The sequence below is a fragment of the Stegostoma tigrinum genome, chromosome 36 (assembly GCF_030684315.1).
Source record: "Stegostoma tigrinum isolate sSteTig4 chromosome 36, sSteTig4.hap1, whole genome shotgun sequence".
Classification (NCBI taxonomy): domain Eukaryota; kingdom Metazoa; phylum Chordata; class Chondrichthyes; order Orectolobiformes; family Stegostomatidae; genus Stegostoma; species Stegostoma tigrinum.
Window position 1 is genome coordinate 6,655,533 of NC_081389.1, and position 288,358 is coordinate 6,943,890.

The 288,358-nt window shown below is 44.3% G+C and overlaps 4 protein-coding genes across 4 annotated transcripts; 3 read left to right on the forward strand and 1 right to left on the reverse strand.

Moving 5' to 3' along the window:
- The first annotated feature begins 48,126 nt into the window (after positions 1-48,126).
- Positions 48,127-87,703, forward strand: LOC125446746 (semaphorin-7A). The gene is made up of 14 exons (XM_059640167.1): positions 48,127-48,364; positions 49,719-49,858; positions 59,631-59,684; positions 61,126-61,224; positions 62,404-62,506; positions 62,593-62,703; positions 72,765-72,886; positions 74,368-74,534; positions 75,573-75,681; positions 77,639-77,834; positions 82,408-82,523; positions 82,640-82,800; positions 84,294-84,349; positions 86,197-87,703. The coding sequence occupies exons 1-14, from the start codon at positions 48,280-48,282 to the stop codon at positions 86,553-86,555; spliced, it is 1,878 nt and encodes a 625-aa protein (XP_059496150.1). The 5' UTR covers positions 48,127-48,279; the 3' UTR covers positions 86,556-87,703.
- A 15,998-nt stretch (positions 87,704-103,701) lies between these two features.
- Positions 103,702-124,085, reverse strand: LOC125446897 (uncharacterized). Its single transcript, XM_059640096.1, has 9 exons — positions 124,045-124,085; positions 123,718-123,784; positions 121,083-121,365; positions 120,863-120,986; positions 120,097-120,169; positions 112,210-112,313; positions 111,058-111,332; positions 110,419-110,458; positions 103,702-104,695 (listed from the first exon to the last, which is right to left on the reverse strand). The coding sequence occupies exons 1-9, from the start codon at positions 124,083-124,085 to the stop codon at positions 104,143-104,145; spliced, it is 1,560 nt and encodes a 519-aa protein (XP_059496079.1). The 3' UTR covers positions 103,702-104,142.
- A 4,999-nt stretch (positions 124,086-129,084) lies between these two features.
- On the forward strand, positions 129,085-174,870 carry LOC125446748 (semaphorin-7A-like). The gene is made up of 14 exons (XM_059640195.1): positions 129,085-129,337; positions 137,297-137,436; positions 148,891-148,944; positions 150,477-150,575; positions 151,755-151,857; positions 151,944-152,054; positions 156,779-156,900; positions 161,353-161,519; positions 162,592-162,700; positions 164,315-164,510; positions 165,566-165,681; positions 165,805-165,965; positions 167,093-167,148; positions 169,180-174,870. Exons 1-14 carry the CDS (start codon positions 129,253-129,255, stop codon positions 169,536-169,538), a joined length of 1,878 nt encoding a protein of 625 aa, XP_059496178.1. The 5' UTR covers positions 129,085-129,252; the 3' UTR covers positions 169,539-174,870.
- A 98,474-nt stretch (positions 174,871-273,344) lies between these two features.
- Positions 273,345-285,319, forward strand: gtf2a2 (general transcription factor IIA, 2). The gene is made up of 4 exons (XM_059640185.1): positions 273,345-273,463; positions 275,242-275,346; positions 281,366-281,492; positions 285,058-285,319. Exons 1-4 carry the CDS (start codon positions 273,392-273,394, stop codon positions 285,081-285,083), a joined length of 330 nt encoding a protein of 109 aa, XP_059496168.1. The 5' UTR covers positions 273,345-273,391; the 3' UTR covers positions 285,084-285,319.
- The last annotated feature ends 3,039 nt before the right edge of the window (positions 285,320-288,358 follow it).

Here is a 288,358-nt window from a genome sequence, read left to right on the forward strand (position 1 = left end):
AACCAGCCCAGTTCGTCCCCTCCCCCCACTGCACCACACAACCAGCCCAGCTCTTCCCCTCCACCCACTGCATCCCAAAACCAGTCCAACCTGTCTCTGCCTCCCTAACCTGTTCTTCCTCTCACCCATCCCTTCCTCCCACCCCAAGCCACACCTCTATCTCCTACCTACTAACCTCATCCCACCTCCTTGACCTGTTCGTCTTCCCTGGACTGACCTATCCCCTCCCTACCTCTCCACTTGTCTTCTTTTCTCTCCATCTTCGGTCCGCCTCCCCCCCTATTTATTCCAGAACCCCCACCCCATCCCCCTCTCTGATGAAGGGTCTAGGCCTGAAACGTCAGCTTTTGTGCTCCTGAGATGCTGCTTGGCCTGCTGTGTTCGTCCATCCTCTCATTTCATTATCTTGGATTCTCCAGCATCTGCAGTTCCCATTATCACATTGTCTCCCTGTTCCTGAATTATAGCATCCGTGGTACTATTGGTTTTTAACATTATCTCCCAGCTGTCTGATCCAGCTCCAGCATTTACATGCTGCTCCCAGCAGAGGGCACAACCGCACCATTGTGGATGTGTATTTACATAATATCTTTCGCTACTTGCTCCTGCGGCATGCCCTAAAGCACCGAATAGCCCATAAAGTTCTTCTTTTAAGTGTTGTCACTATTGCATTTTGTGACACATGACAGCCTAGTGGTATATTGCTGAACAGTTAATCCAGAGACCCAGGTACAATTCTGGGGAGAGAAAGTAGGAACTGCCGATGCTGGAGAATCTCAGATATCGCAGTGTGAAGATGGATGAACGCAGCAGGCCAAGCAGCATCAGAGGAGCAGGAAAGAAGACGGGTCTCAACCCAAAACATCAAACTTTCCTGCTCCTCTGATGCCGCTTGGCCTGCCGTGTTCATCCAGCTTCACACTGTGTTATCTACAGTTCTGGGGACCTGGGTTTGAATCACCCCATGGTAAATGGTGATTTTGAATTGAATAAAAATTTGGAATTAAGAGTCTAATGACTGTGAGACTATTGTTGATTGTTAGAAAGAAACCATCTGATTTACTACTGCCCTTTAGGGAAGGAAGCTGCTGGTCTGGTCTATCTACCTGCTGCAATGTTGTTGCCCAGAGGGTATTCAGAGCCAACCAGGAATGGGCAATAAATGCTAGCTCTCCAGCAATAACATCATCCCATGATAGAAATTTTTAAAAGCCAAAATTGTGCACAGCAAGCTCCAACACCAATATGCTAATGACCAAGTAGTCTATCTTTTATATTGGGTCAGGGATAAATATTAGCCCTTGTCTTACTCTGCCTTTGCACTGTTATTATCCCAGTATTTATGAGGATACTTAAAGCCCCTGGCTGGCACTAAGTTATTCTTCCCTGCAGTTTTCCTGAAAATTTGCTTCTGTCCATCTTGTCAGGGTGTAGAGTGCACATAGTCATACCTTAGATATTTCTTAATATTAACCAAGTAGATTCTGTTCTAGTTCTCTGAGATATTTTTCTTCATCCAATTAATGTTCTCCTTAATGAGGGCAATGATGGAATTGGAGAAGTGTTGCTCTGCAGAAGGTGGCCATTCTGCTCATCATGACCTGTACTAACTGTCTGGGCATTATAATTATTCTTCTGCCCTTTCCCCGTTACCCTGAATATTACTTTTATGGAAATCATCATTTTAATTTCTTCAGTGTCTCAATTCACCACACTTCCAGGGAGGCATTTCATCACCAAAACACATCTGCCATTTGGGAAACTAGCCACTGACGCCCACTAAGAGAGAGAGGGGGGAATTAAGATGGGGGCAAATGTATGTTTGGGAACCTCTTTTTGACCAATTCATTACCGACCTTCATTACTGGTGAGACGAACAATTCTCTGGACCCTCTCATGACGTCTCATTGCTGAGCTGACAAGAAATTGGCAGCAACTATTTCTCCAGGACCAACTTAACCAATTATCTTCCAATTAATAGCCATAGAACCATAGAGTCATACAGCATGGAAATACACCCTTCAGTCCAACTTGCCTGCAATGACCAGACATCCCAATCTGACGTAGTCCCATTTGCCAGCATTTGATCCATATCCCTTTCATCCATTCTATTCATGTACTCATCTGTATGCCTCTTTAACTATTTTACCCGCCTCCATCATTTCCTCTGACAACGCTTTCCATACATGCCCCACCCTCTGTGTGAAAATGTTCCGCGAAGGTCCTTTTTTAAAATCTTTCCTCTCTCACCTTAAACCTATGCCCTCTAGTTTTTGACTCCCGTACCTTGGGGGAAAGACCTTGATTATTCACCCTATCCTGCCCCTCATGATTTTATAAACCTCTTTAAAGTCACCCCTCGGCTTCTGACACTCCAGAAAAAGTAGTCCCAGCCTATTCAATCTCTCCCTATAGCTCAAACCCTCCAGTTCTGTTGCTTCAACACACCTTTGTGCTGCCTGGCCAACATCTCTCTCTTTGGAAAAACTGAAAGAACTGCAGATGCTGTAAATCAGAAACAAAAACAAGTGTTGGGAAAGCTCAGCAGGCCTGGCAGCACCTGCAAAGAGAAATCAGATTTAACATTTGGGTCTAGTGACCCTTCCTCAGAATAGAGTTCTGGTCTTTGTGTCTGGATGGATTTGCTCAGTGACTTCCTGTTCTAAAATAACAACCACATTTGTACAACACCTTCCTCAACTGGGTTCTGAGAAAGAATCACCGTACCCGAAAGGTTAACTCTGATGCCTCTTCACAGATGCTGCCAGACCTGCTGAGCTTTCCCAGCAACTTCTGTTTTTAATCTCTCTCATCGGCATGCTGCTGTGCTCCTGTGAACTGGAAGAACAGCAGTTCATTTTCTGCTTTGGTCCCTGCAGCTTCAGGTTTTAATATTAAGTTCAATAATTTTGGGGCCTGAAAATCACCACCTATGTCTTTTACCCATCCCCACACCCCGGACTCTGTCATCACATGGGCTGCTTTCAGCACAGCCAATCCATTCTAACCTACATTTGGTCTCCATTATCAGTTTTTCTCCTTCCCTGTCTTACTATCAACCATCCCTTTGTCTGCTGCATTGTCTTTCTCTTTCTGTTTGTACGCTGTCTCCAATTATCCACACACTCCTTTCCTTCCCCATTCTTCCTGTCGTCAGCATAATTGCAACCTTTTCTGAGCTACAGTCAGTTCTGAAGAAAATTCACTAGACCCAAAACATTGATCTGCTTTATCTCTTCACAGAAGCTGCCAGACTTGCTGACACTCTCAACACTTTACTGAAGGGGTGCTGCACTGTCAGAGGTACCATATTTCAGAGGAGTCAAGGAACAGAGGAGTTCTCCCTAGTATTGTGGCCAATATATATCCCTTAACCAACATCACTAAAGCATATGATCTGGTCGTTTGTCTCATTTGGCTGTTTGAGGGAGCTTGATATGCATAAATTGATAGCCATACTTTATATATTAGAATGGTCAGGGTGAAAAAAGGGATGCTCAAATGCAGGTTCTTATTTAAGGACAGGAAACCACTGAACAAACTCATCCAGACACAAAGACCAATGCAACAAGCCTCTTTATACTAGTCCAGAGGCCTAGGAATTCAAATCCTACCTGTGTAGATGGTGTTATTTAAATTGAATGAATAAATCTGGAATGTAAAACTAGTGATGGTGACCATGACAACTGTCATAGAATCATAGAATCCCTACAATGTGGAAGCAGGCCATTCGGCTTGTCAAGTCCACAGCAACCCTCCAAAGAACACTTCAGCCAGACCCATCCCATATTTTATCTCTGTAACTACATTCTCCATGGTGTCAGAAGGTGGCTTTGAACTATAATTCCAGACTTTTGACCCTGTGAAAATTAAGGAACAGTGATATATTTCCAAATCAGCATGGTGTATGTGTCAGAAGGCAACATGCAGTGATGGTGTTCCCATGTGCTCAATGCATTTGTTTTTTTAGGTGGTAGAGATAATAGGTGTGGAATCCATGAGAAACTTTTACCCTCGATTTTGCTTCCATTGATTTTTACAAATTACGCAGTTGTTTCTTAAACAAAGCATATTGCTGGAGAAACTCAGCAGATGTGACAGCATCTGTAGAGGGAAAGCAAAGTCAACATTTCAGGACCAGTAAACTTTCTTCAGAAGTGATGGTACCTTGGAAAAGGTGGTATTTATGCTGAAACCCGGGGTGGTGGAGGGGGACATGAAAGAGTAAGTGATAAGCGGAGACAGAGCCCTTAAAGAGATAATGACAATTAGGCAGTCAACAGAATGAATAATGGTAAGCCAGGGAGAAAGAAGAGCAGCTAATGGGGACCATAAGTAGGTAAGAATGGGTTGACTATGCTGAAAACAGTCCACATGATGACATGCCCTGAGGAGTGCGGGTGGGTAAAGGACATTGAAAAAGGTGTTCAGTCCCTTAAATTATTGAATCCTAATATTGAATCCTGAAAGCTACAGGTAGAAAATGAAATGGTGTTCCCTGATGCAGTGCAGACATATGAGACAGGGATCATGATGGTATTGTTATAGCCTAGACCAAACTCTGTCAATACATCAAGAAGTTAGCTTTACTTTTTCTTATTTTATACATAAGCATAATGTGTTGTGTTCTAGATACAGTTCAACCTGTGGCTCACCTGCTGCCTGCTCTCAATACCAAGTGTACTAGGACGAAGTCCCATTGTTAGTTCGTCGCAGTGTCACATTTTCCCCCAGACAAGGAAAGGATTAGACCAATTAGACCTATTGTTGAATAAAGGATTTTACTTTTTCCTTTTTGCCTTGCACCTATCAGGACAAATGCGAGAATGCCAAAGTTTAAACAATTGCAGCAGAATATACTGCAGGAGAAAAAGGTGCTGATTGATTGGCAAGTTGACTGTGACTAGCCAAGGCATTACCATTGAGAAAGCTGTAGATTCCTCAAGCTCTGGCAACACATTTCTCTTTTAGGAACAGTCAAGTTCTGCACCACCGAGCATAACTTTCTTGTCAGTATTTTGTAAACCATGAAATTACGAGAACAGGGTAAGTAGCATGGGACAAAGCAAAAAATGGATGAGGTTCTGGAAGGAACAAAAGCTGAAATTACTACAGGTCTGGCAGCATCTGTTTCCACAGTTTCTTCCTGCTGAATTTCTTCAGTGATTTCCATCTTTGTTCATTTCAGATCTCCATCATCCAGAATTCTTTGATTTATTTAAGGAATGAGGCTAATTTGGACAATAAAGTCCAGCAAAGATCTAGTTAGCCAAATGGTTAATGGTTTCTGTGCAATACATACTCAATAATGGGTAACAGTGAATAGCTTGCAAAAACATGTATTTGAACTTATGTGACATAATTTTTTGTTTGTTATAGCAGTTTTTGATGCAAATATCATGCCCTGAGCTGTTTTATGTGGATTCAATAAATTGTAAAACCCAAAAGTCACCTGCCAATAACTGAAGCTAGTGTTAATATACCACAACAGCCTCACTTTTTGTAGCTTTCAGCGGATGAAATGTAATATCACAGCATTTAAACATTTGCAGGGTTAGCATCATTTGGTTTCCTTCAAGACTTTCAGCCAATTGCTTAAGAAACTAAGAGAAGATTTGACTGAGTCCCATGCAGTACGTCAAGAATCCTTTGCCCTTTTTACAGTCTCACCGAATGAACATAAGTATATCGTAAGAATTCCAATGTATTTCTATTTTTTGTGGGTGTTTGAGACGTTAATTGTGAGTCGACAACCTTTACAATAATGAATTACGTTATAAGGATAGTTGCCAGAATACAATAATTAAAATAATTACTTAATCTATGTCTGTAGGTGTAAGAGTAAATTAAGTGACACACACACCTTGCTTCTAACCTTCATCTTAATCTGTTTCATCTAGTGACTGTATTGGTTCTCTTAAGTGGGAAAACAAAATTTGAGGGGTATGCTTATTTCAATTTTTTTGCACATAAAACTTCAAGAATTACTGAAGTGGCATCATTGGAGATTTACAAGTGTTGAAATGCATTCTGACTTTTGAGATTGCAAGCCTGTGCCTTTGATAACTCAGCTGGTAGATCAGTGGGCTGTAGTAGACTAGTTACTAGACATCTTTAGGTCGCTGGTTTGATTCCAGCTTGAAGGATATTTCTTTCTTTTCTTCTGTGAACTTGTGGCATATCATGAGTGTGTATCACTCTAGAGCAGAAGGTTGTGTGTCAAATTACGCCAGGCTCGTGGTGTTTAGCACTGACTGGATTTGTATCAGGGCGGAGGTTGTCTGGAGGTCCTACTTGGTCATGACTTTCCTTTCCAGCAGTTTTTGATTCCATGCACTATTTGGGTGGCATGATGACTCAATGGTCAGCACTCATTATAATCAGTACAGAATTATACTGTATACTATCAGTATACCCAGAAAAGAAGGAGAAAGGGTGTCTAATTAATATTTTGTCCAATGACTGCACCACCAACAGTGAAGCAGCGGGAATGCCAGTCCGGATTTCTGTCCTCTAAGTTCTGAAAATTAGTTTAGCTGAAAGTTAATTTATTCTCAAACAGAACAATAGATTTTGACTTCAGTAGCAGAGTGTATGTAAGTGGGCAGATGGTCAGTGGTGTATAAAGAGAGGGGCTGTTTATTTTGTTATTAACTGTTCTATTACTTTATACACCCTCTGGTGAGACCACACCTGGAGTGTTGTGTCCAGTTTTGATTGTCTTATCTAAGGAAGGATGTACCTGCCATAGAGGAGTGTTGTGTCCAGTTTTGATTGTCTTATCTAAGGAAGGATGTACCTGCCATAGAGGAGTGTTGTGTCCAGTTTTGATTGTCTTATCTAAGGAAGGATGTACTTGCCATAGAGGAGTGCAGTGGAAGTTCACCAGGTTGATGCTGCAGTCCAGGTTTGCTTTGTCAGGTGTGACCGAGGCAGCTGGCTCTGTACTTTCTGGAAGACTGAAAAGTGATCTCATTGGAACAGGTCAACTTAAAGGACGTGACCAGGTGGATGCAAATAGGGTTTTCCCTCTTGCTGGGATAGGGCTTACAATACCAACGTATTTAATCTCCTGATAAGGGCCAGCCATTTTTGACTGAGAGGCAGAAGAATTTCTTCGCTCAAAGGGAGGTGAATCTTTGCAATTCTGTACCCCAGAGGGCTGTCGAAGTTCAGTCATTGGGGATCTAAGGGATTTGGAGATAGTGCAGGAAAGTGGTGTTGAGGAGACAGTCAGATATGACTGACTTGAATGATAAAAGTAGATTTGAAAGGCTGAAGGGCCTATTCCAGTTTCCATGTTACTGCTGTATTGCAAAGACGAATAAATGGAGCAGTCATTTTTATCGAGCTTAACAGGGTTTCTCTCTGAGTCTTCTCACCACATCTTCCCAAACTCATCTCAATAACTATCTACCCTACCCCATTGGCACTTCTCTTATCCAATGCTAGCTAAATTCTTGCTGTACATGGAATTTCCCGGCATAGACCAATATCCCTTGCACCCGTACCATCTTCAAAAGCCAGTTGTGTAGCCAGACAAGCACTATCAGTCTGGAGCTGCCCTGCACAGTTCCTGACAGTTGCACTGGCAAAGAAGGGGTAAATGGTGGCCCACTTTGAGACAGGGACCTGGAGATCGTGTTGGATAGGATGGTGTAGACATAGGACTCCTTGTTCACCCAGGACCAGCAGAGGAAGCCAGACCGTGCCCAGAGATAATGGCAACTGCAGATGCTTGAGAATCCAAGATAACAAAGTGTGGAGCTGGATGAACACAGCAGGCCAAGCAGCATCTTAGGAGCACAAAAGCTGACATTTTGGTCCTAGACTCTTCATCAGAAACGGGGGATAGGGAGAGGGTTCTGAAATAAATAGGAAGAGAGAGGGAGGGGGACCGAAGATGGATAGAGGAGAAGATAGGTGGAGAGGTGAGAATAGGTGGGGAGGTGGGGAGGGGATAGATCAGTCCGGGGAAGACGAACAGGTCAAGGGCATGGGATGAGGTTAGTAGGTGGGAAATGGAGGTGTGGCTTGAGGTGGGAGGAGGGACTAGGTGAGAAGAAAGAACAGGTTAGGGAGGCGGGCACGTGGTCTGGTTTTGGGATGCGGTGGGGGGACGGGAGATTTTGAAGCTGGTGAAGTCCACATTGATACCATTGGGCTGCAGAGTTCCCAAGCGGAATATGAGTTGCTGTTCAATCGCCTCAACTCTCCACCCCTCTCACCCACTCCAACCTCTCCCCTGCAGAACGTGCAGCCCTCCATTCCCTCCACTCCAATCCCAACCTCATCGTCAAGCCAGCAGACAAGGGAGGCGCAGTTGTATTAAAGCGCACTGACCTCTACATTGCTGAGGCCAGACGCCAACTCTCCGACACCACCTCCTACCGGCCCCAGATCATGACCCCACCCCCAAGCACCAACCATCATCTCCAACACCGTCCACAACCTCATCACCACAGGGGACCTCCCACCCACAGCCTCCAACCTCACTGTTCCCCAACCCCGACCATCTGCTTCTGTCTCCTTCCCAAAATTCACAAACCTGCCTGCCCTGATCGACCCATTGTCTCTGCCTGCTCTTGCCCCACCAAACTCATCTCCACCTATCTGGACTCCATTTTCTCCCCCTTGGTCCAGGAACTCCCCACCTATGTCCATGACACCACCCACAACCTCCACCTCCTCTAGGACTTCCAATTCCCCGGTCCCCAACACCTCATTTTCACCATGGACGCCCGGCCCCTATACACCTGCATTCCCCATGCAGATGGCCTCAAGGCCCTCTGCTTCTTCCTGTCCTGCAGCCCCGACCTGTCCCCCTCTACTGACAACCTCATCTGCCGAACCGAACATGTCCACACCCACAACAACTTCTCTTTCGATTCTTCCCACTTCCTACAGACAAAGGGGGTGGCCATGGTCACCTGCATGGGCCCAAGCTATGCCTGCCTCTTTGCAGGTTACATGGAACAGTCCCTCTTCCGCATCTACACTGGCCCCAAACCCCACCTCTTCCTCTGTTACATTGATGACTGTATCGGCACCGCCTCGTGCTCCCCAGAGGAGCTTGAACAGTTCATCCACTTCACCAACACCTTCCACCCCAACCTCAAGTTCACCTGGACCATCTCCAACACATCCCTCACCTTCCTGGACCTCTGTCTCCAGCTCAGGCAACCGCCTAGAAACCGAGGTCCATTTCAAGCCCACTGACTCCCACAGCTACCTAGAATGCACCTCCTCCCACCCACCTTGCTGCAAAAAAATTCGATCCCCTATTCCCAGTTCCGTCACCTCCGCTGCATCTGCTCCCAGGATGAGGCATTCCACTCCTGAACATCCCAGATGTCCTCGTTATTCAAGGACCGCAACTTTCCCCCCGCAGTGGTCAAGAATGCCTTCGACCGTGTCTCCCGCATTTCCTGCAACACATCCCTCACACCCTGCCCCCACAACAACCGCCAAAAGAGAATCCCCCTCGTCCTCCCACACCACCCAACCAACCTCCGGAAACAACACATCATCCTCTGACACTTCCGCCGTCTACAATCCAACCCCATCACCAAAGACATTTTTTCATCCCCACCCTTGTCTGCCTTCCAGAGAGACCACTCCCTCTGGGACTCCCTTGTCCGCTCCACACTCCCCTCCAACCCAACCACACCCGGCACCTTCCCCTGCAACCGCAGGAAGTGCTACACTTGCCCCCACGCCACCTCCCTCACCCCTATCCCAGGCCCCAAGATGACTTTCCACATAAAGCAGATGTTCACCTGCACATTTGCCAATGTGGTATACTGTATCCGCTGCACCCGGTGTGGCATCCTCCACATTGGGGAAACCAAGCGGAGGCTTGGGGACTGCTTTGCAGAACACCTCCGCTCGGTACGCAATAAACAACTGCACCTCCCAGTCACGAACCGTTTCAACTCCCTCCCATTCCTTAGACGACATGGCAATCCTGGGCCTCCTGCAGTGCCATAATGATGCCACCCGATGGTTGCAGGACCAGCAACTCATATTCCACTTGGGAACCCTGCAGCCCAATTGTCTCAAAGTGGATTTCACAAGCTTCAAAATCTCCCCTCCCCCCACTGCATCCCAAAACCAGCCCAGCTCGTACCCTCCCCCCACTGCATCCCAAAACCAACCCAGCTCGTCCCCTCCCCCCACTGCATCCCAAAACCAACCCAGTTTGTCCCCACCTCCCTAACCTGTCCTTCCTCTCACCTATCCCCTCCTTCCAACTCAAGCTGCACCTCCACCTACTAACTTACCTACCTACTAACCTCATCCCGCCCCCTTGACCTGTCCTCCCTGGACTGACCTATCCCCTCCCTACCTCCCCACCCATACTCTCCTCCCCACCTATCTTCTCCTCTATCCATCTTGGGTCCACCTCCCTCTCTGTCCCTATTTATTTCAGAACCCTCTCTGTCTTCTGATGAAGCGTCTAGGCCCGAAACATCAGCTTTTGTGCTCCTGAGATGCTGCTTGGCCTGCTGTGTTCATCCAGCTCCACACTTTGTTGTCTGGATTCTCCAGCATCTGCAGCTCCCATTATCTCAGCTGGAAAGCCATCGCTTCAGGGAGTTTTATTAATTTTGAAGGACTGATGAGCTTGGTCAGTTCATCCAGAGATAAATCCAGCTTCCCCTTCCCCTTAGCTGCTGCTGCAATCTCTGTGGTGGGAATGTCTGCACAGTGTAGGTGGGGAATCGCCTCCAGGAAGGCAAGCCACAGTTCAGTGAGCCACTATAGTGATGTAAAGATCAGATTATAGTGTTATAGTCACAGTCACTGGTTAAATATCTAACACCATCAAGCAGAAAGCCCCAATCAGTCTAACAAAGTGTAGAGCTGGATGAACACAGCATGCCAAGCAGTATCATACGATCAGGAAGGCTGATATTTTGGGCGAAGGGCCTAGGCCTGAAACGTCAGCCTTCCTGATCGTATGACGTTGCCTGGCATCCAGCTCCTCACCTTGTTATCTCAGATTCTCCAGCATCTGCAGTTCCTATTGTCTCTGACCCAATCAGTGTTATTTTTCAGATATCATTGTGTAAAATAATGAATATTTTAAAAATTCATTCATGAGACATGGGTGAAGCTGACTGAGCCCGTATTTGTCACGCTTCCCCATTTACCCTGGAAAAGGTGGTGGTGAGCTGCCTTCTGGCACCATTACAGTACACTTACTGTAATGCTGTTAGAGTGGGAATTCTAGAATTTAGGTACAGAAGGAATAGTGATATATTTTCAAGTTACGATGGTGAGTGATTGAAGGGGATCTTGCAGCTGATGGTGTACCCAAGTATCTGTTGCCCTTGTCCTTGTACTGGATTGTCCTCTGTGTACGTTTTATGTACTCCTTCAAAACAAAATCAATATTGTTCACTTAACCATAGAGAGCGACTATGGAGATAGTTCAGGAGGTCTTTCGGAGCAGCGTGTATTTCCTTCCTCTGAGCCAGGAGATCCAGATTCAGATGCCAACCCAAACATTCAATGGCCAAGGAAGGTGTGTTTAGAATAGCACCAAACTCCTTCCAAACATGCTAGTGGTAGTCACTAAGAGACAGAGAAATTCTTAATTGGTCATGAAATAGAAGGTATTTTCAGCTGATGGCTAATAAACATCTTTCTGTGAGGATCTGGTGATTATGTGAGGCTCTGCTGTTGCTTTCATTGTGTGAATGGGTCTGGGGTGTTGGCAGTGAAAGTTCACTTTCAACTTACTCATTGTTGCCTGATCGATTATGCCACTTTCACTAGCTTTAGATACAATGCAACAATGTTTATTTCCCTTTTGAAATATATGTGAAATTCTGAAGGAAATACCTTTGATTTGGTTTGATTTATTGTGACGTGTAACGTGTTGTACAGAGTGGCCGCTCTCTGGCACCATCTTAAAACGGAAAAATAAACCAATATTAGAATATAAAGACAAAAAAATAAAGAAGTGCCCAACTTTACAGTCCTTCCTGTTAAGTGTTGGGTCCTTCCTGGGCCTGGTGATCAGGCACAAATCCTTGTCACAGTGCATAACTGGAATGAAAGTCAACATGATTTGGTGCCATCTCACCTCCACCAACATCCTCAGCACTATGGGTCCTCAATGGACTTCGCCAATGCAGACATCACTGCCAGGTACCACGCCAGCCCAAACTCCACTCCATTGCTGCCACGAGTCTGCTTTGGACCAACCTCTCCTATGCAGCTGCAGCTGATGCAACCGGGTCTCACTGGGCGCAAACTCACCTTCGCCTTCTTGAATCCACACAGGACGCAGAAACCTCCAGGAACCAAAACTTGCCTCTGCCGCAGCAGCCATGAATCGGCGCTGGGATCACTGTGAAGGCAAACTTGTCTCTGATGTTGCTACCTCTGATGCCATCGCTGAGCTGAGGACTTTTCACACCTCCAGACATCAGGGTCAGGAGTGCACTGTGAGAGTGTGGTGAAGCTTCAGTCATTCAAGGCTTTCAACAGGGAATTAGTTTTAGCCAAATACAAACAACGCACGGAGTTCCAGTTAGAAGGCAACTTGCTGAATTTTTTCCAAAAGTCAATGGAAACCTTGGTCATTCTTTCCTCTGGAACCAGTAAAACCCACCTTGTGTTGTCTTAGAAATAGCAAACTGCAAGTACCAGTTCTTTGGAAACTGTTTTTAAAAAGCTCAAGACAGGAGTTTATGACACTTACTGTGGCTGTTGCTTTAAAATATTTCTGCTGTTGCAACACAAAAGGCGCAAAACTGCGATTCGGGACCTTCCATATAAACATAAACACACACACGCACACTCTGTCTCTCACATTACTCTCAGGAGCCTCCAGTTTGAGTCAGTGTAAGGTGCTGGATAAAGTGTTACTGAGGAGGAGTGAGAGGAAGAGGCCAAGCAGGGACATGGCTGGCTCCTGTGCAAGTCCTTTACAGGCCATCTAGCCTCCCAATTTCTTTAACTTACAAAAATATACTTTATTCTTAAAAAAATCTCTTCTTTTTATGTATATTGACAGAAAAGCAGTTTGGTTCGCACAGTTGCATACCAGGCAAATAAACAAAATGTTGAAATTTTATTCTCCCTGTCTAACACAATATTAAAATTTACATACACTTGAGGCACTTAGGAGGGTCTGATAACTGAATGGACCCTCACTTTCCTCCAGTAGAAAGACCTCAGACGGTGGACTGTCCTCACTGCTCCTTGGCAGCAGCTGCCCCAGTGTGTACTTCAGCATGTACACCTGGACCTTGGAATGTGCCAGTCTGCAACACACACTCAGGGTCAACTCCTTGTTCTGGAAGACCAGCAAGTTTCAGTCATACCAAAGACCATCTTTCATGGAGTTAATGGTCCTCCAAGTGAAGCTGATGTTTGTCTCTGTGTGTCTCAGGGAACAGACCATAGAACCAGAGACCCACTTCACGGAGCTGCTTGGGACGAACTTCGACATTACCTGCTGCATCTTCCTCCAGACATCATTTGCAAAGGCCCATTCCAGGAGAAGATGGATGGTAGTCTCACGCCCCCACAGTCACTCAGAGAGAAGCATGTGGTGGTGCAGGCTGATCGGGCATGCATTAGGAATCTCACAGTAGTGCCATTTTCATGTCCAGCTGAGCGATGTCTTGATACTTTTTGGGAAGTTCTGATGATGAAACATTCTGCCAAATGATTTTGACAGTCAGCTTAGGGAACCACTCAACAGGATCCACTCTCTCCTTTTTCCTCAGGGTCTCGATGACGCTATGTGCTGACCACTTCCTGATGGACTTGTGGTCTCTTCGCAAATTTCAAGACAAAGGACAGGTGATACAGAACTGTCCAACTAATTGGAGCATTCTGCAGCAGCAGACCCAGCCCTGTCCTTCACAACGCCAGGGACAGGTAGAACCTCAGTATGTAGTGACAGTCGCTGTTTGTGTATGCTTGATGCATCAAGTTGAGGACAACACTGGAAACGTTCTTTTCCCCCTTATCCAAAATTTTATACATGGAATCCTGCGGACATGGTCTATCTTAGGCTTCCAGATGAAATAGAAGATCGCTAGGGTGATAGAAACAGCGCAGTTTTGGGGGATGGATCATACTTGTGCTATATATGACAACTGAGAAAGTGCCTCACCCGATGACCAGGAATTTTCCCGCAATGGAGAGAGAGCAGTGCTCCCAAAGGACCAGTTTCTGCTTCACTTTGGCACTGTTCTTCACTTAAGATTTTGTACATGCCCCAGTCCCTCCAAGCCATATTCCCAGCACCTTGAGGTATTCTGTCCTGGTGATGAAGGGAAAGAAGGGTTGGTTGACCCAGTTCCCAAAGAAATTGCATTGCTGTTGCCTTGATTTACCTTGGCTACTGATGCAAGTTTAAACTGGTCACATATGTCCACGAGTCTGCACACTGACAGCAGACCTGAACAGAAAATGGTGACATCATTCATGCACAGAGAGGCTTTGAGCCGGTGGCCTTCACTGTCTGGAATAGTCCCCCCTGTCAGGCTCACATTCTTCCTGATGGACTCAGCAAAGGGCACACAACACACAGCTTCCTGATTCCCACCCGGCGCTAATGATGTTCGTGTATAGTAGTTGGATTCAATTGCAGATTCCTTCCCCAAAGGCCTTTTTGGAGAGCACGTCCCATATATATGTGTACGATATCCTGTCAACGCCTTATCCTGGTCCAGGCTGATAAGGAAGGCATCCACTCCCTACCCTGTACCTAGATAATTGTATCCCTAAGGAGTGCAAGGCTCTCAGAACGTCCTGTCTGGTACAGCACAGATTTGGTCAGGGTGAATCGCCAGTCCCAGACCAGACCTGATCCGGATGGCAAGACCTTAGACAAGGTATTGTAGACTGCATTCAGCAATGATATTGGCCGTCAATTTCTAACTGGCTCCCTCTCCCCTTTACGCTTATAGATGAGGGTGACGCTACCTTTCCTTATGGTTCCACTTGTTGTACCTGCCAGAAGCATACTGTTGCACACATCCAGCATATCTTGGCCAATCAAGTCCCACAGAGCCAAATACAACTCGGTGGGGAGTTTCCAAGATAATAAAATGTGAGGCTGGATGAACACAGCAGGCCAAGCAGCATCTCAGGAGCACAAAAGCTGACGTTTCGGGCCTAGACCCTTCATCAGAGAGGGGGATGGGGGGAGGGAACTGGAATAAATAGGGAGAGAGGGGGAGGCGGACCGAAGATGGAGAGTAAAGAAGATAGGTGGAGAGGGTGTAGGTGGGGAGATAGGGAGGGGATAGGTCAGTCCAGGGAAGACGGACAGGTCAAGGAGGTGGGATGAGGTTAGTAGGTAGCTGGGGGTGCGGCTTGGGGTGGGAGGAAGGGATGGGTGAGAGGAAGAACCGGTTAGGGAGGCAGAGACAGGTTGGACTGGTTTTGGGATGCAGTGGGTGGGGGGGAAGGGCTGGGCTGGTTGTGTGGTGCAGTGGGGGGAGGGGATGCACTGGGCTGGTTTAGGGATGCAGTAGGGGAAGGGGAGATTTTGAAACTGGTGAAGTCCACATTGATACCATATGGCTGCAGGGTTCCCAGGCGGAATATGAGTTGCTGTTCCTGCAACCTTCGGGTGGCATCATTGTGGCAGTGCAGGAGGCCCATGATGGACATGTCATCAAGAGAATGGGAGGGGGAGTGGAAATGGTTTGCGACTGGGAGGTGCAGTTGTTTGTTGCGAACTGAGCGGAGGTGTTCTGCAAAGCGGTCCCCAAGCCTCCGCTTGGTTTCCCCAATGTAGAGGAAGCCGCACCGGGTACAGTGGATGCAGTATACCACATTGGCAGATGTGCAGGTGAATCTCTGCTTAATGTGGAATGTCATCTTGGGGCCTGGGATGGGGGTGAGGGAGGAGGTGTGGGGACAAGTGTAGCATTTCCTGCGGTTGCAGGGGAAGGTGCCGGGTGTGGTGGGGTTGGAGGGCAGTGTGGAAAGAACAAGGGAGTCACGGAGAGAGTGGTCTCTCCGGAAAGCAGACAGGGGAGGGGATGGAAAAATGTCTTGGGTGGTGGGGTCGGATTGTAAATGGCGGAAGTGTCGGAGGATAATGCGTTGTATCCGGAGGTTGGTAGGGTGGTGTGTGAGAACGAGGGGGATCCTCTTGGGGCGGTTGTGGCGGGGGCGGGGTGTGAGGGATGTGTCGCGGGAAATGCGGGAGACGCGGTCAAGGGCGTTCTCAATCACCGTGGGGGGAAAGTTGCGGTCCTTAAAGAACTTGGACATCTGGGATGTGCGGGAGTGGAATGTCTTATCGTGGGAGCAGATGCGGCGGAGGCGGAGGAATTGGGAATAGGGGATGGAATTTTTGCAGGAGGGTGGGTGGGAGGAGGTGTATAATTCCATCCCCTATTCCCAATTCCTCCGCCTCCGCCGCATCTGCTCCCACGATAAGACATTCCACTCCCGTACATCCCAGATGTCCAAGTTCTTTAAGGACCGCAACTTTCCCCCCACGGTGATTGAGAACGCCCTTGACCGCGTCTCCCGCATTTCCCGCGACACATCCCTCACACCCCGCCCCCGCCACAACCGCCCCAAGAGGATCCCCCTCGTTCTCACACACCACCCTACCAACCTCCGGATACAACGCATTATCCTCCGACACTTCCGCCATTTACAATCCGACCCCACCAGCCAAGACATTTTTCCATCCCCTCCCCTGTCTGCTTTCCGGAGAGACCACTCTCTCCGTGACTCCCTTGTTCTTTCCACACTGCCCTCCAACCCCACCACACCCGGCACCTTCCCCTGCAACCGCAGGAAATGCTACACTTGTCCCCACACCTCCTCCCTCACCCCCATCCCAGGCCCCAAGATGACATTCCACATTAAGCAGAGATTCACCTGCACATCTGCCAATGTGGTATACTGCATCCACTGTACCCGGTGCGGCTTCCTCTACATTGGGGAAACCAAGCGGAGGCTTGGGGACCGCTTTGCAGAACACCTCCGCTCAGTTCGCAACAAACAACTGCACCTCCCAGTCGCAAACCATTTCCACTCCCCCTCCCATTCTCTTGATGACATGTCCATCATGGGCCTCCTGCACTGCCACAATGATGCCACCCGAAGGTTGCAGGAACAGCAACTCATATTCCGCCTGGGAACCCTGCAGCCATATGGTATCAATGTGGACTTCACCAGTTTCAAAATCTCCCCTTCCCCTACTGCATCCCTAAACCAGCCCAGTGCATCCCCTCCCCCCACTGCACCACACAACCAGCCCAGCTCTTCCCCCCCACCCACTGCATCCCAAAACCAGTCCAACCTGTCTCTGCCTCCCTAACCGGTTCTTCCTCTCACCCATCCCTTCCTCCCACCCCAAGCCGCACCCCCAGCTACCTACTAACCTCATCCCACCTCCTTGACCTGTCCGACTTCCCTGGACTGACCTATCCCCTCCCTACCTCCCCACCTACACCCTCTCCACCTATCTTCTTTACTCTCCATCTTCGGTCCGCCTCCCCCTCTCTCCCTATTTATTCCAGTTCCCTCCCCCCATCCCCCTCTCTGATGAAGGGTCTAGGCCCGAAACGTCAGCTTTTGTGCTTTGAGATGCTGCTTGGCCTGCTGTGTTCATCCAGCCTCACATTTTATTATCTTGGAATCTCCAGCATCTGCAGTTCCCATTATCTCGGTGGGGAGTTTTATTCTTTTGTAAGGACTCACAGACCTGGGTCAGTCCATCCAGAGATAACGACTAGCCCAGACTCTTTTGTGTGTTGTCATGTAACACCTCTGTGATAGAGGACAGGAATGACTAGGAGGTGTGCTGTCTCTTGGCTTCATGTCAAACAATCTGGTGTAAAAGGATTTGCTGATCCTGAGGATGTCAGACTGTCACCAGGTCATCATCTTCCTTCACGCTGCCGAGCACAGAGATCTCTTTAGTGGAAGAAGAAATGTGTCTCATCTTGCCCCAAGGTACAGACCCTGGACCATAGGATTACCTCAGAGGCTTCTGAGGCAAAGACCAAGACTTGCTGACTCTCCACCTGCTGGAGATCTTCCGTGACATTGACCCCATCGTCTGCACCAGGAGTAGGTTCTGCACATTTTTCTGCAGTTTGTACTGCTACTTCTATCTCTCAGTATGTCTCTCTCTCGCTCTCTCTCTCTCTCTCTCTACCCCTCTCTCCCTCCGCCCCCTCCCCCCATGTCTTCTGAACACCTTTTGAAGATAAGGAACCTCTTGATGTTCCCCTTGACTTTCTCACCAGCCTGCTGGAGACTTGTACAGGGCCTTCACAGCTCTTCAACTTGTGTAATCGCTTTTGAACTCCTCAATGTTTTCTGGGGTCAACAGTTTCACAATTAGCTTCCACATTCCCTTGCCAGCCCACTGGTCATCCTGTAGGTGACAGTCAGCTAGGAGGAGGCAGTGGTTAAAGAAGAGCTTTTTCCTGATGTCCGTGGATATGACTAAGAACGTGTGGGCGCAAACAGAAAATCTACTCTTCAGCAGATCCGTCTGTCTGGCCATGACCAGGCCTATCTCCTGGCTGCAGCAGCGCTGAAGACATCATGCAGTTTGGTGACTATAACTGTTTCAATGAGGAATCTGGATGTTGAGTCCAGTTTTCTGTCAGCCCCTCCAGATCATCCATCCGCATCAATGATGCATTTGAAGTCTGTGGCCTGGATGTCACCAGCAGCAGTAGGAGCTGCTGCAGGATGGCAACCCTCCCACTCTTTGCCACCATGGTGTATACATTAATTAGTCTATTACAGTTAGACTACTACAAGAGGCGTCTGCCCGCCACCTTAACATGAGGGATGGTGAAGTTGCCTCCTCACAGCAGAATACCAAGGCTGGAGATTTGGCAGTCATTCCCTACCGCCACCCCTGGGCCAAATAAAGGCCTTTGGGCCCACAAGCTCGACCATTTCCTGTACCTGCCGAGCAGCAGTACTCAACAATCCCGCAGAAACGGGAGGTCTTCTTTGAAATTGTCCAGGTAAGCCAATGAGGAAACACATTATATAGCAGATTTAATGTTGTGTGAGTTAATACTGGCTATTTTAAAACACATTTTGAGAATTTTTGGAATTACCCGTCGACCCAGAATCACCCATAGTCTTGTCACTGGGGGAGCTCCTTGCATCCCCTGTGGTGTAGGTGAACAGCTGGACACTCTCAACACTGAGCTGTCCTGTCCCTTCCGGGAGAGGTTGTTCTGATCTCGTGACGTCAGGGTGAGAATGAAGTTAGGATTTCTGAGTCTGACAGGGGGACTGTCATGCTCTGCCCCTGATTTGGAGCATTGCTAGGAGCTGCGTGCAGTGCCCGATGGTTCCCGATGCCTGGAGGTTGCATTTCACCAAGCACCCTCACCATGTCTGGTGTTTTCAGGTTGGGGGGTGCTGCTCTTCCCCTTCTCCATCGTGGTACTGTGCCTCTGTTTTTGTTGGTGGCCGTCTGTCCACATGTTTTTGACGTCAGAGCAGCTGCTGGTATGTCCATCTTGCCGCTGCCTCTCTCCATTTTGCTGTGGGCCTATGGGGTTCCTGATGTGTTTTCCTTTTGTGGTTGTTTCTCACCAGTACTCCCTTTCACACCTCCTTTATTTCCTCTTTCTCCACTGACTCTATCTGATCAGATGGAGATTGGGTCCGTAGTTGTGTCTCCATGCTCGCTACCTTTCTCCTCTCAAGCCTGTCCCCCATCTTGGATGATCCACGTTTCAGTTTTTTGTTGGAGGGTGACACCTTACTGTCTTTTGGGGGTCCATAGCTCGTGTTGCCACTTCCGGCCATTGTAAGTGTGTGACCGGGGATCCTTCTTCCACATTCTTCACAGTCAACCTGGCTGTATTGTGGACTGCCTGGTTTGGGGCGTGGGCACTATTTGAGGCCCTGATTTTAATTGGCTGGTCACTGATTTGGTGTTAGGCCAAAGCAAAAATAAAAGCCATCAGTTTTAACTCAGCCAAACTGACAATCCTTCAAGCTTTGCGCACAATCGCAATCCAGCAATGATCTCACGATCTTCTGATCTTGAAGGTTCTCAGCTCAAACAGTGGAACAAGGTATCTGCCCTGGGTATTCTCCGACACTTCCACCATCTACAATCCGACCCCACCACCCAAGACATTTTTCCATCCCCACCCCTGTCTGCTTTCCGGAGAGACCACTCTCTCCGTGACTCCCTTGTTCGCTCCACACTGCCCTCCAACCCCACCACACCCGGCACCTTCCCCTGCAACCGCAGGAAATGCTACACTTGCCCCCACACCTCCTCCCTCACCCCTATCCCAGGCCCCAAGATGACATTCCACATTAAGCAGAGGTTCACCTGCGCATCTGCCAATGTGGTATACTGCATCCACTGTACCCGGTGCGGCTTCCTCTACATTGGGGAAACCAAGCGGAGGCTTGGGGACCGCTTTGCAGAACACCTCCGCTCGGTTCGCAACAAACAACTGCACCTCCCAGTCGCAAACCATTTCCACTCCCCCTCCCATTCCCTAGATGACATGTCCATCATGGGTCTCCTGCAGTGCCACAATGATGCCACCCAAAGGTTGCAGGAACAGCAACTCATATTCCACCTGGGAACCCCGCAGCCTAATGGTATCAATGTGGACTTCACCAGTTTCAAAATCTCCCCTTCCCCCACTGCATCCCTAAACCAGCCCAGTTCGTCCCCTCCCCCCACTGCACCACACAACCAGCCCAGCTCTTCCTCTCCACCCACTGCATCCCAAAACCTGTCTCTGCCTCCCTAACCTGTTCTTCCTCTCACCCACCCCTTGCTCCCACCCCAAGCCGCACCGCCATCTACCTACTAACTTCATCCCACCTCCTTGACCTGTCCGTCTTCCCTGGACTGACCTATCCCCTCCCTACCTCCCCACCTATACACTCTCCAACTAGCTTCTTTTCTCTCCATCTTCGGTCCACCTCCCCCTCTCTCCCTATTTATTCCAGAACCCTCACCCCATCCCCCTCTCTGATGAAGGGTCTAGGCCCGAAACATAGAACATAGAACATAGAACATAGAACAGTACAGCACAGAACAGGCCCTTCAGCCCACAATGTTGTGCCAACCATTGATCCTCATGGATGCACCCTCAAATTTCTGTGACCATATGCATGTCCAGCAGTCTCTTAAATGACCCCAATGACCTTGCTGACCAAAGAAACGTCAGCTTTTGTGCTCCTGAGATGCTGCTTGGCCTGCTGTGTTCATCCAGCCTCACATTTTATTATCTTATGCCCTGCCTTGTGGATGGGGAAAAGCCTCTTTGAAGGCAAGGCGAATTTCAGTGAAATACTATAATCGTGCAGAGATCAGAATGGAATATTATAGACACATGTTTACCATTAGATGGTGAAAATTAAATCCATGACAGGGGATAAAAAAATTCATTTCATGCCGACCATGAAACCACTGTTGATTGTCATAAAGGAAAACCACATTAATGTCTGCTAGGAAAGGAAATCTGTCATCTTCTCTTCTGCTGACCTATATGTGGCTCCAAAATTCTCAGCAATGTAATTGACACTTAACTGCTCTCTGAAATGGCTGAGCAAGGTACTCTTTACATGGATAATTAATACTGACCTAGAGAACAATGCCCACATCCCAGAAGCAGACAAAATGAAAACCCTTGAACACAATTACTCAGTTTGATTCTGAAGGTATTATTGCTGATTATGTTGATGGCACAAAGATCAGCGGGCAAGTAAGTTCTAGAGAGGGAAAAAGGAAACTGAAAAGGGATATAATTAGGTTAAGTGGGCACACTCTTTGTCAAATGGAGTACAAAACAAACTCCTCTACCTTGGCATGAAGCATGATAAAAACAGCATAGGTTCTGAGTGAGGAGATGTTGCAGGACTCTGAGGCGTGGGGTATCTGGGTATCCTGGTATCTGAATCACAAGACATTAGTATTTAAGTACAGCAGTTAGTTAGGAAGTATTACAGAGGTGCTTTGTATTTAGTATTTCGTGCAGCACTTATTTATAAAACAGATTAATTTCTATTTTTCCGGAACTACCTAGAGTTAGCATCTACAGCACATAAGAGGCTTTTTTAAAAAGAGTTTTTCATCACAAATAACTGTAAACCTCCTGCTCCTTACCTAACCCAACACTCAACCCACTCCCCAGCTATTCCCTGTAGTATCTTCTACATATTGGCTCAAACAGCTCTCCTGGGTGCATTTTAAGAATTCCATTTTACTTTAAACCTACCACACTCTGATTACCCTGTTAACGTTGGGCAAGTTGAAATCCCCCATTATCACTACCAGTCACTTTTACACTTCTCTGAAATTTGCCTGTATATCTGCTCTTATGTTCCTCTCAAACTGTTTAGGGGCACTGTAGCATACTCCCAGCAATATGATTGCCCCTTTTTGGTTTTTAAGTTCTATCCATATGGCTTCATTTGAGGAGCTGCCTAAGATGCCATCCCTCCTTACTGCTGTAACCGATTCGCTGATTAAAATTGTGATGTTTTTCCTCTTTTATCTCCTTCCTTGTCTTGAACCATGCACCTTGTACAGGTCCCATCACTCCCAAAAAACAGTCCAAATGTCCCAGAAACCCAAGTCCCTCCCTCCTACACCACATCTACAGAGAGTTGTGAACACAGCTCTGTATGCCATGCAAGCCAACTTTCTGTCCATTGACTGCCTGTACTCCTCGATGCCTTGGAAAGGCAGCCAACGTAATCAAAGACCCCTCCCACTCCAGTTATATAATCTGTTCCAATCTCTTCTATCGGGCAGAAGATACAGAGGTTTAAACACACCTATGAACAGATTCTAGAATAACTTCTTCCCTGCTGTTATTATACTTCTGAATGGACCTCTCAAGTTTTAAATTTAGAGTTGATCTCTCTCTTTGTGCACCTTCTCTGTAGCCATAACATTGCATTCTTCACTTTGTTCTATTACCCTAATGCACTTTGCATAGTATGATCTGCCGGTACTGCACGCAAAAGAAAACTTTTCACTACTTATGTACACATGATGATAATAAATCAAATTAGACATCTCCAGCCACATTCATCTGGACTAACCTACTTCTATGGTCACTAATGCATCACGTTGGGGTAATCCAGAGATTACCTTAGGCGCCCTGTTCTTTAGTCTTCTTCCTAACCCTTAACATTCTTCTTACAATATCTCATCCCTTTTTCCACTTATGTCATTGGTACCAATGTGTACCATGATCTCTCTTAGTTGTTGCTCCCCCTTCATGATGCCCTGCTGCAGTCTCCCTTTCTTTGACAATTTTAAGCTGAAATATTGGGCCCTGGACCCTAGGCCTTAATTTATCCTGTACTGACTTCCTTGTCTCTGCTTATTTGAAGTTCATGTGCTGGACACCTTATCTTGAAACAGTTTATTTAAAAGAAACAATTGCAAACTCTCTTTGGACATTGAAATTTCTTTAATAAGCCTTCTCAAAATCATGTGATGGTCATCACTGCTTGCCCTGATGTAGAGTCCTTTTGGGGCTGTTTAACCAGTAACTACGTTAGATAATGCTTTGTAATGTTGGGCAATAAGTTGCCTACCTGAAGGGGATGCACACCTGATCTCCCCCATTGCGAAAAGAAAACTCTTTTGCTGAGTTTAGGTTGAAACCCTTTTCTCATCTGTGAGAATAATTGAAGGAACTTCTCAGCACCGTATTTCCTGAACAAACTGTCACTGCAAAGACTCCAGAGAAAACAGTTCATGATTATTGACTTGAGCACATGTGCCAGAACATCAGCACAGCAGACTGTGTAATGTTCTACACCTTTTTTTCTTATCTTACCTAATATTTATTTTGAAAGTGAACCTGTTCAGAAAGAAATCTGCTTCTTTCTTGTTTTTCTGTTGCGTGTTTCTTTGTTTTGAGATAGTTAGAGGGATAAACATTTCTATTCTAATATTACTGACTTTGTATGTTAACCAGGTACTGCATCTCCATTGAATATTTTATGAACTGATAATAAATCACTAATTGCATTTATGGAAAAAATGTGCTTGGTAGATCATTGTAAAACCTGACGTGGATAAAGTATTGGCCAGTTTGGGAAAAGTATTTCTCAAGGCTCAATCATAACTGAAGGCAACTGAAATGATGTCCTTTATTGCAAAGAGAATGCAACATCAAAGTAGGGATGTTTTGTTACAGGTGTAAAGAGTGTTTGTAAGACACCATCAAGAGTGTTACATATTGATTTACTCTCCTTATGTAAGAAAGGGCATGATTGCCTTTGAAACAATTCAAAGAAAGGTTCAGTTGATAGTTCCTTCTTCCCAGGAATCAATCATATGGAAATAGACTAGGCTGTGTACCCTTCGGTGATTAGAAAAATGAGAATAGATTATTTTGAAATATCTCATGAAGGGGAGTTGATGGAGTGCATGCTGTTCAGAAATAAATGGCCTTCTACTTAAGACAGGATAAGGAGAGGTGGATTGGCACAGTGGATCGGTGCTTAGCACTGGTGCCTTTCAGTGCCAGGGATCTGTGTTTGATTCCAGCCTTGGGTGTCCGTTTGTGTGGAGTTTGCAAGTTTTCTTTGTCTACCTGGGTATCCTCTGGGTACTTCATTTTGCTTCAGCAGACCAAATGTATGCAGGTTAGGTGGATTGCATGTGCTAAAGTATCCTGTCGTGTCCAGGGATATTCAGGCTAGGTGCGTTAGCCATGGGAAATGCAGGGATAGGGTGAGGGGAGTTGTGCTTTTTGAAGGATTGGTGCAAACTTGATGAGCCAGATGGCCTCTTTCTGCACTCTAGAAGTCCTGTCAGATTTCTCTATCCCTCTCAAGGGATCATGAAATCTGTGGAATTTCTTCATTCTCAGAGAGTGATGGAGGCAGGGTCATTTAATATTTTTTAAGGCAGCAGTAGATAGACTCTTGACTAACCAGGGTGTCATAGGGTAGTAGTGTGGGACAAGATAGGAAAGTGGAGTTAAGGCCACAATCACAATCTATTTTAGCAAATATTGGAGAGGCCTGAAGGGGCCGAATGGCCTACTACTTCTAATACATATGTTCATTACGTAAAGTAGTGATTAATTCCACTGGGAACAGCGAGTTACAGAGTTGACACTTAGCAGTCTGAGTCCAAGATGTAAAGGGTTTATTTATTTGCATGTGGCAAGCAGCTCAAAGTTACCTCTGTCAAGTTACAAATATTTGTGACTTCTATTCATAAAATACGGTTACGTGCTGTTTCTAAGGAGGCACTTGGCCTATACTTAACTTTGGTATATGTCACGTGTTCTAATTGCTAACCTACTAGTTAAACCTAAATAAAAACCAGAAGAAATGCAGATGCTGTTAATTGAGAAGGGTCACTGGACCCAAAATGTTAACTCTGATTTTTTTCTTCACAGAAGCTGCCCTTCCTGCTGAGCTTTTCCAGCAACTTTGTTTTTGTCACTAGTTAAACCTGACTGTTTGGATAGCTTTGAACAGAACACAGCCTTACAGTTGAATGGGATAAACTTACTTGAGGCTAACTTTATGCTGTCAAGACAATAAAAGGTTAGCAGCTTTTCCTAACAGTATTACATTATAGTCTAAATGCCTAACTTTCCAATTTGCTCATACTTAATGGCACGTAATGTCAATAGTTATCCTTCAGTCACCATCAAAGGTAAACATTATGTGGTCAGTATCACGTTGCTGCTTGTGGGAGCTTGCTGTGTGAAAATTGGCTTCTGCATTACAACAGTAATCACATTTCAAAAGTACTTCATTGCATAGAAACATAGAAAACAGGAGCAGGAGTAGGCCACTTGGCAATTTGAGCCTGCTCCACCATTCACTGCCCTTTTCGGTCTGGCCTTGTTGCCATGGACTGCTCCAAGTAGTTGGACCATTATGTATCACCTGACCTTCGTGGAGAAATTAGTAAATTAGTAAGACCCTGCAGGAAAAAGAGAGAATGGATCCTGTCCAGTTATTCCTTGAGCATACTCTCAAAGTCATTTGGCAGAATGCCATCACCAGAACTTTCCAAAAAGTTCCAAAACATTGTTTGGCTGGTGGTGAGAAGGGCATTGCTCATCAAATCCTTTCTGCATGCCCAGTCTCTATGTGTCACCGCATGCTGCCCTTGAAGCAGCTGCCAGGGGAATAGAGATTGCCACAAATCTCTTATAGAATGTGCCTTTGCAAAGGAAGTCTGGAGGGAGATGCAGTGGTTTTTGTTGAAGTTCGTCCCGAGCAGCTCCATGATGGAGGACTCTGTGCTGCGTTGTCTGTTCCCTGGATGTACACTGAGACAAACATCAACTATGCCTGGAGGGCTTTCAACTCATTGGAAGACACTCTTTGGTCTGCCCAAAGCTTGTTGGCCTTCAAGAGCAAGGAGTTGTCCTCAACTGAGTGTTGCAGACTGGCACATTCCAAGGTCCAGGTTTAAGTGCTGAGGGCTGCAGTAATGCTTGGGGCGGCTGTTGCCAAGGTGCAGTTAGAAAAGACCGCTGTCTAAGGTTTTTCTGTCTAAGTTAAATGGGGACCCATTCTGTTATTGGCTACCTGAGCATGCGGGGCGGCCTAAAGTGGGCAATCAGTCCACCTATACAAAGCCTGCCCAAGACAGGCTTGGGATGGCTCATACAGTCAGATGGCTAGAAGTGGCAACACGAGCTGTGGACCACCAAGGGTCAATAAGGTGTCACCCTCCAACAAGAAAACTGAAATGCAGGGCACTCAGAAGGAGGGACAGGATGGAGAAGAGGAAAAGGCAGTCAGCATGGAGGCACACTACTGACCCAAACTCTGCCTGAACAAACAGAGTCAATGGAGGAGGAAACGAAGGAGGTGGGGGAGTGGATATCATTGAGAAGCAACCGGAAAACGAAAACATGTCAGGCCCTTGTAGGCCTGCAGCAAAATAGAAAGAGGTAGCCACATGGTAAACACAGGAGCTCCAGAAGAGAGCTGTGACCATGCTGATAAGTGGTCGGAGTGCAGATTTGCATTGGTGCAGTCACCACTATCAGAAGGAAGACCTTAGCAGGACACCCTCCTACTTCAAGTGAAGACAAGTGTTTTACAGACAGCTGTGTACACCTTCATTGGGGTGAAGATTTTCATTGGTGCAGTAACAACTACGAAACAGTGGTTTGTGGAGGAAGTGTTGCGAAGGAACAGTTAAATGTTATTACTGGTACTGTGTTTTTCTCCCTTTTCTTCCAAAGCAAAATGTAATCTCTTTGATTCTTACTTGCTGAGGTTTGGCTTCAGTGACAGTGATGTGTGGGATTGTTTTTAACGGTCTCAGTATGGAGGCAACACCATAGGAAAAAAAATAAAATGTAATCACTTTGAGGATCAGAGGTAAGGGAAGTAGAGTGGTCTTGTCCTATTGCAGGTGCCTACAAGGGTGGATTGTTGAATAGTCTGTAAGCTATTATCATGTACAGTAGCAGGCCAGGCAGTATCAAAGGAGCAGGAGAGTTGATGCTTTGTGGTTGGACACTTTTTCAGAAATGAGGGAGGGTGAGGAAGAAGAAGAGGGGTCCTGACCTGGAACGTCAACTCTCCTGCAGTTCTGATGCCGCCTAGCCTCCTCTGCTCCTCCAGGACCATACTGTGATAGCTCTGATGCCAGCATCGGCAGTTCTTACCATTACTGATAGTAGTTTCCTTGGCTTCTAATCTGTAAGAGTAGTACACCGACCAGGAAAGAAGGGCCGCCGATAACTGAATTTTCTTTAATCCAATATAAAGTACTCTCCAAGGATTAATTTGAAGAGGTAAACCATGGCAGCAGAGCTCAAAGTCTTGGTTTGCTCCTCTTGTTCCCTGTTGCGGACCAGGGACATTTCCATTCCCCAGGAATGGCCTCGAAAAAATGGATGTTGGCAAGATGTTTCCATTGGTTGGGCAATCTAGAACCCGAGGGCAGATCTTTAGAGTAAAGGGAAGATCTTTTAGAAAGGAGGTAAGGAGAAACTTCTTCAGCCAGAGAATGGGGAATCTATGGAATTTACTGCCACAGAATATTGTGGAGGCCAGGTCATTGAGTAATTTAAGACTGAGATAGATAGGTTCTTGATTATCAAGGGGTTCAAGGGTTACGGCGAGAATGCAGGAGAATGGGGTTGAGGAACTTATCAGCCATGATTGAATGGCAAAGCAGACGTGATGAATCAAATGGCCTAATTGTGGCTCCTATGTAGGGTCTTAGGTCTTATGGCACCGCGAGGCAGAGAGTATCATGGATAGCATGTACAGAGAGGTGATCACTCCGCAGGCTCAGACTCTGCAAACAGAGCAAGAGAGATAGGCAGGTAATACAGGAATCTCCTGTGGCCATTCCCCTGCAAAACAGATATACCATTTTGGATACTGTTGAGGGTAATGACCTCTCAGGAGAAAACAGCAGCTGCCAAACTCATTGAACCATGGTTGGTTCTGCTGCAGACGGGAGAGATAAAAAGAGGGGACTCAACTGTATGGGGAATAGACGTTTTTTTCTGTGGCCGCAGGCGAGACTCCAGGATGGTATATTGCGTACCTGGTGCTAGGGCCAAGGATGTCTTGGGGTAGGTATGGGACATTCTAGAGGAGGAGGGTAAACAGCCAGTGGTTATGGTACACAAGGGCACTACAAATGACATTGGTTTAAAAAAAAAGGATGAGGTGCTAAAGGCAGAATACAGGGAGCTAAGAAGAAAGTTAAGGACCTCTAAGGTGGTGATCTGAGGATTACTACCAGTGCCACATGCTTGTCAGAGTAGAAATGACAGGATGAATCAGGTGAATATGTGGCTGAAACGTTGGTGTCAGAGGGAGAGTTTCAGATTGCTGGGACATTGGGACAGGTTCTAGGGGAGGTGGGACCTGTATAAAATGGACAGGTTACACCTGGATAGGACTAGGACAGATGTCCTAGGCAGAGTGTTTGCTAGAGCAGTTGGGGAGGGTTTAAACTAACATGCCAGGAGGATGGGAACCTATGTAAGGAGCCAGAGAAGGAGGGAGCAGGGATAAAAACAAAAGGTAGAAAAGGGAATAAGAAAAGTGATAGGAATAGAAAACAAGGACAAAATTCAAACATGGCTGTTGAGAAAAATAAGACCTAGACAACAATGTTAAAAAGACAAAGTTAAAGGCTTTGTGCCTGAAGGCGTGGAGCATTTGCAATAAAGTGGATGAACTAATCACACGTGAGCGGGTCCGATATAATTGGGATTTTGGAGGCATGGCTGCAAGGTGACCAGGGATAGGAACTGAATGCCTAGGACTATTCAGTATTTAGGAAAGACAGGAACAAGGAAAAGACAATATGGAGTCTGTTTAGGTAGAGTTCAGAAATACTAAGGGGCAAAAAACATCAGTGAGTATCATTATAGACCCCCAAACTACAGTAGTGATGTTGGGAATGGCATTAAACAGGAACTTAGAGATGTATGTGTCTAAAGAACATTGGTGACCATGGATGATTTTAATCTGCACGTATATTGGGCAAGTCAAATTAGCCACAATATCTTTGAGGAAGAATTCCTGGAGTGTATTTGGAATGGTTTTCTTGACCAGTATGTGGAGGAACCAACTAGAGAGCGCAGGCCATCTTAGACTGGGTACTGTGTAATGAGAACGGAATCATTGGCAATCCAATTGTGCAAGACCCCTTGGGGATGAGTGACCATGATGGTATTTTTTTATCCAGATAGAGAGTGAGGTAGTTGATTTGGAGACTAGGATGCTGAATCTTAGTAAATGAAACTATGAATGTATGAGGCGTGAGTTGGCCTTGATAGATTGGGGAAGAGTCACTTGAAGGGATGACAGTGGATAGGCAATTGCAAACACTCAAGGAACACGTGGGGGAACAACAACAACAGGTTATTCCAGTGTGCCACAAAAGCAAAGTGGGTGAGAGGGCCAATCCATGCCTTACAAAGGAGATTAGAGATAGCATCTGATCCAAGGAAGAAACATACAGATTGGCCAAGAAAAATAACATGTCTGAGGATTGGGAGCAGTTTAGAATTCAGCAAAGAAGAACCAAGGGATTGATTATAAAGGGGAAAATACAGCGAGAAAGTAAGCTTGCAAGGAACATAAGGACTGACACTAAGAGTTTCTGTAGGTACGTGAAGAGAAAGAGATTGGTGAAGACAAGTGTAAATCCCGTATACTCAGAAACGGGGGAATGTATAATAGGGGACAAAAGAAATAGCTGAGCAACTGAATACATACTTTGGTTCTGTCTTCAAAGAAGAGGACACAACTCAGACAGTAGAAATGTTGAAGAATGCAAGATTTAGCAAGTGAGATGAATTGAGGGAGATCAATATTAATAAAGAAATGGTGCTGGGAAAATTGATGGGATTGAAGGAGGATAAATCCCAAGGGCCTGATAATCCACATCCCAGAGTACCTAAGAAAGTGACTGTAGAAATAATGGCTGCATTGGTGATCATCTTCTAGGATTCTATAGACTCTGGAACAGTCCCTGCAGATTGGAGAGTAGCTAATGTCACTCCAATATTCAAAAAGGGAAGTAGAGAGAAAACATTATAGACCAGTCAGCGTAGCATCGATAGTGAGGAAAATTCTCGATATCCATTATTAAGGACTTTATAGCGGAGCATTTAGAAAGCAGTGGTAGTATCAGACAGAGTAAGATGCTGCTTGGCCTGCTGTGTTCATCCAGCTCCACACTTTGTTATCTCTGAGAGTAAGCATGGATTTACGAAGGGGAAATCATGCTTCATAAGTTTGTTGGATTTATATGAGGATGTAACTGGTAGTGTTGATAAGGGGGAGCTCGTGATATGGTGAATTTGGACTTTCAGAAAACACATGACAAAGTCCCAAATAAGAGATTATTGTGCAAGATTAAAGCACATGGACTTGGCCAAATGTGTTGAGATGATAGGAAACTGGTTGGCAGAGAGGAAAGAAATTGGCAGTCAGCAACTAGAGGGATGCCACACAGATCAGTGCTGAGACCCCAGCTGTTCACAATATATATTAATGATTTTGATGAGGAAGCAATATGTTACATGGCAAAGTTTGCAGATAATACTAAGTTGGGTGGGAGGGTGACAAGGATGCAGAGATCATCAGCATTATTTGGACAGATTAGTTGAGTAGGCAAATCAATGGCAGATGTAGCATAACATCGATAAATGTGAGGTTATTCACTTTGGTAGCGTAAACAAGAAGGCAGAGGGGAGTCTACAATGGGACCTGGGTATCAGTGTCGCTGAAGGTAAGCATGTAGGCGCAGCAGGTGGTAAAGACGGCACATGTCATTGTGAGAGGTTTTGAGTACAGGAGCAGGGGTGTGTTGTTGCAGTTATACAGGGCATTGATGAGACCACACCTCATATTGTGTGCAATTTTGGTCTCCTTTTCTGAGGAAGGATGCTCTTGTTCTCGAGGGAGTGCAGTGAAGATTTACCAGGCTGATTCCAGGGATGGTGGGAATTGACGTATGAGGTGAGATTTGTGTAGTTTGGGATTGTTTTCATTGGAGCTGAGATGAATGAGTGGGGATCTCATAGAGACTTACAAAATACTAACAGGACTAGGCAGGGTAGATGCAAGGAGGATGTTCCCGATGGTGGGTGTGTCCAGAACCACGGGTCACAGTTTGGAGTTTTGGGGTAGACCATTTCCGATGGAGATTAGGAGATATTTGTTCACCCAAAGAGTGGTGATCCTATGGAATTGATTCCCACAGGAAATAGTTAATGCCACAGCATTGAATGTGTTCAAGAGGTGACTGAATATAGCTCTGGGGCAAATGGGATCAAAAATTATGGGGAGAAAGCATGATTTGGCTATTGAGTTGGATATTCAACCATGATCTTGATGAATGATTGAGCAGACTTGAAGGGCCGAATGGCCTGCTCCTGCTCCTATCTTCTATGTTTCTACGTTCTTTGGTTTTTGGAGCACAGTCATGGAGGGAGACATGGTGGCAGCTAGGGGTCTTTGATGAGATAATGGGAACTGCAGATGCTGGAGATTCCAAGATAATAAAATGTGGGGCTGGATGAACACAGCAGGCCAAGCAGCATCTCAGGAGCACAAAAGCTGACGTTTCGGGCCTAGACCCTTCATCAGAGAGGGGGATGGGGGGAGGGAACTGGAATAAATAGGGAGAGAGGGGGAGGCGGACCGAAGATGGAGAGTAAAGAAGATAGGTGGAGAGGGTGTAGGTGGGGAGGTAGGGAGGGGATAGGTCAGTCCAGGGAAGACGGACAGGTCAAGGAGGTGGGATGAGGTTAGTAGGTAGCTGGGGGTGCGGCTTGGGGTGGGAGGAAGGGATGGGTGAGAGGAAGAACCGGTTAGGGAGGCAGAGACAGGTTGGACTGGTTTTGGGATGCAGTGGGTGGGGGGGGGAAGAGCTGGGCTGGTTGTGTGGTGCAGTGGGGGGAGGGGATGAACTGGGCTGGTTTAGGGATGCAGTGGGGGAAGGGGAGATTTTGAAACTGGTGAAGTCCACATTGATACCATATGGCTGCAGGGTTCCCAGGCGGAATATGACTGTATCGGCGTCGCCTCTTGCTCCCCAGAGGAGCTCGAACAGTTCATCCACTTCACCAACACCTTCCACCCCAACCTTCAGTTCACCTGGGCCATCTCCAGCACATCCCTCACCTTCCTGGACCTCTCAGTCTCCATCTCAGGCAACCAGCTTGTAACTGATGTCCATTTCAAGCCCACCGACTCTCACAGCTACCTAGAATACACCTCCTCCCACCCACCCTCCTGCAAAAATTCCATCCCCTATTCCCAATTCCTCCGCCTCCGCCGCATCTGCTCCCACGATAAGACATTCCACTCCCGCACATCCCAGATGTCCAAGTTCTTTAAGGACCGCAACTTTCCCCCCACGGTGATTGAGAACGCCCTTGACCGCGTCTCCCGCATCTCCCGCGACACATCCCTCACACCCCGCCCCCGCCACAACCGCCCCAAGAGGATCCCCCTCGTTCTCACACACCACCCTACCAACCTCCGGATACAACGCATTATCCTCCGACACTTCCGCCATTTACAATCCGACCCCACCACCCAAGACATTTTTCCATCCCCTCCCCTGTCTGCTTTCCGGAGAGACCACTCTCTCCGTGACTCCCTTGTTCGCTCCACACTGCCCTCCAACCCCACCATACCCGGCACCTTCCCCTGCAACCGCAGGAAATGCTACACTTGTCCCCACACCTCCTCCCTCACCCCCATCCCAGGCCCCAAGATGACATTCCACATTAAGCAGAGGTTCACCTGCGCATCTGCCAATGTGGTATACTGCATCCACTGTACCCGGTGCGGCTTCCTCTACATTGGGGAAACCAAGCGGAGGCTTGGGGACCGCTTTGCAGAACACCTCCGCTCAGTTCGTAACAAACAACTGCACCTCCCAGTCGCAAACCATTTCCACTCCCCCCCCCATTCTCTTGATGACATGTCCATCATGGGCCTCCTGCACTGCCACAATGATGCCACCCGAAGGTTGCAGGAACAGCAACTTATATTCCGCCTGGGAACCCTGCAGCCATATGGTATCAATGTGGACTTCACCAGTTTCAAAATCTCCCCTTCCCCCACTGCATCCCTAAACCAGCCCAGTTCATCCCCTCCCCCCACTGCACCACACAACCAGCCCAGCTCTTCCCCCCCACCCACTGCATCCCAAAACCAGTCCAACCTGTCTCTGCCTCCCTAACCGGTTCTTCCTCTCACCCATCCCTTCCTCCCACCCCAAGCCGCACCCCCAGCTACCTACTAACCTCATCCCACCTCCTTGACCTGTCCGTCTTCCCTGGACTGACCTATCCCCTCCCTACCTCCCCACCTACACCCTCTCCACCTATCTTCTTTACTCTCCATCTTCGGTCCGCCTCCCCCTCTCTCCCTATTTATTCCAGTTCCCTCCCCCCATCCCCCTCTCTGATGAAGGGTCTAGGCCCGAAACGTCAGCTTTTGTGCTCCTGAGATGCTGCTTGGCCTGCTGTGTTCATCCAGCCCCACATTTTATTATCTAGGGGTCTTTGATGGTTGGCCATGAGCTGGCTGGATGTGGTCGATGGCATTGCAGCTTCATTGATGTCCGGAGCAGAGTCAGAGTGGGAGTCTGCAGCAAGGTGGTTAATGTGGCAACTGAACATGGCAGAGGCTGTTTCTATGTTTCTATGCCCTGTTGAGGTATATACCCTGCCCAGCACAAACGAACACGTCTACGACGGGTGCGCTCATTACCAAACTAAAGTTTATGATGAATACAATTCCCTCAGAATGATCATTACCATCATCTTCAGCTTGCAAATTCTCCGTGCCATCCATCAGGGTAAAAACTCTGCTTTTCCACTTTCTGCATATAATCACACAAGCATATAACTGAAATAACTCGGCATATGCTTTTTTTATTCATTCATGGGACGTGGGCATGGTGAACTTAGCCAACGTTTATTGCCCATCCCAAGATGCCTTTGAAAAGGTGATTGTGAGCTGCATCTTGAACCACTTTAGGTGGACTCGCAATGCCCTTAGGGAGGGTATTCCAGGATTCTAACCCAGCAATACTGAAGGAACAGTGCTATATTTCCAAGTCAGGATGGTGAGTTGCCTGGAGGGGAGCATGAAGGGGTGGGATTCCAATATATTTGCTGCACTTGCGCTTCTAGATGGAAGTAGTCTTGGGTTTGGAAGGTGCTGTCTAAGGATCTTGGGTAACTTTCTGCAGTGCATCTTGTAGATAGTGCACATTGCTGCTACTGAGCGTCAGTGGTGGAGGGAGTGAGAGCTTGTGGATGTAGTGCCAATGAAGTGAGCTGCTTTGTGCTAGATGGTGTTGAGCTTCTTGAGTGTTGTTGGAGCAGCACCCATCCAGGCAAGTGGGGAGTATTCCATCACACTCCTGACTTGTGTTATGAAGATGGTGGGCAGGCTTTGAGAATCAGGAGGTGAATCATTCACTGCAGTATTCCTAACCTCTGACTTGCTCTTGAAGCCACTGTGTTTATGTGGTTTATCCAGTTCAGTTTCTGGTGAATGGTAATCTCCAGGATGTTGACAGTAGAGGACTCAGTGGCAATGTAACACCATTGAACGTCAAAGAGCGGTTGTTAGATTGTCTCCTATTGGAGATGAACATTGCTTGCAATTGTGTGATGCAAATGTTACTTGCCACTTCTCAGTTCAGTTTATTATGGCACTGCAACTCCAATCATGTTGTCTGGCATTATTCTCAATCCTTTTGGCAGTAAGTCCTCAATTGTACTGCGACTTCTCCCCATCACAATCTAAATCTTATGGTGTCTGGTAAATTAATGCATCTCTTGAGTATTGTGGCTTTAATTTTCACAAATTGCTGAGGATATTGGTGAAACCTTCTGATTTCTGCTTCAGTGTAAGTCAAAATCCTCCATAATACAATGCAAAGACAGATGGTTATTGTTACACATGTCAGCATCACCTCATAAAGGAGTTACTGAGACTGAAAATTAGACTCCATAAAATGAACAGTATCACTCGAGTCATTTCAAGAGGAGCCCTTACAAAAATGTTTTGACTCTGAGTGCTGTATCCAGTTTGTGTCTCTTTAATTATGGAAGATGCAAATGCAATTCAATCCATAAAGTTGAGATATTGCACTTGGGCAGGACAAAAAGGCAAGGGAATACATGGGATTCCTGGGAAGCACCAGGGATCGTAAGGGCCTTCGAGTGCATGTCCACAGGTGCTTTCAGGCAGTGGGACAGGTCACTGTTATGGTTAAGAATGTACATGGGATACTTGTCTTTATTAGCTGAGGCATCAATATTAAGAGCAGAAAGGTAATCCTTTAACTGTATAAAACAGAGTTTAGGTCACAGCTACAGTATTGTGTGCAGTTCCAGAAGCCACAAAATATAGGAGGGATTTGAAAGCGCTGGAGAGGATACAGAGGAAATTTACCAGAATGTTACCTGAGTTGTAGAGTTTCAGTTATGAAGAGAGGTTGGGCAGGCTGGGGTTGTGTTCTTTAGAGCAGGGGAGACTGAGTGGAGATATGATTGAGAGGTAGAAAATCATGAGGGGCATAGATAGGGTAGGCAGGAAGAAACTTTTTCCCTTGATGGAGTAATCAATGACCAGAAAACGCAGATTTAAGGAAAAGGGAAGGCAGTTCAGAGAAACGGTGAGGAAACACCTTTTCACGCAAAGGAAATCTGGAACTCACTGCCGGTAAGCTGGAAACCTCATAACGTTGAATAAGTATTTAGATGTGCACTTGCAAAGCCGAGGCATACAAGGCTATGCGCCAAATGCTGGAAAATAGGATTAGAATAATCAGGTGGTTGTTTTTGACCAGTATAGATGTAATAGGCCAAATGGCTTATTCTCTGCTACAGACCTCTGTGACTCTAACAGTAAACTTGCATCAGAAGCAGTCCACGGAAGGTTCACTTGGCTGATTCCTGGGATGAAAGAGTTGTTTTGCGGGGAGGGTGAGCAGGTTGGTCCTATACTCATGACAGTTTATAAAAGCGAGGGATAATCTTATTACATCCTGTAAGATTGTGAGGCGCCTAGACAGGGTAGTCGCTGAGAGGCTGTTTCCCCTCATGGGACATTGTAGAGCATGGGGCACAATTTAAAAATGAATGGTCTCTCACTTATGACTGAGGTCTGTCAATAATTCTTTCACGTCTTTCAAATTCTCTTTCCCAGAGAGTACAAGAGGTTCAGCTAGTGGATATTTTTAAAGCAGAAGTAGATAGATTCTTGATTAATAAGGGACTTCGAATGTACCAGGGGAAGGTGGGAAACCACAGTTAAAGCCCAATCAGATCAGTTGTAATTGTACAGAAAGGTAAAGCTAGCTCAAGGGACGGAATGGTCTACTCCTGCTTCTAGTTTCCAGACGTAAGAAGTACTTTATTGGCTGTTAAGTGATTTGGGAGGATACTATGTAAATACAATTGGAATGAAAGTGATGGAAGGTGTCAGTAACAGTGCTATCAAGCAGCATCTGCTCAGCAGTAACCTGCTCAGTGACGCCCACTTTGGGTTCCACCAGGGCCACTCAGCTCCTGACCACATTACAAACACGGGCAGAAGAGATCACACAAATGCCAGGCAATAACCATCACTGATAGCTGGTTTTCCCCTCTGGGTATTTAATTTCCCACTATCAAAATCCTGGGAGTTACTGTTAACCAGAATTTCAACTGGACTCACCCAATAAACACAAGTGACTTGGAAGAACAGGTCTGAGGCTAGTAAAACTGCAGTGAGTAACCTACCTGTCTACAAAAACTCTCCAAAGCCTGTCTACAAGGCACAAGTTAGGAGTCTGATGGAATTTTACCAAAGTTGCTGGAAAAGCCCAGCAGGTCTGGCAGCATCTGTGAAGGGGAAAAAAACCTGTTTCAGGTCTGGTGACCCTTGGAACTAATGGTGGCTGGGAAAATGTCAGTTTATTTGCATAAAATAGGGAAGTGAGTGGGGTAGAGAGTAAACAATAGGATAGAGCCCATAGAGAGAGAAAGACAGTTGGACAGATAAAGGAATTGCTAACGATCAGGCTGGGAGGGTGAATAGTTGTTGATGGGGACTGTTAGTGACTAACAACAGGGGGTGTGTAATGGCAGGCTATGTGGTAACAAGGCCTGGTATGTGGGGTGGGGGCTGGGAAATGGGCGAGTTTAGGCCCTAAAATTATTGAACTCAATATTGAGTCCGGAGGGCTGCAGGGTCCGCAAGCGGAAAATGTGGTGTTGTTCCTCCAGATTGCTTTGAGCTTCACTGGAACACTGCAGCAAACCAGAGACAGAGATGTTGCCCAGGGAGCAGGGTAGTGCATTGAAGTGGCAGGCAGCAGGTGATTCAAGGTCGTTTTTGCGAGCAGAGCATACATGTTCAGCAAAGCGGTTGCCAAGTCTATGCTTCGTTTCCCCAATGTAGAGACCACATTGTGAGCAGCGAATGCAGTAGGCCAGATTCTGGGAAGTGTAAGTGAAGTGTTGCTTCACCTGTTTGGATCTTTGGCTACTGGGGAGGGAGGAGGTAAATGGGCAGGTGTTGCTGGTTATGGAAGAACGTGCCGTAGGGCTGTGGGGAGGTGTTGGGGGTGAAGGAAGTGAATGGGAATAAATGTGATGGAATATTCCCCACTTGGCTGAATAAGTGCAGCTCCAACAACTCAAGAAGCTTGACACCATCCAGGACAACGCAACCTTGTAGATTGGCAACATCCATTCCCTCCATTGACGATCTGGAGCAGCAGGGTATACTAACAGCAAGATACAATGCAGAAATTCACCGTTGTAGGCTGCAATACTTCATGAAGGCAGCTCACCACCACCCTCTGAAGGGCAGTTAGAGACAAGCAATGATAGGCCTGGACGTTAAATGCCTTCAAGGCAGAGATCGATAAATTCTTGATCTCTCAAGGAATCAAGGGTTACGGGGAGAGTGCAGGGAAGTGGAGTTGAAATGCCCATCAGCCATGATTTAAATGGTGGAGTGGACTTGATGGGCGGAATGGCCTTACTTCCACCCCTATGTCTTATGGTCTTATGATTACTGGCCCAGCTGGTGACAGCCACATCTCATGAGTGAATATAAAAAATTAATTGCTCAATGATGCAACAATGCCCCCTGCTGGTAAAAAAAAAGGTAATGATGGATAATAAAATGTGAGGCTGGATGAACACAGCAGGCCAAGCAGCATCTCAGGACCACAAAAGCTTTTGTGCTCCTGAGATGCTGCTTGGCCTGCTGTGTTCATCCAGCCTCACATTTTATTATCTTGGATTCTCCAGCATCTGCAGTTCCCATTATCTCAGGTAAATGATGGAGTTGGATCAGACAGTGATGGGAGACATTGCTGCCCTCTGCTGGTTATAATCAGTAGCACGAGCATCACAAACAAACTTCACAGATAACAAGATAATAAAGTGTGAAGCTAGATGAACGTAGCAGGCCAAGCAGCATTATAGGAGGCAGGAAGGCTGACGTTTCGGGCCTAGACCTTCTACAAACCCTTTATTCTAAAGAAGGGTCTAGGCCCGAAACGTCAGCTCTCCTACTGCTATGATGCTGCTTGGCCTGCTGTGTTCATTCACCTCTACACCTTGCTATCTCGGATTCTCCAGCATCTGCAGTTCCTACTATCTCAGTGTCAAACTTCAATTATCCCAGATGTTACTCGACTTTGGTTTTGACCTAAGTCAAGTGACTTGCCCGAGATCACAGTTATTCTCTCTCCACAGCAGGACCACCTCATCTTATTGAGAGATAATGGGAACTGCAGATGCTGGAGATTCCAAGATAATAAAATGTGAGGCTGGATGAACACAGCAGGCCAAGCAGCATCTCAGGAGCACAAAAGCTGACGTTTCGGGCCTAGACCCTTCATCAGAGAGCTCTCTGATGAAGGGTCTAGGCCCGAAACGTCAGCTTTTGTGCTCCTGAGATGCTGCTTGGCCTGCTGTGTTCATCCAGCCTCACATTTTATCATCTTATTGATACTGGTTGCAAAATGTGACATTTAAATGAACTGTGTACTGTCCTGTGATTTATATTTATACTACAGGTTTGCAAGATTTTTAAATCAACCTGTTTAGAAATGTTATGATACACCTCTGGAGCAGAGGTGACTTGAATCTTAGCCTCCACATCCATACACTGCCACGGTGCCACAATAATGCATAGCTTTTTAGATTCTAAAACCATGTTAAACCATTTCTGTGCAGTTTTGACAATTTAAACACAATAGGCAGATTAGTGAGTAAATTGATCAATGTCCTTCATCTTCTCAAATAAGATGTCATTGCCAGTCCTTATTGATCGTAACATGACAGAATCATTTGAGGCCAAGACAGCGGTCCTACATGGATGTATCACTGACCCCAGCTTTTTCTCAATCTTCAGTGCCACCATTCTTCATCTTGTCAGAATATGCTTTGCAGTGGTGCAGACATTTTCTACAATATGGACAGAAATCTTTTCAATCTCAACTAGCTAAAACCCAAGATGGAAGACCAACAAGTTTCAGGCCGACCAAGCAACATCCTTCACCGAGTTGATGGTCCTCCACGCCCAGTCAATGTTTGTCTCAGTGTGCGTTCCAGGAAACAGCCCGTAGAGCAGAGTCCTGTGTCATGAAGATGCTCAGGATGAACCTTGACAAAAAAAAACACTGCATCTCTCTCCAGACTCCCTTTGCAAAGGCACATTCCAGCAGGAGATGTGTGACAGTTTGTAACCACCACCCTCACTCTGTAGCCACTTTGTGGGCAGTGTGTGGTAGTGCAGAGAGTCTGGGTGTACATGAAGGATCTCACAGGTAGTGCCCTTCTTGCCACCAGCCAAGCAATGTCTTGGTGCCTGTTGGAAAGTTCTGGCAATGAGGCATTCTGCCAGATGAGTTTGTGTCTTGGATCACAGACTGTGTCCAAGCAGGTCATTTTGGATTTGGTTAAACATATTAAGAGAAGGCACCTCATCAGCAGTTTTTTAAAAATTATTCATTTGTGGGATGTGGGCATCACTGGCTGGCCAGCATTTCTTGCTCATCCCTAGTTGCCCTTGAGAAGTTGGGGGTAAGCTGCCTTTTTGAACCACTGCTGTCCTCCTGCTGTGGGTTGACTCACAATGCTATTAGGGAGGGAATTCCAGGATTTTCCCCCAGTGAAGGAATGGTGAAATATTTCCAAGTAAGGATGGTGAGTGACTTGGAGGGGAACTTGGAGGTGGTGGTGTTCCATATATCTATTGCCCTTGTCCTTCTAGATGGACATGCTCACGGGTTTGGAAGATGCTGTCTGAGAATCTTTGGTGAATTTCTGCAGTGCATCTTGTAGATAGTACACATTGCTGCTACTGAGCACTGGTGGTGGACGGAGTGATTGCTTGTAGGTGTAGTGCCAGTCAAGTGGGCTGCTTTATCCTGTATGGTGTCAAGCTTCTTGAGTATTTTTGAAGCTGAACTCATCCAGGCAAGTGGGGAGTATTCCATCACACTCCTGACTTGTGCCTCGTAGATGGTGGACAGGCTTAGTAGATTAAGGAGGTGAGTAACTTAGTTTCTAGCGTGCTCTTGTAGCCACTCTGTTAATGTGGTGAGTCCAGTTGAGTTTCTGGTCAATGGTAACCTCCAGGATGTTGATAGTGGGGGATTCAGTGATGGTAACACCATTGAATGTCGAGATAGTCTCTTATTGGTGATGGTCATAGCCTGGCATTTGTGTGGCGTGAATGTCACTTGACACTTGTCAGCCCAGGCCTGGATATTGTCCAGATCTTGTTGCATGTCAACATGGATTGCTTCAGTGTCTGAGGAGTCACAGAGCGTGGTGAACATTGTGCAATCAAGATAAGCATTTATTGAGCAATAATAAATGTCAAAAAAGGAACATTTACTAAATAAATAAAAAGAATGAAAAAAAGAGGAAGAAACAAATAAGCCTCATGCCCTTCTGCCTGTCAGGGACCCCTTGATTGATGGCTGGTCTGGAGGCTGATCTTGTTCCTGGCACCATTTGTGATCCCAGTCAGAGGTGAAATCTAGCACCTTGGAATGAAACTGTCTCTCTTAAGCAGTGTAACAAAAAGCACGGCACAGAAAAAACAACTGTAGAGAAACATGTTGATTGTGCCATGTTCGGCACGTGCAGGAATGTTCACAGGACTCATTCAAGGTCATGCAGCTGTTGAATATCATCAACAAGTGTAGCCCTTCAGCCCATCCTATATATTCCACCCAGATGATTTTGACAGTGCATGTTACAATTGCAGATTCAGATGCAAATCAATGACAGAACATATGCTAAGAGTATGTAACCGACACTAGAAGATTAAAGCTACAGTGAAATCAATACAAACAATTCAACAATAGGGTGTATCATCAAACTGCAATGGCCTTTGGGAACCGACCCCTGAAATACATATCCCACCCCCGCTGTACGGTCAAAGCTATGATGGAACCAGCAAGTCTGTCAACTGATTGAGGTGATGAGGATATTGTCTACATTGTTTTTCAGTTGAAACTGAAAAATACAGTATATTCCAGATTCAGGTTCCTTAATTTGTGTTTTCTTAATTCTCTAGATGTCTATCCACAGATCACCTCACCCAATAGCAGTAAAATGACATCATATTTGGACTCAAAATTTCTCCAGCTCTCTTCATTTGTATCCATCTCGGGGATACTTTGATATGTTTCTCTCCTTGCCGATTTTATGAGTGATTGTATCATTGAATTGTAACTACTTCCAAACACAAGTATCCTCTTTCAGCTACAATATATGGAAGAGGGAGGCTTATGTGACGATGAGACGAGATGGCTCAGATGAGGCGATGGAGAATTACAGATTAGCTAGGAAGGATTTAAAGATAGAGTTAAGAAGAGCAAGGAGGGGACATGAGCAGACATTAGCAGGTAGAATAAAGGAGAACGCTAAAGCTTTCTATAGGCATGTGAGGAATAAGAGGATGACGAGGGTAGGAATAGGGCCAGTCAAAGACAGAAGTGGGAAGTTGTGTGTGGACCCTGTGGAGATCGGAGAGGTGCTAAACGAATATTTCTCATCGGTTTTCACTCAGGAAAAGGAGAATATTGTAGAGGAGAAGACTGAGTTATGGGCTACTAGAAATGAAAGGATTGAGATTAGCAAGGAGGAAGTGTTACCAATTCTAGAAGGTGTGAAGGTAGATAAATCCCCTGGGCCGGTTGGGATTTTTCCGAGGATTCTCTGGGAAGCTAGGGAGGAGATGGCGGAGCCTTTGGCCTTGATCTATGAGCCCTCATTGTCTACAGGTTTAGTACCAGAGGACTGGAGGATTGCAAATGTTGTGCCCTTGTTCAAGAAGGGCAGTAGAGATGACCCAGGTAATTATAGACCTGTAAGCCTTATGTCTGTTGTAGGAAAAGTTTTGGAATGGATTATAAGAGATAGGATTTATAATCATCTAGCAAGCAACAATTTGATTGGAGATAGTCAAAATGGATTCGTCAAGGGCAGGTTGTGTCTCACAAACCTCATTGAGTTTTTTGAGAAGGTGACCAAGCATGTGGATGAAGGTAGGGCAGTTGACGTGGTGTACATGGACTTCAGTAAAGCTGTTGATAAAGTTCCACATGGTAGGCTATTGGAGAAAATACAGAGGCACGGGATTGAGGGAGATTTAGCAGTTTGGATGAGAAACTGGCTTTCTGTAAGAAGGCAACGAGTGGTGGTTGATGGAAAATATTCAGCCTGGAGTCTGGTTACTAGTGGTGTGCCTCAAGGATCTGTTTTGGGACCACTGCTGTTTGTTATTTTTATAAATGACTTGGACGCAGGCATAGGTGGATGGGTTAGTAAGTTTGCAGATGACACTAAAATTGGTGGAGTGGTGGACAGTGTGGAAGAATGTTGCAGGTTGCAGGGAGACTTGGATGAACTGCAGAATTGGGCTGAAAGGTGGCAAATGGAGTTCAATGCGGATAAATGTGAGGTGATTCACTTTGGGAAGAATAATGCAGAATACTGGGTCATTGGAAAGATTCTTGGTTGTGTGGGTGTGCAGAGGGATCTTGGTGTCCACATACATAGATCCCTGAAAGTTGCCACCCAGGTTGATAATGCTGTTAAGAAGGCTTACGGTGTGTTAGGTTTTATTGGTAGAGGGATTGAGTTTCGGAGCCGTGCTGTCATGCTGCAACTGTACAAAATGCTAGTGCAGCCTCACTTGGAATATTGCGTGCAGTTCTGGTCGCTCCATTACAGGAAGGATGTGGAAGCATTGGAAATGGTGCAGAGGAGATTTACCAGGATGTTGCCTGGTCTGGAGCAAAGGCCTTATGAAGAAAGGCTGAGGGACTTGGGTCTGTTCTTATTGGAGAGAAGAAGGCTAAGAGGGGATTTAATAGAGACATTCAAGATGATCAGAGGATTAGATAGAGTGGACAGTGAGGGTCTTTTTCCGAGGATGATGACGTCAGCTTGTATGAGGGGGCATAGCTACAAATTGAGGGGTGATAGATTTAAGACAGATGTCAGAGGCAGGTTCTTTACTCAGAGAGTGGTAAGGGCGTGGAATGCCCTGCCTGCCAATGTAGTTAACTCAGCCACATTAGGGGCATTTAAACAGTCCTTAGATAAGCATATGGATGATGATGGGATAGTGTAGGGGGAGGGGCTTAGATTAGTTCACAGGTCGGCACAACATCGAGGGTCGAAGAGCCTGTTCTGTGCTGTATGGTTCTATGTTCTATACGTGGGATCCGTATTGAGTGCTTGTCTTTTACCGTCTCACGTTTGTTACCTCTGAGGTAACGTTCACTTTTGCACACTTACATAAGTATCCCAAGACCACATTCTTGACTCTCACATGATCTTATCAACTGATCTACGAGGTTTTACTTATCAATCCACATATGGTCACTGGCTTTTGTGTGGCATGAATGTCACTTGACACTTGTAAGCCCAAGCCTGGATATTGTCCAGATCTTGTTGCATGTCAGCATGGACTGCTTCAGTGTCTGAGGAGTCATGAATGGTGCTGGACACTGTGCAATCAAGATGAACATTTATTGAGCAATAATAAATGACAAAAAAGGAACATTTACTAAATAAATAAAAAGAATGAAAAAGAGTAGTGGCTTGAACACCAATTCAAGGACATAAACATCACCAAGGGAAAGCTATCAGTTTCGAGCTCTCATCCATTCCTCCTTTTCACTACTGCAACATTTTAACGTGAAATGCCCATTATTCTTAACATTTTGTCTTCTGCCACCAGCCTCGATCTTTAATTGCTTTGTCTCCTATAATTTTGCAACTGAACTATTGCCACCATATCTAATTCCAGACATCTGTACAGAGTTGTAGTCCATGGAACATAATCTTATAATATTTTAAAACAGAAGTCAAACATTTCTGTTTGATTCAGGCACACATACTTTGTTTGTTCTTTCTCTGAGGCGACCCACTTACTTTTAAAGTTACTCCTTCTAGAAATTTGATTTATCTTTAAGTAAATTTGTCCAAAGTCAATATTCTCTTTGCTCCCTTATAGTTACTAACCATTTTTGTATCCATTGGAACCACTGAGACTGTGTGCATGCACTTTATCATTTCCCAGAATCCCTTTAAATTTCCAGATGTATATAAAGATTTTTATATGAATAAAGCATATTTTTGAAACAAAACAGTGGATATTTTCTATCTGGAGGATTTTCCTAATTGTAGGAGGTATTCTAATGTGACCTTCCAGAGTGTGAAGCAGTGTCAGCACAATCTGAAAGTATTTGAGGAGAAAGTAGGTCAGGGTCCAGTCTCTGCCCTAAGTTTGAGAGGGGTGACTGTTCCATGTAGCGGAGGTCTGGAGGTCAAAACTTTCCTATTCATAGATGATGTTGCTGTTTGCTGCTCAGATACACTGTCAGCGTGAAGACTGATAAGCATCTGAGACCAATTTGAATTGACCTTGGGAACCTAGATTAATCAAGACAAAAGAGAGGTCATTTTCTTGGGGAACTAGACTGACCGATCTTTTATCTCCTTCACTGTCAGGACAGATTACCTGAGCTGCTGGGAATATAGTATGGAGGGACCAGGGCATGTGCAAAAACTCGGAGGAGTGCATCACCAAGCTGCGGCAGAAACGTTGTAGATGGGAGTACACCTCCCTCTCCATTGTGGGTACAAACCTGGTTATCAGGTGTGGGGGCCCCTCGGTATTATTGTATGTGGCATAGGTCTGGCCTATTCACTTGTGCCTTTGCAGTCACCTGATCATCTTCATGTAGAGATCAATGATGGCCTGCCCCTCCTGGAAAAACTTGTAAAGGAAAACACCTTTGACCATAAGTCCATCAAGAAGTAGTCAGCACATCGTGTCCTCGAGACCCTGTAGGTTAAGGAGAGGGTGGATCCTGTCTGATGGTTGCCTGAGCAAAGTCATTTGGCAGAATGCCTCATAACCAGAATATTCCAACAAACACCAAGATATTGTTCGGCTGATGGTGAGAAGGGCACTGCCTGTGTGCCACTGGATGCTGCTCTTGAAACAGCTGCAGGGGTGTAGAGACTGTCACACATCTCCTGCTAGAATGTGAATGTGCAAAAGAATGTCTGGAGAGAGATGCAGTGGTTTTTGTTGCAGTTGGTCCCAAGCAGCTTTGTGACGCAGGACTCTGGGCTCCACGTCTGTTCCTGGGACGTACACTGAGACAAACATCGACTGTGCCTGGAGGACCATCAACCAGTGAAAGACACACTTTGGTCTGCCTGAAATTTCTTACTTTTCCAGTGCAAAGACTTGACCTGAAGTGATGCAGACAGACACATTCCAAGGTCCAGGACTTTGCCCTAAGGGATGCAGCTACCATCAAGGCATAGTGGGGAACGACCACTGTCTGAGGTCTTTCTGCCAAAGTGTCGGTCTAGTTATCGGACTCAGCCATTGCCTCAATATATGTAAATCTTGTCCTGCATAAGTAAGTGATAGTAAGAACTGCCAATGCTGGAGTCAGAGATAATACCTTGTGGAGCTGAAGGAGCACAGCAGGCCACAGAGGATCAGGAAAGTTGATGTTTTGGATCGGGACCCTTTCTGAATTTCTGAAGAAGGTTCCTGACCCAAAATGTCAACTTTCCTGCTCCTGTGATGCTGCCTGGCCTGCTGTGCTCCTGCATGAGTAAGAAATGTCTTTGGATTTTACAACTTCAGGCTTTGCCAAATTTCAATGTCTGTTTTTCTTGATATGCAAAGACAATACAAAGCTACCTTTAGTACCTGAATGTGGATAAAGAACTTTTATGAATAAAGTATATTTTCACTAAATAAAAGCAGTGGCATGTACCAACTACAAGATGTTTACTTTGAGGTGTTTTATTTGTGGGCAATTTGGGGATTTTCCTGGAGGAATCAGAACACCGCCCCAGTTTAGTTTGTGCATTGGTCTATACCATCTTGTGAGGAGCACTGGAAAAACTCATTTGCAACATCAACCAAACCCACAACATCCACCATCTGGAAGGACGAGGGCAGCAGTTACATGGGAACACCACTAGCTGCAAGTTCTCCTCCAAGCCACTCACTATCATAAGTTGGAAATGTATCCCTGCTCCTTTTCCTGGAATTAAATCCGAACTCCTTCCCTACGGAAGATGGCAGTGGAGTAGGTTCATCCACTCCATCTGCTTTCTTCGTTGTTTATTTTTCCCTATTCCTTTGTTATTGTCTTTTTCCTCACTAACACATTCCGGAAAGAGGCAGAAACGGAAGGGTAGGGTAGCAGTATCGGGCTTGCTGAAGAATTTTGGGGTCAGTTAGAGGTGTGAGGCAGGGCTGGGATCTGGGATCAAGGCTGGGACTCTCACTGGCAGTTGGGCAGAGGTGTGGGTTTCCAGTGCCTGGTTCGCGGTCTGAAGGGGAGATCGAGGGCCAGTACATCGACTGAAGGCAAGGTCCTTCATGGGCCAAAGTTGAAGCCCAGCACTGGTGGTGTCTGGAACGGGGTTTTGGCGGTCTGAGATCCCACGAGTGATCCCTACACAGGGATGAAGGCTCCCCAACATCTGCAGCTGAGTAGACAGCAGACAGCCTGAGGCATCAAGAGCAGAGGAGATTGAAGTGCTGTCTCAGCATGCCTAAGCGCTTAAGAAAGACTAACTTTTGAGCTTTTAGGTTTATTTCTTTATTTTTCTACTTAATTCCAGGTATAACTGTGATGTGTAACTTCTTTTATGCTGTATGAAGAAACAATTATAATGTTTAACTTTTAATTTTCTAGATTTCTTTCTATTCTAAGATTTTGCACCTCGTACCTAAAATGGTGCTGAGTGTGTTTTTCACTAGTACTCCTGTACTTGAGTACACGTGACAGTAAAGTCTAAATCTAACAGCATTGTGTGTGTATCTCTGTAGGACATAAACTTGCAGCGATTCTAGAAAGCAACTGGTACAGAAGCAACTCACCAAACGCTTTGTCAAGGGTAACATGGGGAGGGGAAATAAGTACTGGCCCAGCCAACCCCTCGCATTGTTATAATTTGCACTGTATAGCATTTAAATGATCACAGCCATACTGATTGGGTCTTCCTACATGATGTTGTTTAAAATTTAACCAGTGACTGTGTGTGTAAAACCACAATCTGATCTCCATACGATTACAGTTTCTCACTGATCTGCAGCTGGAAGCAGTCCCCACATACACTTCTTGACACTCTCACTGCAGACACCGCAGCTCCTTCTGAAGGGGAAGGGGGTGGGGAAGCTGGACGGTGCTCAGTCTGTCAGGGACTGATACAGAATCCGGAGCTAGCCATGTCTCTGCTTGGCATTTTCCTCTCCCTCTTCCTCAGCACCGCCTCTTCCAGGACTTTACCCCGACTCAAATTGGATCTGAGCAGTAAGTGGAGGCTCCCGAATCCCTCTGTATGGGGTTTGTGTGTGTGTGTGTGTATGTGCCCTGACTCCCACTTAAGCACCGTACTGTGTTGCACCAACAGAAACATTTTGTAAGCTTCTGTCGTGAACTTTCTAAAACCATTGCAGAGAACTGGGTTATTGGCATTTGGAACGAATAATTTAGTGAGTGTCTTTTATCTGGAAGTCTGCACATTGTTTGCTTTTAGTTAAAACCAATTCACTGTTGAAAGCCTTTGCTAACTGAAGCTCTACTACACTCTCACACTGCCTCGCTTACCCTTAATCTTGAGAGAAGTTTAGTTTCACTGCTAAAGGATGGCACGGTAGCTCAGTGGTAAGCACTGCTGCCTCACAGTTCCAGGGACTCAGATTCAATTCTACCCTCAGACGACTGTCTGTGTGGAGGTGCATGTTTTACCCATATCTGCATGGGTTTCCTCCTACAATCAAAGATATGCCGGTTAGGTGGATTGGCCATGCTGGAATTGTCTGTAGTGCTCAGGGATGAGTAGGTTACCTGGATTAGCCATGGTAGGTGTGGGGTTAGGGGATATGTTGGGGGTCTAGGTAGGAAGTTCTTCAGAGGGTCGGTGCAGATTTGACAGGCAGAATGGCCTCATTCCACAATGTAGTGATTCTATGAAGACCCCAGACACAATAACAGACTGACAGCAGAACTTCACAGAATGATGTTTGAGAGCCATCAGCCCTTAGCAACTGCCAGTAGCATGTTTGGAAGGAGTTTGGCCCTATTCCAGACACACCTTAGTTGGTGATGGAATGTTTGGGTTGCTGTTTGATGGATTTCCTTGCTCAGGGGCACCAAGAGATCCCCAATTCACTGAATTGTAAGACTGCCCGAGCCACCTCCATGGTTGAATGAACATGAGTATTGATCTCTTTGTTTTGAAGGACAGCATAAAACTCACACTGAGGGCTGTTCAATAACTGAAGTAACTGTGTGCAATTCTCCCAACGAACTGATGCTGCTTATCCCCTTGCCTTTGGGAAGTGCCACAAACAGGGCTTTTTGTGGGATACTGAGCTGGTTTGCATTTGGGAGCTGGCCCTGGGTCGAGATAATTGCTCACCTGTCACTCATTGTCCTAGTGGAGAAATTGTAATGTCACATTTAGACAGAGAAGACTTGTGTTTTTCTGGGTTTACATGTGTTTACACAGCATCATCCTCATTGTGGCACACTGGGCTGTTTCAGTTGCTTCTCGAGATCCCATCACCATAGTTATTGTTTCATTCCAATGACAATTTGTCCTTTTCCCTTTCTTTGTGTCAATCAGTAATCGGTAAATCCTTACTCTTTTCTATCTTTACAGCGGAAATTCAAGATCGGTTCCAGTTTCCCTCGACTGAGGAATATACAACCACGCTCCGAGAGGGAAACACTGTTTATGTTGGTGGGAAAGAAACTCTTTACCAGATAAAGTTTGAAGAAGCTCCCAGATTGATACAAAAGGTACAGTGGGATCAGCCCGAACCTGAGATACTAATATCTTAACCAGCTCACATTGTTGGCAAGATGGCAAACTATAGATACACCACGGAGCTCTGTGCATCTTGCAGCCCTGTATTGTCAAGTCAAGTTTGATTGGTGTGTGGGTCACTAGATTTGAAATATATTTCTCTGTCCACAGATGATGCCAGCCCTGCTGATTTTCTCCAGGAATTTCTGTTTTTATTTCAAATCTTCAGCAACTGCAGTTCTTTGCTTTAACTACCTAAGGCCATTGCCTGCTAGTCCATTGTGTGCAGAATTAATCATGTCTGCCATTACACTGTGTTCCAAAGGAGCTCAGGTAACACTGCAGGGAGGGAGTTCAAAAGATGATTATTAACTTGACCAGATTCATTTTTGAAATCAATAAATAAAACTGAATTCCTACAATGTGGAATCAGACCATTTGGCCCATAACACATTGACCCTCCAAAGAGCATCCCACCCCATCCCTGGATTTCCCATGGTGAAAGCATGTAGCTTACACATTGTTGGACAGTATAGCAATGTTAGCATGGCCAATCAACCTAAACTGCACATCTTTGGACTCTGGGAGGAAACCAGAGCACCCAGAGGAAAGCCAGACACAGGGAGAATGAGCAAAGTCCACACAGACAGTCACTTGAGCGGGGGGAATCAAACACAGGACCTTGGCACTGTGAGGCAGCAGTGCTAACCCCTGAGCCACCATGCCATCCTAGAAAGAGAACTTGCATGGGCATGATGGGCTGAATGTTATCCTTCTATGGAATCAAAAGTGGTTGTTTCCCAGTGACACAGTGGGAAGTTTCAGGCTAAGCGCTGTGCTGAACCCTGTCAGTCAGTTTTTAATATCACTCAACAGCCACACCATTTTAGGAGGAGCCTGAACCAATGGCAGAAGTTTAAACAAATCAGTCAGGAAACAGAAACTGAGAAACAATAGTTGGAGGCAAATGGAATGAATAGTTTTGAGAAGATACTACTGAGAGGGAACACCCTAAAAACATGGAGCAAGGATCATTCCAAGTAAAGAAACATGTCCCTAAAGCAATAAAAATAGAATGAATGAAGTGAAATATAATTCATAAAACAACTTTACAAGAGTGTTGGAGATAGGTGAGAGAAGAATACAGGATCTACAAGGTACATGATACATAGAGAAAAGCCAGGAGGCTGATTCCTAATGTGAAAGAACTGAGTTCATAAACCTGGACTCTCAAGAAAGTGGCAGAAAGGAACACGACAGGTTCAAGTGCAGCAGAGAAGGTTCATCCTGTGCATGATTTCAAGTGAAGACGTGACTGAATGTGTGCGGCAACAAATGGTTCAAAGTGAACTTTTGGAAAGCACAAAAAAGTAATTGAGAGCCTGCATAAAGTTTTGAAATAAGTTTCAAGAATCCAGAAGCACAGTCGCTGTTTCTAAATAAGGGATTTCTCTTTTAAGATGTAGATGAGGAGGAATATCTTCTCTCAGAGGTTTGTTAGACTTTGTATTTCTCTTCTCCAGAAAGCTGTACAGGAGGGGCTGGTTGAATATATTCAGGGCTGAGTTAGGTAGGTTTGTGATTGACAAAGGAGTTGAGGATTATGGGGACATGCAGGAGAATGAAGTTCAGGCTGCAATCAGATCAACCATGATGTTACAAATGGCAGAGAATTCCAGAGGGGCTGAACGGCCTCCTCTTGTGCCTAATGCCTTTGTTGTTGTACACCATCCGTGTGATTTGTTTTGAGTTCTCAATGTTTCTATTATTAGGAGGTGGGATTTCAGAATCAGTGATTCCTGCTGGGATTGGTGAAAGTCAGTCAGGTAACATCCTTTAGCCCAACTCGTCCATATCAACCAGGTTTATAAACTGTAATAGCCTTGTTTTCCTGCACTAGACCCATATTCCTCTAAACCTTACTTATCCATGTACCTGCCCAAACGTCTTTCAAGTGTTATAATTATATTCGCTTCCACCAATTCCTTTGGCAATTCATTCCATATACATGCTACCTTCTGTGTGAAAAGATTGTCCCTCAATCCTCTTTTAAATCTTGCCCCTCTCATCTTAAACCTACGCCTGTAGTTTTGGACTTCCCTACGTTGGGAAGATACCTTGGCTATTCACATTATCTACGTCTCTCATGATTTTATAAACCTCTATAAAGTCGCCCCTCAGCATTCTACACTCCAGGAAAGAACTCGCAGTCTATTCAGCCTTTCCTTATAACCCAAAACCCTTCAGTTCCAGCAACACCCTTGCAAATCTTTTCTGTATGTTTTTCAGTTTAATAACATCTTTCTTATAGCAGGGAGATCAGAATAGTACATAATACTCCAAAAAGTGACCTCAGCAATGTGTTGTATAGCTACAACATAACATCCCAAATCCTATCTCAGTGTACTAACCGATGAAGGCAAATGTGCCTAATGTCTTCTTCACCACCCTGTCTACCTGTGATGCACTTCCAATAAAGTATGTACCCGCACCCCTAAGTTTCTGTGTTCAACAACACTGTCCAGGACTCTACAATTAATTGGGTAAGGCCTGCCCTGGTTTATCTTACCAGACTGCAATACCTTGTATTTAACTAAATTATACTCCATCTGCCATTCCTAGGCTCACTGGCCCAGTTGATCAAGATCCCATGGTACTTTTAGATAATCTTCTACCCTGTCCACATACGACCAACTTGGGTGTCATCCACAAACTTACTAACCATGGCTCCTACTTTCTCATCCAAATCATTTACATGAATGACAAACAACAATGGACACAGCACTGAGATAACCCTTGGGTCTAGGCCCGTAACATCAGCTTTCCTGCACCTATGATACTGCTTGGCCTGCTGTGTTTAATCAGCTCAACACTTGTTATCTCAGATTCTGCAGCATTTGCAGTTCCTACTAGCTCATGGACACAGCACTGATCTTTGGCACACCCATTGATCACATGCCACCAGTCTGAACAATAAACCTCTACCACCACCTTCTGTCTCCTACCATCAAGCCAATTTTGTATTCAGTTGGCTAGCTCTCCCTGGATTCCGTGTGATCTAACTTTACTAACCAGTCTACCATGCAGAATGTTGAAGGCCCTGCACTTAAATCACTCAGCTAGTGGCGAAATTGATCACTAAGTTATGTTTAAAAATTACTGCAAAAATTCAGGCAGAAACCTTTGGAAATGGTTCAATGTTAACGTTTGAAACTGACATTGCCTTAAATTTCAGAACCCAGCCTTTTTTTATTTCCAATTTCTCGTTGCCTGCAATGCTTCGTGTGTCAGGAAATGGTTTCACTTGTGAAATGCAGTGTCAGAAATATTATCGAAGATTGCACTTAACCCAATGATGTGACTTTCAGGGAACCCATGTACATTTTTCATTTCATTTTCGTTATGTCCCAGAAAGAAACAACATCTCCAATATTGGGAAGTTAGATAAAAAAAGAGGAAAAGTTCACAATGGGAATGGGAAGCGAAAGTATTGTAAGATTAAGCTGGAGGTTTGACAGATGCGTCAGACACAGCAATCACATGAGAGCTTCTTAAGGAAGTATTGGAACCTCTCTATCTCTGTCTGGTAGACCATTCCCCAAAGTCAGCATCCATAAAGATTCAAAACAGTTTGAATAATTGAATTTACTGAATGTAATAGCAGACTTTAAAAAATCCCCTGAAATTTAATGCTTGATTAAATCTAGGTTGAAAACACTTTCTAATGCAGTCATATAGCAGTTGAGTGCCATTGCATTACCCAGCAGCAAGTATAGGGTAACCAACCCTTCCAAGTGATTTTGTTCTCTAGTGCATTATTGCATAGGGAAACACGCAAATTTGAACTGGGCTTCAGTGGGGAGGATGAGTGAGGAAGAAAAGGGATTGTAAGAAATGGGGAAAGTTGGAGTGGAGACCGTGAATGGATGTGGAGTGAGAAGAGGGGTGAAGCAGAAGAAAGTTGAAGGGGAAAAAAGCAGGTTGTGGGTGCAGAAGAAGGAAGTGAGGGAGTGGAGGAGGAGTGGGGGGTAGGAAAGAGAGGAAAGAAGAGGGGGAGGAAGGAGGTGATGGGGAGAGGGGAGAGGTTTTGGGAAGTTAGGGAGAGAGAAGGGATAGGGGTAACGGAGGGGGCAGGGGTAAAACAAGATGTTTGCCCAAATGATACAATTCCAGTGTATTCTAGATAACGGATGATACCTCATAATTTAGGTTTGAGGAGAGATTTTACAAATTAGGTCTACTTTCTATAGAATTTAGAAGGTTAAGGGGCAATCTGGTCAAAGTCGTCAAGATATTAACAGGAAAAGACAAGGTAGATCAAGATAAATTATTTGGACTGGTTGGAGATTCTAGAGCTCGGGGGCATAGCCTGAGAATTAGGACCACAGCTTTCAGGAGAGATGTTAGGAAGCACAAGGGTGGTGGATGTTTGGAACTCTCTTCCGCAAATGGCAGCTCGTGGCTAGATCAATTGTTAATTTTAAATATGAGTAGGTAATTTTTGTAAACAAAGGTATTGAGGAAAATGGATCAAGATAGTTATAAGGACTTAAGCATCAGGCCAACCATTAACTCATTGAATGGTGAACAGGTTTGAGGGGCTGAATGGCCTACTCCTGTTTCTTTGTTCCTATTAAGATCAATTTGGGTTTATCTTACCAGATAGTAGTTCCTAATAGCGTTCAAGCAGGAGACCAAACAAAAGTAAAAAAATTACAGGCTATGATCAAATATTAAAATACTGAGTCTTAGCATTATCTCGAAACTGTGAAGAGAATGTTTGACCTTCAAAGGAAAAAATAGTCTTTATAAAGCAAGGATCCTGTAAGTAGTTTTATTTGTCAGTTGTCCAAGCCACCCACCATCCTGATTTAGGAATATATCGTCCTTCCTTCATTGTTGCTGGGTCAAAATCCCGAAGGGCATTGTGAGTCAACCTACAGCACACGGACTGCAGCAGTTCAAGAAAGCAGCTCACCATTACCTTCTCAAGGGGCAACTAGGAATGGCCATTAAATGCTTGACCAGCCAGCCACACACACGTACCAAGACTGAATAAAAAAGCATACTGATAAGCAGCAATGTAACGAATTTTAAAACATTGCTCAATCAGGGGAAATTGCACACCACTGCATGTGCCAATCCCATGTTTACTATTTGAAGACAGAACAAATGACACACAATGTTTCCATTTCCTTTTTCAGCCAGTTGATAAGAACACATACATCACTGAGATTGAGAACGTAGAACAGTACAGCACAATTCAGGCCCTTCAGCCCACAATGTTGTGCCGAACTATTATCCTACTCTACGATCAAACTACCTGGCATACCCTACATTTTAACATCATCCATGTGCCTTTCCAACAGTTGCCTAAATATGCCTTATGTATATGACTTCACTACCACCGCTGGTAGCACATTTTACGCACCCAGCACTCTCTGTGTAAAGAACCGACCTCTGACATCTCCGTTATACCTTTCTCCAATCACCTTAAATTTATGCCCCCTCGGAAGAATCATTTCCACCCTGGGAAAAAAAGTCTCTGGCAATCTGCTCCATCTATGCCGCTCATCATCTTGCATACCTCTATCAAATTACCTGACATCCTTCTTCACTCCAATGAGAAAAGCCCTAGTTCCTCAACCTTTCCTCATAAGACTTGCCCTCCAGTCCGGAAGCAACCTGGTAAATCTCCTCTGCACCTCTCCAAAACTTCCACATTCTTCCTATAATTAGGTGACCATAACTGAACACAATATTCCGAGTCTGATCTAACCAGGGTTTTATAGAGCTGCAGCATAACCTGACAACTCTTGAACTCAATTCTCCTGCCAATGAAAGCCAACATACCATACACCTTCTTAACAACCCTATCAACTTGGGTGACAACTTTGAGGGATCTATGGACGCGGACTCCAAGATCCCTTTATTCCTCCACTACTGCCGAGAATCCTGCCATTAACACTGTATTCTGCATTAAAATTCAATCTTCCAAAATGAATCACTTCACACTTGTCTGGATTGAATTCCATCTGCCACTTCTTTGCCCACCTCTGCATCCTGTCAATGTCCTGGTGCAACCTGCAACAGTCCTTCACACTGTACACAACTCCACCAACCTTCGTGTCATTGGCAAACTTACTAATTCACCCTTTCACTTTCTCATCCAAGTCATTTATAAAGATCAGAAACATCAGAGATCCCAGATCAGATCCCAAAAGAACACCACTGGTCACCAAGCTCCAGCCTCAATACTTTCCATCTACAGCATCCCTCTGTCTTCTATTGGACAGCAAATTCTGTATTCAGTGAGCCAAATTTCCCTGGATCTCAAGCCTCCTTATCAAATGTCTTGCTAAATTCATATACACTGCATTCTCTGCTCGACCTTCATCAATGCGTTTTATCATATCCTCAAAGAATTCAATCAGGCTCGTGAGACTTGACCTGCCCCTCACAAAGCACTGTCTTCTGTTGCTTCCCGTAGAAACCTTGGGTATATCCCATCTGGCCCAAGGGACTTATGTATCCTCATGTTTTTCAAAATTTCAAGCACATCCTCCCTCCTAACATCTAAACACCAAAACTTCCAACGGCCATTCCAGCCCCTGTGTTATCCAAGTCTCTTTAATGGCGACAACATCATAGTTCCAAGTACTGATCCATGCTGTAAGTTGGCCAACCTTATTCCTGACACTTCTTGTGTTAAAATAGACACACTTAAACCCATCGCACTGACTACAACTTTGTCCTATCAACTGTCTATCCTTCCTCACAGACTCTCTGCGTACTGTTTCTGCCTGTACACCATAGCTCCAGTTCCCATCCCCCTGCCAAACTATTTAACCCCCCACGAACAGCTCTAGCAAACCTCCCGCCCAGGGTGTTCGTGCCCTTCCAATTCAGATGCAACCCGTCCCTCTTGTACAGGTCCCACCTTCCCCAGAAGGTATTCCTGTGAACCACATATCTGAAGCTCTCCCTCCTACACCAGCTCTGTAAACACATGTTCAGCCTCTCTCGCTGTCTATTGCTAGCCTCATTAGCCCGTGGCACCGTTAGTAAACCTGAGACTACGACTCTGCTCATCCTTCCTTTTAACTTCCAGCCTAACTCTTACATTCACTTTTCAGGTCCTCATCCCTTTTCCTAGTTATGTCATTGGTACTGATGTGTACCATGTCTTCTGGCTGCTCATCTTCCCCCTCAAGAATCCTGTAGACTCGATCAGAGACATCCCTGTTCCCAGCAATGAGGCAAAAACCATCTGTGACCACAGAATCTCTTGTCTGTTCCCCTAACCAGTGAATCTCCTATCATTATCCTCTCCTATTCTTCCTCATTCCCTTATGAGCCAGCCTAAATGCCACAGGCCTGGCCGCTGTAGCTTTCCCTTGGTAAATTGTCCCTTCCCCTCAACAATATCCAAGACGGTATACTTATTATTGGAGGGTAACAGCCACAGGGGATCCCTGCATTATCTGCCTATTCCCCTTTCCTCTCCTGACAGTCACCCAGTTCCTTTATCCAGTAACTTGGGTGTGACAACTGCCCTGTAGCTCCTCTCACCCTCTCAGCCTCCTGAATGATCCAGAGTTCATCCAGCTCCAATTCCCTCATGTGGTTTGTGAGGAGCTGGAGTTGGGTCCACTTCTCACAGATGAAGTCAGAAGGGACAGTAGTTGGTGACCGTTAACTCCCACATCCTACAAGAGGACCATACAATCAACTTAGCTTCCATCCTCTCTACTCTAGATTGCCAAAAGTGATAAAGAGAAAGAAAAAAAAGCGTACCGACCGTCCACACAATCTTTTATTTTGGTTAGAGAAGGAAGATGGGTGAGAGACACTAAAGGTGTAGTGTTTCGGGTTTAGCCACTGCTTGAATATATTAGTTCACTTAGTCTCCTTGTCCGCATTTGCTCCTGCACAGCCTTCACTCCGCCTATTCATGAGGCAAGTTTTTTTATTTGGAAACCTTACCTTCCCGGCTGCCCCCGGCTCACATTCTCACCTCTCCTGCCATTGAAAATGAGCCTACCACAAGAAGCCTTTCACTCTTGGCATCCACCCTCACTCTGACCTTTATGGGACTGTGCAGTTGGGTAAAACCTGGGATAGGATATATTGGGGAGGTGGAGTTCTTCAGGGCTCAGTGTCACTGTCGTGTCCTGGTGCCCCATCTGACCCCTCAGGTGAACATGAAAAATGGTATGTCATAATTTAATGCACTGGTTAATAGTTATCCCTTAACCAATAAAACAGGAAACACAATGTGGAGCTGGGGGGATCACCTGCCCCTACACCTCCATTCAAGGCACTAAACAACCTTCTACATTAGACATAGGTTCACCTGAACATCCGTCAATGTGGTAAGTTGCATCCACTGCTCCCGATGTGGCCTCCTCTACATCGGTGAGACCAAGTGGAGGCTCGGCAAATGCTTTGTAGAGCACCTGCACTCTGTTTTCAACAAATGACAATGCTTTCCGGTTGCAAACCATTTCAACTCCCCCTTCCAGGGTGACACGTCCATCTTGGGTGTCCTTCAGTGTCACCATGATGCCAATTTGAAACTGGAGGAGCAGCACTTCATATTCCACCTGGGGAACCTACAGCCCAATGTGGATTTTACCAGTTTTGAAATCTCCCCACCCCACCCCACGCTCTCTCCTCCCCGCGCCCCCCCCACCCCACCGGCCTCATCCCAGGACCAATCATTTCTCATATCCCACCTCCTTGACCTGACACAACCTGTCCATCTTCTCTTCCACCTGTCTGCTACTCCCACCTCACTGTCCAATCCCTATCACTGCCTACCAGAACTCACCTATCACCATCCCACATACCTTTCCCAAGCCCATCCCTCCTTTCTTTCTTGCTCAGCTCTCGACCGCGCCCCCACGATCACCCCAATTTCTAAAGAAGGGTCCCAATCGAAATGTCAACTTTCCTGCTCTTCTGATGCTGCCTGGCCTGCTGTGTTCCTCCAGCTCCACACTGTGTTATCTCTGACTCCAACACCTGTGGTTCTCACAATCTCTCAATTAAACAGGCAATCTGCTCATGGAAGCTTGCTGTGTGTAAATTAGCTGTGTGTTCCTGAAATTAACTCAGTAACATTTCATGAGTACTTATTAGACCTATAGGGGGAATTGTAAACCACACCATTTCTCAGGGAGCTTTCTGAACTAGGAATCACAGGTCCTTCCACTAATTACTTGAATTTACAAGCCATGAGCCAATCTTATGTTTATTATTTGAAAACATAACAAATGATGTAATGTTTCCATTTTCTTTATGCCCTTGGCATCCAACCTTGCTCTAACCTTATGGGGCGGTGCTGTTGGATATAGCCAGTGATGTGGCATTTTATGGTGAGGGCAGGGAGTTGCATGGTGGAGTTCAGCAGGGCTCAGTGTCAGTGTCATGTCCTGGTGCCCAATCCGACCCCTCAGGTGAATGTAAAAAATGGCATGACATCATTTAATGTGCTGGTTAATATTCATCCCTTAACCAAAGAAACAGGCAGCATGGTGAATTTAGAATAGCTTGAGTGGTACTACATAAATGCACTACAATAAACCCATCACTACAACTCACCAGAAGGTGTTACTCTCTTGTTAGAATGTTGAAATGATGATACTTGTTGGGACTGGACTGTCAATAGTGAAACAATGGAATTCAGTCAGCTCTGTTACTTTTCATTATGAAAGAATGCACAACATGAATCCCTGATAAACTTATCTCTTCACCTCCCAGATTCCAGTGCCTGTGGATGACAAATCCATGTCAGAATGCAAAAAGAAGAATTTGGTGAGTTCTTCTCTGATAAACTTTCAAATCTGTTTCACTTTGCTGAAACTCAATAGTTAAACGATACCTCTTGGAAGTCTCTGTACCAGTTTTATAATGAACTTTTTATACAACTTGGTCTGTCTTTTTCCCTTCATGTTTGATTGTTTCTGTTTTGTAATAACAATCTCCTGTGGGATTGATAAACCCATTTCCCAATCGGAGCTGCTCTTGCTGCACCATTCCTGAAATTTCACTCAGTTCCTGGTGATTTTGTCTCCTTAGTGATCTACCATAGCCAGTGATGACTTGGAGCAGTCAGTGAGGGGGCGGTTTTCCTGTGAATTGTGAATAGGAGATTGAATGGCTATAAAGGACAGCATTGCATGGACAGCCAAATTACATGAGCTGTGAACCTGGCACTTACAACAGTCCCTTATCTCCCAGAGACCACTGCAGTTTCTCTCGCAGTGGAGGGCACCTCATTGGGAAGGAGCGAGTTACTTATTCTGCCAAGTCCCTGCGACCAGATGGTAGCCTCCTCATTTGCTGAGTTTACAGTCCAACCCTGGAATGTGGAGAGGAGGCAATGGACCAGCATGTACCCTTCCCAGCTCCACCACCACCCCCCCTCCCCCCAGCACCCACAGGCTTCCAAGAGAATGATCCAACCAGCAGACTCAACTCCAGGAGAAATTCAAAAGGATTCCAAAAGATTGCCCTCCTCCACCGTGATCCTGGTACCCTGCCCCAACACCCCACCCCCACCTCCATCCTCTTTTCCTCCCCCTCTCCTCCAGCCTCCAGCATCACCAGTCTCCAGTCACTTGGCACCATTCACCTGCACCCGTGTACTTGTGGGATCCCAGCCTCCCCCGGAATTGTCAATGTCAACATTGTACAGCGCTGTGGCAATAGGCCAGCCCTCCATATCTTACTTGTTGATGGCCAATCAACTTGCAAGTGAATCCTCGTTGGATGCCCAGAAAGCCAATGGAGCTTGTGTTAATGAGAAGTTGTGTTGCTGGGGATTCATCTTGGGAATTGGTTCTGCAAGGGCTCGACACAGTGGTGCTGTGACCTCCACCCTTTTCCAAGTAAAGACAGACTATTTCTCAGACACTGTCTGTCAACCCATTTTTAAAAATGTTTGTTTCAACCCTACATGCCTGGAGCCCTGCCCCTTTCTCCCCAACACATCAGTTTGGAGGCTTTTCTAGGTGTTGCTCAGTGAGTCAGTCATTCTCCATGTTTGGCATGTGGCCCTGCTCCCACCCTAAATGAAAGATCCTTCTTCGGCTACAGCCTCATTTGAAGTGTGCAGTGAGTTTGGGCATGTTGTGGTGAGTTAGCATTGAGACTTTTCATATCAATGTATAGAAGCCTCTTGGAACACATTCCAAATGGGTTTCTTCAGTTTGCCATTTCCTTTACAATATTCACGGTCTTCATTTAACCTCAGGCATACTGTGAGAATGTTATCATGGTCCTACAAAGATTCAACAGAACTCATCTTCTTTTGTGTGGAACCAATGCCCGGAATCCACGATGCTGGTCACTTGTAAGTATGTTTTGGATAAAATTAGCTGTCTATTCCTTCAAACTCAGCCTTGCACCTTAATGTTTTGGTGATGGAGGGAGCTGGAACATACGGGACTGAGTGATGTATCTGGGTGATAGTGTATACAGGTGAGATTAGATCGCCTGCCTGTTATACAGCTGTCCTATTGGCCAGGCAAACTATTGAATGGCTACTCTGAAATTCCCCCCAAATCAAAGCTAACCTGCATTCCACAACCTACCCCCCCCCCCCCCACCACCCCCCGCAGCCTCCCCCCACCTCCTTCAAGTCATTGATGGGGGAATGGTCTTCTTCATTTTCTGAGCCAGTGACTGTCCGCTTTACCTTTTCCCTGTCTATGGGATCATTGTTGCCAGTTGCCAAGTGGCTCTGAATCAGTCAGAGCTGGGAAATGACTTCAGTCCCGTCTTCTTTTGGTGTATCTCCCAGTATCAAGGTCAAGGGCAGTGGGGACAGAGAACCGGAAGAGGGCAGGTTCTGTGGGATTCATTTTCATCCGTGGGATTGGGCATCGAAGGCTAAACCAGCATTTATTTCTCCATCCCTAAATTTCCCTGGAGAAGCTGGTGTTGAACTGCCTTCTTGAACTGCTACAGTGGTGTAGGGACACCCCCTGTGCTGCTAAGGAGGGATTTCCAGGATTTTGGATTTGTGCACTTTCCGGGAAATCCAGCAACTGATAATGAAGAAAATATTCTGAATAAAGTCCTTGCCACCATCTTATTCATTTGCAAACCTGCACTTTGATAGCATTAGCTCCATTGAAATATGTCACTGGGCTGTGACATCAGTTTAAGGAAAATTATGCCCTTAAAGAAAGCTAATTTCCCATACTCCCTTTAATATGGCTGTGCATCTAAAACATTAGCTCAAAGGCAAAATCTAGTATGATAAACCTATCGCTGAAATACTTTAGCAAGTGCTGTGGCTCTGAGCACACATTTTGAGGGAAGAAACCAGATATTGGGGAACCTTGGAACAACAGCAAGGAAATTGCTAGTGGGAACAAGACGAAGATTTATCACTTTTTACGATCCTATCAACTGTTTCCGATTATGTAAAATTCCTTCCTGTATGATTATTTGCCATGAAGTGATGTATGATCAACTTGTTAACTTTAGAAAATAAAAATGCTGATGAACTGCAGTGATTTTACAGATTAACAATAATTTGAATCAAATCATCAATGGAGGAGGACGCCCCGTAGGACGAGGGGTATGTCCTTTCACTCCAAAACACGGCTTCACCTCATTGGTTGAAGGTGAGTCTCCTAGCAATTGATGCTCATATTCGTTCGTTGATCAGGGACCCACTTACTAAGTGTGTGTGCTTGACTTCCAATGACAGGAGAAAAATTCTACTCAGCTGCCCCTGTATTTGAGAATGGAAATGTAAATCTTCGAAGGTATATGGAACAGAGTCCATCATGGTTACTTTCTGTTGATGAGTGGCTGAATGGTAAGCATAAACACAATTGCCTTTCATCAATCTTTTTGATGTCTTGACCCACATACATCATTCCCACGATCACTGCTATAAAGTTGTGTCCGTTAACCCATCTTCTGACTGGGTCCCTCTTGGAAACAGTGAAATTAGTTTCAGCAACACCGCCAATGTGAGGAGCATTTGTAATAAGGTGGAAGAATTGACTGCGTAGACAGTTGTTACTGAATGTGATGTAATTGGGATTACATCTGGAGCCCTGGCTCCACGGTAACAAAGGATGGAAATTCAATGTCCAGGGTTATTCAATATTCAGGAAACATAGATGGAGGTGGGGTAGCATTGCCAGTTAAGGAGAAGATTAATACAATAGTAATGGAAGACATTAGCCTGGATGATGTGAAGTCTGTATGGGTGGAGCTGCAGAACACCAAAAAGTAAAAACGTTAGTGGGAGTTTTGTACAGACCACCAAACTGAGTTCTGAGGTTGGGGATTGCATCACACAGGAAATTAGACATGTGTGCAGTAAGGGTACAGCAGTTATTATGGGTGACTTCAATCTGCGTATTGATTAGACTAACCAAACTGATAGTTGTGAGAAGGAGGAGGATTTCCTGAAATGTATGAGGCTTGGTTTCCTTGACCATATGTCAAAGAACCAACTCGTGAACAAGGCCATTCTAGACTGGAGATTATGTAATGAGAGAGGATTAATTCGCAAACGTGTGGTGAGAGATCCTTTGGGGGAAGACTGACCATAATATGGTAGAATTCTTCATTAAGATTGAGAATGATACAGTTAAATCTGAAACTAGGGTTGCGAACTGAAAGAAGGCTAATTTTGATGGTATGAGGCATGCATTGGCTAAGATAAGGATACTTAAGGGATTGATGGTAGATAGACAATGGCAGACACTTAAAGAACACATAGATGAATGTCAACAGTTATATATCCCTGTCTGGCACATGAGTAAAACGGGGAAGGCGGCTCATCCATGGCTAACAAAAGAAATCACGAACAGCGTTCAAGCCAAAGAGGAGATACATAAATTGGTCAGAAAAAGCAGCAAGCCTGAGAAGGGGTGGGATTTAAAATTCAGCAGAGGAGGACAAAGGGTTTAATTTGGAAAGAGTAAATAGAATAGAAGCTTAAGCTTGTGGAAAACATAAAAACTGACTGCAAAAGTCTCCATAGATATGTGAAAAGAAAAATGACTGGTGTGACAAATGTAGGACCCTTACAGCTAGAATCATAATAGACAAGAAAGAGATGGCAGACAAGTTGACCAAATAGTTTGGACTTGTCTTCACAAAAGGAGGACACAAATAGCCTTCTAGAAATGCTATGGTACAGAGGGTCAAGCATGAGGAGGAACTGTAGAAAACCCTTATTAGTCGGAAACTCTTGAAGAGAGTTCCAATGAACTTGACTGTAACCACAGGAATGACAATTTTTTAAAAAGGAGGGAGAGAAAATAGGGAATTGTAGGTCAATTGGACTGACATCATTGGTGGGGAAAATGCTGGAGTGAATTATTAAGGAAGTAATAACTGACCAGTTTCAGCCCAGATCAGCATGGATTCACTGAAGGGAAATCATGCTTGACAAATCTTCTTGAATTTTTTGAGCATGTGACCAATAGAGTGGACAAGAGTGAATCAGTAGATGTTGTGTATCTAGACTTCCAAAAGGCTTTTGACAAGGTTCCATACAAGAGATTAGTAAGGAAGACTAAAGCTCATAGTATCAGAGTTAATGCATTGAGGTTTACAGAGAACTGGTTGGCAGACTGGAAGCAGAGAAGGGGGATGTCGATGAGGAAGGAAGACACGAATGAAGTACAAGAGACCCCAGGGGAAGTACCGATCGTAAACAGGTTGACTCTCTTGGAAACTGTCGAGACAGATGACACTGCCAGTCTAAGAGGTGGACCGATCTGCGAGTCAAAAGTTGGCGTAGAGGCAGAGCCGAGGAGTCAGAGATCACGCAGAGCTGTGGTAAAAAGGGACTCCATAGTGAGAGGGACTGAAAGGGGTTTCTCCAGCAACAGGCGGGATTTGAGGATGGTGTGTTGCCTTCCTGGTGCCAGGATCCAGGACGTCACTGATAGAGTGCAGAGAATCCTCGAGGGGAAAGGTGAAGAGCCAGAGGTGGTGGTGCATGTCGGCACTAATGACATCGGGAAGAAAAGGAGGAGCATTCTACAGCGGGACTCCAGAGAAATCGGAAGGCGGCTGAAAAGCAGGACTTCCAGGGTGGGTATCTCTGGTTTGCCTCCAGTTCCTCGGGCTGGAGAGGGCAGGAACAGGGAGATAATGGACTTGAACATGCGGCTGAGGAACTGGTGCCGGAAGCAAGGATTTAAATTCTTGGATCACTGGGGTATGTTTTGGGGTAAGAATAAATTGTACAAGAGGGATGGGTTGCATCTTAACTGGTGGGGGACCAGCTTTCTGACAGGCAGGTTTGCCATTTGTAACACAGGTGTGTTTAAACTAAGTAGTGGGGGGGAGGGGCCAAACTGGAAATTTAAGAATGAAGTTAAAGGGAAAGTGAGAATAAGAGAAGGTAAGAACAGAATCAACAGAGCAGAAAACTCAAGAAGGGATCGTACAGTATGGCCAAGTGAAATAGGAATTGATAGGAAGGGTGAGGGGAGTAACAAATTAAAAATATTATATATGAATGCACGAAGCATAAGAAATAAGGTGGATGAGCTTGCAGCTTAGTTGGAAATTGGCAAGTATGATGTTGTGGGGATAACTGACACATGGCTTCAAGTGGACAGGGCTTGGGAAATGAATATTCTAGGCTATACGTGCTATCGGAAGGACAGACTGATGGGCAGAGGGGGTGGGGTGGCCCTGTTGGTGAGGAATGATATTCAGCCCCTTGCGAGGGGGGACATAGAATCAGGAGATGTAGTGTCAGAATGGATACAGCTGAGAAGTTCTAAGGGTAGAAAGACCCTAATGGGAGTTATCTACAGGCCCCCAAACAATAGTCAGGATGTAGGGTGCAAGTTGAATCAAGAGTTGAAATTGGCCTGTCACAAAGGTATCACTACAGTTGTTATGGGAGATTTCAACATGCGGGTAGACTGGGAGAATCAGGATGGCACTGGACCCCAAGGAAGGGAGTTTGTGGAGTGCCTCTGAGATGGATTCTTAGAACAGCTTGTACTGGAGCCTACCAGGGAGGAGGCAATTCTGGATCTGGTGTTGTGCAAGAACCGGATTTGTTCAGGGACCTCAAAGTAGAGAAGCCATTAGGAGGTTTTGACCATAATATGATAAGTTTTAATCTGCAGTTTGAGAGGGAGAAGGGAGAATCGGATGTGTCAGTATTGCAGTTGAATAAAGGGAACTATGGAGCTATGAGGGAGGAGCTGGCCAAAGTTCAATGGTTCAATACCCGAGCAGGGATGGCAGTGGAACAACAATGGCAGGTATTTCTGGATATAATGCAGAAGGTGCAGGATCAGTTCATACCAAAGAGGAAGAAAGATCCTAAGGGGAGGCAGGGGCGGCTTTGGCTGACGAGGGAAGTTAAGGACTGTATAAAGATAAAAGAGAAGAAGTATAACATAGTAAAGATGAGTGGGAAGCCGGAGGACTCGGAAGCTTTTAAAGAGCAACAGCGGATAACTAAAAAGGCAATACACAGAGAAAAAATGAGCTATGAAGGAAAACTGGCCAAAAATATAAAGGAGGATAGTAAAAGCTTTTTTAGGTATGTGAAAAGAAAAAAAATGGTTAAGACTAAAATTGGGCCCTTGAAGTCAGAAACGGGTGAATTTATTATGGGGAACAAGGAAATGGCAGAAGAGTTGAATAGGTACTTTGGATCTGTCTTCATTAGGGAAGACACAAGCAATCTCCCAGATGTAATAGTGGCTGAAGGACCTAGGGTAATGGACGAACTGAAGGGAATTTATATTAGGCAGGAAATGGTGTTGGATAGACTGTTAGGTCTGAAGGCAGATAAGTCCCTGAGACCTGATGATTTGCATCCCAGGATACTTAAGGAGGTGGCTCTAGAAATCGTGGACGCATTGGTAATCATTTTCCAATATTCTATAGATTTAGGATCAGCTCCTGTGTATTGACGAGTGGCTAATGTTGTCCACTTTTCAAGAAAGGAGGGAGAGAGAAAACAGGAAATTATGGACCGGTTAGCCTGGCGTCAGTGGTGGGAAAGATGCTGGAGTCAATTATAAAAGATGAAATTACGACTCATTTGGATAGCAGTAACAGGATAGGTCAGAGTCAGCATGGATTTACAAAGGGGAAATCGTGTTTGACTAATCTTCTGGAATTTTTTGAGGATCGAACATAGAACATAGAACAACACAGTGCAGAACAGGCCCTTTGGCCCTCGATGTTGCGCTGACCTTTGAACTAAGCTAAGCCCCTTCCCCTACACTATCCCAGATGTATCTATGAAGAAGGACAAGGGAGAACCAGTGGATGTAGTGTACCTGGACTTTCAGAAATCCTTTGATAAAGCCCCACGTAGGAGATTGGTGAGCAAAATTTGGGCACATGGTATTGGGGGCAAAATACTGACTTGGATTGAAAATTGGCTGGCTGACAGGAAGCAAAGAGTAGTGATAAACGGGTCCATTTCAGAATGGCAGGCAGTGACCCGTGCGGTACCACAAGGTTCGGTGCTGGGACCGCAGCTGTTTACAATATACATTAATGATATAGAGGAAGGCATTAAAAGTAATATTAGCAAATTTGCTGATGACACAAAGCTGGGTGGCAGTGTGAAATGTGAGGAGGATGTTATGAGAATACAGGATGACTTGGACAGGCTAGGTGAGTGGAAGGACGCATGGCAGATGCAGTTTAATGTGGATAAATGTGTGGTTATCCACTTTGGTGGCAAGAACAGGAAGGCAAATTACTGTCTAAATGGAGTCAAGTTAGGTAAAGGGGAAGTACAACGAGATCTAGGTGTTCTTGTACATCAGTCAATGAACGCAAGCATGCAGGTACCGCAGGCAGTGAAGAAAGGTAATGGCATCCTGGCCTTTATAACAAAAGGAATTGAGTATAGGAGCAAAGAGGTCCTTCTGCAGCTGTACAGGGCCCTGGTGAAACCGCACCTGGAGTATTGTGTGCAGTTTTGGTCTCCAAATTTGAGAAAGGACATTCTTGCTATTGAGGGAGTGCAGTGGAGGTTCACAAGGTCAATTCCCAGAATGGCGGGACTATCACATGTTGAAAGATTGGAGCGACTGGGCTAGTATACACTTGAGTTTAGAAGGATGAGAAGGGATCTGATTGAGACGTATAAGATTATTAAGGGATTGGACACTGTGGAGGCAGGAAGCATGTTTCCGCTGATGGGTGAGTCCAGAACCAGAGGACACAGTTTAAAAATAAGGGGTAGGCCATTTAGAACAGAGTTGAGGAAAAACTTCTTCACCCAGAGAGTGGTGGATATATGGAATGCTCTGCCCTAGAAAGCAGTGGACGCCAACTCTCTGGATACTTTCAAGAAAGAGATGGATAGAGCTCTTAAAGGTGGTGGAATCAAGGGTTATGAGGATAAGGCAGGAACAGGATACTGATTGTGGATGATCAGCCATGAATGGTGGTGCTGGCTCGAGGGGCCGAATGGCCTACTCCAGCACCTATTGTCTGTTGTCTATTGGAATAAATGTGCCCTTTTAAGAGTAACGGACAGTGTCTAGTGGGGTACCACAGGATTCAATGCTGGGATCCCAGCTGTTCACAATGTACATTAACAATTTGGATGAAGGAAGTGAATGCAATATCCTCAAAAGTGCAGACAACACTAAACTAGCTGGCAGTGTATGCTGTGAGGTGGATGGAAAGAGGCTGCAGAGTGACTTGGACAGGCTGGTTGAGTGGGCACATACTTGGCAAATGCAATACAATATGGATAAATATGAGGAGATCCACTTTAGTGGCAAACATAGGCATGTAGATTATTATCTGAATGAAAGGAAAAGGTGAGATTTGACAAAAACTCTGTGTTATTGCGAAACAGTTGCTGAAGGTTGGCGTGCAGTGAGGAAAGCTAATGCCATCTGGCCTTCATAGAGGATAGGAGTAGGGATGTCTTGGTGCAGTTATACAGGGCCTTGGTGAGGCCGCACCTTGGGTATTGTATGCAGTTTTGGTCTGCTGGTCTGAGGAAGAACATGCTTGCTATTGAGTGTGGGGGAGGCGATGGCCTCGTGGTATTATTGTTAATCCAGAGACCCAGATAACGTTCTGGGGACCCAGGTTTGAATCCCGCCATGGCTGTTGGTGGAATTTGAATTCAAAAAATATCTGGGATAAAGAATCTAATGATGACCAATTCATTGTCAATTGTCGGAAAAACCCATCTGGTTCACTAATACCCTTTAGGGATGGAAACTGCTATCCTTACCTGGCCTGGCCTACGTGTGACTCCAGACCTGCGGCAATGTGGTTGACTCTTAACGGCTCTCTGGGCAATAAATGCTGGCCTAGCCAGTGACGGTCTCATCCTATGAATGAATACAAAAAGAAGAGTGAATCCAGCGAACGTTCACTGGACTGTTTCCTGGGGTGGCAGGACTGGTATACAAAGAGATACTGGATTGACTTGGCTAATATTCACTACAATTTAGAAGAATGATAGGGGACCTCATAGAAACATATAAAATCCTGATGGGACTGAAACAGGCTAGATGCCAGGTGACCTCATTATTCCGCTTTGACAGCATAAACTTAGACTTGATGAGGCCCAGTTTGAGGCTCCAATGTCCTGACCAATGTCCAAACGGAAAGGAGGTGAGACCATTTTTGTGCCATCCCTGATGCATGTCTAAAGCAGGCAGCACGCTCATAACACATGGAGGGAAGGGTCTTAAGGTTAATTTCTTATCCTTGCATAGGATTGGACCAGGCACTGTCAGACTTCTTTGGGCGATCTGGGAAGGCCAAGAGTGACAGGTGGGCGTCCCTGATTTGCATGCCGCATGATGACACCCTCCTTCTCTGGTTACAGACCCCTCTACAATGGTGAACCTTTACCAGGGCACTGACCAGAGCAACCAAGCAGACACTTTCCCATTCTACTTATGACTGATTTATTGGCCACAATAACAACAGGAAGTGTTGGTAAAACTCAACAGGTTTTGCAGCATCTGCAGTGAGAAAAACAGACTTAACATTTTGAGTGTGGTATGATTTCTCTTCGGAATTGAAAGGGCCTGGAAAAGTGATGGGGGTTTTATGCTGTAGAAAAAGTAAAGGGGGAGGAAAAAGTGGAATGGATGGGAAAGTGTCCAGAGCAGAGGGGAATTTGAATTCTAATGCTAGTAGAGGAGTGAAGCAGATAAGAATCAATGTTAGATAACAAGGTATAGAGCTGGATGAACACAGCAGGCCACGCAGCATCAGAAGAGCAGGAAAGCTGACGTTTCAGACTTAGGCCCTTCTTCAGAAGCTAAATTTGCACAGTTATTCTAGAGGCTCCACAGTGATTGTTCAGCTTGTGATACTAAGGGAATCCTGAGAATATGTTTTACATTTTGGAACCGGAAGGCTAAGAATCAATGCTGTCTTGTTGACCAATTATTAATAACCAATGTTGGCATTTTTGTGGATAAACATTGAGCCACAATTATGTGTGTCAGCTTTATGTGCTATACAGTGATTGACGCAACATCATATTTTTTTGAGGAACCCAACAAAATAACAAATAAAGACATCAATCTGCAATGAGGGACAACAACTGAACCTCGCTCGTATGTAAAATGAGGAAGCAGTGAGTCACTTGTACTGAGAAGTACATTTTTGGCTTTCCTGTGTTGCAAACTGTGAACTAATTCAATCGCAAAAAGACCCATAGTCAAAAACCTCAAGTAATGTGATGCTGATACCAGTGTCTTAGCAATGTGGGCCGGAGGGATAGACACAAGACAGTTTCCCACAGGAAATCTTGTGCAATGATTTTCATTTTGGATGTGACAGAAAGTCACAGTGAACACTTAGTAATTGCACCAATTTGGCCAGGGTGGATTAGCACAGACTCATCAGGGAAAAAGTGTTAAACGTCATCACAAGAATATGGGAAGTGTTAAATAATGCAGATATAAAGGGGGAGTTTGAAACATTTAAATTGTATGGAATGTAAACAGGACTCCCTGCTTTTCACTATACAAGTCACTGCAACACCCCCACCCTCACTCCTCAGATTTGAGCATACAGTCTAGGCTGGCACTATAGTGCATTACTGAGAGCACTGTACTGTCAAAAGTGCCAACTTTTGGCTGACGTCTTCAACTTGTTTGTATCCGTTTGTACTTTGTGAGATTGCTACATTTCACCACAAGATGTTTCAGTGCATGAAACATTTATTTGTGCCTCGTGTGATGAAACCCCTTTCCCAAACGCCTGATCGTTACTTCTCTGTGAAGTGTAATATCCGGAACACACCAGTTCCAGAATAGGTGGACGGCACCATTATATTCTTCCATATGATAGAGACAGGGCGAACTCATCATTCAGAAGAGTTCAGGAGTCACTGAAAAGCAGTTCCAGCATCAGACTAAATTGGAGACAGAGACAGGGGCAGACTACACATTAGGAATGTTAGATGCTAAGAATGTTACGAGTCTATGTAAAGAATGATGATTTTCTCTGGTCACTAAATAAAGGTAATTGACCCGTAAAGAGACCACGACATAATGTTATGATTTTGCCTGGAATAACAACATAATATTGGTGATCTGGTCTGTGATAATAACATTATGAAAACAGGTGAGATTTTTGAGAAGTCACCTTAATCAGAACAAGATCCACTGAGGAGCAGATCACAGGTCAGAGCTGGTTTTAGTCTGGGAGGGAGAGACAGAGGAGTTGACTTGATGTTGGTCAGAAATGGTTGAAGCTGAAGCTTGCTTCCTTCAGGCTGCTGGTCGCACAGACATTTACAAGCATCAGAATAAAGGCCCCATGCAGCAAGGGGTCTGCTATCAGCAATCTCCATGCAGTTAGGACGAGGAAAGCAATGGCCTCATGGTATTATTTCTGGACTGTTAATCCAGAGACCCAGATAACGTTCCAGGGACCCAGTTCAAATGCCACCGCAGCAGATGGTGGAATTTGAATTCAATAAAATAACTGGAATTCAGAATCTAATGATGACCATGAATTTATTGTCGATTATTGCGAAAATCTCATCCGGCTTACTAATGTTGTGTTTGGGACGGTGCTGCTCAGAAATCCTTAGGAACCATCTTGACTGCATTCACCATTTGCAGTGCTCTGTGGGGTGTTTGACCACAGTTTGATTTTGAACCCATTGTCATCCTGTGTTATAATTGGATGCTAGACTATAAATTGTACGTATAGTTTTATATATCAAACTTCATCTACTTGAAACGAAATTGAATTTTTGGCCCTACCCAGATTTTAATAAACACTTTCTCAAATGATAATGGATGTAAATGACACATGACATGTTGTTTCTCCCCTATGTCTTGGTGAATATTTATCTCTCCATCAACATCACAAAACACAATTTGACCGTTTATCCCTTTGCCATGTGTGGGTGCTCATGCTGACTGAATTGTCTATTGTGTCTCCAATATTACAACAGTCATCAAACTTCTAACAGTGGCCATGAGGTAAACACTGAGAGAACTGCTGATGCTGTAAATCAGGAACAAAAACAGAATTTGCTGGAAAAGCTAAGCAGTCTGGCAGAATCTGTGAGGAAAAATTCAGAGTTAACGTTTCAGGTCCTGTTCTGAGGAAGGGTCACCAGACCCAAAATGTCTGATTTTTTTGCTCCAGAGATGCTGCCAGACCTGCTGAACTTTTGCAGCAACTTCTGTTAATGGCTATAAGGTGCTTTCTGAGGTGACAAATGGTGCTACAGAAATGCAAGCCTTTCTTTTAGAACCTCTCAACGCAGACTCCAGTCATCTTTAGTTTCTCATGTCTCGAGTTCCCAATTTAAGATGTATTCCCCTTGAACTGTTCCAGGCTGTGCCCTTGACTGTTCATATTGTGATATTAATCCGTAATCCAGGTTCCTCCCTTCTCCCCGCTGTTTAGATCCCAGTTTTGTGGGAATGTCACCAACGGGCGACCGTGTTTTGATGTTCTTCCAGGAAAGGAATTTGGTAGAAAACCTGGACATTGACCCCTGGATATCACGGATTGCTTGTGTGTGTAAGGTGGGTGAGTCCAACAGATGGAGTGACTGGTTTTTATTTTACGCTGGGTGTTTCATGTGTAGATTCTAATCTCCCCTACAACTTGTTGTTACATTTACATGAGAGACAGGTGTTCAGCATAGTTCCTGGCTGTTATCAGTGTTCTACGGAGCCCCTTTAGAGTCCTGTTGGACTGTCCCATCCCAATAATGGGCAAAGTGTTCACCTTCCTGACCTGATGGATTACTGAAGTTTCGGATTGGAACTTATAAGGGAAAACTCCTCCATTTCACCACGTTTGCAGCAAGTGGATGATCCACTTTATTTATCGCAATGTCATGTATAAATACATTTAACGATCATTCCCCAATGTGTCTCAATCTACCTGCTTTGGAGTGAAACCATCTTGGCTAAATCCTAGGGCAGTTGCCGTAGCAATGTGGAAGCAGGTGTAGATCCTTCAGCCCTTCAATCATGCTTCTATTCAATAAGGTCATGGCTGATCTGTCTGTTGTTTTGTCTATTGTTCTTGTCTGTCCCCATGACCCTTGACTGCCTTGTCTATCAGCCATCAAACCAATTCATTAAGCAATAAACAAAATTATCTTAACACGGCCTTGAATAAATTCAATGACCTGCACACTCCATGATCTTCTCGAGAAGAGAAGCCCCCAGAATGGAATCTGTTTGATATCTCCACATCTCCATCTTTAATGGAAAACCTCTTATTCTTAAACGGTGTCCTCTTGTAATTGTCTCCCCCACAAGAGGAAACATCTTCCTTGATTCCACCTGAAAAAATTCCCTCAGGATCTTATATTTTCCTATAATATCGACTCTCATTGTTCTCAAACCCAGTGGCTGGAGGCCCATTATGCTGAACATTTCTTCATAAAATAAGCCCTTCAGCCCATGAATGAGTTGAGTGAACCTTCTTTGAACTGCTTCTCAAGCAAATCTATAATTATTCAAATAAAGACACCAAAGTTGTATACAGTAGTCCAGAAACGGTCTCCCCAAGGGCTGGATGGCTGCAATAACTTGTCTCTCCTATTTTATGCCATTCCTTTTCCAAAAAAGGCCAACAGTCTATTTTCTACCTTAATCATTTGCTGCATCTGCAGATTAACAGTTTTGTGATTCATGGACCAGGACACCCAGATCCCTCTGCACTCTAGAATTCTGTCAGTTTTGAAAACCAGTACTTGTAGCGACAAAGTGATAACGTTGAGCTGACCTTCTTCCATTCCAATCCAAGTCTCAATCTGATTCTGAGCAGGAAATCCAATTAATATTCCCTCCTTTAACCCACAGGTGACAAGATGCTCGAAACAGCCCGTATCATGCCGGTTATCTCAGAGCTCGGCCATTGGGACCATACATTCTGTTCACTCTGTGGTAGATTATAAATATTGGTAGATTATAAATCTACTCCAGCTCTCATTCTGGGTTTGCTGTGCATGTGAAAGAATACTTCAGGCTCTGATCTCTTTCCTCCACAGGATGACAGAGGTGGCCCGCGATTCCACCTGCAAAGTAAGTGGGCAACCTTTCTGAAGGCTCGCTTACTGTGTAACATTCCATCTGAAAGCGTCCATTTCAACAGGATTCAAGACGTCTTTGTTACTCAGAGCAAAGACCGAATTTATGCAATTTTTAAGAGTAACTGGTAAGTTGCCAAGAAAAAAACCCAATGTGCTCTGTTATTAATTCTATTCCGATTGTCCTTACACACATACACGGACACGCGCCTTCATTCTGCCAGGATATTAATAACTGCCTCACTTTTCCGAAGCAACCAGGTCAATGACCATGAACAAAAATTACAAAACCCTCTTGTCGGACAAAATGTCTTTAGAACCCAGTTGAGTAAGAGGCCACTCAAGGTGGAATGTATGTCAGTGATGTGAGGTTAACCCAGTTGAAGATTGCTCCATCCATCAGCTCATTCCAGGTAATGCCCTGTGGGCCTCATCACACAGTTAAAGGGATATGGTCTCTTTGAAAAAGATGTGTCAGAAACATCTGAGAATGGGGAAAGACAGCGTGATAGAAGCTCAACTCTTTCTGTGTAGCCACCTCAGGATTAATGCTGTAATGTGGGCAGAGAGAGACAGGATGAGGGTTACATTTGTTTGTGAAGGCCAGTGTATGCACCCAACACTGAGAGAGGTTATCAGAATAATGTATCAGACTGGGTTCCACTATCCAACGATCTGTCTTTGATTTTCATCAGATTCCAATGCTGGTCTCAAATCAAATTCAGCTTCTGTAATGAGAAGTTCAAAACTTAAAACACCATTTTAAAAATCTTACATTTGGATGGGGAACATTTTATCTCAAAGTAGCAAGAATCTTTTAAGCAAAATACTGCAGATGTTGGGAATCTAAGTGACAATAGAAATTAGGGGAAAAACTCATCAGATCTGGTAACATTTGTGGAGAGAGAAACAGTTAAAGTTTCAAGTACAATAGACTCTTCGTCCAAACCCTGAAGATTTTTCTAAAGAAGTACCAGACTGGACTTGAAACGTTTTCACTCCACAACAGCTACCAGACCTGCTGAGTTTCTCTGGTATTTTGTTTTTATTTTAAGAAAGCCAAGGTTTGGGTTTTCACTTCTTTTATCTTGCACAAAAAATCAGTACAAATTGCCTTAATTCGTTTACTCATTGAACAGTTCATACAATACCTTGCTTCTTTTTAGGAACGGGTCAGCAATCTGCATGTACTCCATGGAGGACATTAATGATGTGTTCAGTACTTCCATTTTTGAAGGATTCACTGAAGCTATTCCTGCTCCAAGACCTGGGAAGGTAAGAAATTGCTGTTGTTGATCACTTGCACATTGATTTTACCAGATCCAGAAATTGTCTGATATATTTCAGCATTAACTATTATGTGAGAATTGAAGAGTTGGGTGTTTGATGGCCTTATTAAATGAGGTATTCAGTCATAGGTTTTGCACATGGAGTGTGAAGACTGTGTGTAATCTTTTAGATTAAAAAGTTTCAGAGGGTGAGGGATAACTAGACCAGGGCATGTGAATGGAGTTCACTTTCACTTTGAAGTCATCATTTTGTACTTAGTTAAACATAATGACTTGATTTTACTCTAAAATTTATGATGTAGAAATAAAATTTATAGCAATTTGAACAGCAGAGTTGAGTTATAGAGTCATAGCGCTATACAGCACAGAAACAGACCCTTCAGTTCAACTCGTCCATGCTGATCAGATATCCTAAACTGATCTAGTCCCATTTGCCCTTATTCCTCTAAACACTTCCTGTTTATATGCCTTTTAAATTTTGTAATTGTACAAGGCTCCACCACTTCTTCTGGCAGCTCGTTCCACACATGCACCACCCTCTGCCCCTCATGTCCCTTTTAAATCTTCCTCCTTTCACCTTAAACTTAGGCTCTCTAGTCTATCTACCTATCATGGGTATTTTCAGTTTGGCTATTTACCCTATCCACACTTCTCATGATTTTATAAACATCTATAAGGTCAACCTTCAACCTCCGACACACTCAGGGGACAAAGGTTCCAGCCTATTCAGCCTCTCCCTATAGCTCAAACACCCTCCAATTCCAATAATGTCCTGTAAAATCTGCTCTGACCCCTTTCAATCTGAACATCTTTCTTGTAGCAATAAGACAAGAATTGAATTCACATAAGAATTCATAATGAGAAGGCTGGCATTCAAATATGAGATGAGCATTCTCAGTTTAATGGCACCTACTTGTCCAGTTGACTAAATAGTACCTTTAATATCTTTTGAAGGTGGAGTTGAGTAGAATATTCCCTAATTAAACTGACTACAGAAAACTGCTGAGAATGTCTGTATCAAAGACTGGTCTCTTGCACACACACAACATAAATACCTCACATTGAGAAGTAATTTTCAGTAAAATCTGATATCGCAGAATTTACTAATGTAACCTGCCCTTAGCTGGTGCTGTACAAATATTGACCTCGACAAATATCACGGGTGACACGTTTGATTTGTTCAAACTTTGTTTCTTCACTGACTCCAGAGGGTGAAGTTCAGTGTGAACCACTATACCATCCAATCTCCTCATGACTAAACTGATCAAATCCAATCAAATACAATTCTTTTGTGATAACTTTTATTCTAAATTTTGATTGAGACTGTGTCCAGATGTCAGTTTTCTTATCCCTTTTCTGATAGGTTGAATTGGCTATTTTCTACATCTTATTTTCACAAACTATTTTACAGAAAACCATTTTAGACATGATTTCAATTCTTTTCACTATCATTTCTACATTTTATTTTCAGGCCATTCAATCCAAATGAGTCGCTGGCCATAAAACAGACATCTTAGAGCAAGAATGCTTAAACTATGGGTCATGTACTGTGCAATGGGGGCCAAAAGCTCCAACATACATTTGCGACTATGAAGGAGAGTCTGAGATGGGATAGTCCTGTATTCAGCTCTGACTCCAATCCTGTCTCCAGTAGAATGATGGGAGATTATTTCATTAGAAATTTTGGCTCCTTTGAAACTCATAACTCGTTGCTTTGCCCATGCCCCTCTGAACTCTGTCATCTCCCACAATCCCCTCTCTTTCACTCTGGGGTCACCTCAACTTAGAGTCAGAGCGTGAGAAGGATTAGATTCAGTATCTTTGAATGCGAGGGGGTCTCTGGTCCCTCATGTTGGGAAGGTGACCATGTAGTGCAGAGGGAATCCAAAGTGCATCTTGTCACTAGCTAACTTACAGTCTTCTATTCTTTTCACATTGTGCAGTGTGGGACTAATACTCAAGAACTGAACCGTAATGTACTGAGTGTAGTGGAACACCATCCTGAAATGAAGAGTCCAATCCATCCCATTGGAAAAAGTCCCCTCATCATCCAGAATGAGGATCTTTTCAAGAAAATCGTCGTGGATTCTGTTGTTGGCTTCAATGGAATAGTGTTCCATGTCCTTTTCCTGGCTATGGGTAGGTCTTGCAACATAATAGTTTGTCTGGATGAGAAGATACCTGACTTTGCCACTTGTAAATGATTAGGTATCCGACATATTGATTCCCATTTGTGCCAAGCTAAAACATAATAGAACACCCCAAGGTATTACACAGCACAGACAGAAGCCATTCTGTCCCTCTCCTTCATCCAATTTGCTCTCTCCCTGTTTCCTTGTAGCCTGGGAACCTCTATCTTCAATTATTTTTCTATTCTTCAAATAAAAGACATTGAATCCACTTCCATCATCTATTCAAATAGATGTTTTTGACAGTGGGATAAAATTTCAAATCTTTCTGTGAGTAAAGCAGTGCAGAAGCAGGGTCTCCTTATTTTACCAGTGATAATGGGCACTGCAGATGCTGGAGAATCTGAGATAATAAGGTATAGAGCTGGATGAACGCAGCAGGCCAAGCAGCTTCTTAGGAGCAGGAAGGTTGACGTTTCAGGCCTATACCTTATTATCTCCTTATTTTACTTTGTTTCCTGAAAGATGCTTTGGTGAAAATGCTTTTTGTTTGTGGTGCTACTATCTTCACAGTTTTCCTTATCATTTTCACTTGCTCCTTGCACCTTGTCTCCATATAATTCACTCAAAGTGGTAATGCCACTGGATGTCACTGGTAATCCAGATAGTAATGCTCTGGAGTCAAGAAATCAAATCCCACATTTAATAAATCTGGAATATACGGCTCAGTAATGGTGCCCATGAAGCTACCATCAGTTGTAGCTTTAGGGAAGTAAATCTACCATCCTTACCTTGTATGGCTTGTATGGGCCTTCCATGGTCAGTCTCTGCAATGGCTGAGCAAGGTCAGATCAGGATAGGCAGCAAAGCTGACTTGTCAGTGAGCATCACATCCCTTGAAAGAAAAGTAAACCTTGTGCAGAGCAGACCTGATGAGCTGAATGGTCTAATCTTAATCTCTGATGGTTCTTTTGGAAATCACACAATACCAGGTTATAGTCCAACAGATTTATTTCAAAACACTAGCTTTTGTAGATCTGCTCCTTCATCAGGTGGAAGAGGTGGTATACAACCAAAAACTTATAAGCAGAAAGGTAACAACCCTAGAAATGCCTCGCTGACTGCCTCCTGTTGAATCCATAATCACTTAGAAAGGCGACGCAGATTTCTACTGATTAAAATGCAAATCCCAGAATTTTTTTCAAGTCATTGCCTGAGATAAAGGATTTATCAGTGTATACAAGAGGTGACATCTCAGTCAGACATTTTAGGTGTGTGGCCTTGCTTAGAATCTGTCAGTGTTTTAACCTGGCGCCAGGCTGTTTTCTTTTAACAAAATAGAACATATCTACAAATACACAAATATCTCGGATGCAATAATTCACCCCAAAGATTTATATATATGTGTGTGTGTGTGTGTGTGTGTGTTTGTGCGAGTATATAGTGTGGTGGGGTCACCTATAACAGGATATTAATCCAAGATTAAGGTTGATGCCATCTTCATGGGTACTGAACTTGACTCTTTTCAGCAACTTTGCATTGTTGTGTATCTCAAAGTCCACTTTGGAGGATGCTTAACAGAAGATCGGAGGCTGAATGCCCTTGACTGCTGAAGTGCTCCCCCACTGGGAGGGAACATTCCTGTCTGGTGATTATTGCATGGTATCTATTCATCCACTGTCGTACCATCTGTATGGCTTCTCCAATGTATGAGATAGAAAACATTGCCTGAGTCACATGAGTGGGTGGCGTTCCCAAACATGATGGTGGTATCCACGTTGATGATCTTGATATGTCTTTGCAGAGGTTGCCTTCGCAGGGTTGTGTGGTGTTGTGGTTGATTTTGTCCCGAAGGCTGGGCAGTTTGCTGTGAACAATGGTCTGTTTAAGGTTTGGTGGTTGTTTGAAGGCGAGAAGTGGAGGTGTAAGGAACATTGTAGCAAGGTGTTCATCGTCATCGATAAATATTGAAGGCTGCGAAGAGCATGACATAGTCTCTCCATTCCGGGGAAGTACTGGTTGACGAAGGGTACCCTATTGGTTGTATCCATGTCTGTCTTCCAAACAGGCCATTACAGATTTTCACAGTGGCACTGCGGAACTGTCGATCGATGAGTTGACCGTCATATCCCGTTCTTACGAGGGCATCCTTCAACACCTTCAGATGTCCATCATAGCTCTCCTTATCTGAACAGATCCTGTTTTTCGCATAGGGCTTGTCTGTAGAGCGTGGCTTTTTAAAAAAGATTAGGGTAGAAGTGCAGCATCATGAGGTTATTGTATGCTTGCTGTGGAGTGAGGTGTTGAGGTGTCCATCCTTGATTGAAATGCATGTGTCTAAGACTGAAATTGATTCTAAAGAGTAGTCCGTGGTAAATCTGATGGTGGGATGTAATTGTTGATATCACTATGTGGTTGTTTCAATGATTATTCGCCAAAGGAAGAAAATGTCATCAATGTAACTGGTATATAGCATTGGTTGGGCAGCACTGAAGTCTTGCTAGAACTTGTTTGGAAATGTTGGAATATTGGGGTGCAAATTTGGTCCCCTTGGCTGTTCCAAGTGTCTGAATGAAAAAGTGTTGTCGAAGGTGAAAACATTGTGGTTGAGAATGAAGCAGATGAGTTGTAGGATGATGGATGGAAATTGGCAGCTGTTGGTATTGAGTACTGATACTTTTGCTGTGTTGCCAGCTTAGCTTCGACTGGTCCATGGATGCTGAGTTTCTGTAGGAAATCTGCAGTGCTGCGACAGAAGCTGGGGATTCATTGTACAATGGGTTTCAAGATGCCCTTGACATAGCCAGAGAGATTATCACACAGGGTCCCATTGCCTGATACAAGGGACGTCCAGCTGTGTTGACTTTCTGAATCCTCAGAAGACAGTAGAAGTCTCCCATGCAAGAGGTATGTGGGATGAGAGTGTGTGGGGTGCTCTGAAGGACTGGATCAAAAGTCACGATCAATCTGTTGGGTTCATGGGTCTGTTCTCTGGTCAGATCGACAGGTAATTGTCTGTACAGTTTTTGTTGTTCAGTTGTCGGTCCACTTCTTTGCAGTAAACTTCTATTCTGTATGATGATGGCTGCTCCTTTGCTGGTTTGATCACAACGTTGTAATTGGTCTTGAGCATGGATGGTGGTGCATTGTGCTTAGGTGACGTTTTTTGATACTTTGTGTGGCTGATGAATCTGGCGCTCACATTTCCTGATGCCTTGACTATACATATTGAACCTATGGCAATGGCCCTCTGAGGGGTCTAACTCGACTCATCCTTTGATTGCTCCACCATGGATCTCTCGATTGACTGGTCCAGTTCAATGGTTGTCACGTTGGGCTCGCTGCTAGTATCTTGATGTTTGCGGTAGAATTCCTGGAAACTTTGAAAGAGCCAAAACCACATCCCCCCAAAATGGGAGTCAATCTGTCAGATAGCTGATTGTGTAGCAGTATGCTAGGATGAACAAGTAAAGGACTTGCATTTATGTAGCACCTTTCCCATCCTCATGATGTCCTAAACCCTTTCCCAGAGTTGACCTGTTCTGAAGTGAAACTGTGGTTAATTAGGCAATGACTGCAATCAGTTTGTATGCCAAGTTCCAACTGTCATCAATGAGATGAATGACCAGATTGTCATAGTTGTTGATTGAGAGAGTAAAATGTCCAGAACTATCTGGAGTATTCCTCTTTCAAAATCTGGCAGTATTGGCTATCAGATATAATTTTATTAAGTTTTTCTATTCCAGTGACTTCAGTCAGCCAATGTGTAGATTGTTACAGTGAATTCACTATTGCTTCAGGGATGTTAAATTCACCCCAAAAGTCAACTTGGATTCTATTCTCTGTTCAGCTCTCTGTCAGGTGGCTATTTCCTGAAGGACATTATTGATTTCCTCAAAGTGACATGCTAATAATTTTGCATCTCAGTGGCACATTCCCTAGCAAATTGAGACTAAACACTGGAGGAAGTTACATGTAAGCACAACCTGATACCCAATAGAATAATGCCCAGAATGTATCAGGATTTGACAGGAATTTGCTTTCCGGCCTTGTGTGAATGTGAATTTGATTAAATATCAAGAGAAAGCAATTCTTTTCTGATACAAACTAACCCCAAATCCAATTAAGTGACATAATGAGCTTCATAGGATGAATGGCCTCACATTTTGTTTATAGTTTTCAGTAAATGGAAGCTGGATTAAACTTCTGTTGTGTGTCTAATGTGAAATTGGACATGATGGTATTTGTGGAGAGGTAAAACCAAGGCCCACGTCACCCAGGATGAGTTAAAGACACCATGGCAGTTTTTGGAAGAAGAAGATGGGATTTCCCCTGATGTTTTTGTCAATCTTTGTGACTTCCTCATCTAAACTATTCCATGGAAACAATTGCCATTGGTTCCATTGAGAAATTGTGACTCATTTCTTCATCTTAAATTTCATGAATATTGAAGGCCCAGTTTGTCATGTTGGGGCTTTTGACCCTTCCAGAGATTTCTGCCACCAGATATTCAATAATAAGGATTGTGAATTCACCATGTTTTGACACTGTTGAAACCTTGAGTCTCACTTTTCTCCCCACAGGAGATGGTAAAATCCAGAAAGTTCTGGAAATCAGACAATCAATCTTCATCATTTCGGAACTTACAATTCTAAAGGAGCCAGGACCAATTTCATCAATGTCCCTGGACTCTGAAGCTGTAAGTGTAAAGGTTGGGGGTCATCCACCTAACCTGAAGGTGAAAGATAGTAAGAATTTCTTTTCTATTTTAAGAAGAAAGGGCAGTGAAATTAACATTTTTACTTGTCTTTCTAGAAACTTCTGTATGTTACCACTGCTAAAGAGATGGTCCGGTTCCCACTGGTGCAGTGTGAAAAATATAATAATAGCTGTGAGAGCTGCGTCATGGCCAGAGACCCCTACTGTGCTTGGAATGCCAAAGAGAAAAATTGTGTCCCCATCAAACCTCACTCTGGGTACGTCTGGAGAACCGTTTTCCGTATTTCAAATCCCTCCTCGTAATTTTTCCAAAGCCTCACCCGCTGTTCTCCAATTGAGGCTGAGGGTCCAGTGCAGTCTTGAGGCAGTACACCTCACACTCTCAAGGTTACTCCATTGTGGTGAGACCTTAAACTGAACTCCTTTCTGCCCATCCTGCTGCCTAAGCCGGATGCAGAAGATCCTGTGACATTATTTCAATGATGTGTAGGGTGTAGGGCTCTCTCATTGCCAATATGTACTCAGACAAAATCACTGAACGTAGCTTATCGCCTGAACGCTGCACTGTTGCTTGTGGGAGCTTCTACGTTTCCTACATTAGGAAAATGATGACACTTTCAAGAGCTCTTCACTGGCTGCAAATTGCTTTGACATCCTGAGGTTGCCCGTAAATGGCCGTTACAATGCCCAGTACAGTTGTCACAATAGTGCCCAGTACAAAATCCATTACGTATAGTTTGCAATGCGCAAGAGAATGCCAATTCCCCAGTAGCTTTAGAGCTGGATTTTATTGTTTTATACTCACTTGCATCAATACAGTGAAAAGTTTACAAGCTGCCATTTACTGCACCATCTTAGGTACATAGTACCTAGGTACAGAATCTTAGTACAAAACAGAAAAATAAAGTAAGCGTTAAGAAGTAAAGCAAAGAAGCACATTTAATAGTTGAACGTCACAATCCTGGGCTTGCAATCCTTACAAGGCTTGACTTCGCTCTCACTGCAACCTCAAGCTCCCTGCCCTCAGTCTCATGGCCTCGGACTGCCTGCTCCTGCTCACCTCAGGCTGCCTGGTCTTGCTCCCACTGCTGGCTCCTGGGACATGCTGCCTGCACAATGCTCCAGGGCTGCTTCCCTATGTGCTGCTCCTGGGCCGTTCCCTGCTCTGCTCTGGGGCTTGCGGTCCATGTGCTGCTGCAGGGTTTGCTGCCCTGGGGACTTGCTGCTGGTACCTGCCTCAACAATATTCACCTCTGGTGTTGAGGAGAGAGAAGAAAATAAAAGGAAAAAGGTGGAAAAAAAAACAATCGAGGCAGAGGAGTTCTGACAGGAGTGTTTCACTCTGCTGCCATTTCTGTAAGTTACAGACAAGGTAGCACCCATGCTACCAGTGTACTGTCCAGTGCAATTCCTATTAAACAGCGCCAGACTGTGCTTTAAATTGCATTGGAAGCCAGTAGAGACCACTGGGAAGTGGAATGATCAATGAAGAGGACTCAGTGTGAATCAGGACATGGACAGCAGAATCTCCCTTCTCCCTAAAGTATTTTACAAACCAAGGCATGTGAAAGTAAGAGGTGATCAGGAAAGCACTGATTCTTTTTGAAATGAAGTCCAACTGTGCCCCATTGATCATATCCTATTTGCTGTGAAAGCATTACCGTACTGTAACTAACCTCACAGAGGGAAGAATTGGAGCCACTAAACTGCAGCACCCAGACTTATCTCAACATTGTATTTATCTTTACAGAAACCTTACCCAAGACCTTGAAAATGGTGATCCCAAGAAATGTCTTTCAGAAAGAGGTGAGATTCCACTGAGAGACAGTGCAGAGATTCTCACTCATTGCTGTAGCCATGGAGTCAGGGGCTCAGTTTATTTCAAAGTTATATATTACAACAGCACAGCAGTTACGAAGGTCACTTGATACAGTGAGTGGATGATTTCTCTGAGCAGCTCAACTACAGAGACAAAATAATCATAAATATTTCTGACTGAAACTAAAACAACTTCCAAAAGACCATTGTACTCACTTCTCATTTTAGCATTCCAAACTGTCCAATTTGTTTCAAAGTTATGAAATGGCACCCAACTTCCTGCCCTTTTTAAATATTTACCTTCTCCCAATACCCTGCACAGTGCAGTGGGCTCAGAATGTTCCTCGGCTTCAAACTGTTCTGCAACGGTGAAGAGTCATTGAGGTTCAATGTCAGCTTGCCCTCTCTCTCAATGGATGCTGCCGGACCCCTGTGGTTTCCAGAATTTTTTCATTTTCTGTTCTGCAACAACCTTTGTTTCAATCGCTGACCTTTTGTAAAGAATCCCACATACCATTAACTGTCCACATTACTCATGTTTTGCACATTGAGAATTCGCGTGTTCCTGGGGGTGAAGGGGAGTGGAAAGTAATTTGACTGAATCTCTCCCTGAAAGAGCCCCTGAGGTCACGTTGAGCTCTGCTCCTTCAGTGCCCTTAATGGAGAGTAAAATTCGGGAAAGGTGACAAATTAAACTTCCACCCAATCACGTAGGATCCCACCAGCAAAATATGTGAAAATGACCACTAATTTGGAGAGAATTTTAACTGGAGGTGGGCTTTTGTGCAGGGCCTGAGCAGTCATTAAGCAGCATAATTAATGCTGGACTGTTAGTCCAGAGACCCAGATAACGGTCTGGAGACTGGGTTCTAATCCTGCCATGGCAGATAGTGGAATTTGAATTTACTAAATATCTGGAATTAAGAGCCTAATGATGACCATGAATCCATTGTCAGTTGTTCGAAAAACCCATCTGGTTCACTAATGTCCTTTAGTGAAGGAAACTGCCATCCTTACCTGGTCTGGCCTACATGTGACTCCAGACCCACAGCAATGTGGCTGGCTCTCAACAGCCCTCTGGGCAATTAGGGACAGGTAATAATTTCTGCCTAGCCAGAGATGCTGCTCTGAATGAATGAATAAAGAAAAAAAATACATTCTTTGTCTCCCATAGACCAGCGAGGCTATGGGAGGTGGAGCAGGTGGGAGGGGGGTAGTGTTGGACTGGCTAAAATTGTGGGAATTAGCAGCCACAAACTGGAGCTAGGCTGATTGGGGTTGATCCCAAATGGGAGTGGGAATCTCTTGGTATTGGGATTGGAATATTCTGCGCAGAATCAGGACAATGCAGTCAGCTCGATGGTTTGATCAGTAACTGGTAGATCACTGACACACAGGGGCAGCAGTGTGTACCATCTATAAGATGCACTGCGGCAACTCACCAAGAGTCCTTAGACAGCACCTTCCAAACACATGAGTTCCGCCGCCAAGAAGGGCAAGAGAATAGACACATGGAAACACCACTTTCTGCAAGTTCCCTCCAAATGTCAGTGCAGAACAGTTTGAAGGTGAAGAACAGTCTGAGTCCAGACAGTATAGGGCAATGCAAACAGTTTGGATAGTTCTGTCAAAGAATTTAGAGCTGGCAAGGATAGAGGGGGAAGATCCTTTGGTGATCTGAATGTTTATGGCTCTTTGAGCTGTCTGAACTGAAACAAAGGCAAGAAATAATTGAAACCTGAAGTGTCGGATCTCAACTGTTCTCACACTGGAAACATTTTAAGGCAGCTTTTATAAGATTGAGTACTAACGGTTTTGATTTCTTTTATTCCTAGTTGCATTTTACCATTCCTCAGAGAGAGACAGTCAAGATGCAAATCCCGCTCTCGTCCTGGAGGGAAGTGGCTCAGTATACCTTTCATGCCCAAAGCAATCCCATCATGCACATTACTCATGGAGGGTGCAGGGCCAGACACAGGACTGCTCACTGAATGAAGATGAATGCCTTTACTTCATAAGCAACCTTGCAGAATATGGAGGTAGCTCATACCGATGTGTTTCAAGTGAGGGAGGACGTGAACAGGTTCATACATCATATTTGATTAAGGACAGTGGATCTTCGATGTATTTAACCAGATACAGTATTGCTGTCTACTCTGTTTTCATGATAGTTGCAGCTCTCTTCTTGCACTGAATTTGAGCAGTGATTCTCTCTCTTGTCCTCTTGTAGCAGAGATTGGAAACAACTTGTCTGTGCTTTGAGTTTGGATTGCTGCTGCAATGTATTTAGGGTAAATGCACTGAAATATTCTCAATAGCTCTACCTCAACAGCCAAGTGACACGCCAAAGGAAGGTAAAATGAACTCCATTATCTGCTTGGGAATTGCAATTTAGCCTTTAGAGCCTCCTCTGAACAGAACATTAAGTTCTTTCAAAGATTAACTTTACAACCATTTACAGATTTTACAGCTCTGCTCTTTATAGGGCATATTTGTTCCAGATCTTCATTTCTTTGTGTGATTGGAACTCCATTTCACTGGTGGATCGATATGTTGAGAATGGATGCTGAACCAACAATAGAGAGAGGAAGTTATAGACAGTTATGCTAATAGGTCAGACGCTGAAGATTGGGAGGACATTTGGAATGATATCTCTCCACCATTGTTGCTGGATTATCGTCCTGACCAGACTGGGCGTACCTGCACAACACAGACCGCAGCAGGTTGAGACGGCAGGTCACTACCACCTTCTTAGGGGCAATTAGGGATGGACGATAAATGCTGGCCCAGTCCGTGAAACATTCCACATACTGTTTAGTGTGAGAAATGCTGTTACAGAGTGATTGTTAAGTGTCTTGTGTAACTGGAAATGAAACCACAAGTGACCCCGTGAAGCCTGATTAGGCTTGTGCAATGTGATCTGCTTCTGGTTTTGTGACTTTGTTTTGATAGAGTAATCAGAGCACAAACCTATGGGACAGAGTGACACTGTGCAGTTTTAAGCTTTTTCAGCAGAGATTCTCAAGTGTTTGTACAGATGGATTGTGATTTTTGAGGTTAAACCGAGCCTTCTTGAGCTGTGCAGCCAATATTGGCCACTCACTGCTAATGATGATTCTCAACCATTGCAACTGAACAAGAAGCATCATTCTCTTGAATGCCTGTTTCATCTTTATGCATCTAGCTTTGTTCGATTTAGCTCATTGCTGTATTTTGACAATTTTTTTACTGCATAAAGCCATACGTATCCAGGCTGCAAGTACAAATAACAAGGCTGAACACCAGCCACAGGCATTTTAACCAGTGCCCTAGTTAATAAAGGAATCCGTTGTTGCTAAACTAGTTAACTGCATCAACTCTATTTTACTGAACCAGCAGCAATACTGAGTCTTGAGTTGTCTTTCACTTTGAGTGCATATAATTCCAGTAAGGGAAGCCAATTTTGAAACCCAGGGCTAGATTTATTTTACAGTAACAACTTGCATTTGCACAGCGCCTTCAAGATAGCAAAACTTCTCCAGTCTCAGATGAGACTAGTTTGGTTTTGGAACATAGTCAGTGTAAACTGGTTGGGCCTGAAGGTCTGTTTCCATGCAGTATGACTCTATAACTGTATTTTGTCACCAAATACTGAGCACCTTCATCCAGTTCCTCATTTGCAAATTTATGTCTCTTTCTGTATAACTTTGGAAAAATTCAATACTTCTTTAAAAGAACTGATTTTAAATAACGTGATGTAATAATCTATGCTAACATGAAAGAATGACTCTTAAATATGCATTTGAGAACAAGAAAATATGTGTATGATGATATTTCCATACTTATTTGAATGATTGCTGGGTTTTAGCATTTCTAACAGATTATTGCTGAAAATAAGTCACATTCTGTTGCAGTTTTTTTTCCGGTACCTGATCAGGACAATTCGCAACAATAGCAATATAAAGAGGAACAGGGTAATAAAATGTGAGGCTGGATGAACACAGCAGGCCAAGCAGCATCTCAGGAGCACAAAAGCTGACGTTTCGGGCCTAGACCCTTCATCAGATGAAGGGTCTAGGCCCGAAACGTCAGCTTTTGTGCTCCTGAGATGCTGCTTGGCCTGCTGTGTTCATCCAGCCTCACATTTTATTATCTTGGAATCTCCAGCATCTGCAGTTCCCATTATCTCTGATAAAGAGGAACAGTATTTCTATTTTGTACCGTTATAGACATTTATACGGCAGGGCAATTGTTGTGATTGTGAAATTGGCCATTTTCATCATGGTTCTGGTAAATACAAGATGAAAAGCTTGATTTTTTTACAGTTCTGTCACACTGAGTGACCAGAAAGCATGACCTACACAGAACTGTTTCACTCATTACAGAATTCGAGAGGGAAAACAGGGAATTGGAGTTGGTTGAGAAATTATACCAGCCTGTAAATGACTGAACTTTCTGAAATTTTTCACTGGACCAGAGAGAGCCAGTATGGATTTGTAAAGCATCCATCGTGCTGAAGAAATAAGAGCAGGAGTAGGCCATTTGGCCCCTCAAAGCACCCTGTCATTCAAGACGATCACAGCTGATGCTTGAGCAACTTTTTTGAAAAGGTGATTACACTAGTATACAAGGGGTTGTCTATACAAGTCAAAGCTCCAATTACTGGAGAAACTCAGGTGTAGCATCATCTTTTGAGAGAAAATAGTGTGAAAATTGAGTCTAGTGAACTTCTTCCAAATAGTTCTGAAGAAGGCGCACTGTGTTTGAAACATTAATTCTGTAATTCTCTGTCTTTTTCTCTCCCTCCCTTTTTAAATAGTGGGTTTACGTTTGCCATTCTTAATCTGTAGCAGCTGCTCTGGAGACAATAGAATTTTGGAAGATGGCCGTTAATGCATCCAATATTTCCAGAGTCATTTCCTTTAATACTCTGAGACGTAGATTACCAGACCCTGGGGATTTGTCAGCCTTTAACCTTATTCATTTAACCAGCACTGTTTTCTTATTAAACATTATTAAAACATAGGGGCAGGAGTATATTATTCAGCTCTCAAGCCTGCTCCGCCATTCAATATGATCACGGCTCATGATCCATCTCAATATTTTGTTCCCACGTTCTCCCCATACCCTTTGATCCCTAAGAACAAAATCTAATTGTTTCTAGAAAACGTTCAATGACTTTGCCTCAACCACTTTCCTGACAGAGAATTCCACAGGCTCGCTACTCTCTGGGTGAAGAAATATCTCCTCATTTCAGTCCAAAATGGTTTATCCCATACTCGTAGTGACCCTGTTAAGACTGATTTCTTTCAAGTCTACCCTCTATCTAGATGCTTGGTTTCCTAACATTTCTGGCAGAATCTGGGATAAATGAAAACTATCATTTGCTATTAATTGTACTGAAGAACTATTAATTCACATTCCAAGTAGTTGCATTGACATTATCGCCATGAATTGGTATGAAATGTAATATAACAGCATAAATATTTGCAGGATTAGCATCACTTGGTTTCCTTCAGATGCGCTCCACACCTCCCCAACCCCCGACCCCACATCCCTCCCTCTGACTAGCTTGGGACATAAACCAGCGGGGGCTTTTTTTAACATAAATTAAAGGCAGGATGAGAAATGTAGAAAGGCAGCAAAAGCGACTGAGTGGGGAATGGCAAGAGAGAAAGGAAGAGAAACACAGAGACTCACTACACTGACCCTGACCCGTTACTCCACTGGTGTCTCTGGCTTGGGGGGAAATCAGAAAACAGAGAATCCAAGGCAGGAAGAGATTAGAGCAGAAGCTTGGCAGTGAGAACTGATTTGACACCTAAGATACCTACTGTCTTTTTAATATCTGCTCTCCACTCATTCCAAGTAAGGAATACCTGATATTTTCACTCGACACATCATTCCCTCCTCTCTCATGTCAGCCTTCTCCAAAAGCTATTCCCTTCAGGACATTCTGGTCCATCCCTCCTCCATCCACAACACTACCACCACCACCACCGTGCACTTTCCATATCCCAGTCCCTCCGCACCCCACAGTATCTTCCCACACAATCACAGAGGGTGTAACATCTGCCCATTATCACTCACTATCCAAGGCCCCAGACATGCCTTCCAAGTGAAGCAGTGAATTACCTGCACTTCTCTCAATCTTGTCTACTCTATTCATTTCTCACACTGTGGTCTATTTATACTACAAAACACAGACAGGGTGACCACTTTGCAGGATACTTATGTCTGCAAATGTAATCCTGAGCTTCCTTTGCCTGCCAATTCTATATACAACTGTGTTTCCTTGGCCAATATCTCTGTCTCAGGCTTTGCTGCAGTGCTCCAATGAAGCTCAACACAAACTGGAAGAACCACATCTCACTTTTCACTGGGGGATCCTGCAGCCTTCAGGACTCAGTATCTATTTAATAATTTTAGGGCCTGAGCACCTTCTCCCACAACCTTTATGCAACCCTACACCCCAGACTTGTCTTCGCATGGGCTGCTTTAAGCACAACTGATCCATTTTCAACTGACTTATGGTTCTGATTATCAGCTTTTTTTTTCTCCCTGGCTTACTGTTATCCATCCCGTTGTCTGCCTAACTGTCTTTATGTCATTCAGGGCTCCATCTCCACTTATTGCTCACTCTTTCACCTCCCTGCCGTAGCCCCCAAACTCCACCCCACCAAACCTCCACCTTTTGTATTCAGCATAAGTGCCTAGCTTTACCTAGCTGCCATCAATTCGATCTGAAACATTGATGCTGCTTTCTCTCCATAGATGCTGCCAGATCTGCTGAGCTTCTCCAGAAATTTCTGTTTTTGTTCAAGAAAGGGCTGTGCTATTTGTAAAATCAATGGAAGCAAAATCAAGAGTAAAGTTTCTGATAGTGGGTTTGGATTCTATCTCTCCACCTAAAAAAGAGAAATGCACTGAGCAGATGGGAACACCACCATCTTCAGGTTGCCCTCTAAGACACACACACCATGCTGATGTGGAAATACTTTGTCGTTCCTTCACTGGTAGTGGGTCAAAATCCTAGAACCTAAGCATGGTGGGATACTTAGGAATGGAGCAGTTCAGGAAGGCAGTTCAGCACAATTTTCTCAAGGGCAATTAGTGTTGGATAATAAATGTTGGCCCAACCAGAGACACCCACATCCTAAAAAGGAAACCTAAAATTGTCAATGGTGGTATCACAAACTCCCACCCAGCTTTACCTTATTCACGAGATGACTTATTTTCCAGCAGACCAATAGAAAAAAGGAGTCAAAAAGGTCAACAGATTGAAGAGCTGCAGCTTTCTTCGCCTGAAGAGGAAAAGCCAATGGGTGACTTTGCATAAAATAATGAAGGAGTTTGATAGGATTCTTTCTTTTGTGGCTTTTAAGAAATTGAGTCTTTTGTAGATTGATCAACAAGAAGGCAAAAGTAAAAATTGTCTTCAAAGACAGATCAAGCTTAGACTTCTAAGTAACAAGATTCATTATACATTTCAGATATTTTCTAATGAACATGGTCAGATGCTATTGCACACCTCAGAGGCAGGTGGGACTTGACACTGGGCTTCCTAGCTCAGAAGTGGGGACACGACCCATGCACCACAGGACCCCCTCTTATCATACATTATACATTCAACTGGACAGCTGAGACCGCACCTGGAGTATTGTGTACAATTTTAGCCATCTGCTGTGAAAACTTATTTCATTCTGGAGTCTAGTACAATCTGGTAAGAGTGTAGCTTTTTAATAACACTGCCCACGCTGTGCTATTTATGTTCAGTGAAGCACGATGACATCATCACAAGTTACTCCAGCACCCTGGAGCCCTCTTACAGCAAGAAGTAGAGAAAAAAAACCCTTCTGAGAAATTCCTGAACTAGAATATCAAAACCCACTTCTCCTACCCACAGGCTATCACTTTCAACTTCTCTGCATCAAATTTCATCTGTTATGTGTTTACCTATTCCACTAATCTGCCTAAATCCACCTGAATTCTCTCACTTGTCTCCTCACTAGTTCATAACATTTCCAATTTCAGTGCTGCAGCTTTTGCAGTCTTTCTACATTTAAATCATACTAACTTTTCTGTTCTTTTGCTTAAGTGCATTTCCTCACTTGAAATTCTATTTGCCAAGTTTTACCAACTCATTTAATCTGTCCAAATCCCTCTGCAGACTCTTCATGTTACCCTCACCACTTGCTTCCTTACTCGTTTTGTGTCGTCCGCAAACTTAACAATAGTACATTCACTTCTGTCAATCATTAATAATGTATTGTCAATAATTGTGGCCCCAGCAGTGATCCGTGTAGCACTCTACTAGTTACAGGTTACCATTCTGAAAATGCCTCACTTATCCCAAATTCTGTTTCCTACTGTAGCCAATCCTCAATCCATGCTAATATCCTATCTGTGGATTCCTGTCATATTAAGTGGCATATTGCGTGGTACCTTATCGATGCCGTTGGAAATCTGAATGTTTTACATCCACTGGTTCCCCATTATCTATCTTGCATGTGGCTCCTTAAAGAACTGCACTACATTTCTCAAGCATAATTTCATCTTCATGAAGTCATACTGACTCTGCTCAATTATGTGTTTCTACTCACAAATACGAAAACACAAACACACACATCAGCACACACACAGTCATACAGGCAGGCTCACAAACGCGCACACACATACACATCAACACATGTACACACATCGTCATACAGGCAGGCTCACAAACGCGCACACACACACATGCACACACATCATAAGCCAAACATAGTTCAGCAAGCATCTTTGATTTGCATTTCAATCTTCTGATCTGAACCACAAACAAATATATACAGGAAGCATAGATAATAAAATGTGAGGCTGGATGAACACAGCAGGCCAAGCAGCATCTCAGGAGCACATGTCATGATTAAGAAATTGAAACTTGAGACCCATAGTTTGGTTTCTGCTGCTTTCCAGTATGACAATTTCCTGCTCAACATAAGCTTTTTATCTGCTTCCAGAAATGTTCCACCTTTCTACCTCTGTGAGTTTCCATAATCTAAATACAGATCATTCAGCACATCAACTGCAGTGTTGACCAGATCTCTTACCTGTCACTGTACTTACTACACAGAAACCAGACAAACCACCTGACGGGCATTTAACAGATGTGGTAACTTTTAACGCTCGGTAACTTAAGAAACTGACTGTAGATGTCATGGCATTAAAGAATCCAACCATTATTTATTACATCTTATTATATTCAAACATTACATTCACAGGCACATGAATGACTGGGCTAGCATTAAGTTAATATTTCACAAAGCAACAGCACTAGGCAGCATTATTCCAGTCGAGTGTCATGCATCAAGTCATCTGAGGTAACATGGATAAAAACCCAAAATGCTGGAAATCAGGAAAAAAAATCAGAAATTGCAGGGAAAACTCACCAAGTTGGTAGCATCTGGGGAAAAGAATCAAAGTTCAAGTTTTGAGTCCAACGACTCTTCGTCAGAGCTGATTGTATCTGGGGCAAAGATATATGCTAAAGAAGAGTGGAGGGGGGAGTAAATGATAGATGGAGATGGAGCTGGTTCCCAGAAAGAGAGAAAATCAGTTGGGCAGACAAAGGGCTGGGTGAAGGTCAACCTGAGAGAATGGAGTTTGAAATGTTTATACCCTCCTATCACATTATATATCATACAGAGATGTTACCCTTCAGAGGTATATCTACGTACTGATCTTGAGACAGAACACATCAACATTGGATATAGAGCACAGAATGAAGCCATTTGTGCTATCAATTTGACTCAATTTGAGCAAGGTTGGTTGCCAACCTCAGTTAAGTCAACAAGTTGCAACATCTGTGTGGGTTTGCTTGGTAATTCGCAGTTCTAAAGAAAGAACATGCATTTGTGTAACACTTTTCTCTGTCTCAGTGTTGTAATATATGAAACACGGCTGTCAATTTACGCACATCGAGGTCCCTTGAACAGCCAAAATGAAATAAAGAACCAGATAATCTGTTAAAGTGATGTTGTTTAAGGGATAAATATTGACCACAATATTGGGAAGAATTCCCCTATTGCTTGTCCCCTCTGAAATATAGCACCTCTGACAGTGCAGTACCTCTCAGTGTAGCACTGGGCATGTCGGCCCAGCCTCTGTGGTTAGCCCTCTGTGGCAGAGCTCTTCTGGTAAATGATTGTTCCTGAGTGCCTAACTGCATAAGGCACAATTTTCCCTTCCCTGGAGGTGGCTAGGGGTGTGGCAAGAAGGGCAGGCAATTGGAACGATTATAATGAAATGAAGAACTGCGGATTCTGAAGATCTGAAATAGAAACAGAAATTGCTCCAGAAACTCAGCAGGTCTGGCAGTATCGGAGAGAGAAAGCAGAGTTAATAGTTGAGTCCAGTGACCCTTCTTCAGAAGTGACTGTAGCTTGGAAAAGGTTGTTATTATGCTGATGACAGCAGGGCTGGGAGGGAAAGGAGAGAGGGGATGTGTGGATACACAGCCCACAGAGAGAGAAAAACACAGTTCAGCAGAAAAAAGCACGGTTGGTATTAAGACAGGGAAGGAGAAATGGTGATCACGATTTGGTGAGAAGGGGTTGGCTATGCTGAAAGCAGCTCAGCCTTGGGCTGTGGAGGGGAGGGGGGTGAGTAAAGGACATGGGAGAAGGTGTTCAGGCCCTAAAATTATTGAACTTGATTTTGAATCCTGAAGGAAGTGGAAGCTTGCACTGAGCTTCGCTGGAGCATTGCAGCAAACTAAGACAGCGATGTTGGCCAGGGATGATGGTGGTGTGTTGAAGTGGCAGGTAATTGGAAGATAATTGGGCAAGTTGGCCCCAGAGAAATGCTTGCTCGCCATTTCTTGTCACCTCAGCAATGAGAATCTGCCAGAGGGTTCAATGAGGATCTGCACAACCCCCCCGTAAGAAGGCCCTTGAGTGGTCAAAAAGAGACCTCCAATTATCCACTTGTCTCTGGTCCAATTGCCCTTTCTCTTACTCGGTCTGAAACCTAGCTGATTTCCCAAATGGCTAATGTCTTTTCATGATGTCTGGCCCTGCCTAGATGTGTAGTAGAGGCAGGTCAGTCGAGACATTGAAGAGATTACAAGGATGATTTAAATAAAAGCAATGTGCATGGTAATGGGGAAAAGGCAGGAGAATAATTATACTGCTCACAGTCAGTGCGGACAACGATCAGCCAGAATGGCCACCTTCCGCATTCCAATAATTCTACAATTCCATGATTCTCTTGATTAAGGAGAATATTAGTGGGATGAAGAAAAATATCTATCAGAGGACAAGAACAGATGTATTTGCTTAAGAAATGATCAAGGTATGGCTGTGGGCACTCTACAATTCACCAATGTAAGGAAAATATTGTTGCGAAGTTGGGTAGAGTGTGTTTATAAAATGATAGGAGGAAGAATGTGTGGTCTCTTTAAAAGATGAAGTGCTTTTTTAGGCTTGGAGATTTAAAAAGATGTCTGCAGCCAGCAGCAGACGCACAGACTACTCTAAATTGAACACTATACTGCTAGCAGGCAAAACAGCATTTTTAGTAAGACAACAGGCTTTTGAATTTAGCCAACTAATTTAAACCACACTCTAGATAACAAAACCCAATCACATTTAAATCAGATGGTTTTGACAACCTAGGACCAATTTTATTGTAAGAAATCAATAGGTCATCAAGGGTATGAAAGAAAGCATTTGAAAACTGGGTTGAGAGTCAACTGTCATCTGTTAAGAGAACAACTCTCAGCTACAGAAGAAAGATTCACTGGGTATCTCAGAATTTTATAAGATTTCAGAAAACCATCATTTACAGGTACAGCGGCACTCTCAGCTAATATTCCTGACACAGAAATTCGACAGGGAAAGCTGTTCCTGACTGAGGGAAAGCGGAGAGGGCTCAGAGCATTCCAGAAGACTTATCCTTGCTGTAATTTTGAGAGACTAGGTTTTAGTTTATTTTTCTTACCACTTTGGTTTATATAAGTGGGACTAGTATTTATTGGAAGAACATACCATTAGAATTTTGGTCTATTTGGGTATAGTTGACGGGGGAGAGGGTGTGTCAACTTCTCCTGAGCTCCGCTTCACAATAAAAAGGATGAAATTTTCAGGAAAACTGCAGGAACGAACAATAGAATAGTGACTTCAGGGTGCTTTAAATATTGACTTAAATGCTGGGATAGTAATGGTGAAAATAGCAGCGTGAGACAAGGGTTTCAGCTCAATACTTATTCCTGATTCAATATAAAATATACAATGTTTGGTCTTTCGCACATTGCGGAGTTTACTGTGCACAGTTTTGGCTTTTAAAAAAACTTCTTGCACAGGATTGGGGCATCACTCAGTACCTCAGCATTTATTGCCCATTCCCCTAGGGGGCAGTTAAGAGTCAAACACATTGCAGCAGGTCTGGAGTCACACAGACGAGGTCGAGTAAGGAAGGCAGTTTCCTTCCCTTAAATGACTTTAGTGAACCAGATGGTTTCTTTTTACCAATCAACAATAGATTCGAGGTCATTAGACTCTTAATTCCAAATTGTTTTTGTATTCAAATTCACCATCTGCTGTGGCAGGATTCAAACCTGGACTCCATTTTCTCCTCTTTGGTCCAGGAACTCCCCACCTACATCCGTGACACCACCCACGCCCTCCACCGCCTCCAGAACTTCCAATTTCCTGGCCCCCAACACCTCATTTTCACCATGGATGTCCAGTCCCTATACACCTGTATTCCTCATGCAGATGGCCTCAAGGCCCTCCGCTTCTTACTGTCCCGCAGGCCCGACCAGTCCACCTCCACCGACACCCTTATCTGCCTAGCCGAACTCGTCCTCACCCTCAACAATTTCTCTTTCGATTCCTCCCACTTCCTACAGACAAAGCGGGTGGCCATGGGCACCCGCATGGGCCCCAGCTATGCCTGCCTCTTTGTAGGTTACGTGGAACAGTCCCTCTTCCGCACCTACACAGACCCCAAACCCCACCTCTTCCTCCGCTACATTGATGACTGTATCGGCGCCACCTCTTGCTCCCAAGAGGAGCTCGAACAGTTCATCCACTTCACCAACACCTTCCACCCCAACCTTCAGTTCACCTGGGCCATCTCCAACACATCCCTCACCTTCCTGGACCTCTCAGTCTCCATCTCAGGCAACCAGCTAGTAACTGATGTCCATTTGAAGCCGACCGACTCCCACAGCTACCTAGAATACACCTCCTCCCACCCACCCTCCTGCAAAAATTCCATCCCCTATTCCCAATTCCTCCGCCTCTGCCGCATCTGCTCCCAGGATGAGGCATTCCACTCCCGCACATCCCAGATGTCCAAGTTCTTCAAGGACCGCAACTATCCCCCCGCAGTGGTCGAGAACGCCCTTGACCGCGTCTCTCGCATTTCCCACAACACATCCCTCACACCCTGCCCCCGCCACAACCGCCCTAAGAGGATCCCCCTCGTCCTCACATACCACCCCACCAACCTCCGGATACAACGCATCATCCTCCGACACTTCCGCCATCTACAATCCGACCCCACCACCCAAGACATTTTTCCATCCCCACCCTTGTCTGCCTTCCAGAGAAACCACTCTCTCCGTGTCTCCCCTGTCCGCTCCACACTCCCCTCCTACCCCACCACACCCAGCACCTTCCCCTGCAACCGCAGGAAATGCTACACTTGCCCCCACACCTCCTCCTTCACCCCTATCCCAGGCCCCAAGATGACTTTCCACATAAAGCAGATGTTCACCTGCACATCTGCCAATGTAGTATACTGTATCCACTGTACCCGATGTGGCATCCTCTACATTGGGGAAACCAAGTGGTGGCTTGGGGACCGCTTTGCAGAACACCTCAGCTCGGTTCGCAATAAACTACTGCACCTCCCAGTCGCGAACCATTTCAACTCCCCCTCCCATTCCTCAGGTGACATGTCCATCATGGGCCTCCTGCAGTGCCACAACGATGCCACCCGAAGTTTGCAGGAACCGCAACTCATATTCCACTTCGGAACCCAGCAGCCCAATGGTATCAATGTGGACTTCACAAGCTTCAAAATCTCCCCTTCCCCCACTGCATCCCAAAACCAGCCCAGCTCGTCCCCTTCCCCCACTGCATCCCAAAACCAGCTCAACTTGTCCCCGCCTCCCTAACCTGTTCTTCCTCTCACCCATCCCTTCCTCCCCCCTCAAGCCGCACCTCCATTTCCCAACGACTAACCTCATCCCACCTCCTTGACCTATCCCCGGACTGACCTCTCCCCTCCCTACCTCCCCACCTATACTCTCCTCTCCACCTATCTTCTTGTCTATCCATCTTCAGTCCGCCTCCCTCTCTCTCCCCATTTATTCCAGAATCCTCACCCCATCCCCCTCTCTGATGAAGGGTCAAGGCCCAAAACGTCAGCTTTTGTGCTCCTGAGATGCTGCTGGTCCTGCTGTGTTCATCCAGCCTCACATTTTGTTGTCTCTTCTCCTCTATCCATCTTCGGTCTGCCTCCCCCTCTCTCCCTATTTATTCCAGAACCCTCACCCCATCCCCCTCTCTGATGAAGGGTCTAGGCCGGAAACGTCAGCTTTTGTGCTCCTGAGATGCTGCTTGGCCTGCTGTGTTCGTCCAGCTTCACACTTTGTTATCTCCAGATTAACAGTGTGGCAATAAGACCAGTAGGCTGTCATGTGTCCTAAAATGCAACAATGACAACGCTCAAAAGTACTTTGTTAACTGTAATTTGCTTTAGGATGTTCTGAAGTCACAAAAGGTGCAATGTAAAGGTACAGCCAATGGTGCAGTATGCCCTCTGCTGTTAACAACAAGTAAATACTGGAGCTGAATCAGATGGAGACGGGAGACATTGCTTCCATTTCCTAGCCATCCTGCCCTCTGCTGGTTGTAGTCAGTAGCACATGCATCACAAACAAATTTCAATCACCCACAACAACAAGGTGTAGAGCTGGATGAACACAGCAGGCCAAGCAACATCAGAGGAGCAGGAAAGCTGACGTTTCGAGCCTAGTTCCTTCTTCAGAAATGGGTCTAGGCTTTCTTCAATTATCCCAGATCTTACTTGACTTTGGGTTTCCTGCCTCAAATCACAGTGATTCTCCCACCACAGCAGGACTAGCTCATCTTATTGGTATTGGCTACAAAAATAATTGTTTAAACGAAACTGCCCATCATCCCGCGACTTATATTTTGGAGTGAATTCTGCACTTGGTCAAACGTGGCCTGTTTCCCTAACAGATCTGAGGATGTGTCTGTGTCTGTGATACTAGTGGGGAGGAGGCTGGGAGCTGATGAAGGGGAACTTATCCCCTCCCTGATGGTGTGCACATCCAGCTGTCTCAAGCCTCACGCAGCCCAGGGAGAGACCCCTCCCACAGTGAGGGGTGTGTCCAGCTTCACTCACCCCACTGGCAGCTACCCCATCATTGTTGCTTTCAAAACACTGTTCCCTTGCCTCATCCAGAATCATTGACAAATACTGAAATGTTGCTGCCCAGCTCCAATCTGACTGCCATCATTCAGACTCGACTTAAGGTATGATCAAAGCCAACAACACCCTTTCGTTATGCACACTTTTATCTGTTGGTAATTGGAGTCTCTTGTAAGACTGTTTTTTCTTAGTATTCCATGTTCAGTATTCCCTGTGTAGCATGAGACCTCATTTCACTGTTACAGTAATTCACCTTCTACTAGTGTGTTTTTGTGGCAAGGTGGTATGTCCCTACCTTTGAGCTAGGAGGCTTGGGTTCAATCCCTTCCTGCTCCAGAGGGGTCTAATAACATCTTGGAACAGTTTGGTTAAAAATTACCTACACAGAAGATTAACTAGGAGCCAGACCATAGAAGAGTCAAAGATGACTGAATTGAAATGTGTAAGATCCTGATGGGATGTGGCTGGGTGGATGGTGAAAGGATATTTGCTCATGGGGTTGGGGGTGTAAGGCGGGGGGGGGGGGGGGGGTGCGGGGAGTAGAATCTAGAACAAGAGCTTTGTAGCAGCCTGCGACTGCTCAAGTAAATGAAATTATTAAAAAAGGAAAGCTAGAAATATAAGCAAAGCAATTGAAATAACCAGGGCACAGAAATTAGCCAAAAGGCAAGGTTTACTGGGAATACTACAGCCAAGGTACCCAAAGAAAATCCCACCTAGAGACAGGTCCTAGCAACAGTTAAGCAGAGACAATTGAAAATCAGAATGGCATCAGAACATATTAACATGTGTAAACAAGCAAATCAACATTTCCTGACAAGCACATCAACACTAGCTGCATGGGGCAGGTGTACCTCAGTCAAAGTAAACACCAGCTGCATATTCTGGGCCCAGAACCAGACACCTGGTCCCAAAGAGGGCACATTAAAGGGTTCAGTGTTAGCAATCCACTGAGAGCCATTAACAGCATTACAAAGTGATAGAAACAATTAACTGATTGGTTAGGCCCTTTGAAAATTCAAGAAGGTGAGCAGGAAGTTATAAGAACCTCATGGGAAAGAACTCAGGGAAATCCCCATCGTCCAGTCGATCTAGAGATGTACTGGGACACCACAAAGACCAGAGCCAGAAAGACAGGAACAGGAAGAGAGGGCGAGGGAAAGGGAAGGGCAGGGTTGGTGGAGAGAGAGAGAAAAAGTGAGAGAGGAAGAAAGAGTGAGAGAGGGGAAATGAGAGGGACAGAGAGAGAGAGAGAAAGAGAGGGGGGCGAAGGGGGGAGCGGAGTGAGAGAAAGAGGAACAGGGAGAGGGACAGAGAGTAAGAGAGGGACAACCATACTTAACCAAGAATGTTCAGCATAGTATCAGTTTGAAAGAAAAATCATACAATGTAACAAATTGGTGGTAAACCAGCGGATTGGGAAAGTTTTAAAAATCAACAACAGATGACCAAAAAAATACAAGGAGAAAATAAATTTTGGGGATAAATTTCCTTGAATTTTTACCTGAATGTTTAAATTGTGGAAAAGTCCCAGAGGATTGGAAAATGGTTAATGTAACACCTTTATTTCAGACAGGAAGGAAAGAAGAAACAGGTAACTGTAGATCAGAAAGTTTAATGTTTGTTAATGGAAATTTATTAGGGACCGTTATGAAGGATGAAATTGAAGACCATTTAGAAATACATTATACAATGAAACAGAGTCAGAATAGGTCCATGAAGGGAAATCAAACCTGACAAATTCACTGGATTTATTTGAGGAAGTAACTAGCAGGACAGATAAAGGGGAACCGGTCAATGTAATATATTTGAATTTTCAGAAGGTGAAGAGGCACTGCATGCAATGTTACATAATACAAAAGCCCCTGATGTTAGAAGTGGTATATTAGCATGGATATTGGAACTGGCTAAATGATAGAAGGCAGAGAGATGGTTAAGGGGATGCTTTTGACACGGAATGTCAGAGAGATCAGTGTTAGAGCCACAATCTTTTACAATATATATTCAAATAACTCCATAGAGGCTGGTTTCCCCTCACCAAGACATCCTTTATATACATGTGGCGAATCCTTGACACTGATTCAGCTTCCTCAGAGTGAATAAGGCATCTGACACTCCGGTTTCTATCTGTCAGCCATGGCTCCCTGATTGAATCAGATTAACAACTCCAGTCAGGGAACTCCTATTCTAGGAATACTGTGAACAGTTGTTATCCCCTTATCTAAGGAAAGACAGGCTGCAATTAGAGGCAGTCCAGAGAAGGTTCAGTATGCTGACACGAGGTATGAAGAGTCTATCTTATTCTGTAAATGAATTTAAAAAAGCTCATGAGGATGCCACCGGCTAGGCCAGTATTTATTAGCATCCTGGAAAGCAGCTACAAGAGGTGCAAAGATAACAACCTCTCCTTCAATGTCAGCAAAACTAAAAAGGTGATTATTGACTTCAGGAAACAAGGAAGAGAACACACCCCTCAATGGTGCTGAGGTGGAGATGGTTGGGACCATCACATTCCTAGGAGTGGCGATCACCAACAACCTATCCTGGGCCACCCATTTTGATGCAGTGGTCAAGAGGCATAATGTTTGCTTCTTCAGGAGGCTAAGGAAATTCACCATGTCCACAAGGGCGCTCACCAACCTTTACAGAAGCACCATAGAAAATGGATGCATCATAGCTTGGTATGACAACTGCTCTCCCGGGACCATAAGAAACTGCAGTAAGTTCTTTTTCCTTTATTCATTAATGGGATGAGGGCGTCACTGGCTAGGTGATACTTATTGCCCATCCCTAATTGCCACAGTAGTGTGGTTGACTCTCAACTGCCCTCTAATTGCCCAGAAGGCAGTTGAGAGTCAACCACACTACTGTGGGTCTAGAGTCACATGTAGGACAGACCTGATAAGGATGGCAGTTTCCTTCCCTAAAGGGCATTAGTGAACCAGATGGGTTTTTCTCTCTTACAACCAACACTGCACTCATGGTTATCATTAGATTCTTAATTCCAGATTTTTTTTGGATTCAAATTCCACCTTTTGCAGGAACTCAGGTCCCTAGAATGTTATCTGGGTTTTCTGGATTAGAAGTCTAGTGATAATACCACGAGGCCATTGCCTCCACTGTGCGTGGCCCAGACCATCACAGAAACCAAACTCCTATCCAGTGACAACAACGTGTGAAGTTGGATGAACACAGCAGGTCAAGCAGCATCTCAGGAGCACAAAGGCTGACATTTTGGGCCGAGACCTTTCATCATCATCTCTGAAGAAGGGTCTAGGCCCGAAACGTCAGCCCTTGTGCTCCTGTGATGCTGCTTGGCCTGCTGTGTTCATCCAGCCCCACACTTTGCTGTCTTGGATTCTCCAGCATCTGCAGTTCCCATTATCTCCTGTCCAGTGACTCCATTTATTACTTTCAAGAGGAATTAGATATAATTCATGGGACTAAATGGTTCACAGAACGTGAGGAGAAAATGGGAATGGGTTACTGAATTGGATGATCAGCCAAGGTCATATTTTGAATGAATGCATGATTTTATTGTCACATACATCTCAAGTGTCTTGTTGCCAGAAACCGGTGCCATTTAAAGCTACAAAAAGAATAAAAAGATATTACTTAAATAAGACAACATCCTTTCAAAATGAGTCTCAAGCACAGCTTCAGGGTTCCTGCCTCGCCTCTGCAAAGTGTTCTGGGCCTCTGAGAGTCCCGATTCCAGGAAGAGCAATGATGATGCTGATGCCCCGGGAGACCCTGATTCTGCTGCTGCTGCCTCGCCAACAGTCCCTGGTCCAGGAGCTGCCATTGCCAGGGGTCCTCACTCCAGGCATTGCCACTGCCGAGAGTTCAGGCTCTGGGTTTAGCTGCTCTGGGAACTGCCGCTGTCACCAGGAGTCGCAATCCCTGCCACCGACTGTGCCCCACCAACAACGCTCGGGGCTCGAAAATGAAGACAAAAACAAGAAAGACGAAGATAACAGTTGAAAAGGAAAGAGAGAGAAAGCAGACAGGTTCAGGAATCCAAACACACCGACAATACCAGCACCACCACCTTGAAAAGGGTGTGAATAGAAAGTTTTTTTTATTTCAAAACTACACTTTATTTTTACAAATGTCTTTATAAACTCACATAGTCACTAAAACAGTTTGGTTCTACACAATAACATATCAAAAAACAAACACAAGAGATTGACTCTATCCAACAAACAAACCAAGATACTAATCGAAGGCATAGGGCTTAGGGGGTGGGGGGTGCTGGTTTCTGATAACTCAACGGACCACATTGGCAGAGAAACCTCAGGCAGTGGCCTTTCCCCACTGAGCCTTGGTCGCTGTCCAAAGTTTTAGTGCATCCCTTAGCGTGTAGTCCTGGACCTTGGAAATGTGCCAGTCTGCAACACTCGGTCGAGATCAACTCCTTGCTCTGGAAGGCCAACAAGTTTTGGGCAGACCAAAGAACATATTTTACAGAGTTCATGGTCCTCCAAGCACAGTTGATGTTTGTCCTGGTGTGCATCCTGGGAAATAGACAGAACAGCAGAGTCCTGCGTCATGGAGCTAATCGAGACAAACATTGACAAAACCACTACATTCCTCCCAGATTTCTTTTGCAAAGGCACATTCCAGAAGTAAATCTTTTCCTGATTCAGTGCATCGTTGCTCCCAGATGCCTGGAAATGTGGTGTGGTGGGGACACTTTGATGCCTCATGGCTAGCAGTCGGGCTTCACTGGGCCCCTCAGGACATCCGGCAGTTCCGGGCTGGGGAGTGGGGTGCTCCTCTCCTTCTCCACAATGATGATGTGCTTCTTTATTGGTGCCCATCCCACTGCATGCCTTCGTTGTCTGGCAAAATAAAAACAGAAACACAGAAGACAGGAGCAGGAGGAGGCCATTTGGCCCTTCAAGCCTGCTCCGCCATTCATTATGATCACGGCTGATCGTCCAACTCAATAGCCTAATCCTGCTTTCTCCCCATAGCCTTTGATCCCATTCACTCCAAGTGCTATATTCAGCCACATCTTAAATAAATTCAATGTATTGGCATTAGCTACTTCCTGTGGGAATGAATTCCACATCTTCTGACTCTAACCCCAAGCCCAACCCCAATCCTAACCCTATCGCAGACTCACCAGCCATTGGGTGAAGAAATGTCTCTTCCTATCTGTCCTAAATGGTCTACTCCAAATCGTCAGAACTGTGACTCCTGGTTCTGGACACACCCACCATCGGGAACATCCTCCCTGCACCTACCCAATCGAGTCCTGTTAGAATTTTTCATCTCTATGAGATCCCCACTCATTTGTCTGAACTCCAGCAAAAACAATCCTAAACTAGTCAAACTCTCCTTATACATCAGTTCTCCATCCCCAGCATCAGCCTGGTAAACATTTGGTGCACTCCCTCGAGAGCAACAGCATCCTTCTTCAGAAAAGGTGACCAAAACTGCACACACTATTCTAGGTGTGGCCTCACCAATGCCCTGTATAATTGCAACAACACACCCCTGCTCCTGTTTTGAAACCTCTCACAATGAAGGCCAATGTATCATTTGCCTTCTTTACCGCCTGCTGTATCTGCATGCCTATCTTCAGGGACTGGTGCACAAGGACACCCAGGTCCGACTGCACGCTCCCCTCTCCCAATTTACAACCATTCAGGTAGTGATTGGCTTGCTTGTTTTTGCTTCCAAAGTGAATAACCTCATATTTATCTTCTGCCCTCGGTATTCTGCTGCAGGGGAGCAACTTCACCATCTCTGAAGTTAAGGAGATTGTGGGCAGATACCTTCTAGCAGACAATATGTACAGAGACATTTAACACCCACGACTGATGATAAAGAGTGAGCAGCTGGCTGTCCTACAGCAGTTCCCACTGCTGCTGGTGACATCCAGGCTGGTCATTCTGACCAGAGACAATAACTGCATTACTGATGCGAATGGATGATCCAGAGGGACTGACAGCAAACCCCAGATGCCACATCCAACTATCTCAGTGCTGACAGTGTCCTAATGTTCACCCATGCCATGGGGAATGAATTTACCGTTGAACTGCCCTCTCACCCAACCTATCCAGATCATGCTGAAGGATCTCTGCAACCCCATTGTCGTTCACCCTCCCACTCAACTTGGCTTCATCTGCAAACTTTGAGATGTTACACTTTGCTCCCGCATCCAAATCATTAATATATATTGTGAATAGCTGGGGTCACAGCACTGATCCCTGTGGCAGCCCACTAGTTACTGCCTGCCAATTTGAAAAGGACGCATTAATTCCTACAGAGATAGTAGGAACTGTAGATGCTGGAGTCTGAGATAACAAAGCGTAGAGCTGGATGAACTCAGCAGGCCAGGCAGCTGAAGAAGGGTCCAGAACCGAAACGTCACCTTTCTGCTCGTCTGAAGCTGCCTGGCCTGCTGAGTTCATCCATTTCCATACCTTGTTATCTCATTTATTCCTACTCTTTTGTTTCCTCTGTGAATACCAGTTTTCTATCCATCTCAATGCATCTCCGTCAATCCTTTGTGCTTTAATCTTGTGCAACAGTTTTGCACAATAATCTCTTACGGGGGGGGGGGGGGGGGCGCTTTGTCAAATGTTTTCTGAAAGTCCAAATATACCACATCAACAGGCTCCCCCTTGTCAAACCTACCAGTTACATTTTCATAGATTTCCAACAGATTTTTAAAGCATGATTTCCCATTAAAGCTCCACTATAAAGTCCTCAATAATGGATATCGAGAATTTTCCTCACTATCGATGCTACGCTGACTGGTCTATAATGTTTTCTCTCTACTTCCCTTTTTGAATATTGGAGTGACATTAGCTACTCTCCAATCTGCAGGGACTGTTCCAGAGTCTATAGAATCCTAGAAGATGATCACCAATGCAGCCATTATTTCTACAGTCACTTTCTTAGGGACTCTGGGATGTGGATTATCAGGCCCTGGGGATTTATCCTCCTTCAATCCCATCAATTTTCCCAGCACCATTTCTTTATTAATATTGATCTCCCTCAATTCATCTCACTTACTAAATCTTGCATTCTTCAACATTTCTACTGTCTGAGTTGTGTCCTCTTCTTTGAAGACAGAACCAAAGTATGTATTCAGTTGCTCAGCTATTTCTTTTGTCCCCTATTATACATTCCCCCGTTTCTGAGTATACGGGATTTACACTTGTCTTCACCAATCTCTTTCTCTTCACGTACCGACAGAAACTCTTAGTGTCAGTCCTTATGTTCCTTGCAAGCTTACTTTCTCGCTGTATTTTCCCCTTTATAATCAATCCCTTGGTTCTTCTTTGCTGAATTCTAAACTGCTCCCAATCCTCAGACATGTTATTTTTCTTGGCCAATCTGTATGTTTCTTCCTTGGATCAGATGCTATCTCTAATCTCCTTTGTAAGGCATGGATTGGCCCAAGGGGTCTTGCACAATTGGATTGCCAATGATTCCGTTCTCATTACACAGTACCCAGTCTAAGATGGCCTGCGCTCTCTAGTTGGTTCCTCCACATACTGGTCAAGAAAACCATTCCAAATACACTCCAGGAATTCTTCCTCAAAGATATTGTGGCTAATTTGACTTGCCCAATATACGTGCAGATTAAAATCATCCATGGTCACCAATGTTCTTTAGACACATACATCTCTAAGTTCCTGTTTAATGCCATTCCCAACATCACTACTGTAGTTTGGGGGTCTATAATGATACTCACTGATGTTTTTTGCCCCTTAGTATTTCTGAACTCTACCTAAACAGACTCCATATTGTCTTTTCCTTGTTCCTGTCTTTCCTAAATACTGAATAGTCCTAGGCATTCAGTTCCTATCCCTGGTCACCTTGCAGCCATGCCTCCAAAATCCCAATTATATCGGACCCGCTCACGTGTGATTAGTTCATCCACTTTATTGCAAATGCTCCACGCCTTCAGGCACAAAGCCTTTAACTTTGTCTTTTTAACATTGTTGTCTAGGTCTTATTTTTCTCAACAGCCATGTTTGAATTTTGTCCTTGTTTTCTATTCCTATCACTTTTCTTATTCCCTTTTCTACCTTTTGTTTTTATCCCTGCTCCCTCCTTCTCTGGCTCCTTACATAGGTTCCCATCCTCCTGGCATGTTAGTTTAAACCCTCCCCAACTGCTCTAGCAAACACTCTGCCTAGGACATCTGTCCTAGTCCTATCCAGGTGTAACCTGTCCATTTTATACAGGTCCCACCTCCCCTAGAACCTGTCCCAATGTCCCAGCAATCTGAAACTCTCCCTCTGACACCAACGTTTCAGCCACATATTCACCTGATTCATCCTGTCATTTCTACTCTGACAAGCATGTGGCACTGGTAGTAATCCTCAGATCACCACCTTAGAGGTCCTTAACTTTCTTCTTAGCTCCCTGTATTCTGCCTTTAGCACCTCATCCTTTTTTTTTAAACCAATGTCATTTGTAGTGCCCTTGTGTACCATAACCACTGGCTGTTTACCCTCCTCCTCTAGAATGTCCCATACCTACCCCAAGACATCACTGGACAATAATTGAAATACCCTTGGTGTAGTGATTGGAATGAGGATCGCATACAATATCAGTTCCCTGATTGGGGCAGTTAACCTGGCCCAATCAGGGAGCCCTGGCTGACAGATAGAAACAGGAGTGTCAGGGGTTCTGTTCACTCTAGGAGCCAGCTCTGAGCCACCTGGTCAGTGTCATGCACTGTGCACTTGTAAGTAAAGGGTGACAGGATACTGGCCTTCATGGGGTTATTTCACTCAGAAAGCCATTCAGTTTCAGGGGTAAGTAGTGATGCCCCATCACATGATTAGAAGCAACTTTAAACAAAAATGAGATGCCCTTAGGGTCAGTGTCAGGCCTGTTCCTGCGGCAGAAGCTCCACTTACAAGCAGCCCTTGTTCGTCAATTTCCAGCTTTTTCACCATCACTAATGGAAAATGCTGGCCAACATGTGTAACACTATCTAAGCCTGAGGTGACGAAGGGAAACTGGGCAGGGGATAGTGTAACTTCTGGGGTCTTGAATACCCTGCTAGTCAGTTACACAGAATCTCTTCATCTATTATCACTCAAACTGGAGTCAAGTGATTTTTTTTTATTTGCTCATGAGAAATGGGGTATTGCTAGCTGGGCCAGCATTTATTACCCATCTGTAGTTACTTAAGAGGTCGCTAAAAGTTTGTGCGCAACATTACAACCTGGTGAGGTTATTCATTGCCTGCCTTTTAGGTAGTGGCATTGTCACCGAACTAGCAATCAAAACAAAAACCCCAGCCAATATCCCACCATGGCAGTCAAATTTGGACAAGATTGAGATTAAAGAGCTGGCCTGAATATCAACAGTTTTTTTTAAAAGAGAAATCATCTGGCTCACCAAAGACATTTAGGGAAGAAAATCTGCCATCCTTACCTGATCTGGTCTACATGTGACTCCATTCTCACAGCACAAACTTATTTCTGCTCTAAAAGGCAGGCAATGAATAAGCTTGTCATGGAAAAATCGAGCTGGCAATGTGGGTGCCCCACGTGGGCTGGTTTCGTGAGTTTCCCTTGAAATTAGGGGCTGGAGAAGTGGAGGTGGTAGGTGGTTTCGGCACAGTTTACAAGCTGCCTCCTCCACATCTAGGTGAAAAGGCTGTGTGGCGTCTTAACATTGAGACATAGAAAATAGGAAGAGGCCATTCGGCCCACGGGTAATACATTGGGAGCTGCTGTGCCCAAAAATGGCAGAGAGACTCAGGGGAAACAGTGAAGGTTCTGATGCCATTGGCTTTGTGTTTACAGAGGCAATTGACAATATGTTACGGTCCCTCCACTGAACTAAATCCTGAAATAAAGGAATGGCACAGAACAACATATTGCCTTTAGAAGGCAGATGAATGTATTCACAAATGAATGCACCAACACTCAGGGTCACAGGAGTGAAGTGAGAACTGTGAAATTGATCTTGACACACTGCCTTACCAACAAAGCTCCCCCCTTCTCTGATCTCCAGTCCAGTCATTCACACTACGCTGACCCCAGCAAGATTTAAATGGTGGAGCAAACTCAATGAACTGAATGGCCTGCTTCTGCTCCTGTGCTTGCTGGTTAGAATCAAAGAATCCCGAAAGTGCATAAGAGGCCATTTGGCCCATCAAGTCTGCACTGACCCTCCAAACAGCATTCCACCCAGACCCAACCTCCTATCCTTCCCCTGTAATGCCACATGTCCCACGGCTAACTCACCTAGCCTGTACATCCCTGGACAAGTTAACATACCCAAGCCAGGTAACCTACACATCTTTGGACCAGAACAGCCAGCAGATGACCCACTCACAGGGGGAAAGTGCAAACTCCACACAGACAGTTGCCCAAGGCTGGAATCGAACCCAGGTCCCTGGCACTGTGAGGCTGCAGTTCTAACCCTTCATAGTGGCCAGTCCAAACAGTGACAGTGACACACTGAATCTACGCAGTACCTACAAGCACAGACATCAGGGTCAAGGGAATTGGCTAAAATAGAAGCAAAAAAAACAGCATAGAATAGATCATAGAATCCCTACAGTGTGGAAACAGGCCCTTCGAGCCAACAAGTCCACACTGACCCAGCATCCCACCCAGACCCGTCCCCCTATAACCCACCTCAGAAAGTGCTGGAGGAACTCATCAAGTCTAGCGCCGCCTGTGGTGAGAGAAAAACACAGGTAACATATCAAGTCAGGTTCTGGCGAAGAGTCAAATGAAATGTTAACACTGTTTCTCTCTCTCACAGGCGCTGCCAGAGCTGCCGAGCTTCCCCAGCACTTTCAGAGTTGAGGAAAATCTTCTTCACCCAGAGAGTGGTAGATATATGGAATGCTCTGCCCCAGAAGGCAGTGGAGGCCAACTCTCTGGATGCTTTCAAGAAAGAGATAGACAGAGCTCTTAAAGATAGTGGAATCAAGGCTTATGGGGATAAGGCTGGAACAGGATACTGATTGTGGATGATCAGCCATAATCATAATGAATGGTGGTGCTGGCTCGAAGGGCCGAATGGCCTACTACAGCACCTATTGTCTACTGTCTATGGTCTTTCCGTTTTTGCTATTTCAGGGCAGTTGGCTCTGGTCTGAGCGGGGGTGAACCGACACTCACCGTTTGAAGTGTGAATTCCGCGGTCTGACACCTTAAAGGGCAATTGTCACAAAGCAAGTGTAATTCTGGAAAAAAAACCTACTGGGAAAGTCAACTGAGTCAGCAAACCCCTCTCACCACACAGACTCCCCCAGCCGCTTTACTCACAAACATTTCCAGAACATTCCATCAGGCACATGGAGATTTTACAATGTAAGGTGAGGAGAAATGACTTCACCCAGAGTATGGTATTCTCTGCCGCAGAAAGCGCTTGAGGCCGATTGGTGAATGCTTTCACCGAGAAGTTAGATACAGGGCTAGCGACAGCAAAGGACCTGGGAGAGTTCAGCAGAGGCAGGGGGCGGAGTGGGATGATCAGCCGTGATCGTGGTGAACGCGGAGCCGGCTCAAATGTTGTATTTTCGCCCCAGAGGTTGGCGCTGCTGCCTCACAGCTGCAGGGACCGAGGTTTCATTCTCGCCGTGTGGAGTTTTGCACATTCTCCCCGCGTCTGTGCGGGTTTCCTGCCACAGTCCGAACACGTGCAGGTTAAGGTGGACTGGCCCTGATGTAAATGCAGGATTACGGGGATATCGGAGGGGCCTGGAGTTGGGAGGATGCCCTTTGGTGGGTCAGTGCAGTCTCGATGGACTGAATGGCCTCTTTCTGCACTGCAGGGATGTTATTTGACGAGACTGCCCTTTGTTGCCTCTGCCTGACCAGGCCCTCCCTCCACTGCCTCTGCTGTGCACAAACAGAGTAGCGGCACCCGGCCACGATCATATTTTTATACTTGTGGGATCTCACTGTGCACTATCTGGTCGCCGTGTTTCCTATATCGCAGTAGCCATCACGCTTCAGTTGGTACCTCATGAGCTATAAGGCTGTTTTGGGGGTGACCGTGGGCATGAAAGGTGCTATGTAAATGCAAGTCTCTCTTTTTGAAAGAGCCAATTGAGTTCCGCTCAGTTGGAGTCCAATCAGTATAGCGACAGATAGCTGCAACCTTCCTCCCGTGGGTACAATAACTGCCCTGACAGGGCATATCCCCCGATGCCCGCAGTCATGTGGGCAATATTTATCGTTCATCCACGACCATTGAAACAGATTCCCGGTGGACTGTTGTTAGTGGGAGCTTGCTGTGCACAGATTGACCCAGTGTCCTACATCACCGCTTCAAAAGGACTTCATTGCATGCAAAGTGTTTTGGGGGATCCTGAGGCTGTTGAGGGCGCTATTTTTCCTGTGATCCATGAAACGCATACCAATAATGCTGGATTTACAGGTCAGCATCTCCTGGTCTCTATAAATCCCACCTACTCGAATTTCAGTTCCAACTGTAACAGTTGACCTTTCCAGAGATACCAGTCATTCCCTGCCATCAGATCCAGGTAGATATGGTGGACACCAGGAACAAACTTCACCTGGCAAATCAACTACAGGGAGCATCAATGCCAACCCTAATATGATCATCTCCCAAGAACGTTGTGTATTGCTATCCAGACAATAGTTTTGTCACTGCTAGAGTTTAAAAGGCTGAATGTGAGTATTGTTAATCCATTCCTGGGATGTGTCTGTTGCTGGCTGGACCAGCATTTCTTGCCTTGCCCAATTTGCCATCGAGTCAGTGGGGTTAAGCTGCCTTCTTGGATCACTACTGCAGGTAGACCCATAATACACTTAGGGAGGGAATTTGACCTAACCACAGTGAAGAAATGGCCAAGTCAGGGTGGTGACTAGCTTGAAGAGGAACTTGCAGATAGTGGTGTTCCCATATATTTGCTGCCCTTGTCCTTCTAAATGGAAGTGGTTCTGGGTTTGGAAAATGAGCCTTTGGTGAGTTGCTGCAGTGCATCTTGTAGATAGATAGCATACTGTTACTGCATTGCTAGTGGAAAGCATGTATGTTTTAGGTGGTGGCTGGGGTGTTAATCGAGTGGACGCTTGTAGACATTTTGGTGATGAACATTTTACTGTACAGAAAGGATATTCAGCCCATCGGGTCTGCGCAGTCATCAAACATCTATCTATTCTATCTATCCCTCTCTGATGAAGGGTCTAGGCCCGAAACGTCAGCTTTTGTGCTCCTGAGATGCTGCTTGGCCTGCTGTGTTCATCCAGCCCCACACTTTGTTATCTATCTATTCTAAACCCATTTCACAGCACATAGCCCCTTGCCTTGTATGCAGTCCCATTTCAGGTGATCATCTAAATATTTTCTAAATATCTTGAGGGTTCCTGGCTCTAGCACCTTTCCAGGCAAAAAGTTCCAGACACTCACCACTCCCTGGAGAAAGCTTTGCTCCTCAGCTTATCTCTAAGTCTCCTGCTCCTTGCCTTAAAACTGCGTGCTCTCTCATTATTAACCTCTCTGCCAAGGGGTACGGTTTCTCCCTATCTACCCTATGACATTGGGCACCTCAATCAGGTCCCAATCTATCTAGTCATTCTTAATAGCTGAAACTCTCCAGCTCAGGTGACATACAGATAAATGTTATCTGCACTGTCTTTAGTCTATAGTGTGGCGACCAGAACCGCACACATCCCTGTTGCTGGGGCCTGACTACCATCATAGCTCTTCATAACTTCCCAGCTCTTATATTCAACGCCTCCACTAATAAAAGCAAGAAGGCGAGATGTCTTCACAATTACTGTATCTACCAGTTCTGCTGCCTTTAAGGATCCAAGGTCTACCTGACTATTTGTATTTCCTTGGGTCCTTCCATTCAAATCTGTACTCCCTAGTCTTCCAGATGCATGACAATCACACTTTTCAGGATTAAAATCCATTTGCCACTCCCTATCTGAGAATATCTGAGCAGCTCGATACATATCATCCTGCAGTTAAGGCTTTCTGCCTCACTATTTACCACACCACCAATTCTTGTGTTATCTGTCACCTTACTGACCATACCTCCTATATTCATGTCTAGATCATTAATGTACACTATAAACAGCTAGGGAGCCAACACTAAACCCTATGATGCACTGCTGAACACAGGCTTCCAGACAGAAAATCATCCCTTAACCATCAAGCTCTGCTTCCTGTCAATTTTGGATCCAAATTTCCCTAACTACCCTGTATCCTGTGGGTTTTTAGCTTCTTAACTAGCCATGACAGACCTTGTCAAAAACCTTACTGAAGGCTATGTAGACCTCATCCACTGCAGTACCCTGTGCCGAGCTCCTAGAGTGCTGTTAGAGCTACACACATCCAGGCAAACAGGGACTATTCCATTATACTCCTGACCTGAGCCCTGTAGATGGTGGGCAGGTTTTGGGAAAGCAGGAGGTGAGTTACTTGCTGCAGCCTGGGACCTGTTCTTGTAACCACAGTATTTATATAGTTAGTCCAGTCAGTTTTGAGTCAATGATAACTTCTAGAATATCAACAGATATTGAATATATAAGTCAGTGGGAAATGACTTTAAACCAGACAACTACTCAGAGATGGTTCTCTCCAGCAGTTTTGAGGTAGAAGTAAAGTCTCAGCTTGTATGTAATTAGTATTTCAACTAAAAACGCACTGCTTGACCTGACTTCAAACAACTCCTGTGGTATTTACCAAGCTGATTTCTGGATCCAGCTGCTGTATAACCAGTTGGGATCATGTTGGCCTGAGGATCTAAAGATTGCTGGTTCAATTCCTGGTTTCACTTGTGGTCTTGGGACTTTTATGGTACATTGGTGGTATTTGTATGCCTGAAACCTTGAGTCCCAATTGCCCAATTTCCCAGGGGTGTGTCAAAACATCTCTGAACAGATTGATTCAAAAACATCTAACCAGCAACAAACATCCACTCTCAGAATCCAGTTCCCATGATCACTCAAAAGCAGGGTGCAGCTGACAAGTGGAAATATTCTGACCTTGCTGCATTCCCACACACACAAACCCTGCCTCTATTTTAACCTGATAAACTATTTGGGGATGATTTGCATTTTGTAACCGACCTCGGCCTGGCGGGTGATTATCTCACAACCTTGTGGCCAACATGACATCTAATCTTCACTGGGCATGCCCAGTACACAGTTGAGGAGAATGTACTCAATGTGACCCTCAGCTGAGGGATTGTAAAACAATGCAGACAGAGGCCATTTGGCCCATCATGCCTGTACTGTTTGAAAGAGATCTCTAACTCACTGCTGTCTCCATTTTCTGTCATTTTTCACTGCTTTTTCCCAATTCCTTTTTTGAAAGTTATGATTGACCTTATTGAAATGTACATGATTCCTAGGGATTTTGACAGAGGACATGCACCCTTATGGGAGAGGCTGGGTCCAAAGGGCATAATATCAGAGTAAGGGTAAGCACATTTAAGACAGAGATAAGGAGGAATATTGTTGTCTCAGAGGGAAGTAGAATTTGTTGCTACACAGGGCAGTGGGGGCTGGATCATTAAGTATATTAGAGGCTGGAATAGTCAGATTTTTAACCAGTAAGGGAATCAAGAGTTATAGGGGAAAGGCAGGAAAGTGAGGTTAAGGTTTATCAGATCAGCCTGATCTTATTGAGTAGTGCAGCAGACATAATGTGCCAAATGGCCTACTTTCATGCAGGACGTTCCATAATGTAACTTTCTACATAAATGGGTGCTCCTTAATCCTCCACTGATCAGTTTTTTCCGTGCTTTGATCTTAAGGTCTGCTCCTTTGGCACTGACTCTCCTGCTTGTAAAATCAGTCTCTGCTGTTAGCTCTGCTCCACCACTTGTAATGTGGAACACATCGACTAAATCTCTCCTTTACTTCTCTGCTCTATGATGGACAAAACCATTTCAGCCAATCACCTGTCAGTGTTTCTACCTTCGTCCAGCTTAATCCTGGTAAATTCAAACCTAAAACCTGATTTTCGGATGGACATGAAAGATTCCATCAGATTATCTCAAAGGACAGAAACAGTGGAGGGAGTGTGGGAGTGTAATCTGGCCAACATTCACCCAACGCCACAAAGAATCGATCACCAGTGGCCTAATTGGGCTTGTCCTTGTGGGATCTTGCTGTGCAGGATTTGGTTGCCCATGGAAGTAACATTTTGTAAAGTGATTCACCGGTTGTTATAATGCCATCCCGATGTAGTGTCAGGTGATATATCAATGCAGACAATCTCTTGCGGGTGAGCTTGTACTTTTTTGATGGTTGATGTTTCTCTACAAGGACTAGTGGTGCCTGGTTTCATTGTAACCCAGACTCAATCATGTAAAGCATTGAAGAGGTCATTTAAAACACATTTGAAAATGTCGCTACCCAGTCTTGCGGAGAACGATGCAGACAGCTTGGAGAAACTGCTGTTTCGGGCCTAGACCCTTTATCAGAAAAGGGGGATGGGGAGAGGGTTCTGAAATAAATAAGGAGAGAGGGAGAAGTGGATCGAAGATGGATGGAGGAGAAGGTAGGTGGAGAGGAGACAGACAAGTTAAAGGGGCGGGAATGGAACCAGTAGAGGTGAGTGTAGGTGGGGAGGTAGGGAGGGGATAGGTCAGTCCAGGGAGGACGGACAGGTCAAGGGGGCGGGATGGTAGGCAGGAGATGGGGTTGGGGCGTGAGGTGGGAGGAGGGGATAGGTGGGAGAAAGGGCAGGTTAGGGAGGTGGGGACAAGCTGATGAAGGGTCTAGGCTCGAAACGTCAGCTTTCCTGCTGCTCTGATGCTGCTTGGCCTGCTGTGTTCATCCAGCTCCACACCGTGTTATCTCGGATTCTCCAGCATCAGCAGTTCCTACTGTCTCTTGGAGAAACTGCCTTCGTGTGTTTATCAGGCATTGGTCAGAAGCTTCTGTAAACGGAAATAAAAACAGAAATGGCTGGGAAAGTTCAGCGGGTCTGTGAAGAGAAATCAGAGTTAATGTTTCAGGTTGAGAAATCCTTCCTCGGAAGTGATGGTGGCTAGGAAAATGGCAGTTTTGAAATGTTGATTGCTTTCCTCAGTTGCTGCCCTTGAAGATTTTCCTAAGTGTTACTGTGCAATTCTTCCAGAGTCTTCCGACTTCTTATAGCGGATGTAGAAATGGGCAGCACACAGCTGGTGGTGGTCTGAAGTGGGTGGTGGGAAGAGGGAGGGGGGTGCTTTCCCCTTTTACATGAAACAAAATGCCAGATCAAGGTAAATTGGAGACCACTTTTTTGATATGAGTTGGTGAATGGAGGAGTGAATAGACGAGGGGCTGTCAAGGTGCAGTAAATGGGGAGTACTTGAGAAGTGAAGTGATGTGGATGGTCCTCAGGGTAGTTGACATCATAGGAGCAGGGGGACATAGATGTTTGAGTGGTTAGGGTGGGATGTGTCATGTTGGTTAGTGCCAGTTGGGTGATTCATTGGGCTACATCCCAGGAGAGTTGAGTGGTTTCGGGTCAGCATGAATCATTGGGGTGTGGTGTTGGGTGGTGGCAGGATTGTTATGTTGTGTTGAGTCAGGGCATCTAACCGACTCTGGTCAGATTGGGGTATGGGGGTAGTCAGGTTGGGAGAGGTAGCCAAGTGCTGAGCAGGAGCCTGTGTGATGGGGGATGGGGTTTCTTTGGCTGGTAGTAATTATTTGGAGATTAAGTGGAGGTTGGTAATTGAGACTCAGTTGTGATATTTCCAGGGTCTCACAGGACAGAAACAGACCCTTCAGTCCAACTCGTCCATGCCAACCACGTTTGCCAAACTAAATTAGTCCCATTTGATGTATGTTCCTTTAAACCTTTCCTATCCATAGACCTGTCCAAATGCCTTTTAAATGTTGTAACTGTACTAGCCTCCACCACTTCCTCTGATCTCGTTGCATACACACGCCACCCTTTGTGTGAAAAAATTACACTTCAGGTCCTTTTTAAATCTTCCCCCCGCCTCACCTTAAACCTATGCCATCTTAGTTTTGAATTCCTCTACCCTGGGGAATAGACCTTAGCTGTTCATTTTATTTATGCCCCTCTTGATTTTATTATCCTCTATAAGGTCACCCCTTGGTCTCCTGTCAGTCCTAACTGACCTACCCTGTATCCTCAGGCTGTGCGATCCCTGGTTTTGGACTCTCTGATCTTCGGGAACATCCTCCCTGTCTAGCCCTGTTCGACTTTTATAAACTTCTATGCAACCCATCCTCATTCCTAAACCTCCTAACCAATCCAGTCTGTTCTCATACATAGTCCTGCCGTTCCAGGAATCAGTCTAATAAACCTTTGTTGCCCTGCCTCCATGTATGGTCACCTCAAATATACAAATGTGCAGTACAATTTCCATTACACTTCATTCATTTTGGTTTCTCACACAGCAGGTTTCTTATGTATTTTCCACATCTACCTACTTTTTCCACGTCATAAATTAAAAGTCCTCTCTCAGGTTACTCTCGTAGAGAAATGAGATCCTGCTAGTCTTTCTGCTCCCAAGGAATGTCATTGAGAAATCCTGGACGGAGATAAATTGCTGCAGTATTTTGCTTTGCTCTGTACTGATCATGGATTTACAAAAGAATTGTTGTATGTTTTAAGGAATATCACTATCCCAAGAATATCCCATGTAATGGTTATTCATGGAAAGGGAGCAGTCTGAGTTGATATTCTGCTCTGATTGGACTAAAAAACACACTCCAACACCTACACTCTAGAATTACCAGTGACGATTCTATAAGATGTTGGTACTGCATGAACAGAACTAAAATAAATCATGGTCTCCCTAAATATATGTGTAGTGAATGCTTCAAAAGAATTCAATTGTCTGTGAAAAGCTCTAGGTAAAGCAAAATACTACAGATGCTGAAAATCGGAAATAAAAACAGAACGTGCTGGAGGAATCAGCAGGTGTAACAGTCTCTATGGGGACTAACATCTGACATCTGGTCTGATACTACTTGAGAATTCTCTAAATGATCTGAAGTCATGTAAGTACTACATAAATGCAACTTTTGAGAAGATTTGTAGCTCAGGTTGAGGTTCTGGATGTGGTTTGCTCGCTGAGCTGGAAGGTTAGTTTTCAGACGTTTCGTCACCATTCTAGGTAACATCATCAGTGAGCCTCCGATGAAGCACTGGTGTTATGTCCTGTTTTCTGCTTATCTGTTTAGGTTTCCTTGGGTTGGTGATGTCATTTGCTGTTCTTCAGAAGGCTCACTGATGATGTTACCTAGAATGGTGACGCAATGTCTGAAAACGAACCTTCCAGCTCAGCGAGCAAACTCACATCCAAATGCAATTTAATAAAATGTGAGGCTGGATGAACACAGCAGGCCAAGCAGCGTCTCAGGAGCACAAAAGCTGACGTTTCGGGCCTAGACCCTTCACCCTCTCTGATGAAGGGTCTAGGCCCGAAACGTCAGCTTTTGTGCTCCTGAGATGCTGCTTGGCCTGCTGTGTTCATCCAGCCTCACATTTTATTATCTTGGAATTCTCCAGCATCTACAGTTCCCATTATCACCAAATGCAATTTCTTGCTTTTTAAAAGTAGGGTATCGTGGGGAAAAATAGCAACATCAAAAGGGCAACAAATAACAGGGAAATTTTAAACTGAATAAAAGACTGAACGGGACCAGCATCAAGACTTTAGGATTAATTATGGGAACTTGTATGAGGAAATAAATACAGGGCAGCAAATTACTGCAATCAGGGGACTGGCAGAAAATAACTGTGTTAATGAAAGGTATCTGGAAACAGCCTCTGATGCCAATAATGAAAAGTATAGGGAGACAGAAAGACACAGTCCAGCTGCAAAAGAAGCTATTATCAGAAAATGGACACTCAAACAAGCAAGGCATTAGTGAGACCACACACAACACAAGCAGGTGGAAGAACCCCACAGTCACCCAAGGCTGGAATTGAACCCAGGTCCCTGAGGCTGTGAGGCTCAACTGTTGAGTTGCCTGCACTGTGGATAATTTCAGTCCCCTGAGTCAAGGAGGTGTGCAGCTATGTATGGAAGCAATTCAGAGGAGGTTCACGAAATTGAATCCAGAGGTGAAGTGTCAGTCTGATAACAAGAGATTAGGCCCATAGTTCCTGGAGTTTAGAAGAATGAGAGGAGATTTAATTGAGGTCTATAGGATTGTAGACTCCCTACAGTGGGTAAAGAGGCCATTTAGCCCATCAAATCTGCACTAAGACCTGCTGAACAGCATCCCACCCAGACCCACCCATATACCTGTAACCACAAATTTATCCACCGAGCCTGCACATCTTTGTGGGAAGAACCTGGAGCACCCAAAGGAAGAACATGCAAATTCCACACAGACAGTCACCCAAGTTGGAATCAAGCCCTGGTCCCTGGTCCTGTGAGGCAACGGTGCCAGCCGCTGAGCCACCGTGTCACCCCTTGATGTGAAAAGGGATTGACGATGTAGACACAGAATGGAAGTGGGACAATATGGAATGAGAGGTGGTGGTTTTGGGATAAAGGGTGACAGATGTGAAAAAAAAATGAGAAGAAATTACTTCTCTCAAAGGGTCGTGAATCTGTGGAATTCACTTCCCCAGAGTGCATTGGGTGCTGGGACACTAGGTAAATGTAGGCAGTAGATGACAGATTTTTAATTAGCAATGCATTGAAGGGTTATGGAAAATGGGCAGGAAAGTGGAATTGGAGCTGAGATGAGATCAGCCATGATCTTATTAAATGGGAAAGCAGGTTCAAGGGGCGAATGGCCTGGTCCTGTTCCTAGTTCTTAAGTTCAAATGCAAGAGAACATGGGGACAGAAAAGTAAAGCCAAGACTTATTAAGCAAAAAGCAGTTGGCTAGGCAGATATAGAATTTACTTAACGGATTTGGTGATCTGCATGCTACACACAGGGTGATAATTCCTGTCCTGACAGGGGCAGTATAAATGAGGTAGAAATACATTTAGGACACAGATGAACGAGTCAGGTTTCAGCTGATGATTCATTAGTCATTATTCTCTGGCCATTGTACAACAGCTTAAAATAAATCCACTGATATTTTAAGGAAGTGCACAAGAACAGTAACAAACCGAATAATACCCGAGAGTGGAGAGCAGTGAAAATGTTACTCATGCAAAGAAGTGGAGGTGCCATCATCATGCGAAACCAATTTCACTGGGCCAGCCACGTGCTTACGATGCATGGGTTCTGACTGCTTCGGCAAATCATCATCACCCAGCTCAAAAGAAGGTCCTCGAACAAGACAGAAGTTTTTCAAAGGTTGCCCAAGAGAAATAGCAACTGATGAGAGAGACCCTTATACAGAAGAAATCGACTCAGAGGAAACACCTGTCTGAAAGGAGATATCTCTTGACGAATACTGGTCAGCAAGAGGAAGTACAGAAAAGGAACTGGAGACAGGAATGCCAACGACCTCAAAGTCAAAGACCACTTCCACCTCCTTGATAAACACCTGCCGAATGTGCAGTTGGAGACACGGCCCTCGGATCAGACTCATTAGCCAAACAAGGGACCATAGAACCCATGAGCAGGAATTTCCTGGGTAGGCAATCACACTCACCAGTGACTGATTGCTGATGGCAATTAGTGCAAATGGAAATGAAAACATCAGCTGACGAAAGATCAGGAACGGCAGTTAAGCAAATTAGAAGTTTAAAAGCTTTGAAGAAATCTTACAACCTTTTATACAGTAATTGTACAAGCTTAAATAAAATGTGTTCATTCTTTACTTTGCTTTGTATGTTTTGGCAGATCATTTTGTCTGGAACTTGCAAATTTCCTGTCCAGCCACATGATGCTTTTCATTGCCTTGTGGAGGTCACTTAGAAGTGATTTTTTTCTGATATTTACGGTGTAGCATGAGACTTTATTTAAAAGGTATTACAGCGAAGATTTACAAGAAACAGAAAGTCATGATGCCCGTTGCACTAACTCTGTATCTATGCCAAACATAGTGAGTGCAGTGTTAGCAAGAATAAGGTTTTGATCTTAGAAAGAATGAAAATTAACCTTCAAATGGAGGTGACCAAGGGTACATTGGTTACCCAACACCATGAGTCATTATCACATTGCCATTGGCCAAAAGGGTTCAGACAATTGATTGAGACAGCACAGGTGCCAGACTCTAAAACAGTGTACATCAATAGGGAAAGGTGGGGAGAAAGAGGTAGGAACAAGAGCAGGGGGATGAGACATCACCTTCTTCAGGGAAGACCAGGTGTTCACCAAAATAAGCCTGACTGAAGAACAAAGACAGCTGCCACCAAAGACTGCCATGAAATTGCACATTCTATTATATATCTGCAGTGTACTGTCTGTATTTGTCCATTCTACAGAACAGCTTCAGGATCAGAGAAGCATGCTCATCTATCACAGGTTGTATACTTCCTTACTCTGCCTAATTAACTGGTACGCCATATTATCATATCTTATGTTTCTTAATGGCGATAAACTATCAGAATATTGCCATATTAGGTAACTGAGGCTGTGAATCCCCCAAAATCCATACACCTGTGGTCTCAGTGCTGAAAGCTAGGGATTTTCATGGTCATACAATATGTGGTCAATGACAATGGAAAGTTCGGTATCTTGCCTAAACATCCTGATCCTGACCCTGGCCTGTTTTCCCATTGTCCACGCGACCATTGCCACCATTGATCCTGAAAATGGGAATGGGAGGGGAGGTTGTGGGAAGGCGAGGAGAAGAAAAAGCGGGAGAAAGAGAAAAGGTGGGGGAGGGTTTAAGAGAGGGAGCAGGAGAAGGGATGGATCTTCACCACTGCTCATCATGTTGTGAAGTAAAGTTATTTTTACCACTGGCTCCATGTTGTATGAGTTAGCTGGACACTCGCTCACCATCAGGTGAATTTACTGCCACCACCTGATTTTCAGTTGGGATCTATTGTGCCTGCTAGGTGTATTGTGATAGAGAAAACCCAGAAAATAGCCTAACAAGAGGAAGCTATTACCTTAAACAAGGTGGAGTTTATTGCATGATCGTAATCGGGTACAAATGGCATTTACATGATAGCTATTCTGGCTAAGATAGTGAGGATACTGCAGTGGTTCGTCTGTCTCCTACAAAATCTAAAGATTTTATTACCTGACAAGTCATGTTATTGTCACATCAGGTGGAACTTCATGCACTCCTCAGCATTAAACCTCTCAGATTTTTTACTAGATTGATATCAGGAATGAGTGAGTTATCTTATGAGGAGAGGGTGGACAGACTGGACTGGAGTTTAGAGGAGTGAGGGGTGACATCATTGAAGGGTGTAAGATCCTGAATGGTCTTGACAAAAGGGTGTTTCACTCATGAGTGAGTTCAGAATCAGGAAGCATTGCTTTCGAATGAGCACAGAGATGAGGATAATTTTTGTTTTCTCTATCAGAACGTTGTGCAACTTTGGAACGTTGTCTTAGAAGGCAGTGCAGTTGGGGGTCATTTGATATTTTGAAGACAGACACATATAGATTCTTGGCATGGAGGGGAATCAAAGGGAATGGGGAGTAGTTGGGAATATAGAAATTCTAAAGACAAACTGATCAGCCAAGATCGTATTAAATGGTGGAGCAAAAGAGCTGAATGACCTACTTATGTTCCTATTTTGAATGTAGGACCGAACACCTTATACAACAAGAACAGTTTTAAGGCCTCTCTGTGTTCCTGTGCACCTGAAGGAGAGGACCATGACCGAAATTGTAGTCCCTGAAAGAATGGATCGAAATGTGGGTGGAAGAAAATTTCCTAATGATCATGGAGCATGAGTTACACAGAAACAGCAGCGTCATTTGTGGAACTAGGTTGAAGGGAATTTTTGCAACTCTATACACATATAGAATCTAAGAACAGAAACGTGTAATTTATTTCGCTATTATTTGGACAAGCATCGTTTCTTGTTTTTCTTTTAGACAAAGGAAGTGACACCACTGTGAGGCATAATAGATAATTTCTTATTCCTACCTGGGTTTTTACCATCATTCGCTTGGCTAGTATTTTCTTGTCCGGCTCTAATGAACCAATAACCTCACTAGCACCATTTCAGGGGGCAGCTAAGAGTCAACTACATTGGTATGGGTCTGGAGTCACATGTGAGACAGACCAAGGAAGGATAGCAGACTTTCTTCCTTGAAGGACAACCTGCTGAGTTTTTTCTCAACATTGATCCTATAGTCACCATAGCACGAGCTATTCTTTAATTCTGGATTTTATTGAATTCAAGTTTCATCATGTGTAATGGTACAATTTGAACCCATGTTCCCAGAACATTAGCCTGAGGCTCCATAGTACCATAGTACTCCATAGTACCAGTTCATCTCCTCATCTTGCATTGTAATAAGGATAGTTGGCTACCCACATCCATATGGTATATAAAAATTTGGCATCTGCTTGAAGAGTTGGTAATTGGAGAGTAAATGCTCAGGAATTGCTGTAAAGTACAGGGGAGTGACTGTGGAAGGCGGCAAATTGGGTGCCAGTCAAGCAGTCTGCTTTCTCCTCGATGGTGTTGAGCTCCTTTAGTGTTGCACTCATTCATACAAAAGGGTGTGAGGTAATGTTTGAGGCAAGGGCTTCTAAAAGGGATTATGCTGGGAGTGTGAGCATTTCAGACAAGGTGATATTTATTGTGCATCCCTAGTTGCCTTAATAAAGTGTGAATCAGCTTCTTGCATCTGCCAGGACATAATTCCAGGATATAGATTCATGGACTGGTGTCTGCACAAGGAAGGCCATTGAGCCTGCTGCATCCATGCTAGCTTTCTGCAAGAAAAACCCACTTACATCCATGCCCCACATTTTCCCATTGGCCTACATTATTTAAACAACAGCTTGCCTACTGAAACAAGACCTATATATTCTTTTGAATCTTTTAGCCAATCCTCCATCCATGCTGTATATTATCCCTTAAACCAGGATCGTATTTTGAATCATAACCTTTGATTTACCATCTTTTCAATGGCATTTTCAAAATTCATGTACACATAAATTACATGAATACAAAACTCAACACACGTCTATCAGTTCCCATTAATGCGCTTTATCCTTGCTTTTGTGTTCTTTTCCTATTTACAAAGCTTTGTTTTACCTCTGAGATAACAAGGTGTGGAGCTGGGTGAACACAGCAGGCCAAGCAGCATCAGAGGAGCCGGAAAGCTGAAGAAGGGTCTAGGCCCGAAGCATCAGCCTTCCTGCTCCTCTGATGCTGCTTGGCCTGCTGCGTTCATCCAGCTCCATACCTTGTTATCTCAGATTCTCCAGCATCTGCAGTTCCTACTATCTCTGGTTTACCTCTCCTTATTCTTCTGACCACGCTGAATCACTAATATACTTTGTCTGCATTGCGTTGATTCTGCTACTGTCTGCCTATTCCACCTGTCTGGCTGTGCCCACTCGAATTCTATCACTATTCTCCTCACAGCTCAAGTGCACGTCAGCTGCGAGTTTGGAAATGGCACCCTGCACACACACGTCCAGGCCAGCACTTTATAGCAGGAGATTGACTCAATGGCAACGCAGAAATAGTGACGCATGTCCAATATCAGGATGGTTTGTGATGTTAAATAATTGAACTTTTTTGGTAAGATTTGCAAGTTGCTATTAGCTTAATAATGTTGCTATTTCTGTAGCTTAATCATATTATGTTAAGCTCTCTGACCTCTTAGGAAATGCTAATGACAGGCCATAGCCTGTCATCCACAGCCAAGCTGTGGATTATGGCTTTAGTCTATTTACGGGAATATCCGGCTTTACACAGTCTAAACAAACAACTTAGACCTGAGCAGAGCACCAACTGATAACGAGTGAATATTTTTCAAATCTTCTTCATTATATGCTTATTGTTGTCTGTTTTGTTTTTGTTTACTTTAACTGTCTTTGCAAACCTACTTCAGAAAATAAAGACTATACTCAATAATGCCGAGACTGTATCGAATCAGACAATGCCTACAGTGCAAACAGGTAAAAACATCGAGAGGAGTGCACTGTCACACTAATGTCCCACCCACCTCTTCTCTTCCTGTGATCGCCACCAAGTTTATTTGAAATCACAAGCTTTCGGAACATTGCTGCTTCGTCGCCAAGGAACTTCCACGGTGATATTCCGGGCCCATGGTTATTGACCCTTGACAGTCAGAATTGTTGTTCTTTTTGCACCAGCAATGGCTTCCAGCTACTAGAGGACTACTCTGCTACGCTTACTTGCATTCTTTACAGTTTTGTGAGGTCAATGTGGGACCGCATTCTGTCATGTTCGACCTTGAAGCTGTACATCTCACTGTTCCAGCATCAAACATCCCTACTTTTCTGTTGCATTCTCCCTGCAATAAAGGATAACATACCATTTGCCTTCAGTTATGATTGAGCCTTGAGAAATGCAGTGTTGTTCTCGCTCCACTCATCCACAGGTCACCACATTAAAATAAAGATAGTTTTCACAAACTGGCCAATACTTTGTCTACAACAAGTTTTACATAGATCTACCGGCTGCATTTCTTTTATATGTGCAATTCATGGCTTATTATTAATTCAAAATGTATTCAACGAAGATGCAAAACCTGGTTAACATGCACAGTCAGTGAAATTAGAGTACGAATGCCTCTAAATACCTTAAAACAAAGAAACACACAACAGCAAAAGAGAAAAGAAACAGATTTCTCTCTGACATGATTTACTTTAAAAACAAAATGTCTTCAGCCCATTTAGGGAAGGTAAGAAAGGATAAGGCACAGAATGTTCCTCAGTCCGCTGTGCTGATGTTCTGGCATTTCGTCAAGTCAGTAATCGTGTATAATGTTCTCTGGAGTCTGGGCAGTGATATTGTTGAGAAGTTCCTTCTGTCGCTCTCCCAGATGAGCAAATGGGCTTAACAATGAATTCAACAACAGGGATTTAGAAATATTTTATTCTACTTATTTGGTTTTTAGTTTTCTTTTCAGAAATTGGAGATATCAGCTGGGCATCCCTTCCCAACTAATGCACGTTACAAATCATTGTCTCAGCTGTGCAAACAGTCCCAACAGGGGTCTACATCTGACTGTCACACAATTTTGAGAAGGACTTGTTAAAGAAACTTCAATGTCAGAGTGGTCTTGCAATGGTTTCTTTCAGTTCCAAATGCTTCCAGAAAACTTGAAATAAACCCATTTTTCCAGAGTTTACATCTTTCCAGAAACCGATTGTTGTACCTGAACACTAATCTTTTGTGGTTCATGTATCAGGACACCCAGATATCCCTGTGCCTCAGAGTTTGGTAATCTCTTTCCACTAGAAATTGTGCTGCTTTTTCATGCTTCATGCCAAAGTAGATGAGTTTATCTTGTACTCCATTTGACAAAGAGTGTGCCCACTCTTTTAACCTATTTATATCCCTTTTCAGTTTCCTTTTTTTCTCTTACTTATAAATGACTTACTTTCTTGCATATTTTTGTGCCATCAACAAAATCAGCATTAATACCTTCAGAATTAAATTGATTGGTTGTGTTTGAGGGCTTTCATTTTATTTGTTCCTGGGATGTGATCATTGTTCACTGGGTCATTGTTAATGGATTGAGTGCATTGCTCAGCCATTTCAGAGTGCAGTTAAGAGTCAATCACATTGCTGTAGATTTTGGAATCTAAGGCCAGACCAGATAAAGATAATAGATTTCCTTTCCTAGATGACATTAGTAAGCTGGGCGGTTTACCTTAAGGAAAATTGACCGCTGTTTCATGGTTAGCATTAGATGAGTATTTTTCCCATAATGGATTCAAATTTTGCCATCTGGCGGTGAAATTTGAACCCATGTTCCTGGAACATAAAATGAAAACCAAAAGAAATGTCAATGCTGTAAATCTGAAATAAGAGAAGACATTGCTGGACAAGCTCAGCAGTTTTGCCAGCATCTGTGGAGAGAAGCCAGAGTTAACATTTTGTGTCCAGTAAATCTTTTAGTGAAACTTTAGTGACTTCAAGTGCTAACTCTGACCTCCCTCCACAGATGCTACGAGAGCTGCTGAGCTTGTCAAGCAATTTCTGTTGTTTGTTTCCAGAACATTAAGCTGGGTTCTATTTTGCTGATTGAGTGACAATACTACAACAGCACAGTGTCAATGTCTTTGACTAAGATTCGTGAGAACATGAATGAAGCCATAATTGTTATAGTCAAATTCTTGGTTCCCCCAAAGTCACGATGGGGAATATTCAGAGAACCTCCTCCTAATGTTAATTGCTTGATTGAATGTAAGTAGGATTACAGAAGCTTGTTGACATCCATTGACATGATGAATACTCAGCTCCATCATTCACCTGTTGTGGGTACTTAGCACGGGGGCACTTTATTCTCCAGTTTATCAGCCACTGCACTGCACATTTAGCCACAGTTACTCTCCCAGCCTGAGAGTGATGACAGAGTGAGGGTAGTGTCAGACTCAGTGATTGCAGCTTTTGTTTTCCTGCAGATGGCTCTCACAAATTCTGGGCCACCAAGTCTGACCTTTGCCCACCTGTGGGCAGTACCACACTGCATGATGGGCCATGCATTCACTGGCTTCACACTGTCCCAATGTTACCATCAGCAGTGGAATCAATAACTGGTTAATGAGGAGGATGTCGCATGGGATACAACTGACAGCTTTTTGTTCACTGATCATGAATAAGATGGTCATTGCACCCCACCCCCCCCAATTCATTTCTGACCTGGGGAAAACAGAAACAGTCATTGTGTGCATTTTCTTTTACAGTGTGGCTGCTCATACTGACATATTGCATGAAAACAAAGCTTTCTGTCCAACTCATCCATGCTGACCAGATATTACTGTTCTCTGCTTCTCGTTTGGCGTTACATTTTATTTCAGATCCCTTTTTGAGTCGTGTGAAAACAACTTCTGCTTTAAATATATGCAGTTTTTTTGGGGAGAGGTGTTGCAAACTAGTAAGAATGTGATAATATCACTAAAACAGCAATCTAGAAGTCACAGCCTAATGATCTAGGGACACAAATTCAAATTCCCCCTGCAGCAGTAGGTTGAATTAAAAATCCAATGAATAAATCTGGAAACTAAATAAAGGCTGTCGTGCTTCGCAGGGGAAATGCCCTAGAAATCACGTCCTGCTATTTCCCATCCTCACCAAAATATTAAAGATTTTCAGAAATCTGCAATAATTTCCCCGATTTACCTCAACAGCAGTCCCTGGTTGATAGCACAAACATGGTTTTGCTATTTAACAAAAGTGCTATTTCTTACAAGTAATTAGTCTCTAGCTACACGTAGACAGTTATAAACCTTCAGCATATAACATTATACATTATGACTCTAATTTCTTACATATGCTCCTTGGTGCGAGGCAAGTCGGGAGTGTGATGGAATACTCCCCATGTTCTGATCTCTCTACCGGTACAGCTGGAAGCGGTCCCCGCCCACACTTTCTGACACACTGCAGCTCCTTCTGAAGGGAAAGGGGGTGGGGAAGCTTCATGGTGCTCAGTCTGTCAGGGACTGACACAGAGTCCGGAGCTAGCCATGTCTCTGCTTGGCATTCTCCTCTCCCTCCTCCTCAGCACCGCCTCATCCAGGACTTTACCCCGACTCAAATTGGATCTGAGCGGTAAGTGGAGGCTCCTGAATCCCTCTGTACGGGGAGGGGATGTCTGTGTGTGTGTGTGTGTGTGTGTGTTTTTGGGTCGCGCTGTTCCTGAATCGCAGTCTGACAGGTACCAGCTTCCATGTGCCCGTGTGTAAACTATGAGCGCTCAGTCGGGGAGAGGATCTAAAATACACCGCCGAATATTCTCCCATGTGGCCGGGCTGTTTTGTCCCTTCTAGTTGCCTGGTTCTGAAGCAGCGAGCGTGGGGTTTTGGGGGCCACCATTAATTAACTTCTTCACTAAGCTCTGGATGTCTCCATCCATTTTCTCTCAGTACCCCTCTCTCTGTATGTGCCTGTGACCGACAAATAAACTATTTTGCTTTTATATCAATAACGAAGAACTGCAGATGCTGGAAATCAGAAGGCAAAAATTGCTGCGGAAACTCAGCAGGTCTGGCAGCATCTGTGGAGAGAAAGCACTGGGCCCGCAACGTTAACTCTTATTAATTTCTATGCTTTTATTAATTTCTCTGCACCCGGCTCTGTGTCCATACTGATCTGTGTGTTAATCGTTCTACTGAATGTCATTTAATCTTTGTCTCATTAATCAACAATATTTAGCATCTGTATCTATTTATACTATCCGTTTCTCCGTACCATTTTCTTGTGAGTCCCTCACTAAACGTCAGCTTTTGTGCTCCTGAGATGCTGCTTGGCCTGCTGTGTTCATCCAGCTCCACACTTTGTTATCTTGGAATCTCCAGCATCTGCAGTTCCCATTATCTCTCTCCACACTGTGTGGTGTCTGGTTGTGTCAATGGTACAAGGTGATACGGCACTGTCAGTTTGTTTATGTAAAACCGACCTAGTTGTTATTATATCTCACTAGACGTTTTGTGGCGTAGGAACAGACAGCGTGCCATCCACATAAACATAATCGGCTAGGCATTCACAGTTTGCCATTTTAAATAACAGCAGAGTCTTGTTACCAGGTTAAAAAGCAAAAAGCGGACGCTGCAAATTAGGAACTGCTCGGAGTTCTGAGGAACGCTCACAGGGCCCGGAATGTTAGTGCTGCTTGTTTTCTTCCTCTCCGGCAGAGCTGCCGAGCTTTTCCAGCAACTCCCGATTTATATCGGCAGGAAAGGTTAGACGGTTCTTGGAGAAAGAGAAATTGCTGAGGAAAGTCTACGTCGTGAACGCAAAAGGAAAATGTCTCGGGTCCGGTGACCATTTTGTTTCCCTGTGAAACCTTAAACTTTTAACTTATTTACAGATGCCGACAGACCTGCGGAGTTTTTACAGCAATTTCTCATTTTGTATCTGACTTGCAGCACCGGCAGTGCTCAGGTTTGGTTTTGGGAAGGAGAGGCTGGGAGCTAGCCCAAAGGGAGGTCTGGAGGAGTTTAATAGGTAGACAGCACGCACTTTCGGGAGGCACAATGATCAGATTGCAGTGAGGTTGTTGTACAATCTAGCTGGGTGATAACTGGTGAGGGGTGGGTTAGTCTGTGACCTCATGGCATTATTAAAGGATCTATCACAGTACCTGTCCGATGACTAGCGGTGATGACTTGTATTAGGTTGCGATTATTCACTCATTCCTCAGAAGGCAGTCGGAAGGTTGAAATGTCGGCACCAGCAAAGGTTAATCAAGGTGACTCAACCTTCCCAAAAGCATCTAGCTGAGTAAAGGAGAGAAATTGCAGTAACTGACATGGGTGGGAGGTGATATCATAGAATCCCTACAGCCGGAAGCAGGCTAATTGACTCATCCAGTCCACCCCGACCCTCTAAAGGCCATTCTACCCAGATCCATCCTATCCCCATAACCTTGCATTTCCCAGGGCAAATCCACCCCAACCAACACATCCCTGGACACTACAGGCAATTTAGCCTGCACATCTTCGGACTGCGGGAAGAAACCCACGCAGACACGGGGAGAATGTGCAAACTCCACACAGACAGGCTCCCGAAGCTGGGATCAAACCCGGGTCCCTGGCGCAGTGAGGCAGCAGTGCTAACCATTGGGCCACCGTGCCACCCTTGTTGGTGAGCTTTTGCACTTGTTGCTGTAAGGCGAGGGGATGGTGATGAAGGGTGGTGAAGGTGAAGAGCCTGGAAGCTGACTCTGTGAGGTTATAAACTTCAGAAAAATCTCAACAGCCAAATTCTCTTTTCGCGGAACAGAGACAGCCAAGAGATGGTGAAGCTTTTGAAGTTAAGATTTGGGAAGGTAGATGTTGACAGAATATTTTCATTTCTGGGAAAATCCAATTGAGCAATTATCAACACAAGACAGTCACCAGTAAATCCAGTGGGGAATTCAAGAGGAAGTTATCTAGAGAACTGTTGGGATGTAACGCTGGTAATCATTTTCCCTTTCTTATTGATGTAGCTAGCAGTCAAAGCAAGTGTGTTTCCATAATCTGTTATTTTCTTTCTGGAATAAACTGCTCTAACATGTGATTTGAGGAGTGGTGCTCCACATGAAGCATGAAAACTAGGAGACCCAGCCCACTGTCACTGCCTGCTGTAGGCACACCAGAAATTCTTTACACGCTGTTAATCTTGGTCACGTTACAAATGCACCTTCCTTGTCTATCAAATCCCAGAGTGGGACACAAACTCGAAGCTTCTAATAGTGATGTTGTCCGCTGCGCAACATGACTCTCCAGTAGAAGCACTTGAGGGGAAACTCGAAGCTTCTAATAGTGATGTTGTCCGCTGCGCAACATGACTCTCCAGTAGAAGCACTTGAGGGGAATGGTATTAATGCCTTGAAAGGAAAGCTAAATAAACATGAGAAGGAAACGGATACGAGGATGAGCAAATGGAATGAAGTAAGGATCAACTGGGTTGCGGTTCGCACAGAGAATGAACATCAATGTATTATATTACATATTGTTCACACAGAGAATGCATGCCAACATATTATATTACATATTGTAACACGGTCTTCAGTCTTCAGCCAATTTGATTCTCTCCACGTGAATTCAAGAAGCAGCCGACAGCACTGGATGCTGTGAAGTCTACGGGCCCTGATAACATTCCGGCAATAGTACTGAAGACTTGTGCTCCAGAACTTGCTGCTCCTCTAGCTACACTATTCCAGTACAGTTACAACACTGGCATCTACCCAATAATGTGGAAAATTGCCCAGCTATGACCTGTAAACAAAAAAACAGGGCAAATCCAATTAGGTTAATCATGGCTTCATCAATCTACAGCCATTTATCAGTAAAATATTGGAAGGAATTATTATTACTTTTATCAAACCGCACTTGCCCAGCTCAGTGTGGTCCAGTTTGTATTCTGCCAGGGCCACTCAGCTCCTGACTTCATTACAGCCTTGGTTCAAATGTGGGTGAGCTGAGAGTGATTGCCCTTGAGAACAAGGTCCCATTTAACTGAGTGTGGCATCAAGGAGCCTGATCAAGACTGGAATCAGCAGGCTTTAGATGGAAAATTCTCCAATAATTGGGGTCATACCTGACACAGTGGAAGATGGTTGTGCTTGTTGAAGGTCAGTCATCTCAGCTCCAGGTGTCTTCAGGGTAGTGTCCTCTACCCAACCATCTTCAGCTGCTTCATCAATCATCTTCCCTCCATCATAAGGTCAGGGGTGGGGACGTTCACTGACAATGTTCCGCATCATTCACGACTCCTCAGATACTGAAGCAGTCCCTGAGCAAATGCAACAAGATCTGGACAATATCCGGGCTTGGACTGACAAGTGGCAAGTAACGTTTGTGCTGTACAAATACCAGACAATGACCATCTCTGAATTCCTCACTACTAGCATCTTGGGGTTAGCATCGACCAGATACTGAATTGGACTGGCCAGGTAAATACAGTGGCTAAAAGAACAGGTCAGAGTCTAGGAATATTGTGGTGAGTAACTCCAAATCCTGTCCACCATCTACAAGGCACAAGTCAGGAGTGTGATGGAATACTCCCCACTTGCCTCGATGGGTGCAGCCCCAACAACACTCAAGAAGCTTAACACCATCCAGGACAAAGCAGCCTTCTTGATTGGCACCACATCCACAAACTTCCATTCCCTCTATCATGGATGCACAGCATAGCAATGTGTGCCATCTGCAGAAACTCACTAAAGGTCCTCAGACAGCACCTTCCAAACCTACAACCACTTCCATATAGAAGGTCAGGGGCAGTAGATACATGGGAGCAGCAAACCTGCAAATTCCCTACAAACCACTCACCATCTTGACATGGAAATATATTACCATTCCTTCAGTGTTACAGGGCCAAAATCCTGGAATTCCCTCCTTAACAGCATAGTGGGTCCACATACTGCAGTGATTCAAGGAGACAGCTCACCACCATTTTCTCAATGCAGGCTGGGACTTTTGTCACTGGAGGGTACGAGGTTGAGGGGTGACCTTATAGAGACTTATAAAATCATGAGCGGTATAGATAAGATGAATGGCAGAAATCTTTTCCCTAGGGTTGGGGATTTCAAGACTAGTGGGGTGCAGTTGTAATGTGAGAGGAGAAACATTTAAAAAAGACTTTCGGGGTAACTTCTTTACACAGGGAGTGGCTGGTGTGTGGAATGAACTTCTGGAGGAACTGATGGATGCAGGTACAGTTACAACATTTAAATCACATTTGGTTAAGTGCATGAATAAACAATGTTTGGGGCCAAATGCAGGCAGGTGGGACTAGTTTAGTTTGGGATTATGGTCAGCATGGACTGATTGGGCTGAAGGGCCCTTGTCTGTATGACTATGATTTTAGGGGCTGGTTATAAATGTTGGCCCAGCCAGCGAAACACCTGTCCCAAGAATGAACAGTAAGAGGAAGAATTTATTTTTCTGTCTCCTAAATTGTATGTAAAAATGGACAGAGCCAAGGCTTGGTTCAACTGTAAAGGCAAACAGCAGGCCATATCTAAAACCACTGGAACAGAATGACAATGCAACTTTCCAGAAATACATCAGTGGAACAAAATGCAAAAAGCAAAATGTAGAAGGAGGAAAATAAGATAGAAGAGAAACAGATGATGGCGTAAACAGGGTTTGAAGCTTATGTGTGGAATGATTTGTGAATCACCGTTGAAAACAGCTTCACCAAAATCAGAGCCCAGTTAATTCTAAACATCTGCATTCATAATGAAAACAGTTGGAGGGAGTGGGTCATGCAGAAACTATGGAGCAAGTTAGAATGGTTGATGATCATGCAGGTTCTGCTGAAGAATCTTTAACCCAATTAATGAAACAATTTCCTTCTTTTGGCTTCATTTTTATTAAGCAGTTCACAGATCTTTCAACTCATTAACTTGCTGTCTGTATCAGGAACGTCTGCAGTTTCCATTCCGCTAATACCAAAGTGTGCAATATCATCAAGGGAGATACATGCACTTAACATTGAAGCAGGAGGGGCCGAAAATTTATTTTTAATTAGTATGAAATTCACTGATGCTTTATACTATTTTTTAATCTGCTTCTGGGACGTGACATCACTGCAAGTACCATTGTCTAATGTCCACTTTTAATTGCAGTGAGAAGGCGCTCGTGAGCTGCCTTTTTGAACCTTTGCAATCCGTCCAATGTGGGAACTCCTGCGCTGTTGTTAGGGAGGGAGTTCCAGGATTTTGACCCAGCAACAGTGAGGGAACAGTGATATATATACATATCCAAGTTAGGATGTTGAGTGGCTCAGAGGGGAACTTTCAGGGGGTGGTGTTGACCTGTATCTGCTGCCCATGCCCTTGTAAATGGCAATGGTCACATGTTTGGAAGGTGCTAAGGATCTTTGGTGAGTAGTGAATCTTGTAGATGGGTACACACTGCTACTACTGAGCGTCAGTACTGCAGGGAGTGAATAGTTTGGGTTCTGATCAAGAAGACTGATTTATCCTGAATGGTGTCAAGCTTCTTGAGTGTTGCTGGAGCTGCACTTATCTGGGCAAGTTGGGAGTATTCCATTACAGTCCTGACTTGTGCCCTGTAGATGGTGGACAGGCTTTTGGAAGTCAGGAGATGAGTGAATTGTTGCAAGGTTCCCAGCCTTTGACCTGCTGTTGCCGCTATAGTATTTACATAGTTTGTTCAGTCCTGTTCCTGGATGTGTGTTAATTTCAAGGATGTTGATGGTGGGTGATTCAGTGGTGTAGCACCTTTGAATATCAAAGATCTGTTAGATAGTCTCTTGTCAGAAGTAGTCACTGCCTGGCATTTGTGTGCCACATCTGTTCCCTGCTACTTCCCAGCCTCTCTGTTGTCCATTGTAGCAGTATCATAGAATTATCATTGTTTAATGGTAAGAAAAAGAGGACACAATTCTGAGCTGTTTTGGTATCTATTGCTGGCACAAATTGTTGCAAAAATCCTAAATTACCATCTACAAATTCTTCTTGCTGCTTTAGCACACTTCCCCTATGTCCAATGCCTCCTGGAAGGGCAAGGGAAGCAGAAGCAGTTAGGAAGTATTTCTACAACCAAAGGGCAGGAGACGGTTGGAATTCTTTCCCACAAAAATCAGTGGATGCAGGATCAGTCACTAAATTTAGATCTGAGACAGATAATGTTTTGTTAAGGAAAGGGTATTGAGGGATATCGGCCAAAGGCAGGTATTGGGAACTTCAGCTGTGATCTCAGTGATGGTGGAACAGACTCAAGGGACTGTATGCAAGAAGATACTGGGGGAATGTAAATCAGATGTTCAAAATTATGACGCATTTTTAAAGAGTAAACAAGGGAGAGTTGTCCCTGAAGAAACAAGGATACAAGTTTGAAATCATTCTTGAAAGAACCTAAGGGTCAATGGAGTGAAAGCCTCGCTCTTGATACATTTGGAAAACAGCGAATGTGAACTGAAAGGATGTTTTGTCCAGCATGGAGGAGTTTCATTTCAAAGATGCAGGTTCCCAGAAATAACTAAACAATGAATCAATGTTGTTTTCTGTTCAACACAAAGGCCTCCAATGCTCAGCAATATCAACACATTTTAATCCTTTCTTCAGCTCCTCATCTGATGATGGGCTCAGCTCACATTGAGCCAGGTCCCTTATACAGCTCAGCCAGAACTGGGTTTAAACTCAGTGCTTTTGGGACCAACCTCAATCAACACACTGGTCCAACTAATAGCAGCCCCTCTGATGAAAGGTCTAGGCCCGAAACATCAGCTTTTGTGCTCCTAAGATGCTGCTTGGCCTGCTGTGTTCATCCAGCTCCACACTTTGTTATCTTGGATTCTCCAGCATCTGCAGTTCCCATTATCTCAATAGCATCCAACACTTCTGTGACATGTGTACTAAAGCTTGGAGTGATGGACAGTAGAGACTCCAATTTTCTTCCATTCCATGGCCAATTCTCCCTCTCCAGACATGACTTCCTTGGCCTGTGAGTGCCTGTAGTCACATGAGAACCTGAATCTCCTAGCTCAGAGGCATTGGATACTATCCACTCTGCACAGACAGTGAATTCATTGAATTGCATGATTTTACATTGGTTTTGGATAAACTCAACAGTCACTTAGCATGGTTAAGGGAAAATTAATATTGATCATCTGGTTTTAGTTTTGGAAGAATTGCATAAAACTCACACTGAGGGCTGTTCAATAACTGAAGTAACTGTGTGTAATTCTCCCAACGAACTGATGCTGCTTATCCCCTTGCCTTTGGGAAGTGCCACAAACAGGGCTTTTTGTGGGATACTGAGCTGGTTTGCATTTGGGAGCTGGCCCTGGGTCGAGATAATTGCTCACCTGTCACTCATTGTCCTAGTGGAGAAATTGTAATGTCACATTTAGACAGAGAAGACTTGTGTTTTTCTGGGTTTACATGTGTTTACACAGCATCATCCTCATTGTGGCACACTGGGCTGTTTCAGTTGCTTCTCGAGATCCCATCACCATAGTTATTGTTTCATTCCAATGACAATTTGTCCTTTTCCCTTTCTTTGTGTCAATCAGTAATCGGTAAATCCTTACTCTTTTCTATCTTTACAGCGGAAATTCAAGATCGGTTCCAGTTTCCCTCGACTGAGGAATATACAACCACGCTCCGAGAGGGAAACACTGTTTATGTTGGTGGGAAAGAAACTCTTTACCAGATAAAGTTTGAAGAAGCTCCCAGATTGATACAAAAGGTACAGTGGGATCAGCCCGAACCTGAGATACTAATATCTTGACCAGCTCACATTGTTGGCAAGATGGCAAACTATAGATACACCACGGAGCTCTGTGCATCTTGCAGCCCTGTATTGTCAAGTCAAGTTTGATTGGTGTGTGGGTCACTAGATTTGAAATATATTTCTCTGTCCACAGATGATGCCAGCCCTGCTGATTTTCTCCAGGAATTTCTGTTTTTATTTCAAATCTTCAGCAACTGCAGTTCTTTGCTTTAACTACCTAAGGCCATTGCCTGCTAGTCCATTGTGTGCAGAATTAATCATGTCTGCCATTACACTGTGTTCCAAAGGAGCTCAGGTAACACTGCAGGGAGGGAGTTCAACAGATAGATAGTAAGTTGATTAGATTCATTTCCAAAATTGAGAGCTAGCATGGACACGATGGGCCGAATGGAGTGCTATCAAAAGTGGTTGTTTCCCAGTGACACAGTGGGAAGTTTCAGGCTAAGCGCTGTGCTGAACCCTGTCAGTCAGTTTTTAATATCACTCAACAGCCACACCATTTTAGGAGGAGCCTGAACCAATGGCAGAAGTTTAAACAAATCAGTCAGGAAACAGAAACTGAGAAACAATAGTTGGAGGCAAATGGAATGAATAGTTTTGAGAAGATACTACTGAGAGGGAACACCCTAAAAACATGGAGCAAGGATCATTCCAAGTAAAGAAATATGTCCCTAAAGCAATAAAAATAGAATGAATGAAGTGAAATATAATCCATAAAACAACTTTACAAGAGTGTTGGAGATAGGTGAGAGAAGAATGCAGAACCTACAAGGTACATGTTCTATGTTCTATGTTCTATGATACATGGAGAAGAGCCAGGAGGCTGATTCCTAATGAGAAAGAACTGAGTTCATAAACCTGGACTCTCAAGGAAGTGACAGTGAGGAACACATCAGCTTCAAGTGCAGCAGAGAAGGTTCATCCTGAGCACTGAGCAACAAATAGGTCAAAGTGAACTGTTGGAAAGCATCAAAAAGTAATGAAGAGCCTGCATAAAGTTTTGAATCAAGTATAAGACTGAGTAAAGCTGAGAAAACATTCCTGAGAAAGTTTAATGATCCGCTGGGAGATCATCTGAAAGGATGTACTAGAAGGACTGAACGGCTTCCCTTACCTTACTTAACTAGTTCAGAGAAACTCATCAGGCTAGTTCCTGGGTTTGTCTGATGAGGAAACGTTGAGCAGATTTGGTCTCTACTCACTGAGATTTGGAAGAATGAGAGATCTCATTGAAATATTGGATCCTGATTGGGGCTCGACAGGCTGCATGTTCAGAAGATGCTTGTTCTTGTTGGGGGCTCCAGAACTACAGTTGCTGTTTCTAAATCAGGGATTTCCCTTTTAAGAGTTGTTAGATTTTGTCATTCTGTCCCCAGCAAGCTGTGCGACCGGGGTTTGGGGGGGGGGGTGCTGAATATATTCAAGGCGGAGTTAGACAGACCTTTGATTAACATGGAATTGAGGGTTATGGGGACACACAGGAGAAGGAAGTTCAGGCCACAGTCAGAACAGGCATGATGTTATGAATGTTGGTGCAGGCCAGAGGGGCTGAATGGCCTACTCCTGTGCCCATGGTTTTGTTGTTGTACACAATCCATGTGATTTGTTTTGAGTTTTCGGTGTTTCTGGTATTAGGAGAAGAGAAAGGGGAAGTAATCTACTGAACTTCACATTGATCAGTGACCCCTATTCGTATATAGTCAGTGATCTCGACTGAAATCTCTCAGCTAGTGGGGAAACTAAACACTGAGTTACATTTAAAATTACTGGAAAAGCTCAGGTAGCATGTACGAAATTACTAAAAATTAACATTTCAAGTTGATGACATTTGATTAAATTTCTGAACGCAGCATTTCTATTTCCAATTACCAGTGTCTGCAACTTTTTTTACACTTCTCCCTTTCTCTAGTGAGGAAATAGCATCATTCGTGAAAAGCAGTATAGCAAATGTCACAGGGTGAGTGCAAATTTGATTCCATGACGTGACTCTAGGGAGATCATGCACATTATCAGTAAGCATTTGTTATTTTCAGTTTCAATTTGGTTTTGTATCACATGGGAAAGAAAATTGGGAAATGAGATTAAAAAAACAGAGGGAGAATTCACAGTGGATTTGGGAAGGGACTGTAAGATGAGCTGGAGTTTTGACAGATGTGTCAGACAATGCACCCACACATGAGCTTCTTAAGGAAGAATCGGGCTCCCTCTATCTCTGACTGTTACAAAGTCAGCATCTGTCAGTAATCAAACATGAATTCTGGGTGACAGGGATGACCATTAAGCAGTTGTATTTATGTTGCATCTCCAGAACATCAAGGTTTAGGACTGTCTCTGAGGAGACAGTAGCCTCGTAGTAATGTGATTGTGTTCATAATTCAGAATTATAAGCCAATGACCATTCTTTTATTTACATGGAAAAAAAAGAACTGCAGAACGCTGCAACACAAAGGGGCTTGGGCCTTCTGTCCATAAAACACAGAAAGCTAGCACACAGGTATAGCAGGGCATCAGGAAGGTTAATGCAATGTTGGCCCTTATTTCACAGGAGTTGGAGTATAATGGCAGGGAAGTCTTAATGCAACTGGAAGAGGTGCTGGTGAGAACACATCTGGAGTAATGTGGGCAGTTTTGGTCGCCTTATTTAAGAAAAGATATCATTTCATCATTTCACGGTCAGAAAAGGTTCACCAGGATGATCCCTCGGCATGAAGGGATTGTCTGATGCGCAAAGGCTAGAGAGGTTGGGACTGTACTCACTGGCGTTTAGAAAAATGAGAAGTGGTTTCATTTAACCATATCGAATTCTTCAGGGACTTGACAGGGTAAATGCTGAGAGAATGTTTCTCCTCATGGGAGAGTCTAGGACCAATGGGCATGGTCTCATAATAAAGGGGTGTCGATTTAAGACCAAGATGAGGAGGAATTTCTTCTCTGAGGGTTTGAGAGACTTTAGAACTCCCTGCCTGAGAGCTGTGGGAACAGAGTCCTTGTGTACACTTAAGACTGAGAAAGATAGATTCTTAATCAAGGGTTAAGGGGAAAGGGCAGGAAAGTGGAGGTGAGAAATGTCTGATTAGTAATGAACCTATTAAATGGTGGAACAGACTCGAGGGATTACTTACGGTCTTATGCTCTGAAGGACATGGGCTCAAATCTCACTGTTAAAGTCAATGAATTAAAAAAGTTAATGATAATCATAATCAACACTGACTGTTGGTAAGATCCTGTCATGTTTGCAAGCGGTCTGGCCTACTTTTTTAAACCACATTCACAGGACAAGGGCATCAGTGGCTAGGGCAGGATTTATTTCCCATCCCAGAAGAAGTTAAGATTCAATCACATTGCTGTGGGTCTGGAGTCATGCGTAGGCCAGACCAGGTAAGCGTGACAGTATCCTTCCCTAATGGGCATTAGTGAACCAGGTGGGTTTTTCCAACAATAGCAGCATAGTCATCCTTAAATCCAGATTTTTATTGAATTCAAATTCCACTGTCTGCCATGCTGGGATATGAACCTGTGTCCCTAGAATACTATCTGGACTAACAGACCAGCAAAATACCACTAGACCATCAAGTCCCCTACATGTGATGCTAGATTCCTGAATAATATGGCTGGCTGTGAGCTGACTTCTGCAATGGCCTTGAAGCTACCCAACTCAAGGACAATTACAGATGGGTGACGAATGCTGTCCCTGGTGGGAGTGCTAATATCCTGGGAAAAAAGTAAAGGATTAAAAAAAAAGCTTCATTATTCATCACTGGCTATTGTGTCTTCTTGTCAACAGCTTTTAAAATTAGACTTAATTTGCAATTCAGTTCCTAGTCAGTTGAATGACTATTGTTCTTGGGTATGACAGAAAAAGGGATCTGTTGTTATCAGCCATTTGAGCTGGTGAGGAAGTGGCTCATGTAAAAAATGTCAGATTATGAACTCACTCACGCACCGTGCTCTGTGTAAAAACGCTAGCTCTCAGGTCCTTTTTAAATCTTGCCCCTCTCACCTTAAACCTATGCTCTCTAGCTTTGGACTCCCCACCCTGGGAAAAAGACCTTGGCTATTCACCCAATCCTTGCTCCTCATGATATTACAAACCATTGTAAGGTCACTCCTCAGCCTCCAACAATCCAGGAGAAAAAGTCCACCTGCTATTCCCGAGCCTATTGGCCAATCTGATACAGTTTTATCAAGTTATGGTCTTGTTTTATATTCTGTTCAGCAAAGGCTTTACCCAAATGATACCATTCAAAATGTATTTTAGCCAATTGTTAATGCATCATGAACTAGGATTAAGGTCTCTTAGGCTTGTCTGAAATATTAATGCAAGCCGTAGAACCAAACACTATTCAAGCTGAAAACCAGACAAAGTAGACCTTGTAATTTAAGGCTTTCATTAAAATGAGACATGTTGAGAGCTTGCATCGCCTAGCAACTGGAGAGAGAATGTTTGACCTTCAATAGAAAATGGATAGCTTCGTGAAGCAAGGATACTCTGGCATCATTTTTGATTGTTTTTGGTCATTTTGAAGAGGGCAGTGTAAAGGACCATGCTCTTGGAAATGACAGAATGATAAGCATCGAAGTTGCAAACCAAGGCTTGAGCATAAAAATTAAATCTGACCTTCCCAGTGGAGTGCTGAGAAAATGCCACACTCCCATGGAGATGCTAAATTGAGGCTCAATTGGGATGAAAGTAAAGTAAACATAGCACCACTTTGAAGAACAGGGAACAAGAGTGAGAGGGCACAGATGGTGGGGTGGGGAGTGCGTACTTCCTTGATTCCTGCTCAATATTTATCCTTCAAGTATCATTGCAAAAATCTTCTGGATAATATCATATTGCAGCTTTTGCAGAAGCTTGCTGTGTATAAAATAGCTGCAGTGACGCAAATATTACAACAGTGACTGGACTTTAAAAGGAATTCAACTGGCTGTAAAATGACGTAGTGACAAAAGGCAATAGGATAACAAAGTGTAGAGCTGGATGAACACAGCAGGCCAAGCAGCATCTTAGGAGCACAAAAGCTGACGTTTCGGGCCTAGACCCTTCATCAGAAAAGGGGGAGGGGGAGAGGGTTCTGAAATAAATAGGGAGAGAGGGTGAGGCGGATCGAAGTTGGATAGAGGAGAAGATAGGTGGAGAGATCCCCTAAGGTTTGTCCAGAGGGCGGAGGGTAACTTCTTCAGGTTAGGCAAGTAAATGCAAGCGTCCCTTTTTAATATCTGCTACCTGATCAGTCTGTTTTGTTTTGGTTAACTTGATGGCATATGCATTCTTTGGGGACTTTCTGATGATTTTTTTGTTGCAGAGTTAATTTTCAAAGTTCCCTTCAATGGTTATTGCGGAAGAAAAAATATATTTACTTAGTCAAGTTTAAAAATTAAGGTGCTGAGACATGGGGAAATTAAGATTTAGATTTTCCCTAAATATTTTAAACCATAAACCAATACTTCCCAAACTTTGTTCATCAATGACTGTATTCTGAGGCTTGAAAATAGTTGCGGTCCCTCACTGGGGATGGTAAGGAGGGGATTAGATGTGGGGAGCGCGGAACAGAGCCTGTCACAGCCAGAGATAGTTGTTGTAATTCAAGGATTTTGACCCAGTGACAGTGAAGGAATGGTGATATATTTCCAAGTCAGGATGGTGAGTGGTTGCAGGGGAACTTGCAGGTGTTGGTGTTCCCATTATATCTGATGACCTGGTCCTTCCAGATGGAAGTGGTTGTGGGTTTGGACAGTGCTGTTTGAAAATCTTTGGTGAGTCTTGTAAATAGTACACATTGCTGCTCCTGAGCGTTGGTGGTGGAGGGAGCAGATGTTTGTGGATGTGGTGTCTATCAAGCCGGTTGCTTTGTCCTGGATTATGTCAAATGTCTTGAGTGTTGTTGGGGCTGCACCCATCCAGGCAAGTGGGGAGTATTCCATCACACTCCTGACTTGGGCCTTGTTGATGATGAACAAGCTTTGGGGGGTTAGAAGGTGAGTTACTCACCACAGTATTCCTAGCCTCTGACCTGCTCTTGTAGCTACTGCATTTATATGGCCAGTCCTGCTCAATCTCTAGTCAGTGGTTACTCACAGGTTCTTGGCAGTGGTATTGTATAAGCAATGCCTGTAGTCAGCAATTCCTCACTGAGAAATGTGCATTGTGTTAGACCATAAGACTGATAAGTATAGGAGCAGAATTAGGCCTTTCAGCCCAGTGAGGTTGGTATGTTTCTCAGATCTATTCTCCTGCCTGCTCCCTGTAACCTTTGACCCTCTTACAAATCAAGAACCTATCTATCTCTGTCTTAAATATACTCAGTGACTTGTCCTCCACAGCCTTCAGCAACAATGAATTCCACAGATTAACCAACTTCTGGCTGAAAAATATCCTCCTCATCTCAGTTCTAAAGGGTCCTCACTTTACTCTGAGGCCGTACTCTCAAGTCCTAGTCTGTCCTACTAGTTAAAACAATTTCCTACGTCCATTTTTTCTAGGCCTGTTAGTATTCTGTAAGCTTGAATGAGATCTCCCCCTCATCCTTCTAACCTCCATCAAGTACAGATCTAGAATCCTCAACTGCTCCTCATATGACAAGCCCTTCATCCTTGGGATCATGCTTATGAATCCCCTCTGGAAAACCTCCAAGGTCCACACATCCTTCTTTAGATATTGGGCGCAAAACTGCTCACAATATTCCAAATGCAATCTGACCAGAACCTTATACGCCTTCAGCAGCACATCCCTGCCCTGTATTTGAGCCTTCTCAAATGAATGCTAACATTACATTTGCTTTCCTAACTGCCAACCGAACTTGCATTTTAACCTTAAGAAAATCCTGAACTAGGACCCCTAAGTCCTTTTGTACTTCAGATTTCGGGAGCCTTTCTTTGTTTAGAAAACAGTCTACGCTGCTATTCTTCCTAGCAAAGTGCATGACCTCACATTTTCCCACATTGCATTCCATCTGCCGCTTCTTTGCCCACTCTCCCAGCATGTCCAAGTCCTTCCACAGCCTCCCTACCTCCTCAACACTTCCTGTCCCTCTACCTATCTTTGTGTCATCTGCAAACTCAGCTACAATGCCGTCAGTTCCTTCATCCAGATCATTGACGTATCATGGGTTGAGATATTCTCTGATCCTTCGTGAAGATCACTTTCTGAAACCACTGGATTCTGACCAAGAAATAAAAGCACATGCAATGTAATGGGAGTCAGTCACATTTTTCAAACAGAACAAGTCACAAGACCGCAGTCTTGAGTTTAGCTGGAAGTAAAGTCAAGGGGTACACTCACATGGGAAATGTAATAAGTTTGTTGTTTTATATATGAAGTCATGGCCCACAGATTGAGTTCAATTAGTCTTAACCTAACTGTTGCTCTGTGCATACAATTGCTGTTAACAAAACTGAAATATTGTTTGATAATACCCCTGTAAAGTGACATAAGATCTTTTGCTATTGATAAACCTGCTGTTTAAGTACATATTGTTGTTGCAAATGGCCTCAATTTTAAAAAAAATTCAATCATGGGACATGGATATCATTGGCTAAAGTAACATTTTGTTGTCGATTGTGAGGGGGAGTGGGGTGGAATTCCAAGGTTTTGACTTGGTGACAGTGAAGAGACAGTGATATATTTCTAAGTCAGGATGATGAGTGGCTCAGAGGAGAACTTGCAGGTGTGGGAGTATCTGCTGCACTTATCCTTCTAATTTTATCTGATGCTGGAACGCAGGAAAAGGCTTGAGGCTTGTCAATGGGCAAGTGCAGACACAGTGACTAAGTGGTCTCTTTCTGTGAATGTTCTATGTTTCTGTGTGTCCATGTAGGTCGTTTTTCAACAACATAGGAATGGGTGCAGGTCATTTAGCTGCTGTATGGCCATCTTAGACCATGGAGGAACTTTCAATTCAACACTACTTTCCCATGTTACTTTGATGTCTCTTAAAGTCTTTCATCTCCAGAATCCTATTGGTTTCTGTCTTGAGCCTAGTCAAAGACTGAGATTCTGAGAATTTCAAGGATTCACTACTCTCTGAAAGAAGAAACTCCTCCTCATCTCATTCTTAAATGGCTGACCCCTTACCCTGAGATGTGTCCCTAGAATTTAATCACCATCCTCTCTATATGCCCCCTTTCACTTCCTTTAAGGATTTTGTAAGTCTCAGTGAGATTTCATTAGAAATTCTCGAGAATACAGGCATAACTTCTTCAATCTCTCTTCATAAGATAATCCAGCCATCCCAGGAGATAATTTAATGAACCTCCCGTCTGCAACTTCTCTCTGACAAATACACCGTTCCTTAGGTAAAGAGACTAAAGCTTTACACAGTGCTCCAGGTGAGATCTCATCAATGCTCTGTTCAGCTGCAGTAACACATCTCGTGCTCCCCCTCGGTGATCGAGGCCAACAGATTGTTTGCCCTTTGCATTGCTCGCTGCACCTGCAAGCTAGTTTTTAATGGCTCCCGAGACAACTGCTCTTCCAACCTCTCATCACTCACAGAGCGTTATGCCTTTCCTTTTTCCTTTTTTATTCTACTAAGCTGAACACCTTCAACAACAGTAAAACAACATCGAATTCTGACAGACGTGTGGCAGGGAAATTCTCTCCTCGTATTTGTGGCTATCCACAATACAGATCACAGAAAAATGAAACTATTACCATTGTAGCGATTGTAACGAGGTCAACCAGCTTGATGTCATAGAATATGGGCTTCCTGCTGGGGGCTGTTAGTCTGGTCCAGTCAGGGAGCCCTAGCTGACATAAAAGGTTGAATGGCAGGGATTCTGACACTGTGGTGCCTGACTCTGTATGAGGCAGTACTGTTGTCAAGGGCTATTCATGTGTAAATAAAGGGTGACTTGGTGATGGATACTGGCCTCTGTAGTGTTATTTCAGTCATCAAATGCCTCTGGTTCACTGTGATATCACATCTTGGCCAAATAGTATAGGAACAGGGATAGACAAAGGTATCTCTGACCCTACACAGCATTATTGAACCAGATGGGTTTACAGTCAACACTGGTTATCATTAGACTAGCTTTTCATTCCAGATCTATGGGACATTGTTCATTTTTTGACAAGTGTGAATGTTATCTGAGAATAATATTGCTCAGGGAAAAGAATATAACAAAACTCTATGGAATTACTTGGAGCTGTAGGAAGAGAAGGAGTTATTATTTAGACTTTGATGAGAATTCAGTATTTAAATGTTTTATTCGAAGGAAATGAGTAAATATCAGAGTACGGTACTGATAATACTTTAGAACCAGCATTGAATAAAAATGCTCAGGTTGAGCTGTGGTTCAGTTGGAAACACAAGAAATTATTGTGTAAAAGTGTAAGTCTTAGCTGTGGGGATTCATTAGCTTAGTTGGCTGGACTGCTGGTTTGTAATGTAGAGTGATGTTGACAGTGTGGGTTCAATTGCTGTACTAGCTGAGGTCACCATATAGATCCTGCCTTCTCAGCCTAACCCCTCACCTGGGGCTTGGTGATCCTCAGAGTAAACTCACCAGCAGCTGTCTCCCTCTCTCTCTCTCTCTAATAAGAGAGTGGGACTAAGGAAACTTTGCTAGTCAATTTGCAGTAAATACAGACTAGCTGACACTAATCGGGATAATTAATTTTCTTGGAATGTTTGTCTGTACTCATCACTATCTACTTTTAGTTAAATTTGTTTTGCTCCAAACCTTTAATGCTGTTCCCACAGCAGTGATCACAGTTATCATGGTGTGCTCCCATCATTGTCAAGCCTTTGCTTTATATTAATTATTAGTTATTTATTGGCATTATACCAGGTCTCTTAAAACTCTTTCCATTACTGTATACTTTCCTTCTCTGCTCTGTTGACTAAAATACAGATCATAAAAGATAATACACTACACCCAAAGCTGTGGATTTGAATCCCAGTTTGGGGCTTGATAGCTGGATACCAGCTGTCTCAGGTTGAGAAATTACTGAGCAATCCATCTGGCTTTCTTCAGACGGGGAAAGCAAAAGATACATTTACCCTAAACAAATTGTTGATTCTGCATTTGGTGTCTGGAATTGGGTAGTGTTTAAATGCCAAGATCTTTCCGGAGGGAGGAGGATAACTTCTTCGAGGTAGGCATTCTTAGAAGAGGCTTTGCACTGGGGTTAAAATTGTTTCAGAGCGAGTCGGAACTGCAGATGTTGGAGAATCTGAGATAACAAGGTGTTGAGCTGGATGAACACAGCAGGCCGAACAGCATCAGAGGAGCAGGAAAGCTGGTGTTTTGGGCCTGGACAACCTTGTTATCTCAAGGTTCCAAAGAAAATTCCAAAGATAAGATCCTTTGAGGGAAGTAATTCTCTGTTTTAAATCTGCCAACCCATATACTATAACTATGACCTCTTGTTCTATATTGGCCCACAAGGAGCAAATGTTTGGTCAGCGTCTGTGATTTCTCACCATTGAAACTGGAACTTTCCAAGGCCAGTCTAATAATGTTTCCAATAGTTTAAGGGATAAATTAATTAGTAGGATGAATGTTATCAGTAATTGATTTTATTATGTGCAGAAAAAGGGAACTAGAGCAACATCTGCCCCTTGAGGAAATGCTGTTGAAGACATGTTTTCCAGAACCTGACAACACATTAATCGCACGCATTGTTAAAACATAAAGGCTTCGTTATTACTCAGACACGAGCAGATGAAATGTCCATTTAGTCTTCATTTCTCAACCATATTTATAGCATTTGGAAACTTTCAGCTTTTTTCTTCTTGTTATTACACTAATAAGCAGTGATGATATGAATTTAAAAAGTTTTACCCTCTGAGGGGAAATTGTAAACCAGAGCATTTTTCAGGGGGCTTTCTGAACTAGGAATCACAGGTCTTTCCACTAATTACTTGAATTTACAAGCCATGAGCCAATCTTATGTTTATTATTTGAAAACATAACAAATGATGTAATGTTTCCATTTTCTTTATGCCCTTGGCATCCAACCTTGCTCTAACCTTATGGGGCGGTGCTGTTGGATATAGCCAGTGATGTGGCATTTTATGGTGAGGGCAGGGAGTTGCATGGTGGAGTTCAGCAGGGCTCAGTGTCAGTGTCATGTCCTGGTGCCCAATCCGACCCCTCAGGTGAATGTAAAAAATGGCATGACATCATTTAATGTGCTGGTTAATATTCATCCCTTAACCAAAGAAACAGGCAGCATGGTGAATTTAGAATAGCTTGAGTGGTACTACATAAATGCACTACAATAAACCCATCACTACAACTCACCAGAAGGTGTTACTCTCTTGTTAGAATGTTGAAATGATGATACTTGTTGGGACTGGACTGTCAATAGTGAAACAATGGAATTCAGTCAGCTCTGTTACTTTTCATTATGAAAGAATGCACAACATGAATCCCTGATAAACTTATCTCTTCACCTCCCAGATTCCAGTGCCTGTGGATGACAAATCCATGTCAGAATGCAAAAAGAAGAATTTGGTGAGTTCTTCTCTGATAAACTTTCAAATCTGTTTCACTTTGCTGAAACTCAATAGTTAAACGATACCTCTTGGAAGTCTCTGTACCAGTTTTATAATGAACTTTTTATACAACTTGGTCTGTCTTTTTCCCTTCATGTTTGATTGTTTCTGTTTTGTAATAACAATCTCCTGTGGGATTGATAAACCCATTTCCCAATCGGAGCTGCTCTTGCTGCACCATTCCTGAAATTTCACTCAGTTCCTGGTGGTTTTGTCTCCTTAGTGATCTACCATAGCCAGTGATGACTTGGAGCAGTCAGTGAGGGGGCGGTTTTCCTGTGAATTGTGAATAGGAGATTGAATGGCTATAAAGGACAGCATTGCATGGACAGCCAAATTACATGAGCTGTGAATCTGGCACTTACAACAGTCCCTTATCTCCCAGAGACCACTGCAGTTTCTCTCGCAGTGGAGGGCACCTCATTGGGAAGGAGCGAGTTACTTATTCTGCCAAGTCCCTGCGACCAAATGGTAGCCTCCTCATTTGCTGAGTTTACAGTCCAACCCTGGAATGTGGAGAGGAGGCAATGGACCAGCATGTACCCTTCCCAGTTCCCACTGGTACTCACAGGCTTCCAAGAGAGAGAATGATCCAACCAACAGACTCAACTCCAGGAGAAATTTAAAGGATTCTGAAATATTACATGCCCCACCCCTCACCACGACCCAAGCACCCTGCCCCCCCTCCCCCAACTCTCAGTCCATAGCCCCTGGCCCTCTGCCTCACCCCACCTCCAGCCTCCTATCTCCACCCACAGCCACTCTTCCCCCAGCTCCCAGTATCACCTGCCCCTTGGCCCTGCACCCCCAACCCCACCTTATGGAATACCAGCCCGTCCCAGTCAATGTCAGCATAGAGCCAGAGAGTTGTTCAATGGAAATAGGCTAGCTCTCCAGATCCTACTTGTTGATGGCCAATCAGCCACAAAGTGAAGCCTCATTGGATGTCTGGCCAGCCAATGGAGCTTGTGCTTGTTCGAAACTGTTTCACTGGGGATTTATCTTGGCACAATGGTTATCCAAGGAAGTTGCTAGGTGCAGCATTTAGCTATGTGCCCTGGCAAAGGTGCAGATATGTTGTGATCGTTGCACTTTCCTGATGAAATGCCAGGCTATTTCTCAGAAGTTGTCTTTCAATACTTTGTTAAAAATGTTTGCTTCAAGCCGACAGGGGCCAGGCCTGCAGCTCTGCCCTTTTCTCCCCAGCAGAACAATCTGGAGGCTTTTCAAAGTGTTGGTCAGGGTGTTGGTCATTCCCCATGCTTGGAATGTGGCCCTGCCCCCACCCTGAACAAAGGCTCCTTCAGGCCTCTGCCTATTCTTAGGCCACAGCCCAAGGTTTGAAGTGTGCAGTGAGTTTGGGCATGTTGTGGTGAGTTAGCATTGAGACTTTTCATATCAATGTATAGAAGCCTCTTGGAACACATTCCAAATGGGTTTCTTCAGTTTGCCATTTCCTTTACAATATTCACGGTCTTCATTTAACCTCAGGCATACTGTGAGAATGTTATCATGGTCCTACAAAGATTCAACAGAACTCATCTTCTTTTGTGTGGAACCAATGCCCGGAATCCACGATGCTGGTCACTTGTAAGTATGTTTTGGATAAAATTAGCTGTCTATTCCTTCAAACTCAGCCTTGCACCTTAATGTTTTGGTGATGGAGGGAGCTGGAACATACGGGACTGAGTGATGTATCTGGGTGATAGTGTATACAGGTGAGATTAGATCGCCTGCCTGTTATACAGCTGTCCTATTGGCCAGGCAAACTATTGAATGGCTACTCTGAAATTCCCCCCAAATCAAAGCTAACCTGCATTCCACAACCTACCCCCCCCCCCCCCCACCACCCCCCGCAGCCTCCCCCCACCTCCTTCAAGTCATTGATGGGGGAATGGTCTTCTTCATTTTCTGAGCCAGTGACTGTCCGCTTTACCTTTTCCCTGTCTATGGGATCATTGTTGCCAGTTGCCAAGTGGCTCTGAATCAGTCAGAGCTGGGAAATGACTTCAGCCCCGTCTTCTTTTGGTGTATCTCCCAGTATCAAGGTCAAGGGCAGTGGGGACAGAGAACCGGAAGAGGGCAGGTTCTGTGGGATTCATTTTCATCCGTGGGATTGGGCATCGAAGGCTAAACCAGCATTTATTTCTCCATCCCTAAATTTCCCTGGAGAAGCTGGTGTTGAACTGCCTTCTTGAACTGCTACAGTGGTGTAGGGACACCCCCTGTGCTGCTAAGGAGGGATTTCCAGGATTTTGGATTTGTGCACTTTCAGGGAAATCCAGCAACTGATAATGAGAAAATATTCTGAATAATGTCCTTGCCACCATCTTATTCATTTGCAAACCTGCACTTTGATAGCATTAGCTCCATTGAAATATGTCACTGGGCTGTGACATCAGTTTAAGGAAAATTATGCCCTTAAAGAAAGCTAATTTCCCATACTCCCTTTAATATGGCTGTGCATCTAAAACATTAGCTCAAAGGCAAAATCTAGTATGATAAACCTATCGCTGAAATACTTTAGCAAGTGCTGTGGCTCTGAGCACACATTTTGAGGGAAGAAACCAGATATTGGGGAACCTTGGAACAACAGCAAGGAAATTGCTAGTGGGAATAAGACGAAGATTTATCGCTTTTTACCATCCTATCAACTGTTTCCGATTATGTAAAATTCCTTCCTGTATGATTATTTGCCATGAAGTGATGTATGATCAACTTGTTAACTTTAGAAAATAAAAATGCTGATGAACTGCAATGATTTTACAGACTAACAATAATTTGAATCAAATCATCAATGGAGGAGGACGCCCCGTAGGACGAGGGGTATGTCCTTTCACTCCAAAACACGGCTTCACCTCATTGGTTGAAGGTGAGTCTCCTAGCAATTGATGCTCATATTCGTTCGTTGATCAGGGACCCACTTACTAAGTGTGTGTGCTTGACTTCCAATGACAGGAGAAAAATTCTACTCAGCTGCCCCTGTATTTGAGAATGGAAATGTAAATCTTCGAAGGTATATGGAACAGAGTCCATCATGGTTACTTTCTGTTGATGAGTGGCTGAATGGTAAGCATAAACACAATTGCCTTTCATCAATCTTTTTGATGTCTTGACCCACATACATCATTCCCACGATCACTGCTATAAAGTTGTGACTACTTGCCCCTCCTCCTGACCCAGTCTGTCATGGAAAACAATGAAATCAGATTCATCCTTTATTCATTCATGAGATGAAGGCGTCGCTGGCCAAGCATTTATTGTCCATCCCTAATTGCCCTGAGGACAGTTGAGAGTCAACCACATTGTTTGGGTCTGGAGTCACATGTAGGCCAGACCAGGTAATGATGGTAGTTTCCATCCCTAAAGAGCATTCGTGAACCAGATGTGTTTTTCCTGTCAATCGGCACTGGATGTATGGTCTTTGTTAGATTCTTAATTCCAGATATTTACTGGATTCCAATTCCATCAACTGCTGTGGTGGGATTCAAAGCCAGATGCCCAGAACATTATTTGGGTCTCTGGATTAAATTTCCAGGGTTAACACCACGAGAGCATCGCCTCCCCATTCACGACCATTGTCAGAGTTTCACTCACCAAGCACCAGACATCTGAGCAAATAAAGGCCTGTAAATTGCCTGGAGATTCCTGGAACATGGGCACTGCGGCCAACTGAACCCCCAAGCTTCCCTCACTTGCCCACTCAATCAACCATATTGTTTTCAGATCATGTCCCTCAACACAGACTGGGGCTTGATTGCAGTGACTCAATGTCACCCCAAAACGTTATTTAATTACTGAGTTATGGGGAGAACATGCTGGTGATCCTGTCATGGTGATCTATACAACAAAGTACTGTCTGTTTTGTTCCCTCGCTGTTTGCTTCCTTCCTTTTTGTTTGTTGTTAACTAAAGGCCAGAATTTGCATTGAGACAGATGGAACCCTGACCTCATTATTCTGCTTTGACAGCATAAACTTAGACTTGATGAGGCCCAATTTGAGGCCCCAATGTCCTGACCAATGTCCAAACAGAAAGGAGGTGAGACCATTTCAGTGGCATCCCTGATGGATGTCTAAAACAGGCGGCAGGTTCATAACACATGGAGGGAAGGGTCTTAAGGTTAATTTCTCATCCTTGCACAGGATTGGACCAGGCACTGTCAGACTTCTTTGGGCGATCTGGGAAGGCCAAGAGTGACAGGTGGGCTTCCCTGATTTGCATGCCGCATGACGACACCCTCCTTCTCTGGTTACAGACCCCTCTATAATGGTGAACCTTTACCAGGGCACTGACCAGAGCAACCAAGCAGACACTTTCCCATTCTACTTATGACTGATTTATTGGCCACAAGATCAACAGGAGGTGTTGGTAAAATTCAACAGGTGTTGCAGCATCTGTAATGAGAGAAAGCGTTAACATTTCGAGTGTGGTATGATTTCTGCTTCGAATTGAAAGGGTCTGAAAAAGTGATGGGTTTTATGCTGTAGAAAAAATGAAGAGGGAGGAAAAAGTGGAATGGATGGGAAAGTGTCCAGAACAGAGGGGAAATTGAATTCTAATGGTAGTAGAGGAGTGGAACAGATAAGGAATAGGTGTTAATGGACAGTGTTATAGCTGCAAAAAGCATCAGCTAAATTTGCACAGTTATTCCAGAGGCTGGCAGAGATTGTTCAGCTTGAGATACGGAGGGAATCCTTAGCAGAACACGTCTTACATTTTGGGACCACAAGGACAAGAATCAATGCTCTCTTGTTGACCAATTATTAATAATCAGTTTGAAGCTAGGTGAACATAGCAGGTCTCCAGCATCGGCAGTTCCTACTATCTCTGTGTTAATAATCAATGTTGGCGTTCTGGCGGATAAACATTGAGCCATAATGATGTCCGTCGGGCTTGTGTACTGTTCAGTGATCGGTGCAGCTGACGTTCCTCAAAGACAACAAACAGAATTACAGATAAAGAGATACGATGGAGAGTAACTGAACCCCTCTTCCTGGCAATATGACAAAGTAGGAAGCAGCGAGTCATTTGTACTGAGAAAAAGATTTTCAGCATTCCTGTGTTGTAACTTGTAATTTCAGAAAGGTAACAACATCAAATGATACGATGCCGATACCAGTGTCTTAGCGAGTGGAGACAGAGTTTCACACACGAAGAGTTACATGATTGTAATCTTCCGCAATGATTTTTATTTGGACTTGGCAGAAAGTCACAGTGAGCACTTAGTAAACTGCGCCAACTGGGCCGAGGTGGACAAGCACAGACTAATCAGGAAAGGATGGTGAAGCCTTTTGCAAGCATACGAGAAGTGTTAAATAATGAGGATATGGAGAAAGGGGGAGTTTCAAACATTTAAACTGTGTGGAATGTAAACAGGGCTCCCTGCTTTTCACTATGTGGGTTCAAGTCTCCTCCCCCCACCCTCACTCCTCAGATTTGAGCATACAGTCTAGGCTGGCACTATAGTGCATTACTGAGAGCACTGTACTGTCAAAAGTGTCAACTTTTGGCTGACGTCTTCAACTTGTTTGTATCCGTTTGTACTTTGTGAGATTGCTACATTTCACCACAAGATGTTTCAGTGCATGAAATATTTATTTGTGCCTCGTGTGATGAAACCCCTTTCCCAAACGCCTGATCGTTACTTCTCTGTGAAGTGTAATATCCGGAACACACCAGTTCCAGAATAGGTGGACGGCACCATTATATTCTTCCATATGATAGAGACAGGGCGAACTCATCATCCGGAAGAGTTCAGGAGTCACTGAAAAGCAGTTCCAGCATCAGACTAAATTGGAGACAGAGACAGGGGCAGACTACACATTAGGAATGTTAGATGCTAAGAATGTTACGAGTCTATGTAAAGAATGATGATTTTCTCTGGTCACTAAATAAAGGTAATTGACCCGTAAAGAGACCACGACATAATGTTATGATTTTGCCTGGAATAACAACATAATATTGGTGATCTGGTCTGTGATAATAACATTGTGAAAACAGGTGAGATTTTTGAGAAGTCACCTTAATCAGAACAAGATCCACTGAGGAGCAGATCACAGGTCAGAGCTGGTTTTAGTCTGGGTGGGAGAGACAGAGGAGTTGACTTGATGTTGGTCAGAAACGGTTGAATCTGAAGCTTGCTTCCTTCAGGCTGCTGGTCGCACAGACATTTACAAGCATCAGAATAAAGGCCCCATGCAGCAAGGGGTCTGCTATCAGCAATCTCCATGCAGTTAGGACGAAGAAAGCAATGGCTTCACGCTCCTGAGATGCTGCTTGGCCTGCTGTGTTCATCCAGCCTCACATTTTATTATCTTGGAATCTCCAGCATCTGCAGTTCCCATTATCTCTAATGGCTTCATGGTATTATTCTGGACTGTTAATCCAGAGACCCAGATAATGTTCTGGGGACCCGGTTCAAATGCCACTACAGCAGATGGTGGAATTTGAATTCAATAAGATATCTGGAATTCAGAATCTAATGATGACCATGAATCTATTGCTGATTATTGGGGGAAAACTTATCTGGCTTACTAATGTCCTTTAAGGGAAGGAGAAAAAACTGCCATCTTTACCTGGTCTGGCCTACATGTGATGTCAGACACACAGCAATGTCATTGACTCTTAACTGCCCTCTGAGCAATTAGGGAGGGGCAATAAATGCTGCCTAGCCAGTGATGCCCTCATCCTGTTAACGAAGAAAAGAACTTGGTAGAAGTTGTGAGGAGGTGAGAAGGCAGCAGAAGATGGTTGGGTATTAGAGCTCAGAATGAACCATGGAAACTTTTGATATTTTAGTGCAGCTGAGAGTTCAGGGTGAGGGAATTTCCCAGGCAGTACTTGCTTGAAGCCGGAGAGAAATACTAGAGCCCAGAAAAGCCAAGGTGGTGCTAGCTTACATAATCAGGTTCAGTATGAAAGAGCTGGTGTTGTGGTCTTGAATGCATGCTGGAGTGCAGTCTTGGGAATCCAGTAGAACACTACCTAAGGAGAAGAGATTGAACTCACAGGACATGAGCATTCAGTGTACCAGTGCCTGGTTCTTGGGACAATTCCAAGGGTAGATCCTCAGACATGAAGATTTATAATCCCTTGTGAATGAGGCAAAGTTTCATTGAGATTTGGTGATTCACATTATCACTGATGTGTTTGGGACGAACGATCAGAAATCCTTAGGAACCATCTTGACTGCATTCACCATTTGCAGTGCTCTGTGGGGTGTTTGACCACAGTTTGTCTGTGAACCCATTATTATCCTGTGTTATAATTGGATGCTAGACGATAAATTGTACGTATAGTTTTATATATCAAACTTCATCCACTTGAAACAAAATTGAATTTTTGGCCCTACCCAGATTTTAATAAACACTTTCTCAAATGATAATGGATGTAAATGACACATGACATGTTGTTTCTCCCCTATGTCTTGGTGAATATTTATCTCTCCATCAACATCATAAAACACAATTTGACCGTTTATCCCTTTGCCATGTGTGGGAGCTCATGCTGACTGAATTGTCTATTGTGTCTCCGATATTACAACAGTCACCAAACTTCTAACAGTGGCCATCAGGTGCTTTACAATAGACTGAGGGAACAAATGGTGCTACAGAAATGCAAGCCTTTCTTTTAGAACCTCTCAACGCAGACTCCAGTCATCTTTAGTTTCTCATGTCTCGAGTTCCCAATTTAAGATGTATTCCCCTTGAACTGTTCCAGGCTGTGCCCTTGACTGTTCATACTGTGACATTAATCCGTAATCCAGTTTCCTCCCTTCTCCCTCCTGTTTAGATCCCAGTTTTGTGGGAATGTCACCAATGGGCGACCGTGTTTTGATGTTCTTCCGGGAAAGGAATTTGGTAGAAAACCTGGACATTGACCCCTGGATATCACGGATTGCTTGTGTGTGTAAGGTGGGTGAGTCCAACAGATGGAGTGACTGGTTTTTATTTTACGCTGGGTGTTTCATGTGTAGATTCTAATCTCCCCTACAACTTGTTGTTACATTTACATGAGAGACAGGTGTTCATCATAGTTCCTGGCTGTTATCAGTGTTCTACGGAGCCCCTTTAGAGTCCTGTTGGACTGTCCCATCCCAATAATGGGCAAAGTGTTCACCTTCCTGACCTGATGGATTACTGAAGTTTCAGATTGGAACTTATAAGAGAAAACTCCTCCATTTCACCACATTTGCAGCAAGTGGATGATCCACTTTATTTATCGCAATGTCATGTATAAATACATTTAACGATCATTCCCCAATGTGTCTCAATCTACCTGCTTTGGAGTGAAACCATCTTGGCTAAATCCTAGGGCAGTTGCCATTGCAGTGTGGAAGCAGGTGTAGATCCTTCAGCCCTTCAATCATGCTTCTGTTCAATAAGGTCATGGCTGATCTGTCTTTTGTTTAGGCTATTGTTCCTGTCTGTCCCCATGACCCTTCACTGCCTTGTCTATCAGCCATCAAACCAATTCATTAAACAATAAACAAAATTATCTTAGCACGGCCTTGAATAAATTCAATGACCTGCAAACTCCACGATCTTCTCGGGAAGAGGTCAAAGATCACACATCATTGAAAACACAAGCTTTAGGTGCTCAGCTCCTTCCTCAGGCGTGGTATGAGAGAGAGGGTATAAGGCACCGAATTTATAAGCAGAAAGGTAACAACCCAAAAACTGGCCACCTCTTGTTGCATCTTTAATCATTTAGGAAGGAGACTACTGATTATTATTGCAAAATTCAGATTCCTCTCAAGTCACTGACCCAAGATAATTAAACGTTTTATGAATTTATACATAAGAGATGACATCTCAGGTCAGACATACATTTTAGGTGTGAAGTCTTGCTTAGAACCTCCCTGGATTTTTACCTGGTGTCAGGTTTTCTTTTTTTGAGAAAAGTAAGATTACCTGGAACTACATAAACATCTTGGATGAAAAAATTCATGTGTGTATCTGTGTATGTGAGACAGTGTGTGCACATGTGTTTGTGTGTGTGCGCGCACGCGCTTGAGAGAGTGAGAGTGTGAGGGAGTGTGTGAGAGAATGCATATGTGTGTAAGACAGACAGAATATGTGAAGGAGGGTCTGTGTAAGTGTGTGAGTATGTAGTATGGTGGGGTCACCTGTACATAAGAATATAAGAAATAGGGGTAGGAGTAGGTCATTCGGCCCTTCGAGCCTGCTCTGCCATTCAATAAGATCGTGGCTGACCTTTTCGTGAACTCAGATCCACTTACCCGTGCTCTCACTGTTTCCCTTAATTCCTTTGTCATTCAAAAAAACATCTATTTTAGCTTTAAAAATGTTTACTGAAGTCCCATCAACTACTTCACCAGGCAAGGAATTCCATAGATTAACAACCATCTGGGTGAAGAAGTTCCATCTCAATTCAGTAAATAGTGTAGTGTGACACAAACCCGAGATCATGATTGAGGCTTTTCTCGTACTCAAGGAGTTTGCATTGTTGTGTATCCTGAAGTCCATTTGGAGGATGCTTACCTGCAGATCGCTGGCTGAATGGCATTGACCGCTGAAGTGCTCCCTCACTGGGAGGGAACACCCCCGCCAGTGATCATTGCGCAGTGTCCATTCACCCATTGTGATAGAATCTGCATGGTTTCACCAATATACCGTGCCTCAGGGTACCCTTGCCTACAGTGTATGAGATAGACAACGTTGGCCAAGTCACTTGAGTATCTTCCGTGTATGGGGTGGGTGGAGTTCCCATGTGTGATGGTATTACCTGTGTCGATGATCTGTTCAGATAAGGAGAGCTATGATGGACACCTGAAGGTGTTGAAGGATGCCCTCGTAAGAACGGGATATGACGGTCAACTCATCGATCGACAGCTCCGCAGTGCCACTGTGAAAATCTGTAATGGCCTGTTTGGAAGACAGACATGGATACAACCAATAGGGTACCCTTCGTCAACCAGTACTTCCCCGGAATGGAGAGACTATGTCATGCTCTTCGCAGCATTCAACATTTATCGATGATGATGAACACCTTGCTACAATGTTCCTTACACCTCCACTTCTCGCCTTCAAACAACCACCAAACCTTAAATAGACCAGCGAGTTTTGAGAAGATTTGTAGCTCAGGTTGAGGTTCTGGATGTGAGTTTGCTCACTGAGCTGGAAGGTTAGTTTTCAGACATTTCATCACCATTCTAGGTAACATCATCAGTGAGCCTCCGACGAAGCGCTGGTGTTATGTCCCGCTTTCTACTTATCTGGTTAGGTTTCCTTGGGTTGGTGATGTCATTTCCTGCATTGGTGATGTCATTTCCTGTTCTTTTTCTCAGGGGATGGTAGATTGGCTCCAAATCAATGTGTTTGTTGATGGAGTTCCGGTTGGAATTCCATGCTTCTAGGAATTCTCGTGCGTGTCTCTGTTTGGCTTGTCCGAGGATGGATGTGTTGTCCCAATCAAAGTGGTGTCCTTCCTCATCTGTATGTAAGGATACTAGTGATAGTGGGTCATGTCGTTTTGTGGCTAGTTGATGTTCGTGTATCCTGGTGGCTAGCTTTCTGCCAGTTTGTCCAATGTAGTATTTGTCACAGTTCTTGCAAGGTATTTTGTAGATGACGTTTGTTTTGTTTGTTGTCCGTATAGAGTCTTTTAAGTTCATTAGCTGCTGTTTTAGTGTGTTGGTGGGTTTGTGGGCTACCCTGATGCCAAGGGGTCCGAGTAGTCTGGCAGTCATTTTGGAAATGCCTTTGATGTAGGGGAGAGTGGTTATGGTTTCTGAGCCCGTTTTGTCTGTTTGTTTGGGTTTATTGCTGAGGAATCGGCGGACTGTGATCATAGGGTACTCATTCTTTTTGAATACGCTGTATAGGTGATTTTCCTCTGCTCTGCGTAGTTCCTCTGTGCTGCAGTGTGTGGTGGCTCATTGGAATAATGTTCTCATGCAGCTTCGTTTGTGGGTGTTGGGATGGTTGCTCCTGTAGTTCAGTATTTGGTCCGTATGGTGTTGTTTTCCTGTAGACGCTGGTTTGAAGTTCCCCATTGGCTGTTCGCTCTACTGTGACATCTAGGAATGGCAGTTTGTTGTTGTTTTCCTCCTCTTTTGTGAATGTTATGCCAGTAAAGGGTATTATATAATATCTTAAATAGACCATTGTTCACAGCAAACTGCCCAGCCTTCGGGACAAAATCAACCACAACACCACACAACCCTGCGAAGGCAACCTCTGCAAAGACATATCAAGATCATCAACGTGGATACCACCATCATGTTTGGGAACGCCACCCACTCATGTGACTCAGGCAACGTTTTCTATCTCATACATTGGAGAAGCCATACAGATGGTACGACAGTGGATGAATAGATACCATGCAATAATCACCAGACAGGAATGTTCCCTCCCAGTGGGGGAGCACTTCAGCAGTCAAAGGCATTCAGCCTCCGATCTTCCGTTAAGCGTCTTCCAAGGTGGACTTTGAGATACACAACAATGCAAAGTTGCTGAAAAGAGTCAAGTTCAGTACCCGTGAAGATGGCATCAACCTTAATCTTGGGTTCACTTTTCACTGCACACGCAGACATGGACGGACATGCACGCGCGTGCACACACACTCTCAAATTCTCACACACTCTGTCACTCTCTCACTCTCACTCACATGGACACACACAAATTATTTTGTACAGTTGCAGATAATTCTGTTTTGCTCAAAAAATAAAACCTGACCCTAGATTAAAACATAGACAAATTCTAAGAAAGGCCTGACACCTAGAATGCATTGTCTGACCTGAGATGTCACCTCTTGTTTTCATTGGTAAAACCTTTTATTACCTTGGGACAATGACTCGAGAGGAATCTGAATTTTGCATTTTAAATCAGTAGTTTCCTTCCTAACTGATTAAAGATTCAACAAGAGGTGGTCAGTTTTCAGGTTGTTACCTTCCTTCTTATGAATTTGGAAACTTATACCCTCTCTCTCACATTACATCTGAGGAAGGAGCTGAGCTCCAAAAGCTTGCATTTTGAAATAAACCTGTTGGACCTAAACCAGGTGTCATATGATTTTTAACCTTGTCCACCCCAGTCTAACATCTCCACACAATCTAAGGAAGAGAATCCCACACATTAAAGCCAATTTGAGAGAAAAATCTCGTGATCGCCATCTTAAATGGGAAAACTCTTATTCCTAAACTGTGTTCCCTCGGATTTGTCTCCCCTACAGAAGGAAGCATCCTCCTAGTATCCATCTCAGCAAGTTCCCTCATGAGCACCATCACTAGGACCATACATTCTGTTCAGTCTGTAGTAGATTATAAATCTACTCCAGCTCTCATTCTGGGTTTACTGTGCATGTGAAAGAGTACTTCAGGCTCTGATCTCTCTCCTCCACAGGATGACAGAGGTGGCTCGCGATTCCACCTGCAAAGTAAGTGGGCAACCTTTCTGAAGGCTCGCTTACTGTGTAACATTCCGTCTGAAAACGTCCATTTCAACAAGATTCAAGACGTCTTTACTACCCAGAGCAAAGACCGAATTTATGCAATTTTCAAGAGTAACTGGTAAGTTGCCAAGAAATGAAAAGTTTCAGAATAGGTCAGACACAAGGAGACATTTTTAAAAAAGAGCCACTGCTTCATTACAGCCAGCCCCATCCCAAGAAAACATCCTGCTGTGTGATTGCTTCATTCCCATTGATCGTCCGTGTAAGATACAGACCCAGATACACATCTTACAAAACCCTCTTGTCGGACAAAATGTCTTTAGAATCCAGTTGAGCAAGAGGCCACTCAAGGTGGAATGTATGTCAGTGATGTGGGGTTAACCCAGTTGAAGATTGCTCCATCCATCAGCTCATTCCAGGTCACACCCTGTGGGCCTCATCACACAGTTAAAGGGACATGGTCTCTTTGAAAAAGATGTGTCAGAAGTATCTGAGAATGGGGAAAGACAGCGTGATAGAATCTCAACTCTTTCTGTGTAGCCACCTCAGGATTGATGCTGTACAGTGGGCAGAGAGAGACGGGGTGAAGGTTATATTTGTTTGTGAAGGCCAGTGCAAGCACCCAACACTGAGAGAGGTTATCAGAATAATGTATCAGACTGAGTTCCACTATCCAACGATCTGTCTTTGATTTTCATCAGATTCCAATGCTGGTCTCAAAGCAAATGCAGCTTCTGCAATGGGAAGCTCAAAATTTAAGAACTGGTTTCAAAAATCTTACATTTGGATGGGGAACATTTGATCTAACAGTAAGCAGGAAATCAACATTAAAAGCAAAATATTGGAGATGTTGGAAATCTTAACAGCAGAAATTGCTGGAAAAACTCAAGGTCTGGCTGCATGTATGGAGGGAGAAACAAATTTAACATCTTGAGTCCAATAATAGTGTTCTTCCAAACCCCGAAGATATTTCCAAAGAAGATTCAGATTGGACTTGAAACGTTAACTCTGTTTTGCTCTCTCCACAACAGCTGCCAGACCCATTGAGTTTCTCCAGCACTTTCTGTTTCTATTTCAAGAAAACCAAGCTTTGGATCCTCACTATTCTTACCTTGCAAGAAAAGTCAGTGCAAATTGTCTTAATTGGCTTTCTCACTGAACATTTCACTCAATACCTTGCTTCTTTTTAGGAACGGGTCAGCAATCTGCATGTACTCCATGGAGGACATTAATGATGTGTTCAGTACTTCCATTTTTAAAGGATTCACTGAAGATATTCCTGCTCCAAGACCTGGAACGGTAAGAAATTACTGGTTGTTGATCACTTGCACATTGATTTTACCAGATCCATAAAATGACTGATATACTTCAGCATTAACTATTATGTGAGGATTGAAGAGTTGGGTTTTCAATGGCTTCATTGAAAGAGGTATTCAGTCATAGGTTTCGCACATGGAGTGTGAAGACACTGTGCAATCTTTCAGATGAAGCAGACTCAGAAGTTGAGGATAACTAGACCAGAGTATGTGAATGAAGTTCTGTGCCCTTTTGAAATCAACATTCTGGATTTAGTTATACAGAATGATTTGATGTAATGTTAAAATTTATAGTGAAGAAACAAAACTTACAGCAATTTGAAAGCAGATCTTTTTGCAGTCGAGAAATATTAACAGATGAGGAACTGGGAGATGTTGCATTGACCCACCACAGTAGCACTCCTGGTGGGAGGGTGTTGTTGCAAGGTGACCTGTTTATATAGGTCATTCCCGTTATAAATGTTCATAGAAAAATTCATAATGGGACAACTGCCGAACAAATGTGAGATAAACCTACATGGTGTAAGGGCACCTACTTGTCCAGTTGTCTGGGCAATACCTTCAAAATCTATTGAAGGTGGAGTTGAGTAGAATTATCCTCCAATTAAACTGACTACAATACATTGCTGACACTGTCTGTATCAAAGACTGGTCTCTTGCACACACACAGCATAAATACCTCACATTGAGAAGTAACTTTCAGTAAAATCTGATATCGCAGAATTTACTAATGTAACCTGCCCTTAGCTGGTGCCGTACGAATATTGACCTCGACAAATATCACGGGTGACACGTTTGATTTGTTCCAACTTTGTTTCTTCACTGACTCCAGAGGGTGAAGTTCAGTGTGAACCACTATACCATCCAATCTCCTCATGACTAAACTGATCAAACCCAATCAAATACAATCCTTTTGTGATAACTTTTATTCTAAATTTTGATTGAGGCTGTGTCTAGCTGTCAATTTTATTTTTTGTTTTCTCTTTTCTGATTTGTTAGTTATTTTTCTAAATCTCAATGTTCACCAATCATTTTATGGAAAACCTTTTTTTATTCCTTGATTCAATTCTTTTTCCATATCATTTCTACATTTCGTTATCTCCCAGGTCAAATTAATCCAAATGAGTTGCCATCTAAAAAACAGACATCTTAAAGCAGGATTGCTCAAACTGTGGGTCATGACCCCCACTGGGATCATGTACTGTGCAATGAGAGCCACAAACTCCAATATACAATGGCAGCTGTGGAGTAGAGTCCGAGATGGGATAGTCCTGTATTCAGCTCTGACTCCAATCCTCTCTCCAGTGGAGTGGCAGGAGATTATTTTACCAGAAACCTTCACTCCTTTGAAAGTCCTAAATTGTTGCTTTGCCCATGCCCTTCTGAACTCTGTCATCTCCCACAATCCCCTCTCTTTCACTCTGGGGTCACCCTAACTTAGAGTCAGAGCGTGAGAAAGATTAGATTCAGTATCTTTGAATGCGAGGGGGTCTCTGCTCCCTCATGTTGGGAAGGCGACCATGTAGTGCAGAGGGAATCCAAAGTGCATCTTGTCACTAGCTAACTTACAGTCTTCTATTCTTTTCACATTGTGCAGTGTGGGACTAATACTCAAGAACTGAAAAGTAATGTACTGAGTGTAGTGAAACACCATCCTGAAATGGAGAGTCCAATCCAGCCCATTGGAAAAAGTCCCCTCGTCATCCAGAATGAGGATCTTTTCAAGAAAATCATCGTGGATTCTGTTGTTAGCCTCAATGGAACAGTGTTCTATGTCCTTTTCCTGGCTATGGGTAGGTCTTGCAACGTAATAGTTTGTCTCAATGAGAAGATACCTGACTTTAACATTTGTAAATGACTTGATACCCAGCACAGAGGCTACGTCTGGGCCAAGTTAAAACATAATGGGACACCCCAGAGTATTACAAGGCATGGACAGAAGCCATTCTGTCTCTCTCATCATGCTCTCCCTTTGCCATCTAATTTACGCCACTCATTCTTGTTGCCCAGGAATCTTTTCCTTTTTTTGTATTTATCCAATGCCTGTTTGAATATGTGACATTGAATCCAATTCAATTATCTCTTCAAATGGAGGTTTTTGATAATGGGGTAACATTTCAGAGCCATACAGAGGCAGGGTCTCCTCATTTTACTTTGTTTCCTGAACATAGCTTTGGAGTTCTGTGTGTCAGTGGCACATTTCCCTGCAAATTGACACTAAGTGTTGGAGAAAGTTACAAATGAGCATAGCCTGATATCCCTCCAGTAGAATAATGCTTGGAATGTATCAGGATTTGACAAGAATTTGCTTTCTAACCTCAAACAAATGTGAATTTGATTAAAGATAATAAAAAGTGAGGCTGGATGAACACAGCAGCCCATTATCTCTGAATTTGATTAAATATCTTTTCTGATACAGATCAAACTAATTAAATGACAGCACGAGCTTCATGGGTTGAATGGCCTCATTTTGTTCCTAGTTTTGTCAGTAAATGGAAGGTTGATTAAACTTCTGTTGTGTATCGAATGTAAAATTGGACATGGTAGCATTTGTTGAGATGTTAAGCCAAGATCCCATGTGGCTCAGGATGAATTAAAGACCCCCATGGCAATGTTTGGAAGAACACAGCAGTCCTCTTGGTGCTTTTGCCAATCTTTGTCTCTTCCACACCTAAACTATTTGGAGGTAATGATTACTATTGGTTCTATTGTGATAATGTGACTCATTTCTTCATATTAGATCTGTTTTATGAATCTCAAAGACCCAGTCTGTCACGCTGAGTCTTTTGAGAGAATTCACCATGTTTTGACATTATTGAAACCTTGAATCTCACTTTTCTCCCCACAGGAGATGGAAGAATCCAACAAGTTCTGGAAAATGGGCAGTCAACCTTCATCATTTCAGAACTGACAATTCTAAAGGATCCAGGACCAATCTCATCAATGTCCCTGGACTCTGAAGCTGTAAGTGTAAAGGTTGGGGGTCATCCACCTGACCTGAAAGTGAAAGATAGTAGAAGGAATCTTTTTTCACTCTGTTTTAGGAAGAAAAGGCAGTGAAATTAATATTTTTACTTGTCTTTCTAGAAACTTCTGTATGTTACCACTGCTAAAGAGGTAGTCCGGTTCCCACTGGTGCACTGTGAAAAATATAATAAGAGCTGTGAGAGCTGCGTCATGGCAAGAGACCCCTACTGTGCTTGGAATGCCAAAGAGAAAAATTGTGTCCCCATCACACCTCACTCTGGGTACGTCTGGAGAACCGTTTTCTGTATTTCAAATCTGTCCTCTTAATTTTTCCAAAGCCTCACCCGCTGTTCTCCCAAGGGAAACTAATTGAGGCTGAAGGTCCAGTGCAGTCTTGAGGCAGTACACCTCACACTCTCAAGGTTACTCCATTGTGGTGAGACCTTAAACTGAACTCCTTTCTGCTCATCCTGCTGCCTAAGTGGGATGCAGAAGATCCTGTGACATTATTTCAATGATATGTAGGGTGTAGGGCTCTCTCATTGCCAATATGTACTCAGACAAAATCACTGAACGCAGCTTATCACCTGAACATTGTACTGCTGCTTGTGGGAGCTTGTTGTACATGGACCAGTTGCTACATTTCCTACATTAGGAAAATGATGACACTTTCAAGAGGACTGCAAAGTGCTTTCAGATGTCCTGAGGTTGTCCATAAAAACAGGACTTTCTTTCAGAGTCATCAGCATGTGTAGTTCCAAACATCCCATCAGTGACTGACTGGAGATGTCTATCCTCATTCATGTGACTGGGTACTGAAGGGATCACTGGTAACCCAGGGAGCATGTCCCTATTAGTGTGATTTCCAGTGCAATGCCCGTGACAGTTACCAGTTATCGGGCACTGTAATGGGCAATGAAATGGCCTTTCCAATGTCCAATACAATGGTCACGACAGTGCCCAGTACAATACCTATTATATAGCCTTTACAACGGCAAGAGAATGCCAATTCCCATGATACCGGTATATTGTCCATTATTCAATTGATTCCCACTTGCCCAGTGCAATTCCTATTAAACAGCACCAGACTGTGCTTTAAATTGCATTGGAAGCCAGTAGAGACCACTGGGAAGTGGAATGATCAATGAAGAGGACTCAGTGTGAATCAGGACATGGACAGCAGAATCTCCCTTCTCCCTAAAGTATTTTACAAACCAAGGCATGTGAAAGTAAGAGGTGATCAGGAAAGCACTGATTCTTTTTGAAATGAAGTCCAACTGTGCCCCATTGATCATATCCTATTTGCTGTGAAAGCATTACCGTACTGTAACTAACCTCACAGAGGGAAGAATTGGAGCCACTAAACTGCAGCACCCAGACTTACTCAACATTGTATTTATCTTTACAGAAACCTTATCCAAGATCTTGAAAATGGTGATCCCAAGAAATGTCCTTCAGAAAGAGGTGAGATTCCACTGAGAGACAGTGCAGAGATTCTCACTCATTGCTGTAGCCATGGAGTCAGGGGCTCAGTTTATTTCAAAGTTATATATTACAACAGCACAGCAGTTACGAAGGTCACTTGATACAGTGAGTGGATGATTTCTCTGAGCAGCTCAACTACAGAGACAAAATAATCATAAATATTTCTGACTGAAACTACAACAACTTCCAAAAGATATTGTAATCACTTCTTGTGTTAACAGTCCAAACAGTTACATTTTTGTTCCGAAGTTATCAAGTGACTTTCTGTTCTTTTTAAATATTTGGAGGCCTCACCATTTACAAAACCTGGATGGTAATTCACCTGGGGATTGGAGAAGGTGCCAAATGATGGAAAACATTAACTGCTTCTGCCTGAATTTTCAATCTTTCCTCATTTAGTGAAATCTTCTTGTATTATTTACTGATAGGATGTGGGCAGGCTGGACAGGTGAGCATTTGTTGCCCTTCAGAAGCTGCTGGTAAGCTTCTCTTGAGTCCTTGCAGTCCTTGGGGTAGGTAGCCCACAGTGCTGTTAGGGAGGGAGTTCCAAGATTCTGACCCAGCAACAATGAAGGAATGCTGATATATTTCAGAGTCAGAGCATTGAGTGACTTGGAGGGCAACTTGCAGAAAGTGGTATTCCCATGTGTCTGTTCCCTTGCCCTTCTTTGGTGGTCAAATTCATGTGTTTGGAAGGTGCTGTCTAAGGACTCTTGGTGAGTTGCCGCAGTGCATCTTATAGATGGTACACACTGCTGCCCCTGCGTGTCAGCGATCTACCAGTTACTGATCAAACCATCGAGCTGACTGCATTGTCCTGATTCTGCCCTGAATATTCCATTCCTAATACCGAGAGATTCCCATTCCCATTCGGGAACAACCCCGATCAGCCTTGCTCCAGTTTGTGGCTGCTAATTCCCACAATTTTAACAGTCTAACACTACCCCCCTCCCAACTCTCATAGCCTTGTTGGTCTATGGAAAACAAAGAGTGTAATTGTTTTCTTTATTCATTCACACAATGAGGCTGTCACTGACCAGGCAGCATTTATTGTCCATCCCTAATTGCCCAGAGCGCAGTTCAGAGTCAACCACATTGCTGTGGGTCTGGAGTCACATGTAGGCCAGACCAGGCAAGGGTGGCAGTTTGTGAACCAGATGTGTTTTTCTGACAATCAACAATGGATTCACAATCATCATTAGATTCTTAACTCCAGATATTTAGTAAATTCAAATTCCATCATATGCCATAGCAGGATTTGAACCCAGGTCCGTAGAACATTATGTGAGTCTCTGGACTAAACAGAAAGCCAACCTCCAGTTCAAATCCTCTCCAAAATAGTGGTCATTTTCAGTGATGGTAGGAGTCTGAGGTGACAAGTTGTAGAGCTGGATGACGGGTCCAGACACAAACGTCAGTTTTCCTGCTCCTCTGATGCTGCCTAGCCTGCAGGGGTCATTTCCACATATATTTCTGGTGGGATCCTACGTGATTGGTCGGAAGTTTAATTTGTCACCTTTCCCGAATTTTACTCTCCATTAAAGGCACCGAAGGAGCAGAGCTCAACCGTGACCTCAGGGACTCTTTCAGTGAGAGATTCAGTCAAGTACTTTCCATTCCCCTTCATCCCCAGGAACACATGAATTCTCAATTCTCAAAACATGAGTAGTGTGGACAGTATGTGGTATTCTCTACAAAAGGACAGTGATTGAAACAAAGGTCATTGCAGAACAGTTTGAAGCTGAGGAACAATGTGAGCCCAGAGACAGTGCAGGGCATTGGAAACAGTTTGGATTGTTCCGTCAAAGGATGTAGAGCTGGCAAGGGTAGAGGGGGAAGATCCTTTGGTGATCTGAATGTTTATGGCTCTTTGAGCTGTCTGAACTGAAACAAAGGCAAGAAATAATTGAATCTTGAAGTGTCGGATCTCAACTATTCTCACACTGGAGATGTTTTCAGGCAGCTTTTATAAGACTGAGTACTAATGGTTTTGATTTCTTTTATTCCTAGTTGCATTTTATCGTTCTTCAGAGAGACAGAGTCAAAATGAGCATACCAATCCCATCCTGGAGGGAAGTGGCTCAGTGTACCTTTCGTGCCCAAAGCAATCCCATCATGCACAATACTCATGGAGGGTGCAGGGTCAGACACAGGACTGTTCTTCGAATGAAGATGAATGCCTTTTCTTCATAAGCAACCTTGCAGAATATGGAGGTAGCTTGTACCGATGTGTTTCAAGTGAAAAAGGACATGAGCAGTTGCTCACGTCATATTTGATTAAGGACAGTGGATCGTCGATATATTTAACCAGATACAGTATTGCTGTCTACTCTGTTTTCATAATAGTTGCAGCTCTCTTCTTGCACTGAATTTGAGCAATAACTCTGCTGCAATGTATTTAGTTTAAAATCATTGAAATATTCTGAATAGTTCTACCTCAATGGCCAAGTGACTCATCAAAGGAAGGTTGAAGGTCAAATGATTTTCATCATTATCTATTTGGGAATTGCACTTAAATCTTTGGATCCTCTGCTCAATAGTACATTCGGTTCTTTCAAAGATTAAATCTAAAACCATTTATAAATTTACAGCTCTGCTCTTTACAGGGCAAATTTATTCCAAATCTTCATTTCGGTTGCATAATTGACTCCTTCAGGAGAAGTCAAGTCAGTAATTGTTTCAGTTTGTTTTGATTGGCTTGATTTGTGAGAGAGGTTTGTTCTGATATTCAACTCCCCTTATCCAGCAAGTTGCACGTCACTTTTCTGATGATTGCTTCCTATTTTCCCTGAATTACTATTTATAGACAAACATCAAAGGAGTTAGATTCTACTTGTTAATCCCTAGAACCTTTTAGTGTTTACCAGTGCTATCAGAGGAAGATATCAGAGGATGGGAAGTAAGAATGGGCAATGTTTTAGGCAGTACCACAAATGCTATTCACAAGAAGTCCTATCAGATGCAAAATATTAACTTTGCTTCTCTCTGCACGCTTATTGACATATGTACTGAATGTTTCCAGGATTTTGAGAGAGGTTTGAATGGGGAAATGTTGAGAAGATGTTTACGCTAGTGGGAGAATCTCAAATTAGGGGACATTGTTACGTAATAAAGGACACTCATTTAAAACTGATATACAGTAACAAAGGGTGGCATGATGGCTGAATGGTTAGTACTGCTGCCTCACAATACCAGGGATCCAGGTTTGCTTCCAGCCTTAGGTAACTGTCGATGTGGAGTTTGCGCATTCTCCCTGTGTCCGTGCGGATTTCTGTTGCTGCAGAGATGCGCAGGTCAGGTGGATTGGCCATGCTAAATTGTTCCGTAGGGCACAGAAATGTGCAGGCTAAATGGATTAACCAAGGTAAATGCAGGGTTACAGGGATAGGTCATGGGGCTGGATCTGGGTGAAGTGCTCTTTGGAGGGTCAGTGTGAACTTGATGGACTGAATGGCCTCTTTCTACACTGCAGGGAATCTATCTTCTCCCAGAAGTTAGTTAATGCCAGGAATTTTCTCCCCCAGTGAGTTGTGGAGGCTGGATTGTTGAAAGAGAAGCTTGGTAGATTTTTGAAGTAGTTGAGGGCTATGAGGGAGTGGCATGAAAGAGAAATTGACGCAAGTGGAAGATTAACTTTGATCTTGTTGAACGGATATGTATGAGAGGCCAGGTTGTCCTTTTCAGTGACTGGTATACACACAGGTCTCGTTGGACCTCCCCCTTTCTCATCATCACTCAGATAATAATCTACTATCTTGCTTTTACTACCAAATGGATAACCTTACACATCCACTTACACTCTCTCAGTGAGACGGCCAAATACCATCTGCTGTACCTGCAAGTTTACTTTACATGACTGGTATCATCTTAAATACTGCAACAAAACCACTCCCTTAATCATTTCTCATTCCTTGTGCGATTGCAAGCCTGTCACTGATCCTGATCGTTTTATCTGTTTAGTCAGGAATATTGTTCTATGAGCTCTTCCCCGTCCTAAGGGTTTGTGGATAAGGAAACACTGCTCCTATCTTTGAAGGAGTGAATCATCAGAGAGACCAAATGTAAACTACAAAAAAACGGAAAGTTTGGACATTGAGGCCTCCCTAATAACTCACTGATGCTCAGGCTGTTTTTAGAACCAGTACAGCCAGAATAGCTTTCAAAAAGAGAAGTGAGCAAAATGTGATGACGTGTTAAATGGGTAGATTGCCAGTAAAGTTTAAATTACCACTTCAAAATCACCGTCGTATTGAAGACGGTGTTAGGCAATCTCCCCTCCCACCCTTGGGACCCCATCACCAATTAAAATTCACTGTGGGATTCCCATTTTGCAAACCTCTTTCAAAATGAGCCGGTAAGGGCAAGAGTAGGGACAGTTCCTGAACATACTGCTCCTTTCAGCTGGTATGATTACTGAGACTGATTGCTAAATGTTCTTCATTTGACCTAATACCTTCCCTCATTGGCCGGGGTTAAAGTAGACTTTCTGAGTATCCACAAACATCAGATAATTGGAAATTAAGTTTATTTCAGAATGGAGGACCCAACAGCCATTAAATACTAAAATCGTTATTAAGATCATATCTATTTATGGAAGCAGGGATCTATGTAAATGTGAATGTGCTTAATACCATGCTGTGATGGTAAGGAATTATAAAGAAATGGTGAAGGAACAGGGGTGAGAAAGCTCATGGATGACAACATTGCTCTCCTTTCAGTTTATTTCTTCAAATATTCTAACTCAGAAGGTGAAAATGTTAGTCCCATTGGCATGGTGTGTTGTCATATTGAGTATGGAACTAACGACACAGGGAGAAAGATATAGAAAGTTATGCTGTTAGGATCAGATGCTGAAGAATGGGAGGAAACTTGCATTGATGGAGAAACATCATTTCCACTGGATCAACAGCCTGGAACCTCCTCCATAACCACACTGTAGGTGTACGTGCACAACAAGGACTGTAGCTATGAGAAGGCAGCTTAATACCATCTTCTTGGGCAATTAGGGATGGATTAATAAATGCTGGCCCAGTCAGAGACATGAAGTGGACAGGCGAGGCCAGGGTCGACTGTGATGCACCCACAGTTCAATAGTTACTGCAGCTAAAGGATACTGTTGTGAGCATTATATCTATTTTTTTTGAGCTGGCTGCTTTCAGAAAAAGACAGGAAATTTGGGAACACTCAGTCCATGACAACAGAGACTGTGTAACAATACTGAAATGTCATGATATCCTCCGTACTAGATCCACTGGAGTGATTCTTGGTAACCCAATGCTGAAGCACAGGAGTTGCTTCGGAGAAATGCATTTCATGTTCCTGTGACATGCTGAAACAGCCCAAGGTTTAAAGCTACGTGTTAAACCTTGATCCTGAGAACCACTCATTTAACCAGAAAGGTTATCCAATCACATGGGATCACTTCACACTCTGCTATCAGTCTGAGAAATGCTGTTACAACGTGATAGTTAAGTGTCCTGCATAACTGGAAGTGGAACTATAAATGACTCCATGAAGCCTGATTCGACTGGCGCACTGTGAGCTGTTTCTGGTTTTGTGACTGGGTTGTGATAGAGTCAACAGAGCACAAACCTATGGGACAGTCTGACACTGTGCAGTTTTCAGCATTAGCCATGGCAGAGGTTCTCGAGCGTTTTCAAAGATGGATTGTGATTTTGAGGTTACATTGAGCTTTCCAGAGCTGAGCAGCAAGTGTTGGCCACTCACTGCTAATGAAGACAGAGATGATTCTCAACAACAGCAATTGAACAAGAAGCATCATTCTCTTGAATGCCCATTTTATCTTTATGCATCTAGCTTTGTTTGATTTAGCTCATTGTTGTATTTTGTCAAATGAACAGATATAACTTGATATTATAACCAATGTGCTTTTTGCAGAAACAGGCCATACATATCCAGGCTGCAAGTACAAATAGCAAGGCTGAACACCAGCACGGTCATTTTAACCAGTGCCTTGGTTAATAAAGGCATAATTGTCACTGAACTAGTTAACTGCAACAACCCCATTTCACTGAACCAGCAGTGGTACTGAAAGCCCTGGGTCTTCTTTCACCCTGAGTGCATGAAACTTCAGTGAGGGAAGTCAATTTTTAAACTCGTGGCTAGGCAGCATTTATTGCCCAGAGGGCAGTTAAGAGTCAACCACATTGCACATTAAATAATGTAAAAAGATAATACATGACAGCATAAAATGGAAAGTTCCCTTAAATTATTTTTACACGTGCTTAAAGGCATATATCTTGGTGTTTCTTGTTTTTATTTATTGATTAAAGGATTTCGGTGTTCCTAACAGAGTATTGCTGGAAAAAAAGTCACATTCTGTTGTAGCTTTTTGTCTGGCACTGATCAGGACAATTTACAAGATAGAAATGTAAAGAGGAATAGTAATCCTATGTTGGACAGTTGTGATTTTGAGATTTACTATTCTTGACTCCATTCTTACGAATATAAGATGAAATGCTTTGAACAATTCTGGCGCACCAAGTGATCAGAAAGCACAGCCTATAAAGAACCGTTCCACTTGATTGCGCATGTCCTTCTACTATTTAAGAGGGAAACCAGGGAATCAGAGACCCTAATTTGCCTATCATCTGTGGTTGGGCAATTACAGCAGCCAGTAAATGACTGAACCTTCTGAAAATTTTCAGTGCATCAGAGCGAACCAGAATGGATTTGTAAAGGATTCATCATGCTTTAGAAATAAGAGCACAGGAAGGTCATTCGGCCCCTCAAACCTTCCTGCCATTCAAGAAGATCATAGCTGATGCTTGATGAACCTTTTTGAAGAGATAACTGTGCTTGTGAATGGAAGTAGTGAACACAAATTGCTGGAGGAACTCAGCAGGCATGGATACATCTGCAAAGAGAAAACAAAGTGAGCATTTTGGGTCCAATTACCTTTCTTTTGAACAGTTCTGAATGTGGGGTTTGGAGTGTTAAGTCTGCTTTCTCTCTCCACAGATGCTGCCTGACCTGCTGAGTTTCTGCTTTTGTTTCTTTCATAGTTCCAGCATCCACTGTTCTTTCTTCTATTTTGGTTGTCTATGCTTTCTATTTATGTGGACGTTCCAAAAGCATAGGGTAAATTGCTATCAGAGGCTCTTGGAACTGGAAGCACATTATTGGCTTGATCCCAAAAGTGAATGAGTGGCAGGAGCCAGAAGATTACAATATTGGCTGGCAGGATGACATTCGACACAGGTATTTGTTGGGGTCTCAGGTTTTGAGTTTGAGATTGATTAATTGATTCCTGTTAATCAGTGATATTAAGGGACTAGTGGTAAAGGACACAAATTGACCATGCTCTCAGTGAATGGCAAAATGCAGGCTTAGGCGTAAACAACCTCCTTGTCTTGTTATATTAAGTGTAAGTCTCATCTTTGTCAAGTTTACTAGCTTCTTTGAGCTAGTCTTACATGTAAGCTTCACCATTGTTCATCCAGTAAATTTCTAAGTGAGCTTTGTGATTGTGCTTTGAACAATGGGCCAATAAAGCTGCCATTTACACTGCAAATAAATCGTTTCAGGTTATCGATTCATGTTGAAATTAAAACTCAAAACTAAGTAAATCAATCTCAACCACCCTGATTTGTAACTTGTGCTTCATTTAACATTCAGCGTTAACCTTGGTGTATCTTTCATCTATAATCTTAATAAAACTCAAGATAAATTTACAACTAAGTCCTGGTTGCTTTAAAGTCTTAATTTCTGGAGAAGAGTCACATCGCACTCAAAACATTAACTCTGCTTTCTTCCCACAGACCTGCTGAATTTTTCCAGCAATTTCTGTTTTTATTTCAGATTTCTAGCACCCCACAGTATTTTTCTTTGACAAACTGCTTTGTTCCAGCAAATATGCTGCAGCAAGTCAGGGTAAGAATCTGGGACTCCTCACTCCCTAATACTGTCCGTCAGATACTGGTGGTGGGGGTGGGGGTGGCGAGTTAGGGGATGTGTGTTGGGTAATACAATCAATCTGATGGCACGATAAACTTTGGCAAATATTTCTCATTCAAGAGATCTGAGACAGAGCTAACATTCATTGTCAATCTCTAATTGTGATGAGATTGTGGTGAGTTACCTTCTGGAAGATAACTGAGTGGCATGTTCAGAAGCAGCTGTCAATGAGTCAAAATCCTGGCATTCCCTTCCGAAGGGCATTGTGGATGAACCTGCAGCAGTTCAAAATGGCACCCTCTCAGGGGCCATTGGGGACAGGTAGTGCCCAGCCAGTGATGTCCATGTCCCACAGGTGAATTAAAACAAAGACTGAGTGAACCATGCTGCGGAAGCCAGAGGTAGGACCCCAGATTGTGAGCCTCAGTGTTGCTCTGAGTCTGAGTTCCCTTTCCTGTCCGTGACTCCCCCCTCCCACCACAGCAACCTCAACACCCATCCAAAGCACATCAGGGACCCCGAGATATCTGAAGCCAGTTTTGTTGGTCCTGATTTACCAAACCCACCCCCCCACCTTTACCGCTTTCTCAGGCCCTGTCTGTGAGAGTGGAGTCACATGTAGGCCAGTCTAAGAGAGGACACCAGATCTCCTCCATCAAGTGAATTAGTGAACCAGATGGACTTTTACAACAAAAGTAGATACATGATCACCAATGCCCAAGTTTTTTTTTTAATTAATGAATGGACCAAATTTAAGTTCCCTCCCTGGGTCCTTTCTCAAACTCAGGTCTCCTTATCATTAGTCCAGGTCTTGAGATACCTGGCTTCATAGCCTAAGCACCAAACCCCTGTAGCGTGAGCATCGCATATTGAAAATGGGCATGGGTTGGACACTCTTATACCACAGTTCAGTACCCAAATCAAGCGTATGAAGAGAAGCAGATCGTTGTGAAGAGGATCATTTATTTTCCAGTGTGGTCTTGAAGTATGCGAAGGGACACCTTCAAGTCTAATGCATTCTGAAGAAGAACTTGCTTGCACTTAATGCATCGAACATCACATAGCAATGTCTAGCATACACATTGTACTCTCTGTGGCTCAGCACACAGAAATTGATACTACCTGGAACCATAGAAACCTGCAGCACAGAGAAGGCCATTCAGCTCATCATGCACTGAGTCCCTCTTCCCTGATGTTTTCCCATTGCTCTGCAATTTCATCTCAACTTTTGCTAATTCCCATCTGCTGGAATTCACATCTGCCAGCCTACCAAGCTGCGGGTTCCAGAGTCTGGTTCATTCCAGAGTCCGATTACCGATTGCTGGGGATGTCCATGACTGAGCAGCTCAAAATGGCTGACGACCACCCACGGCAGATGTAGTAAAAACATGGCTGACAGTAGTCTTAGGAAGTTTTGGGAAAATATTTGCTTAACAAAGCCTGCTCAAGTTAGAACAATAGTAGAATATGCAGCAGCAGTTGTTTACACATAAGACATAGATAAGAACATTTCACGCTACATTTAATTAGTGAATCTTTCTCTCATTATTCAACCAAACTGTCACAATACTAATAGTAGGTTTTAACTAAGATCAATCAAATAATTATTGATGTAGATTCAGAAGTAGTTATAGGTTCATCTCTATACAAGAAAATCACTAAAAGCATTACTGGAAAAGATTTAAATAAAATTATGAGAGCAAACCCAGTCTCAGACAGTAAAAGTAACTTCCACATCATTACAGGGAGAATTGGGTCATAGATACAGAAACTAGCAGACGTTGGAATGTGGGGTGAATGAATACATTGTAAATCATTGTCTAGTAAACACGGTGAGAAAGAAATTGCTCACAACTCAGTAGGTAAATAAGTCTAACATGAGGTGTAGCCATATAACTTTATTGGAACTGATAGAACATTTAGTAAATATTAATATCTTTTTGTTTGTTCTGTAGAAATGTTAATAAACTGTATAATGGAATTTAAAAGATCCTTAAGTGTTAGGCGAGTATCCAATTGGTGGTTAACATGGTAAAGCTTGCAAATGTCTGGGAAGGAATGTATTTGATTACATTGTCCATTGTGAAAGCCCTGGGTGGTGTACCACAAGGATCTGTTCTAGGACCTCTTCTGTTTGTGATTTTTGTAAATGATTTGGATGTAGGAGTGGAAGGGTGGATTAGTATGTTCGTGGAACCTACGAAGGTGTGTCAAGTTGTGAATAGACAGAGGGCTATAAAGGGTTACAAAGGAACATTGATAGGATGCAGAGCTGGGCTGAGAAATGGCAGATGGAGTTTAACCCTGAAAAATGTGAGATGGTTCATTTCGGAAGGACAAACTTGAAAGCAGAATACCGGGTTAACAGAAAGATTCTTGGCAGTGTAGAGGAGCAGAGGGGTCTTGGGGTTCATGTCCACATTTCCCTGAAAGCTGGTGCCCAGGTGGATAGAGTTGTTAAGGAGGCATAGAGCTTTGATTATTAGAGCGGTTGTGTTCGAGAGCCGTGAAGTTATGATCCAGTTATACAAAACCCTGGTTCGGAGACATCTGGAGTGTTGTGTCTAGCTCTGGTGGCCACATTACAGGAAAGATGTGGAAGTGTTGGAAAAGGTGCAGAGGAGATTTACCAGGATGTTGCCTGGAACGGAGGGAAGGTCTTATGAGGAAAGGTTGAGAGAGCTAGGGCTTTTCTCTTTAGAATGACAAAGGATGAGAGGTGACTTGATAGAGGTGTACAAAATGATCAGAGATATAGATAGAGTGGACAGCCAGAGACTTTTTCCTAGAGTGGAGGCAGCTAATATGAGACAACATAGTTTTAAAGTGAGTAGAAGTAGATATAGGAGAGATGTCAGAGGTAGGTTCTTTACTCAGAGAGTGGTAGGGGCATGGAATGCATTGCCAGGGAGGATAGTGGAGTCAGCCTCATTAGGGGCATTTAAGCAACTATTAGATAGGCAAATGGATTATAGTATAAGGTAGGGGGCGAGGTTAGACAGACCTTAGGTTGAGGGTAAAAGTTCGGCACAACATCGTGGGCTGAAGGGCCTGTACTGTGCTGTACTGTTCTATGTTCTATGAGAAGGGTGTCTGGGAAACGTCATGAGACCATGGAAGACCAGGGGGTTGACCACAAGCTTGTCCATCTCTAGCCATGCGGCCGTATGATTAGCTTAATTGGAGGTCTTTGTAAATTAATTAGTAATAGGATTGGTTTGTAATTGTTAAAGGTAGGACGAAACGAATGTATAAAATGTATGCTTTTCTTTGTTCATGGAACAGCTCTCTGGATTTTCAGAGGGTTTTTTCCCACTGGCGTCATTTCAATAAACTGTTTGATACTGGAAGCGAAATCCTGGCTACTAAGTGAATCATTCGGTCATTCCATTCCAATACTGATGCTATCACCAGTGGGAATAGCTCCTCATTACCCAAGCCTTCACAACTTCTTAAATTTCCCCCACCCTCTTCTCTGCTCAACAGATGCCAACAATTTCTTATGAAGAGGGTGCTCAGTATTCTTGTAAATCTGCTTTGCCCAACTCTTTCTCCTTGTTACCCAGGTTAAGTTTTGTAGCTTTCTTGTTTTTTCCTGAGCAAATTCTGCAAATTAACATGTTTCTCTTGAGCTTGTTGCAAATGAACATTGAACTAAACACTCTGCAAATTTGAAGATTGTCTTGGAAGAGACAAATTTTAAGCTTGGGTTGATGTTCAAAGTCAAACCTCACTATGTGGATACACTGTATCTTGAGCTGTTCCACTATTTAATTATAAAATATGCTAAGATGTTCTCCCATATTAATGTAATACAGTTGCCACTGGCTCACAGTTTGGACTGAAGCATGAGCCACAAGTATGGTATTGCACTTTTAATGTTGGAATTGAAGCCTGAAGAGCTGGTTAACACATGTTTTATCATGTTGTAGCACAGATATATGCAAGATCTTAAGAAATAAAGCAACTTGATATTTTATACTGCCTGTTAAGTAATAGAACATGTCCAATACAGTGCAGCCAATTTGAAAAGCAAGCCATATGTAGAGTTATTAGCCCTGGGGATTGAGAGATTGGTCAAAGGGAGAGGTTTTAAGGAACATCTTAAAGGAAGAGGGAGGTGGAGAAGGTGAGATAGCATTGACCTCTGCAGTATGCCACTAGTCACTGTTTGCAACTCTGAAAAAAATGCATTCATTCCCATTGTCTTGTCAAACAATTCTCAACCCATGCTGACGTATTACCCCCCTATCCCATGAACTTTAACTTTGCTCACTAACCTTTTATGAGGGGCCTTATCAAGAATCTTCTGAAAATCCAAATACACCACATCTACTGATTTCCCCTTATTTACTCTACTAGTTACCTTCTTAAAAAAAAAAATCCAGTAGAGCTGTTTACTGTGATTTGCTGCTCATAAGCCCATGCCAGCTTTGTCAGACTCTGTTCATGCTTTCTAAGTGTTTTGTTATCGGATATTTTATAACACCGCTGATCATTTTTCCCACTACCGATGTTAGGTTCATTGGTCTGTAATTCTGTGCTTTTCTCTCCCTCCCTTTTTAAATAGTGGGTTTACGTTTGCCATTCTTAATCTGTAGCAGCTGCTCTGGAGACAATAGAATTTTGGAAGATGGCCATTAATGCATCCAATATTTCCAGAGTCATTTCCTTTAATATTCTGAGACGTAGATTACCAGACCCTGGGGATTTGTCAGCCTTTAACCTTATTCATTTAACCAGCACTGTTTTCTTATTAAACATTATTAAAACATAGGGGCAGGAGTATATTATTAAGCTCTCAAGCCTGCTCCACCATTCAATATGATCACGGCTCATGATCCATTTCAGTATCTTGTTCCCACTTTCTCCCCATACCCTTTGAACCCTAAGAAATAATCTAACTTCCTTGAAAATATTCAATGATTTTGCCTGAACCACTTTCTGGGGCAGACAATTCCACAGTCACACCACTCTGTGGTTAAGAAATGTCTCCTCATCTCCATTTAAATTGGCTGATCCCATACCCTTAGACTGTGACCCCATTAGTACTGTTTTCCTTCAAGTCCAGCCTCTCCCTAGACGCTTGGTTCCCTAACATTCCGGGCAGAATCTGGGATATCTGCAATCCTTCAGCTATTAGTTCATATTAATTATGCTGAAGAACTACTTGTTGCCATTCCAAGTAGTTACCAATTGACATTATTGCCTTGAATTGGTATGAAATGTAAGATCACAGCATTTAAACACATGCGGGGTTGGCATTTCTGAAGAGGGGTCCAGATTGAAACATCAGCTTTCCTGCTCCTCTGATGCTGCTTGGCCTGTTGTGTTCATCCAGCTCTACACCTTGTTATCTCAGGGTTAGCATCATTTAGTTTCCTTCAGGACTTTTAGCTAATTGAATAAGAAACTAAGAGAAGATTTGACTGAGTTCATGCAGTATTCATGCATCCTTTACCATTTTCCACAGTCTAACCAGCTGAATGTAGGTACTTTGTAACAATCTGAGTGTATGTCTAATTTCTTATGGGTCTTTGAGACGTTAATTCCACTCTAATACCGATATTACCACCAGCGGAAATCGCTCCTCATGACCGAACACTTCCTGACCCCTTTATAATTCACTTTTATAACAGAATGTTGTTAGACAATCATGTATTACACTGTCACGATGGTTGCCAGATTAGGAAAATTACTGTACCCATGTACAGTAAGTGTAGGAGTAAATTAAATGACATAATTTCAGATCACACGCCTCTCACTTCTAACCTTCATCTTACTCTGTCTCTTCTTGCATCTGTTGTCTTTGTGAAAAACATTTGAGAAGCATGTTTACTAATTCTTTTCTTTCACAAAAAATAACTTCAAGAATGATTTAATTGGCCACATCAGTGGAGATTTACCAATTTTGAAATACATTCTCGACTTTTGAGAGTAAACTTGTAAACTAATTTGTTTTCAATATTAAACTTCATGACAAGAAAAGGATGGCCTGATCACCACAATACCTCAATTATGGACTTGAGTATTTTATCTCTTCTATTATTAGTCATGAAGATTGGATTGACTTAAGATAATGTCCAAACTGAGCTAACAAGGTGTAGAGCTGGATGAACACAGCAGGCCGAGCAGCATCTGAGGAGCAGGAAGGCTGATGTTTCAGGCCTCCCGAAATGTCAGCCTTCCTGCTCCTCCGATGCTGCTTGGCCTGCTGTGTTCATCCAGCTCTACACCTTGTTAGCTCAGATTCTCCAGCACACACACACACACACACACACACACACACACACACAGGAGTCTCTTGTTTAGGGGAATATCAGGAAACGGAAATCCAGGGCAGAGAGACATTAGAAGAGAGACAGATGGATTATAACTGGGCAGTGAGAAATAATTTGTTACCTAAGATCTTTACTATTTTTTAAAATATCTACTATGCACTCATTCCAAATAAGGAATAGCTGATATTTTCACTAAATAGATAATCCCCTCCTCCACTTCCAACACTCACACACATCACCTTCCCATGTGACCACAGAAAAGGTGTAATGCCCGTCTGTTTACTGTTTCCCTCCTCACTATCCAAGGCCCCAGCCATGCCTTCCAGTTGAAGCAGTGATTCACCTGTACTTCAATCAATCTAGTACTGTATCTGCTGCTCACAATGTCATCTCTCTACTCTGGGGAGACGATACATAGACTTGAGTGATTGCTTTGCAAGACAACTACGTCTGTCTGCAAATATAACTCTGAACTTTCTATTGCCTGCCACTTCATCACACTGCCTTGTTTCCTGGCCAACGTCTCTGTCTCAGGCTTGCTGCAGTGTTCCAGTAAAGGTCAGCACAAGCAGGAGGAACAGCATCTCATTTTCTGCTTGGGGACCCTGCAGCCTTCAGGACTTAATATTGAGTTCAATAATTTTAGGGCCTGAGCACCTTCTCGCATGTCCTTTACCCAACCCTACACCCGAGGCCCTGTCATTGCATGGGCTGCTTTAAGTACAGCCAACCCATTCTCACTTACTTATGGTTCCCACTACCAGCCTTTTTCTTCCTTCCTCGGCTTCCCAGTATTCATCTCACTACCTGCCTAACTGTCCTTATCTTTTTCAGGGCCCCACGTCCACCCATTGCTCACTCTTTCACCTCACCCTCCCCAGCCCTCCAACCCCCACCTCCTATATTCAGAATGAGTGACAAGGTCCTGCAGCAGCAGTTCTGGGAGTTAGGTGGAAAGTTAAAGATCAGGATCTCCAAGTTTGCAATCTTGGGATTACTCCCTGTGCCATGGGCCAGTGAGACTAGAAATAGGAAGATAGTATGACTCAACATGTGGGTAAATAGATGGTGTAGGAAGGAGAGCTTCAGATATCTGGGCCATTGGGATCTCTTCTAGGGCAGGTGGGACCTGTACAAGGTCAGGTTGCATCTAAACTGGAGGGGCACAAATATTCTGGCTGGGAGATTTGCCAGTGTCACTCAGGAGGATGTAAACGAGCTTTGCTTGGGTGTTGGAACCAAAGCAAAGGTGAATTAACTGAAAGAGAACTAGAGAATAGGGCCAGTAAGGCTCAGAGAAAGAGCAGGCAGGGTGTGGTTGCGGAACAAAGTGGGTCTCGTGGACTGAAGTGCATCTGTTTCAATACAAGAAGTGTAACAGGTAAAGCAGATGAACTGAGAGCTTGAATTAGTACTTGGAACTATGATGTTGTTGCTAATGCAGAGACTTGGTTAAGGGAGGGACAGGATTGACAGCTTAACGTTCCAGGATACAGTTGTTTCGGGGGAACGGGGGGTGGGATATAAAAGGGGTGCAGGAGTTGTACTACTTGGTTAAGGAGGGACAGGAGCGGGATATAAAAGGAGTGGAGGAGTTGCACTACTTGTTCAGGAGAATATCACAGCTGTACTGCGGGAGGAGACCTTGATGTCTCATACAGCGAGGCAATATGGGTAAAGTTCAGGAACAGGAAGGGTGCGTTCACAATATTTTGGGTTTACTATAGGCTTCCCAATAGCCAGCAGGAGATAGAAGAACACATATGTAGGCAGATTTTGGCAAAATGTAGAAGTAACAGGGTTGTTGTCATGTGTGATTTTAATTTCCCACATATCGATTGGGACTCAGTGCTTGAGGCTCGGATGGGGTAGAGTTTGTAAGGAGCATCCAAGAGGGCAGTATGTAAACAATATGTAGACCGTCCAACTAGGAAAGGGGCTGTACTGGACCTAGTATTGGGGAATGGGCCTGGCCAGGTGGTTGGAGGCTCAGTAGGGGAGCAGCTCAGGAACAGTGCTCACAATTCAGTAAGATACTAATGGATAAAAATAGGTGTAGTTGTCAGGTGAAGGCGCTAAATTGGGGGAAGGCTAATTACAACAATATTAGGCAGGAGCTGAAGAACATAGATTGGAGGCAGATGTTTGATGGCAAAACAACATCTGGTATGTGGGAGACTTTCAAGTATAAGTTGCTGGGAACTCAGGACTGCCACGTTCCTTTAAGGATGAAGCATAAGTATGGAAAGTTTAGGGAAGCTTCGGTAACAAGAGATATTTTGAGCCTAATCAGAAAGAGAAAGGAAGCATTTGTCAAGGCTAGGAGGCTGGGAACACATGAAGCAAGGGTGGAATACAAGGAACGTTAGAGGAAACTTAAGCAAGGAGTCAGGAGGGCTAAAAGGGGTCATGAAAAGTCAGTGGCTAGCAGGATTAAGGAAAATCCCAAAGCTTTTTATACATATATAAAGAGTAAGAGGATAGCCAGGCAGAGGGTTGGCCCCCTCAAGGACAGGGAAGGGAATTTATGTGAGGAGCCAGAGGAAATGGGTGAGGTATGAAATGAGTACTTTGTGTCAGTATTCACCATAGAGAGGGACCTGGTGGATGATGAGTCTGGGGAAGAGTGTGTAGATAGTTTGGGTCATGTTGAGATCATAAGGGAGGAAGTATTGGGGGTCTTGAAAAACATTAAGGTAGACATGTCCTCAGGGCCTGATGGGATATACCCCAGAATACTGAGAGGCAAGGAAGGAAATTGCTGGGGCCTTGAGAGAAATCTTTGTATCCTCACTGGCTACAGGGGAGGTCCCAGAGGACTGGCGAATAGCCAATGTTGTTCTTTTGTCTAAGAAGGGTAGCAAGGATAATCTAGCTAATTACAGGCCAGTTAGCCTCACGTCAGCGGTAGGAAAATTACTGGAGAGGACTCTTCAAGACAGGATTTACTTCCACTTGGAAATCAGTGAGAGGCAACATGATTAGATTCCCTACAGTGTGGGAACAGGTCCTTCGTCCCAACGTGTCCTCACTGCCCCTTGGAGCATCCCACCCAGACCCATCCCCATCTCCCTATAACCCACACACCCCTGAACACTATGGGAAATTTAGCATGGCCGATCCACCTAGCGTGCACATCTTTGGGCTATGGGAGGAAACCAGAGCACCCGGAGGAAACCCACACAGACACTGGAAAGGATGTGCAAACTCCGCACAGACAGTTACCCGAGGCTGGAACTGAACCCAGGTCCCTGGCACTGTGAGGCTGCAGTGCTAACCACTGAGCCACCGTGCCGACAGTTTTGTGAAGGGGACTTCATGTCTCACTAACTTGGTTGAATTTTTTGAGGAAGTGACAAAAGTGATCACTGAGGGTTGGGCAGTGGACGTTGTCTACGTCGACTTCAGTAAGGCCTTTGACAAGGTCCCGCATGACAAGCTGATACAGAAGGTCAAGTCGCATAGGGTCAGAGCTGAACAGATAAAAAACTGGCTCAGCACAGCAGACAGAGGGTAGTAGTAGAAGGATGCGTTTATGATTGGAGGGTTATGACTAGTGGCATTCCTCAGGGATCACTGTTGGGACCTTTGCTGTTGGTAATATATATAAATGATTTGGAGGAAAATGTAAATGGTCTGATTAGTAAGTTTGCCATTGACACACAGGTTGATGGAATTGTTGATAGCGATGAGCACTGTCAAAGGATACAGTTGAATATAGATTGGTTGGTGGTTTGGGCAGAGAGATGGCAGATCGAGTTTAATCTGGAAAAATGTGAGGTAATGAGTTTTAGAAGGTCTAATCCAAATGGAAAATATACAGTAAATGGCAGAACCCTCAAGATAGGCAGATAGGCAGAGGGATCTGGGTGTACAAGTACACAGGTCATTGAAAGTGGCAATGCAGGTGGAGAAGGTAGTCAACAAGGCATATAGAATGCTTGCCTTCATCGGCCGCGGCACTGAGTTTAAAAATTGACAGCTAATATTGCAGCTTTGTAAAACAGTACAGGGCCTTAGTTAGGCTGCATTTGGAATATTGTGTTCGATTCTGATCCCCACACTACAAGAAGAATGTGGTGGCTTTGGAGAGAGTACAGAAAAGATTTACCAGGATGTTGCCTGGTATAGTGGGCATCAGTCATGAGGAGAGGATGGAGAAACTTGGGTTGTTCTCACTGGAACGATGGAGGTTGAGGTGTGACCTGATAGAGGTTGACAACGTTATGAAGGGTATGGACAGCCTGGACAGTTAGAAGCTTTTTCCCAGGGTGGAAGAGTCAGTTAGCAGGGGCCATGGGTTTAAGGTGGGAATAGAGGGATACAGTTCCCAGAAGGGTAGGGGGTTTTAGTTGTGACGCGCAGCATGTCGGTGCAGGCTTGGAGAGCCGAAGGGCCTGTTTCGGTGCTGTAATTTTCTTTGTTCATTGTTCTAAATACCATCTTTTCCTAGCTACCATCACTTCTGAAGCAGGGCCACTGGACCTGAAACACTAACTCTGCTTTCTCTCCACAGATGCTGCTGGACCTGCTGGGTTTCTCCAGAAGTTTCTGCTTTGGTTTAAGAAATAGCAGTGAATGAAACCTAAAATTGTCATTCATGGCACCACCAACTCAGATCTAGCTTTACCTTATTTACGTAATGACTTATTGTGTAACAAGCTATTCGTCTTAAATGAGACAGGGCCACTTGGAGAATCATAACGAGATTGCTGCTGTTCCTAATATATAAAATAATGAAAGAAATCACTCATTTTCTCGCTAGGAAAGGGAACGGCGTGCATTTTCACTTTTACCCATGAAGAATAGCCACAAGATTGTGCAACACTCGCTTGTGTCTAATTGGTGTTATGTTGCACCGCATAGACGATCGGGGGCTGGTAGTTGGTTGTGAGGGCAGGATCTTAAGTGTACATCTTCATCCTAGAGATTCAAGTGAAAGCTCTCCCAGGAGTTTGAAACCTGACATGGGTAGAAGTGCAAAAGGTGGCTCATTACCAATTGCCAGCACAGACGCCAGTAACCCACCTACTCTCTCCCAGGAAGTTGGCGCAGTGAAAAACATGTCACTGGCTCACTATCGGGGGAGAGAAAAAGCAGAGCAGCGTTATTCACTAAATGAAGCATATAGTGTCAATATGAAAGCAGGAAACAATGGAAAGATTGTGGTTTCTTCTGGCTTGCATTTTGACAGATAGATCAAGGTAAAGAACTGGATTGCAACATGTAGCCGAATGCAAGCTACAGGCAAATTTATTCAGAGTATTGTCTTATGCAATGAAAACCTTTGCTGTACTAAGATACGTAATAGACACACAGATGAAATTTCATACATTGTTATGCTTCAGTTAGAGTAGGATCTCATGAAACGCAGCGAAGGGTAAACCTTGTGATTGCATATTTTTGCCAAGATTCTCTAAATAAATCTTTTCAATCCTCCACAGCAGCATTACTGAGGCTTTATCAGAGATAATGGGAACTGCAGATGCTGGAGAATCCAAGACAACAAAATGTGCGGCTGGATGAACACAGCAGGCCAAGCAGCATCTCAGGAGCACAAAAGTTGACGTTTTGGGCCTAGACCCTTCATCAGAGACGGGGATGGGGTGAGGGTTCTGGAACAAATAGGGAGAGAGGGGGAGGCGGACCGAAGATGGAGAGAAAAGAAGATAGGTGGAGAGAGTATAGGTGGGGAGGTAGGGAGGGGATAGGTCAGTCCAGGGAAGAAGGACAGGTCAAGGAGGTGGGATGAGGTTAGTAGGTAGATGGGGGTGCGGCTTGGGGTGGGAGGAAGGGATGGGTGAGAGGTAGAACAGGTTACAGAGGCAGAGACAGGTTGGACTGGTTTTGGGATGCAGTGGGTGGAGGGGAAGAGCTAGGCTGGTTGTGTGGTGCAGTGGGGGGAGGGGACGAACTGGGCTGGTTTAGGGATGCAGTTGGGGAAGGGGAGATTTTGAAACTGGTGAAGTCCACATTGATACCATTAGGCTGCAGGGTTCCCAGGCGGAATATGAGTTGCTGTTCCTGCAACCTTCGGGTGGCATCATTGTGGCACTGCAGGAGGCCCATGATGGACATGTCATCTAAAGAATGGGAGGGGGAGTGGAAATGGTCTGCTTTCCGGAGAGACCACTCTCTCCGTGACTCCCTTGTTCGCTCCACACTGCCCTCCAACCCCACCACACCCGGCACCTTCCCCTGCAACCGCAGGAAATGCTACACTTGCCCCCACACCTCCCCCCTCACCCCTATCCCAGGCCCCAAGATGACATTCCACATTAAGCAGAGGTTCACCTGCACATCTGCCAATGTGGTATACTGCATCCACTGTACCCGGTGTGGCTTCCTCTACATTGGGGAAACCAAGGGGAGGCTTGGAGACCACTTTGCAGAACACCTCCGCTCAGTTCGCAACAAACTACTGCACCTCCCAGTTGCAAACCATTTCCACTCCCCCTCCCATTCTTTAGATGACATGTCCATCATGGGCCTCCTGCAGTGCCACAATGATGCCACCCGAAGGTTGCAGGAACAGCAACTCATATTCCGCCTGGGAACCCTGCAGCCTAATGGTATCAAAGTGGACTTCACCAGTTTCAAAATCTCCCCTTCCCCAACTGCATCCCTAAACCAGCCCAGTTCATTCCCTCCCCCCACTGCACCACACAACCAGCCCAGCTCTTCCCCTCCACCCACTGCATCCCAAAACCAGTCCAACATGTCTCTGCCTCCCTAACCTGTTCTTCCTCTCACCCATGCCCTCCTCCACCCCAATTCGCACCCCCATCTACCTACTAACCTCATCCCACCTCCTTGACCTGTCCGTCTTCCCTGGACTGACCTATCCCCTCCCTACCTCCCCACCTATACTCTCTCCACCTATCTTCTTTTCTCTTCATCTTCGGTCCGCCTCCCCCTCTCTCCCTATTTATTCCAGAACCCTCACCCCATCCCCGTCTCTGATGAAGGGTCTAGGCCCGAAACGTCAGCTTTTGTGCTCCTGAGATGCTGCTTGGTCTGCTGTGTTCATCCAGCCTCACATTTTGTTTACTGAGGCTTTATGTTTACATCACATCAGCCGAACACTGAGTTCACTCTGAACACTGTACTACATGCATTGAGGATTAGGGGTCATTCACAAAACAAATGTGCGCTGCAGAAAGGAGGCATCGAAAAGGTCAACAGATTGAGGAGGTTGAAGCCAATGGGTGACTTTGTTTAAAACAATGAAGGAGTTTGACAGGATTCTTTCTTGTGTGGCTTTGATAAAATTGGCTCGTTTGTAGGTTGATCAAAGAGAAGGCAAAGTTAAGAATTTTCTTCAAACTCTCAAATTAGGTTTACCACTCTAAGTAACATGATTTAATATACATTGCAGATATTTTCTAATCAGCATGGTCAGAAATGTTATTGCACACCCCAAAAGCAGGTGAGATTGTAAGAACTGCCGATGCTGAAGTCAGCAATAACACTGTGTGGTGCTGCAGGAATACAGCAGGCCAGGCAGCATCAGAGGAACAGGAAAGTCGACGTTTCGGGTTGGGAGCCTTCTTCAGAAATCATTTCTGAAGAAGGGTTCCGACCTGAAACATCAGCTTTCCTATTTCTCTGATGCTATCTTGAGATGTTATTGGAATAACATCCCATTGATTTCTATACTTCTATAAATTAATGTCCTTTATCTGCCTACACATAGGTATGCAGGCATTGCCCTAAAGCTTCCTGCCCAGCTAGGAATTCGGTGTAAGACTTTGTAACTCCTTATCTTCCTACACATCGGTATGCAGACACTGCCTTAAGCTTCCTGACTGAATAAAATTAGAGTTAAACTGTCTCAAATAAGTTTAAGTGAGGAACATTTGTAAAGCTGTGAGACTTCTGAGGTATGTAACTTCTGTCACAGACAAAGGGGCCAGGGCACTGGCTTTGTTCCAGCCAGACACATCAGCAACTTGAAATTACAATCTGAGAGGGTCTAGGCCCGAAACGTCAGCTTTTGTGCTCCTGAGATGCTGCTTGGCCTGCTGTGTTCATCCAGCCTCACATTTTATTATCTTGAAATTACAATCTGTCTCGTTAACAAGGCTTGGAGTGCCGAAGGGCCTGTTCCTGTGCTGTACTTTTCTTCGTTCTTTGTTAGTTAGAAAACAACTTGAAATCGCTTCCTGCCATTAGCAGCCACTTCATGAATGATCGATACTATATCCTGGTCTTTTATGTTCTTGATGCAATAATTGTTTTGTATCCTGTCTTTGCCTGTTGTAATAATTGTTTCATGTATCATATCATTGTGAGATGTGCAATTGTTTTATGTATTATGTACTTAGTAAAGTATAAAAAGCAGGGACTGTCCGCTGCTCGGGGAGAATTATTTACGAGGCTCTGCACTCTGTGCCGGGTTAAGTACAGTGATTCTCCACAGCTTGTACTTGCTTGGTAATAAAAGGATTTGTGTTTTTCTGAACAGGTCAGTGTCTTGTTATTGCATCAAGTCCGTGAGGGTCTCCGAAAACGAACCTAACAATCTGGCCAACTGTGTTCCTCCAGCTGCACACTGTGTTATCAAGATCAGGTGAGACTTGATACTGGGCCTCATGGCTCAGAAGTGGGGCCAATATCACTGCATCACACGGCCCCCTCCTATCATACATTATACATTCAACTGGGCAAGGCATTAGTGAGACCGCACCTGGAGTACTGCGTACAATTTTGGCCATGTGCTGTGAAAACTCATTTCATTCTAGAGACTAGTCCAGTCTGTTAGAGTGTAGACTAATTTTTTCCCTTTAATTCCACCCACACTGTGTTATTTATGCTCGGTGATGTGCAGCACCACAACATCATCACAAGTTACTCCAGTGTCCTGGAGGTCACTTACAGCAAGAAGAGAAGTAGAGAAAGAATTTCTCCTTCTGAGAAATTCCAGAACTAGAATATCAAAACCCACTTCTCCCACCCACCGTCTATCACTTTCAACTTCTCTGCATCAAATTTCATTTGTCATGTGTTTACCTATGCCACCAATCTGCCGAAATCCACCCGAATTCTCTCACTTGTCTCCTCACTAGTTCATAACATTTCCAATTTCAGTGCTGCAGCCTTTGCAGTCTTTCTACAATTAAATCATACTAACTTTTCTGTTCTTTCGCTCAAGTGCATTTCCTCACTTGAAATTCAATTTGCCAAGTTTTTACCAACTCATTTAATCTGTCCAAATCGCTCTGCAGACTTTTCATGTCATCCTCACCACTTGCTTCCTTACTCGTTTTGTGTCATCCACAAACTTTACAATACCTTATCGATACGTTTGGAAATCTGAATATATTACATCCCCTGGGGAAGCCCTTAATCTATCTTGCATGTCGTTCCTCAAAGAACTGCAATACATTTCTCAGGCATAATTTCTTCTTCAAGAAGCCTTGCTGACTCTGCTCGATATGTGTTTCTACTCACACATACAAAAACACACACACACATTCATACAGACACACAAAACTACATACATAGGCACTGTCATACAATCTCACTCATGCACACACAAAAACACGCATAAACTCAGAGGCCCACACATACATGGACACACACTCTCACATATAAACACACACACAAACACACACACGCACATTCACACTCATACAGGCAGGCTCACCCACACATAGACCTGCACACACATCATGAGCCAAGACTAGTTCAGCAAATAAGAAGATTTTTCTTCGATTTGCATTTCTATTCTAAACCACAAACGAAATTGGAACCCGGTCAGGACCGGGAAATTGAAGCTCGAGATCCATATTTTGGTTTCTTTGGCTTTTCAATATGACAGCAATTTTCTGCTCAACACAAACTTCCTGTCTGCTTCCAGAAATGTTCCACCTTTCTGCTTCGATAAGCTTTTGTAATCTAAACACAGAACATCCAGCAAACCTATTGCAATGTTCATCGGATCTCTTACCTGCCATTGTAATTACAGTAGTGTGTCATGCTTCGAGCGATCTGAGGTAAGACGAACAAAATGCTGAGAAAACTGCAGATGCCGAAATCAGAAACAAAATCAGAACTGCAGGGAAAAGCCAGCAGGTTGACAGTATCTGTGGCGAGAAATCAAAATTAATGCTTCGAGCACATTGTCTCTTCATCAGAACTGATTACATAGAACGTAGAAAAGTACAGCACAGTACAGGCCCTTCGGCCCACGATGTTGTGCCGTGGAATAATCCTAATCCAAAAATAAAACATAATAACCTAACCTACATTCCCCTCAATTCACTGCTGTCCATGTGCATGTTCAGCAGTCGCTTAAATGTCACTAATGACACCGCTTCCACGACTACCACTGGTAAACTATTCCATGCGCTCACAACTCTCTGGGTGAAGAACCTCCCTCTGACGTCTCCTCTATACCTTCCCCCGAACACCTTAAAACTATGACCCCTCGTGGCAGTCAATCCTGCCCTGGGGAAAAGTCATTTGGGAAAAGATTATTATATATCCTAAAGAAGGGGAGGAGTAAATGATAGATGGAGATAGAGCCCAGAGAGAGAGAAAAAAAAACAGTTGGGCAGACAAAGGAATAGGTAAAGAAAGGTCAGCCTGAGCCTGAAATGTTTAGAATCTTATGTCACAAATTATATACCATACAGAAATGATACCCTTCAGAGGTATACTGACATATTGATCATGAGGCATAACACAACAACTTTGGATACAGAGCACAGATTGAGGCCATTCGTGCCATCAGGCTTTTAATTATCTCCATGGGTCACACAAGGCATCAGCGAGGAAATCTCAATGAACAAATGCATTCCCCACAGAAAATGTTGCTTTGCAGAGAGAAGCAGGTAACTGGTTTGTTTGAGAATATTTTGCAGTGAGGAACAGGCAGCAGATTAGTCACAGAATACTTGTGCAGAAATGCAGAATGTTCAGACTGTTTAACACAGTTTTGATGCTCAGACACTGACTCTGCTTGAGCAATGTCGGATGCTAAACCCAGTTAAATGAACAATTTGCCACATCGTTTGTTATCAAGATCTGGCTCACATCAGAAGGTTAATGATTATGGGCTATTCACTCCCCCTGCAACTGGGTCACAGTGAATGGCTCCTGCAGAGACGGAACACAGACTCAAGTGATGCTGTAGCCATTTGCTCAATTCTGTAAATTTGCCTGGTTTTTTGTTTCATCCAGATTGGTCTGGTTTACCCCTGACTAGTGGAAGAGAGAGATAGCCCACAGTCAGCTTCCAGTGGTAGGGCAGCTTCCAGGTAATACCTCCCAATCCAGATATTGGAGCCTCTGGATTTCTCAGACTGTAGAAAAATCTACCAGAAGCAGTCAGGAAACACAAGGTGTTTTTCCAGCTCCTCAAGCCCAGGTCAAAAAGCTACTGGGCACCTCATACACATCACAGGCCTGCAATGTGTATCAGTGCAGGGGGCACCTGGCTGTTTTAGGTGGTCACCTCATTCTCATCTGCAAATCCAAATGCAGCAAGTCACACTTGCCATCTGACCACCCAGCAGGCAAAACCAGTAAAACTGGTAAATGGAACAAGCTGGTCTGACACATCTTATATATTCAAAATGGAGGGATGTACATATAACCTGTACATCCATTTCCAGGATGCAGGAGGTTGAAGACATGATCACTGATGATGCTGTGATTAAAATCCTGGCATACACAAGAAACTAGAATGGGAGGATATTGCAAAGAAAAGAAAGGATGAGGCGATGGAATGATGTGAAAATAAGAACAATGATTTTAACATTGACGAGTTACTTTAGGAAGGAACTAATGTCTGTAAACAATAGAAGAGTACGGGGTGCATGTTCGGTGGAAACTTGTAAAAGGGGAGCAGAGTTTAGATTAATTAATTATTATAAATTAAATTTATAGATGTGAGGAGCCAACTTGAAGCACATTGCAAAAGTAATTTCTGGAAAACTCAAATTATCAGAGCAATTTACAGTGCCAAGATTGACTAACAGTGCTGGCGATAATTTTAAAAGTTTGTTCACAGAGTGTGGGTGCGGCTGGCTAAATCAGTGTTTGTTCCGCATATGTATCAACCCAGACAGCATGCCTTCCCTAAAGACCTGAGAATTTGCAACAATTACCAAAGGTTACATTAGATCAGCTCTTAATTACAGAATTTTAAGGAATTCAATCCACTCTTCACCATCTGACATAGGGGAACTTAAACCTATGTCTCCAGAAATTGAGGCTTGGATTCTGGATGAGTAGCACAATGGCATTACCACAACTTCACCACCTTCCTGAATATATATGACTACATTATATAATGAGACCCCAGCTCCAATGACCTTGGATCAAATGCAGACAATAAATAATGCAGGGCTCAGAATAACAACCAAATGTAACTAAAATAGGAATTTTAAATGAAAGCAGGTAGGAAGATGGCCGGGCAGAAGATGTTCATGAACATAAGAAATAGGAGAGAAGATCATTCACCGATTCAAGCTTCCCACCATTCAATAAAATCATGGCTGATGTGTCCTAGGCTTCAGTAACTCTTTCATGCTAGCCTTCTCAAACTGGTTAATTGAGTTAAATCTGGGATCAGCTTCCCCCAGACTCCTTTACTGACCAATTTGTTCAGACATCTTATTACATGTCTCCGGAGTGGGTAGAACTTGACAGAAAAACCTCTTAGCTCAGAGGTGGGGACACTACTACTGTTCCACAAAGCCCCTCATCAAACTCCTATGCGTCAGGTGCAGATGGTAAATGTTAAATGGACTTGTGGGTTAATGGGGTTTCCAGCCATTGCCCTGATATCCTACTGTCAAAAAGCTTGCCTGCTTCAGTTGATGAATCCTGTTTGATATCAGAGCCCTGTGACGTCAATTGGGACTCAATGATCATTTTAGGTTGGAACTGAGTGGAGATGCTCTGGTCAGCTTCATGAGTAAAGGATGAAAACAGGATTAGGAGAGATAAGACTTGAATCATTTGTGGAGGTGCCTGGAGGAATAGTTCACTCCTGGGAATGTCTCTAAAACGAAAAGATTGAGGGCTACCACTAACACTGGGGCCTTAACTGTTGATGTTCCACAGTGACCTCTGCCCTCTGCTACCATTACAGAATGTGGGCGAGGATCTTGGTCCCTCCAGCTCAACTCCCTGATAAACAAAGGGCCACTAATTTGAAAGATCAATGCCAACCTCCAAATTTGCATAGGAGGGAGTTGGCTACATTGAATGGAACGGAATTGAATATAGCATTAAACTTGTTAGAACACTCCAACCCATACCACATACCTATCATTCCTGTGGCTGGCTTCTGTCTTTCTCCCCAAAGGCAATGAGTCTTTCCAGGAGGTTGATGAATTCCTGTCAGTTGCCTCACTGCGGGTAACTCCTCTGCCACATAGCATTGACCAGTCCTACAGGAAACGTAACTCGAAACATATCTTGCCTGAGACCAGAGGTTACCAAACCTTTTCATACTGTGACCCCATCTTAATGCTGTGATAGCAGAATAGTACCAGGCTGGGGCAGGTGAGACTTCAAAGGGCAGGGTTTATCTTATACATTTACTGGATATGGGCCTCACTGACTAGGTCAGCATTTATTGCCCGTCCCTAACTGCCCAGAGGGAATTAAAGGTTAACAACATTGCTGTGGTCTGGAGTCATGTGTATGGCAGTTTCCTTCCTTAAAGGACATGAGAGAAACAGATGAGTTTATTTTCTGTGACAATTGACAGTGGTGGTTATGAAGAGAAATTGGAGGCTGGGATTGTTTTCCTTAGAGCAGAGGAGATTGGGGGGTCGTGGTTGAGATGTAGAAGATTATGAAGGGCAGAGGTAGAGTAGACACGAAGGAACTTTATCCCTTGATGGACTGATCAATGACCGGGGGCAGAGATTTAAGTTGAGGGGCAGAAGGTTTAGGGAGGAATATGAGAAAAAGCTTCTACACCCAGAGGCTAGTGGGAATCTGGAACTCATTGTCCATAAGGGTGGGTGAGGCAGAAACCCTCAACATTTAAGAAGCATTTAGATTTGCACCTAAGATGCCAAGACATACAAGGCTATGGGGCCAAGTGCGGGGAAATGGGATTAGAATAGTTAGGTGGTTGTTTTTGACCAGCACAGAAATAAAAGGCGTTTCCTGTGCTTCAGACCTCTACGACTCTATGATCACCATTAGGCTTGTTCCAATTGTTTTTTACAATTAGTTTCAAATTTCATCACCTACCATGGAAGGAATTGGAGTTACGTTTTCAGACGTTGGTGTCAGACTCTGGATTGCTAATCCAGCAATGTTACTGTTACACCACTACCTCTACAAACTCCCCCGGTGGGCTGCTTTCAAAACAACACAGATCGCTAGATGCATAATTGCAGTTGCCTGGTGTTTTCAAGGCTCTGTAGGAGCCTGTGACTAGGCCTCGGCACTCAATCTTTGATGGCACATGCATACTTTGGACCAAGGCAGTATGAGTCACGCACATGACCAGGGGTCTGGGAGCCAAAGCTAGGACATTCCGAGTCTCTGCCTCACAGCTGTGATTGCTACTTTGGATCTGCGGCCCTGATTGCTCAAACTGTGACCTTAGTGGAGGTCGTGACTTACAGCCCTTGTTGTAGGAAAATGTCCCAAGATCCTCTCGGCCCCAGTGACGCTATACAACAAAGGTTTTACAGGTTGGTAATCCAGAGGCCTGGATTAATAATAGATATCATTTATAAAACTACCCTAGCTGCTCAAATTCAACACATTCACTCAAATAAATCTAGACCAAAAGTTGGTATCAGTAATGATAGTCATGACAGGACCATGTTGTTGTATAAACCTATCTTGTTACTAAAGCCCTAACAGTTCACGCCCCACTATCTCATGGGTAATGAGATAAGTAATAAATTCTGGGTCTGATATCTGGTAGATGAGAGAAAAAAGAATCTTCTCCCATTGAGGTGCCAAGATCCATCGAGAACCAATGCACACCAGAAGAACAAGCCACACGTATTATAACATTCACAAGTGGTCATATCCTGAAGGAGAGCAGAGTAACTCAATTAGATAACTCAATGAGACTGTTACAATGAATAAGCTGTTCAATCATTGTAGAGCCGATAGCTCACATTTCCAGACATGGGGTATATATTAACCTTTAGTTGGCGTAGGGAATTGTTTTACAATACTGCCTTCTTGATGATAGTTGCCAGTGTCACCATCACTAATTTTACATTTCTGACTTCCTCAGGAGCAGGCAGGTGGGGCTGGTTTAGTTTGGGATTATGGTCGGCATGGACTGGTTCAATTGAAGGGTCCTGTTTCTGAGTTATGTGATTCTGACTCTAAATTGTACCATCTACACAAGCGGGATTTTAACCCGTGGGCCCAGAGCATTAGGCAGGGCTTCTGGATTCTTACAAAGGGCTCGTTGTGTGAGTCTTTGTGTCTGGCTGGGTTTGCTTGGTACTTTTCCATTCTAAAACAAGAACGTGCATTTGTCCTTTCTCACCCTGAGCATTATAATGTATGAAATGTGGCTTTCAATTTATGCACATAGGCTCCCTCAAACAGATACAAATGAGATAAATAACCAGATAATCTGTTAAAGTGATGTTGTTTAAGTCAGAAATATTGACCACAATATTGGGAAGAATTCCCCCATTCCTTGTCCCCTCTGAAATATGGCACCTCTGACAGTGCAGTACCTCTCAGTATAGCACTGGGAGTGTCGGCCCAGCCTCTGTGGTAGCCCTTTGTGGCAGTAAATGATTGTTGTTGGAGTGCTAGGTTGTTGTGAGGTGGCGAGGGATGTGGCAAGAAGGGCAGGCAACTGGAACGATTATAATGAAATGAAGAACTGCAGGTTCTGAAGATCTGAAATAGAAACAGAAATTGCTCCAGAAACGCAGCAGGTCTGGCAGTATCGGAGAGAGAAAGCAGAGTTAATAGTTGAGTCCAGTGACCCTTCTTCAGAAGTGACTGTAGCTTGGAAAAGGTTGTTATTATGCTGATGACAGCAGGGCTGGGAGGGAAAGGAGAGAGGGGATGTGTGGATACACAGCCCACAGAGAGAGAAAAACACAGTTCAGCAGAAAAAAGCACGGTTGGTATTAAGACAGGGAAGGAGAAATGGTGATCACGATTTGGTGAGAAGGGGTTGGCTATGCTGAAAGCAGCTCAGCCTTGGGCTGTGGAGGGGAGGGGGGTGAGTAAAGGACATGGGAGAAGGTGTTCAGGCCCTAAAATTATTGAACTTGATTTTGAATCCTGAAGGAAGTGGAAGCTTGCACTGAGCTTCGCTGGAGCATTGCAGCAAGCTTAGACAGAGATGTTGGCCAAGGATGATGGTGGTGTGTTGAAGTGGCAGGTAATTGGAAGATAATTGGGCAAGTTGGCCCCAGAAAGATGCATGCTCCCCATTTCTTGTCACCTCAGCAATGAGAATCTGCGAGAGGGTTCAATGAGGATCTGCGCAACTCACCAGTGAGAAGGCCCTTGAGTGATCAAAAAGAGACCTCCAATTATCCACTTGTCTCCGGCCCAATTACCCTCTTCCTTCAGAGGAGTGAAAGTGGCTGGTTGTGCCCTGCTGGTGGATCGGGGAGCAAGGGGTATGGGGCTTCTCCATTTATCCTAATCTGGAGGGGAAGGGGATAGGGATGAAGGGATGGCCGTTGAGACACAGGCCCCTTGCTCCCGTATCCTCTGACATCCCTTTCCCTACCGAAAACACCCCCACTCTGTGAGACCCAAAAGACAAAGAATTACTGTCTGCCCATGGAACCCCGTGGATCAGAATGTCCCCTCCACCTCTTGCCCCCACTCTGCTGACACAGAGCTTTAATGTCGGGCCTGTGATTTGCTGAGAAGCTCAACAGTTTGCTCCGACCGAATGGATGAGACCTTCACTCAGCAAGTTTTGTCATCGGTGCAGGCTGGAAGGTGCTGGATTGTTCTGTCAGCCTCTGCTTTGAAATACTGCCAACTCCCCCTGCATCTGGGCTTTTTGTGAGTGTTCTCTCAGGATGTGGGCACTGTTTCTGTTGCACTTATTTCCCTCTGTTACTTAGCAATCTTTTTGCGATGCCTTTTGCAGGCTGCTGCTCAGAGTCCTCCCAAAGCAGCTGGTGAAATGTAAAATGAATAAAACCATGCTTTGGGAACAAAATGCAAAATTTCCTGAACAATGATACTGAAGTTACCGGATAAGGACCCATCTGTGTCAATACAGAAGAAGGAAATCTGCCATCATTGCCAAGCCTAGCCTACCATTGACTCCAGACCCACTGCAAGGACAGAAGGGCAGGAGCTGACAGATCGTTTCAACAGTTCCTTTTGATGGGTTTGTGCACATCTCACAGGCTTGCCAGTTAATCAGCTTACGCAATTACACACACATTCATGTCTAATTTTAATAATTCTAAAGGGTACCTCGCCGCTCTTAATGGCCAGTTTACATCTGCTACAGGTGCCTCCCATAGCATATTCAAGGAATAACTTCAGTGTCCAAAAGGGTACCCTGCCTATCCAAACAACACCTCCGTGGGTCACCCTCTGAAATAGCCAAGCAAGGGACACCCTTGTGTCAAACCAGGAACGGAATGCTGTTTAACTACACCATTGCTGCCCCCCACCCACCTTCCCGTCCTCCCTGAAGTGGTTCCCTAAGGCCTTCTCAAGGGCCAGCTAGGGATGGGCAATAAACACATGCCTTGCTGGTGATGTCTACCTCCCACGAACTAAACCTTCAGGAAATGTGAGGAACAATCTGTTTCATGGGAACTAGAGTTGCATAAGTCAGGTAATTGTGCCCAGATTTCCAAATTAGTGCTCCACAGCATGATTTCTGCTTCCAGGCACAATTGGCTGGTGGGATCTTTCATAAGGGTGGTTTAAAGGCGTTTATCTAGCACATTTCATCAACACTAGACAACTTGATGTACATTCACAGCCAATGAGGTACAATTAACAATAATCAGTGGTAGAGATGGTGGCATAGCGTTGTCACTGGGCTAGTCTTTCAGGTTAATGTCCTGGGGAATAAAAGCAGAGAGAATGCTGGAGAAAATCAGCAGGTCTGGCAGAGAGAAACAAGGGTTAATGCTTTAACTTCGGTATGACTCTTTTTTTGGAATGGAAATGGGTTAGAAAATGGGATGTACAGGTAAACATCAATGTAATTCTACCAGGACACATTGCATTCAGGGACATACCCACCCAAACCATCGACTTGAAAAGGCTATATTTCTGGGCTGTTCATTTGCTCTCTTACCACCCTTTCACTCTAACCCTACCTCAACACTCACAGCATCCTTGCCTTGCCTTTTTGTTCTTTGTCTCCTCAGCCAGAGATCCCAGGCTCTCAGCACTGCTGTCACGCTTTCGTGTTTAGTATAAACATAGGTTCAGGAGGCCTTGGTCAATTCAAGGGAGACAGCCCTGACTCATGGGGTCCTGGCACAGGAAGTCAAGGGCAGCCTCCAATACCAGTCCAGGGCAGTCAGTTGCTCAGGGAAATCAGAATCAACTTGCTCTCCACATACAGAGGTGAGGAGCTAATTATCACTACTGGAGGGTTGTTTCCAACCTGAAATGAGAGAGAGGTGAGTAATAAAGGAGATGACAGTGGATGAAACAGCCGATGGAGGTGGGGAGAGGTCCTGAATGATTAGACACACAGAGGATATGCAGGGTTAGTGGTGTTGGGGGAGGGGTGGTGGTGGTTTAGAGTGTTGGGGAAGATGCTGCAGGGTGTGAGAATGGTAGAGCATGAGTCTTGGTGGGTCACTGTAACAGAGATAGAGTGTAGCGGATAATTGAGCTTCTTCCTACAACATTAGGTATTCCTCCAGACACTGACATGATACTAAGCCAGGTGACAACCTGGGACCAGGCAGGGCATGGTCTGATGTCTGGCTTCCTCTGCTGGTCCTGGGTGAACAAGGAGTCCTATGTCTACACCACCCTAGCCAACATGATCTCCAGGTCCCTGTCTCAAAGTGGGCCACCATTTACCCCTTCTTTGCCAGTGCAACTGTCAGGAACTGTGCAGGGCAGCTCCAGACTGATAGTGCTTGTCTGGCTACACAACTGGCTTTTGAAGATGGTACGGGTGCAAGGGATATTGGTCTAAGCTGGGAAATTCCATGTACAGCAAGAATTTGGCTAGCATTGGATAAGAGAAGTGCCAATGGGGTAGGGGTAGGTAGTTATTGAGATGAGTTTGGGAAGATGTGGTGAGAAGACTCAGAGAGAAACCCTATTAAGCTCGATAAAATGACTGCTCCATTTATTCAATACAACAGTAACATGGAAACTGGAGTAGGTCCTTCAGCCTTTCAAATCTACTTTATCATTCAAGTCGGTCATATCTGACTGTCTCCTCAACACCACTTTCCTGCACTATCTCCACATCCCTTAGATCTCCAATGACTGAACTTCGACAGCCCTCTGGGGTACAGAATTGCAAAGATTCACCTCCCTTTGAGTGAAGAAATTCTTCTGCCTCTCAGTCAAAAATGGCTGGCCCTTATCAGGAGATTAAATACGTTGGTATTGTAAGCCCTACACCAGCAAGAGGGAAAACCCTATTTGCATCCACCTAGTCACGTCCTTTAAGTTGATTGATTTCAATGAGATTGTCTTGCAGTCTTTGAAACTCAAGGGAATACAGAGCCAGCTGCCTCAGTGCCACCTCACAAAGCAATCTAGCACTTCAGGTGGACCTCCACTGCACTCCCCCTACAGCAAATACATTCTTCCTTAGATGCGGCGATCAAAGCTGGGCACAAAACTCCAGGGGTGGCCTCACCAAAGGGTGTATAAAGCGCAGGCTGAAGTCCCCGCCTGCTTTAAGGAGACCACTATCATGCTAGTACCTAAGAAAGCACATGCATTGTGCCTTCGTGACTACCACCCAGTGGCTCTGACTTGAATAACCATAAAGTGCGCTGAGAGGTTGGTCGTGGCCTATGCCGACTCCAGTCTCCCAGCCTGCCTCACTCCCCTACAGTTTGCTGACCAGCATAATGGGTCCACAGAGGATGCCGTACGCCTATCCCTGCACACATATCTGGAACATCTGGACAACAAAGATACCTACGTCAGACTCCTGCTCATTGACTACAGCTCTGCCTTCAACACCATTATCCCCTCCAGACCAATCTCAAAACTATGTGACCTTAGCCTTGGCTCTGCTCTCTGCAACTGGATCCTCAGCTTTTTGACCCGCAGACCACAGTCAGTGAAGATAGATAACTGCACCCCCTCCACAATAACACTCATCACTGGAGACGCCCCCGCAAGGATGTGAACTTAGCCCCCGACTGTACTCCCTGTATATCTACATTTGTGTTGCCAAATTCCAAACAAATGCCATCTACAAGATCGCTGATGACACCATCGCAGTGGGAAGACTCAGACAGAAACCCTCTGTTAACTAACAACAATGAACCAAACACAGAAGGGAGGTAGTTGGGCTGGTGATGTGGTGCAATGAAAACAATCTTTCAATGTCAGCAAAACTAAAGAATGACCATTGACTTCAGAAGGAAAGGAGGAGAACATGCCCCCATCTAGATCAACGGAACTGAGGTTGAGAGGGTGACAGCGTCAAGTTCCTCGGAGTGACGATAACTGACAACCTGTCCTGGGCGTCCGCCGTAGATCCAATGGTCAAGAAGGCACAACAATGCCTCTTCTTCCTCAGACAGCTCAGGAAGTTTGCCATGTCCATAAGCACGCTCACCAACTTCTACACATGCTCTATAGAAAGCACACTGTCCAGGTGCATAACGGCTTGGTACGGAAACTGCTCTGCACAGGACAGTAAGAAGCTACAGAGGGTGGTGTGCACACCCCAGACCATCACAGAAACTAACCTTCCATCCATGGACTCCATTTACATGGTTCACTGCTGTGGAAAGGCGGCCAACATCATCAAAGACCCATCACACCCCAGTAATGATTTCCTACAACTTCTTCCATCAGGCAGAAGATACAGAGGCCTGAGCACACACACAAGCAGGTTCAGAAACAGCTTCTGAGATAATGGGAACTTCAGAAACAGCTTCTTCCTGGCATTTATCAGGCTGATGAATGGACTCTCTAGCCTCAAATAACACTGATCTTGCTAACATCGATCTCGCCTAGTACATGCCCTGTGCAATATAATGTTTATGTCTGTTTATGTCTTTTTATTCTGTGCATGTGTGCTTATAATGATCTGCCTATTTTTCACTGTACTTTGGTACAGGTGACAATGTATCAATTAATCAATGGGTTAACGGTAATGTCAACAGCCTCTCTCTTTACATCTGTCCCTAGCTTTAGTTCCATTGACCATCTGCCCACTTACAAACATGCTGCTGGCCAATTCAAAATCTATTGTTCTAATTGAGATAAATTAATTTCCAGAAGGTTCTGGATTCAGAACTTAGATATCCAGACTGACATTCCTGCTGCTACATGGTTGGAGGTGGTGTATTTTGGATCAAACATTAATCCGGGCCTCTTTCTCATTCTCGTGTGGGGTTGAAAGGTGTAGGGATTGTAACGAGGTCAGCCAGCTGGATATCATGGAATATGAGTTCCCTGATTGGGCTGTTAGTCTGGTCCAATCAGGGAGTCTTGGCTGACAGATAAAAGGGGAGTGTCAGAGATATTGACACCCTGGGAGCTGACTCTGAATGAGGCAGAAATAAAATCAAGGATGGTTCAAATGTAAATAAAGGGAGATTTGGTGATGGGAGACCGGCCTCTACAGAGGTATTGAGTCATACAGCATGGAAACAGACCCTTCAGTCCAACCAGTCCATGCCAACCATAACCCCAAACTAAACTGGTTCCACCTGCCTGCACTTGGCCCACATCCCTCCAAACCTTTCCTATTCATGTACTTACCCAAATACCTTTTAAACATAATTGTACCCACATCCACCACTTCCTCTGGATGTTCATTCCAACCACGAACCACTTTTGACGTAAAATATTTGCCTGTCATGTCTTTTTAAAATCACTCTCCTCTTAATTTAAAAACGTGCCCCCAGTCTTGAAATTCCCCCATCCTCAGGAAAAGACATGAACCATTAATCCAATCTGCACGCCTTATGATTTTATAAACCTCTACAAGGGCACCTCTCGACCTCCTGTGCTCCAGTGAAAAAGGTCCCAGCGCATCCAATCTTTCTTTACAACTCAAATCGTCTAGGCAACATCCTGGTAAGTCTCTTCTGAACCCTCTCTTCTGGTCGCCTAATGATATCCTTCCTATAACAGGGCGATCAGAACAGGACACAGGGCTCCAGAACAGGCCTCACCAATGTCCTGTACAACCTCAACTTCACAACTCCGATGCTCAAAGGACTGAGCAATGAAGGCAAGCATGCCAAATGCCTTTTTAATCACTCCGTCTATATGTGACACCAACTTCAAACAATTATGTACCTGAATCCCTAGGTCCCTCTACTTTTCTCTGAGGAATAGCACAGCACTTTTTCCTGCTGTCCCCCTGAGCTCAAAGAAAGCAGTCATTATCAAACTGCTGTTTTGAGAGTTTGCAGAGTGTATCAAGTAGCTGCAGCATTTCTTATCTATTTTTAACCAACTTGAAGGCTTGTGTTTCCTTCCAGCTTCCCCTCAACATGGAGGAGCAGCAGTGCATTAATTCTGAAGCAGCTGGATGCTTAACACAGTCATTAAGAAACACTTCCCCCGGAGCCACAGATGGTTGAAGGCATCTGTGTCCTGTTGACCATGCCTGCTTACAGTGCACTTGAGCATCAGAATGTGCGCCTGAGTCTAAGGGTGTATCAGTATGAGGATGTATGTGACTGAGACCAAAACAGAAATTGCTGGCAAAACTCAGCAGGTCTGGCAGCATCACTGGGGAGAAAGCAGAGTTAATGTTTAAGGTCTGGTGGGACTCTACTTAGGTATTGACATCAGCTAGGGAAAACCTCGTATTTACACTGAAGATGAGGTTGTGGTAGGTAGGGTTGTGGATGGGGTGAGCTGATAGGCAGAAGCAGAGTTCACAGACAGACAGATTGGAAAGGGGTCGGCAGATAAGGACATTTGATGGGAAGCCAGGTCAGAAGAGATGGTGAATAAACAAAAATGAGAGCTGACACTAGGAGATAATGCGTTGGCTGTGCTGAAATCAACATAACAGGACCAGGGTGTGGGGGCAGATAAACACAAATATACTCAGGCTCTAAACTTAATGCTCTCGATATTGAGTCCTGAAGTTTGCAAGAGTTCCAGCAACATTGAAGGAATGGCAATGTATTTCCAAATCAGCACAGTGTGTGTCAATGTGCCAATGATGGTCTTCCCATGTGCCCTGTGTATTTGTCTTTTTAGGTGGTAGAGATATTGGGCTTGGACTCTGTCAGAAAATTTTACCCTCGATTTTGCGTCCATTGAATTTACAAATGGTACAGCTGGAGGAACTCAGCAGGGTCTGGCAGCAGCTGTGGAGAGAAAGCAGAGTCAATGTTTCAGGTCTAGTGACCTGCTTCAGAACTGATGGTAACTAGGAGAAGGTGGTCTTTATACTGAATACAGGAGGCGGTGGTTGGAGCTGGGTGGTGGGGAGGCAAAGGAATAAATGATGGTGGACATGGGGCCCTCAAGAGATAAAGACAGCTCGGCAGACAACAGGATGAATAACGGTAAGCCAAGGAGAACAAACAGCCAGTAATGGGAACCACAAGTAGGTGAGAATGGGTCAGCTGTGCTTAAAGGATCCCATGTGATGACAGGGCCTGGGGTGTAGGTTTGGGTAAAGGACGTGGGAGAAGGTGTTCGATATTGAGTCCTGAAGTAAAAAATGAGATGTTGTTCTTTGAGTTTGTGTTGAGCTTCGCTGGAGCGCTGCAGCAAGCCTGACACAGGGACATTGGCCAGGGAACATGGCAGTGTGTTGACGTGGCAGGTGACTGGAAGAATAGGGCCATTTCTGTAGACAGAATTGTCAAACAATTGTACAGTGTGTGTTTCATGTCCCTGATATAGAGCAGACCACGTTGTGAGTAATGAATACAGTAGATTATATTGAGTGAAGTGCCGATAAATCACTGCTTCACCTGGAAGCTGTGTCTGAGGCCTTGGATAGTGAGGATGGAGGAAGTAAATGGGTAGGTGTTACACCTTCTGTGATTGCAAGGGAAGGTGCTGTGGGTGTGTAGGGAGATGTTGGAAGAGGAGGACCAGGGTGTCCTGGAGGGTACAATACCTGTGAAAGGCTGACAAGGGAAGGCAAGGGAATGTGTGTCTGGTGGTGGCATCCCACTGGAGGTGCTGGAAATGGCAGCTAATGATCCTTTGGATGTGGATGCTGGTGGGATGGCAGTGAGGACAAGGGAGTCCCTATTGTTGTTGTTTGAGGGAATAGAGGGGGTGAGGACTGAAGTGTGAGAGATGGGTCAGTCACGGCTGAGAGCCCTAAGAAGCATGGAGCAGGATGGCAGACATTTTGGAGACTTCGTTGTGAAATTTGGCATCGTCAGAATAGATGTGACAGAAATGCAGGAACTGGGAGAATGGAATAGAATCTTTACAAGAAGCAGGGTGTGAGGACAACTGTGGGAGTCAGTGGGTTTGTAATGGATATTAGTGCCCAGCTTACTCATGGAAATGGAAAAAGAGATGTTGAGGAAGGGAAGGGAGAGGGAGTCAGAGATGGACCAGGTGCAGGTGAGTGCAGGGTGGAAATTCTGACAGTTCCATTACCTCAAGCGGATTCCACGACCAGACATATGTTCCAAAGAAGGATCACTGGATCCTTTCCACAGGTGCTATCAGATCAGCTGTGTTTTTCCAGTAATTTTTTTTATATATTCCCTTCCTCTCTCTTGTCAACAAGCTGGAAAAACAGTATCTCACCTCTCACTTGGCGCCTCTGCAATTTCTACATCATGTTCAATAATTTTACAGTCTAACTCAGTCTTTCCATGTTTTTATACCTCCGCCCACCCCCCACATCCCAGTCCTATCATGACATTATTTGTTTTCATCAGAAACTACCCATTCTCTCAGCTCTCTGTCACTTATTCAGCTTGTCTTTTGACCTGGCCTATTATCAATCATCCCCTTGTTTGCCTACCCCTTTCATTTGTCTCTCTCTCTGGTCTCCACCTCCATCTATTCACTCTGCACTCTGTCCTACCCTCATGGCACGGTGGCTCAGTGGTTAGCACTGCAGCCTCACACCAGGGACCTGGGTTCAATTTCACCCTCAGGCAACTGTCTGTGTGGAGTCTGCACAATATCCACGTGTCTGTGTGGGTTTCCTCTGGGTGCTCCAATCTCCTCCCACAGTCCAAAGATGTGCAGGCTAGATGGATTGGTCATACTAAATTTCCTGTAGTGTTCAGCAATGTGTACATTCGGTGGATTACAAGAGGATGGGTTTCGGTGGGTGTTCTGAGGGTTGGTGTGGACTTGTTGGGCTGAAGAGCCTGTTTCCAACTGTAGGGATTCTATGATTCACAATAAATACCATTTTTCTCTAGTGGCTATCAGGTCAGATGAAGTGTCACCAGACTCAAAACGTTAACTCTATTTCCCTCTCCTTAGCTGCTGCCAGGCCTGATAAATTTCTCCAGCAATTTCTCACAGTCCTGAGGAAGAGTCACCGGACTCAAAACATTAACTCTGTTTTCTTCTTCAAAGATGCTGCCAGGCCTGCTAAGCTTTTCCAGCAACGTTGTCTTTGTTTTATATTATTGTGTGTGTGTGTGTGTGTGTGTGTGTGTGTGTGTGTGTGTGTGTGTGTGTGTGTGTGTGTGTGTGTGTGTGTGTGTGTGTGCGCGCGCGCGTGCGTGTGTGTGTGTGCCTATGAGATGGCGTGGGTGTAAGTGACTATGTGTGTGTGTGTGTGGTGTGTGTGTGTATATGAGATGGCGTGGGTGTAAGTGACTATGTGTGTGTGCCTATGAGATGGTGTGGGTGTAAGTGACTATGTGTGTGTGTGCCTATGTGTGTGTGTGCCTATGAGATGGTGTGGGTGTAAGTGACTATGTGTGTGTGTCTATGAGATGGTGTGGGTGTAAGTGACTTTGTGTGTGCGTCTATGAGATGGTGTGGGTGTAAGTGACTATGTGTGTGAGTGCCTATGAGATGGCGTGGGCATAAGTGACTATGTGTGTGTGTGCCTATGTGTGTGTGTGTGTATGAGATGGCGTGGGTGTAAGTGACTATGTGTGTGTGTGCCTATGTGTGTGTGTGTGTATGAGATGGCGTGGGTGTAAGTGACTATGTGTGTGTGTGCCTATGAGATGGTGTGGGTGTAAGTGACTATGTGTGTGTGCCTATGAGATGGTGTGGGCATAAGTGACTATGTGTGTGTGCCTATGAGATAGTGTGGGCGTAAGTGACTATGTGTGTGTGTGTCTATGAGATGGTGTGGGTGTAAGTGACTATGTGTGTGTGTGTGTCTATGAGATGGTGTGGGTGTAAGTGACTATGTGTGTGTGTGCCTATGAGATGGCGTGAGTGTAAGTGACTATGTGTGTGTGTGAGTGAGTGCACATGTCTATGAGAGTGAGTCTGTGTATCAATGAGTGCTTGTGTGTCTGTGAGTGATTCTCACTACGATGTGTGATAGCCTGACTTCCACATACAACCCAATGCCTGCGGTCTCCTTGCTGTTTGCCCGATCACAGACCTGTCCCTAGTTAATCCCACCTGGCCATCCTGTCTGAGTTACTACTTCACTATCTGCAGTGCCCACTGGAGACATGCAGATTGTCACTGTCCACTTGGGAAACGTCACATGCAGGCAAGTATTCCAGAGCTGAGCTTTTATCTACAGCCCACAAAGGTGAACACAAACAAAATGAATAGAAGCTGCAGGTCACCCCACCAATGCAAATCAAATGCTGGCATCTTGGAACAGTGACAATGTTATATTCTGTGACGGTCTACATACCTCTGCTCTTAACGACTGGAACTAGGTATCAACCTGGTCCTTGTCTGGCTTTTAGTGGCAAACGTAACCGAGCCCCAGGATAGCTTCCTCCTCCCCAATATCCTCATCGTCTTTCTCGGAACATTGCTCCCACTTCCGCAGTTCTCAACATCTAGTACATCGCCTCATTGCCTGCTCCAATTGTGTGTCGGCACAGCGGGCCAGGATGATGCGGCACACCATGACTAGATAAACCTGCGGTGACCAGACCAGTCCAAGCAATGGAACTGCATCTTCAGCAGCCCGATCATCTGCTCCATTACAGCCTGGTCCAAGCATGGGCACCGACTTGGAGAAGGTGCCACACCAATTAAGCTGCCATCAGAGGGTTGTACCCACTGTAGTCTGACTGCCTTCCCATTCTAACCCACCTCAACCATTTCCACCCACTGGCGGTGTGTGTGTTGGAGAGCGGGGGGGGGGAACCGGTGATGTGTCATGAGAGGGTGCAGTCAGGCTGGTGTGTGTCAGATGCCAGCATCTGTGCATGTGGTGGCTGCTTTAGATTAGATTAGATTCCCTACAGTGTGGAAACAAGCCCTTCGGCCCAACAAGTCCACACCGCCCCTTGGAGCATCCCACACAGACGCATCCCCCATAACCCACACCCCCCTGAACACTATGGGTAATTTAGCATGGCCGATCCACCTAGCCTGCACATCTTTGGACTGTGGGAGGAAACCGGAGCACCCGGAGGAAACCCACACAGACACGGGGAGAATGTGCAAACTCCGCACAGACAGTTACCCGAGGCTGGAATCGAACCCAGGCTGGAGTGTATCCTGAGATGTGGCAGCCAAGTGCCCAAGTTGGAGCTCCGAAGGAGCAAGAGCCAAGCTGGAGTCACCAGGTACCCGTTCGGATTTCCACATTGGGAATTCCAGTGGCTGGTAGAATAGGAAGCTGCATATTAGGTGGTACAGTGAAGTCATAATGAGGGTGATAATGACTGTTAATCCCAATTAATAAGGCCTCTGCTGCTGGTTAGTGAGAATTTCACCTTAAATTCCGAGGCTCAGTTGGAAAATGCTACTTATTTATAGGTCACCCTGTTGAGAAAGATCTCACTCAACTTCTTGCCTGATGTTCCCAGATTTCTTGGCATAGCCCATGCTGTCCAGGACTTTGGAAGATTCCACCCCCAGCCTCCTACACATTGAGGAGACTAAATGCAGACTGGGTGACTGCTTTGTGGGACACTTCAATCTGCAAGCGTGATCTTTTATCATTTAATTGTCCCTCCCCTCTAACATTTTGCAAACACCGTCTTTTGTTTTCTTTCCCACCCTTAGCTGCCTTGCACTTCTTCAAAAGCCATGGCATTTTGATTGTTTCTCAGCTGTGATTCTATCGTTTTTAGTTTTATCTGGTATCTTTCCTTGGAATAAAGCAGCAAACAGCTTTTTCAAGTTAAAATATACAGAAACAAAACCACAGGTATATTTTACAAAGGGATGACGTGGACATTTAGTCGACACATGGTTCTTATAAATAATTAAGATTTCATTACTATGGATTTTCAGGCTGTAAAAGCTACTATTCCAAGTAACAAGTAACACAGAGATTCAGATAAAAGCTCAAGCCATTATGAAATCAATGATTAATCAACAGATGTTCATTAAAATTTGAAGGAGCTGTGAGAAACAGCGTTTGACACAATGGAAATGCACACATTATCCTAAGTACTATAAAACGCTCATGTAAACATTAGTTCTGGAAAACTGTAGTGTGTAGAAAATGGTGAATACACTGCAATGGAGATAAAAATGAGCAATTTGGTATGACTTGTTCTTAGAGGCAAAATTGTAATGTGCTAAAGAAAATAAAGCAAGCTGCCAAAAATCTTAAAACTGACAGAGAAAATTGTTGATGAAACCTCTTGGCTCAAGCAGTGCCTGGTATGGAAGCAGGAGACAACCATTCCATCATATAATGGTTACAGCAAAAAACATGGCCATTCAGTCCAGCCTATCTCTGCCAGCTCTCTGTAGAGCATCTCTGTAATGCCCACTGCCTTGCAATTTGTGTTCTCTCTTCTTGTGGGACGACATGGTGGCTCAGTGGTTAGCACTGCCACATCACCAGACAAGAGGCCCAGGTTCGATTCCACTCTCGGGTGACTGTCTGTGTGGAGTTTGCACATTCTCCCTGTGTCTGCATGGATTTCCTCTGGGTACTCCATTTTCCTCCCACAGTCCAAAGATGTGTAGATTAGGTGGACTGGCCATGCTAGATTGCCCAAAATGTTCAGGGATGTGCAGGTTATGTGGGTTAGCCATGGGAAATGTGGGGATTGGGTAGGAGGGATGGTCTTTGGAAGGTTGGTGTGGACTTGATGGGCCAAATGGCCTGCTACTGCACTGTAGGGATTCTATGATTCTAACAATCCCGTTCTCTTTTGATGACCTTGATTGAACCAGCCTCAGCTACATTCCTAGATAATGCATTCCAGTCTCTAACTGCTTACAGCATGAAAACAATTCATCCTCATGTCAACAGTGCTATCTTATATTCTCTAGCCTGCTGTCAATAGAACTCTTTCTCTCTGTCTACACGGTCTAGGGCCCTCATGATTTAAACACTGTGGATCAATGGAATCAACCTTAGCTTTGTCCTTTGTTTGGAATGCATAGCCTGTCGTATATTCATAAACATTGCTAAAAGAAGATCAGGCGCTCCCCCAGCCAGGGAAAACATCCTATCTGCATTTAGTCTCTCCAGCCCAGTTAGAAATTTACAGGTTTTAAATCATTCAATAATTAAGATTTCAGATTTCTGGTTACTAGCTACAATAATGACCTTGGCTTGATAGCAAGATCTCGGTGGATTTACAGGGCGTCTAGAATTTTAACTTCATACTGTCTGCATTCTGCTGTTTGGAGGGAGTTAATGATTCTCCATTGGCTGGCAACAGAATGAATTAAGACAGAAGCAACCTACTTGCCCTAAAGCTGCCTGCTTGTCCCATTGAGCCTGCGCTGGGATATTCGAGCTCTTTCAGCCTTGAAAAATGAGGATGATAGAAAGAAAAATCTTCATATCGTACCTTTTACAACCTCAGGATTTCCTGAAGTGTGTCACAGCCAGCTAAGTACTTTGAATGTGTAGTCCTTCTTGTAACATTAGGAAGCACAGCACTCAGTCAGCGCACAGCAAGATCACCCAAATATCCGTGAGGAGACTGATGAGATTGTTCTCTCAGCGACATTGCTGGAGGATTTTAAGATGGCGAGGCATCCAGGAGAATTTCCTAATTCACCTCTCACGCCAACTTGGCAGAACCTAGTTTTACCAGCCCCTGCACAGAATGGCACCTCCAAGATTTCCTTGGAGCTGCACTGTCAGAGGCTCGAGTCCCAACACCTATAAAACTCTGAGGTAAGTTTTTTTGTCATGGGACCACATTTCAGTTGTCCAGAGGTTACAGCATCAATAATAGTAGGTGAACTGAGGAAGGTGTGGGGAGCCTGGTTTTGGACTCTGAACCTGACAGCCCTTAGGATCTGCAAGGCAGAGTGGAGTGTAATCACTGTTACATCACTTGGTTCCTGTTGAGAGCAAATAATTACACCGTAGACTTGAAAACATTAGACTTTTCCCTTAGGTGGAGGGATCAATAATCAGGGGTTTGGAATTCACATTAGGGGCAGGAGGTTTAGAGGGGATGTGAGGAAAATGTTTTTACCCAGACGGAAGTGGGAATTTGAAACTCACTGTCCATAAGGGCGGTACAGACAGGAATCCTCATAACACTTAAAGAACATTTAGATATGCATTTGTGATGCCAAGGCATTGCAAAGCTATGAGCTAAGTGCTGGAAGATGGGATTAGAATAGCTAGGTCATTGCTTTTGACTTGTCCAGATGCACTGGGATGAAGGGCCTGTTCTATGCTGTAGATCTCTATGACTGTATAAATCTTTCTGTTGAATACACACTGCCACACTTCTTGGTCAGCAGGCTGCCTTAGACCGGTGTTGTGTGATACATAATCTGACTCTCCAGTGTAGTTGCAAATGTGGACTGCTGAATCACTGACATATTTTCTAACCAGCTGGTTCAGAGATGTTATGACACACCACTGGATCAAGTAGGACTCGTGGCCAGGCCTCCTGGTCCAGGGGCAGTACCACTGCACCACAAGAGCCCTCTTCCTGGGCATTTACGGACACAATTGATACCTGGTCAAATAGTTCCTCGCTCCTTACCAATCTTATTTAACCATTACAGCACTGGATAATTCCATTGAGCCATGGCTTTAACATGCTAACTCCATCCCTAACTCCTATTCACCAAAGTTTCAGTGACAGCCTGGTTTGGGACTTCAACACTTAACTGCAGATGAATTGAGTTCCATAATACAAGTAATTTAACTCTCACCCACTGGAGTGCAACATCTCCTCTTCCAACATCATTTTCGAACAAAGAAAACAGCAGCAAGAGTAGCCCATTCACCTCTTTGAGCCTGCTGTGCCACTCAATATGACTATGGCTTATCATCCAACTCAGTCCCCTGTTCCCACTTTCTCCCCCATACCCTTTCATCTCCTTAGCAAGAACAATATCTAACTTCTTCTTGAAAACATTTAGTGTTTTAGTCTCGACCTCTTTCTATGGCAGAGAATTCAGGCACACCACTCTCTGGGTGAGGTCATTTCTCCTCATTTTGATTTAACCCCTTCCCCTTTACTTCAGTTTGTTATTGTTGGGCATTGCGTGTTAATTGTTTATTTCATTGATCAAGTGGCCAATTTGGAGATGGATTAAAACAAAATCTCCTCCCAATCCCCTCCACAATGAACCATGCATTTGCTTTGATTAGATTATGTACTTTCCAAATGTCCTTTGTCAATATTTGCTTCCAATATTTTTCCAACAATAAGTGTTAGGCTGATTGACCCGTAGTTACCTGCTTTTTGACTCCCTCCTTTTTTGAACAGAGGTGCCACACTAGCAGTTTTCCAATCCTCTGGTACTTCTCCAGAATCCAAGGAGGTTTGGAAAAGTACAATCACTCTAGACACCAGCTCTGTAACTACTTCTTTTAGGATCCTAGGATGCAAGCCTGCAGGGCCAGGGGACTTATCTGCCTTTAGCTCCATTAATTTGTCTAATACTACGACTCAGTAATGGAAATGGTACTTAATTAACCAAACTTGGCATTCAGAGTGATCATTTACATGACCAACATATTGGCAACACGGTGGCTCAGTGGGTAGCACCAGGAATTTGGGTTCAATTGCACCCTCAGAGGACTATCTGTGTGGAGTTTGCACATTCTCCCCGTGTCTGTGTGGGTTTCCTCTGGGTGTTCCAGGTTCCTCCCACAGTCCAAGGATGTATAGGCTAGGTGGATTGACCATGCTAAATTGCCCATAGTGTTCAGGGATGTAGAGATTAGGTGTGTCATAGCAGGGATGGCTCTGGGTGGGATGCTTTGAGGTTTGGTGTGGACTTGTGGAGCCAAGGGGCCTGTTTCCACACTGTAGGGATACTACGATTCTTGGCTCAGTTTCTAGTCACATTGGCACCTTCCAACAATTAACACTGTGTTCTCAGATTGGATATGCCCACCCCCCACAGGCTGAAGGAAATATTAGATTTATTGTAGAGTGTATTTTTCATAGCAACATGAAAGATTTGGCCCTTGAGCCTGCCCTGCTGTTCAATATGATCACAGCTGATCATCAAGCTCAATGCCCTAACCCCACCTTCTCCTCATACCCCTTGATCCCTTTACCCACAAGAGCTCTTTCTTGGATACACATAATGTTTTGGCCTCAACCACTTTCTGTGGTAGGGGATTCCACAGGCTCATCACTCTCTGGGTGAAGACATTTCTCCTTATCCTAGATCTAAAAGGTTCTTAAGGTGTGGCCCTTGGCTCTAGACTCCACTACCATCGGGGACATCCTGTTTGCATTTGTCAAGAAATTTTATAAGTATCAATGAGATTCACACCATCATTCTTGTAAACTCCAGTGAATACAATTCTAACCAACTCAATCTCTTCTCAAATGTTAGTCCTGCCATCTGAGGAATCAATTTGGTAAGCCTTCACTGTACTCCCTATATAGGAAGAACATCCTTCCTCGGATAAGGAGACTAAAACTGCACACAATACTCCAGGTGTGGCCTCACTAATGCCTTGTATAACTGCAGCAAAACATGCTTGCTCCGGTATTCGAATCCTCGCACTATGAAGGCCGTAATACAATTTGTCTTCTTTATTGCCTGTTGCACCTGCATGCTTACTATCAGCGACTGGTGCATGAGGATTTTTTTGAACGATTCCCCTCTCTCAATTTACTGTAATATTCTGCTATCAAAGTGGATAACCTCACATTTATCCATATTATATCACATCTGCCCTGCGTTTTCCCACTGCAGCATCTCTGCATTCTCTTCACACCTCACCCTCCTACCCAGCTCTGAGTCACCTGCAAATGTTAAGATATTACATTTCGTTTCCTCATGTAAATCATTAACAGATATTGTGAACAGCTGGGGTCCTAGCACCGATCCCTGTAGTACATCACATTACTTCCGGTTATTCATTACATTTTTTTATTAATTTGTGAGATGTGGGCATCACTGGGTGGGTCAATAATTATTGCCCATCTCTAATTGCTCTCGAGGTTTGGTGTGCTGCCTTCTTGAACCGCTGCAGTCCATGCACTGTAGGTAGACCCAGGGAGGGAATTCCAAGATTTTGACCCAGTGATAGTGGAGGAATGGGGATATATTTCCAAGTCAGGATGGTGAGTGACTTGGAGGGGAATTTGCAGTGGATGGTGTTCCCATGTATCTGCAGTCCTTGCCTTTCTAGATGCATGTGGTTGTGGGTTTGGATAGTGCTGTCTGAGGATCTTTGGTTAATTTCTTCAGCGTATCTTGTAGATAGCACCAGTTTCATTTCTTTAATGAGACTTTGTAGTGATTGATACAACTGACTTTGGCTTGCCTGGCCATTTCAGAGGGCAGTTAAAAGTCAAACACATTGCTGTAAGTCTGGCATTACATGTAGGCCAGACCAAGTGAGGATGGCAGATTTATTTTGTTAGTGAGATTATTAGGACCAGTGAACCAGGTAGCAACTACTAGCAATGGTTTTACGCTTATCAGTAAATTTTTAATTCCAGATATTTTTTATTGAATTCAAATGCCATAATCTGCTGTGGTGGGATTTGAACTCAGGTCCCCAAAACATTAGTTGAGTTTCCGGAATAATAGTCTAGTGAAAATACCATCACCTCCTCAATGTGCCATCAGTATCATTCAGGGAGGGAGTCCTTCTACAAGGTGGGTTCAAGAGAAGGTGGATACCTGGAAGAGGGCGGCAGACTGGTGATGCTGATTGGCTGATTTTGGGAAGATCTACATCAGTGCAGTCACTGGCCCCCTGATTTTGACCTCTTGCTTCGGAACCGTCTGTTTCTCACCCTCCGTTCCTTCACATCCCCTGGGACAAAAAAAACCCAAATCAAAAACGAGCAGCACAGTGGCTCAGTGGTTAGCGCTGCTGCCTCACAGCGCCAGGCGCCCGGATTTGATCTCAACCTCGGGCATGTGGAATTTGCACATTCTCCCAATGTCCATTTTTCATCTAATTTTTCACACATACTGATCAAACCTGAGAGGTAGAAGAGTCTTGGAAAGGATAAAACAGCAGCGTAGATGTTGTGTTGTGTAATGTTTAAAGACAACAAAAGATCCATGTCTAGATGTAGGAACACCTTGCTGTTTATATTAAAGCAGATTTGATCAACAAAGGTAGAGCTGTAGCTTGGTCCTCTTCGTTGATTGCAAAAATTTGCATCGTTTGTCAGAGCTTGTGAGCAGCAATAAACAGTGCCATACACAACCAGCAAAAAGGAACACAATGCTACCTGAGATAACAAAGTGTGGAGCTGGATGAACGCAGCAGGCCAAGCAGCATCTTAGGAGCAGGAAAGCCGATGTTTTGGGCCTAGGCCCTTCTCTAGAGAGCTGGTATGGAGCGGACTAGAGGCCTGGAGTGGAGCAGGGATGGTTGTTGGTCTGGCACAGATGTTCAGACCATGTGGGGAAGCCCCTGTGCTTAGCTGCCGCAATCTGATGTATATTTGAAATGTTTTTATATAACTGCAGCGTCAATCTTTTGACTATGTCTTATTTCTAACTTATACTTCAGACACTGTAAAGTAATGTAGCTATTTTTCTTTTTAATTCCTCTTTTGTATCTAGGATTTGTACCAAGGTACATGTTCCTCAGATGGCACCATAACAGGCAACATTGCAGAAGTTTTCACTGTAGTCCTGTACTTCTGTATTTGAATTCATGTGACAAAAAAGGATATTCTATTCTTATAAGTATATTCAAGGCTGAGATAGGCACGTTTTTTTTTAATCAGTAAGAGATTATGGAAAAATGCAGGAAAGTGGAGTTGAGGGTTATCAGATTAGCCATGATATCGCTGAATGGTGGAGCAGACCCAATGGACTGAATGCATATCACTCCGCCTGTGTTTTGTAGTCTAGGAATGTCTAAAGATTCAGCAAAGGTTTCAGATGATTGAATTGGGTCACACAAGCCAGAGCAGGCGTACATCCATATGTCTTAGACAGTTAAATATAGTGAATGAGATCAAAGGCTGTGGGAGAAAGCAGTAGCAGGATACTGAGTTGGACGACCATACTGAATGGGGTAGCATTCTGGAAAAGTCAAGTGGCCTTTTCCCATTCCTAATTTTTGTTTTTATTTTTCCACCTAGTGAGGAGAGAGAACTGTCTCTCTCATTTTACTTCAATTTTGTCAGTTGCAACAAACATTCTTATTTTGTTTTAGCAAGTGGCTATCACACTTCAGTTAACTGTACTTTGCTATAAAAGGAACAAACCACTTATCAAGAATTTCTTGCTAACTTACTAACTAACCCCAAGAGGAATAATAATAACACAATATTGAACACACACACATAAACACTGGTCATAAGTTTAAAAGGGAGTATGCCTGGTACAGACAGGGAAATTCATGATTACAAAATGAAGCAATTCTTGAGATATTAATTCTTAAACCGTCTGCAAAATTATTTGATACTGACTTGTAATCACCAGGCACAATGTTCCAAGATAGGGATGAGAAAAAAAGAAAAGCAGAGAAAGTCTTGCATTTTTTGCTTACAAATACATTTTCCATCAATTTCTCTGCTGTGCTGCTCAAAAGCATCTGCTGGTATCGTTTCTGAAGAAGGGTCCAGACCCGAAACGTCAGCATTCCTGCTCCTCTGCTGCTGCTTGGCCTGCTGTGCTCATTGTACACCTTGTACACCTTGTTATCTCTGTTGAAATCTTGTTTGATGCATCTTTAGAGTCTAACTCCATTGTCTTTCCAAACTGGCTAGCTGGTAGTTGAGTGTTTCCTCTCCTAATATGTGAGATGATCATGTGTGTGTAAATGAAACAGAACACATGAATTTCTTGTTGACTGAGTTGCTTGGTCTCAAATCTTTTACATAAAAAAGGACAATTTCAGTTCAGAATGTTTTGCTTTATTTATTCCATTTTGATCACCCAAAACTTATCTCAATCTGTTGTCAGGTGACCATTGTGGCCATTTTAAGTCAATGTTCCTTCCTTTACAAAAACATTTTAGTCTATGAAATATTTTAAGCATGCCAATCAGTTACAGAAGTTCAATTTCGAAAGTCTATATTTACTACTTGCATTAATATATTCACATACCTCTATTTGTATACAATACATCTTTCAATATGTCTATATATATATACATTTATATTACTGTTCACAGAAAGTAAAAAGAGATGAAAATTCAAAAGATAATTTGAGACTGGAACCCTTTTAATTTATTTAAACTCTTCACCTGGCCTCTCATATTTTCATTTTGTTGAATAAAAGAATATAAAGACATCCTCATTTAATTTTTCTGCATTTTTCATATTGGGATGAGATTCGTAGAAACCTCCCAGCTAAAGATAGCATTCGAACATGTCTGTAATCAAAGATAACAAAGTATCCCAGTGGACACAACACCAAAATAAAGAACAACTTGCCGATACTGTTTATATTTTTTCGATGTTTTTCTTGAGCAGTTACCGCTGGCAAGTTCGGGAAATAACTTGTTTCTTCTGTGATATTCTGGTATTGGTCAACATTCCTGGCATGGCGCCATCTTTCAAAGCTCCATTAAGTACTCAGACAGGTACTGTCAGTCTGGATCTGGTCCTGCATGGTTCCTCACATTTACTCCAGAGATGGCAGTGAAAGTGCAGGGGGTGACATGACTGCTGCCTCACAGAGCTAAACACCCAAATTAATTCAAGCCACATTCAATTACAGCCTGTGTGGAGTTTGCACATTCTCTCCGTTTCCTCCTGTTTCCTCCCACAGTCCAAAGGTGTGCAGGTTATATGGATTGGCCATGTTAAATTGTTCTGCAGGGTGCAGGGATGTTCAGGCTAGGTGGATTAGCCAATGGAAACATAGAGTCATGAAGACAGGGTAGAAGTCTGGATTTGGGTGGAATGCTCTTTGGAGGGTCGGTGCTGGGCTGAATGGTCTCTTTCTGCAGTGCAGGGATTCTATGATCTAGAGATCTTGCCCTGGAGGAATGTTCAGCCCTGTAGGAATAAAGTTGATGGTCTTCTCCACTCTGCCACCATCTTCTCACTGATACCTTACACTCACTCTGTCTCTGCTGCTGCACCCACTTCCCATCAAGGGTCATAATGGAGACAAATGTCGGTGTAGCCTCTTGACACTCACATCCTGTGAAAGAGCAGAAGAAAAGGTCTTGCAGGTGGCGGTTTTCCTAAGAATCTGCTGCCCTTGACCTTCTAGATAATACGGGCTGCGGGTTTAGAAGATGCTGAAGGAGCCTTTGTGGATTCATGCAAAGCATCATGTCACTTTATGAAAAGGAAATCCAGCAGGGATGGTATTGCAGAAACACAGAAAATGGGTGTAGGAGATGGTCATTCGGCCCTTTGAGCTTGCTCCACAATTTAATATCATCATGGCTGACCATCTAACTCAGTCCCCTGTTCCGACTTTCTACCCATACCCTTTCATCCCTTTAGCATTAAGAACAATATCAAATTCCTTCCTGACTGAGACAGAGTTACAGCTCTATTTTGTTCAAGCCGGGGATGAAACTTCTAAACAAGTTTATGCATATTGTTTTTTCAGCTTAGAATCAGCCGGGAAATTTAAGGGAATACACACAATGATGGTTTTGTTACTCCCACGATCTTCCTATTCATGAAGTCACAGGGGTACGAAATAGAACAAACCGCAGACGAAACAAAAACAGAAAATTTTGGTCAAAACTCAGCAGGTCTGGCAGAAACCTTGGGAAGAAAGTAGAACTAATATTTGGAGTCCAGTGGCTCTTCATTGATACCCTGATGAAGTTCGGATGAACAGTCACCAGGCTAAAAATGTCAGCTCTGCTTTCTTCCCCACAGATGTTGCCAGACCTGCTGAGTTTCTCTAGCAATTTCTGCTTTTGTCACAGAAGAGCAATATCAGGCGGGATATACAACTGGTGTTTCCACATAGGACTCCAAGTTGTCATTTTCAATTAAAATGACCTGCCAAATGTCGAAGACAGGACTCGAACCTAGAAAATAGATCTAGGGTCTGACAGGAAATTTGAGGCTGGGAGTGTGGTCCACTGAAAATGCACAGAGACCAAAAACAAAATGCAATTTACAAAAAAAGGTAAGTCTTGCAAGAGATGGCCTGTCTACTTATGTTGGAATAGCAACACGTTCATATCTACAGCCACATCATTATTGCCTCCGCACCAATGTCAATGCCAAGTTTCTATTCTATGTGGTGAACAATATGAACCATGTATATTGTGCAGGAAGTGGGTAACAGCTCCTCAGCCGAGTGGTATCTATGTTATATAGTTTCCATGGGCGCCTTTGTCATGAAACACTAAGTGTTGGAGGTTACAAGTAGGAGACCAGTGTCAGTGGAAGGAAACAATTTGGGATTAAGTTGTTTTTCTTTTAAGGTGAAAATGAGAACTTTTTTTCTCTCAGATGATAATTTGTCTGTGGAATTCTCTTCCCAAGAACATAGCGAATGTTTGGTTATTGATCTTAATTAGGCTTAAGATAGATGGATTTTTAATAATGAGAGCTGTGTGTGGGTTAGTTAGCTCCATTGGCTGGACAGCTCCTTGTGACGCAGATGCAACGTCAAAAGAGTGGGTTCCATTCCTGGACTGGCTGAGGCCAACATGAAGGTCCCACCTTGCCCCTCACCAGCCATCGCTCTCTCCAATGGGGAAAATGGCCCATTAGGATGTTGGCAGCTTTGCCTAATGACAAAGCGGGATGGAAATTGTAACCGAAATTTAATTTAGTGTAGATTCTATGAGCTGAATGGCCTATGTCCCTTCCTGTGAAGAAGGTGAACATACACTATCCAGGGATAATGGGAACTGCAGATGCTGGAGATTCCAAGATAATAAAATGTGAGGCTGGATGAACACAGCAGGCCAAGCAGCATCTGAGATGCTGCTTGGCCTGCTGTGTTCATCCAGCCTCACATTTTATACACTATCCAGTCTCTTTTTCTCACACAGAGAATAAAACAACGAGGTCAAGTTGGTATATTGAGGAATTGAGGAGCGATGGTTAAGTAGCGGTAATGGCAAGAATTTCATGATTCAGTCAGGTTTCAGCTAATGTTCTGGGGGCAATGGATTCAAATCCCACCTGAGGAGCTGGTGGAGTTTAAATTCAGATAAGAAATCTGGAATTGAAAGCAGGTGTTCAATAATGGTGACTTTGATAATGATTGCTGTTAAAAGCCCATTTGATTCACTAATGGCCTTTAAGGAAGGCAATGTTATTAACTGCATTGACCTCTGCGTGAGTCCAAAACCACATTTTCTAGACTGCCCTCTGAAACGTCCAATGGATTGGATTGAAACCCATGCTCCCAAAGCATTAACCTACCCTTCTGCATTTTGAGTGACATTATCCACCCACCACTATCACTCCGAGGACGGGTTGGTCAAGTCCGGATACAATTGGTGCCAACAGTGAGGGGTCCAATCCCTGTTCTGGCTGAGGTGGATTCAGGACTTATCGGCAAAGGGCTAAGCGAGGCATTCAGTTCAAAGGTATTTGGGGACCAGTGACAAACTTTGGCTTTGTCAGTGGCACACACATCCCTGGAAAGAATGCATAAGTCCCAGCTGATATACACTTTTCCCTACATGTTGTAAACTGGAGGAATGGACTGTGATGGTAGACACTCCAATTTCCTTTCCAAAACAGGGCTGACCAGGAGTCTCTACTGCTCCTACAGCCTGCCATTGGCATGTGCTGGGCGAATTTACAAGTTGATTTTTCGATGTGTTTGTCCGGGTTCTGCACAGACCTTCTTCAGCCATCAAGAGGGACTTGAAACTGGAGCCTCTGGCTCAGAGGTAGGGACATTGCCCATTGTAGTACAACACCTCCTCCCTCAGTAAGATCAAACGTGACAATGAGCTTAATATAAGGGAGCGACTGAATGAACAAATAAGGTTTTTTGTGGAAAAGAACAAATCAGGACATCAAACAGGAAATTGATAAGAAAACTCTTTGAAAATGGTTCGAATGTAGAACTCGGAGATGGCAAGAACTGCACATGCTAGAATCAGAGATAGTGGAGCTGGAGGAACATAGCAGGCCAGGCAGGATCAGAGGATCAGTAGTGTCTTCACGCAGAGAGTGGTGACCTTGTGGAATTCCCTGTCACTGAAAGTGGTTGAGGCCAAAACATTGAATGTTTTCAAGAAGGAGTTAGTTCTTGGGGGGTTGTGGATGGCATGTTGGTTAGTACTGCTGCCTCACCACACAGGTTCGATTCCACCCATGGGTGACTGTCTGTTTGGAGCTTGCATGCTCTCTTTGTGTCTGTGTGGGTTTCCTTTCGGTATTCCAGTTTCTTCCCACAGAGAAAGATGTGCCGATTAGGTGGATTAGACATGTGAAATGCAGGGTTACAAGGACAGGGTTGGGGGCTGGGGTTCTGGGTGAGGTCCATTTCTGAGTGGAGGTGTGGACTTAATGGGTTGAATAGGAAGGGATCAAAGGTTATGGGGAGAAGACAGGAATGGGGAACTGATTTGGACAGTCAGCCATGGTTGTATTGAATAGCACAGTAAACTCAAAGGGCCGAATGGCCTACTCCTGCTTCTGTTTTCTACATTTCTATATCTGTTTCATTTTGTAAAAATGGAGTCAGATGCAGAAAAGCCTGGAAGTACTCAGCCTGTTTGGACAGAGAATGACAGTTGACTTATTAGGTCTGAAAAGAAATCCAGAAGGTTCTGGGGTATATCTGTTAGTGGATCCTCTGATCTTGATTTCTTTCAGGAAGCTTGGGAAAGCAGTGTGCAAACAGACTAATGCTCTGCTGCTCATAAACACTCCCACCTTTGTCAGGGAGAAACTTCAACTCCGGTGTTTGCACACATCCTCCCTCATGCTAACAGTTCACTGTTTCCTTTATACATAGATGTTTGAACTCTCTCTGCACCTTCATCTCACACCACAGCTACCCACTGCCTCTCCACCTTCTACAAGGGGCCCCTTCCCCTTCCTCCTGCACTGCTCTCACATTCAGTCACTTGACGACAGTCACTTCTTCCAAGGTGGGAAGTGCTGCTGTGGAAACCTATCAGGCCCTAAGATGTAGGGGTGGAAGTAGGCCATTCTGCCCATCAATTCTGCTCCATCATTCCATGCGGTCATGGTTAACCCTCAACTCCATTTTGCTGCCCCATTCCTCATAACTGGCAATCTTCTTAATGATTAAAAATTAGTTCTAATCTCAGCTTTGAATATACCTAATTACCAGGCCTCGACAGCCCTTTGAAAAGAATTTCACAGATTAATAAATCACAGGAAGAAGAAATTCTTTCTCATCTGTATCTTAAATGTGTAACTCCTCACTCTGAGATTATACTGTCTGGTCTCAGGACTCTCCCACACGGAAACAACCTTCCCACATCTATTCTGTCAAGCCCCTTAAAAACCTTGCATGTTTCAATGAGGTCACCTCTCATTCTTCTAAACTCCTATGAGTACAGAGCCAACATCTCTTTACAAAATTGATTCTCCATTCCTGGGAACAACCTAGGGAACCTTCTCTGGACTACCCCCAATGTCAGTATATCTTTCCTTCATTAAGGGGACTTATCAAATGGTTGAGGTGTTCAGGGTCTTGGAGGTGCAGTTGGGAGTTTGTGAGCTACGTATGGGGTCTGTTAAGTAGTTAGTCAGGAGTTAGATTATTTATTTAATAGTTTAACCTTTCCTTGGTAAATATTTTAATTAATTTTATTGGACCTTCCAAAGTTTCCAATTTCAGACGAAATTTTTGGAGGGTTCTGGGTGTAGAAAAATTTTCAATGGTAAGTTAAATTTCTGATTCTGGTATGACGGAGATCCAGAGCGTCCCCACATACAACTCTCATATAGACTGCTGTATAGTGACCTGGAAACTTCTGAGAAGAGAAATTCCAGTTTGTTCCTTGTGGATACGTTTTCCCTTTGAAAAAAATAACACCATTGTAATCTGGTCTTAAAGATGTACAAATGATTTCAAATAATTTCAAAATAATTCATGCATGATACAGCAGAGAGTCATGAGGCAATGTAGCTGTCTGTTAAATAAATGAAAATGCTTTCTAAAGTTCACAACAGCCGGAGCCTGCCTCCATTCCCTCACTTTGGGAAAATAGCAGAGGCCAACTTTGGGAGAGAGATTTCCTGATTCGGACAGAGAGCTTCTCCATGAAATTCTAGATCCTGAAGCTTCATGCCTCAAGATTCATCTTCATTTTGTCTTGCTTTCCCTTACTTTGCTATTGAAGTCAGGACTCAGCAAATGAAACTTGTCCAAAGGTTGTCCAATGCAAACTTACAAGGTAAGCATTCTGTTGTAGACTGTGGAGCTATTCTGTCAGGAAACATAACATTGCCTAGCCCATTTTGAAGAACTAAGTGGAAATTACTGCTGAGCTTGTCAGCTAGAAAATATTTCTGTAAAAACCTTCCTAAAAAGTGCACAGTCTTCTATTGAGTACCATTCAATACTGGGACATATGATCATTTTGGAATGTGCTTCACTTTGCTCTTTCAGGCCACATCAGCTACAGGCCATTTTCTAGCACCATCATCTCTGACATGTCATAAATTGCAACTCAACTTTTCACAACTTCGACAGTGATGACACTTGTGCATTTGGACAAAAAAATTATTTGTTCTCAGAGTTTTCTGTTGTGGTCAATCTCCTACTCAGAATACTTGTGAACTCTCAGAATAGCAGATAAACTTCTCATTTCTTCAAAAAACCTGAGAAACCCTGTCTTAGATCAGCTAAACGGAACTCTGTCTGATGCTCTGTCCAAATCTGTCCCACATCTGTCCAATACATACAGAAATCCACCTACCTTTGCAACCCCATGATCATGTATGCATACATTACACATGCTTCATTCTTGTACAATAAACAGAAGTTTTCCAACCTAAGTCCTTCTCTTCACCTTTCTAACAGGAATCAATTTAAACTCTCTAGTCTGCTCTCTAGACTAATGTTGACTTTATGATTTATGGTGTAGAAAGTTCCTCTCTATTCACTTCTGCTTAGCATGTTCAAGACTCATGCCTGCTAAAATGTGCCTTACACGAGAAGCTTGTATGGTGCCATCTTACTCCTGTTTAACCTCTTACATAAAATCTAATTTAATTCCCATTGCATGACCATGAAGAAAACCTGGTTGGATCATTTCTCAATTTGAGACACATTCCACAACTTTCTTAATTACCTATGACTTTTTTCTAACGTATCCTGTAAAATGCTGGCTGTAGATTAGATTCCCTACAGTGTGGAAACAGGCCCTTCGGCCCAACAAATCCACACCGCCCCTTGAAGCGTCTCACCCAGACCCAACACACTATAACCCACACACCCCTGAACACTACAGGCAATTTAGCATGGCCAATCCACCTAGCCTATACATCCTTGGACTGTGGGAGGAAACCGGAGAACCAGGAGGAAACCCACGCAGACACAGGGAGAATGTGCAAACTCCACACAGACAGTTGCCCGAGGCTGGAATCGAACCCGGGTACCTGGCGCTGTGAGGCTACAGTGCTAACCGCTGAGCCACCGTCGGATTTATGTTTAATTTTTGAAAGAAAATATTGATATCACATTTGTATCAGTGATAATGGGAACTGCAGATGCTGGAGAATCCAAGATAATAAAGTGTGAAGCTGGATGAACACAGCAGGCCAAGCAGCATCTCAGGAGCACAAAAGCTGACGTTTCGGGCCTAGACCCTTCATCAGAGAGGGGGATGGGGTGAGGGAACTGGAATAAATAGGGAGAGAGGGGGAGGCGGACCGAAGATGGAGAGAAAAGAAGATAGGTGGAGAGGAGAGTATAGGTGGGGAGGTAGGGAGGGGATAGGTCAGTCCAGGGAAGATGGACAGGTCAAGGAGGTGGGATGAGGTTAGTAGGTAGGAAATGGAGGTGCGGCTTGCGATGGGAGGAAGGGATGGGTGAGAGGAAGAGCAGGTTAGGGAGGCAGAGACAGGCTGGGCTGGTTTTGGGATGCAGTGGGGGGAGGGGAAGAGCTGGGCTGGTTGTGTGGTGCAGTGGGGGGAGGGGATGAACTGGGCTGGTTTTGGGCTGCAGTGGGGGGAGGGGATGAACTGGGCTGGTTTTGTGATGCAGTGGGGAAAGGGGAGATTTTGAAGCTGGTGAAGTCCACATTGATACCATTGGGCTGCAAGGTTCCCAAGCCGAATATGAGTTGCTGTTCCTGCAACCTTCGGGTGGCATCTTTGTGGCACTGCAGGAGGCCCATGATGGACATGTCATCTAAAGAATGGGAGGGGGAGTTGAAATGGTTCGCGACTGGGAGGTGCAAGTTGTTTATTGCGAACCGAGCGGAGGTGTTCTGCAAAGCGGTCCCCAAGCCTCTGCTTGGTTTCCCCAATGTAGAAGAAGCCACACCGGGTACAATGTATACAGTATACCACATTGGCAGATGTGCAGGTGAACCTCTGCTTAATATGGAAAGTCATCTTGGGGCCTGGGATAGGGGTGAGGGAGGTAGTGTGGGGGCAAGTGTAGCACTTCCTGCGGTTGCAGGGGAAGGTGCTGGGTGTGGTGGGGTTGGAGGGCAGTGTGGCGCAAAGGGGGTGGCTATGGGTACCCGCATGGGCCCCAGCTATGCCTGCTTCTTTGTAGGTTACGTGGAACAGTCCCTCTTCCGCACCTACACAGGCCCCAAACCCCACCTCTTCCTCCGTTACATTGCTGACTGTATCGGCGCCGCCTCTTGCACCCCAGAGGATCTCGAACAGTTCTTCCACTTCACCAACACCTTCCACCCCAACCTTCAGTTCACCTGGGCCATCTCCAGCACATCCCTCACCTTCCTGGGCCTCTCAGTCACCATCTCAGGCAACCAGCTTGTAACTGATGTCCATTTCAAGCCCACCGACTCCCACAGCTACTTAGAATACACCTCCTCCCACCCACCCTCCTGCAAAAATTCCATTCCTTATTCCCAATTCCTCCACCTCCGCCGCATCTGCTCCCATGATGAGGCATTCCACTCCCGCACATCCCAGATGTCCAAATTCTGCAAGGACTGCAAATTTCCCCCCACAGTGGTCGAGAACGCCCTTGACCGCGTCTCCCGCATTTCCTGCAACACATCCCTCACACCCCGCCCCCGCCACAACCGCCCAAAGAGGATCCCCCTCGTTCTCACACACCACCCTACCAACCTCCGGATACAACGCATCATCCTCCGACACTTCCGCCATCTACAATCCGACCCCACCACCCAAGACATTTTTCCATCCCCATCCTTGTCTGCTTTCCGGAGAGACCACTCTCTCCGTGACTCCCTTGTTCGCTCCACACTGCCCTCCAACCCCACCACACCCGGAACCTTCCCCTGCAACCGCCGGAAGTGCTATACTTGCCCACACACCTACTCCCTCACCCCTATCCCAGGCCCCAAGATGACTTTCCATATTAAGCAGAGGTTCACCTGCACATCTGCCAATGTGGTATACTGTATACATTGCACCCGGTGTGGCCTCCTCTACATTGGGGAAACCAAGCAGAGGCTTGGTGACCGCTTTGCAGAACACCTCAGCTCGGTTCGCAATAAACAACTGCACGTCCCAGTCACGAACCATTTCAACTCCCCCTCCCTTTCTTTAGATGACATGTCCATCATGGACCTTCTGCAGTGCCACAATGATGCCACCCGAAGGTTGCAGGAACAGCAACTCATATTCTGCTTGGGAACCCTGCAGCCCAATGGTATCAATGTGGACTTCACCAGCTTCAAAATCTCCCCTTCCCCCACTGCAGCCCAAAACCAGCCCAGTTCGTCCCCTCCCCCCACTGCACCACGCAACCAGCCCAGCTCGTCCCCTCCACCCACTGCATCCCAAAACCAGCCCAGCCTGTCTCCGCTTCCCTAACCTGTTCTTCCTCTCACCCATCCCTTCCTCCCACCTCAAGCCGCACCTCCATTTCCTACCTACTAACCTCATCCCACCTCCTTGACCTGTCCGTCTTCCCTGGACTGACCTATCCCCTCCCTACCTCCCCACCTATACTCTCCTCTCCACCTACCTTCTTTTCTCTCCGTCTTCGGTCCGCCTCCCCCTCTCTCCCTATTTATTCCAGTTCCCTCTCCCCCTCCCCCTTTTCTGATGAAGGGTCTAGGCCCGAAACATCAGCTTTTGTGCTCCTGAGATGCTGCTTGGCCTGCTGTGTTCATCCAGCTTCACACTTTATTATATTGATATCACATTTGTTGGTGTTATTCTAAAAACATCCGTAGAGGAAGGGATGTGATCAGTGCACAATAAACTAACAGGCAGACTGTCAAAATCCCTACTGAAACAGAATTTTCACACAAGGCTTAGTAAACAACTTCAAGATGAGAACCTTGCAAGGGTGTTGCACTTTCTCTCAACTTTAAGCTAATTTTATCATTTGCTCTTGCTTGCTCAAAGATCATTTTGCACTCTCTCAGCACTTTCTCAAGTTATGGACCACTTTTATCAATAAAAGCTCAGTTTCCCGTATCTTCTTAAGATAACATTCTCCTGTTCCCACTTGTGGCAATGGTAAGTGATAGAATGTATCATTGAAACCTATCCTATCACTAACTTGATCGAATGCTGGAATTCTATTGCTGAAATAAATAATTGAAATAAATTCTGTTATTGAAAGAAATAAAAAATGAATAAACAAAATAAACTGCTTCACACCAGTTTTCCAAAATGGATTTTCTCCGTTATTACAGCTGTACCAACAATGCATGTGAATGGCCGACTTTTGTATCTAATGGGAATTTTATCTTCATCAGGCTTACACTCACTTTTCCTGTGTTGTCTTCGTTTGTGTCGTGCAGGCATTTGAAAATTTCCAAACTCGTGTTAAGTCCATTATGACCTGGAGCACCTCTTTCATCTTTCATGCGACACGGGGATTACTGCCAAGTCCAGCATTTGCTGTCCACCTTGAATTGAGTGCCTTGCTCCTGTCATTGAGACCATCAATTCCAGATTTATTCATTTAAGTCCTTTATGGGAACCCATCTCCCCAGAACATTCCCTTTGCTTCTGAATCATTGGCTCAGTAACATTAGCACTATACCACCACCCCCGGGCTGTAACTTCATGCTTCACCGCAATCTAGAGCAATGTTGTTTCATCTGCTCCTGCATACAGGCTGGTTGTGGGCCAGTTGGCTCAGTTGGCTGGATAGTTGGCTTGCAATGCAGAGTGACCCCAATAACATGGGATGCAATTCCCGCACCAGCTGAAGGAAGGCCTCTCCTTCCGAACGTATCCTCCCACCTGAGATCTGGTAGTACAGTGCTTAGCACTAGTACCTCAGAGTGCCAGGGACCTAGGTTCAAATCCACCCTCAGGCAGCTCTTTGAGTGCAGCATGCATGTTCTCCCCGCATCTGCATCCTCCAGGTGCTCTGGTTTCCTCCCACACTTCAAAGATGTGCAGGTTAGATGGATTGGACATGCTAAATTGCCCCTAGTGTTCAGGGAACTGCAGGCCAGGTGGGTTAGCCATGCCAAGTGTGGGATGATGTGAAGAATTGCTACACTCTCAATGGGCTGAAAGACTGCAGTTTGCTCTGTGGTGATTCCATGACCCTCAGGGTAAACATCCACCCCATCAATCTCTCTCTAATGAGAGAGGAGGCTGGTAGGGCTATCCCTTACTAGCTGCTGAATCCCAGTGGACCTCCCCTGACAGCTCAGAAAATAAAATCCTTTGTTTTCTGCAGTTGCCGTTTCCACGGCCAGGACTTCACTAAAGACCTGATGCCTCATCAACTCATTGCTTTTCCTCACAGCTAGGGCTGGAATTTATTAATGGCAAAATGCTGATGCTGGAAATCTGGACCAAACACAGAGAATGCTGAGGAACTCAGCAGTTCGGCTGCATTTGTGGAGATAGAGGAATAACATTAACGTTTTGAGTCCTGTATGTCCCTTCTTCAGAACTGGAAGGCGTGTTAAAACTTCTCATAATTTTGACAGAGATTGCTAAGAAATATGTAGAGAAAAGATGTCAAATACACAAACAATACAAGGCTGCGGGTGGGACTGTGGTAAGAAAAAAGGAGAATAGACACAAAATTTCTGAAGTTATTGAATTCAATTTTGAGACCTCAAGTCTGCAAAGTGCCCAAGTGGAAATTGAGGTGATCCTCCTCAAGCTTATATTTTGCTGCTTTGGAACACTGGGGGGGATGGTGGCTCAGTGGTTAGCACTGCTGCCTCACACTGCAAGGGCCCCAGGTTCAATTCCATCCTCAGGCCACTGAGTGTCTCAGGTTTGCACGTTCTCCCTGTGTCTGCATGGGTTTCCTCCCACAGTCCAAAAGTGGGCTGGTTATATGGATTGGCCATTGGAAATGCAGTGTTACAGGAACAGGGTAAGGGGGCTGGGTCTGGGTGGGATGTTCTTCCAAAGATCAGTGTGGTCTTGATGGGCTGAATGGCCTGCTTCTACATTGTTGGCTTGCTATGATTCTATGAATATTGCAGTAGGCTGAGGACAGAAATGTTTGCATATATTAGTTTTTATTCAACCTATGAATGTATCTCTTAATTCCTCAGCTTCTACCAGCCTGATAGTGATGAGAGTTTCTATAACTTGAGAATATAATTGGGGTCTCTCAGACTCAACTAAAAGCAATTCAAGCACACTTACCTTAACTTGCCAAAAAAAATAATTACTTTACTTTTATTTCCTATTTTACTCATTTTCAGATGAATGAGTAGCGCTCATTCAGAATGATTTCAGACGTTTGCTTGTTAGGGTTGAATTCTGTTATTGTTTATTCTGACAATTTTTTTTAACCAAGTATATAATGCACAGACTTACTGTGGACCTGACACAATATATGTATGGAGTTAATCCTACAAGCCACTCAAACTTCACAAAAATTAGCTTTAGAAATTTCATGCATATTACAGTATTCTTCAGTCCTTGATTTCCCAAATGAAATGTAAAGAAGGATTTGAATAAAAATTTAAAGAACTGCTGATGCTGTATATCAGAAACAAAAACACAAATTGCTGGAAAAGCTCAGCAGGTTTAGCAGCTTCTGCGGAGAGAAATCAGAGTTAAAGTTTCAGGCCCAGTGACCTTTCCTCAGAACAGAAAGAAGAATCTGATCCACTCCTTGTTGGCACCCTTCTGAGAAAAGACTAACGTGTTGGCTCATCATAAGCAATCTTTATTTATGTCACCTGAACAGAGAGGACAGCAGAGAAGCCTCTGTGCTTTGGATAATATTTCCACAGGGAGTGCTAGAACCAGGAGACTTTTGGAGGTTGGAGGGAGTAGTGTTAATTGGTGACAATTCATGGAAACTCACAGGACAGATTGAGAAAGTTGTTACAAAACCATGGAATCCTGGGTTGGTTAAATAGAAGCCTATTGCACAAAGGCATGAACCAAGCCTGGTTCGAATTCAGTCGGAGTATTGTGTCCAATTAGTTATCACTCAGGGAAGGGCAAGGGCGTAAATTAACAATCTCAAAGGTCTTCAAAGACATACTCATTGGCGGGTAATGCAAGGGGGCAGAGGCAAGTTTAATACAAAGCCATGACTTTATTGCTATTTTCAAACAAGCAAAAGTCCAGAACAGAAGTTCCAACTGTCTACATCCTCGGCTCATTCACCATTAACAAATTCCTGCACATTTTTTTTCATCTCATACTCGCAATGACTGGCAATTAAATATTAATGACCTTCAGCTTGTAAGCATTTCCAGTCTCAAAGGCGAATTGGGTGTAATCATATTACTGACTGAGCTCAAGCAGATGCTTGGAATAGGAATTTTCTCCGTTAACGTTATACCTTGTCGAGGCAGACTCCCACCAGAGCATTTCAGCTTTGTATCTCTGAGCTACTCAGCCTGTACTTCTATGAGTTTTTAACCTTGTTTTATATCAGCTCTCTCTGGAGATTACTTACCTGCAGAAGATAATGGAAGGATTGTGGGGTGGGGGAATGGTTATAGGGGTGAGAAAATGTCTATTTACGCTGATGTTGGAGCTGCTCTATTCTCGCAGCCACCTTCTTGGGATATTATACCTAAATTGAATCAGGCTCTCATGATTTTTTTTGTGATTTGATTAAAAGTAATAATAAGACAATCTGGAAATGCTGGAGATAAGTAAAGAAAAAATGATTGAGGCTAAGGTAAGGAATGAATTATCTCAGATAACTAAGTGTGGAGCTGGATGAACACAGCAGGCCAAGCAGCATCTCAGGAGCGCAAAAGCTGACGTTTTGGGCCGAGACTCTTCATCAGAGAAGGGGATGGGGAGAGGGAACTGGAATAAATAGGGAGAGAGGGGGAGGCGGACCGAAGATGGAGAGAAAACAAGATAGGTAGAGAGGAGAGGATAGGTGAGGAGGTAGGGAGGGGATAGGTCAGTCCAGGGAAGATGGACAGGTCAAGGAAGCGGGATGAAGTGGTAGGTAGGAAATGGAGGTGTGGCTTGAGGTGGGAGGAAGGGATGGGTGAGAGGAAGAACAGGTTAGGGAAGCAGAGACAGGCTGAGCTGGTTTTGGGATGCAGTGGGTGGAGGGGACGAGCTGGGCTGGTTTTGTGATGCAGTGGGGGAAGGGGAGATTTTGAAGCTTGTGAAGTCCACATTGATACCATTGGGCTGCAGGGTTCCCAAGCGGAATATGAGTTGCTGTTCTTGCAACCTTCTGGAGGCATCGTTGTGGCACTGCAGGAGGCCCATGATGGACATGTCGTCTGAGGAATGGGAGGGGGAGTTGAAATGGTGCACGACTGGGAGGTGCAATTGTTTGTTGCGAACCTTCCCCTGCAACCGCAGGAAGTGCTACACTTGCCCCCAAACCTCCTCCCTCACCCCTATCCCAGGCCCCAAGATGACCTTCCATATCAAGCAGATGTTCACCTGCACATCTGCCAATGTGGTATATTGTATCCATTGCACCCGGTGTGGCTTTCTCTACATTGTGGAAACCAAGCGGAGGCTTGGGGACCACTTTGCAGAACACCTCCGCTCGGTTCGCAACAAACAACTGCACCTCCCTGTGCCACAATGATGCCACTCGAAGGTTGCAAGAACAGCAACTCATATTCCGCTTGGGAACCCTGCAGCCCAATGGTATCAATGTGGACTTCACAATCTTCAAAACCTCCCCTCCCCCCACTGCATCCCAAAACCAGCCCAGCCTGTCTCTGCCTCCCTAACCTGTTCTTCCTCTCACCCATCCCTTCCTCCCACCTCAAGCCGCACCTCTATTTCCTACCTACCACCTCATTCCGCCTCCTTGACCTGTCCATCTTCCCTGGACTGACCTATCCCCTCCCTACCTCCTCACCTATACTCTCCTCTCTACCTATCTTCTTTTCTCTCCATCTTCGGTCCGCCTCCCCCTCTGTCCCTATTTATTCCAGTTCCCTCTCCCCATCCCCCTCTCTGATGAAGGGTCTAGGCCCGAAACGTCAGCTTTTGTGCTCCTGAGATGCTGCTTGGCCTGCCGTGTTCATTCAGCTCCACACTTTGTTATCTTGGATTCTCCAGCATCTGCAGTTCCCATTATCACTGAATGAATTATCTCAGCGGGATTCGACCTAATTATTCCCCATTCTTTAAACCTGCTACAGCTGGATGTTAACCTTTCACTGGGTATACTGCACTGAGAAATTGTGACATGCGTTAACCACACAGGGATCTGCATCCCAGAGGAGGACGAGGCCCTGATATCACTGATGGAATGTGGCACTGCAGGAGGGGCTGATTTTCCAAAGAGACATTAAAGGAAGGGCTATTCTCCTTTACCCTTAGACATTGAAACTCTCTTGGTATCATTCTAAGGAGAGAAGGCAACTTCCCAGTACCCTTGCAAGCATACAGATCATAGGGTGCTTAGACAGACTGAGGCATAGAAGGTCATGGCTGTACAAGAGGTGCACAAAACAAGGTCAACATTATTTGAAGTGAGAGAGATCCATTCAGCAGTCTAATAACAGCAGTAATTTAATGAGCAGGAATGATTTCTCTCCCTATTTATACTGTTCCTCCTGATTTTTAAAATTTCTCTCTAATCTCCCCTTTGGATAGAGGAAGGCGTCACAGCTTGAGTCTTCCATGTTCTGCCTCTGTACAGCATTGTGCCATCCATGTGGATTCTATCACTGTTGCATCTCCAATGAACCAGTTCAGCTGTCCTCTGAAAGGCAGTCAGCACATGCACCCACCCACAGTGCCTCACTGGAGTTTCAGACTAGACCGTTATGTTCAGGGCTGAAAACTGAGCCTGAAAACATGACATTCTGAAGGACTGCCAGGCACTATCTAACATCTATCAACGTGCTGCTTGCAACATTATGGATACATGGTTCATAGGATACTTGATCAAAAAGGAAGCGTGAACCCAAGAGGAAATTCTTAAACCACTGGTTATCAGGGATTTGTAGGTTGGGCAGTTAAAAATTTTTAATGAAGGAATTGGTATTTACAGATCAGTATCTGGACACATGCCATGTCTGAACAGAATGTCTGGGGACACTGTTTCTATCAAAACTGTGTGAAAGCATGCCGTAACTCATGCTGATGAAATCTGTAAGGTTGTGAATTCCAGTCTGGGCAATGTTTCTCAAGGAGTGATTAATATGACTGACACACACAATGAGGATTGGTTCGTTCAGTTGGCTGGGTGACTGGTTTGTGATGCAGAGTAATGTTAGCAGCGCAGGCTTAATTTCCACACTAGCTGAGGTCACCATGAAGGTCCCTTGTCTCAACCTCGCCACTCCCCTGATGGTCAGATAAAACTCGCCATTAGTCATCTCTCTCTAATGAGACAGCAGCCCTCTGAGACTGTGGTGACTTTACTCTTATACAATGGTAATCAGATGGCAATCATAGTTAGCTGCTGGGAACTTTTTCATTTAGTGTTGCAACATAGGAAGTGGGAGCAGTAATAAGCCATTTGGCCCTTTGAGCCCACTCTGCTAGTAATTGTGGTCATGACTGATCATCTACCTTAATAACAGTTTTCTAAATACCTTCATAACTTTAATACTTATTCATCGTTCTTGAACCTACTCAATGACTGAACCATCAGAATTATAAACAAATCCAAAGATTCAATCCCTCCCCAGCCATTGTGAAGAATTTTGCTTTTTGTCTTTGAGAAGGGGGCAGTACAATTAGGACCATTGCCTCAGAGCACCAAGGGCCCAAACGGACAACTGTCTGTGTGGAGTTTGCACGTTCTCCCGTGTCTGCCTGGGTTTCCTCTGGCTACTCCAGTTTCCTCCCACAGTCCAAAGATGTGCGGGTTAGGGTGGATTGGCCAGGCTAAATTGCCCTGTAGTGCCCAGGAATGTACAGTCCAGGTGGGTAAGCCCTGGGAAATGGAGGGCTACAGGGACAGGGTAGGGAAGTGAGTCTGGGCAGAATGTGTAGGCTTTCATGGGGCTCCTATCTATGTTGATATTTTCCCAATTGTGAGAAGGGCTCTATCTGTGGAGGGGGAGGCCAATGCCAACCTGGTACCCTGTGTCCCACAGGGCACACACCCTACCCTCACCCAATTTGTTGTCAGACTATTTCCTGGTGTCTTGCTCTCATTACATTCTCATAGCTGGAGTTGGCCTGTGAAAGCACTTCACTCGCCTTACATCCAATAGAAGCAAAACACCGTGGATGCTGCAAATCTGAAACAAACATAGAGAATGCTGGAGAAACTCAGCAGGTCTGGCAGCAGCCATGGACAAAGAAACAGAGTTAACTGTTTGAGTTCAGTATGATGCTTCTCCAGAACTCTAGAATTTAGAAGAATGAAGGCGTTGTTCTCATATAAATGCATAAAATCTTGAAGGGACTGGGCAGCCTAGATGTGGGAAGAATGGTCCTCATGCTGGGGAAGTCCGGAACTAGGGGTCATAGTCTGAGAATAAGGGGTAAGCCTGCAAGATTGCAATGAGGAAGAATTTCTTCATTCAGAGCATTGTGAACCTGTGGAATTCTCTCCCACAGAAAGCTGTGGGGCCTGTTCGTTAGAGATATTCATGACAGAGCTAGTCATGGTGCTTGCAGCTAAAGGGATCGAGGGGTATGGAAAGAAAGCAGGAAAGGGAAATTGCATGATCAGCCATAATCATATTGAATGGTGGTGCAGGCTGGAGGAGCTGAAGGACCTACTATATTTTCTATGTTTCTTCGCACCAGTATTTCCAGGGCAGGGAGAACACCGCTAGATCCCAGTCAATAACTGTTTCTCCCACACAAATGCAGCCTTCCTGCATGTTTGTACAATGTTCCTGTGCATATGCATGTAGGACTGCTAATGGAAGGTGTACCTGGTATCATTCACAAAAGGAACAGCCATTTCAGTTAAACACACACAAACAGAATAATCCCCAACAAGAGGTTCTGTATTCTAAATGGAAAACTATAATGTTTGCGGTGCAGTGGTAATGTCCCTACCTCTGGACTGGGAAGCCGCCTGCTCCAGAAGTGAGTAATAACATCTCTGAACAGGTTGATTACAAAAGTAAGTTCACTTTCACCCATTCACTGGGCTGACTTTTATTCAGGTTTAAGTATGTGTTACATGTGAGATTCTTAGGGCATTTGACAGGGTAGATGTGGAAAGGTTGTGTCCCCTTGTGGGACAGTCTAAGTCCAGAAGGTATAATCTCACAAGAACAGACGGAGATGAGAACTTTCTTCTCTCAGAGGGTTGTGAATCTGTGGAATTCTTTACTGAAGAGGGCTGTTGAGGCTGGGTCATTGAGTATATTCAAGACTATGATAGTTTTGTAAGGGAATCAAAGGTTTAGAGGAAAAGACAGGAAAGGGGAGATGAAGATTATCATATCAGGCATGATCTCATTGAATGGCAGAGCAGGGTTGATGGGCTAAATGGCCTATTTCCATGCCTTTGTCTTATGTTCTTATGCTGACATGCCGAATAAACAGAGGCCCTGAATCAAATGTGTAGCAGGGAGACTGACATGGGTACATGCCTGCGGACGGTGTCACCCTTCTCAGTCCCCTCTGAGTTCAGCATCCAGTACAGGATGATGGGCTTTTTGACCACTCTGGCACCTGGTGAGGCAGGTAGAAGTAGGTGAGGACAATGTGGTAAGATCAAAATGAAAATTTAGCACAGACAAGCCAAGGTGTTGGGGTGGGGGTGTGTTGCTGGCTTTCCTGGCCACTGGCCTCTTAACCTGCAAAGGTTATTGGGAGGGAGGCCCTTACCATTGTGACAGCGGACCTGGCCAAGCTGTCTAGCTGCAAGCCTGGGATAACGGGGGAGGTACAAATACTGTCTCATTTATATTTGGGCCATGTTCTTAGTTTTCACTGTGCCGGAGTACAGTGCATTATAACATCCTGAAAACTCTGAAGACACATCCACAACACTCTCAAGAAGGAAATCCAGTCCCTAGCCATTCACTGCATGGAAGATTTACCAAGTGTTGGTTTTTAATGAAGTTTGTGAACACAGCCTGTGCTCTCACTGGCAATAGTATGAACCAGCTCCTTCCTTTGTACATTGTGGTCAAAACCAACTTACTGAGGTTCACATCTGCAATGTATGCTCACACACAAACCATACCTATCTCATGATTTTGAGCTTTTTTTCTTTAAGTAGTAAATCAAGATTAAACATAGAAGCCTCACTGTAAGGTCAAAGGGAATATGGAGGAAATTCGTCAATAAACATGAGGACATAAATTAGGAACAGAAGGGAGCCATTTGGCCGTTCATACCTGCTTCACTGTTGAAGATCATGGCTGATCACAATAGGAGTGAAATGAGGGAGTGGCCAATCCCAGCCCACCACATTTCCATTGTCACCATTAGAACTGTTTACATTCTCACATGGGATGTGTGTGGCATTGGCTGGACCAAACAGCTCCACCTGAGAACACAGCAGTGAGTGGCCTTCTTTATCCACACTACACCCAGGGTGGGGGTACTCCCACAGTGTTGTTACACAAGCTAATCCTGGATCTATGACCGAGCAACAATGAAATCACAGGGATGTATTTCTGAGTAGGTGATAATGGGAACTGCAGACGCTGAAGAATCCAAGATAATGAAATGTGAGGCTGGATGAACGCAGCAGGCCCAGCAGCATCTCAGGAGCACCTGAGTAGGGGTGGTTTAGGGGAGCTTGCTTTTATTTTCTTTTGCCTAGTGTAGAAAGAGGGCATTTAGTCCACTGCGTCCATACTGCCTCTCTGAGCATTTTAACTCACTGCTGATTTCATGCTTTATCCTGATAACCCTATTTAAACGATCATCCAATGCCCTCTTGAATGACTCAGTTGAACCTGCCTCCACCACACTTCCAGGCAGTGTACTCCATACCTAAACCACTCATTGTGTGAAAAGAGTTTTCTTCTCACCTCACATTTGCTTCTTTTGTAAAACTCTCTGAAACAATGACTTCTTGTTCTCAGTCCCTTTATGAGTAGCAACAGTTTCTCTGTATCTATTTTATGTGGGCTGATCATGATTTTGAAAACTTCTTTCAAATGTCCCTATTTGTCTTCTTTTCTCCGAGGAAAACAGAGCAACCTCTCTAATCTTTTCTCGGAACTGATGTTGCTCATTCCATTCTCATTGGATTTTCTTGGGAATCATTCTCATAAACCTCTTTCATACTCTCTCCAATACATTTGTCATCACTGTATTTCTATGTTCCACCAGCTTGGTCTTCTGAGCATTCCTATTGTATTTTCCAGGCTATTGGCAGTTAGAACAAACAACGGTCCAGCATATGAACAGGCCCTTCAACCCACCATGTCAGTGCTGACTATGACACCATTCTAAACTAATCCCATCTGCCTGCACGTGGTGTGTACCCCTCTATTCTCTGCCTGTTCATATGTGTGTCTAAATGCACCTTAAGTATTGCAATCATATCTGTTTCTCCCACCTCTCTTGGCAGTGAGTTCCAGGCACTTACTACTGTCTATGTACGTTTCCTCACATATCTTAAGCTGCCCTCCCCCACCTCACGTTGAATCTACGCCCCCTCGTACTTGACATTTGCACTCTGGGAAAGAGACTCTGATTATCCACTCTATTTGTGTCTCTGGAACAAAAACATGAGTTGATGGAAAAGCTCAGCAGGTCTGTGAAGAAAAGATCAGAGTTTAACATTTCAGGTCCAATGACCCTACCTCAGAACTATTTGTGTCTCTCATGATTTTATATACTTCTATCAGGTCCCACCTTCTCCTCTGATACTTGAGAAAGAAACAATCCAAGTTTGTCCAATTTCTCTGAATAGCTAATACACTCTAATCCAGGTAGCACCCTGGTAAACCTTTTAAGCATCTTTTACAAAGCCTCTACATCCTTCCCTTCGTGCTGTGAGCAGAACTGCACACACTACTCCAAATGTGGCTTGACCATAGTTTTATACAGTTGCAACATGACTTGCCAACTTTTATACTCAATGCCCTGGCTGATTAAGGTAAGCACGCCATATGCCTTCTTCACCACCTTATCCACTTGTGTTGCCAATTTCAGGGAGCAATGGGCTTACACCCCAAGATCTCAGACTGAGATACAGTAAAAAGTATTGCTTTGCATGCAGTACAGGCAGATTGCACCATACAAAGTGCATCAGAGTAGCAGAGCAGAGTGCAGAACACTGTGTTACAACCACATGGAAGGTGCAGATAGAGAAAGTGAGAGATCAGACTCAACATCTGACAAGTCCATTCAGTAAACAGATAACAGCAGGCAAGAAGCTATTCTTGAATCTATTTGTATGTGTATTCAGACTTTTATATCTTTGGCCCAATGGAACAGGGTGGAAAAGAGTATAACTGGGCAGTGAGGGGTCTTTGATTATATTAGTTGCCTTCCAGAGGCAGTGGGATGTAAAGATGGAGTCAATGGATGTGCCCTCCACTCTGCTTCCTGAAGTCAATAACCAGCTCCTATGTTTGTTGACATTGATAGAGAGATTGTTGTCTTTACACCATGCCGCTAAGCACTCAATCTCTTTCCTGTATTCTGGCTCATCACTGTTTGAAATCTGTGGTGTTATCAACAAAGGGTGTTGGGATGTAAACTGGCCACACAGTTATAGTGTATGAGGAGTGTAGTAAGGTGCTGAGTATGCAGCTTTTTGGGGCACTGGGTTTGAAAATTATGACATCGAAGACACTGTCCCCGTCTGTTCTTACTGATTGCGGTCTATTGGTCTGGAAGTTGAGGACCCCATTACAGGGGAGGGCCCAGACCTAGGTCTTAGAGTTTAGAGATACGTTTGTTTGAAATTATGGTGTTGAAGGCAGAGCTGCAGTCAATAAGTGGGAATCTGATGTAGGTATCTTTGTTATCCACATTTCCCAGGGATGAGTGTCAGGCCGGGGAAATGTTGCACTGTAGGCGAGTTGCAAAGGATCAAAGCAGTTTGGGAGACTGGAGTTGATATGGGCTACGATTAAGCTCTTGAACCATTTCATAATTATGGAAGTCAGAACCACCAAACAGTAGTCTTTGAGGCATGCTACATGATTTTTCTTCAGCACTGTGACGATGGCGGTCTTCTTGAAGCAGTTAGGAACTGCTGGAGTAAGGAGAGATTAAAGATGTCAGTGAATACTTCCACAAGCTGGTCCACACAGGATCTGAGTGCATGGCCAGGGCCTCCATCTGGGCCAATCACTTTCTGTGGGTTCACTCTCAAGAAGGTCAATCTAACGTCTGTGACAGTGACGGTGGGTACAAATACATCCAAAGCTGTTGGGATAGGCAAGTCGTTTCACTGGCCTTCTGTTCAAAGTTAGCACAGACTGCTTTGTATATCAATACTCTTAAGGGCCCTGCCATTTTCTTGTATACATCCCTCTTGCATTTGACCTCCCAAAATGCATTACCTCATGCTTGCCCGAATTAAATTCCATCTGCTATTTCTCTGCCAAATTTTTCAGCTGATCTATATCCTGCTGCATCCCTTGATATTCTTCCTCACCATGTTCAACTCTAACAATTTTCATATCATCTATAAATTTACTAATCAGGCTGCCAACATTTTCATCCAAATCACTGGCATATATTATAGATGGCAGAGGTCCCAGCACTAATCCTTGTAGAACCTCACTGGCCACAAATCTCCAATCAGGAAAACACCTTTCCAAAACTACTCTCTGTCTTTTATGGCCACACCAACTTTGTACCCAATTTACCAACTCATTGTGCATACCATGCAATTTGACCTTCTGGACCAGCTTACTATCCGGGGCATCATCAAATGCATTAGTAGAGTCCAAGAAGACGACACTGGCTCCCCTACTCTCATCAATCATCTTTGTCATTTCCTCTAAAAATTTAATTAAGTTTGTGAGGCAAGGCCTCCCTGCATTAAGCCATTCTCACTATCCCGAACAAGTCTATTCTTCTCCAAATATTTCCTTCATAGAAACAAAACTAAATAAGGACTCTCTGGAATTCTTTCTGAAAGTGAGTGGGAACACATATTAACTTGCTCCAGCTGTTTAAATTGTAAACAATAAGTATACCTGTTTGGATAATGTATAATGTACATGTATAATGATGTCAAATGGTAGTTTTTTATTGAAAATAAGGGAGATGATAAACAACAATTAAAATCACCATCTGTAACAATATGTGTGGTAAAATAATAAACAAGCATACCCTTGTCAGAATGAGAGGGGAGTAAAGACAAATAAACTGTACCTAAATTGACATGGTTAAGACAGCTGTAATATTTAATTTGGAGTTATAGAAAAGTGAATAAAAACAGTACATGAGAAGTGGCAAAAGATAAATAAAATCCAGAAATGTGAGGAGCATATAAGCACGAAACTGTTAAGTCTGACGAACTAATGCTGTCCCAGCAACACACTTGTGGTTTAAGAGTAAATTATTTTCTGAAAGATAAAATCTGATCAATTTTCACCAGAAAATGTTGCTTAGAGGAGTTTAAAATGTAGTTTTATCACTTGAAGACCTTAAAAGGTACTAAATAAACCCAGCATTTATAAGCAAGTCAGTTTCTCCTTCAGTGATAGGAAAAAGATATTACCTGGGGCATTTTTCTAAGACGATTGGACAACTGAAGATTTAGTAAGGAAAGCAAGCATGAACTTGTATAAGGCAAGTTATGTTTAACCAACTTGATTCAGTTTTTTCATAAGGTAACAGTGAGGACTGATGAAAGGTACACTGTTGATGCGGTGTGTAAGGAGCATTTAACAGTGGCCCATAATGGGCTTGTCAGAAAAGTTTATAAAATGCAAGAGACATTGGTAGAATGGACTCAAAGCTGGCTAAATGACAGTAAACAGAGTTACAGTGATTAGTATTTTGGGATTCGAGGAAATTATACAGTGGTATAATAGAGATTTACAGCACCGAAGAAAGTCATTCGACCCATTGAAGTTATGCTGATCCTCCAAGCAGCAATCTAGTCAGTCCCATTTCCTCATTTTATCCCTGAGGTCTGCATGTTTATTTCCTTTAAATGTAAATCCAATTTATTTTTGGACACATATGTTGACTCTGTTTCCACCAGCTCCTCATGGGTAGCAAGTTCTAGATCATTATGGTGTAAAGGGTTCTTCTTGATATCGCCTCTTCAGCTCTTGCTCAAACATTAAATTTGTATCCCCTAGCCCTTGCACCATCAGAGAGATGTTTTCTACTCTAACTTATTTAGACCTATCATAATCTTGTATATGTCTATCTATTCTCTCTTCAATCTCTTTTGCTCCAAAGAGAATACTAGCTTCTCCAACTGAAATACTTGCGACAATTACCCTTCTTGCCACAACCAACTCAGTAACTCTCCTTTGCACCCTTTTAAGGACATTCACATCTTTCCTAAATTGTGCTGACCGGAACTGAACATAATTCACTAGTTGCGTCTAACTAGAGTTTTGTATAAGTTTCCTGTGTTTATTTATGAAGCCCAAAGTCCCATATGTTCTGCTCACCACTTTTTTGATTTGATTTGATTTATTGTCATGTGTACCTAAAGACAGTGAAAAGCTTTGTTTGAGAGCAGTACAGCAGTACAGTAAGAAGGACATACAGATCAAAGGGTGGGAAAAAATTGGACAGATAAGGCATACAGATTACACTGCACAGGACATACGTAGGCAAGATCAATATTAACAAGATCAGCATTATTTGAAGTTAGACAGTCCATTCATCAGTCTAATAATGGCAAGGAAGATGTTCTTTAACCTGTTGGTGCATGTGTTCAAGCTTCTGTATCTTCCTTCTCCTGAACAGCGGAGGTTGTAAGAGAGCATTACCAGTGTGCAATAGATTTTTGATGATGTTAGCTGCCTTTCCATGGCAGCGAGACATGTAAATGGAGTCCACGGATGGAAGGTTGGCTTCCGCGATGGTCTGGGCTGTGCACACCACCTTCTGTGGTTTCTTATGGTCCAGGGAAGAAGAGTTGCTATACTAAGCCATTATGCATTTGGATAGTACGCTTTCTATGGAACATTTGTAGAAATTGGTGTGGATCCTTATGGACATGCCAAATTTCCTTTGCCGTCCGAGGAAGAAGAGGTGTTGTTGTGCCTTCTTGACTGTCGCATCTACATGGGAAGTCCAGGTTATCGTCACTCCTAAGAACCTGATGCTCTCAATTCTCTTAACCTCTGTGCTGTTGATGTAGTTGGGGGCGTGTTTTCCTTTCTTTCTGATGTCAATGCTCAGTTCTTTAGTTTTGCCGACATTGAGAGAGAGGTTGTTCTCATTATACCATGTCACCAAGCCCTCTATCTCCTTGCTATATTTTGTTTGATATCTATCCTACCACGATGGTATCATCAGCAACCCTGTAGATGATGTTTGTTCGGAATGTCTCGCCATCTTCAAATCTCTATGAACATGTATGCCAAGATCCTTCCATTCCCGTACACAACAGAACTGTGCTATTAAATCTACTTTGATTAGAGTCATCGAGCCAAGAGTTACAGATCCTTTGGTCTAACTAGTCCATGCTGAACATCACCCCAAACTTAACTGGTCCCACCTGCCTGCTCCTGGTTCATATCTCTCCAAACTTTTCCTATTCAAGTATCTTTTAAACATTGTACTTGTGCCCATGTTCTCCCTATCCATTTTGCCAACATTTAAGACCTCACTCTTCTCAGTATTAAATCCCACTTGTACTTGCCTTCCCATCTGCATCCCATTGCAGTTAATTAGCATCACAGTCACTAAGACCACTCCGCTCAGTTTGTTTCATCATCTAATTAAAAAACATATACTTTATATTTCAATATCCAGCTTATTTATAGTTATCAAAACAATGGTAGAAATCCTAGGCTGACCCTTTAGAAACCCTGATGTTTCACATCCTCCAGTCTGAAAAATAATCATTTCTCATAACTCGAAATAACAAAGTGTGGAGTTGGATGAACACAGCAGGCCAAATAGCATCTTAGGAGCACAAAAGCTGACATTTCGGGAGGGTCTAGGCCCGAAACGTCAGCTTTAGTGCTCCTAAGATGCTGCTTGGCCTGCTGTGTTCATCCAACTCCACACCTTGTTATCTCAGATTCTCCAGCATCTGCAGTTCCCATTATCTCTGATACAATTGCTCATAACTCATTTTCTGTCCTTCAGCTAATTCTTTTTCCAAATTTACATGACTATTCTTTGAGTCACAATTTGTTTACAATTCTGTTATTAGAGTTCAATTTTCCTGATGCATTTTAATGACTTAGACAGACGTTTTCAGGGTGCAAGTGTGAAATTTGTAGTTGATCCAAAACTTGTGTGTAGCCCTGAAGATAGTGATAGATTTCAAGAGGACATAGGCAGAGTGGTAGGATGGGTCAACATGCAGCAGGTAAATTTTAACACAGACAATGTGAAGTGATACATTTCGGTAGGAGGACTGAGGTCAGGCTATAAACATGTAATGTACTCTTTGCAAGGCAATGCAGGAACAGAGATATTTTAGAATATAATTGAATGTCGTGGATAGGCTGAGAAAATGTTAGAAGGCCTTATGGGATGCCGAGCTTTATAACTGAGCAAAGGGCTGAATTTTACAGTTTTCTGTGGGTGAGAGAAGCAGACCCGAAACTGAGGAGTCCACTTATTGAAGTCTTAAGTGTCAGAAAAACAATTAGCAGCTATCTATCACAAAAGATAAGGCCATCTAGAGGAACAAAAGAGAGGGGCTCCATGCTCAATCAGTATTGAAGGCTGGGAGATCATTCAGCAGATGGGTAAGGTTGTGAATAGAAAACCAGTCATGGCTAGAACAGTAAAGGCCCCTTGCTCTCAGAAGCAGTCTTTCTTCTCACCTGAACTTGCACAAAACATAAAAGATGAGATTAAAAAAAAGTAGATTCAGAGATAGTTGGAACTGCCGATGCTGGAGAATTTGAAATAACAAGGTTTAGAACCTTCTAACGGTCCAGACCCAAAACGTCAGCTTTCCTGCTCCTCTGATGCTGCTTGGCTTGCTGTGTTCATTCAGCTCTACACCTTGTTATCTCAGATGATACATGCAATCAGGTTTCCAGTGACTGACCACTTTCATCCCAAGTGTGCTGTTTTATTATATTTCATATTAAAGACTCCCAAAATGTTTACATCCAATGCCCATTCAGAAAATTGCATTGTTCGCAAGGGAAATACCTTACTCATCAATGATTACAAAATGGTATATGGGCACCTGCTTTCCACGTTTGTTCACTCCTGCAATTTGGGAGTGTGATGCGATGGTATCACATTGTTCATACCTTATTATCACTCCCTAATTTACATTTGCATGAGGAAACCATGATTTCTGTACATAAAATACAAAAACAGGAAAGTTATGGTGAAACTTTAAGAAACCATAGGTTTAGCCTCAATTGAGCCCAATTCCGCGCACAATATTTTGAAACGGGATGTGGAAGATTTAGAAGGTGGTAGAATAGAAATACCAGAATGATTTTAAGGAAGAAGGACTTCAGTTACATGGATAGATAGAGGTGTTCAAAAGCATGACGGATCTACACAGAACAGATACAGCAACACTGCTCTCATTAGCACAGGAGTTAAGAAACTTAAGATACCGAATTAAATGTTTAGCAAGAGAACCAAGGTCGCTTGCAGCAAATATAGTTTGCCCCACCTGACTTGATGTTCCAATCTTTAGCCTCATATGGAATCATAGAATAGAATAATTACAGAACAGGAGGCCAGTCAGCCCTTCAAGTCCATATTGGCTCACTGCAGGAGCAATTTAGCTGGTCCCACTTCTCAGCCCTTCGCAATTTTCTCCCTTATAAGTGCTCATCCAATTCCTTTTTAATACCAGTCAACTAATTTGCCACAACCAACTCTTTCAATGAGTGAATTTCAGAGCATAACATGATTCACCTAGCTGTTCTCAGAGTTCTGTTTAGCTACTATAAGCTGACTGACAGCTAACGTGGAATTTTCTAAACTGCAAACTATTGTTTCCCAACACATGATGTATCTCTGAACAGACAATAACTAAAACATAATTTCTGTTTTCACAGAACAATGGCTTGAAAATAGATAGGTCCTTGCAAATTAAGGCAGTCTACTACAAATTGTTATCTGTGAGAATTACAAAGAAACTCTTCTATACTTTGAAATGAGACAGCCAAGCAGTTATCGAAAACACCATCATAGTACAACAGATATAGAAACCTATTAATAAGTTTACATTTTAACTGAATCAGATTTTTTTTTGATTTAACAATTCAAATCTGAAAACAGCCAATGAAATGAAAGTGCATTTTAATGTATGAAAGTTAAATAGATTGTGGACCATTTGAGAGAGGCCAGGTTAAAAAAGGACACAAACCATCTTCTGTGGTAATAAAAAGTGCAAAAAGTCAAAAATTACTTAAATTCATTCTCCCCCAATGTTTTGACAACAATGATGTCAGCAAATTAAAATTTCACATACAGTTATGTTAAAAATTAAGGGAATTATTACTAATTTTGAAATTCTTTAAATTTGCGATTTTGTTTAAAAGTAAAGTTGCTACTGTCAATTAGCTGGCTGAACATGCAGAAATAATCAGTCATCCTTTCGGCTTTTTCTAATTTCCAGAGGCACTTTTTGTTCTGAACTTTTCGTCTCTTTGTAGAGTTACTCTCCTTTGTAAACTTTTCCCATTTTCCAGAGACACTCTCCATCTTAACCCTTTCTCACTTCACTTAAGTATTCTCTGCACTAACACTTTCCTCACTTCATGGACCCACCTTCCACCCTAACTATTTCACAAAGATGCATTCTTGCCCTAACCTTTCATTACTTTACAAACACATTATTGTCCTATGCATTGCCACAATTCTCAAAGGCACATTTTGCTCTAACATTTCCGCATTTCATGGAGACATTTTTGGCCCTAATGTTTCCCCTACTCAGAGGGACACTGACCTTTTCGCCACCTCACAGAGGTATTTTTCTCTCTAACGTGCATTATTTCAGACAGGCACTCAACCTTGACCTTTCATTTCCCATTCTAGCCTGCCAACCTTGAACCAAAGGTCCCCAACTTCGAGCTGTTCCTCTATTCGTTACACAGAAGAACTCACAACAAATAATCTTCAACTTTGACAGGCTGAAAACGTAACTGACCAAGCCCCACATTATACACCCTATCCAAATTTCCTTTCCGTGAGATATACGACTGACAAAATGTGTAGGGAGTGCTTATTCTGAGACTGCAGGTTTTTGGCCCTGTTCAAAATGAAACTTATGCCTTGTCTCTTTATTGTGTTCCTTCCTCCGACAGTTGCACAACTCAGAATCGCCAAGCAGACTGCTAGCCAAATAGAAACCAAAAGAACTGCGGATGCTGTAAATCCGGAACGGAAACAAAGTGGCTGGTAAAGCTCAGCAGGTCTGGCAGCATCGGTGAAGGGAAAAACAGAATTAATGTTTCAGGGTCACCGGATCCGAAACGTTAACTTTGTTTTTCTTTCACAGATGCTGCCAGACTGCTACCTAAGTTTTGTACCCATGAAGACAGCCTCAACTGTGACCTTGGGTTCATGTCGCACTACAGGAAACTCCACCACACTGTTCTGTATCTGTAAAATCTTCCTTACTTTCCTGCTTTAACAGCATCATCTTGATAAACTGTTATAATCTCTCTACCTTGTGATAATGGGAACTGCAGATGCTGGAGAATCCAAGATAACAAAGTGTGAAGCTGGATGAACACAGCAGGCCAAGCAGCATCTCAGGAGCACTCCTGAGCACTCTTGGTCACCTGCAGAGCCTTACCATCTGACACTCCATTCTCACCGGTTGTATGATCTTTTGATATCTCTGGCGTTGAACTCTGGCTCTGTGCACTTTGCTGTCTCACTGCACCTGACAAAGGGGCTGTACTCCCAAAGCCTGTGTGAATTATAAGGAGAGGCCAGGTAGGCTGGGGCTTTTCTCACTGGAGCACAGGAGATTGACGGATGGCCTTACAGAGGTTTATAACATCATGAGGACCATAGATATGCTGACTAGTCTCGGTCTTTTCCTAGGGCGAGGGAGGTCAAAACTAGAGGGGCATAATGTTTAAGGCGAGAGGAGAAAGATTTAAAAGGGACCTTGGGGCAACTTTTTCAGACAGAAGGTGCTGTTTTTATGGAATGAACTGCCAGAGGAAGATGTTGATACAGGCATTATTACAAAATTTAAAAGATATTTGGACGAGTACACAAATAGGAAAGGTTTAGTGGGTTATGGACCAAGTGCAGGTAAATGGAACTAGTTTGGAAAATTTGGTCAAAACAGACAAATTGGACTGAAGAGTCTGTTTCTATGCTGTGTGGCTCTATGACTCTTCTACCCGAAAATCTTCTCCAATAGTTTCCCAGCACTGATGTATGGCTCACTGCCCTATAATTTCCTGCATTAGCCCTGTTACCCTTCTTGAAAAAAAGAACAATACCAACTCCAATGCTTGAACCTTGCCTGTGACTAAGAGGATACAAAGATCTCTGCCAAGGCCTCCACAATATCCTCCCTTACTTCCCTCAGTATCCTGGAATAGATTCTGTCAGGCCATGGGGATCTACTGACCTTAATGATTTACACCTCCTTAATATTGTTCTGCCCTAGAATATCAACAAACCCCTCGCTAATCTCACCATCATCTATGGTGAATACCGATATGTATAAAATATATAATATATGTATAAAATGTCTAGTATTTTCTTTAATTCTACTAGTAAAGGGTATTTCATGGCCCCTTATCGCCATCCTAATTTCTTTTTTAAGTTGTTTTCTGCTTCCTTTATACTTCTCAAGGTCTGAATTTAATTCCTGTTTCCTAAACTTCACGTATGCTTCCTTTTTATTTTTAACTAAACTCACACCATTATTCGTCATTCAGGGTTCCTGAATTTTGCCATCCTTACCTTTCATCCTCACAGGAAATATGCTGGCCCTGAACTCTGGTCAACTGGCTTTTAAAAGACACCCATGTATTTGAGGTTGATTTACTCTCAAACAGCTATCTCCAGCCTAATTTCTTCAGTTCCTGCCTAATACTGTTGCAATTAGCCTTCCGCAGTTTAGCACTTTCAACCGAGGGCTAGTCTTATACTTTCCATAACTACTTTAAAACTCACCACTGTTCCCAAAGTGCTCCTCCACTGGCTCAGGCTCTGTCCCAGTCCAAGGCCTAATACAGCCCCTTTGCTAATCAGATTATCTGCATATTGTTCAAGAATTTTTCCTGGATGTACCTGATAAATTCTGCCTTATCTAAGTCCCCTGGCACTAAGGAAGTCCCTGTCAATGTTGAAGAAATTGAAATCACCCATTACCAATAACCCTGTTGTTTTTACATTTTTCTATGATCTGCCTACGTACCTGTTCTTTGAATTCCCACTGTCTATTGGAAAGCCTATTGTAATAACCCCATCACAATGATTGTACCTTTCTTATTCCTGACTTCCATCCATTGGGCCTAGCTGGTTGAGCCCTTCAAGATGTTCTCACTTAGTGCAGCTCCTTAATCAGTGATGCAATTACCATTCTACATCCCTCTTTATCATATCTGAAACATTTAAACCCTGGGACATTGAGTTGCCAGTCCTGCCCTTCTCTCAGTGAGTTTCTGTAATGGCTACCACATTGAAGTCCCATGTACTAATTTAGGCTTTAAATTCATCTGCCTTATCTGTTATACATCTTGCATTAAAAAAAATACACTTTAGATTGCTAGTCCTGCCATCTTCATTAACCTTAACCTGCCTGTTCTTGATTTGATTTGATTTAGCCTCTCAATTCTCTTCAATCACTTCACATGCTGACCTACTGCTCTATTTCCTAGTCCGTCACCAGGTTAGTTTAAAACCTCCCAATTGGCACTAGCAAACCTTCCTGTCAGGATTTTGATTTGATTTGATTTATTGCAGTCATATGTACCTGAGTACAGTGAAAAGCTTTGCTCTGCGAGCAGTACAGGCAGATCATAGCAAACATGAACATACAGATCATCAGGTGCTTAGACAGAGCGAGGCATACAAGGTTATGCGTGCACAGGAGATGCACAAAGCAAGATCAACATAGCTTGAAGTTAGAGAAGTCCAGTCAGCAGTCTAATAATGACGGGGAAGAAGCTGTTCTTGAATCAGTTGGTGCATGTGTTCAAGCTTCTGTATTTTCTGCCTGATGGAAGAGGTTGGACGAGAGCATTACTGGGATGGGAGAGGTCTTTGGTTATGTTGGCAGCCTTTCTGTGGCAACCAGAGGTGTAAATGGGGCCATGGATGGGAGGCTGGCTTCTGTGATGGTCTGGGCTGTGTGCACAGCTTTCTGTAGTTTCTTACGGTCCTGGGCAGAGCAGTTGCCGTACCAGGCACCTGGATGGAATGTTTTCAATGGTACATCTGTAGAAGTTGGTGAGATCCTTACAGACATGGCAAATTTCCTGAGCCACCTGAGGAAGAAGAGACAGTGTTGTGCCCTCTTGGCTGTTGCATCTACATGGAAGGTCCAGGACAGATCGTCTTTTATCATCACTGCTAGGAACTTGACGCTCTCAGCCCTCTCCATCTCAGCTCTGTCGAGATGGATAAGGGCAAGATCTTCTTTCTTCCTGAAGTTAGTGATCAGTCCTTTTGTTTTTCTGACATTGAGAGTGTGATTATTTTCATTGCACCATAACACTAAGCACTCTATTTCCTTCCGATATTCTGACTCATTGTTATTTGGTGTCCATCCTACCACCCAGGTGTTGTCAGCAAACTTGTAGATAGTGTTTGTGCGGAATTTGGCTACATAGGCGTGAGTGTAGAGAGAGTACAGTAGGGTGTGAGAATGTAACCCTGGGGTGGGGGGGGGGGTGGGGTGAGGAGGAGGCTCCAGCATTGCGGATTATCAGGGAGGAGGTGCTGTTGTCTATTCTCACTGATTGCTGTCTGTAGGTCAGAAAGCTGAGAATCCAGTCGCAGAAGGAAGAGCTGAGACCCAGGTCTCAAAGTTTTGTGATTAGTCTGGAAGGGGTTATGGTATTACAGGTGGAGCTGAGTCGATGGCTATGTGCCTGACATAGGAGTCATTGATTATGCAGATGTTCCAGAGGTGTGCGTAGGGTTAGGGAAATGGTGTCCATTGTGGACCTGTTCAGCCGGTCGGCAAATTGCAGGGGATCGAGGCAGGCTGGGAAGCTAGAGTTGATGTGGGCCATGACCAGCCTCTCGAAGCACTTCCTGGTTATGGAGGTCAGAGCCATTGGGCAGCAATCATTCAGGCTCTTTGTGAATGTTTTCTTTGTTACTGGGATGATGGTGGTCTTCTTGAAGCAGGTGGGGACTTCAGCTTGTAGCAAAGAGAGGTCGAAGATGTCAAAGAGTACCTCTGCCAGCTGGTCCACTCAGGCACCAAATGTATAGCCAGGAACTCCATCTGGGCCTGCTGCTTTCCTTGGGTTGACTCCCAGGAAGACCGATCTGATGTCTGCAGTGGTGATGGAGGGAACAGGGGAATCTGGGGCCGTCGGGGGAAGGTGACACTGCTTTGCTGTCATTCTTCTCGAACCAAGAACAGAAAGCATTCAGCGCATCAGAAAGGGAAGTGTCTTTATCTGTTATCTTGTTTTGCTTCGATTTGTATCCTGTTATGTTACAAGGCCTTGCCACAGGCGGCAGGTGTCTGTAAGGGTTAGTTTGGGCCTCTAACTTGGTCCAGTACTGCCCCATGGAATCACTGACTGTTTTATCAAGGTCACATCTGGATTTTCTGCATAGGTTTGGATCGTCCAACTTGAATGCTGCATGCCTGGTCTTCAGTTGGCAATGAACTTCACAGTTCATCCAAAAGTTCCTGTTGGGGAACAGCCAGATTGATTTCTTTGGCATGCAGTCCTCCATACACTTACTAATGAAGTCTGTGACGGCGGTGGCATACCTGTGTAGGTTGTCCACTGAATTCCTGCATATGAGCCAGTCCACCGATTCCAAGCAGTCCTGGACAAGCTCTTCGGCTGCCTCTGGCCAGCACTGTATACTTCCAGTGAAGGATCCTCCCATTTCAGCTTCTGCTCGGATATTGGTGCTACTTAGTTTAGGTGCAACCTATCCTTCTTGTACAGGTCCCACCTACCCTGGAAGAGATCCTAATGACCCAGCTATCTGAAGTTCTCCCATCCTTACCAACTCCTTAGCCACACGTTCAACTGTATTATCTTTCTATTCCTAGCCTCACTAACAAGTGGCACAGGGAGTCATCCTGACATTACAACACTGCAGGTCCTGCTTTTCAACTTCCTACCTAACTCCCTAAATTTCCTTTGCAAGACCCTGTCTCTCTTTCCGACCATGTACCAATATACACCACAACCACTGGCTATTCATCCTCCCCCTTCAGAATATCCTGCACCTGCTCAGGGAAATTTCTGGCCCTGGCACCAGGGAGGCAGCACACCATCCTGGTGTCTTGCTACCAGCCACAGAAAAGCTTGTGCCTCTGACAGTACGGTCCCCTACACTACTGCTCACCTACAATATGGCCCTCTCGGTTGTACAACAGAGCCAGTTGTGATCTGTCTGATGCTTTCCCCTGAGAGGCATCCCCCCAACAGTATCCAAAATGGTATATCTGTTTAAGAAGAGAATGGCCACAGGCAACTCCTGCGCTGTCTGCCTGGGCTTACGCCTCTTTCAGTGGTCACCCATTTTTTTCTCTGTCTGCGCAGCCTTTACTGATGGTGTGACCAGCTCACTAAACATTCTGTCCATGACATTCTCTGTCTCATGGATGTTCTATAGTGAATTTATCTGCAGCTCCAGGCATTCCATGTGGCAAATCAGGAGCTGCAGTTGAATACACTTCCTGTGCACATGGTCACTGGAGGTGTCCCTGATTTCTCACATATTACAGGAGAAGCATTCCGCAGGACAAAGTTCTGCCATTTTGAGCCTTATTGACTACAAACAATAATCTAGGAAGCAATTACACAACCTTACCCACTACTCACCAAAATCAGATTTCTCATTCTCACTATTCCTAAGAAACTACAAACAACAAAAGTACTTTAAACTCTGTCTCCCTCCTGACACTACTCTCTCGGACTCTAGACCTGGCTCCTGAGCTCCAAGCTTATGTCTCTGAGTCATGACATCACCTCCAGAGGGTTCTGCCTCTGGATTCATCCCTGCTGCCGCTCTGCTCGGCTGTGCTGTGCTGCAGCCACTCTGAACGAACTCAGCCTTCAGCTGTTTTGTCACTACCGTTTGAAATTGCCTCCCTCAATGTCACTGCCTTAGTGGCTCTCCTTCTGTCTTGATAGCTCTGTATAAAAACCTATCCCTTTGGCCAAGCTTTTGGACGCCTGGCCTCGCCGGATGGTTTGCTGTCAGATATTCTCCCATGAGAATGCTTCAAACTATTTTGTGATGCTTTTAAGTTAAAAGTGTTACATTTTTCTGTTGCATATTTCAAACTATCAAATCGAATTGTTTTAAGGAACCTAATGTTTTGCTTCTGCAGAGCACACAACTAACATGACATGCATGCTCTGATGATTTAACAGCCTGTTCCTCCTGGGACTTTCATAGGTTTTGTTACTTTATTTTATGTTCCCTGTTTGAGGTGGATGGTTCCTAGTGCTCAGTACCGTCATCCCTTCTTCCTCATTTTACCTGCACAGCTTTTGAGCTATTGTGCAAATTAGGTCATTTTAATTTCATTCAAAGGATCTGAGAGCCCTGATGGATAGGTTATCATTTATTGTGCATTCCTAATTGTCCTTAAAAAAATTATGATGTGATTAGTCAAAACCCAGATATACCCCACACAGTTCAGAGGAGCTTTACTAAATTGATGAATGGGTTGTCTTATGAGGAACAAACTAGGCTTATTTCTACTGGAGTTTAGAAGAGTGAGGGGTGACTTGGTTGAAGTGCACTGAGTGGTTGAGTCCAGAGCTAGGTGGTGCTATCTGAAAATGAGGGGTTTCCATTTTAGGCCAGAGATCAGGAGAACGTTCATTTCAAACAAATACTGCTGTCCTTCATCCGTGTGTGCACATCCGCATATGGAACTGTTAATGGAATGTGCACTAATGAGATGTGTATCTGGTCTTATTCATTAAAGGAACAGCACACAGACACACAGACACACACACACACACACACACACACACACACACACACACACACACACACACACACACACACACACACACACACACACACACACACAGGCAGGCAGACACACACACAAATCCTTAATGGAAATTTTGCATTCTGAATAGGAGATTCAATTTGGAACTGTAACAATGAATCTTTTAACTTCCACTGACTGATCTGACATTTAGTCAGGCTCCAATATACCCTATTGAAAGACACAAGATTCTCAGTGGATTTGACACAGTAGGTGTCTCAGACTGTTGTCCAAGTTTGGAACTAGGTCCTTCAGAAGGCGGTGGAGGCAGAGTCGTTAAATATTTTTAAAGCACCAGGAGATAGGTTCCTGTCAGACATAGGGGAGTCAAAGGGTATCCGGGGTCGATGGACATTTGGGAATTTGGAATACCTTCAGATCAGCCACAATCCCACTGAATGCCAGAGCAGACTCAAGCATTTTAGTAACCTACTCTCTTTCTAATCTGTAAGTCCCCACCAACAAATAATTAAGTCAAAAGTTCATACATTGACAGGGATGTCACGGGAGCATGTCAGGACTGTGAGGAGCATATTTAGGAGTGTCAGGGAGAAATGGGCTGAAAATATTGAACAATGGAGAGGCGATGGCCTGAAGGAATTATCACTGGACTGTTAAACCAGAGGTCCAGGTAATGTTCTGCGGATAAAAACAGCAATTGCTGGAAAAGCTCAGCAGGTCTGGCAGCATCCGTGGAGAGAAATCAGAGTTTCATTTCAGATCGAGTGACCTTTCCTCAGAACTGATGTTCTGGGGATCTGGGTTCAAATCCCACCACGGCAGATGGTGGAATTTGAATTCAATAAAAATCTGGGATTCAGAGTATGATGCTGACTATGAATCCATTGCTGATTGTCTGAACAACCCCATCTGATTTAGTAATGTCCTTCAGGGACAGGAACTGCCTACATGTGATTCCAGGATATCCTTTGATTTGCCCACGTCTGATAGGAACATATCTACTGCTGCTTTTAAAATGTTCAATGACTCTGCCTCCTCAAGGACCTCATTCCAAACTTGCACAGGATTGTGGTTGACTGCTAACACACTTTAGGCAATTGAGAATGGGCAATAAACATTGGCCTAGCCAGTGATGTCCTCATCCCATGAACGCATTTTAAAAAAATGTTCTTTCACAGCCTAAAATTATCTCACTGTGCTGGGTGAAGATGTTGTGTCTCTGAGAGGTTCAGGAAATCCAGCTGTTTATGCAGCTTTTACATCAGTGCCTGTACTGATGGGAATATCGATAAACGGATCAAGGAAATTTGAGCATAATAGCCACTGGAAGCCAGTAGTGGGTGTAATTTTGATTTTGAATCACTGCAGTGCAATACATTTTAAAGGAAATTCTCCACATATGATTACACCTGGATAAGATTAATAAAATACCGGCTAGGACTGAGTTAGGACAAATCAGCTTCCTCAGACTGCAAGTACTTGTTTGGGCTTAGTCTCTGTCAGTGAGCTTCTCTGTTATAGAGAGATAGCTGTCCTGAAGCAATCACACTGTTCCCAAAAATAAATAAATATTTGTTCACTATATTCGTGGATGTGGTTGTCATTGTGTTAGCATTAATTGCTGCTTGAACCTACACCATTTTAACCACACTGCCGTGGATTGGGAGTCACATGGAGGCCAGCCCAGATGAGTACAAGAGATTTTCCATCTCAAAGGCGTCAGTGAACATCTTGGGCTCTTGCTTTGCTGGGCTTGAGGATGGGATCCTCCAAGCTTGGGTTGAGTGATGTGGACCAGGAGCAGTACCATGATTTCGGTCTCTGCCCTCGGTTGTGAATTTTTCAAACTAATTTCCGCAAAAGGTGACAATGATAAAGTCTCTTGAATATTTTAAGACAGTCGTTGATATATTCTAGCAGAGGAATGAGTGGCTTTGACAGGGACTGTAGTGTGGAGGTTAAAATTAGATCTGCTATGATCATATAGAATGGCAGCGCAGGCTTTGTATTTTGTATGTACTTTTGCTGATGATCTTCATTTAAGTAACTCGTAACTCTCCAGCTAAAGAGTTACTGAGTCGTACAGTAGTGCCAATTTTCTCATGATAATCTCATTAGGAATTCACAAACATCATCTTCTATACACTACTATGTCTAAATCGTATGCTTGGTAATTATTTTAAATGTGATGGACCTCAAGTTATATGTGGTGTGAAACATTCATAGTCAGAACTAATCTTGGAACATTACTTGAGAGGATATGATTACAAAATTGGAACAGATGTGAACATAAGTGACCATGCGTGCATCCTTTTAGTTCAATGACTGCAAGTTGATGTCAGCGTGCCCATACAGAGCTGTAATTAACTCTTGAGGATGGGAGTGAAGGAACACAATGGGAAAGATACAGCCGTAAAATATTAAGACAAGGGTTGTTTTGGTGTTCTATTGAATGGCTAAATGAATGGGGATGTTAGAAACGCAGAAAGTGTCTTGTTGTGATGCTCCAGCTATGTTGGGGCCTGTGTAGTTCATTTTCTTGTCCAGCCCATCAACTATGTATCTTCATTTTCATAAGAAGCATATTGAAAACCCCAAGAAAAGAATGAGGTAAATCTCCACTCTGCTCTTGCTGAAGTTCTCACTCCCATTAGTAGTGCCATTTCAAACCTGATTTAGCACTTGGGTCGCAGTCCCAGTAGCAGGGGTAGGAAGTGCCTCACCACACTGCTCCTGCTGCTGGCAGACCCTTCCTTTTTTTCATGGGATGTGGGCATGGCTGGCATTAATTGCCCATCCCTAATCGCCCTTGAGAAGTTGGTGGGAGCTGCTTTTCTTGTCTATTTAGTGCAGTGACACTCCAGATGAATTGCCATGCACTACTCATCACTCAAGACCCTGGTATCCTTATCCCGCATCAAGATGTTTCTGCTCTTACCTTGTGAGGTAAAGAGCTAATTAATTACAAGTGTCAATCCTGCAGTCAGGAATTTCTCTGGCGAGGTCCACTCCTTGCAGGACGTAGGAGAGGAATGCTAAGCATTTGCTGCGGCCACAGTGAGAGGAGTACAACATGAGGCTTGTTGGGTGGTATGTGAAGTCACAGAGAGCATGAAGCAGTAGAGGGAAACTGCTGGCACTTAGCGTGGCAGAGTAGAGATGGCCATGAACCATGTCTCGACACTGCTCTGAACTGGGTAAAAAACCTGGAGCAGGCCAGCCGCTTGGGTTTTTTTGGCCTCCTCTATGACCTTGCGGTAAAAGGAAAACCTTCTCACTGCAGCAACCCATCCACCAGGTGCTCCCTATTCACAATGGGGAGTGGAGGGGTGGGGGCAACCATTTAGCCACATCTGCCATGCTCAGAGTGAGTGCCTCTAACTGCGCAGGGTAGCTCCAGGTGCTAGTATTTGATTGGGCACACAACAGGCTTTTAAGGATGGCACCAGCACCAGGGATCCCAGGAAGCCTGGAAAGTAATGAGAACATCCGGCTGAGGCAGGTGGGAAGAGGGATGCCGCAGGAGTTCAGCACATGAAGGAGGAGGAGAGTTCAGGACAGTTGCGTTGTTCTCGAGGAGTGAATCTCTCTGTGGAACTAGATACAAACAAGACTGAGCCAACCTCCGGAGAGTTTCAGCCCAGTGTGTGTAACGGTGCAGCACTGCCTCAGTGTCTGCCAGGGTCGTGGGCTGAAGTGGGAGTGGGACTTCAACTCATGATCTCCCCACTGCAAGAACAGGGTGATATCCACTGAACCACAGGGGACTGAGGATACCTGATACCCTGATCCTCCTCTGAAAAAAGCTGGATGTCTGCTGAAATTCCACAGGAAGGGAGCTGTAACACTTATAATTATATAGCAAATCAAATCCTTTTTATTAAAGCAGCAATTTACTTTTGTTTCTTTCAATCCAGCTTTCTGTATTCACTGTTCAGAATGCAGCCTCCTCCATATTGGTGAGATTAGATGTGGATGGAATTTCCGTAGCTCCTCTCTGTTAAGAATGACCCTGACCTACCATTGCTTGCCATTACAATGAATCGTCTGGCTCTCGTGTTAACATTCCTGTCCTTGGCCTACTGCAAAGTTCCCACAAACACCCATACAAACTGAAGATACATTACCTCGTTTTCTGCTCAGGCAATTTATGGCCTTGAGGATGCAACATTGAGTTCAACAGTCTCAGACCAGGAACATTACAGGGAGGTAACAAAGGTAGCTGCCGTGTTCATTCAGCTCCACGCTTTGTTATCTTGGATTCTCCAGCATCTGCAGTTCCCATTATCACATTACAGGGAGGTGATGGTTTAGTGCTATTATCGCTGGACCATTAATCCAGAGACCCAGCTAACATTCTGGGGACCTGGATTCAAATTTTGCCAAGGCAGATGGTGGAATTTGAACTCAATAAAAAAGAAAAATCTGGAATTAAGAACTTAATGATGACCATGAATTCATCGTTGATTGTCTGGGGGAAAAGACTATCTCGTTCAATAATGTCCTTTAGGGAAGGAAACTGCCATGTGACTCCAGACCCGCAGCAATGTGGTTGACTCTGAACTGCCCTCTGGGCAATTTGGAACTGGCAATAAATGGCTGCCTAGCCAGCGATGCTACATCCCACAAATAAATTACAAAAAAAATCCTCAATTTTGATGATCCTCCATTACCCCGTCCATCCACCCCACTCTGTCTTGTTTGAATGGGTTGGCTCTCAACAGGGATGAACTATTTTCAGCTGTTAATGCCTACCATTAACACTTATCTTTCATCTATAGTGCTCCTATACTAACATGAGTACTCCCTTCACTTCTACACTGGGCACCCTCACCATCTGTTCCACATGCTCCTTACCTCCCTTTGTCAGCGGCATAAATACCATCACTTTCCCAGCACCGGCCCCTCACCCCTTCAGTTCTGATTTAGACTCATATCTGACTCAAAACGTTAACTCCGCTTCTCTCTCTGTACCTACAGAGTTTCTCCAGCACTTTCTGTTTTTGATTCAGACCGCCAGCATTTACAATATTGTGCTTTTATTACTACAGGAACTGTAAGTGTGAGTTACAATTCACACTAAGTCCACTTCAAACAGCGCTATAACCAGCAGGTAGAGATTTCCATCTACTGATCTCAGTTACACAGTCATTGTCTGCCTTCGAATGTTTCCATTGTAATTTATCAATTACCTGTGCTCTATACAGAGCAGAACAGAAAGAATCTATATCTCTCTGGCAACGAGTAGTTTAGCGGGTTTCTGAACATGAGACCGCTTCTTTAACATGGGAAAGTGAAGAAAAGATATATCACAACGGAAACCCTTAAGGAAACACGGACAATAGGGTTTGAAATGAGGTCATCAATTTAGTATGCAGTTTGCAGTGGCTCAAAAAGGCAGCTCACCACTCTCTTCACAGATGTAGCCAGACCTGCTGAGCTTTTCCAGCAACTTTTGTTTTTGTTTCTTTTGGTTTTTCAAATATAACTGCACCTGGAAGCTGGCTTCAACCCACCAGCTTCTGAGATTAGCTCAAAACTTTTGGTGTGCGAGTGCCTTGGGTTCTGGTCTAGGGGAGAATTACATTGGAATGGTGCCTGAGGCTGCCCTGCCGCTCCTCAGGGAAAGCCAGGGGTACTTTAACATTCAGCAGACAGTTTCATGTGTTGCTGAAAGACTGCACCCTGGCTGTGCAGGGCCTACTCAATGCAGTGCTGGAGTTTCAAACCTGGACTACGTGTTCATTGTCTACAAATTACTCAGCCAGTGACAAGGCTGCTATTGTGCTTATTGTGCTAAAGCTTATTGTGGCTTCAAATTATCACTTAATATCACCAGAAATTATTCATAATGTATCATTATGAGGAGGTTGCTCAGTGGTTAGCACTGCTGCCTCACAGCACCGGGGACCACCCTCGGGTGACTGTGTGGAGTTTGCATGCTCTCGCTGTGTCTCTGCAGGTTTCCTCCAAGTGCTCTGGTTTCTTCCCACAGTGCAAAGATGTGCAGGTTAGCTGGATTAGCCATGGGGAATTGGCCATATCATCCAGGGGTGTGCAGTCTGAATGGATTAGACATGGAAAATGCAGAGTTACAGGGATGGGATGGGTCTGGGTGGGATGCTCTTTGGAGGGTCAGTGTAGACTCAATGGCCTGAGTGGCCTGCTTCCACACTGCAAGGATTCTATTAAAATAATTCTTTCAACATGTGGCTCCAAGGGTACTGGATGGCTATTTGAATTGAAGTAGTGTGCTGGCATATGGGGAAACGGCAGGAGATTTGCACTCATGATGCTGATTTGAACAGCTGCTGCAGTCAGCCAAATAACCCCCCTTTTGTGTCGTAACAATTCTGCAAATCTATGAGAAGACGGTAGACGTTGTGAATTCTCCACTGAGCAACATATCTCCTGACTCCTCAAAGCCGGTCCACCATCGATATGGTACACACCAGGGGTGTGAAGGAATACTCCCGACTTGCCTGGATGGGACACTCAAGAAGCTTGACAAGCAGACCGCTTGATCGACACTACAAGTGTCCACTCCCACCACCACTAACACTTAGTAACAGTAAATGTGTATCGTTATCAAGATGCACTGCAAAAATTCAAAAGATCCTCAGATAGCACCTACGAAACCCATAACGACTTCCATCTCGAAGGAGAAGGGCAGCATGTACATGACAACACCACCATCTCTAAGTTCCCCTGCAAACCGCTCACCATCCTGACTTGGAAATATATTGCTGTTCCTTCACTGTCACTGGGTCAAAATCCTGGAATTCCCTCCCTCAGGGCATTGTGGGCGAATCCACAGCATATGGACTGCAGTGGTTCAGAAGGCAGCTCACCACCACCTTCTCAAAGTCAACTCAGGACAGGCCCACTGAGTCACAACCACATCCCGAGAACAATGATTTTAAAATGTTCCCCAACATACTTAATATGTTTCTGGCCTGTAGCAAAATGAGTACATAGCAGCACATGGTCAGGATCTTGATTTTAAGACCACACTTGCTCAGAATCATCCATTGTTCCCTGAAAGGCAGTGTGGGTGGTGGTGTTATATCATTCGAATTTATAGCCACTTCCCCTTGGAAAACTGGAGCAAGCTCAATGTTGGCCCCTGTGGGCAAGTAAGGATACTGCCATTCTTGGACAAAGTGACCAGCTCAATGTGGCCCAGGTGATGCCAAACACAACAATGTAATCCCTTCATTCACAAAAATGAAATGGTCAAATGACATCACTGATACAGGTGACCCGGTCACCATCCCATTGCTGTTTGTGGGATTGTACTGTGCTCTACAACGGGACTGCACTTCAGGAAGTACTTCATGGTGGCTATGAAAGGCGCTATAGCAATGCCAGTCTTTACTCAATCCTCTCATGATGGTGGGAATTTGCTCAGCAAACCTCTGTGTTAATCCATTTAAGGGTATCCTTTTCCTGCTTGCTCGGCTGTAATTTCTAATTCTGACAGATTACGTCTCAGTCTCACACACACATCTCCTTCTGAAACAGTCCTCTCTCAACTAATGCTGCACCTGCCTGGAGACCCCCAGTGACCCCCATATCCTGGACATGTTCTTCTTCAACCTCTCCCCTCCTTCTCAGCAGGTGCAAATGAGGCGACAGAGTCTCATTTAGTGGCACAGCAAGATCCCACAGGGAGCGAATGGCCAGTTAAAGTCAATGGTTTCGGAAGGGAGAGCAATCATGGGATATCATCCTGTCTCTAGGAAAGCCATAGACATTCGGCAAACTCAATTCACTGATTTTTCATCTGACAAACAGCACTTCAGACACTGCAGCACCATTGCATTAAGTGCTCAAGGCCTGGCGTGGGACTCAAACGTATAACATTCTGAGTGAAAGTTAAGACCGCTGTCAACTTGAAATTTAAGTCATTATGATACCAAGTATTCATTTAGCTTGAAATATCTACAGTGAAATAAAAATATTGCAGTTACTTACTAGTCAGGTCTCTCACATCAATATATTATTTTTGTTTCCAATGTCATTAAACATATTTTCCTCTCTTAATCCAGTGGTACTTATCATTCTCCTAGCTCCACGTGTGAATTCCTTTAGCCAAAGGACGTGGACTGTAGCAGTTCAAGAAGGCAGATCACCATCACTCCCTTGTGGACAAAAAAGGATCAGCAACCAATGCCCACATCCAGTGAATAAATTAAAAACACCCCTAGCTACTGACCTAATAGCAGATCTCAATTTCTGTTTGTACTTTGTACATTTCCATTCTTCAGGGTCTTAGGGAGGGTTCTGGCAGGAACACAGGTAATTGTTAACCCCATAGTTCCCATGGCTAACCCACCTAGCCTGAACATCCCTGGACAGTACGGAGCAATTTAGCACGCCAACCATCCTAACCTGCGCATCTTTGGGCTCTGGCAGGAAACCCATGCAGACACAGGGACAATGTGCAAACTTCACACAGTCACCCGAAAGTGGAATCGAATCTGAGTCCCTGGCACTGTGAGCTACTGTGCCACTGTTTTAACCACACTAGGCACCTCCAATGCTTCTCGAGCTGGTACCATTACTATCTAACCAACACAACCAGGGAATTAGGTGGCTTTTTCTGCTCCCACATTGTTAGCTTTGGCATTCCCCAAGAATTTATTCCAGGTCCGGTCTACTTCTAAGCTCTGTGCTATTTGGCCAGGACTTTTCCCAATGCGACACCTAATTCAACCCCTCATTCACAGCTTTGTTACCACCAGCTCTACCCACATTAACATGCTGACCTCCTGTCTTCCAGGTTATATAAACTGGACTTCATTCAAAATTCCTGCTCGCTTCCTGAACTACTAAAACAGTAACAGTTTGTGCTAGAGTCACCTGGACTCAAAACGTTAGCTTCCCCTCTTTCCACGGATGCTGTCTGACCTGTCTGAGAGGTTAACATAGATCAAGATAATAAAGTGTGAAGCTGGATGAACACAGCAGGCCAAGCAGCATCTCAGGAGATCTCAGGATCTCCAGCGCTTGTTGTTTTCAGTACAGCTCATGCTAACCGACATCGACCCCAGATTCGGCAATACCTCAACGGTTAAAATTTTCATTTGAATGAACATAAACAACAACCTGCACTTACATCACAAGACATCGAACAAGTGTGTTACTACTCGAACTCCTATCACCGAGCCAAAGCAGCAGGTATTAGTGTAAATGATTCAATAAGAGGAGAGGGAGGGGCAGAAACTAAGGGAGGAAACTGCAGAGCTTAGGACCTTGGCAGCTAAAGGTATGGCCACTAGAATGGTGTTGTGAATTTACCATAACAATACTAGGATTCTGTTCAGAATATTTAGAGGCCAATTTTTCCTTCATGGTTGACTGTTTATTTCCTTTAAAGTTTCTTGAATTTTGTTTCTCGAGACATCTCTCTGTTACGGCAAGGTCTGATTGATCCACTGTCTCTCAGGATTTCCACTGATCACGGGCGATCAGTATAGTTCTACCTAATTCTATAAGGACGGTTTTGGAGAGGTTAAGATAGATCAAGATAATAAAGTGTGAAGCTGGATGAACACAGCAGGCCAAGCAGCATCTCAGGAGCTTAAGCTTTTGTGTTCCTGAGATGCTGCTTGGCCTGCTGTGTTCATCCAGCTCCAGACTTTGTTATCTTGGATTCTCCAGCATCTGCAGTTCCCATTATCTTTAAGATAGATCAATGCTGGCCTCTGCTGATGAACAGAGGGACTGCAGCTTTTTATTTCGCCTGAGCAAAATATTCACTTTGGTGAGATGCTGAGACCTCCAATTCTGTCACCTTGATTGACAAAGTGGCTGTGAGGCATGCAATCTGTCCATCACTACTCTACTGATTGCAGTATCTTGCTACCTAAGATTTGCTGCTATGTTTGCAGTGACTATATTTTGCAAAGGGAAGGCAATGATCTCGTTTGAATCTCGCCACAGCAGATGATGGAATTTGAATTCAATAAAATATCCAGAATTAAGAGTCGAATGATGATCATAAATCCATTGTCAATTGTCAGGAAAAACCCAGCTGGTTCACTAATGTCCTTCAAGGAAGGAAACTGCCATCCTTACCTGGTCTGGCGTACATGTGACTCTGAATTTCCCCCTGAGCAATTAGGGATCGATAATAAACGTTGCCTATCCAGTGATGTCCTCATCCTGTTAATGAATAAACAGGAAAAAAACGTCACTGGCTGCAAAATGCATTGGGGATCATGAGGTTATGAAAAGTGCTACACAGAAGTGTGCCTTGAAGTGAATGTTTGTGAATCTGAAACTGCTTTTAAGAATGTTTGAAAGGGTCTTTTAAGAGTTTGGATCAGTAAAGGAATTGATTGCAAGTTTCTCAGATAGTAGGAAACACTGGTCCATATGACCTTGCAATCCTGATCTGGAAGCAGTACCCACAGGGCACAAATTTAGATATGGATACCGCGTGGAAAAATGCAAAGGAGTGCTGAAGACATAAAGGAGAGCTACAAGGAAATGGCAGATGCAGAGAAAAAATATACTGCATTCATCTTCACGATAGAAGATACCAAAGAAATCTAATAATAGCTGTAAATCAGGAGAAGGAAAGGAGAGAAGAACTTGGTGAAATTACAATCACTAGGGAAGAGGTACTGAGCAAACTGAAGGAACTGTTAGTTGACCGATTCAGATTGACTCATCCTAGGGTCTGAAAAGAGGTGACTACTGAGGTAGTAGTTGCACTGAGATTAATTTTCTGAATTTCCTTGATTCAGGAAAGATTCCAACAGACTGGAAAGTAGTAAACATAGCCCTCTTTTAAGCAGGTGGGGAAGCAGACCATATTAAACTATAAGGCGTTTGTTTAGTCATGCGCAGCTCCAGCAACACTCAAAATAGTAAACCATTGGTTTACCATTGGTAACGCAGCCCATTTGATTGGTACCACACCCATAAGCATTCACTCCCTCCACCACCGACGCTCAGTAGCAGCAGTGTATATGACCTGTAAGATTCAATGCAGAGATTCACCAAAGATCCTCAGGCAGCACCTTCCAAGCCCATGACCTCTTTCATCTGGAAGAACAAGGGCAGCAGATGCATGGAACACCACCACCAGCAAGTTCCCTTCCAAACCACGCACTATCCCAACTTGGAAATATATCGCTGTACCTTCAGTGTCACTGGGTGGAAATCCTGGAATTCGCTCCCACGTAGCATTGCGGGTCAACTACAGCACAGGGATTGCAGCGGTTCAAGAAGGCAGCTCATCACCACCTTCTCAAGGGCCACTAGGGATGGACAATGAATGTTGGCCCAGACAGTGATACCCATATCCCATGGGTGAATAAAAAAAATGGTTAATATTGAGTAAGAGGGGCTGATTTCAAGTCTCATCTCCATCTCCAACCCAGATTCAGGGGAGACCAAATAACCCTTCCAGGTTAACAAAATGTAGAGCTGGATGAACACAGCAGGCCAAGCAGCATCTTAGGAGCACAAAAGCTGACGTTTCGGGCCTAGACCCTTCATCAGAAAAGGGGGAGGGGGAGAGGGAACTGAAATAAATAGGGAGAGAGGGGGAGGTGGATCGAAGATGGATGGCGGAGAAGACAGGTGGAGAGGAGACAGACAAGTTAAAGAGGTGGGGATGGAGCCTGTCGAGGTGAGTGTAGGTGGGGAGGTAGGGAGGGGATAGGTCAGTCCAGGGAGGATGGACAGGTCAATGGGGCGGGATGAGGTTAGGTAGGGAGGGGATGGGGGTACAGCTTGAGGTGGGAGGAGGGGATAGGTGAGAGGAAGACCAGGTTAGGGAGGCGGGGACGAACTGGGCTGGTTTTGGGATGCAGTAGGGAGAGGGGAGATTTTGAAGCTTGTGAAATCCACATTGATACCATTGGGCTGCAGGGTTCCCAAGCGGAATATGAGTTGCTGTGCTTGTAACCTTCGGCTGGCATCATTGTGGCACTTCAAGAGGCCCATGATGGACATGTTGTCTGAGGAATGGGAGGGGGAGTTGAAATGGTTCGTGACTGGGAGGTGCAGTTGTTTATTGTGAACTGAGCGTAGGTGTTCTGCAAAGCAGTCTCCATGCCTCCTCTCGGGGCCTGGGATGGGGATGAGGGAGGAGGTATGGGGGCAGGTGTAACACTTCCGCCACCTGCAATCCAACCCCACCACCAAAGACATTTTTCCCTCCCCACCCCTGTCTGCTTTCCGGAGGGACCACTCTCTCTGTGACTCCCTTGTCCGCTCCACACTCCCCTCCAACCCCACCACACCCGGCACCTTCCCCTACAACCGCAGGAAGTGCTAGCAACTCCCCTCCCCTACCTCCCCACCTACATTCTCCTCTACTGGCTCCATCCCCGCCCCTTTAACTTGTCTGTCTCCTCTCCAGCTATCTTCTCCTCTCTCCATCTTTGATCCGCCTCCCCCTCTCTCCCTATTTATTCCAGTTCCCTCTCCCCCTCGCCCTTTTCTGATGAAGGTTCTAGGCCCGAAACGTCAGCTTTTGTGCTCCTAAGATGCTGCTTGGCCTGCTGTGTTCATCCAGCTCCACACTTTGTTATCTCGGATTCTCTAGCATCTGCGGTTCCCATTATCACTGAAACAATTTTAACCAATCCAGGTTACTTACTAGCTGCTGAAACTGCTTGACGGGGCATTGAGGCGAGCAGGAGTGCCGGAAGTGGACAGTGTCAACACAGGAAGTGGTGAACAAGACCTAGGCACAGTAAACAAGTTTGTGACAGAATTGCTGAGCCGGTTAGATTCAGCCAGCTAATAGATGTTTAAATGCAAAGGTTACAGGTCAGAAACATACCTTTAAGTCCTGGTTCTTCATGGAAAAGTAATATGCATCCAGTGCAACATTTTTAGTAAGATATCAGCAGGGCTAAATGAGGAATAAATGTTCAAATAATCTAAATTAGTTTGAAGATTAGCAATGTGACTTAAAAATAATACACAATGTAATGGTAAGAAGTTAAACACACTTGAAGGAAAGACATTGATTACAATGCTCAATATTACTGATTAAAATGCTTAAAATGGTGTGAAATACTTGACATCAAAAGCATGACTACAGCAGTTTTGTTTATTTTGTGAACAGAACAGTGGGTGGTGCTCTCGAAGAAACCAAACACTCACACTGCCAAAGGCAGCTTTTTCTTCCTGAATCAGGACACTTTTTGTGTTCAAATACCATCCCAGAAGTATAAATGAAATCTTCCAATGAAAACAAAAAGGGAGGGATGAGGACTTCAGTGGGGGATGAGCCAATGGGTGGAGGTGGGGAGGGGAGTGGGTGTGCTGCTGTGACGTTGTGCCGTGGAGACAATCTTAGTGACCTAGTGGGCAGAAGCTCGACTTCAGTTAAATGTGACACTGAGGTCATGAACAGTCTGCAGTTCAGCCTTGCAGAGTTGCTGGGAAGAGGGCTGGAGTAGATAGCTAGGGAACGGAAAGCAGCCTGCCATTAGAAACAACAGCTTTGAGCTGTCCAATAGTTGCACAGTTAAATAAAGTTTCTGCTCTTTCAATATTGGTCGTCAAACAGGCAATCCTGAAGAAGAGTAATACCCGAAATGTTGACAGCTCCTTTCTTCCAGATGCTGCCTAGCCTGCTGTGTTCTTCCAGCCTCCTGTTTGTCTACCTTGGATTCCAGCATCTGCAGGGGTTTTTTTGTCTCTAAGCAGTTGGATACTTCAGACCGAGTGGGAAATATGATGTGGAGATGCTGGTGTCGGACTGGGGTGGACAAAGTCAGAAATCACACGACACCAGGTTATAATCCAACAGTTTATTGGAAATCACAAGCTTTTGGAGTCTCGCTCCTTCTTCAGGTGTCAGTGAGAGAGGTGGTATCGGACACAGAATTTATTAGTGAAAGATCATCACTGATGAGGATGTACTAAACAAACCTAAGATGCTGTTAAATTTTAATAAATTAGAAAGTTTTAATTGATTAATATGTATATGTAAATCCCTGAATTTCTTTCAAGTCACTGCCCTGAGAGAACTAGAGGCTTTATGAATGTAAAGAAGAGGTGACATGTTAGGTTAGGCAATGAATGTCAGGCATGAGGCCTTTTTTTGTGTTTTAGTTTCGAGTCAGGCTGCTTTTATTTCTAAAGTGGGAATTTATAAAATGCCGATTGACTGACTGTCTATAAGTTGTGTGCTTTTTGAACAAAATAAAATGTAACTGCAAATGCAAATTCACACCATAGATTCATGCATGTGTCTGTGTGTGTGTATATGCATGCGTGTGTGTGTGTGTGTGAGAGAGTGTGTGTTTCTATGTGTGCATGCTTGTGTGTGTGTGTGTGTGTGTGTGTGTGTGTGTGTGTGTGTGTTAAATGTGGTGCAGTCACCTGTAGTGAGACATGAACCCAAGATCACGATTGAGACCATCCTCATGGGTACAGAGCTTGGCTATCAGCCTCTGCTCAGCGACTCTGCATTGTTGTGTATCTTAAAGTCCACCTTGGAAGGCGCTTAACAGAAGATCGGAGGCTGAATGCCCTTGACTGCTGAAGTGCTCCCCCACTGGGAGGGAACATTCCTGTCTGGGGATTCATCTGCTGTCGTAGCATCTGCATGGCTTCTCCAATGTACTATGCCACAGAGCAACCTTGCCTGCAGCGTATGAGATAGAAGACATTGGCCGAGTCACATGAGTATCTGCTGTGTACATGGTGGGTGGTGTTCCCACACATGATGGTGGTATCCATGTCGATGATCTTGACATGTCTTGCAGAGGGTACCATAGCAGGGTTGGGTAGCGTTGTGGTCAATGTCGTCCCGAAGGCTGGATAGTTTGCTGGGAACAATGGTCTGTTTAAGGTTTGGTGGTTGTTTGAAGGCGAGAAGTGGAGGGGTGGGGAAGATCTAGGCGAAGTGCTCGTGGTCATCGATAACGTGTTGAAGGCTGTGAAGAACATGGTGTAGTTCCTCTGCTCCAGGGACGTACTGTATGACGCAGTATTGCACTGATCGCATGTATCCCGTGTTTGTCCGCTGAGGAAGTCATTACGGTTTTTCACTGTGGCACTTTGAAACAGACGATCGATGAGTTGAGCATTGCATCCTGTTCCTATGACAACGTCCTTCAACACCTTCAGATGTCTGTCTCATCCTGTGTATGCATAGGGCTTGCCCATAGGGGATGGCTGTTTCAATATGTTTACGGTGGAAGCTAGAGAAGTGCAGCATCATGAGGTTATCTGTGGGCTGGCAGTACAGTGATGTACTGAGGTGACCATCCCTGATGGAGATGTGTGTGAGTGTCCAAAAATGAGACTGATTCTAAAGAGTTGTCAAAGGTAAGTCTGTTGGTGGGATGAAACTTGTTGAGATCACTATGTAGTTATATCAGTGATTCCTCATCATGAGTCCAAAGGAAAGGAATGTTGTCAAGGTATCTGGTGTATAGCGTTGTTGGATGTTCTGTGCAGCAGAGAATCTTGCTCGAACCTGTGCATGAAAATGTTGGCATATTGAGGAGCAAATTTGAACCCTGTGGCTGTTCCGTGCGTCTGAATGAAGAACTGGTTGTTGAAGGTGAAGACGTTGTGGTTGAGGACAAAGCAGAAGAGTTGTAGGATAGCACCTGGAAATTAGCCGTTGGTGGTATTGAGTACGAAGGCTTTTGCGGCGATGCTGTCGTTGTGGGTGAAGCTGATGTAAAGTGCCAAAACATCCACAGTGACGAGGAATGTTCCTGGTTCGACTGGCCTGTGCGTGCTGAGTCTCTGTTAGAATCTGTAATGTCATGGCAGGAGCTGGGAGTTCCCTGTACAATGGGTTTCAAGATGCCCTCGACATAGTGAGAGAAGTTCTCACACCGCCTGATACCATGGGACATCCATGTGTTTTGCTTTATGTATATTTTGGAAGACAGTAGAAGTCTCCTATGTGGGATGAGAATGGGAGGTCATAGAGGGACCAGTGAGGCAGAACTTAGTGCTACTGTGTATATATTGTAATGAAAGATATAATAAAAATAAGTATCATTTTTGGAGGGGTATCAGTCAAATTAGTTGGATAGATGACTTGAATGTGATCTAAAGTAAGTGTAACATTGTGGATTCAATCCCTATAGCAGCTGTGCTGCTTCATGGGAGGCCCTGCCTCCACTCCTTTCCCTACCCTTTTGGACTGGTTACCCTCAAAGTATACATAACCAACTGCATCTCTCTAATGGACAGATTTTGGATGTTAGATTTTAATAATAGAGGTGAAGGGATTCTGGACAGTTTTATGAAGTTTTTAAAAAATGGTCAGAAAATAATTCTTGAACAGTGACCTAAACAAATCATTACTGAGTAAGCATATGACTGCAATCAAAGGCCTGGGAAGACCTGTAGAAAGGCCCAGCAGAAAGGAATAAGGTGCATTAAATGTGAATATTGGATAGTATTAGAGAATGAGGTATAATTGGGCAAAAATGTCACTTTGTCATACAGAACTTGAGTACTGATGAAAAGAGGCATGCTCTTGAAGAGACTTGGCTTGTACCCATCAGGAGACAATCACTGTATTATCAAATTTCAAAGGGAACAACAATTTATACATATTAGATGAACTCTGATTGATAGTCATTGCCATGGATAAAGCAAATATGCCTAAACATACAAAATAGGAGCAGTCATACAGATGTACAGCACAGAAACAGACCAGATATCTGGTTGCTGACCAGATATCCTAAATAAATCTAGTTCTATTTGCTACCATTTGACCCACATCCCTCTAAATCCTTCCTAATTATATGCCCATCCAGATGTTGTTTAATTGTTGTAATTGTACCAGCCTCCATCACTTCCTCTGGCAACTCATTCCAGACACACACCACCCTCTGCGTGAAAATGTTGCCCCTTAGATCCATGTTAAATCTTTCCCCCCTCACCTTAAACCTATGTCCCCCTAGTTTTGGGCTCCCCCACCCTGGCAAAAAGACCTTGTCTATTTACCCTATCCATGCCCCTCATGATTTTATAAGCCTCTATAATCTCAGCCTCTGATGCTCCAGGGAAAATAGCTCAGTCTAGTCAGCCTCTCCTTCAACTCTGGCAATATCCTTGTCAATCTTCTCTGAACCCTTTCAAATTTTACTACATCCTTCTCATAGCAGGGAGACCAGAATTGCTTGCAGTATTTCAACAGTCGCCTAATCAATGTCCTCTGCAGCTGCAACATGACCTCCCAACTCCTTTAGTCAATGCATTAACCAATAAAGGCAAGAGGTTCCACTACTTGAGCCTGCTCTTCCATTCAAGAGGGTCATGAATGACCTGCTTGTGTTTTGAATTCCACATCCCACCTAGCCCTGACAACATTTAACTCCCTTGTCTTTCAAGATGCTAACCATCTCTGCCTTAAAAATATTGAATAATATGGCCTCAAATACCTATCAAGAGAGGCAGATCCAAAGTCACGATTCACAAAGAGATATCATTGATGTAAATTTTGACACGTTGGGACTTCAGCACAGATCTCTGCAGGGCTCCACGTATCCATCCTGTCAGACTATGAACTATTAATGCATATTCTCTACTTTTCATCAGCCAGTCGGCCTTCTAGTTGACCTTTTAATTTTTTTTTTTGATTTTGTACTTAAGACAGTGCCACACATCGTGACATTGTATAGAACTCGTAGTCATAGAATCCCCACAATGTGGAAACAGGCCTTTCAGCCTAACAAGGCCACACCTCACAGCATCTCACCCAGGCCTTGCAACCCACCTAATCTACACATCAATAACACTAAGAGCAATTTAGCACGGCCAGTGTACCCAACCTGCACATCTTTGGGCTATAGGAGGAAACCTGCACATCCGGAGGAAACCCACACAATCACCCGAGGGTGGAATTGAACCTGGGTCCCTGGCACTGTGAGGCAGCAGCGCTAACCACTGAGCCATCGTGCCATCCCAATAATACCACTAGGCCATTGCGTCCCCATTCACTGTACTCCTGTATCCCTGTACTTGAGTATGTGTCTATAAAACCTAATTCTAATTCTACCTGCGTAAATATATGTAAGCACAGGCACCATGGGCTTTTACATTCTGCAATAACGTTTGATGTGGTAGTGCACTAAATGTTTTATGGAAATTCAGCTGTCAGAGGCCTGAGGGCTCCCCTTTACCCACAGTGTAAGGCACACCTTTTCAAAGAACTTCCGTAAACTGGTCATATATGATTTCCTGTTGACAAAACCGTGCTGACTCTTCTCGAGTACCTTGAATTTTACAAAGTGCACAGCTATAACCTCTTAATAGATTCTAACAAGATTGTTAGGAGCCACATAACAGATGTCAAACCAATTGGTCTACAGTTAGAGACAAGTAGGAACAGCAGATGCTGGAGAATCTGAGATAACAAGGTGTAGAGGTGGATGAACACAGCAGGCCAAGCAGCATCAGAGGAGCAGGAAGTTTCCATTTCTGAAGAAGGGTCTAGGCCTGAAACATCAGCTTTCCTGCTCCTCTGATGCTGCGTGACCTGTTGTGTTCATCTAGCTCCACACCTTGTTATCTCAGATTCTCCAGCATCGGCAGTTCCTACTGTCTCTATGCTATATCCTGTCTAATATCATCTTTCCCGATACAGGAAAGTTTGGAAAATTAACATTAACACATCACTAGGTCAGTTAAAAACCCTCATAAGGTCAGTGATTTTGGAGAGAATTACATTGGCCCTTAACTTACATAGTGAAAAGGCCGGCAGGACGCCTGCGCATTGTGAAAAAGTCTGTAGCCGGTTGCCGGGCCCGGGTGTGCGCCTGCGCGTCGTGAAAAGGCCGGTAGGGCGCCTGCGCGATGCGTGGTGTGCCTGGGCCCTTGACATGGCGTACCAGTTGTACCGGAACACGACCCTCGGCAACAGCCTGCAGGAGAGCCTGGACGAGCTGATACAAGTAAAGGCACCGACACTGCGGGGCACCCGAGACAAGACCAGGCTGCTATGGGGGTTGGTTGGGGGGGACGGTGTGTCCTCAGCGGCGATAGCTAACCGTAACTATGATTCTGATTGCTCCTAACACTCCCTCACCCCCCAACATGCCCCCACCTTCTCCCCCCTCCCCACCTTCTCCCCCCTCCCCACCTTCTCCCCCCTCCCCACCTTCTCCCCCCCATCCCCCCCCACCTTCTCCCCCCCATCCCCCCCCACCTTCTCCCCCCCATCCCCCCCCACCTTCTCCCCCCCATCCCCCCCCCACCTTCTCTCCCCCCCCAACCTTCTCCCCCCCCATCCCCCCCCAACCTTCCCCCCCCCATCCCCCCCCAACCTTCCCCCCCCCATCCCCCCCCATCCCCCCCCAACCTTCCCCCCAACCTTCCCCCCCCCTCATCCCCCCCAACCTTCCCCCCCCATCCCCCCCAACCTTCCCCCCCCCAACCTTCCCCCCCCCCAACCTTCTCCCCCCCCAACCTTCTCCCCCCCCAACCTTCTCCCCCCCCAACCTTCTCCCCCCCCAACCTTCCCCCCCCCCAACCTTCCCCCCCCCCCCCAACCTTCCCCCCCCCCCAACCTTCCCCCCCCCCCCAACCTTCCCCCCCCCCCAACCTTCCCCCCCCCCCACCTTCCCCCCCCCCCAACCTTCCCCCCCCCCAACCTTCCCCCCCCCAACCTTTCCCCCCCCCCAACCTTCTCCCCCCCCCAACCTTCTCCCCCCCCCCCCCCCCATCCCCCCCCCCCCATCCCCCCCCCCCCATCCCCCCCCCCCCCATTCCCCCCCCCCCATTCCCCCCCCCCCCCCCCCCCCCATCCCCCCCAACCTTCCCTCCCTCCCTCCTCTTCTCTCCCCCCCCGGCTTCCCTCCCTCCCTCCCTCCCTCCCTCCTCTTCTCTTCCCTCCTCTTCTTCCCCCCCCCCCCCCCCCCCGGCTTCCCTCCTCTTCTCTCCCCCCCCCCCCCCCCCCCCCCGGCTTCCCTCCTCTTCTCTCCCCCCCCCCCCGGCTTCCCTCCTCTTCTCTCCCCCCCCCCGGCTTCCCTCCTCTTTTCCCCCCCCCACCACCCCGGCTTCTCTCCTCTCTCCTCTCTCCTCTCTCCTCTCTCCTCTCTCCTCTCTCCTCTCTCCTCTCTCCTCTCTCCTCCCCCCCCGCCTTCCCTCCCCCCCCCGCCTTCCCTCCCCCCCCCGCCTTCCCTCCCCCCCCCGCCTTCCCTCCCACCCCCCCGCCTTCCCTCCCACCCCCCCGCCTTTCCTCCCCCCCCCCCGCCTTCCCCCCCCCCCCGCCTTCCCCCCCCCCCCCGCCTTCCCCCCCCCCCCCGCCTTCCCCCCCCCCCCGCCTTCCCCCCCCCCCCGCCTTCCCCCCCCCCCGCCTTCCCCCCCCCCGCCTTCCCCCCCCCCCGCCTTCCCCCCCCCCCGCCTTCCCCCCCCCCCGCCTTCCCCCCCCCCCGCCTTCCCCCCCCCCCGCCTTCCCCCCCCCGCCTTCCCCGCCTTCCCTTCCCCGCCTTCTTCCCCCCCCCCCGCCTTCCCCCCCCCCCGCCTTCCCCCCCCCCCCCCCGCCTTCCCCCCCCCCCCGCCTTCCCCCCCCCCCGCCTTCCCCCCCCCCCCGCCTTCCCCCCCCCCCCCGCCTTCCCTCCCCACCTTCTCTCTCTTCTCCCCCCCCCCCCCCCCCCCCCCCCAGTTTTGTGGGACAGTATTGTTACTCTAATTATTCTGGTGACCACAAACTGTATGTTGCTTCCCTCAGTCCCAGCAGATCACCCCTCAGCTGGCTCTGCAGGTCCTACTACAGTTTGACAAAGCAATCAACAACGCCTTAGCCCAGAGAGTTCGGAATCGAGTAAACTTCAGGGTGAGCCAATTCCCCCATCCTCCTCTTTTCCCCCCCACCCGCCACAATCATTCTCCCTGCCTCTGCCGTCTCATGATCTTTTATCGCATTTGTGTTTCATGTGGTTCCGTTGCATTCACAGAACAAGAGGATCCCACAGGGCATTTCTGTTCCCGAGCCATGTCCAATGTATGCAGTATTCTGTCAAGGATGTACTTGTACTGGAGATGTTACAATTAGAGTTCACTGGATTAGTTTCTGGATTAAGAGGAATGTTCTGTGATTTGAGACTGAGTCAATTGGACCTGTGGTTTCTGGAGCTCAGAAGAATGAGAAATGATCTCTCTGTAATGCCCAGGATTGTGAAAAAAGTTTCACTGGCTAGAAACTGAGCGGTTGTTTTCCCTCTTGCTGGGAATTTTGGAACATGGAGCACAAGATCAGGATAAGTGGATGAAATCAGAGATAGTAAGAACTGCCGATGCTGGAGTCAGATAAGTGTAAAGCTGGAGGAACCTAGCAGGCCAGGCAGCGTCAGAGGAGCTTCTGAAGAAAGATCCTGACCTGAAATGCCAACTTTCTTGCTCCTCTAATGCTGCCTGGCCTGCTGTGTTCCTCCAGCTCCACATTATGTTATCAGTGGATGTAATGTTTACGATTGAGCTGAAAATCTTTGGCATTCTCTAACTCAGAGGTTGTGAATACGCCATCCCACATTTTAAGACTGAATAGGCAAGTTTTTGATTTTGGAGAATTGAGAGTTGGGGAGGAGGCAGGAAATGAGTCAAGTAGACACAAAACCAAAAAAACTATGGATGCTGGAAAGCAGAAACTGCTGGAGAAACTCTGCAGGTCCGGCAACATCTATGGAGAGAAAGCAGAAATTAACGTTTTGGGACCAGTGACCCTCCTTCAGAATACAGTTTTGTCTCCGCAGATGCTGCCAGCACTACTGAGTTTTTCCAGCAATTTCTGTTTGTTTAATGGGTGGTAGTCTATTGCTGTGTTCTGACTTCATCAGCACAGCCTTCTATTCCTCATGTAGAATCACAGCTTTCCTATTTTAGTTTTTACTCAGCAGGATGCGAACATCAAGATCAGCTTTTGTTGTCCATGCTCTGGTCTAAGTGTATTGTTAAGGTCAATGGTATTGTTGGGAGCGTACATCAGTGCATGTAACAGTGGCTTAGAGGCAATATCAATGTGTAATGCAGAGACCCAGGCTAATATCCTAGGGACACAGGTTAACCTTGAGCAGACCGGCTCATTCAGTCATTCCAGAGGTCAGTTTAAAAACTTGACTCAATAAAATCAAAACAAAATAAAATCAGAAACAAGAAAACTCAGAAATTGCTGGAAAAACTCAACAGGACTGGGAGCATTTGCAGAGAGAAATCAGAGTTAATGTTTCAGATCCAGTCTGAAGTTATACAGGAGCTAGACTGGACTTCCTTTCCTAAAAGACATTATTGAACAGATTTTTTTTCTTTTAAATGACAACCGATTGGTTTCATGATTACCATGAACCTGTGTCCCTAGAATATTAGCCTGGTCTCTGGATTATGCATTTAATGATATTGCCTATAAGCACTGATACCCCCTCACACCAGTACCATTGACCTCAACAACATACTTGGAGCAGAGGGGACCTGGTTGAAATACATAAAATAATGAGGGGTGTAGATAGGGTAGACAGGAGGAAACTTTCCCCTTGATGGAGGGATCAGTGCCTGAGGGGTAGATACAAGGTAAGAGGCAGGAGCTTTTGAGGAGACATGAGGAAAATCATTTTCACCCAGATGATGGTGGGAGTCTGGAATTCACTGCCTATGAGGGTGAGAGAGGCAGAAATCATTAGAATATTTAAGTATTTAGATGTGTATTTGTGATGCCAAGGTGTACAAGGCAATGGGCTAAGTGCTGGAAAATGGGATATTAGAATAGTTAGGTGGTTGTTTTTTTTTGAGCAGGGTCAGCACCGTGGGCCAGAGGGCCTTTTTCTCTGCTCTAGCGCTCTGACTCTATAAATACCCACCTGCAGTAGAAAGCTCTATAGTTAGGAAAGAGGTTTCAGCTAAGTTGCTTTTTGTGGTTTCTCCAAAACTGGAAACACCCATTGAGACACACCCCTTCCAACCCATTCATAAGTTTTCCTTTTTATATTTTTAATTGCATCTTCAATTTGAATTTTCTGTCTTTGCCTTCATTGTTATTTCTCGTTTTGTGAACTTTGATTCCCATGGGTCAAACTCCCAAGGAGTTTGTCGACAGAGTCACTGCTGACTTTGTTTTTGTTAGAAGCAGATTACTAGAGTGTCGCAGATTGTTGACCAGCATTCCATTAGAAAGAATTCCCCGTACTATTTGGAACAAATTTTGACCGTTTATAACTGCACATGCAGCTATTTCAATTCTCTCCCTGCTATAGGAAAGATGTTAATCTTGATAGGGTGCAAGAATAATCCACGTGTTGCTGGTGTTGTTGGGTTTGAGAGGCTGAATAAGCAGGGGTTATTTTCACTGGCGTATCAGAGGCTGAGGGTACTTTAAAGAGGCTTATAAAATCACGAGGGACTCATGTAGGATGAATAGCCAAGGTCTTTTTCCCAGCATGGGGGGGGCCAAAATTCGAGGGCTAAGGTTCAAAGTGAAGGGGTGAAGGTTTAAAAAGGATCTAAGGGGCAACTTTTCCACAGATGGTGGTGTGTATGTGGAGTGAGCTGCCAGAGGAAGTGGTAGAGGCTGGTACAATTACAACATTTAAAAGGCATAGGTACGTAAATCAAGGCTTTACAGGGATATGGGCCAAATGAGACCAGATTAATCCAGGATATCTGGTCAGCATGGATGAATTGGACTGAAGGGTCTGTTTCCATGCTGTACAACTCTATGAATATAACTCTAAGTGCAAACAGGCACAACATCAGATCTGTAGTTAGTGTGAGGCTGGGCGGGGAGGGGAAGAGAGAATGTTTAAGGGAGGTTCTGACTGAGGAGAGGGGAGTGAGATGACACCAAACACTCAGGAATTGAGTTGCCTGATGGTGTGCTCACTTCAGGATGATTTGAGTTTTCAGGAAATGAAGACTATTTAATTTCCTGTAGTTGGCTACACAGTACCAAGAACATAGCCCAAAATATAGAACCTGATCTTTCAGGGGTTAAAGTAGGAAGAAGTTTGGAACTTTCATCCACAAATAATAATTGATATTTGATCAATTGCAATTTTTGGACTGAAGTTGATATTTTTCTTAACCAAAGGTGTTAAGGCATGGCGGCAAATATGGGTATATGGAGTTTTGGGATGGCAGACCTTGCTAGAGAGGTCAAACGGCCTGCAGTGACCTTTGTGTAACCATTGTGAGTTCTACAGGGTGAGGTTTATGATTTGGATAACCCATAACATAATGAAACAGATGATCCAGAGGTCCAGACTAATGCTGTGGTGACGAGGTCAAGTCCCACCACAGGTACTGGAGGCATTAATAAAACTCAAATGATATGGTTGTCTGATTAAGGAGTGTGAAACTGAAGGGTAATTGTTAAAAGAAAAGCTGTATGAGCTTTGTGAGGAAATCTGACCTACATGTGACTCCAGCCCCACAGCAATGTGGTTGTTTTTTAACTGCCCCTAGCTGACACTTAGTTTCATCCATCTGGACCCACTATTGACCCAGGCACTGGAAACAATAAAGGCACATCCTGTCCTGTCAGCCTTCTAAAGTTGGCTTCGTTAATATTCAGGGGCTTGTACCAAAAAAGGCAAAGCTGTCTCGCAGAATAGTCAAGCAACAGCTTGGCAGTCATTCTCAGAGAATCGTAGCTAACTGTCAATGTCCTAAACATCGCCATCACCATTCCTGGGAATAGCTTGTCTCATTGGCATCTCAGACCCACCATAGGTGATGGCGTTGTACAATACAGTTCGGATGGTGTTACCCTGAGAGTTCTGAAAATTGATTCTAACCCGTGGACGGGGAAGCCTCCTGCTAATTATCTGCAGCCCTTCCTCCACCTCTGCTGAGGAATCAGTACTTCCCCCATGTTGAATACTGCTTGGAAGAAACAGTGTAGCAAGGGCTCAGAGGTTACTCTGGGCACCCATCATTGAGTGGCTCAGTGGCAGCATTACTGACTGAGCTGGTCAAATCCTAAAGGGCACAGCTGCTAGACTGCCCCGCAGCAAGTGGCAATAAAACCAAAAGGAGTGATGTGTCTACTTGACCTTGTCCTTCTCAATCTACTTGATGTATTTGATCTGACCGTGACAGTATGGGTAGAAGTGACAACCAAAGTCCTTATGGAGCCTATAACTTATCTTCACTTGGAGGATGCTGTCTATTATGTGACAATGCCACTATGCTGAATGGGATTGACCCAGAAAAGAGCTGTCGCCTCAACAGGTTAGCCGTAAGGCACTGTGAGCCATCATCAGCAGCACAATGTATAATCTTGTAACTTGGTATATACCTTGTTTGACCATTACCAACAAACCAGGTAGCAGTGTAGGAGGGTATGACAAGCTTAACACCAGCCATAAGGCAAAGTGAGATGCCAATCTGCTACACTAAACGAAAGAGCACACAATAAACAGTGTTAAGCAATCACGCAACTAACAGGGACATGCAGGCTTCCCATATCTAGTAGTGAACAATGAACAACTAATACGTGGTGATGGCTCAAAACCATTCCCGTCCCCCCCACGGTGAGGCTGAACTGTTTGAGTCCAGCTTCATTTAGAAATGCTGAGTGGATGGTTCATCTTGGCCGCCTCCTGTGGTTCTCAGCATCATAGACACCACAAAGCAAGTTGCTTCATTGCACGTGAGGGTCTAGATACTGCAAAGGTCATGGCTCTAGTGCTTCAGTCCCTCAACCTTTCCTATCCATGTATCTGTCTGAATATCTTTCAAATGTAATTGTACCCCTCATTACCACTTCCTCTGACAGCTTATTCCATACATGCACTACCCTTTCTGTGAAAATGTTGCTTCTCAGGTCCACTTTTAAATTTTTCCCCTCTCCTTGAACCTATGCCCTCTAGTTTTAGACTCACTCAGCCCAGAGAAAAGAACCTGGCTATTCACCTTATCGGTGGCCCTCATGATCTTATAAACTTCTGTAAGGTCACCCCTCAGCCTCCGATGCTCCAGGGAATAATGCCCTTCCTATAGCAAGGCAACTAGAATTGTACACAGTACTCCAAAAGTTGCCTTAACCATGTCTTGTACAACTGCAACATGATATTCCCCCTTCTGTACTCAATACTCTGACCGATGAAGGCAAACGTTCCAAATGCAGCCTTCACCAGCCTGTTGACTCCATATCACCACTTTTACGCAATGTACCTGAACCCTTAGCGCTCTCTGTTCAGCAACGCTATTCAGAGCCCTACTGTTTACTGTGTAAGTCATGCCCTGGTTTGTCTTGCCAAAATGAAGCACCTCACATTTGTCTGAGTTAAACTGCATCTGCTATTCCTGCCATGAATTGCAGCAGTTGCAAGAACGTGACTTACCACATTCTCAAAGGCGGTTAGGGATGAACAATAACTGCAGGCCTTCCCAGTCACTCCCACATGGCAAGAACAAATTTTAAAACATCATAAAATTGGCGGCAGGGATATTTGTTAATTGCACATTGTTCAGTACCATTCAAGTCACACTAACTTCGTTATTGGATAAAACAATTTTGATCATCATAAAACATACTGGTTTCAGTTAATATTCCATAAATTGTTCCATGCTATAAACCTGTCTCTATGTCACATTAGTATGGAAACTATACAGTCTGAATTCAGTTTTGCAATCCACTGTGTCTAAATGTAAATGTTTGAGTGAGATTTGAAAAGGTACATTCAAATTGTGTGATCTGAAAACCTTAGGATGCTGGGATGGAATGTACAAATCCTTTTGCAATCTTTCTCCAACTTGCTTTAAATCACTTTTGGGTTTGGCACCTTTTCTATCACCCTTGGGCCAGTAGTTTATTGCTTAATACAATTGCTGACACCCTTTACCATTTTGTTTTATTTTTAAAGGGTTCTTTGAACACATACAGATTCTGTGATAATGTTTGGACATTTGTCCTAAATGATGTGGAGTTTCGAGAGGTCACTGAACTCGTTAAAGTTGACAAAGTGAAGATTGTTGCATGCGATGGCAAAAGTGAGTTGGAATTTATTAAAATTGAATGCACCCTTTTCCTTGTGATTTTAAAATCCCCTGAGAACTTATTAGCCCAAGTAGTAATCACTGTTGGATTGGTGCTCTTGCATTTAGTCTTTTTACCCTGCATCTGTTCCCCATATTCCTGGACCCAACTGCTGCTTCTGCTGGAGGCATTAGAAATGTGCAGTGTATTTTTAATCTGTTTTAATCCTTATGGAAAGTACAGTTGGGGGAAGCCAAGCCCCACGCTAATACAGCCAACAGCTGTTGGATAGCTTTTTGGTGTGTTACAGAATGAATGAGAATCAGGTAAGTGAAGAAAGGCATCGTGGTGGGTGAGGTAAGGGTGGGGCAGCGTTTAGGTTGGCAAGGTGGATCGACTGATGGTTGGGTCAGAGACAGGGGTGGGAGATGGTCCAGCCTGGGATGGGGGCTGAGAGTAGGAAGAGGAATATGATGTAGTACATCTGGTCTAGGAGAGGGATGGTAAGGTGTGATTGGCTTTGGGTGGGGCTGGGGAAAGATCAGGTGTCTCTCATGCAGATCATTGAGAATTCCTGTGTAGTTAGTCAGGATTTAGACTATTCAAATGGGTTGTGACCGCCTCTGCCCCCAAAAAATGCTCTGCTTAAACTCGGTTTGCTGTGTTTTTGGAGAATTCCAGATTTCGGGTACTTGCCCTTTGGAAGTTTAGACTTCCGGGATAGTGACCACAGATCAGGACTTCTGCATAGTCCCAATGCTTGAATACAGCCTACACTCCAGCAATGTCAATCTTCTGTTGCAAGATCTGGGCCATTATTCCAGGGGCCTAGTGGAATTTTTCAGCAACAGGAAGTTTATGCAGTACATCTTGAAAGTGATCCTGTGACAAGAAGACTGAGTTAGTATGGTGAAAAAGAAGGCCACTTGGCCCATCATGCTTGCACTGGCTCTTCAATTGAGTATCATTACCGAATACCAATTTCTCCCCATATCCTTATACACAATTTCAATTCAAATAATCATCAGTTGCAGTCTTGAATGTCAGTGGGTCTCATTGACGTAGGTTGGTATTGAGGTTTTTGGTGAGTGTGTGGAGTGTTCATGCTTCAAATATGACCAGAATGAGACCCATAACATTTTAGGCAAACAGTCTCAAGCAAAATTAGCCAAGCTTTCCCCATATTCTCCTCTTTTCCCATAACAAGTTTTCATGCTCCACACAAGCCTCCCCAATCGGACCTCTTCTGAACACCTTGTTTGAAGACATTTTGTATTCTGTGGACAACCTCTGACCTGTTACCCTTAACCCCTGTAGTAATAGCCACTCTGTGCTAACTTACTCTGCCCGCTCTGGCTACTGATCAAAACCTGGACAAAATCTCCTATTCTTTAGTTTTAAACACTTCAATTTCATCACGCCGCAATGTGTTGTCACAGAAAAGACAAAACCTGCTTTATTTGAATGTTACTGAAGGAAGAGAATTGTAGCTGAAGCTGTTTATCTTCCAATTGACTTGACAACGTTACGTCACATTTCAAAATATCCCAATTTAATGTGAAATAACTTATGGTGAAAAGGGCTGCTGATTAGTTGCAAACTTAATTTGATTGGCCAGGGTGATGGTATGGGGGGAAAAACAAGAGGCATCTATTGAGAGACTCCTTGTGTTTCTGGGTATTTCAAAACAGGAACAGGCCTTGGACAAATTTTTTTTGTTTGCATAGAACAGTCCGCTGCATATAAATTTACATGTCTTCTATCAAATGTAAAGGCATGTTGTGCAACATTGTTGCTCAGTGGTTCGCACGGCTGCCTCAGTGCTAGGTACCCAGATTCGAAGCTACCTTCAGGCGACTCTGTGGTGTTTGCGCATTCCCCTCAGTCTGCCTGAGTTTCCTCTGGGTGCTTCGGTTTTCTCACACCATCACAGAGATGCGAAGCTTAGGCGGATGGGGCAATTTAGCAAGGTGACGGCGTCCAGGGATGTGCAGGCCAGATGGACTAGCCATGGGAAATGCATGGGATCTGTGAGAGGGTGGGTCTGGGTGAGATGCTCCTGGAGACTGTGGACTCAATAGGCCAAATGGCCTGTTTCCACGCTGTAGGGATTCTGTGGTATGAGTTTGACTGATTTATCTTAAATTGGCTGTTGGCGTAGTTGTTTTCGCACATGAGGTTGTTCAGAAAGTGTTCCCCATTCACCGAATAACGTCTGAGTTGGTGATTTGATTTGGATTTTGAGAGTGTGGGCTGGTTGAATACCTTTTTGTACTCTGTCTGATACTCTATGGTACCGTCACCTCTGGAAGACCAAAGCCATTGCTTACACTACAACCTTCAAAACCATAGCATGCAGGTGATCATGTCCAAGAATTTGTTCCAGCTTGATCAGATGAATTTCTCTTGGGGATATTTGCCCAGTGTGGAGTTCCCCCCTCCATCAGGTTTGCCTCGAACTTAAGTTGAAAGGGACAAGTGTCAATGCATAAATTGTTGGAAAATTTTGTCGTTTAGAAAGGCATGGGTTGATCAGGGAAGCAGTATGGATTTGTCACTGCAGGGTTGTTTCTGACTAACCTAATTACAGTTTTTTAAGGCAGTAACAAGGAAATTTTGACGTATTCCACACACAAACAGCCTAATTGTATGAACCAGCGAGATATGATCGTAGGAGGCAAGTTGAATTATGACTGGAAGATTTTTCCATTAGAAACCCACAGGCCGCTTTTCATCGTATTTAGAAATGGCATGTAAATATAGTGAGCTGGAACAGGCCACTCAGCTCCTCAAGTCTGCTCCAGTGTTCAGTATGATCATGGCTAGCCTGAGAACTCCACGTTCCCACCTGCCTTAATAACCTATCGTCCCCTTGTTCATCAAGGCAGCACAGTGGTTCATTGGTTAGCACTGCTGCCTCAAAGCCCTAGGGGCCTGGATTCGATTCCGCCCTGGGGCGACTGTATGGAGTTTGCACTTTTTTTCCCCTTGTTTGCTTGTATTTCCTTCAGGTGCTCCGGTTTCCTCCCACAATCCAACGATGTGCAGGTTAGGCGGACCGGCCATGTTAAATGTAGGGAAAAGGGTAGGGGCTGGGTCTGGGTGGGATGCTGTTCAGAGGGTTGGTGTGGACTCGATGGGCTGGAATGGTCTGCTTCCACACTGTAGCGACTCTATGAAACTATATGAATCTATCTACCTTGTCCTTAAATATATTCAAGGACTCTGCTTTCACTTGTCTTTGAGGAAACAACGTTCCCCTTATGTTGGAGTGTTTTCAGTAGCCAGTAGAGGGCATCTGGAATTCACTCTAAATGGTTTTGGTGGCTAAAGTCCTCATTATATTGAGAAAAAGACATTGTGTATTCACTTGATATTATGGGATCTTCAGGAAATGAGATTATGCATGTCAGTTCTGTTTTGACCAGCACAGACAGGAGGGTTTGAATGGCCACTTCTTGTGCAGCAAATTTCCTCCCCTCCAATTAACTGGACTGAACTTACTGTATCATCCAGTCCTGGTGTATCGGTGTTTTAAAGGATGAAGTGAATTTTCACGTTCTGTTTTTCAATCTACAGATACTGGTTCGAATGCTGCCGAATAATCCCAAAGTGGATGAAAGTCTTTCAGTGAAATAGCATCCACACCAGACATATTGTGAATAGTGCTGGTTATTAGATAGCAGCTGTCTGATCTGTAACTGCTTCGACACAGAACAAGTAGTCGGGGGCTAAATGTATCCCCCAGGATGTACTATATCAGTGAGAATATTACTTTTTATAAATTCCTCTTTTTTTATGTTTGAAAGATAAACCTGTAATAAAGTTTTACTTAACTGTGTTCTTTGCTTGTCCTGGATAATGTCTTTTGGCTTTCTTCAGGGGTGGAATCTAAGTTACACCACTCAGTATTAAATTGTGTTGGCTCATTTTGCTCGGGAAATCTCCAGAGGTTTACTTCACCGAGAAGCTGAAAACTTGCAGTTAGGTAAACTATTCGAGACATGATGCTGTTTGCAGTGCTCGTGGCTACTGGTCATGTGCTCTCATCCCAGACCTTGGTTCATAAGCATACTTCACTCAGGGCAGTAAGAAAATAATGAACTTGTGGTTCCTCCCCAGCAACTGGGTGGATTAGTAAATGTGTGCAGGGTTACAGATGCTAGGGTGGGACTGTGAATCAGAGTGGGATGTCATACAGCACGGAAACAGACCCTTCGGTCCAACCCGGCTATGCTGACCATAATCCCAAATTAAACTAGTCCCATCTGCTTGTCCCTAGCCCATATCACTCCAAACATTTCCTAATCATGTATGAATCTAAATGTTTTTTGAATGTTGTGATTTTCTTAGGAAGTTCACTCTGTATTTAAAAAAAAATTGCCCTTCATGTCTTTTTTTTTAATATCTCTCTCTCCTATCACCTGAAAAATCCCCTGACCTAGGGAAAAGGCACCTACCATTAAGTCTCTTATACCCCTCATGCTTTTATAAACTTCTATAAGGTCACTTCTCAGCCTCCCATGCTCCAGTGAGAAAAGTATAGAGTCATCCAGCACAATGTACTTCAGTGGATCAGTGTACATATGTGCCGATAGAATCTTTACAGGCCTGTGACATAGGGAATGGGTAATAAATGCTGAGCTGGCCAGTTACACTAATGAAGGGAAAAAGAAGTGACCATGTGATCTATCCTGACATACAGGCTCGGTCTGTGGCTCTCCCTGAGCAAGGGGACTTCCAGGCTCTCTCAGCTGGTCAGTAGTTGGTCTGTCAGGATTGGCACTTCATCCTTCTCCCCACCAGAGTGGTATGCCTGCTTCTTAATCCTGCTGCCCTCTCTCATTGTACCCTCACCCTTACCATTTGAACTGGTGCCCTTGATATTTGCTGGACAGCTAGACGGTCCAGGCTGCTGCTTGGCCCATACTTTGTGTGATGGTGTGCAAAGCTAGACAGTCTGAGGATGTCTGAAACAATCAGGTACAGCTCCCCTAGAGAAAGTCAGCAGCTTTCCTCAGGTAGCCTGCACTGTGTAAGAGGTGTAGCTAGGAAAAGACAGCTGCAAACAGAACTGTGATGCTGTAAATTAGAAACAAGAACAGAAGTTGCTGGAAAACCTCAGCAGGTCTGGCAGCATCTGTGGAAAGAAATCAGTTAACATTTCGGGTCCAATGACCTTTCCTGAGAACAATGGATGGAGGGTGAAAAATCTTGTATGTGTTATTAGACAAGGGTGTTCTGCATCTTTTGAATTCAGGATTCATAGAGAGGATACAGTGCTTTGTAGCTGAGGTGAGGGATGATGCGGTAATATGTGAGCCTTTCTGGGGGATCCAGTGTCTGTTTACAGATACCTTCCATGGACAGCAGTCCAAAATGATAAATGTTCCCAAATGTGGATGTCTCCGTAGTCACTGTCCAGGAGGTAAGCCTGAATCCAGGCTTCGGAACCACTTTTTAAAAATAATTTATTCTTCCTTGGGATTTGGGTGGCCAGCATGCTGCCATTTAATTATCCTAGTCTACTACAGTTAAGTGTTAACCACATATATGGAGTCACATGTCAGCCAGACAAGTCGGGGATGGCAGATTTCCTCCTGAAAAGAGGTATTCATGAACCAGGCAGGTTTTGCAACAATGTTGTGGATCAATGGGTTGAGGAGTGGCCGATGGAGTTTAAATTAGACAAATATGAAATTGCATTTTGCGTTTGAGAGATCAGGGTAGAACTTTCACAGTTAATAGGACCCTGGCGAGTGTTGCTGTACAAAGAACTGTATGGGTGCAAGTACATAGTCCCTTGAAATTGGAGTCACAGGTAGACAGGGTGGTGAAGGAGGCATTCGGCACTCTTGCCTTCATTGGTCAGAACATGGAGTATAGGAGTTGGGATGTCATGTTACAACTCTACAGGGCATTGGTGAAGCTACTTCTGGAATACTTCATCCGATTCTGGTCTCCCTTGTATAGAAAAGAAGTTATTTGAAAGGGTTCAGAAAAGATATATGAGGAGGTTTTTTGGCTGAATGGGCTGGGACTATTTTCCTGGGAGCGTTGGAGGCTGAGGGGTGATGTTATAGAAGTTTATAAAATCATGAGGGACATGGATAGGCTGAATAGCCAAGGTCTTTTTCCCCAGGGTAGGGGAATCCAAAACTAGAGGAGCATAGATTTAACATGAGAGGAGAAAGATTTGAAAAGGTTCTGAGGGGTGACTTTTAGATACAGAGAGTGGTGCATGTGTGGAATGAGCTTCCAGAGGAAGTGATGGAGGCCAGTACAAATTATCAAATTTAAAAGGGATCTGAATGGGTAGATGAATGAAAAGGCTTTCGAGGGATATGGGCCAAATGGGGGACTAAATTCATTTAGGATATCTGGTTAGTGCTGATTATTTGGATCAAAGGGACTGTTTATACAACATGCTGTACATCTCTATGGCTCTATAATTGACATGGTCACCATTGCTAGTTTTATATTCCAGGTTTTGTTAATTGAATTTTAATTCAGCTGGTTTCTGTGGTGGGCTATGAACTTAAACCCCCAGCGCATTAGTCTGGGTCTTTGGATGAGTCAATCCAGTAATGTTACCACAGTGCTGCTGCCTCCCCAAAGCTAGTGGACTATCAAAGTTCTTCACTTAATCCAAAGGCATGAGCTTAGTCAGATTCAGTCAGTCATCGTTTTATTTTACCCTTCTGTACTTTGTGCTGGGGAAAGCTGCACACTTGTTTTCTGAAAATACAGTGAACTTGCTAACAATGAATGAAACCAACAGTTGAGGTAATTGATAGGGTTGGAGAGTGAGATCTTCAGATAGGTCAATCCTTTGGCTGCTTGTCTTTTCTGATGTTGCTCTGATGGCATAATGGCGTGT

Bases quoted from the DNA above. Each gene is read 5' to 3' on its own strand.
- gtf2a2 (XM_059640185.1), top strand. From the start codon at position 273,392: ATGGCGTACCAGTTGTACCGGAACACGACCCTCGGCAACAGCCTGCAG. The intron at 273,464-275,241 runs GTAAAGGCACCG...TGCTTCCCTCAG, and splicing joins GCCTGGACGAGCTGATACAA to TCCCAGCAGATCACCCCTCA. The intron at 281,493-285,057 runs GTGAGTTGGAAT...TTCAATCTACAG, and splicing joins TGTTGCATGCGATGGCAAAA to ATACTGGTTCGAATGCTGCC.
- LOC125446897 (XM_059640096.1), bottom strand. From the start codon at position 124,085: ATGCAAGATGAGGAGATGAACTGGTACTATGGAGTACTATG. The intron at 121,366-123,717 runs GTAGGAATAAGA...ATCTTTCGTCAG, and splicing joins GAATGATGGTAAAAACCCAG to CTGATGTTTTCATTTCCATT. The intron at 120,987-121,082 runs GTGTTTCCTCTG...GTCTTGTTCGAG, and splicing joins AGATATCTCCTTTCAGACAG to GACCTTCTTTTGAGCTGGGT.
- LOC125446746 (XM_059640167.1), top strand. From the start codon at position 48,280: ATGTCTCTGCTTGGCATTTTCCTCTCCCTCTTCCTCAGCACCGCCTCT. The intron at 49,859-59,630 runs GTACAGTGGGAT...TTCACCTCCCAG, and splicing joins CTCCCAGATTGATACAAAAG to ATTCCAGTGCCTGTGGATGA. The intron at 82,801-84,293 runs GTACGTCTGGAG...TTATCTTTACAG, and splicing joins CCCATCAAACCTCACTCTGG to AAACCTTACCCAAGACCTTG.
- LOC125446748 (XM_059640195.1), top strand. From the start codon at position 129,253: ATGTCTCTGCTTGGCATTCTCCTCTCCCTCCTCCTCAGCACCGCCTCA. The intron at 129,338-137,296 runs GTAAGTGGAGGC...CTATCTTTACAG, and splicing joins ACTCAAATTGGATCTGAGCG to CGGAAATTCAAGATCGGTTC. The intron at 162,701-164,314 runs GTAAGAAATTAC...CACATTGTGCAG, and splicing joins CTGCTCCAAGACCTGGAACG to TGTGGGACTAATACTCAAGA.